General features: G+C 40.6%; 1 protein-coding gene and 1 pseudogene across 2 annotated transcripts; both read left to right on the top strand.

The window, feature by feature from the left end:
* Window positions 1-38597: 38597 nt before the first annotated feature.
* Window positions 38598-174782, top strand: ADRA1A (adrenoceptor alpha 1A). Of its 2 annotated transcripts, XM_045993617.1 has the most exons (5): window positions 38598-38842; window positions 40122-41653; window positions 154943-155328; window positions 160065-161026; window positions 174773-174782. In XM_045993617.1, the coding sequence occupies exons 2-4, from the start codon at window positions 40771-40773 to the stop codon at window positions 160071-160073; spliced, it is 1278 nt and encodes a 425-aa protein (XP_045849573.1). In that variant the 5' UTR covers window positions 38598-38842; window positions 40122-40770; the 3' UTR covers window positions 160074-161026; window positions 174773-174782. The 2 variants fall into 2 exon arrangements, with proteins under 2 accessions (XP_045849573.1, XP_045849564.1); XM_045993608.1 differs by lacking the exons at window positions 160065-161026; window positions 174773-174782 and having other exon boundaries at window positions 154943-157198.
* On the top strand, window positions 109066-110636 carry LOC123933899 (annotated as a pseudogene).
* Window positions 174783-237181: the final 62399 nt, after the last annotated feature.

The following is a 237181-nucleotide window of genomic DNA, read 5'->3' as shown; positions in this document are numbered from 1 at the left end:
AAATAAATAAATAAAATCTTAAAAAGAAAAAAAGTTCTAAAATCTTAGAAGTTGAAGAAAAAAAGGAGGGGGTTCTATTCAAACCTGGGAAAAACTAGAATTCAAGGAAATACATTGCAAATGGTAAGAATTAGTAAAACATTTTTTGTACCTATGCATGTGTGTTACTGAATGTGTGCTGTCTTGTTTGGATTACATTTTAAAATAGTGTTTATTATCCCATTGTTCTTTTCAAGGACTTTTACTCTACCTTTGGAAAACTATGGGAAAAGTTACCTAAGAGTTTATAATGGGCTCTGTGCCCGTAACAGCCTTCTCCCAGCCCACGGGTGAAGCCATGAGTGATATCGCATGATGGTTTGGCATATACATTTTGGAATTGGCAAGCTTGGGATTCAAATCCCAGATTCTTTTATTTATAATGTGACTTTGAGCAAGTTTCTCAACTTTTTGAGTTGTGGTTCTTGTATTGATTGGAGTTCTCCAGAAAAAAAAACCCCAGTATTATATAAAATGAAGAATTGGCTTACACAGTTGTGAAGGCTGAGAAGTCCCATGATCTGCTGTCTGCTGGCTGAAGACCAAAGAAAGCCAGTGGTGTAATTCTAGTCTGAATCTGAAGTTTAGTTCCAGGTCAAGAGAAGACCAGTGTCCCAGCTCAGGTAGGGAAGCAAGAAATGGACCAATCCTCCTTTTCTCTTTTTGCTCTTTCCAGTCACTCAATGGATTGGGTGATATGCACCCACGCTGGAGAGGGCAATCTGCTTTACTCAGTCCACTGATTCAAATGCCAATCTTATCCAGATACACTGATAGACACACCTTGAAGTAATGTTTAACCTGAGCACACCATACCAACTTAATCCAGTCAAGGTGACACATAATATTAAGTATCACAGTTTCTTATCTCTATAAAGTAGATGAGGACTCTGTGGGGATAAAGGAGTAATTCATGCATGGTTCCTAGTGCAATGTCTGCTAGGGACTGAATGTTTGTGTCTCCCTAAATCCATATCTTAAAGCCTTAATCTCCAAGGTGATGGTATTTGGAGTGAAGACTTTCAGACATCTGTAGGGTTAGATGAGGTCATGAGGGTGGAGCTGTTATGACGAAATTCATGCTCTTATAAAAAAAGGAAGAGACACAAGACCTAGCTCTCTGCCATGTGAGGAAACAGCAAGACTGCCATCTGCAAATCAGGAAGAGGACCTCACCAGACTCCAGATCCGCCATCACTTCCATCTTGGAATTCCCAGCCTCCAGAACTGTGAGAAATAAATGCCCAGTGTGTGCTATTTGTTGCAGCAGCCTCAACTGGCTAAGACACCTAACACACAGTAAGTGCTAAATAAATACTAGCAGCTCCTCTGGTGTAATTCCCTGCCTCTGTAGCCAGCAGCTTTCCAGAGAATGTCTCCAGAGTGCATTGCCTCTTTCCTGTGCCGGCTTGGTTTGTCCCACCAACTCCATGGTAGCTCCACTGCCATGGGTCTAGACTGACCACTTCTCAATGATTTTATGGAATGAAGCTCAACTGGGCAGCCCACGCAATTCTCAAATCTTCTCGCTTTCGGCAGCAGCCTGCTCACTCCATGGCAGGAGGCTGTAAGACTAGCGCTATCCTCCTCTCACTTTGATCCCCAGCTCCTGAAATCTCATCCTTCTGCAGATCCTGCCTCCCAGGAAGTAGTTCAGGCAAAAGATTTTGTACAAACTATTTGTTATCACATGCATCTAATAACGAACAAGACATTAAAAAAAAATCGATGTCCTTCAATGTGGGGAATGCATAAACAGATCATGGAGCATCAGTATGGTCAAATATTATGCAGCCTGTGCAAAAATGTTTAAAGAGTTTTAAACAAAATGAAAAAAAAATGTTTTGCTACAGTCAGGGTATGTTAAGAATAGATTTGGCGGATGGGGGGTGGGCAGTAGTTCTAAAGACCTATGTGTGATTCTAGCTCCACCTTTCATTCCCTGTGTGACGTTCAACAGGCTGCCTACCCTCTCTGAGTCTCTATCTATCCTCATCTGCTGAATGGGAATGGTAATGACTATATCCTAGGATCACTCTGATGATTAAATTAGCCAACATATGTCAAAGCTTTAGCAGTTAGGATATTCTAGTAAGAAACAACCCCAAACTCCCATTGTCTTAAAACAGCAAAGGCCTATGTCTTTCTCACATTTTGAGTCCAACAAGGGTTGCATGATCTCATCCCTGGTTGGGCAGTCAGGCTGATAGAACCTCTACTGTCCGGATCAACCCTGCCACACGGCAGATGGTAGGAACTTAGCAAGACATGAATCTGATTGAAGTTTTTGTCTGAAATGGCTCGTGTCTAGACCTGACTTCAAGGGACAGAGAACTGCAATTCTACCCCATGTGAAAGGAGGAAACCCAGAAATGTAGGTAAATGGTGCAAAGGGAGAGAAACAGCACAAGTACCTATTACAGTACCAGCACCTAGAAGTTTTCAATAATAAAGGTATGTATATAACACTATACACTTTTCTATGTATATGTTTGAAATGCATAAAGATGAGAACAAATATTACCATTGTAACAGGAACAACTTCAGATGATCAGATTATCTATGGTTCTTTTCTGCTTCTGTACTTGCTCAGTAATAATTATTTTTACAAGATGTGTTTATAGTTCTTTTCTAATGAGGATAAATGGACAAGACTCATGTTTATTGCCATTTACACTTAGCTATTTCCATCAAGTTTTTAAAAATACAATTGAATTTAAATATCATTAATCACAACTCTGGGAGGTCAGCCGTTTGGAGGACAAAATTATAACCCGGATACCACTAGTGAAAAAAAATAAGGAAAGGCAAATTGTAGCCAGAAAGTCCAAAGAACAAAAAAGAATGTAAGCAGACTATATATAGCGAGCATTAAAGATTCAAATGTTCAATTGATAGCTAATGCTAAATATGGGACTTCTAAACTGTTCTGCAAGTAAGTACCCCTAATGCAATTCTTGTATAATGAGCAGCCTTGTTCCAAATTTTTTGATCAAGTGTAAAGTCCCCCCCAAAATCTCATCTTACCTGTGTTCAATAAAATTAAAAACATTATAGTTTTTGGTTAAAATATTCTTAAGAAGCATTTTAAAAATTATAGCTTCTGTAATGGAAAAAGGTAGTTGAATGTTTTTAAGAATTCCCCTTGGATGGAAGAAACTCTAAGCTTGAATCTAATAAAATAGAAAGCCTCATATATATTGCAGATTTAATGTCCTCCATTAAATTTATCCCCATTCAGCAAGGAAAACATTTTCTTTCTGTCTCCTTTTGCAGTTATCAGCCACTGACCTTACACCCCAGTCTGACTCCCTGAAGAATTGTGACCCAGAGTCTGGGGACAAGAGCTGGTTGATTTGAGTCACAGTTGTCTGAGCCAAAGATGTCAGTTTTCTTCTGTTTTGTTTCTTACTGAGAGCAGGGTTATTGGAGAGAGGACTTTGAGTTAAATGGTGCTTATAAACCCAATCCAAGAGAGCAAAACACTGCACCACTACTAATAAAGAGGATGCAGACTAATAGCTTATTTGCCATCAAAATTTTTATTTTCTTTGACAAGCTAATGTCATGAAAAACCTGGAGGGGATTGGTCTGTATAAAAAAGAGAATTTAAAAGCATAACAACCCAATGAAAGGTGTGGACCTTAATTGGTTCAAGTAAACCAAAGGAAGAAAATATCGTGGGAACAGTAGGGGAAATTTGATTGGAGACTGGTTTGTAGGCAATGTCAAAGAATTGTTATTGATTTTATTAGTTTTTATTAAAATTGTTATTTATTTTAGGGGTACCTGTGTGGCTCAGTGGGTTAAAGCCTCTGCCTTCGGCTCCGGTCATGATCTCAGGGTCCTGGGATCGAGCCCTGCATTGGGCTCTCTGCTCGGCGGGGAGCCTGCTTCCTCCTCTCTCTCTGCCTGATTCTCTGCCTATTTGTGATCTCTGTCTGTCAAATAAATAAATAAAATCTTAAAAAAATTAAAATTGTTATTGATTGTATTAGTTGTGATGATGGTTTAGTTATATTAGTTTATTAGTTATGATGATGTGGTTATATAGGCAATGTCTCTATTATTTAGAGGTGAATAGCAAGACATCCATAATTTAAACACTTTTTAAAAGATTTTATTTATTTATTTAACAGTGAGAGAGAGAGATCACAAGTAGGCAGAAAGGCAGACAAAGGTGGGGGGAAGCAGGCTCCCTGCTGAGCAGAGAGCCTGATGCGGGGCTGGATCCCAGGACCCTGAGATCATGACCTGAGTGGAAGGTAGAGGCTTAACCTGCCTTCCCAGGCGCCCCAAGACATCCATAATTTAAAAAAAAAAATTAAGCACAAGTAAATAAAACAAATGCAGCAAAATGTTAATAGTTATTGAATGTTGGTGAAGAGTATTTAGAGAAATATTATAACTTTTTTTTTTCTACATTTCACTCTGCTTAAAATGTCTTTCATTATAAAAATTTAAGATTTCCCAGAGGAAGAAACAATATAAGGCATGGGAACACATCGATAATATAAGAAAACTTTAAAGCTGGGAGAAAGTATTAGAGAACATTTATTCCAACACCCTCAATTCAAAGATGTGGAAATTGGTGCCTTGAGTGATTGACAAGTTCCCCAAGGGCACATAATTGGCGGGTGACAGAACCAAGAGAAGAAACCAGGTCTCTTCACTCCCGAGGATCATTCTGCAAGTACATTCTGATTCCTGGAGTCTGTCCTGCTCACACATGGCTCATAACTAAGCCAACATGGCTGCTATTCCAGAGCCACTGACTCCTTTTCTTTCAGGCCATCTGCTGTGGCCTTGGACACAATCACTACAATCACTACAGTTGTCCCTGATGCTGCTATAGGATTGTAGATGCTTCAGTAATTAACACCATCCCTATGCCCAACCCCACCTCAGATGCTACCCCCCACCAGCAATTCAGCAATGACAATCTCTTCTTTCCAACACTCAAGGGTTCTGCCCCACCACTCACTGCTAATGTTTTTCTAGAGTGAAGAGAAGGTTCATGTCCTCATCAGTAGAGCAGATTTTCTCTAAAAATTGCTTTACTCTCAGGAGATGCACTAACTAAGCTATATTTGCTTTTCTGTAATATAATGATTCTGAGGATTTGTTTTTTTGTTTTTTTTAGATATTAATCTTTGAAATATGTTAGCAATGAATAGAAGTAACGTGAACTAAATGTGTTGTTTTCTTAGCAGGAAGTCCCTGCAAACATTTAGGCCAGTTATAAAATTATAAAATGCCTAAAATAATAACTAGAAAGTTGATTACAAAGTTCATATCCATAGAGTTTAAAATTATAAATTTAATTCTAATTTCTCATTCCAGATTTGCAATATTTTCTTCTTTCCTTTCTTAACGCATTTATTTTTATAGTGAGAATTACATAAGGCAAAACGGTTGAAAAATTACCCAAAATATAGCCCTTAGAAAGAATAACACTAAAATGCTGCTTCTATTATGATTTTTCTTTACCACAAAACTTAATCAGCCTATTATTGATACTCTTTGGCAAGGAATTTTAGCTTTCTTATCTCAATTAGGGATTATTTTCAGCTGTGCGATTTTTTCTACTTTCTAGTTTCATTTAGTGCCTGCCTCCAGACCTATGACATCCAACAGAAAGCATATAATGTAAAGAGTAAATCACCCTTAGGTTCAGAGTTCATCAGTAATCCCCTAGAGTTCTGCTCTGGATGGCTTTCTGAGATGATGGATCTGAGCCCCACTTTCCTGATTTTTCCTGCTTTTGCTGGCCTCTTGTGACTTCCTTTCTCAAATGTCAGAACTTTCACCAGCTTCCAAACTCCATTCCATCTTCAGAAATTTTTCTGAACTGAAAACCTCCTAAACAGCTCTATTCCAATGCTCTTTAGAGTCAAACGCAGCAAAAACCCTTCATGGTTGAAAACAGATTTTCAAAATCCATTACAAAATTCTAGAACTGAAACATATACTCAAACTTAAGAATTTAATTAATCTGAAATTTATACACTGCTCTACTATTATTTTAATGGTTACCTTAGAAATTCACTAATTTAAATAGATATATAATTCAGATTACACACAATTGAAGAGTAAATAGCATATAGGTCAGAACACTCTATCAAGCAAAAGGATAGAATGGCCAAAGGATGAAATCAAAGAAGAGTGCATATGGGAAATTCAGTAACAAGGTCTAAGACAGAGTTGACTGAAGTCCCAGAAGGAGAGAAAGAAAACAATGGAGACACAATTAAAAAGATGATGACTGAGAATTTTTCAAAACCAATGAAACAAATCAATCTATGGATTTAAGAAGACCAGAAGCTCCGAGTAGGAAAAATAAAAAGAAACCCAAATGAAGGTGTATTACAGTAAAACCAAAAACAAAACAAAACAAAACAAAAAGGTGTATTACAGAAAACCAAAGACAAAGAGAAAAATCTTAAAAGCAGTCAGAGATAAAAGACAAACTACCCTCAAAGGAAAGATGCAATATAGTCCACCTCTTGGTATCAATGTCAGAAACCAGAACACTTTCAAAATACTGAAGGAAAATAATTGCCAACCTAGAATTCTATGTTGACTGGAAATTTCTTCAAGGATAAAGTTGCTCTACAGACATTTTCAGATACACCAAAATAAAAGAGAGTATTTGCCCCCAGGAAATTACACTAAAGGAAGTCCTAAAGGCTATTCTCCAGGGAGATAAAAAGCAATCTCAAACAGAAGGTTGGAGATGCAGAAAGAAAAAAAAAGAACAACAAAAGCAATAAATATAAGGGTAAGCTTAAATGAGCATTAATGGGACAAAACAACAATAAAGTCTTATTTGGATATCATATATATATGTATATTTGAAATAAATGGGAACAACAACACAAAATTTTAATCCTCAAGAGAGGATTAAAAGAAAGCAAAGTGTTTTAAGTTCTTTTTATTGTTTGAGGTGGGTAAAATGATTAATTAATATTAGACTTTGATAGGTCAAGTATACATGCCAAATTTCTAGGGTAACCACTAGGTAATTCTAGGGTAACCATTAGCAAAACAGGACATAAATTCCAAACTAACAGAGGAAATAAAAGGAATAGTAAAATAAATCCAGAAGAAAATTTTTAAAAATGTGGAAGCTGTAGCATAAACTAAAGCATACACTGAGATCTTTTGAAGGATTACTGACCCAAAGTGCTCTTCTAAGCTCTGGAATTTCAGTGTTAGAAAACTTTTTATGCCTGATTTTGAGTTGCCATTCCCTGAAATTACTTGTAGGAGGGAAAGAACCAAAACCACCCAGACTTGGGGCGCCTGGGTGGCTCAGTGGGTTAAAGCCTCTGCCTTCGGCTCAGGTCATGATCCCAGGATCCTGGGATCGAGCCCCATATCAGGCTCTCTGCTCCGCAGGAAGCCTGCTTCCTCCTCTCTCTCTCTCTGCCTGCCTCTCTGCCTACTTGTGATCTCTGTCAAATAAATAAATAAAATCTTTAAAAAAAAAACAAAACACACAGACTTTTCAGAATTTGAACTGAGGCAATCCTGTATGTTAGACCCAGGTGGCCTCAACCAGATCCCAGTGACAAGGAAAGATAGCAAAAAATACAATGTGGGGTGTCTGGATGGCTCAGTTGGTTAAGCAGCTGCCTTCGGCTCAGGTCATGATCCCAGAGTCCTGGGATCGAGCCCCGCATCAGATTCCCTGCTCAGTGAGGAGCCTGCTTCTCCCTCTCCCTCTGCTGCTATCCCTGCTTTTGCTCTCTCACTCTCTCTCTCTGTCAAATAAATTTAAAAAATCTTTAAAAAATATATATCTATAGTGTGACTGAGAAAAGTGGGAGTCCAAGCTGAAGAGGAGAATTCAAGATAAGGACCTAAATTTCCATATAAAAAGATTGATTTCTTCTGTGTGGCTGATGCGGGGAGCACCTCTAAACCAAAGCCCTTGTTATAGTGCTTGGAACCTGGGAAAACAGACAAGCATGAGAATGATAACTAGCCAGAGGTCCAACCAGGAAAAACCTGGAAAGTGTCTGGCACTCCCCTGCCCTCAGAAGACTTAGACAGCCTATGTATTAGGCTATTTCTCTTTTTTAAAAAGAACTCATTCATTCATTCATTCATTCATTCATTCACAGAGTATGAGCAGGGGAAGGGGCAGAGGGAGAGAGGATCTCAAGCAGACTCCCCACTGAGCACGGAGCCCAACATGGGGCTCTATCCCACGACCCTGAGATCCTGACCTGAACTGAAATTAAGAGTTGCACCCTCAACGTCCTGGCCACCCAGACACCCCAGTTACCTATTTCTGCTTAACAAATTAACCCTAAATTTAATGACTGAAAACAGCCATTTTCATTCCTTGGTATTTGTGGGTCAGGAATCTGGATGTAGTTCAGCTGGGTAACTCTGGATCATGGTCTTTCGTGAGGTTGCAGTCAAGATGTCAGCAGGGCTGTGGTCTCATGTGAAAACTCCACTAACAGTTTGAGGGAACGGCTTCCAAGCTTATTCACATGGATCTTAGTAGGCCTCAGTTACTTTGGCTGTTGACTAAAAATATAGCTCAGTTCCTTGCTTTATGGACCTCTTCACAACATGGTACCCCAAAATGAAAGCCAGAGTTTTTTATAATTTAACTTTCTCAGAAGTGCCATACCATCACTTATCATATTCCTGTCATTAGAAGTGAGTCACTAGGTCCATTCCACACTCAAGGGTTGGGAGTTACACAAGGGGATGAATACCAGAAGGTAGGAATCAGTGTGGGTCTTCCTAGAGGCTCCCCTCCACAGGGCTACACCAACAAGACCTCACTGAAGAGCAGACAGCAGCTCCTGACTGTTGAAAATAAGACTCTCAACAGTGATGTCATGTGACACCATGACACTGTGTGGCAGGGAGAAACAAAGGAGATGATAATAAGAAGAACCACTATTTCTTGAACATTTAGTCCATGCAAACACTGATCTAATCAATTTACAACTTGTTATGGACTGAATGTGTGCTCCCCAAAATTCATATGTTGAAGCCTTAATCTCCAATGAGATGGTATGAGAAAGTGGGGCTTAGGGGAGTAATTAGATTTAGATGAGACCAGGAAGGAGGAGTCCCCATGATAGGACTAATACCCTTATAAAAAGAGTAAGAGTGACCAGCTCTCTCTCTCTACCATGTGAGGACCCAGCAAGTAAGAAGCTGTCTGCAAGCCAAGAAGAAGATTCTTACCAGACACCAGATCCCCCAGCACCTTGATCTTGGATTTGCCAGCCTCTAGACCTGTAAGATTGAAATGTCCATGGTATTTTGTTGTAACAACCCAGGAAGACAAATATACATATATTAACTCATTTAAGCTTCACAATGATCCCATGAATATGTGTTATTATTATCTGTATTTCACCACTGAAAAAACAAGCACAGAGAGGTTAAATAACTTGTCCAAGGTCATATAGCTGGTGAACGGCGAAGTAGGCTCTAAACCCAGGAAGTCTGGTCATAGATGCCGTGCTTTCATCCACTGAGTGGACATCAGTGTGAACAGACTGAATGGGGGCCGATGTCCTTCCTTGAGCCTGTGTAATGCCTTGTGGTTCTGGGAAATTTGGAGTGGAAAAGGAGACAAAGTGATCTGGTTTTCTTGTAATATAGCAGGTGGGGACTTAAGCAAGAGTTAACCTGGAAAATAGAGATATAACTGCATCTGTACTGGTAAAGAGCTTTGAAGTTATTTGCTCTTATTCACAGGCTACCAGGACTTTGGGGATATCTGTGTTCTTCGGACTGACTTCAGATCCCTCTGCTACCGGGTAACTGTGGTAAACCTCGGCGAGCAAAGTGGCCGAAAATCCCAGGAAAGACATCCATGGTTCTGACAAAGATGAGCCTGAAGAAAGTCCTCAGAAGACAGACCACTTTCCTCAGTGGCTTTGGTGGCCAGCTCTTCTCTTTCCCATACTTCTTCTGAAAGTATGAAATAGACATGCCTTGCCTTATATTCACAGCTTGCCAAAAAAATCAGTTGAAACAAACTGAGTTGAGTCAGATATAATCTGAAAACAAAGGAAATTTTTCACCCAGTACCACTGAACTTCTCCCACTTCAAAGAACATTCTGTTCCAGGGGCCCCACACCTGAGATCATGGCTGTCTGTTGGCAACGAGCACTGCATCTCCCCATAGGACAAGCCATTTTTGCAGCATGGTTTGCTGACAAACAGGGATTAGAGACTATTTGCTCTTCTTCCTACAATATCAAAATTCCAAATTATCTTAGGTTTGTTTTGCTTTTGCCTTTGAAAGAGAGTCCACTTGCTTTTCCAGCTTCCTTAGTTTGATGTCTCTTGCAGAAAAGGAGATTCTCGGTGCATGTTGCATCCAGGATATACCCCCAGGAAACACTTGTTGGGTGATATGGCCAAGGAAAAGTCTTTCTCTGAATGCTTCACAGAAACTTGTGTTTTCATTGGCCCAAGAGCAGAATGACTCTTTCCATTTGAACATGGCCTGGCATCAGCACTTTCTGCTTCTCTGGTTTTGAAACCACGGCTCCCCCTGCCAGTTTCTCACAATTCATCCGGAAGCCTGGGACAACTCAGAGTACCATGGTAGCCAAAGAAACTCCAGAGTGTGAGTGAGTGAGCACCCACCCGGCAACATCCAGGGGCTTGAGGCCCGTTCAGATGGAAGCAGATGCTCCCTTTGGAACCTCTGAGTATAGCGGGAAATAAATTGCAGTGAGTAGATTTGTTTCTGGTGTCAATGACTATTTTACTCCAGTGTAAAATAGAAGCAGTGACATCTGAAAGTGAGTAGGCAAATCTGGCGAGTGAAAAAGCAGAGCCCGTCTGTGATAGCAGCAGATAAAGGTTACATTTGCATGTGATTCAGAACACTAAGGACAGAGCCACCCCAAGGAGCTGTCACGTAACAGATGCATTCATGTGCCAGTGCCCCAGCCACTTCCCCCCGCCAGACCCTCCCATCTCTCAAACGTTGCTTTGGTTGCTACACATGGATTATCACTGGGTTTCTTAGAACTTTCTCAGGCTGACACAGCACGCATTTGATTGTGGCCAGTGCCTGAGCTGCCCTTAAGCAATGGTGGGATTCCTGCCTCAAAACTTAATTGGAGGCTTAAGTGGTTTTTGGTGTTGGTGCTGCTTGCCATCTTCCTGTAGAAATTTCTTAGGTGGGAGTGAAAAGTCCTGCCTGTTATAGACTATGTTCCTAGTAAATACTGATAGAATTTTTGGACCTGCACTGCCCAGCCATTGAGAAAGGGCTATCTCTAAAATGCATTTTAGCAATAAAAGTCTATAGATGTTGCCAAGATCCAGGAATACTCTATGCCAAAAACATATTTATGTTTTTCCATTAAATTTCTCTTTAGTGCCTATTGTAATGTGTTAGTGCAATTATTTACATGACTACTTCCTTCACCAGTCCGTGAATTCTGGAGGGCAAGAGTAGTGTGCTGTTGATCTCTGCATTCCTAGCTTTTGATACAGTGTCTTTCACAATGTAAATATTCAGTATAAGTACGTGATGGAAAAGCCATCTTTAGCAACTACACCTTTCTTTTTTTTTTTTTTTTTTTTTTTTTTTTTTTTTTAGACAATTTACTTCCCCCTTTGCAACTACACCTTTCGATTATGAGTCCCATATAAATCTTTTAAATGATGGATAAGTAAATATTTTAAATAGAAGGAAACCTACTCAAGTCCTTGATCCCCAGTGCATTCCCTCACACAACTGCTCTGAATGAGAATATGAGAATGGGAAAGCCAACCTGTTTTTGTACTCATTATTGAAAAGTACTCCATAAGCGATCATACTGATACAGGTTCTAAGCCCGACATTCCAGAACATTACTGGGGAAGTCTAAAGAGCAGAATGTTTCCAAAATTGCTCCCCTACACACAGCACAAGGCACTTGGTAGAGGCAGAAGCCTGGTGGATGTCAGGCCTGAATGAATTATCCTTTTCCACTGGGGTTCAGTTCACTAGCCTCAGAAACCATATGGGTCAGTTCCTAGGGACTTTCTGGAAGTTATGGGCTAGAGGTACCTTGAAATTGCTAAGATGATCCTCCTGCAAATTCATCAGCTTGTGGGAGCATTTAGCCAGCAAAGCAGGTGCCTCCAGGTGTGCCGAGTATCAGCAATGCCTTAAAACAGAGATCAGCAAAATTTGTCTCTAAAGGACAAAATTATAAGTATTTCAGGCTTTGCAGATCACATACATACCAGTTTTATATTCTTCATTGTGTTTTTTATTTATTTTTTTATTTTTATGAACTTTAAGAACACAAGCAGCATTCTTAGCTGGAGGACATGGACAAAAAATTAGACAAGGTTGACAGATCTGACCCACAGAGTATAGTTTACCAACCCCCGCAAAAGGTCAGTTTGATGTAGAGACATGCGTACTATTCTTTCTCCTTGATGATACCTCCAAATCAACAGTAAGTTCATTTTATTTTGGACCTTTCCCTATTGAAAAGAGTGAAGGATTTAAACTTAGAAACCCAGGTTCCTACCTCTAAGTCACTGTGTGATCAGGTCAACTGGTTGCACTTCTCCAAGCTCCAATTGCCTCATCTAAACATATGGGTAAAAGGAGTGCCTGGTTGGTTCAGTCAGTTAAAGCATCTGCTTTGGTCTCGGGTCATGATCCCGGGGTCCTAGAATTGAATCCTGTATCAGGGCTCCTTGCTCAGCCGGGAGCCTGCTTCTCCCTCTGTCTGCCACACCCTCCTGCTAGTGCTCTCATGCTCTCTCTCCCTCTGACAAATAAATAAATAAAATCTTTTTAAAAATAAATAAAAATATGGGTAATAAATGAGTATCTTATAGGTTGTTCAAAGACTCCAGTGAGATAACACGTGTGAAAGTTCTTTGTACATTATAAATACTAAGTGTTAGCTATTACCACTCAATGTTATTGAACTCATAGGAAAAAGAAATACTCTGGTGACATTATGTTTTAGTTTGTATACATACAGTAATAATAATAGAATGTGGGAAAATCCCAAAGAAATATTTGGCTCGAACCATAAATTATTAGAAAGCTTCAAACTTTTCTTAGAAGCTATTATTTTGCTTATGTAGGAAATTACTTGTATGGGGGAAAAAGAAAACGCTTGTGGTTTCTTAACCCTCTGCAGTTGAAGAAGATCACAAAAGAAAAAAAAAATTCTTAAAAAGTATTTTTGGAAATCCATTTTCAAATACCAAAGTTTCTGTCCTTCTGAAATTAAAAGGAGTAAGGACTCATATCTTTAGAAAAAAGGGATATTGAGATTTTGCTGGAAGTTAATATAACATACTTTGGTAAGGAGAAAAGGCACATTCAATTAAATGGTGTTGGCTGGCTGGGAGCCCAATGCTACCACGTCAAATACATTTAGGAACTGAACAGCAATTAAATGTCACCAAACTTTGGCAACAAACAAGACAAAAAGAGAAATCATATTCTTTCCATGAGACTTTTAAGGTATGTCTCCTCCCAAAATTTATGTCAGGGCATCAACAAATTGTGGTAAATGGTGATAAACATGTAGTGTGTGGCTTTACACACTAAATGTGTACATTTAAATGTGTACAACAAATTATTTCTAATTTCTTAGTCTTCTCCCCTTTTTAATCCTCAGCATTAGGGGCATCTGGGTGGCTCTGTCAGTTAAGCATCTGCCTTTGTCTCAGGTCATGATCTCAGGGTCCTGGGAGGGAGCCCCACCCACACTGGGCTTCCGGCTCAGAGGGGAGCCTGATTCTTCCTCTTCCTCCGCCTGCTGCTTGTGCTCTCCTCTCTCTCTCTCTCTCTCCCTATACAATACATAAAATCTCTAAAAAAAATAATAATAATCCTTAACATTTGACATCAGATCACAATTTTTTTTCTTCATAGCCTGACATTTTTGACATTTAACCCTCCAGTCCTTTATTCTCTGGATCCTCTTCTTTATCCTGCTCTCAAACATGAGCATTTCCAAATTTTTAAAAAATATTTTATTTATTTATTTGACAGAGAGAGATTGCAAGTAGGCAGAGAGGCAAGCAGAGAGAGGAGAGGAGGAAGCAGGCTCCCTCCTGAGCAGAGAGCCCGATGTGGGGCTCGATCCGAGGACCCTGAAATCAAGACCTGAGCTGAAGGCAGAGGCTTTAACCCACTGAGCCACCCAGGCGCCCCCCAAATTTTTTGATTGACCCCCACTCTCTCCTCAGTTTCATCCTTCAGGCAACAAATCATACTTATAAGCAGCTGTCTTATGTAACCATTCCTATTATATTTTACGCTCCATTAGAAGAGGAGCTTTACTTCGTTCCCTGCTAAATCCTTATGTAAGAAATATGGAACCTGGCTTCAGTTTCCCAGTGATCCCAGTGCTGCTTTAATTCCCCTACTTGTAACTCCCTGTGCTCTAATCAATGCTCTATATCTAATATTCTCTGTAAAATTCTGGATTCCACTACCTCAAACTCAACATAGCCAAGCCACACTTAACACTCTTATTAAACACTCCACAGATCCCCTGCTCCTGCCTACCTTCCATGAACGTCACAAACTATTTTCGCAATCATTTGGAAGTATCTCCCCTCATCAACCATCAATTCAATTGTTTGGTTGTTGTTGTTGTTATTATTATTATTATTTGAGCTTCAAATATGGGTAGGATGGCCAAATAAAATCACATATAAACCAGGACGGTGGTGAAAGTAGGAGGGCTAACTAGCTTGGTCATCAGGACAGTAACCTAAACCTGGGCTGCCTCACATGGGCCAAGAACTATGCTGGAAATCACACATAATGCAAAGTTATGTATAATGTATAGTTCCTGTCTCACAGGATTTAAGCCTTATTACAAAAGAGAAAATATAACTATGAAATTAAGTAAAAAATTATATTATCACAAATAATATAGATAAACTTTTGAAAATTTAAGAGAGAGATTCATTTTGGGTGAATATATTTGGGAAAATATCCTGAAAGGTGTAACATTTGAATGAGTTTTGAAAAAATAGTTATGATTTGCACACGAAAACATGGAAGAAAATCAGCCTGAATGAATAGTGAGAAAAAAGTTTTGTGAATGGTAAATAATTCAATAGAGCTGGCTTAAAAGAAACAATAGTGAGAAACAGGTTTGGGAAAATATTTGGGGAATTTCTTGTCAGACTGGCACTGTATGTCAGCTTTTATCTTACTTTGCTCTCTCCCACTCTTATAAATTATAACATATACAAAGCATTCAACCATTTTAAAAGTCTAAAAATATGAAGACATACTCTAGAATAAGATAAATATCTCTATGGATCTATACAACAGGTACAGTCAAAGCAGTGGGTAAGCTTGAAACAGGTTTGCTGGGCTTGGATTATACAGATTAAAAAAAAGGCAAACCTTTTGCAACTCTGAAGAATGAGAAATAAAATTCACCAAAGCCAAGTTCACCACTTGATTTTTTTTTCAGAAATTAACAAGGGATTCTATAATATATATGTAGGAGTGAAGGAGCCAAATATAGCTAACAAAATATTGAAGAACAAGATTGTAGGAATTTCACTATCAGATATTAAAGTTATCGGAAAGATAGCAGAATTAAATAGTTTGGTATTGGTGCAGTGACAGATAAGTAGATCAGCAGAACAGAATAAGGCCAGAAACCAACCCCATATACTCAATTCATTTAAGACCAAAATGACACTGCACAGTAGTGGGGGGAAAGATGATCTTTTAAATAAATGATTCTGGGTCCTTGAATAATAAAAAGTGATTTGGATCACATGAAAAATATTTCACCTTGATCCCTACCTCACATGGCACATAAAACCCATTCTAAGTAGGATTGAAAAACAAATTTGAAAGGTACAGCGATAGAGCTTCTAAAGATAACATAGGGTATTATCTTCATGACCTTAGGGTATAAAACACATTAAACATGCAGGAAGAGATGAATACTTCTGTTACATGAAAATAGAAATTTCTGTACATCAAAGAACACCATTAAAAGAGTGAAAAAGCAAACCATGGTGATTAGGAGAAGAGAGCTATAATACTTTTAATTGCCAAAGCACAAGTATTCAGAATATATGAAGAACCCCTACAAATCAATAAGAAAATAAATGAAGAACTCCTACAAATCTATTAGAAAAATGGATAAAATACTTCAAAAAGTAGGACATTCCAAACAACTAACAAACATTTTAAAAGATGTCCAACCTCATTTTCCACTGGTTAAATGCAAATTAAAATTGCTGTTAGATAAAATACCCATCTACTAGAATGGCTAAAATGAAAAGGTTTGAAAAGGTGGTGGAGCTGTAATTACAAATATATGGACATAGAAAAATAAATTGGTATAATCTTTTTTTGAAAATCATTCAGCATTTATCTGCTAATGGTTAATATACATGTATGCTAGGATTCAGCAATTCCATTCCTAGGTGTACATTCAATAAAATGTATACATACATGTGCTAAGAGCCTTGCACATGGATGTTGATGGTAGCTTTATTCGTTCAACTAATTCTTACATCCATCTACAGTAAAACTGATAGTTTACGGCATATTCATACATGGATTATTCTAGAGGTGTGATGTCTAACATAGTAGTCACTAGCCATTAAATCATTTAAGATTAAGTAAAAGAAAATTTTCTGTTACTCAGCCACACTAACCACATTTCAAGTGCTCAGTGGCCGTATGTGCTTAGTGTCTACCATATCGGATAGTGCAGAATGTAAAACATTTCTGTCATTACAGAGGTTTATTGGAAAGTGCTACTCTGATGTCAGGGTCCTGGGATCAAGCACTGCATTGGGTTTCCTGCTCAGCAGGAGGCCTGCTTCTCCCTCTCCCACTCCCCCTGCTTGTGTTCCCTCTCTCTTTCTGTCAAGTAAATAAATAAAAACTTAAAAAAATAAAATAAAATAAAAATTTAAAAAGCAGTTAACCAAGGAAATGTTGAAAAAGAAAACAAAACTAGGGGCATCATTTTGCCTGACTTTGAGCTATACTACAAAGCTGTGATCACCAAGACAGCATGGTACTGGCACAAAAACAGACACATATAAAGACAGTTTCTTCAATAAATGGTGCTGGGGAAATTGGACAACTATATACAGAAGAATGAAACTCAACCACTCTCTTACACCATACACAAAGATAAACTCTAATAGATGAAAGACCTGAATATGAGATAGGAATCCATCAAAATCCTAGAGAACATAGGCAGTAACCTCTTCAATACTGGTCACAGCAACTTCTTACAAGACACGTCTCCAAAAGCAAAGGAAACAAAGGCAAAAATGAACTTTTGGGACTTCATCAAGATCAAATGCTTCTGCAGAGCAAAGATAACAGTCAGCAAACCAAAGAGGCAACCCACAGAATGGGAGAAAATATTTGCAAATAACACTAAAAACAAAGGGCTCATATCCAAGGTCTATAAAGAACTTTTCAAACTCAATTCCCCCCCCCAAAAAAATAAATAATCACAGCAAAAAAATGGGCAGAAGACATGAACAGACACTTCTCCAAAGAAGACATACAAATGGCTAACAGATACATAAAAAAAAATGTTCATCATCATTATGGGAGATTCAAATCAAAACATTGAGATACGACCTTACACTAGTTAGAATGGCCAAAACTGACAAGGCAAGAAACAACAAATGTTGGAGAGGTTGTGGAGAAAGGACAACCTTCTCCCATTGGTGGTGGGAATACAAGCAGGTACAGCCACTTTGGAAAACAGTGTTGAGTTTCCTCAAAAAGTTGAAAATAGAGCTACCCTATGACCCAGAAATCACACTACTGGGTATTTACCCTAAAGATATAAAGTAGTGATCTGAAGGGGAACATGCACCTGAATGTTTATAGCAACAATGTCCACAATAGCCAAACTATGGAAAGAACCTAGATGTCCATCAACAGATAAATGGATAAAGATGTGGTGTGTATATATACAGTGGAATACTATGCAGCCATAAAAACCCCAAAGTCTTGGCATTTGCAATGACATGGATGGAACTAGAGGGTACTATGTTGAGCGAAATATGTCAATCAGAGAAAGACAATTATCATATGATCTTGCTGATATGAGGAATTTGAGAGGCAGGGCAGGGGATCATGGGTGGAAGGGAGGATAAAAATGAAACAAAGATGGGACCAGCGAGGGAGACAAACCATAAGAGTCTCTTAATCTCAGGAAATAAACTGAGCATTGTTAGGGGGTCGGGGGAGGGATAGGGTGGTTGGGTATGGACATTGGGGAGGCTATGTGCTATGGTGAGTGCTGTGAAGTGTGTAACACTGATGATTCATAGACCTGTGCTCCTGAAGTAAATAATACATTCTATGTTAATTTAAAAAATTGAGTTTTAGGGGTGCCTGGGTGGCTCAGCGGGTTAAAGCCTCTGCCTTCGGCTCAGGTCATGATCCCAGGGTCCTGGGATCGAGCCCCGCATCGGGCTCTCTGCTTGGCTGGGAGCCTGCTTCCTCCTCTCTCTCTCTCTGCCTGCCTCTCTGCCTACTTGCCTACTTGTAATCTCTATCTGTCAAATAAATAAATCTTAAAAAAAAATTGAGTTTTAGGTTTAAAAAAGAGAGAGAAAGAAAGAGAAAGTCAATTATCAAATGGTTTCACTTATTTTTGGAACAGAAGGAATAGCATGGAGGACATTAGGAGAAGGAAGGGAAAAATGAAGGGGGTGGGGAAGTTGGAGGGGGAGGAAAACCATGAGAGACTATGGACTCCAGGAAACAAACTGAGGTTTTTGGGGTAGGGGATGCGTTAGCCCAGTGATGGGTATTAAGGAGGGCATGTGTTGCATGGAGCACTGGGTGTTATACACAAACAATGAATCATGAAATGCTACATCAGAAATTAATGATATACTGTATGGTGACCAACATAACATAATAAAAAATAAATAAATAAAATTTAAAAATAAAATGGGATGTTTACTCTTACACTGAAAAAAAAAGCAGTTAACCTATGGTCTTTGAAGTCACGTAGTCATTATTTTGGGGGAGAAAGAGGATATTAATAATTGGAAGTGGGCATAAAATTTCCTACGGGATTCTAGTAGGATTGTATTTCCTAATGGGGGAGTTTACTTTGTGAAAATCTAACTAGCTGTACATATACAATTCTACTGTTGGTGTTGTCATTGCTGTTGTTTTACACAGGTTACCCCTTCATAAAAAATTTATTTAAAAATAAAACTAAATAAGGAAAGAAATAGATACCTCAATAGAAATTTCAGAAAGAGACCTGAATGAAGGCTTCACAAAAAAAGATAGTTAAAAGATCAATAAACATATAAAAACTGGCTCAACATCAATTACTAATCAGAAAATGTAAACTAAAATACAATAAGCTATTTCTACACACACACACCAAGATAACTAAAATTTAAAAAACTGACAATGGATACTCTTGTACCTTTGATGGAGTGTAATTGGTACAGCAACTTTGGAAAAGTATGTGTCAATATTTACTGAAGTAGAGCATTTAGAATTTACAATTTGCCTTATGAACAAAGAAGTTTATTTCTGGGAAATATACCCAATTGAAATTCTGCATATGTACACCAAGAGCCTTTTATACAAAGGATAGCGACATTATCTATAATAGCTAAACACTGGACAAAGAAGAGATAAATGAATATTGGCTTATTCTACCCTGAAATACTATAAAGCAATGCCAATAAATGATCTACATAATTTGTATGGAACAGGATGATTGAATCTCACAAATATAATCTTGAACTCAAAAAGCCAGATATGATGGAATATTTATCATACACTTATCTAAAGTTCAAAAATAGACATAAGTAAATAATTAGATATCAATTAAATAATATCAAAACCTAGGCAGTTGTGATAATCCAACAAACTGTACATTTACAACTGGTACATTTTTCTGCATATGTGTTTTATTTAATTTTAAGAGTTTAAACAAAGAATAATAGATGAGAATTGTTAAGAAATAAAAAGTTACATGAATCTTCCCTTGAAAGGACACAATCCCCAACAGAATAAAAACAAATTCACATTTAATGAAACTGCAGAACATAAAAGATAAAAATAAAAGCTACTGAGGAGATAAAAGATTACTTACAAATAAATGTCAATTAGAATGATAGCAAAATTATCATCAGCAAAAATAAATACAAAGAAAAAGGAGTAATCTAAATAGGGAAGAGAAAGTAAATGTTAACTTGTTTTTTTTTTTAATAAAAACATTTTCATTAAGAAGGAATATTCCCAATAGAAAAAAGATTATGTCAAGCTCCAACATGAACTATCTCACTATCTGGGATAGGGACCCCTTTTATGACTCAAGAGTAAGAAACCATAAAGAAAACAAATGGTAAACGTTAACTTTTATCACCAACGTTAATTTTATCACCGACAGAACTATCTTACAAGAGTAAATATGAAATAAAGATGTTTTCAGATATACACAGATTAAGAAAGTTTTATATGACATACAAAATGTATATAAAAGAATTATTAAAAATTATGTTTTAATAAGAATTTAAAAATTCGTAAGAGCTTTTTGTCTCCTTTGCTCATCAACAACTAAAACTGTGTCTAAACTGCCTAAACTGTGTCTAGCACAAAAGGAAGTTCTTAATAATTTACTGAATGAAGAAGGAAAGTGAAATCAGAAGGAGAGAATAGGTAGATACAAGCAAAATGAGGGAAAATTAGAAAATACTCCAGTTGGTTTAATTATAACTATTAATTGTAAAATTTTTGTTTTTAATCAATGGATAATTAGCAGTAAGGAGAAAATTGGAAGTGTGTTTCAATGGGTAATTAGAGTCTGTTAAAATGATTAGTTTTAGGAGAAGAAAGAGAAACAGAAAGTTAAGCTTAGTTTTTGCTTGAAAAACATATTTAAGTACAAATAACAAAAATTTGTTAGTACTTCTTGCAGAATAGGAAATAATTAATATATACCAATTTCCAAACAAAAATTAGGTGAAGGCAAGAATACAAAATAACTTTATCAATACAATAGAAAGGAGGGAAGCAAGAGGACAAGCAGAGAAAAATGATGATTATAAGAAAGCAAAATATGATTAAAATAAATCCACTTTTGAAAACATACAAATAAACCCTAACAATCTATAATTATAATGCATGAGAACAGATAAAACTGACATATTAAAATACAGAACTGTCAGATTATACTTAGAAAAAAAAAAGATGAAGCTTTATAGTACTATACAGAGCAGTCCTATTACAAAATGACCATAAAAGTTGAAAATAAAGGGCTAGAAAGTCATAAACCAAAAATACACTGCCTAAAACAAAGCTGGTGTTGCAATATTAATATCAGACTGAATACAATTCCAGGTAAAGAACCTTAATAGAAAAAACGAAGGGACATTACATTATGATGTGGCAGGGACCTTTTCTTGGTCTACTCCTCAACACTATGAATACTGTCTAATAAATGATCATACATTGGAATAAACTTGGCTATAATATTAACAGATGTAGTACAATAACTGTCAGAATTATAAGGAGAAAACGTTATATCCATAATGGCAGTATAAGACATTAAGTCACTTATATCAGTAACTAGTAGAGAAAACATTAGACCTAATATTAGTAAGGAGAGGTAAAATTTTCATAATAAAATTTATTTGATGTAATGAGTGTATAGGGACCCCTGTGCCCATAAATAAAGAATATGCATTTTTGTTTTGTTTTATTTTTTAAGATTTTATTTATTTATTTGACAGAGACACAGCGAGAGAGGGAACACAAGAAGGAAGAGTGGGAGAGGGAGAAGCATACTCCCCGCTGATCAGGGAGCCCTATGTTTGACTCATCCCAGGGATCATGATCTGAGTCAAAGACAGATGTTTAATCACTGAGCCACCCAGGCACCTCAAGAATATGCATGTTTTTCAAGCAGATATGAAATATTTTAAAATGACCATATACTAAATTATAAAGTCTGAAGAATTCCAAAGCGTCAGTATTGTATAGATGATTTTCCTAGACTTCCATGTAATCAAATTCATTTCAATATTAAAACAATACCTTAGGGGCGCCTGGATGGCTCAGTTGCTAAGCGTCTGCCTCTGGCTCAGGTCATGCCCCACATCAGGCTCTCTGCTTGGCGGGAGGCCTGCTTCTCCCTCTCCCACTACCCCTGCTTGTGCTCTCTCTATGTCTCTCTCTCTCTCTGTCAAATAAAAAAAATCTTAAAAAAAAAATACCTTAAAATTTTGATTCTAAAAAAATCACACTTCTAATTAATTAATGGGTAAAGAAGAAAAACATTGAAATGTGTGAAATATTTGGATCTGCATGACTATGAAAGCACTACATAACAAATCAAAATTTATGGGTATGTTTAGTGGAATTTGGAGGTAAATTATTACCATAATTGCCTTTGTTTTGAAAATAAATGAAAAGATGTTCAATGTGTGTGTTTCTAACATGCCAGAATAATAACATCAGGCTAAAACTGAATAAAGTAGAAAAAAAGGGAAAACTAAAGGAAAGATCAGAAATTAATGGAAGCAAAAGCATAGTAAAATGTGTCATGATCCCAAAATAATTTAACTTGAAATCAACAATAAAAGCATGGATTTGGGGCGCCTGGGTGGCTCAGTGGGTTAAGCCGCTGCCTTCGGCTCAGGTCATGATCTCAGGGTCCTGGGATCAAGTCCTGCATTGGGCTCTCTGCTCGGCAGGGGGTCTGCTTCCCTCTCTCTCTCTCTGCCTGCCTCTCTTTCTACTTGTGATCTCTCTGTCAAATAAATAAATAAAATATTTAAAAAAAAGCATGGGTTTTTTTAAAAAGACAAACCCAATGTTAATAGAAAATAAAAGCACAATGTTGAAAAACTAATGAGTTGAAACTATGAAACTTAAGGGGAAAATCAGGAAAATAACTCTGAGGTAAGCAGAGTTCTTAGGCTTGATGCTAATGGAAAAAACTGATAAATCGGATTTGACCAATGAGAAGAATTTTGCTCTTAGTAAAGGCACACAAACAAAAGCTAAAAACTGGGAGAAATTAGAAAAGGATCAAAGACTTGAACTTAAGACCTGAAACCATAAAACTCCTAGAAGAAAACATAGGGAAGAAGCTCCCTGACATTTGTCTTGGCAATGAGTTTTGGAGTATGACACCAAAAGAAGCAACCACAATCAAATCAACAAGTGGGATTCCATCAAACTTAAAAGCTTTTGCACTGCAAAAGAGACAATGAACAGAGTGAAAAAGCAACCTATGGAACAGGAGAAAATATTTGCAAACCAAAGAACTCATGCAACTCCATAACAAGAAAACCAAACTATCTGATTAAACAATGGGCAGAGGAACTAAGTGAACATTTTTCCAAAGAACACAACCAAATAGCCAACAGGTACATTAAAAGGTGCTCAACATTACTACCCATCAAGGAAATGCAAATTAAAACCACAGATACCACTTTACATCTCTGAGAATAGTTAACAGGAAGAAGACAATAAGAGACAACAAGTGTTGGTAGGAGGATGTGGAGCCAAGGGGTCCCTCGTGCCCAGCTCATGGGATTGTAAACGGGTCCAGTCACCATTGAAGAACAGTATGGAAATTCCTCAAAAAATTATTAGGAACTACCAGAGAATCTAGCAATCTCATTTCTGTGTATATATAGACAATGGAAATAAAAACAGGTGATCAAAAATGTATCGGCACTCCCATGTTTATTCCAGCAGTATTCACAATAGCGAAGATATGAAAATAACCTAAGTGTCTATCAGTGGATGAGGGTGTAAAGAAGATTTGGTGTATATCTGAAATACTATCCAGCCATGAGAAAGAAGGAAATCCTGCCATTTGCAGCAACACAGATGGACCTTGAGGACATTATGTTAAGTAAAATAAGTCAGACAGTACTTGTATGATATTGCTTATATGTGGAATCTAGAAAAAAAGAATTAGAAAATACAGAGTTGAATGGTTGGAGGGATGGGGAAATGGGAGAAATGTTTAAGGTTACATATTTGAAACTTGTAGATAAATAAGTCCTGGAAATCTAATATACAATGCAGTGATTATAGACAACAAAAATGTATTATAAATATTAAACGTGCTAAGGGGCTAGATCTTAGTTGTTCCCACAACTAGAAGAAATGATAATTATGTGATGTGACAGACATTAACTCATGCTACTAGGGCATCCATTTGCATTATAAATGTACCAAATTTTTAAAAAATGGGAAAAATCATTTACAGACCACACATCCAACAGAGAAATAGTATCTATATCTACCTACCTATCATCTATCTATCTTCATATGTCAAAACTCAATAGTAAAAAAAAAAAAAACCCACAATCCAATCCAAATAGAAAATGGGCAAAAGAGAAGAAGAGATATTCAGTAAAATCATTAAAGAAGGTATGCAGATGGCACATGAGCACACAAAAAGATGTTTAACATCACTAACCATTAAGGAAATGCAAAATAAAACCATGATGAGGTATCACTACACAGGCCATCTGAAATAAAAAAAGAAGTGACAATATCAAGTGCTGGTTGATTATGGTGAAATACGAGAAACTGGATCATTCATGCATTAGCTGATGGTAATGTAAAATGGTACTGCCACTGTGGAAAATAATTTGACAGTTTTTTTTTTTAAATAAACTTCAGTTTATACTAGAGGAGAACACATGCAGCAATCTATTTGACCTTGGCCGCAGCAACTTCTTGCTAGACACATCTCCAAAGGCAAGGGAAACGAAGGCAAAATGAACTATTGGGACTTCATCAAGATCAAAATTTCTGCACAGCAAAGGAAACAGTCAAAAAAACCAAAAGACAACCAACAGAATGGGAGAAGATATTTGCAAATGACAAATCAGATAAAGGGCTAGTATCCAAAATCTATAAAGAACTTATCAAACTCAACACCCAAAGAACAAATAATCCAATAAAGAAATGGGCATAAGACACAAACAGACTTATCTTCCGAAGAAGACATACAAATGGCCAACAGACACACACAAAAAGTATTCAACATCACCTGGCATCAGGGAAATATAAATCAAAAGCACAACGAGATACCACCTCACAGCAGTCAGAATGGCTAAAATTAACAAGTCAAGAAATGATAAATATTGACGAGGATGCAGAGAAAAGGGAGGCCTCCTACACTGTTGGTGGGAATGCAAGCTGGTACAGCCACTCTGGAAAACAGCATGGATGTTCCTCAAAAAGTTGAAAACAGAGCTACCTGGGAGCCTGGGTGGCTCAGTGGGTTGGGGCCTCTGCCTTTGGCTCAGGTCATGATCCTAGGGTCCTGGGATCGAGCCCCACATCAGGCTCTCTGCTCAGTGGGGAGCCTGCTTCCTTCTCACTCTATCTGCCTGCCTCTCTGCCTACTTGTGATCTCTGTCAAATAAACAAACAAAATCTTAAAAAAAAAAAGAAAAGAAAAGAAAAGAAAATAGAGCTACCTTACAAACCAGCAATTGCACTACTAGGTATTTACACCAAAGATACAAATGTAGTGACCCAAGGGGTCACCTGAACCCCAATGTTTATAGCAGCAATGTTCACAACAGCCAAAGTATGGAAAGAGCCCAGATGTCTATCAATAGATGAATGGATAAGGAAGATGTGGTATGTATATACAATCAAATATTACTCAGCCATCACAAAAAAGAAATCTTGCCATTGGCAACAATGTGGATGGAACTAGAGAGTATTATGTTAAGTGAGATAAGTCAATTAGAGACTGACAATTATATGATTTCACTTACGTGTGAAATTTAAGAAACAAAACAGAGGGCCATAGGGGAAGAGAAGGAAAAATAAAACAAGACAAAATCAGAGAGGGAGTCAAACCATAAGAGACTCTTAATCATAGGAAACAAACTGAGTGTTGCTGGAGGGGAAGGGGACAGGGAGGATAGGATAACTGGGTGATGGGCATTAAGGATGTACTGAGGTAGGTGTTACATAGGACTGATGAATCACTGAACTCTATTTCTCAAGCTAATAATACATTACATCTTAATTAATTGAATTTAAATAAATGAAAAAGAGAAAAACCTAAATGTCTGCTTACCATACAAACCAGCAATTGCACTCTTCAGCATTTATCTCAGAAATGGGAAAACTCACATTCACATAAAAACCTATAACAAATGGTTATAGCAACTTCATTTGTAATGGCCCCAAACAAAAAACAACCTATATGTCCTTCAAAAGGTAAATGGTTAAACTAATTGTAGGACACCCATACTATGGAATACCTTTCAGCAATAAAGACAAATGAATTCTTGTTACATGCAACCACTTCAATAAATACCTAAGGTATTATGTTGAGTCACAAAGTCAACCTAGAAAAGTCCATACTACATAAATCCTTTAATAATATTTTGAAATAACACATTTTTAGAAATGGAAAAGAGTGAGTTGTCAGGAGAATGGTGGGCTGGATGTGAGTGGCTATAAAAGAGCAACATGAGGGATCCTTAGGGGCATGTAACTTTCTGTATCTTGATTCTGTCAATATCAACATCCTAGTTGTAATATTGTACCGTGGTTTTGCAAGACATTATCAATGTCTAAATTGGGTAAAGGATACATGGGATCTCTCCATATTATTTCTTACAACTGTATGTGATCTACAACTATTGAAACATAAAAAGGTTAATTAGAAAAGCTAATTAAAGAAAAATCCTCATGAAATTAAAGTGTATCCACAACTGAATAAAGGACAGATATCGAACTTCTATAATATACCTAAAAGTGACACTTAGAAACCTATTTTAAAATATAAAGATTGAAATTAGTTATTCAACACCAGAAAGCTAAAATATTAGTGGCAGGGTAAACACAAAGGTGGTAGAAAGAAGAAAAGAAAAAAAAAAGGTAATAACAGAATTAATATAGTAGATACAAATAAGCAAAAAAACAAACAAACAGAACAACCAACCACAAAGAGGTGATCAACAAAATCACAACCAGTGTTCTGGGAGGAGAAAAAGTACTTCTCTTACAGGACTAATTAAGAAATAGGAGAGGAAGGGCGTTTAAGTGATAGTAGGAATAGGGGCGCCTGGGTGGCTCAGTGGGTTGGGCCGCTGCCTTCGGCTCGGGTCATGATCTCAGGGTCCTGGGATCGAGTCCCACATCGGCTCTGCGCTCGGCGGAGAGCCTGCTTCCCTTCCTCTCTCTCTGCCTGCCTCTCTTGTGATTTCTCTCTGTCAAATAAATAAATAAAATCTTTAAAAAAAAAAAGTGATAGTAGGAATAAAATAAGACATGTAAATAGAGTATATATTTTAGAAGTTGTAAGACAATATCATGAAAATATATATGCCAATAACTATCAAAAGTTATATTAAAATACAACAAAAATTAAAGCCAGAATAAACTATAACTATTGAAGAAATAGAACTGTTAGACCACACTTTCCCCTATAAAGATATTTTATACTTTTACAACTTCTAAGTAACAGAGGTTGCTATTTATTTATTTATTTATTTATTTTTAAGTTTGAATTTATTTAAACTGTTGTAGAAAATACAAAAACAGATAGAACTAGATTTTTTTTTATCTAGCGCAATTATAATTTCAAAGTAGAACAAAAGCAATATAAGAAAAGGAAACCAGAGTCCAGTATTACTAGTAGAATCACTAGAAAAAATTCTAACTACAAAAAAAGTGAAACAAAAAGTAAAAGAAAATATTATATTATATTATATCTTATATTATATATTATATATACACTATATATTATGTTATATTATATATATAATACTATAATATATTATATTAAGACCTAGTCATTTTTATGACTAGTAATATTTATATCAAGAGTAGAGAGATTAGGGGCTCCTGCGTGGCTCAGTGGGTTAAAGCCTCTGCCTTCGGCTCTGGTCATGATCCCAGGATCCTGGGATCCAGCCCCGCATCCGGCTTTCTGCTCCGCGGGGAGCCTGCTTCCTCCTCTCTCTCTCTGCCTGCCTCTCTGCCTATTTGTGATCTCTGTCTGCCAAATAAATAAATAAAATCTTTTAAAAAAAAAAAGTAGAGAGATTATTTAATATATGAAAATCGACCCATGTAATTCAACTTATTAATGGTAAAATAAATCATACAATTATCTTAAGAGCTACAGGAATAAAGAAGACTTTCAGCAAAGTAGAAATAGATGGGAATCCATTTAAATGATAAAATTATTATCGAAATATATACAAACATCATGCCAAATATTAGAAGTCTAGAAGAATTTCCAGGGAAGTAAGGATTAAGGCAAGAATGCCTATAGTCATCTCTAAAAATTCAACAACATACTAGGGCTAATAAAATACAAAAAAGAACAAGAAATAAGAGGTGTAAGCATTTGAAAGAAAGATATAAAATTGTTATTAAATATAGATAAATGTCTTTGTAAGAAATCTACTATAATTCAAAATTTAAAAGCAATATATTAATTTTTTAAAGAAAATAATAGAAGCAATTCAACAGATAAGATTAGTATACAAAATTAATACCATTCCAATATGTCAACAAAGGAAATTTTTAAAATCTAAGAGGGAAAAGACACTGATTATAATAGTAAAAAGAAATACTAGTATCTAAAATAACCAAACTCATGCAAGAGGCTTATGGAAAATTGTTTAAATATTATTGAAGAATAGATTATAAGTTAAAGGAAAAATATATCATTGTAGGTGATAGGACTATCATAAGATGTTAATTCTCCACAGATTAATTCTTGTTCCAATTAAATGTTGATTGGAATCCAACAAAGTCATTAAAATTTGAATGACATTTCTAGCTTCTGGAAATCGTAGAGCATTTTTGTTATAGTAATCTTTCTTCACATAACAATTATAAATCCTAGATTACATGTGTGTGTGGATGGATGTATGTGTGATACAGACATCCATAGTTTTTTCTCAGTTGTGGTAATTATATTCTACAAAGTCACCACAAACACTGAATTACTGAGTACTGAACCATTGCTCCTATGGACAATACAGGGTTAGGTTCTCTGGTCACAACATTTCCATCAATTGATCAATACATAATTTTGGTATATGTGTATTTCTGTTTATAGTTGGCTTATTTTATTTATATATATAAATATGTATATGTATAATAGATATTATATTATATGTGTGTGTGTGTGTGTATGTATAATACTTGAGCAAAGCTAATCTAACACATGCTTTTGTCCTTAAGGCACATCATAGCTTTATCATACTCAGGAACACTAGAACATGTTGGCACTACACTTGGGGGCCATTTTAAACAATGTAATCACCATCAAAAAGCAGAAAAATGTGGAAATGTGGCCCTAAGTGGACCACAAAAGGAGCACTTATTTATAGTATGGAGCTGAAACAAGATAGTAGGGCATCACCCTGTTTGAACTCAACTGGTGACTCAGATTTTTTTGCTGTTCTGTACCAGTCTGTGAATGACTGCAAAAACATAACGGTTACTAATAAATTTAAGGGTTAACAATAAATTTTAGTAAGTAATTGAATATGTAAGTGTGAAATTAGCAAGTAATGAGGATAGACTATATGTCTACAAATTATATGAAGATACTATATAGAAAGTGACCCCAACAGGGCAGAAAATGGAGGAAAATCCATGTTTTAAAGTAATTGCTCAGGAGAGATTGTTTATCTTTGCTGTTGTCTTAAGGTGCTTCCCAGTCCTTGCTGAAAAGAGTGATGGAAGTCTCCAGTTTTCCTTGCTTGATGTGTTAGAATACAGAATTCAAAGCTGGTGGAGCAGTTGAAATATTAAGAGGGGAAATCCCCAAAAGGAGAACGGTATGAAGGACATGAGCCACAAAAATCTACATATAAAATCCCCTTAAATCCTTGGCTGAATGCTGACCTATTGCTGTACAGGGAAGATTCCATGGAATTCTGTGAAAACTAAGATGAATCTAAAATAAATGAGACAGAATTTTAGCTGCTGCCTTCCACAAGGAAGACAGAGTTTAGAGTTGTAATCCTGGCAAATTAATTGCCTGATGAAACAAAAATCAACACTCTTTGGAATAACATAGCTAAATCCAGTCCCTAAAAGGTATTTACACAATGTCCAGTATAGACATTTGAAGAAATATGAAAATTTGATCTGTGTTCAGGGAGGGGGAGACAGGAAATAAAAACTAATTCCATAATGACTCAAATGTTAAAATTAGTGGAAAAAGATTTATAATAGCTATTGTAAATATATTAAAGTACTTAAAGGAAAATATAATTACAGTCAATGAACGTGTGAGGAATCTTTTTTTTTTTTTAAGTAGGTTCCATGCTGGGCGGGACTTGAACTCACCACCCTGAGATCATGACTTGAGCTAAAATTAACAGTCAGTCACTTAATCCACTGAGCCACCCAGGTGCCCTAACACATGAGGAATCTTAACAAAGAAATTAAGACTATAAAAAATATACAAATGGGAATTCTAAAAATAAAAAAGTATACTAACAAATTTTAAATTGCTGAATGGCCTAACAGTATATTGGAGAGGGAAGAAAAGAAGAGTCAGTTAACTTGAATATAGAGCAATAGAAAATTTCCAATCTGAAAATCAGGGAGAAAAACATTGAGGAAAATAAACATAAACTTGGGGACTAGTGAGACAACACCAAGTGGTCTGACCTACGTATGATGGAAATCCCAGAAAAGAAGAAAGAGAAAATGAGGCAGAAAAATATCTTTGAAGAAATTTTCTGAAGGGTAGGGAAAAACCTAAATTTACAGATCCAAAGAAAGAATCTCAAGAAGACTCCACATTGAGAAAAGAGCTTGACTTGGGGCTTGATCTCACAACCCCGAGATCATGCATTACCGGAGCCAAAAACAAATCAGACACTCAACAAACTGCATCATGCAGACACCCTCATTTTACTTTTTCTGACATAGACTATTGGTCATTACATGATTTCTATCTATGGGAACTGAGAAATTCCAATCTGGTTGGAAGGAAAGGCTGGGATTTTGCCTTGAAATTGAGTTTATATAACAAGTGCACTTTTTAAATTTAGATTTTTTTTTTTTCAGGGAGCCATGAAGAGAAGGCTAAGGGACACCAAATTCTCTACACCATTCTAAATTGATATTTAGTTTACATCATTAAAAATTTACTTTCTCATATTGGGAAACTCACTTGTCACTGAAAACATCAAATAGATGCTCAGGATCCTCTGCTTGCTAGGTAGTTTTTTTTTTTTCCCTAAATTTCTCTGTGTTGGGAACTTAACTCTTCTTTCCAAGAATTTCCCATTTATAGCTGGTGTTTCTTATAACATCAAATTGGCCTGACTGCTGTTTTTTTTTTTTCCTTATGGCTTGTTTTAACTTTCTTAACTGGGTTCATTTGATTACTATAAGGAAGTAAGCAAAAATGATGATAGTGGTTTCAGAAAGTGAAGAAAAGAACAATAAAACTTGTTTTGTTTTGCTTTTTCTGATGCTGAACAGAGGAATATGACCATGTTGTCAATTTATGTGGCATGACTTATAGAAGGCAAAAACAAAACAAAGAACAAAAGGACAAACCATAAATGACTCAATCTCACAAAACAAACTGGGGTTTGCTGGGGGGAGGTGGGACTGGGAGAGGGGGAGGGGGCTATGGACATTGGGGAGGGGATGCGAACCATAAGAGACTATGGACTCTGAAAAACAACCTGAGGGTTTTTAAGGGTCAGGGGTGGGAGGTTGGGGGAACAGATGGTGGGTAATAGGGAGGGCACGTTTTGCATGGAGCACTGGGTGTTGTGCAAAAACAATGAATACTGTTACGCTGAAAAAAATAAATAAAATGAAAAAAAAAATCTTCATTAAAGCAGTTAAATTAAAAAGACTAGATTAAAAGCCTCTGATTACTTATCCATAACTTAATCTTATCCTTCCATAAGAGAGATGAGACACTCCTTTTCAGATGAGAATTATCATGTATTTTCTGTTCAACTTCAGCCAGAGGAAATTAAGGGCACTCTCCTCCTCAATGCTTATCACATACAAAATTTTCATTTTAGAATAATTTTTAAAATTAGTGCAAACTCACATATGCTTCATATGGGTTAAATTCATTCTTGTCAGAAATCCTAAGTGTGGAAGGAAAATTCCTTGAGTTGATAGGAGGTCCTTTCATGAGGTCAACCACTCTGACCATGAAGAAAAATCATTGATCAGTAAACTCCCATAAAACATGTACAAAATACTGGGCAGATTACATTCATAGGTTTCCAGTGTATAAATATGTCACTTTCTGTTGATTATGAGAAAACTTACATGGACAGCCTCTCTCTTTATAGAAATTTATAAGGTCTTTTACCTCAAATATATGTGACAGGAAGAAATGACAACAAATATCCCAAGGACTGAAATCTTTAATGTGTATTTTAGGTCCTTCAAAAAACAGACACCACAATTACACAAAAGATTTATTGGAGGAAAGTCCTGTGAAGGAAAAAGGAGGAGTTGAAGAAGGAGATCCTTCGGAATACAGTCCAAGTCAGAATCCTATAAAACAGAGGGGAGGAGAGGAGGATGGGGAAAGAAAAGTGTTAGACTGTTGCCCAGTTTTAAGAAAGTTGTGGCTGACTGATGGAAAGTTCCTGAGACAGCCTCCCATTTGACAAATCCCGTGTCTAGTGATAATGGGCCTGTGTTAGAACACTTGCCATGCCAAGTCCTTGGTTGGGAGCAGCCTGTAGAGAAGCATGGCATGACCACAGGCGATGGATCCAGAAGGACAAAATCTGAGAATGTTATCCAGTTATGCCCAGTTATGCAGCAGGAGATCTGAGGGTACATTATTATGGCCACCATGATATATAAAGAGTTTTTACAAACATGTAAGATAAAAGGGGAAAATACCAATATGATAATGGACAATGGACCTTATACTGAATTGTCCACTCAGACCTGTTTCCCCCTTCTATGCTCTTCTCTGCATTTCAGTGGCTGGAAGCATCTCTGTCAGGAGGATTCTGGTTACAATCCACCAAAGAGAGGAATTCCAACCAGGTTTTGAAAGTAAAAGGGAAGCAGAAGCCACTGTTTGTCCTGTGACAGTGTTGTCTGGGAAGGAAGGCTTCAGCCAACAGCTCCTGGGAGGTTTTGCCAGGGTAAAACCTGGGTATCCGGCACGTTCTTGATGCTTCAGGCAGCTGAGCTCATCATTGTGTTTCCTGATACTCCTGTCCTTCCAGATTTCCTGAAAGCAAATATCAGTTTTCCCTGGTGTGCTTCTTAATCTTTTCTGTCTGATAAGCCTCTAATTCCTTGTGTTAAATCACTGCCTGCCTGAAATATCTACATCAGTTTCTGACTAAATCCTGACCTCTAGTAACAAGGACAAGCAGAACACAAAATAAATGGAAATGTTAAATAAATGTATGAATATATGCTCACAATTAAAGAATAAGAACTTAATATTTTTTAAAAGATTTTATTTATCTATTGACAGACGGAGATCACAAGTAGGCAGAGAGGCAGGCAGAGAGGTGAGGAGGAAGCAGGCTCCCCGCCAAGCAGAGAGCCTGATGTGGGGCTCAATCCCAGGACCCCGGGACCATGACCTGAGCCAAAGGCAGAAGCTTTAACCCACTGAGCCACCCAGGTGCCCCAAGAATAAGAACTTTTAAATGAGATATTTCTTACTTGTCCAATTAGCTAAGGTTTATTTCATTTATATATTCATGGACTTGTCGATTTTATTATAAATACTCAAGATTGGCCAGAAGTAAAAAGAAAGGGGCACCTGGGTGGCTCAGTGGGTTAAGCCGCTGCCTTCGGCTCAGGTCATGATCTCAGGGTCCTGGGATCGAGTCCCGCATCGGGCTCTCTGCTCAGCAGCGAGCCTGCTTCCCTCTCTCTCTCTCTGCCTGCCTCTCTGTCTACTTGTAATTTCTCTCTGTCAAATAAATAAATAAAATCTTTAAAAAAAAAAAAAAAAAAGAAGTAAAAAGAAAAAAAAAAAAAACAGAAAACACTTTCTGTCATACACCACTGCTATGAGTTTACATTTTGTATTTACGTCTGTAAAACCTTTCTAGAAGGTGATAGATTATAATCTCTTAAATGTTCATAAATTTTGATCCTCTAATTTCACTTATGAGAGTTAATCTGAAGAAAAATTAGAGTAAAACATTATATAGGAGTATTTATCACAGTACAAGTTTTAAATCAGACATTTTTGGGAAACCTAAATATCCAAATAGTTAAATTTATCATGACATATATACTAATGGAATTGCTATGCAGTTACTATAAATCATATTCTTGCAAAAATTTAATAATATGAGTTTATGTTCATAAAATAACATTAAATGAAAAAACAGGATATATAATGGTAGATACAATATGATCACAGTTTTGTATATAACACAAATATATACACATTATATATACATCATAAGTATATGTATGTAATCAATTTCATATATGTATTATATTATGCACACACATGGATAAATGGGAAAATATCAAATATTGAACAGTAACTATTTCTCCAGTGGCAGAACTACAGATAAGTCTTTTAATCATTTTACAATCATTTTACAATTTTTAATCATTTACAAAATGTGTTCTTATCAGCATGTATTTGATAATGAAATACAGGTCAGTAAGCATGTTAATGTGCCTACAGAAGTTCACCAGAGGGTGGAGAAATGAGATGAAGCATTTCTACATTTGGTACAAATATTGATTTTGGCATTTCACCTCCCTTTTAGAGGATATTTGACAAATTTGATTGATAACTCACATTTTGCTATGCAAGAGCAAAGATTTATCATTTTAAAGAAACAATTTACCCAGACCAGCTAGAGACTGACTTGACCCCCTCTTCCCACCATAATCTACCATGTAGGGATGGGATCCACGACTCATAGGAGACTTGGAGCAAGTTGTTTTCCCAGGGACAACAGTGAGCAGGATGATGACAAGGGCAGAATTATGATCCCATCCAAGGCTTCCCCCAGTAGTGTCTGTGCCCTGTGCAGTTTTCTCAGTTCGATAAAGGATTAGAACACAATGCTTGTTTAGAGAATTGTGACTTGATACTGCATCAATATTATTCTGAGCAATGTTTTTCATTTTCCTCCCACTCTAACTTTTTAAGCCTTAAGAGAATTAGTTGAAAAGCCAGGTCTTTTGGGTAGATATTAACATTAAGCCCTCTACTTTGTCACTTGGAATCATAAGCCTGGGAAACCAGCTCATAATTCCATGGTGCCTTGTCTTCTAAGATAATGATTGACAGATTTTTTTTTTTCTTCTTAAAGTCTGCTATACTTGCTGAGTTTCTCATGAGTCACTAACAGAGTTCTGCCAACCAAAGGTATGGGTGTATATTGATTGCAAGCGCTTCTTCTTCAGTTAGACGCCAGTGTCTCTGAATGCACACACACAAGCACACACATGCACAAGCGCGCACACCTACACACGCACACGCAGTCTGTTGTACAGCTGTTGTTAACTTGCCTTCTTCACTGCTTACCAATCTGCCTTCTGCTTATCCTGCAAGCCCTACATCAAGCCGTATCCTCCCATGAGGCTTCCCGAACCTCCCCTGCAGTAAATTTCTCAGCTTCCACTAACCCCGAAGTCTAGAGAGTAGCACCCTTAGGTTAAGGCAAGAGGACCCCTAACTTGGGTCTGGGGCTTTAGAGATCCCGAATCCATAAGACTATAGGATGAAGGTTAATATCTCTGAATGGAGTCCACAGCTTCTTTCTAGATTATGCTCTGGGACCCAGAATCATCTGCTCCAAATGGCCACACAACCACTTTCAGGGCCTTAGGCCTTTTTTCCTGGACCCATTTTCTCAAAGGCAGGTCATGGGACAGACCATGGCCAGAGGCCAAAGGACAGCTGTAGTGTTTGCACACATTTTCATGGCCCTTCAAGATGTGGGACAAGGTAGAGTGGGAAGAAAGGGGGAGTAGCCCTGGAGGCCCCCTTGTTGGGCCACTTTGCTTATAGCAGTGGGTTTGGGCGTAATTCTCAGGTCATGGCACAGATTTCTGCAGCTGAGTGAATCGTGCTCATGCTAAATGTGAGATTGGGACCACTCTGGTTTAGAAGTATGTTTCAGTGTAAAGTAGCACACAAAATGAACAGAAAAGGTAAGGGTTAATAAGATTACTAACAAGAGCGTGGATAAACTCCATGAGATAATTTCAGTCGGTCCTCATAACAACCTTGGGGGTTTGATTGTGCCCCTTTAAAAATTAATAAGTCTAGGTTCCATAAAGTTGGGTTTTGCCCCTGGTCTTATAGGAGTGCAGGGACAGCATCTTTATGACTCTAGAGCCTACTCTATCTTCACCCCACATCCCCATGAATCTAACTCAACAACTTCTGGGACATGCACCTCAATTAGTTTTTAAAGAGTAACCCACAGGGGCACCTGGGTGGCTCAGTTGATTAAGCCACTGCCTTTGGCTCAGGTCATGAGCCCAACTCCACGGGGAGTCTGGTTCTCCCTAAGACCTTCTCCCCTCTCATTCTCTCTCTCTCTCTCTCTCTCTCAAATAAATAAATAAAAAAATGTAATCTTAAAAAAAAATAACCCATAGATGGATAGTTCCCTGCTTGTGGATCTATGGTTAGCCAGGAAGAATTGGTTCCAGAGAGTTAATGTCACAGACACTGATGTCACTGGCTGAGAGGTAGATTTGAAAGACTTACCAGTCAATGTGTGAGGACCAAGTTACCCAGGAAAAAAAAAAAAAAAAGAAAAAAGAAAGAAAGAAAGAAAAAAAGACAGCTCTTCTTAGACTTGTCTCCAGCTGGTGGGGGAAAGGAGGGTTTGCATACTTGTTTATAGGGGGCTGGAGGACTGGGAGTTTCAAAGACCTTTGTTACATTCTAACCTTGCAGAGCTGAGCAATTTGGGGTTGCTTTTCTTGCTGATAGCACTATTTCCCTTATCTACCATAGAACGGATTTTAATAGAAAGCTTGCCTTCAATGGTATAAGGTTAATGAATATGAAATCAAACAATAACAATCTTTCTCTGGTGGATGGGATTCCTAAGGAACATACATTATATACATCTTTGAGGATGAGATACAAGGGTTACAGGGGATTATAGTCCAGTTCTCCCTACCTGAGTGGACTGAGTCCCAAAGAGACTTAGTTACTTAATTAGAGTGAAGCCAGATTTCCTGTATCCTTATCCACTATTCTTCTACAGCCTAAAATTCAGTTTATGGATGAGCAAGCCATTTTTGTATATATTTTTAAAATAATATTAGAGTCCAATCAAATGATATTAAAGTCTAATCAAATGTGATAGGTGTAAGTACTAGCCCTAGAGATGGGGGAGGTGGGTGGCATTTTGTGTAAGAGAAAAAAAGGAAGTCTAAATATTGGGTTTTTAATGAAGTAGTGCTCCCTGGTCTTTCCATGGGCATTCCTCCAAGGCATTAGAGGTATTTTGCTATAAAAGAGCCTCCCAAACACCCCCTTGTAAAAAACAATATCAATTAACTTTTGTTCAAGGGAGAGAATTCCAATGCATACCACAGATCAAAGTTCTCTCTTTGTTACTAGGTTTAGGGGTACCCGTAAATATTCTAAGAACAGTGTATTTTGTCTAAATCAATAAAGATGAAAGCAGATGATGTAGGAGGTGGGAATCAGAGTACAGAAAATTTAAGTATTTTCCCAATATTCCAAAAACACATATGGCTTTATTCAGTTGCAAGGTAAACAGAACATGGAATTTACCAGAAAAAAAGGCAAATAAAACTGGTGATGTCAGCTTGTCATATGCCAACTATTTAATGAATCAACAAGAATTGAAAGAGAAGTAACAGAAGTAACATTCCTTTAAAAAAATACATTTTCTTATAAGAACTGCAAGAGAATTTGTGGCACTTTACCAACACCAAATCGTGTAAGGAACTACAGCGGCACTACAATGCTTTTTAAATTCATTTGTCTAAAGAAATAAGAGATGGATCATATTTAATAAAGTTTAGATATGCTCACTTTATCTTCTCAGGATCACAATTTTATTACAATCAGATTTATTAAATGTTATCTGATTTTACTCTCATCTTAAAACATATGCAAATAATATAATTTACCTGCGTATTTGGCATAACAACATGCTTTTCTTGATTTTAACAGAAACTAGTCCAAGTGTTAATTGAATAAAGCTGTTCAAATGTAACTTTTGGGTCGTTTCTTTGAACACACCATACATGCAATAATATCTGTCCGGCAAGTGTCCATTTTTCTTTTATTTTAAAAATCCCATCATTTAAAGAAGTTACTATAAATAAAAGTCACACTCACACTCACATCCACCCACCCACCCACACAAACCTTTTTAAAGTAAAGCGAGAACTTAATACACTCAGGACAGGCGGGAGGGGAAAAAAATACGGCTGTGCGCATTCTGCCTGTTGCCGCAGAGTAATACGGTAAAGAGCCCATTACCGTACTCGCCGGGGCTACTGCCTGTGTGACGTCAGCAAGAGCTAGCTGCAAAGTTGCTTGCCATTCTTTGCTGATGTCGGGGAGCTGAATATTTAAAGGGTGAATGTGGAGTTATTGCTTGGCTATTCTTTTTTTTCTATTTTCACTCTTTATTTTAAATTCTGCAGGTAAAGCGATAGTGAACTGGGAGCTTAAAGACCTCTGTGGTGGAGGGGTGAGTCAGCGGGTGCAGAACTAAAAACTGGTTTCTTGGTGAGACGGTCGCCTCTTCCCCCAGAGAGGCAGGGCAGCTCGTGGGACCGAACCCCCGGTCCACACCCCGCTCCAGGTGAGTGCGCCGCGGCGCGGGACGCGGCCGTCCAGGAGGGCGGGGTGGATGAGGGCCCAGCTCCCTCGTTTCCCGGTGAGCCGGAACCCGCACTTTACCTAAGCGCCCCCCATCCCGCTTTTTTCACCCGCTGTGACACCACCATTCCCACCCCACCCTGATTCCCTTACATATTTTAGAAAGTTACCTCCTAGTTAACAAGTGTGTTTTTCAGCCCGTATTTATCGCCCCGAGGTAAAGGCAAGAGGCTTTCTGCAGTTGCTTGCTTTTAGTACCACCTGTGAGCTCCTGAACTTGTGATTTTCTCAATAGCCTTTGCCCCTGGGGTCCCGCCTCAGGGCCCGACCCCAGCCAGAGTCCTTTGAAGGCAAGATGGGTCCCCCCACGCCTCGCATTCCTGCCTGAGTCCCTGGGGTCGGCTCGCAGCCGTGGAAACCTAAGTTTCTCACACAGACCGTGGCCCCAGCCCAGAAAACCGAAGCGCCCACTTTTCCGCCTGATTTTGAAGCCTACCCAGTCCGCAGTGACCGCCACTTGCAGAGCCCCTTCTGCAGAGGAGCGCCTGCCCTCCCCACCACTTCGCCTGCACCAGTGCGGCCGGTCCGGGTGTGGCTCGAGTCCTCCCGCCCCGCCGATTCTGCGGCTTGAAAAGGGCTCCTGGACCGACCCGGGTCGCGTTCAGCCCTCGGGCCCGCCAGGGTGTGCTCGGGACCTGGCTCTCGAGCCAGCGGGGCTGCTCCACAGACCCGCGCGCACCGCACACCCAAGTGCGAATAACTCGGGCGTGAACGTGCGCGCGGCTCTGGCCTGCCTGCGGTGCCCGGGCCGCTGCGGTTCCCTTTCCCAGGCCGCCCCCTCCAGGTGGCTGCGAAGCAACCTGTTTAAACGGCAACCGCCAGTTTTCACCGACTCGGCTCCACGCTACACATACACTCGCGCGCGCACACACACACACACACCCCAGCCGCGGTTCCGCCTCGCGAGCTTCGTGGGGTTTTAATTTCTCTGTGCGGCCGCTCATCATTGGCCGTGGCGGCTCGGGGGTTGTTTGCTTCGGATCTTGGAGGCCGCGGGCCGCGCGCCAGGGCAGGTTCCCAGCGGCGGGGGCACAGCGCGCGGTCCTCTCGCGCGCCGCCTGTGCTGCGGCAGGGCACGCCGCTCGGGGACCGCAGAGCCGGCGGGGCTCCCAGCCGCCGCCCACGGTCCGTCGAGCCCGGGTTTGGCCTCGCTCCCCGGGGCGCCTGGTACACACGCCGCCCTTCTCTTTGCGCTCTTTCAGGAGAACGCGAGCAAACAGCGACCCGCAGCCGCCTCGCTCTTGGCCAACATCTCAAATCCACTTCCCCCGGCCTGCGCGCGGAGAAGCTGCATCTGTAGCCCGAGTCCACCGCAGGCCAGTCACCCTGTGGGTAACTGCGGGCCGGCAGAAGCGCCCAGATGCTGGCGATCCCCGCCTTTGAGAATCGACGGCAAACCCGTTCTTGATTGTGGTTTGCGGGGAGACTGGCGCCGGACTATTGAATTCTAAATAACGTGCATAATGCTGAATCTTCTAACCAGGACGGATCAGACAGCACGCAAAAGCGGGCCCCTGTAATTCTGCGACTGCATTTTGCAACTTGCCTCCTCGAGCTTCGCGCCAAGCCTCGGGTAGGAGGGGAGCTGGGGCCGGAGGCCTGCGCCCCCGGGAGGACAGGGTCCCCGGCCATGTCGCCTTTAACGTCCTGCCCCTTTGCGTGGCCTTCTGAGGGTTTGCGCGGCAGGCCGGGGTTGCTTCCCACCCGCGCGCTCTCTCTCACCCCCAGTTAACCCCAGCGGGCAGGGCTCCCCTGAGCCGAGACCTTTTGACTCTGCTCCCCCGCTTCCGCCTCCGCCCTCGCCCGGGGGTGGCTCTCGAGAGCCCGGCCTCGCCGGCCCCGGCTGGGACCATGGTGTTTCTCTCTGGAAATGCCTCCGACAGTTCCAACTGCACCCACCCGTCGGCACCGGTGAACATATCCAAGGCCATTCTGCTCGGAGTGATCTTGGGGGGCCTCATCATTTTCGGTGTGCTGGGCAACATCCTTGTGATCCTCTCCGTGGCCTGCCACCGGCATCTGCACTCGGTCACTCACTACTACATCGTCAACCTGGCGGTGGCCGACCTCCTGCTCACCTCCACCGTGCTGCCCTTCTCAGCTATCTTCGAGATCCTGGGCTACTGGGCCTTTGGCAGGGTTTTCTGCAATATCTGGGCGGCGGTGGACGTCCTGTGCTGCACCGCGTCCATCATGGGACTCTGCATCATCTCCATCGACCGCTACATAGGTGTGAGCTATCCGCTGCGCTACCCCACCATCGTCACCCAGAAGAGGGGTCTGATGGCTCTGCTCTGTGTCTGGGCCCTCTCCCTCGTCATCTCCATCGGGCCGCTCTTCGGCTGGAGGCAGCCTGCCCCGGAGGACGAGACCATCTGCCAGATCACCGAGGAGCCCGGTTACGTGCTCTTCTCGGCGCTGGGCTCTTTCTACGTGCCGCTGACCATTATCCTGGTCATGTATTGTCGAGTGTACGTGGTGGCCAAGAGGGAAAGCAGGGGCCTCAAGTCTGGCCTCAAGACCGACAAGTCGGACTCGGAGCAGGTGACGCTCCGCATCCATCGGAAAAATGTCCCAGTAGGAGGCACCGGGGTGTCCAGCGCCAAGAGCAAGACGCACTTCTCAGTGAGGCTCCTCAAGTTTTCCCGGGAGAAGAAAGCGGCCAAAACACTGGGCATCGTGGTGGGCTGCTTCGTCCTCTGCTGGCTGCCTTTTTTCCTAGTGATGCCCATTGGTAAGTCTTTAAAGACCCTATTAAATTGCTCCCCTCTGCTACCCCAGACTCACAGTCAAGGGCTGGAGGCAGTGGGAAAGAAAAAGAATTTGCATTTCAAACAGCAAAGCCTGGGGTGGGGTGGGGGCAGTTTGGAAAATGTTCCCTTATAGAAAAGTGAATTTTAGTTCCCTTTCTTCTCCCAGTCTCATTGATATGATTATGTCCTAGAGCACTTTTTCAACTAGTGTAAAGTGGCTTCCAGCAGATTAATTGGTCTCCTTAATAAGAATGTCAACTTTTCTTAATGCCTTTAAGCATCGGTTTAATTTAAATAGATCCCTCTTCTTTGGAGTCTCAGAGTCTCGGGCACACACTTAGGCAGGGGCTGTGGAATGCCACTTTCACCTCTGCTGCTTGGACTGCAAATTCTCTTGGCCTAAAAATAAGCACCATACTTATTCTGAACAAATGTGTAATTTTATTATTAGATTAGATTACTCCTAAGGGTTAGTCATAATGGTCTGCTTATGTTCTATATCTGTGTTAATTTTATTTTCTGGACTCAGTATGGAAGAAAGTGTGGCCAGCCACTGGCAAGGGGAAAAAAAGATGATTTTGTGTCCAAACGAATTTAAGCTTTAAAGAATTCAACATAATGTTTCTAATAAGTGAATACTTTGCCCTTTATTTTAGTAGTACTAACACGAACAATAGTCTTATCCAAGATCATTCTGAAAGTTGCAGATGACACTGTTTTAAAATAATACAGTAATGTTACAAATCCAATTTTTGCAAATGCCGTATTAGCTATTGTCAAAACTAATTAGCACATTGTAAGTATCAGCAAGCTGATCCACTTGGACTAGTCATCTATCTGTGAGAGCCCTTCATGAGATCCCAAAATGGTTGTTTGCTATTTTTAGTTTGTGAGCTCAAATATAGACCCACGCATTGGTTTTCCACTAACTCTAGCAAAAAGAAAAAAAATATGATAAAAATTAGTAAAAGTTCGTTTCTGGCACTCTAGAGCCAAATTTAAGTGGCATGCATTCAAAGTACTTTAACTTGCAACAGTATGTTGTAATAGCAGCTATTCGTTTCTGAGGCCAACTCAAAACTTCATTTGTCCAGGCTCTTTATTTCATTCTCCCTCTCCGATTATTAGGGGAAAGCGATTCTTCAAGTTCTAGAGCTTTGCTAATACCGTAGCCACCAGCTGCATGTGGCTGTTTAATATGAATTAAAATTAGAGATAATTAATATTCAGTCCCTCATTCTCACTAGCCAAAGTTCAAGTGCTCAATAGCCAGTGGCTCCTGTTGGGGACAGCAGAGATATTGAACATTATGATCGTTGCAGAAATTTCTCTCTAGAGGGGCTGCTTAAGAGGCCCTCCTGAGTCCACTCGCTGGCTTTCCATGGTGCCTGCCCATCACGATTGCTGACTCTGTTCCTGGAAGTACATCACAGCTTTGAGTTTATTTAAATAACACCCTGCCTGAGCCACGGTTTCCCTGCCTTTCTGCCTCCCGTCTCTTCCTCCTGAAGTTTATTCGTGCATCTGTGTGCTCATATGGCACTTGTTACATTGAGCACTGGTTCTCGATGGGTAGTTTGAACAACGCAACAAACTCCTTGGCAGTAAAATGTTTGCATTCTCTTAAGGGAGGTAGACAAAAAAATGAATGCACCTTAAGAAGTTAAGGATTACTAAGCAGTAAAAAAAAAAAAAAAAAGTAAGCAGGATAAGAGGATAAAGATTTGTAGGGCAATGGGGTGGGTTGTCAGAGGAGTCCTCTTGGAGGAGGTGATATAGAGGAGCAAACATTGCCAAGTCCAGAAGGGCCTTTTGGGCAGAGGGACGGCAAGTCCAGAGATGGGAAATAGCCTGACCTATTCAAGGGAGATCAAAGAGGCCAGAGTGGCTGAACTACAGAGAACGTGTGGGCAGGTAAGTTTAAAAACGGATTGTGGAGATGAGGTCAAAGCATCCTGGATCTTTTAAGCCCAAGCGGAATTTGCATATTATTCCAGTTGCTTTGGGATGCCACCCCCTCAGACAGGTTTTAGCAGGGGAGAGGCTGGTTTTATATTTTTAAAGAACCATTCGGGTTGTTGGGTCGAGAGTGGGCTGTTTGGGGGCCAACTGTGGAAGCAGGGAGACTGGGTGGGAGGCTGTTAGATCAGCCAAGGGTGGAGAGGTCGCAATGCCTAGCGCTTGGGGGAAAACAGGTGGGGTGTGAGATGTGATCACATTCAGGACTTATTTCACAGGTGGAGCCGGCAAGTTTGGACATAGGGTATGAGAAAAAAGAGAGGAATTAAAGATAACTTCTGGTTCTGGGACCTAAGCACCGGGGTAAACAATAGTGCGTTTGGCTGAAAACTAGAGAATGATGGAGTTGTTAGGGGCTGGCAGGAGAGGGAAGCACAAGTGTTTATTTTGTGTAGCCCTGCTGAGAACTCTCTATTCACCATCTAAGTAGAGATGCCAAGTGGCAGTTGGATGCATGAGCTCCAAGCTGAGAGGGGCAGCTGAGGCACCCTGTAAACTGGGGACACAGCAACGTGCTTAAAGCCACAGAAGTAGACGGGTCTACAAGGGAGGACATATGGAGAGAAAGAAGAGATAAGAACAGAATCCATGGCATTCTGGTATTTGAGGGCCTGGAAGAGGAGGAGAACTAACTAGCAAAAGAAGTTGAGAAAGAGTGGCCAGGGAGGTAGGAGGAAAACCAGGAGACTGCATTGTTCCCAAAGCCAAATGGAAATGTTTCAAGAAGGCACGAGTATTGAGCTGTGTCACAGGCAGCTGCTCGGCCAAGTCAAAGGAGGGCTGGGAATCGACATTGGACTTGGCCATGTGGAAGAGGTCCTTGCGGGTATGAGGACGTCCTTTGAGGATAACAGTCTCAGTAGAGTGAGGGAGACAAAAGCCTGACTTTGTGCTTCCTAGAGAGAATGAAAGATGAAGTGAGAGCAGGGAAAGTCTTTTCTAGATAGTGGAGCAGGGAAATAGAGGGGAGCTGGAAGGATCTAGAGAGAATTTCAAAAGTGGGGGATAGGATGCCATGTGTATATTCTGACAGAATGGTGGAATAGAGTTGCTGGTGGTGTAGTTGAGGGAGGAGGTGGGAGTCAGTACCCAAGTGGAGTGTTGGGAAGTGAGGGAGAAGCTGGGGTCTGTAAGCACAGAGACAATCAGACAAGTACGAGAAGAGGTAATCAGCTCCTCGGAGTGTATTTAGGCCTTTGACCTAGTCAAAAGCAAGATCATCAGCTACAGGTGAAGAAGGCATAGAACGTGACATTGGTTTGAGGAGCAAAAGAAGATGTGAAATATTAATCTTTGATGTGAGGGAGTGAATAGATGATGGAAATTTCATAGCGTTCCCAGAAAGTCCTACAGACATATTTGAGATTTATAGTCATAAACTGAAAGGAAGACCAGTCAAGAAGGTTGGTGTCCCTCCCCAATAGCTAAGAGGCAGAGGGTCAGGAACCACACTAAGGGCATGAACTGGAACGGATTAGGAGTCACACAGATTAAGAGAGTGAACCAAAGGGAACTCTCATCTAACCATTGCCTCCCTCTTGGATCTGCTCTCCTGGGGAATTAGGAACTTTGAGGTGAGGGGTTACAATGGCAGGAAGCCATGGTAAGACAGCAGCACCCAGAATCACTGGGCCTCCTTTAAATCCCAATAATTCAGTGTGGCAGGAAGGAAATTGAAAACGTACAGTTGGCAGTCTGACTGAGCTGTTCAGTCGGAAGAAGGTCCCTGAACCTACCAGGAACTGCAGTCTAGAGTTTCTCCATGCCACAGTCTGAGCAAGAGACTATTTCTTCCAGGACTGATTGTATAGTGGTACCAGACACTGAGTTAGAACAAAAAGATGAATAAAGCACATTCCCAACCCTCAAAGGAGGCACAGTCTAGTTAGGGAAACAAATTAGGAACTATTACCGCAAGCTTATGAAGTGGTATTCGAAGTGCAAAGGAATATCACCGTGAACTGTGTCTGGAGGTCACTGTGGAAACTTCTAGAAGTGCCACTGTTGACTGAGCAGGGACTTGAAGCCTGCACTACTTCCGCTGGGCCATAAGTGAGATGTTATTTGTTTTTAGTAACTGTTTTAAGGACATTTTTCATGCAAAATGTGAACCAAAGAATAAATATGCCGTTAGATTTTCAGACACAATGGACACAAGCTCTTAAGTATGACAAGTGCTCTCTTGGGAAGCAGAGATTATCAGTTCGAGCTAGGCTGTCAGAGAAGATTGGGGTCGGAAAGGAAGCCAGGCAGGGAGGAGGCGGTGTGCCGAGGAGCAAAGCGCCCACAGGTGCGGGAAGTGGCCCAGGAAAATGAGTGCGCACTCTTTCCTGGGTGAAAGCCGCTCCTCTACCCTGTGAGAGGGCTTCCCAGCACCTCCACACTTCCTTCCTCCCCAGCTCCAACCATCAAGGCCGGGCTGGTTGCCAGACTGGACTGAGTAGCGTGATTGCCGGTAGAAATCGACTTGTCCACCCTCAAGTCTTGTTTTCTTTTTGCCTCCTCAGTGTTTGGTGAAAATGTTGAGTCAGAACCCCTTGTGGGGAGGGATATCACTCTGAGGCGGTTATCAGTGACTGTGTGGAAAAGCCAGGTTTTTATCATGGAGCTGAATAGGGAGAATAGGAAGGCGAAAGAAGGAAGGGTGAAAAATACATCTTCTGGGGGAGCTCCAGCTTTCCTAGAGCGGGTATCGTCTTTGCTTGTTTCATCCCTTAATCTAGAGCCTGCCAGTTCCAGAGTCACTGAGCCAGGTGGGAAAAGTCGAAAAGAAAGGGAAGATGGGGACAACATTTACTGAACATATTGGTGTGTCAGAACTCTGGTTCTCTGATTTCAGGACAAATTGGGCATTATTGCTGGACTTATTCATTGCTGTTACCTCTGAGTCAAAGGAGGCAGTGTTGGGCTGAGCTGTGGCTCCTGTGGACATAGAATATTTGATATTTATGTTAAAATTAAAAAGATAGTGGACCGTGGGGCAGTAAGGAGGAAGAATGTGTTTTAAAATGGGGTGTTTGAGGGAAAGCTGAGCTGGCAAAGGGCTTACTGGGTAGAAGCAGTGAGGCAAAGATGGATTCATTCATTCAGCAAAATTTCATGGAGCATCCACTATGGGCCAGGCAGCTAGAGAATCGCTGCAGAAAAAGACAAGAACAAAATCCCTACTCTAGTGAAGCTGAAAATCTGCACAATGAAATGCATTGCTAAGTTCCAGATGGTGATGCGTGAGACAGGGCAAGGAGGAAGGGCAAGTGCAGATAATGACAGATAAACGACATATAACGACTCTTGTGGATGCCCCAAATAACCAGACATCGGGTTGCTTTGCTATAGACGGGAAGATATCAGGCCCTGATTATTCATGGGGAAGGTTGTCCTCTTAGAGATAACGGTGTGAAGATAATCTAAGAGTTGTTACAATTTTGAGATAGGAGGCCAGTTTCTCAGTTGCTCTGGCTCTATCACAAACCATCCCAAAACATAGTAGCCTAAAGCAACAAATGTTTTATAGCTCATGATTCTGTGGGACAGGGATGAGTCAAAGCCCAGTACATCTATCTGACCACTGGGGCTGCCTCTCAGAATTGGCGGCCCTCTCTTCCTTCAGTAGTTATACACCCAAGTTTCTCCCTCCCTCCCTTCCTCCCTTCTTTCCTTCCCTTTCCTTCCCTTTTTCTTTCCACTTTTCCTTCCTTCCTTTTAAGACTTAGTATTTATTTAAGGGAGGGAGAGAGAGAGAGAGAGCATGAACATGAGTGAGAGGAGGAGTAGAGGGAGACAGAAAGGGAGAGAGAATCTCCAACACACTCTCTGCAGAGCACAGAGCCTGACACAGGGCTCAATCCCACGACCCTGAGATCAGGACCTGAGCCAAAACCAAGAGTGAGACACTTAAGTGACTGAGCCACCAAGGCACCCACTGACCGCCTTTCTCCCTTCCTTCCTTTCTTTCTTTTTTTCTTTCTTTCTTTCTTCATTAACATATAATGTATTATTTTCTTCAAGGGTACAGGTCTGTGAATCATCAGGCTTACACAGTTCACAGCACTCACCATAGCACATACTCTCCATGATGTCCATAACCCATCCACCCCATTTCTCCCCTCTAGCAACCCTCATTTTGTTTCCTGAGATTAAGAGTCTCTTATGGTTTGTCTTCCTCCCTGGTCCCATCTTGTTTCATTTTTTCCCTCCCTTCCACCCACGACCCCCTGCCCTGCTTCTCAAATTCCTCATATCAGGGAGATCATATGATAATTGTCTTTCTCTGATTGACTTCTTTTGCTCAGCATAATACCCTCTGGTTCCATCCACATTGTTGCAAATGGCAAGATTTTGTTTCTTTTGATGGCTGCATGGTATCCTATATATATATATATATATATATATATATATATATATATATATACCACATCTTCTTTATCTATTCATCTGTCGATGGGCATCTAGGTTCTTTCCACAGTTTGGCTGTTGTGGCCATTGCTGCTATAGACATTCAGGTGCATGTGCCCCTTTGGATCCCTACATTTGAATCTTTAGGGTAAATACCCAGTAGTGTGATTGCTGGGTCATAGGGTAGCTCTATTTTCAACTTTTGAGGAGCCGCCATGCTATTTTCCAGAGGGGTTGCACCTGCTTGCACTCCACATAGTGTAGGAGGGCTCCCCTTTCTTGTATCCTCGCCAACACCTGTCGTTTTCTGACTTGTTAATTTTAGCCATTCTGACTGGTATGAGGTGGTATCTTATTGTGGTTTTGATTTGTATTTCCCTGATTCTGAGTGATGTGGGCCCTTTTTCATGTGTCTGTTGGCCATTTGGATTAGACCAGCTTTCTTACAGCATGGTAATTCTTTCCAAGAGAGCCAGGGCAGACACTGCCGGCCTTTGAAGAGCTAGAACTGGCCCAGTGTCACTGCTGTCTCATTCTGCAGTGAAAGCAAGTTATAAGGCCCACACAGGTGCAAGGCAGAAGGACATAGCTTGGTGTCCTGATGGGCGACTGGCAAATGCAGAAAGGGACGGAGGGTTATTTTGACCATCTTGCAGCACATTTCTCTCACAAACATATCAAATAACATTTCTCTTTCATCTGCTAGTTTTTTATTGAGAATTTCCGATATGCTGGGTTTTATACCATGCACCAGGTGAAAAGAGTCTGGGTCCTCACCTTCCCGCAGGCATCTAATCTCTTTGGATCAGATAATGTCTGGTTAAAAAACCAAACTGTGTACAGTGAGGAGGATGTAGGTGGTACCTTGAAAACATACACTGTGGATAAGAATGACCCTGAGCAGGGAGGGCAGAAAAGGCTTGCTGCAAAGGAGGACTTGACCTTTGAGGCAAGATGTGCAGCATGGGGAGATGCTCGGTGGCTGCAAGGATGATGGGGTGGGATAGGGGGTACAGAATGCGTCAGGACTCTGACAAGGTTAGCTGTGTGGAAAATTCTCATGGACATTCCCCCATCTGCTGTGTGTTAATTCTTTCCGCCCATGGTTTCATGATGCCTTTTCTAGAAATCTTATCATTTTTGTTGTGTGTTGGGCACGGGGGCCACGTAGATCTTATTCTTCAAGACACAGAATGGAAGGGTTCTCAATAACCTGGGGAGATCTATAACATGGGTTTACTTCCCACTGATGTTTTCTTCCCCCTAATTTCAAACAAATTGTTAAGAATATTTGAGACTCCTCTCTTCTTCCCAAATTTGATGCTGAAAAATCTCAAACATACAGAAAAATTGCAAGAAAGTACGATGACCACTTGTCTGTCCTTCACTAGATTCACCACTTAGATTCACACTTGCATTTTCTTTCTCAGTCAGCCTCTGCTCTATCTTGTGGGCGTATGACCCACAAATGTTCTCCCAAGCTCTGAGGCAGTGGGGGAAAGGGGTTGCATTCAGTGAACAAGTCCAAAATCCTTTATCTTTCCTTTGCCACTGGATAGACACAGCCTGTCTCCTTCATGTACTGAACAAACAAACAAACACACGAAAGACAAGACCGTTGGCTGGTGTGGCCAGAACGAAGGTGTGTGAGATAGTTGGTAATGAATGAAGCTGGAGAGAAAGGAACCAGACCAGATATGCTCTTTGAGTCATTTTATGAGTTTTTGACCAGGAACAGGGTGATATGACCAAGCCTATATTTCAGACTGTCAAAGGCTTCGTGGAAAGAAGACTGTGGACAGGCCAGTGGGAGACCTTTACACGGGACAGGGGAGCCACGTTCTACCAGGGGCCATCCTTCCCACCTGCGGTGGCAAATAGTTATTTTCGTGAGCTGCTACATAGTTCTGGAATTCCTCTTTGTCATTGCCTCTGGCACAGATTTATGAGAAAACCTTTCTCTGATCACAAACAGTATAAGCAGACTTGGCTTTAAATTAATTCTGGCTCTTTCCATGAGACGAAACTGTCAATGAAGATTTACTGTCATATTCAGAAGAATGTGCTGCAGGCTCAGAAAACATCTAGAAGGAGTTCCAGCAATGCTTTGAACAATAGCCGACTCTTTCAAATTACGCTACAGACAGGCAAGTCATACTTTGAAGGAGACAGCATTTAAGGATGAAGGCTTTGCTATGTTTTCTTGCCCCGTGGCTTCAGGTTCGGGTGGGAGGACCCACCTTCCTTGTCTAGCAGGTTCCCTGTATTTTAGTGCTATTTGGTTTTCTAGCTGGAGGCTTGCATCACGGCTTCTCATTTTTAAGTTGTATCTTTCTTTGCTATTTGAAAAATTTCCCCCTGTATTCTTATAGTCGTTTGTATTTAGACTTTTGTAATGCAAAATTGCTTGTCTGCGTTTTGGCTGCTTTTTATAAATCCATTTATTTTTATTTCTTTTCTATTTGTAAGCTCATTTTATACATTGAAGATATTAATCACTTATTTATAGTATATACTGGGTTGCCAGTTTTTTTCTCATGCTATAACCAGATATTGCTGAGAAAATGTAGCTTCTTTATTTTCCAAGAAGCGATGTGATCTTTTTCATGAACTCCATGGAGATACACACACACACACACACACAGACACACACACACGCTTTTAGTCAAATCCAGTAAGCTCAGCCTGATCCCATCGTTTAAGCAGCGTCTTTATATCCTTAGTCTCTTTGAAGTAACACAAGCCTACAGATTTGCCCACTAAGTTGTTGACCAGGTCGAGGGGCTCACCCAATCTCCTGGGTATGTGGAGAGGAAATTAGAACTCTTGGCTGACACTTAAGTGTGATTTTTAGTGTCCTGCTTTAGGGAGGATGGTGTAGTCTAGGGACTAAGCACTAGTTGTCCCCTGATGAGTCTGAGGCTGTTCGCTGTGGTCCATTGTCCCACTTGATGACCCAGGGAATCACTTTGTCCCTAGAGCCCCTCCGTGATCATCTCTTACTCCTGAGCTAAAATCCTCCACAATGTGTCACCCCTGATCCCTTGAGAGACATGGAGATCCCCATGAGTTCCTTCCACACCACACACACTACATGACACCACACCACACATACCACACCCCACACGCCATGCACACCACACTACACACACCACATATACCACACCACACCACACACATCACACAAACCATACCACACCATACCACACTATACCACACAGCACCACACACCATACCACATTACATCACACATACTATACTATATACACATACCACACCATACACACACCACACCATACCACACCACACAAACCACACCCCACACCACACACATACCACATACACCACACCACACATACCACACCATATTGTACCATACCACACCATACCACACATACCATACCACACCATAGATACCACACATAACATACCATGCCACACGCAGCACATACACCACACCACACCACACTAGAGTGTTGACCAGGTTTGCTCTCTGCCCAGCTGTGCCGGCTATAACTTTCATGGTGCAGTAGCTGTCATGTGGCATCTCCCAGATACCCAGAATGGAGAGTGGGAAAATCACCTTCACTCCCACCTTTGTCTTAAATGCCTCGAGGTCCATGTTGAGAGGGGAGTTCAGAATACCCAGCTGCCTCTTTTTACTACCTTCTTCCCCATTTGCCCCCACAATCCACCTGTAGAAGGTAGATGGGGAAGACATTCCTTTCCTTTTTCTGGCTAAATAGGACATTCCTCTAAATCATGTCTTCTGCCTTCCCAGGGTGGCATCCACCTTCTGTGGAATGGGAAATGGATTTCAGACAGAGAGACAGAGAGGTTTACTAAAAAGGGAATAAAGATGAGGAGTATTTAATAATATAATTCTTGCACGTATTTAGCAACTATGCTTTCCATTGGGTTTTTTTTCACATTTTATTGTTTTTGTGGTTTTTGCAAGTATATGGACATTTAACATTTTTTATGGGGTCACATATTTTAATCTAATTCTTTATGAATTGTGCCTTCCTGGGGATGCTTGGAGAGATGTTCCCCAATGCCAGTTAGATAACCTCTGTTTTCCCCCTGTTCTTTTAGGGCATCATTTGTCTTCTATCTGGAATTTATTTTTGTACATTGGTCAGTGATGTCTGACTATACCGATTTTGATGGCTAGCCAGATATTCTTTTATTTTTTAAGTCAGATGTTCTTTTTTTATTTTTGTTCTTTTGTTTTAAAGATTTTATTTATTTATTTGACAGAGAGATAGAGAGAGAGCACAAGTAAACAGAGCGGCAGGCAGGGGGAGAGAGAGAAGCAGGCTTTCTGCTGAGCAGGGAGCCCGTGTGGGGCTTGATCCCAGAACCCTTGGAACATGGCCTGAGCTGAAGGCAGACGCTTAATCAGCTGAGCCACCTAGGTGCCCCTAAGCCAGATGTTCTTAAAAGATTTAGTGAATAATCTATCCTTTCCTGTCTTACTTGGAAAACCACCTTTGTTATTTTAAGAAGAATCTTGGGACTCCCAGTTCTGTTCCATAATTTACATCTCTCTGCTCTAGTATTAGAGCCACACTATTTTTTTTTTCATTTAAAAATTTTTACTTTTTTTATTGTAGTATGGTTGACATATAACATATAATATTTGTATTTATGACATAAATATCATACTTATCATATAGCATATTTATATTTTATGTATAATATATAACATAATTTTATATATGATATTAGATTATAATAAATATTATGTATATTTCAGATGTACATCACAGTAATTTGACAGTTCTGTACACTATTTTAGTTATTATGGTTTCATAATACATTTTAACATTTTTTGGTTTAAGGCCCCTGGATGAAAATTCTTTTTCAAAATTATCTTGTCCATCCTTGTACATTCCTTTTTCCAGAAAAACCCTGTCCCCCACCAACCCACACCACACACAAATCCTGTCACATGTTAATCATAAATTTTTAGGATGTATAGATTAATTTGAAAAGTGACATTTTTATCATACTGAGTCCTCCTGTTAAGATATATGACATGTTGGGGCGCCTGGGTGGCTCAGTTGGTTAAGCGACTGCCTTCAGCTCAGGTCCTGGGATCGAGTCCCGCATCGGGCTCCCTGCTCCTTGGAGAGTCTGCTTCTCCCTCTGACTTTCTCCCCTCTCATGCTCTCTCTCACTGTCTCTCTCTCAAATAAATAAAATCTTAAAAAAATATATATATATGACCTGTTGCCCCATTCATTTCCCTGGCTACTTTTGAACTATGGGTTACACTTTACTTTTCATCACACTTACTAACATGTCCTAGAAAACTACTGTAGTAGAGGATTTGGGAAATGCTGGTTCAACATTAGATTTGGCACTCATTGTTGGTTTTAGATCAATACACGTCATCATATCAAGGCAGTATCTTTCTATAGTTTATAGAAACATCTTATCAAAACTGAATTTTAATTTTATCAAATGCTTCTTTTTTGCTACCCATCACTACCCACTTTTTTCTCTGACACTGTTCTGATAAATTTTATTTCATAATATTAACCTATCTGTGTATTCTTGGATTAAATTCTATCTTGATCAGTGGCATTATTCTTTTTTATTCTGCTGCATTATATTAAATGTCTTATTTCTGGATTGCATCTGTATTTCTATGTGAAGCGAATGTATTGTTTTATTTTATTGTGGTGTGTTTGTCACATTATGGTATCAAGTTTATGTTAACATCATAAAGTCAACTGTGACACTTCCATTTTTTTCTACAATCCATAACAGTTTAAATAGCATAAGAATTATGTGTTCTTTGAAGGTTTGAAAGAACTTGCCCATAAAACATTTGGGCACAGCTCCTTTTATGGATGCAATTCTTGGAGACTGGTTTCTATTTCTTCCATGGATAGTGATCTATTCTGATTGTCAGATTTGATAATCTTTGTTTTCTTATTTTCCATTTTCCTTCTCATTGAGGCTTAACATTTTCACATAGAATTCTTCAGGAAATTCTTTAATTTTTCATTTCTATCGTTCTCATTTCCCACATCATGTGCTTATGTTTTCTTCTTTCTGTCTTCATTAAGATATTCCAGAAGATTGTCTGTCTTACTAGTTTTTTTTCAAGAAACTCATGTCCTGGACGTATTGATCCTTTTAATCTGTTTTCCAGTGCCATAATTTAATCTTTAGAAATTTCTTTCTTTTACTTTTTCTGGTTATATTTGGCCCTTTTTTTAATTCCCTTGCACAGAATGTCTGCTTCATGTATTTTCGTTCTTTCTCGTCTAAGATTCAAAGCAGTCAAAGCGGTACATTTTCCTTCATGCAGGCTTAAGCTCTTTGCCCTGTGTTGCCAAGCAGTGCTCTTCATTTAGTTGCCCCGATTTCCCCTTTCAGTGTTCCCTTTGTCCTGTGTAGACATGAGAAGAGTCGTTGCAGTGTTCTTACTGTTAGTTACTTGGAAAATAATTGGTGTTGTTAAATGCCCCACTTCTAAAAATCAATTTCAGATTTACTACATTGTGGTCAGAAAACGTGAACTAAATAATTTCTAGCTTATGGAATTCATAGAGGTTTTCTTTGTGCCTTAATATATGATCAATAATTAGCATATTTAATAGATTCCTGTTTAATAGGTACTTGTTAACTAAACTTTAAAATAGTGACATTTTTAAGATCTTCCTAATTTAGTATTCTTTATCTTTATCCATCATCTGTTTTCTTTGTCAAATATTGAGGGAGGTATGGTTAAATCTTCCCACATCTGCTGGGAATAACTCTCCGATTATTCTTATATTTTTAACAGGTTTGCTTTAGATATGTTGATGCAGTTGCTTGATACTTAAAAGACTGAGTTGCTAATATCTTCATTGAAGACTGACTTTTTGTCCTCTTTATTTTTCCTTGATGTGCACATTTAAAAAAATTAATACTGTGATCTTCAATTTGGCTTTGTTTGCATTTACCCACATAGAGTTGCCTGTCTTTTTCTGTACTGGCTTGTGTATTTTGCATCACGTAGATTTTTTTTTTATAATGTACACGTCTGATCTGGGTACTTGTCTCTCAGTAAGGATTTAACTAATTTCCAGCAATTTCAGCAGATATATTTGGTTTGATGTTTCTCTTCTTGCTTTATGCTTTCTGGCTTTATATTTGCTTCCTTTTCTTTGTTTTGTCTCTTGCAAATTGGACTATTTATTTTCTTTGATTTTTAATTCTGCAGTGTTTTGGAAAGGTTGTCTCCCAGTTTTATTTCTACAACAAGTTATCCTAGAGCTTTCCTTTTATCTTTTCTTTTTTTTCAAAAGCATTTTTTAAACCTTCAGTTCTTTCTTACCGCAACTTCTATCAGTCACCTTTGCCCATGTAAGGGAAGCCAAGTTTAGCATGCTTGGATTTTCTTTTCTTCCTGAAACTCACATCTTTGGGTTAATGAAATTTCACATTTAAATTTAGATTATTGCTATTAAATGATTGTATTATCTACCCTGCTTTTGTGTCTTTCTATAATTTAATTTAGTAATACTAATTGCCCTTCTGTTATATACTGTGATTTACTCACTCATGAGCTCAGGATTTTGCTCTGTCTGCCATGTGGAACTCTGGCCTGTTTTGTAAATAAGGTTTTTTTTTTGTTTTTTTTAATTATTTATTTTTTTTTTATTTGCTTATTTACAGCATAACAGTGTTCATTGTTTTGGCATCACACCCAGTGCTCCATGCAGTACATGCCCTCCCTATTACCCACCACCTGGTTCCTCAACCTCCCACCCCCCCCCCCTCCTGCCGCCCCTTCATAACCCTCTGGTTGTTTTTCAGAGTCCATAGTCTCTTATGGTTCATCTCCCCTTCCAGTTTCCCTCAACTCCCTCTCCTCTCCATCTCCCCATGTCCTCCATGTTATTTGTTATGCTCCACAAATAAGTGAGACCATATGATACTTGACTCTCTCTGCTTGACTTATTTCGCTCAGCATAATTTCTTCCAGTCCTGTCCATGTTGCTACAAAAGTTGGGTATTCGTCCTTTCTGATGGAGGCATAATCATAATACTCCATTGTGTATATGGACCACATCTTCCTTATCCATTCATCCGTTGAAGGGCATCTTGGTTCTTTCCACAGTTTGGTGACTGTAGCCATTGCTGCAATAAACATTGGGGTACAAATGGCCCTTCTTTTCACTACATCTGTATCTTTGGGGTAAATACCCAGCAGTGCAATTGCAGGGTCATAGGGAAGCTCTATTTTTAATTTCTTCAGGAATCTCCACACTGTTCTCCAAAGTGGCTGCACTAACTTGCATTCCCACCAACAGTGTAAGAGGGTTCCCCTTTCTCCACATCCTCTCCAGCACACGTTGTTTCCTGTCTTGCTAATTTTGGCCATTCTAACTGGTGTTAGGTGGTATCTCAATGTTGTTTTAATTTGTAAACAAGGTTTTATTGGAACACATTCACGCCCATTGGCTTACAAATCGTTCACACCTGCTTCTATGCTACCATGGTGACAAACTTGAGGAGTTGTGACAGAGCCTCCATGGTTCACAAGGTTTAAAAAATTTACTATTATCCTAAAGCAGGGTATAACACCAAATAAAATTTTACCAATGAAGACATATGCAAAACACATTTTCTAAGCCCTTACATGCCTGAGCCTGAACACAAGAACAGCAACTTCTCTGAGTAGAGAACTTGAATTATATACATATATTTCTTAATTTTGAAATACTGTAAGTACTCCTTTGTTTCTTGGTATTTAAATCTTTATAAATGACTAGAGGTCAACTGAATTTTTTTTTTTTTTTTTTAGTCAATTCTCTTTGTATGTGTATATATTTTCTAGCCAAGATGCAGATAGAATTTTTTTTCCCAGTCAAATTTTAAAAAATGTCTCCTGGAAATTTCTGGTTTGGGGGTAATATTCATTGCTGTTGCCCGGAACTCACTAAACATGATTTTGTCCTGAATTTAAAGACCACATCTTCAGTGCTCACTACCTCTGCTTGGCTTTTCCCCTTGGAATTCATTGTAGCTCCTGTGTCATCCTCCTTTTCCTTTTGCTTTCCCCTCTCTTGTTAGTCACCTTTTCAGCTGTCTTTCTCTGGCTTCCATTCCAGTTTCTCACGTTTGTGTTCATTTTACTGAGTTAGTCTCAGGAATGCCCGGTCTCCTCCACATTCTCTCTGCTCTGCTCGACTTGATTGGCACATTGTTTTCTCGTCATTCTTGCCTACGCTGACTTTATAAACCGAACAGCTCCTTATATCCCATTGCAGTACAACTGAGAGATTTTCTTCCATATTACCCTCTGAAAGGTGGGCTTTTGCTTGGACTTCTCAGAGGCACCTCATATGCTGAACAGCTGAATCTATCATGTGAACAGTAATCCTTCTCTTTTTGTTCGACCTCATTAAGGATGACCTGAAAATAAAATAAGAAGTGGGCTCTGGTTGGAACTGGATGGGTCCCTGTGCCCATCTCTCAGACCCAGATTCTCTTTGTTGTAGTTTAAGTTTGCCAGGGTACAGACTTCTCTATCCACAGTGAGCCAAGAAGGAGATAGAAGGAAAATGTTTCAGTTTTATTTAGCAGTTTATTTGTCCTGTTTCCTTGGCCCAGAGGGTTCAGTGGCTTCTTTTCCTTGTGGCATGACAAGGAAATCTGTGATCTCTCTGGGATCCACGTTGCTGAATGCCTCCCTTTACTTGTCTGTGGAGCTTGCTTCAGAGAAGAGAGGGGCTTCCCACCCTGTGGGAACCTCAGCATTGTACTCTTCTCAGAAGCTTGAGTACAGTTGAGATTTGTCTTTGAAAAGCTACCCCTGAGTCTGCCTGTGTCTCCAGAGTCATTATTCAAAACCCCTGGGGGTGTCACTAAGCAATGACTGGGAAACATCTTACATTTACCCTCTTTTCTTGAGATAAACTGAGGACTTAACAGTCCTTCATTCAGGCTACCTTGTGACCAATCTGTAGTTCCAGAAATTTCTCAAAGGTTCTGGCTTAGATGTTGCCTTTCCCTCATGTCTTTCAGCAATGATGTAAAATGTCATCTATGCTCTGTTCTTTTAGTTTTACTGAGAACTTAGAAAGGGGATGAGATAGTTCAGCTTGACCTTGACTGATTTCACCTCTTCGGCTCGGGTACCTCCCACATTGATACCAGAATGGAAAGCAGAAATGAGAATAATCCGACGTGTGACCATTTCCTTTGGTGCCATGGAAACTTGTGGTTCCAGACAAGGCAGGTGGAGGAAGATTCCTATGGGGCTGGACAGTGACAGAGCCCCTGGATATTCCCATAAGCTGAACCTTCTCTTGTGGCCCTGATCACAGGTTTAGATGGAATCAAGTAAAGAGTTAACAATCCTCTTCCTAGAGAAAGAGATGAAGTAGTTTATGTAGCTGACGTGGTAGGTAGTTCCCTTAGTCACTCCAGGCTGCTGTAACAGGATACCACAGACTGGGTGTCTTAAACAACAGACAGATATTTCTTACAGTTTTAGAAGCTGCGAAGTTCAAGATCATGGTGTAGCATGGTCAGAGGCTTGGCCTCCTCCTGGTTCACATATGGCCAGTGTCTCACTGTGTCCTCATGTGACAGACCGAGGTCAAGCTCTGGTCCCTTCAGCTCCTAACAAGGGCACCAGTCCCCCCATGGGGACCCCACCCTCATGTCCTCATCTAACCCAAATCACCTCCCAAAGGTCCCACCTCCAGAGACTTTCACACTGGGGTTAGGGCTTCAACATATGAATTTGGAGGACACACACATTGAGTTCATAGCGGTGGTGCTGACATGCCATTGATTACCTCAGCTTAATTCCCAGAACAAGCCCATACGGTAGAAGTTCTGTGCTCACGTAGGGACGCAGAACGTCAGGCACAGCAGACGTGGACTGATGTCTTGCAGGAGCTCCTTGGCTGCCTTCCCCGGAAGTGGGGAAAGTGATCTGGCCGTGAGTTAAAAGTCTGGGTTTCAGTTCCTCATCGGCAGGAAAGGGGACTCATGTAGGGCCAGTGGCGTTCAGACTTCTCAGCTTCAGAACTCTTCGTTCACATGAAATCAGATGAAACTCCACCTTCACATAGGGGTACTTTGGGGTGGAATGAAGCAGCCAGGAGACTGGGGTCCTGGACCTCCTGCCTTGCTTCCCTGAGAACAGCCATTTGTGTGTGGAGGGGATCTAGACCGCGGGTTGCTCTCTGTGCTAATGGTGTATGATTCCAGACTCAGTAGAGGGTGTCTGAGGGGGTTCTGGAAGGAGTTAGGTCTGCATTTTCAAAGGAGAAGGAGGGAAAGTTGACAAAGGGCACATCAGCTGTCCTTATTCTGGAATGCTGGCAGAGCCGTAGTCTTTGCCCAAAAAGGGTTTGAAAAGGGAACATTGCACACTAACTTTCTTTCTTTCTTTTTTTAATGTGCTGTCCACATTTAGCTTATTGCCAGGCCATGTAGTTGCCAGTGAGAAACCTGCTGTTTACAAATTGATCATGTAGTTGATTCCTTGTAATGAGAGAGGTTTCTGGAAGCTTCCTTACAATCAACAACCGTGTTGTTTTATTTTTTTTTTTAAATGATTTCACCGTCGTTAAGAGATAACTTAAGGACAGGCTCAGAAGTGGATTCATTTAAAGGAGACTCTGGGAGAAAGTAAAATCCCAGAAGAACAAACTGTCCTGCGGGAGTCAGTTCTCAACCCGGGGAAACTTTGCTCCTTAGGGACATGTGGCACCGTGTGGAGGCGTTTTCGGTTGTCACAGTATCCCAGTCGGGCTGGGAAGCGCTGTTGGCATCTAGTGGGCTGCTAACCCAGTCACAGGGCCCAGGACAGCCCCAGCACATGGCGGTACCCAGCCCAAAATGACAACAGTGACAGGCCTGAGGAACTCTGCTTTTTATTCCAGGAATTCCTAGAATCTGTCCACATCTTTAGAAAAGCACAACACCAATTTCAGTTATCACTGAGAGTCTTTTCAGTGTGTTTCCTACATCCTGGCTAGTCATTCCAAAAAAACCTCTAAGGTTTCCATATGGCTAAGGTTTCTCAGGAGCTAAAAATTGTCTAACCACTGTTTCTGAGGCAAAATTTGAACATAAAATTCACCATTTTAATCATTTTACAGTGTATGATTCAGTAACATTTAGCACATTGGCAATAATGTGCAACTGTCCCACTATCTGCTTCCAAAACATTTTCACCCCAAAACAAAACCCTGTACCTATTAGCAGTCACTCCTCATCTCCCCCATCTCAAGCCTCTGGCAACTGCCCATCTGCTTTCCCGTGTCTGGATTTGCTGAATCTCAGTAGTGCAAATAAATGGAAACACGTACTATATGGCCTTTTTGCCTGGCTTCTTTTACCTAGCATGTTTTCGGGCTTCCTCCATGTTGTAGCACAGACCAATTCTTCACTCCTTTTCATGACTGAATAATATTTCATCGTGTGGATGCCATATTCTATTCATCCCTTCCTCAGTCGAGGGACATTTGAGTTGTTTCTGCCTTTTGGCTCTTGTGAATAGAGCTGCTATGAATATTCATGCAAAAGTTTTTGTTTGAACACCTCTTTTCAGTTCTTTTCAGTATATATGTAAGAGTAGGATCTCTGGGTTATATGGTACTTCTATATTTAACTTACTGAGGAATAAAAAAAAACTGTTTTCCACAGCTTCTGCCCCATTTCATGTACCTCCCAGCAATGGATGAGGGGTCCAGTTTCCTCACATGCTCACCAATACTTATTTTCCTTTCTTGCCTTTTAATTATAACCATCCCAGTGGACATAAAGTCATATCTCCTTGTGGTTTTATTTTGCATTTCCTTCACAATTATTGAGGTTAAACATCTTTTCATGTACCTATTGGCCATTTGCATATATTCTTTAAAGGAATTTCTGTTCAAATCCTTTGCCCATTTCTAAATTAAGTTGTTTGTCTTTTTGTTGTTGAGTTGTAGGAGTTCTTTATATATTTGAGATACTAGACCCTTATCACATTAATATGATTCCTATATATTTTCTCACATTCTGTCTATGGGTTGCCCTTTCACTTTCTTGAGAGTGTCCTTTGATGCACAGATGTCTTTCATTTTTAAGAAGTCCAATCTATCTGCTTTTTTTTTGTTGTTTATATTTTTGGTGTCATAGCTAAGAAAACATTTCCTAACTCCAGCTCACAGAGACTTATCACTCTGCTTTCTTCTAAGAGCTTTATAGTTTGAGCTCTTACGTTAAGATTTGGACCCATTTTGAGTTAATTTTTATATTTGGTGTGAGGTAAGGTTCCAGTCATTCTCATGTGTGTGTAAATCCAGCTGCCCAAGAATCACTTGTTGAAGAGACTGTCTTTTTCCCCTTGCACCCTTGTCAACATGCAATTAATAATTGATACTTGATTCCTTTCTGGGCGCTTAATTCTCTTCCATACTCTCTACATGTCTGTTATCCTAATACCAGTACCACACTATGTCGATTGCTGTAGCTTTGTACTAAGTTTTGAAATAGCTACCCACTATTTTTTACATTTCCTGAAGTATAATGAACTCTTTCAAAAAGACTACCTCTTTTTTAAAAAACTACACAGACTAGTAGAGGTACAAAATTCCTTTGGAATACCTAAGTTCAAAAACTCTGAAGATGCAAATGTTCTACTTTACCAGTTTGGGGCCCCAAACCTATCTTGATCAGAACTCATCTGGCAGAGAACGCAATCTGCACTCAATGTGAATCTATAGACTTTATGAGACCTGTGAAAATCTAGATTTCAGAATATAGAACATAGTATACAGATATTTTATAGATTTTTATTTTCACACATTAAGTTGTAGAAAGATTATGTGTTTGATGTGGACAATCTTAGAAGTGGATTCTTTTTTTTTTAGAAGTGGATTCTTTTTGATGTGGACCCACACCCTTCTGGTGGCAGTGTCTGGCATACAATATACGGACCATAGATTCTTTATAAAATCTGAAAAATCCTGAATTCCAAAACTCACGTACTCTAAGGTTTTGGAAAAGACCTGTCTCCTTCTGAACATCTCATGATGCTCAGAACTCTGATGATATTCTGTCTTTGTTTAGAAAAACAGGAGGAGAAACAAAGCATCACGTGTTTTGTGTGACTAATATTCATGGCACAACTGATCTGTGTTAGTCAGTGTGTTAGGCATTTTATCTACTCTGTCTCATTTACAGTTTTTCAAAGCATAGGTCCTGTGGGGAAAAATAACAAAGTGATCCTTGGCCGTGAAAAGTTGGGAGTGGTTTTTCTGAGTCTCTTTCTGTTAACAGGAGGAAGTGAAAAGAGAGGCTTTGTCCGGAATTCAAGGTCCTGCTTAGCTCCTGTTGGTGGGAAACCAGAGTGGTTTCCTCCTGCGATTGGGTGGCCTCTGTCTTCTCTGGCCTCTGTATAAGGACTGCTTTTTCCCTTTTACAGTTTCATTTGGCCTCATAATTCCAGAGGGAAAGCAGACTTGCCCTGATTCCTTCTCACCTCTGTGTGGCTCTGTGTAGCCATCATGGGCTGTTTGTGATTTCCAGATGATTGTTTTCCTTCAGATTAGTTAACCCAGTCTGGAATTTTGCCCTTTTAGGGTAAAATATTGGTTTAAATATTGGCCTTCAAGATCATTCTCTAAAATGAAATGGTTAGGTCATCCACGACATACATGCATTCTGTGTCTGGTACATCAAACCCTACATCCTTAGCCCATTGTTCAAGTGGTATTTTATTTAACTTTGTAGTTCCCTTGAGAAGTTACAATGTGGTGTTTTTATCCTTATTTTACCTTCCCAGGAAATGAGGCTCGTAAAGGTTAGATTGTCTATCCAGTGATACCAAACCAGTAAGTAACAGAGATATGTCATGATTCTATATGTCATGTATTCTATAGCATAACTTCCCCAATAGAAGCACATTAATTGGGGCACCTGGGTGGCTCAGTTGGTTAAGTGACTGCCTTCAGCTCAGGTCATGGTCCCAGCCCATGTCGGGCTCCTTGTTCAGTGGGGAGTCTACTTCTCCCTCTCCCTCTTTGTTCTATCTCTCTCTCTCTCTCTGTCTCACTCTTTCTCAAGTAAATAAATAAAATCTTTAAGAAAAAATCATGTTGATTATGTGGCCTAAGAAACATTAACTGTGGCCACCATCTACAGGAGACAGTAGAGAATCTTACACTCTGTACCCTGACCTGTCATGATTAGCTCATATGGTAAGAAGGGAGGAAGTAGGCAAATGAGAGAATTGAAGCTGGAAAAGGTGAGGACAAATGGAGGAGAAGAGAAGGAAGGGGAGCACAGAGTAAATTATTAACAAAATGGGTTTAATGTTCACTGAGTTCTTGGGTAGTTTCATGTCCAGTTCTTACCCTGAACTTGCTGATGAGTCCAGAAGTGTTTATGAAGCACAAAGCATCTACCACATGCTCGGTTCTGAGCTAAGGCTGATGGACATTACTGAGGAAGACGACTCACTGCTTTGAGGTCTAATTGGGGAGAAAAGGATAGAACCCCCAAAATAATAGTTATCAGGACAAGACAACATTCTTATAAATGCCCTACCAATTCAGGGGCTAAGTGTGTGAGGCAGGGCTTGGGAATCTCTGGCCTTCCAGAGAAATGGAAAGTAGAGGAAGGAAGATCGTGAAAGGTAGGATTTGAAAAGCCAAGCGTCAAGGCAGGAGTAAGCATGCATGTTCATGTGCTAGGGAGCTGGCCCGCATGGAAAGGGTGGTTGAGCGTGTGTGTGTGTGTGTGTGTGTGTGTGCTTGCTCACGTGCATACAGAGAGGACCATGGACGACAGCATGACCAGGCTTGATGGCACTGTGTTCTCCTGGGTGGTTTTCAGACAAGGATTTGGGTCTTGGAGCAAGAGAATGTGGGGAAGTCCTGTGGGTCTAGTAAGGCAGGGAAGCGACATGGTAGAGTAGTGTTAGTGATGGCAAGATGTGTTGAGGTGAGAGACCCAGCTGACTGTGTAGGCTGGAATGAGGAGCTGAATGGGGTGTGGCCATGAGACACAGGGGTGATCCAGGGGTGGTGCAGAGAGTAGGGATACTTCCAGGTAGAGTCAGTGGGAACCAGAGGCTGCTTTTGAGGAATTGGGATCAACAAAAGGTAGCATTTGAGTTTTGGGTGGTTTTTTTTTTAAGATTTATTTATTTATTTTAGAGAGATTGAGTCCCAGGTTGGCAGGGGATGGGGAGCAGAGGGAGAGAGAGAGAAAATCCCAAGCAGACTCCCCGCTCAGCATGGAGCCCGATGCGGGGCTTGGTCTCAGGACCCTGAGTCGAAACCAAGAGTCAGATGTTTAATGGACTGAGCCACCCAGCCGCGCATGGAACATCTGAGTGTGGACAGAGATGCTAGGAGAAAGAACATGTCCTGGAAGGCCTTTGGTTGTGACCAGATTCCACCTGAAATCGTGGTGCTTAAGTGAAAGCTACTAGAACTGTGATGTTCACTATGGTAGATGCAAGCCACATGTGGTGAATTAAATGTGAGTTAAATTCATGGAACTAACACAGAATTATAAATCCAGTTTCTCAGACTAACAACATTTCAGATGCTCATTAGCTACATATGATGAATGGCCACCCTTCTGGACAGGGTGGGCACGGAACTATTTCCATCATCTCAGAATGTCCAGTTGCACAGGACTGATGCAGAGGTCAGTGGTGAATATCCGTCTTTGGATGCGTGGGCCGCTCCGGAGACGGGAGCAGGGAACCAATGACGCTAAGTCAGGGGGTCATCTGGCAAGGAGGAGGGCCTAGGGCTGGATTCTAGGACATGTATGAAGTCGGGAGAAAGAAGCAGAAGGAGAACAAACAAACAATTGCCTGGGGTTTCGGAAAAGCAGAAGACTCAGCATAGCATAAAATCCTGGCAACTGAAAGTGAGAAAATGTCAGTGAGGAGGGAGTGGTGCCAATGTCAGTTGCTGCAGAAAAGTCAAGGAGAAAGAGAACCAGGGGGAAAAGCATTGCGTTTGGTAATCTGAGGTCATCGGTGACCTATGGAACTTGAGGGACAGTGAGGCAGAGATGTCCTCAAATAGGAACACCACCGACTTCCTATGAGACTGCAGTTGGCATCTGGGCCTGGAAACAGTCTTGGTCTCGGTGTCGGTGGAGGGGTGGGGACGAGAGCTTGTTAAGGGAGAAGTACGGGAAAGAACATGGGGTGGGGAGCAGAAGGGAGAGGAGTGAAGGAGACCGAGGGGTCATCACCAAGCGCTTCATGGTCAATCATTGCTTTTTTCTCCAAGAAAAAGAAGATGGGGACAAAAGAAGAGGGAATCGTCCAGGACTGATCAAGAGGATTAGTGCAGGGTACCCCTTGAGAACCAGATGTCCTTAGGATGGCATAAGAAAGGGGTATAAAGAGAGGGGCTCAGTTTGGGGGGGGGCTCGGGGATGAGCATCAGGGGAGCTATGGGCAGACCTGTGGCCACTTTGCCCTGAGGTGGAACAGTCACTAGAAGTCAGAGAATGCATCAGCTTGGTCTGTTCGTTTTCCTCTCCCGTCTTCCTCACCATCCTTCTACTGGATTCTTCCTTTTGGTTGACTTGATTTTGTTTTTTTTCGGTTTTTTCCTAATGCATTAGACCTTCACATTTGTGTATAGTGTTACTACCTAGCTTTCTAGATTTCTCTAAGACTGGTTTAGCTATACACAGCGTGTATTGTTTGCCCGTGTCTGTGTCATCTTTTTAGGATTATAAGGACAAGGGCTTTTTTTCCCTTGTGCTGTACAAGCCTCATGATATTACTGTGAACATAGTGAATTCAGCACTGTTTCATTATAAAGATCCGTAATTATACTTATATTTGAAGAGCTGCTTTTAAACATAGGTGTATACAGTTGAATGTACAGTTTCTGTGAGTGCCTGTGTGCATGGGCCGCACCACTGACCCCAGATAATCTGTCCTCCTCGGTTTAATTTTTAGTTCACAGTGTGCTGATACGAAATGCTTTGTGTGCATCATCTTATTTAATCCCTGCAAACTAGAGAGGTAGGTATTCTGATTGTCATTTCTGAGATGAGGCAATCATGGCAGAGGCTGGTTAAGTCAGTCACCCAGGGTCATGCAGCAAGTGTGAGTGGCAGAATAGAAATTGCAACCTGGCTCTCTCGGGCACCCAATCTCTTGTCCTTGATGTCCTCCATTCTCAGGCCAGTACTGTAAAGTGACTGCCTGTTCCTGCTGCAGTGACTGGCTTGGCCACAACTGTGAACATGCCCACATAAGGACGTGTTTGCACTCTGGAGCCATAATTCTCCTCTCGTTCCAGAGAGGTGGAAAACGATCATGGGGAAGTAACAAATAACGCCTCTTGGTGTCAGCCCAGCCTTCACGGGGGACAAGATGCTTTAGCAACTCTTTCAAAGTATCCAAGACAAAACTTGACCTTTAAGCAGTTTCTCCATTTAGAGTTAAATTTGTCTTCAACAAATATGGTTTGAATAAATCAAGACCTCCTGTTTTAGCTATTTAACTGGGAAGGTAAAATTTCCAATCTGATTTAAAATTTTTTCTTTTGCCAAATTCCACAGGGGGGAAAAAAGGAATGCTAAAGTTCAGGATAAAAAGAAACTTCCCAGGAAGCACATTGGTACAAACCATAGCTGTGGTCATCATAAATATCACTTTTACTTCCCAAACTAAAGGCTGGGTTTCCATGGTAACTGTTTTTAACAAACCCAGCTGGTTTGCATCGTGGTGTGTATGTGTGTGTGTGTGTGTGTGTGTGTGTGTGTGTGTGTGTGTGTGTATGGAGAAGCCAGTGGAGCAGGACCTGGCTATGTTACAGAGTTCAGGTATCATTATCAGATGGATCTCCTGGGACCATTTAGAAACCAGGTAGAAAAAACTCCATGCAACATCTCTCCCACCCAACCACTACCTTCCAAACCTTTGCACTTTGCTACTGTCCTGATCACATGCCCAGAACTTCCCAAAGCCTGCCATTCTCACAGAGGCAAACCATAGGCTGCATCCAACTGTGACTTTGATGTCTAACTGTGTGCATTGGAAGGGAATTAGAACTGCAGGCTTTTGATTTACTAATGTTGTATCCATCAGAATGTTCTTGGGTAATAGTGTTTCATAAGAGTCAGAATGCAGACTTGACAGTCCTGGCCAAATGCAAGCTGGAGAAATTGCATCTTGCCTTCCGGTGACTCACCCACGCTTCCAGATGGAAGTGATTTTCCAAGGTCACGGCAAAGCTCAGTGCAACGATGTCTCTCGTGTGGCGAACATATGGTGTGACGGTGTAGGTCAGGACTTCTTTTCCTGTTCTCACCCTTGACTTTGGCAGGGTCAGCCTGCCCCTGAGAACTTCTCTCCAATCATGGGAGACTCTCAGGAGCAGTGTGTGCCTCTCCTCTCCCCGATGTCCTTCTCACTATAACCCCCCGCCAAAGCCCTGCTCCTGTGTTCCAGGCGTAGTGAAGGGAACTAAGGAAGAAATGCGGCTCCTTCCACTAATTCATTTCCATTTCTTAAAATAAATCCCAGCTTTCCTCTTCTGGGAAGCCACCTCGGAGTGGACTGGGATCTCAAAATATCATTTATTTACTTTATGCAAGAAACTTATTGAGAGCCTCCTGGGTGGCAGACACAAGTGGACCCTGACTTCGAGGTGGAGGCTGACAGATCACGGAGCCCAATACAGGATAGCAATAAATACACAGGCACAGTTGGAAGATGTTGGTTTTCCATTCTGGGGGGCAGGATGTCAAAAGGCTTCCTAAAAGGAGCAACTTGATAACATGAACTATAGGCTGCTCACACTATTAACACATACATTCCATAATGCTAGCATGGGCTTTATTGAACGTATGTGCATGCAAGTCTGTCTTGATACCTCCCTAGATCATCAAAATCTCGAGTGCAAACACCTGATCTTTATTAGACAAGGCTCAGTGTCTGGCTTACATAGAATAGAGCTGAGAACATAGCAAGGGGCATCATGGCCTTGACTCTGTCTGCCTTCAGAAATAAAGAACAGATTGGAGATGGCTTATGTGAGTGGGTGGCCTTGTGCAGACAGCTGGGTGCTGCATTCAGGTGGAGCAATGGATTGACAATGACATCCAAAAGTGACACAATAGTCTACGCCCATACCACCCTGAACGTGCCTGATCTTGTTTGATCTCAGAAGCTAAGCAGGGTCAGGCCTGGTTAGTACTTGGATGGGAGACCAAAAGTGGTACAATAAGGAATTGGCGCACAGGACTTGTATTTTCAGCTATCTATCTTATTTTCTACCATTTCTTTTTTTTTTCAATTTTTTTAAAGATTATTTATTTATTTATTTAATACAGAGAGAGATCACAGGTAGGCAGAGAAGCAGGCAGAGAGAGAGAAGGGGAAGCAGGCTTCTCGCTGAGCAGAAAGCCCGATATGGGGCTTGATCCCAGGACCCTGAGATCCTGACCTGAGCAGAAGGCAGAGGCTTAACCCACTGAGCCACCCAGGCGCCACTCTTTTTTTTTTTTTTTTTTTTTTTATGTTATGTTAGACACCATACAGTACAGCATCAGTTTTTGATGCAGTGTTCCATAATTCATTTTTTGTGTATAACTACCAGTGCTCCATGCAATACATGCCCTCCTTAATACTCATCATCAGGATAACCCATTCCCCCCCACCCCTAAAACCCTCCGTTTGTTTCTCAGAGTCTATAGTCTCTCATGGTTCATGTCCCCCCCAGATTTCTCACCTTCATTTTTCTCTTCCTTTTCCTAATGTCCTCCATGCTATTCCTTATGTTCCACAAGTAAGTGAAACCCTATGGTAATTGTCTTTTTCTGCTTGACTTATTTCACTCGACATAATCTCTTCCAGTTCCATTTGTGTTGATGCAAAAGCTGGTAGTCATCCTTTCTGATGTCTGAGTAATGTTCCATTTCTTTGATAGTAATGGCACCTGCGTCGTAGCTATATGGTTTTAGACTTTGGAGTACCCTGGTTTAGAAGGATGACTTTTGAGGGTTCACACTTGCTTACTGTGTGAGTCTTCTTTCCAGGCCTCAAATCTTCATCAGCAGAATGGTAGGATTGGCTTAGATGATCGTCTCTAAGACTTTGAGTTGTATTCTATAGGCCTAACCTGAGTTGGTCTTAATCATCCTTGAATCCTCAGGTCCTAGGTACTGAATAAATATCTGCTGAATTAAATTAAAGAGATTCAAAATCCAGTTCTACATGTGAAGTGAAGAAACTGCTGTCAATGTAGAGTGCAAAGAACCTGATCAAATTTGTATGAATGGCAGAACCAAGGGTTTGGGTTTTCTCCTGCCATAGACCCTCAGAAGGAGAGTGGCATCAAGTGACTCACTTGGATCTTTAAGCTGAGCCCGCTTTGCTTCCTCAGAGGTACCTTCAGGCAAAGACTGGCCTGGGCCTCATGTTGTTAAATATTTAAATAGAAAAGGAACAAGAAATTCAGTTATCCAAAGTACTAAAATGTGGTCTTGTAAACTTAAGAAAGTCTCCAAGGGTCTTTTGGTGCCAGAGAAGAAAACATGGCGTGGAACATCTATCTGTATGATTGAATGCCTGTCCTGGTTTGTACTTGGTTGCTTGGCTTAACTTTACACAGTCCTGAGAAACAGGAGTCTTGTGATCGGTGGTATAGACAGCCAACTGGGACAACTCAAGCCAAAAAAAAAAGAAAAAAATTGAATTGTCCTAATTGTATGTGGTAATGCTTCAAGTGACTTAAAGATGATTCTTTTTTTTTAAGATTTTTATTCATTTATTTGAGAAAGAAAGAGAACACAAGGGGGGGGGAGGTGGGTAGAAGCAGACTTCCCGCCGAAGGGGGAGCCCAGCGTGGGCCTTGATCCTAGGACCCTGGGTTCATGACCTGAGCCGAAGGCAGATACTTAATCAACTGAGCCACCCAGGCACCTCTTAAAGATGATTCTTCTTCCCTGTCCTCTGAGTTGCCGAAAGTATTATGTTAGGACAGGGATCAAAGCGAGCAAAGGTAGGAGCACACTGAGCCATGATTTATCTTCTCCACACATGCGAGTGAGCTTCTTGAGGTGGGCGTCAATTGCCCTCGCAAATTTGTCTCATAAAGCAAAGATTTTTAATCCTGTCCTATCAAACATTTGCATCGTGGACACTAGTCAGCCCTGAGGCTACCTAACTGAGCATCCAATGGCTAGTGTAGACTTTAGTGTGACTCCTACTACTCTTTTTCACCGCGGTTTTTCATGTGGATTCTGCACCCCACCTGAAGCTATTTTAATACAATGGGGTCAGTGCAGAGGAAAAATAAATCAAAAGTCAAAAACCTTCTCAGAGGGGCTTTTGGAAAAGATGCAGACAGATGCCTGGTAGAGGACAGTGAGCTCTGTATGCTTTCATCCTATTTACAAAGACCAGATTTTTCCAGCACATGTGTGTTAAGCCACTTTACATATACCTTGTTTGATAGCCATAGTTCTGTTTGCATACCGAAGTCAAGGCCCATTACCCATTTAGGGAGTGGCCGGGCTGGGATAGGAGCCAGGCCCCTCTGATTCTGGAACCCAAGCCTTTCCCCTGCACCATGCTGCCTTCCTGGGTTGGCCCTTTGCATCCCCGAAGCTCTTTTGAACTGCCTTTAACCTGGGGATGCTCTGAGCACTTCGCTGTGTCCTCACCCACCCTGAATCTGCTGCTGGCCTATCCTGCAGAAGACGGGAGTGGGGGGGGGGACATCCCCTTCGGAGTAATAAGCAGAGATTTTGTTTGAAGGTTCCCCAAATCTTCATCCTCTGATGTGCAGCCTTGGCATGCGAGAGGCTATCTGCTTGCTCTTATGTGGTATATTGTACCTACATTTGGAAAAGCAGCTGGGAGGTGACCAATGTCACCTTGGTTATGGTCAGGAAACCTCAGTAATTTGCTACACTTCTTCAGGACTTTACTGAGAGTTTTTAGTGACGTAGCTGCAGTTGGAGATTTGCTATTGCTTTTGAGAATTCTGGATCACTAGAAATTTTTTTCCTAACATGGTGATGCAGTGTAAGAACAGTCATTAGCCCAGGAACTCTGAACAGTTTGTGGGGGTGGGGGGCACTTTCTTGTCAAGGATATGGGGGTAAGGAAAGGCAGAAAGGGACGTTTGCAGGATTAGCACTTAAAAAGGCTTTGGGTAAGCCAGGGTCCTGCGATGAGACTTATGAAGTCCATCAATTTGCAGCTGGTCACTCCATATGGGGGGGTCCACCAAGGGGTAGAAAGAACCCAGGATTGTGAGTCAGAGCACTTCAGGTGAGTTCCAGCCTTATCTCTCAGCACAGCGGACACATCCCTGAATGTCCCTGTGAGGAACTGCATTACTGGTCTGACAAATGGGCTTTGTTTGAAAGGTGGCCCAGTTACCTTAGGATAATACTGCAGCATCATCTGAGAGAGAAGATTTGAGTGCTATAAAAGCAAAGTGTTGGAAAGAGGTAAGATTGTCTTGTTACACAGTCCACGGGGCGTGAAGACTCCTTTGCTGAAGCGATAGCCAGTCTGTTGATGATAAGGTAAGGACTGTGTAGTCAGCGGGCAGGAGGCCTGGTGTCAATGGTTTGTCATCAGTCCACGAAAAGTGTTCAGAGACATTTGTAGCAATATGACAGAGTAACTTTCGGTCCGTTGAATATCATAATAAGAATTGGGGCTTGTATTTGCTTGACTTTTTTTTCCTTTCTTTTTCTTTTTTGTAATTTCTTTTTCTTACATTTTAAAAAAGTACTGGTGCATGCTGGATTTGGAAAAAAACTAGCCCTTCACACAGATGATTTGAGAAACTTTGGTATGTGAGGCATCAAAAGTCCAGAAGACAAGTGAAAAATTAAGAGTCTGTATATTTTATTCATCCCGTGAAAGGCCGACAGGAAGCAGAAAACATAAGGGTTGGTTCCAAGTGGATGGGTCACTTCTCTCCCAGATGTTTGGTGTCCTGGAGGGACAATCAGAGGACATATCCTGACCTTGGAGACTGACTCAGCATTACCAACAGGAGCAAAGGTCCACAGTGTCGGGCTACAACTGCTTTTCTTAAGATGGTACTGAGGACCATGGGGGCTGATGGCTCCTTTCCTGGGCCACTGGGACCTGGGGGAGGGTGGCCATGAAGCTAAATAATATTCACAAGAGTCCATGGTCAGCTAAGGGAAGAGAGAATGCTAATTTCCACGCCCAGACCCATCAGAAGTGGCTGAATGATCAGCAGACAGTCTTTCCATTTTTGGTATCCATATTTTATAAATTAATCTAATGTAATCAGAGTCTAATAGGACAGCCCCTGTTTCATGCTGGTTTTTCATTCATGTTTATTCCTCGAGTGAAGTTTAGAATCGTCTAGTTCTAAACAGACTGTTGATTGGAATTCTGTTAACTTGTCTATTAAAACGAATAGAATTGAAATCTTCGCAATATAAAAACTTCCCACCCAGGAATGGATCACTTTGTTGAAGGCGGTTAGTTTTTGTAGCTTTATCTTTGTTTATTCTGTACATTCCTGCTAAATGTATACCTAAGTGTTTTATATCTTTATTGTTATTGTGATGGAATCTTGTCTCCCCATCATATTCCAACAATTCTAATTATTTCTAGTATATAAGAAAACTATAGATTTCTACTATGTTTAATGTTTAATCAGCCCACCTACCTGCTTTCTTATTACAGTACTAGTAAATCTTTGTCCAGCTAATTCTTTTGGGTTATCCAAAGATACAAAAATCCAGATATACAAAATACATTCACTAACTCTCATTCTCCTTTTCAATATGTATAACTCACCTTTTTCTTGGCTGATTTCCTTAGCTGTTATTTCCAGAACAGCGGAAGTGGTTGGAACTTGAAAGGCTGGACCATTCTTTCCATATCAGTAGAAACACAGAACTTAGAAGCTCTGTATTAGCTTCCACTTCCTCACCTTTGTTCCTCAAACACTTGCTGATAGCGGTGACATCTTTGAGATGACTGTGGAAGGTAATCTTGGGAGAAATATGCAGAGTGAATGCATTATGTCCACTTTGCCTTAGTAATATGGTGCAAGAAGAGAAGATGGGATTGAGGGACTGATTATATGTCCAATTATGAGGTTCCTGACTTTTTCATAGCATCTTAATTGGCCTCAAGGGGTGTCTAACCGAGGCACCGCTGGGCTTCCTAGTTAGGGCTGGATCAGAGCAATTGCTTCAAATTTACAGCACACTATGTAGCTATGCCCTCCTGTCCTTCTGAGGTCTTTACTTTGTATTTTGTGGTTGATTTCAGTTTGGACCCATATCCAAGGTACCCACCCCTGACAAGCAAAAGGAAGACAAAATTTATCCCGTGGTGCTATTTCCAACCCATTCAAAAATAGAAGGCAGTCAGAGTTCTCAGGAGCAGACCTTAGTTCGGCTAGGAGCTTGGCGCCTGGTTTCCATTGTGACGTGATCGGGGGAAATCATCAGGCAGTATTGCCACCAGAATTGCCTGGGCTGGGAGTCTCGTCTGCTTCCCCTTGATACGGAGGCTGGCTAGGCTTCAGAAGTGGCAGTGTTGGAAATAAATTTAAAATCCAAGAATCAAAGAGGCCGCTCCTCTCTTCACTCATTTTCTTTGTGCAGGAGCATGCACGCTCTACCTATAATTTCACAAACACACAAATGTGACCATACCCCCTGGTGCCAGAGGACTGACACCTCACAACTCCCAGCTGCCTCCCCTCCTGTTGCCACCCTCTTCTGACCTCCTTCCAGGGAGCAGCCCGAGTCCAGTGACTGGTCTACGTCCTGATTCAGGATAACTGTCCAGCACTACCTGCTCCAGTGGGATTGTAGAGGCCCGGCTTACTTCTGTTCCCCACAGATGCGATCCTGAGAGCATGTCCCATAAACCTCAATCTACTTTGACTATACCACCTGCTTGAATTTTTTGTGTCATCCTTTTACTTTTCCTTTCTTCCTTTTTTTTTTTTTTGATGGGAGGGGCAGTTCCTCCCCATCTCTTGTCCTATACACTAACATCAGCCCCACCAAATTCTCCCAAGAAATCACATGCTCACATGTGTTTTTGTATTTGCCTGTGGGTTTTTTTTTTTTTATTCGAGAGAGAGAGAAAGCACAAGAAGGGGGAGGGGCAGAGGAAGAGGAAGAAGAGGGCTCCCCACTGAGCAGGGAGCCCATGTGGGGCTGGATCTCGGGACCCTGGATCATGACCCGAGCTGAAGGCAGCTGCTTAACCATCTGAGCCACCGAGGCGCCCATGTATTTGCCTCTGTTTTCCCTCTGTGTGTTTAGTTCTGTATGAAAGCCATCTGTGTTCTATCACATTCATTCCCTCCTCTGTCAATGGATGCTCACTCAGTTTCCAGACTTTTGCCCCCAAATAGTGCACAGAGTTTACAGAAGTGCATATGTACGTGGGAAGCTTTTGCTTCCGTAAGATAGATTCCTGAGAAGATGGTTGCTGATTGAAAGGGTGTCCATGCTTTCAGTTTTAAAATATGTTGCAGATAACCTCTTCAGACTCCGTTAATGCCACCCGACATCACCAGCGATGTCAGTTTCCCACTACTTACATTCCCACCTTGAGCACCCCCGTGACGGTCACAGGGCTTATCTTTGATCAGGCCTTTGTTTGGGTCTGTCATTTCTCATTGTAGACTGAAACTGGCCCCCTTCCCTTTGTCTTTTTTTTTTTTTAAGGTTTATTTATTTGAGGCAGAGAGTGGGGGAAGGAGAAGCAGAGGGAGAGAATCTCAAGCAGACTTCCCCTGAGTGTGGAGCCCGACTCAGAGCTCCGTCCCATGACCCATGAGATCACAACCTGAGCCAAAACCAGGAGTCAGTGCTCAACCTAAGGAGCTGCCCAGATGCCCCGCCCACTTCCCTTTTGAAAGGAAAGAGAGTTTGGTGAGAGAAAGACAAGGCCAACGCTTGGGAAAGTTCCTTGGCCTCCAGGTGGCTGCTTCCTCTAACTGGATGAGAAAGCCAGAGTAGAGACCAGCAGGCCTCCTCTCCTGCCCCAGCCTACAAGCCTGGAGCTTCTGGCTGCACAGGGCAGGGGAGCCCCGGCTCAGGGGCAGCCAGAGCTGCCGGCTGCCAGCTTAGGGATATGGAAGGGAGCAGTGCGGGGCAAAGGAGAGGCAGGGAGGGGCATGGGAAGGGGCTGCATCCAGTGTGCTCCCCATCCTTCTAGGCCCAAAGGGGTCCTTAGCTCTCTTTGAGCAGAATTAGGTTCTTTTTGTCCCTGAAAATGAACAGGAAGAGAACAGCATGTCAGTGATGTGCCCAAGCTACAAAGGGGAAGACTGGTGTGACTCTTCTTAAATTGAGGAAAATCTGTTTCGGATATTAGGGCACACAGATAATCCTCCTGCAATATCCGACACATTGGGTATGAACAGACATCTCTGTGACCTCTGCACCCCTTCCAGACTGGCCATGATCAGGGATGAGGGTGTTCAATGGGCGGGCAGGGGGTGCCTGTGGCAGGCGGGGCTGTCTCTGCTTGCCAGGTTGGGCACTGACCACCAAACTTTGCGGTTTCAATCTCCTTCTGCCTCAATATCGTCTGCATCGTCTCTCTTCTTATTGGTGTGTGTAATTAAGCCGACCCAATATGCTGTTATTATGACACAGACCATTATCCTATAATAAGCGTTTCATAACTCAGTCTATTTTTGCCAATTGTTTTAAATCGTTCTTATTAGCTATGTTTGGCATGCTAGTATCTTAATCTTCTTAACGTCCATGTGAGAGTTTGACAAGTCAGCAGGGATCTTGCCTTAGCTGCCAAGGGTCTATGATCTGGGACCCATGCTCCAGAGCCCCACTGACTCTCTGAGCAGCCTATTTCGTTTTTATTTATCAAAGATCTTATTTATTTATTTATTTATTTTCAAGATTGGGAGGGGCAGAGGGAGAGAGAGAGAATCTCCAGCAGACTCCTCACAGAGCGCAGAGCCCAATCCGGGGCTTGATCCCACGACCCTGAGATCATGACCTGAGCCAAAACCAAGAGTCGGATGCTCACCTGACTGAGCTTCCCAGGAGCCCCTGAGCCCATTTCTTTTGCGAAGACCTTAGTCTCCTGAGGTTTTAGGAATTTCCCTGCAAAAGTGAGACCATTATAAAGACCAATGTCTTGGGCTTTCATCAAATTCCTTAACCTTGTGAAAAGAAGTAGATAAAAAGGAGAAAAATGTGTATGTGTGTGTGAGAGAGAGAGAAAGAGGCAGAAAGAGAGAGAATAGCAGAGAGAGGGAGAGAAAGAAAGAGAGAGACCCCAGCTGACCCCATCTGGGAGGCTACTGCAGTAACCCAGGTCAGTTCGAGAGGCCGAAGAATCATGGTTTAATATTGTGAAAGAGTTAGCGCAAAGTCGAGAGGGAGTAGTTGACACTGGTAGAACTTGGACTGTTCCTTTCCTAGGATCATTTCAGGCTAAGAAATAATTGGGATTTTGGCAGCTAAGATGATGTGGGCAGAACAGCTTATTTTTCAGTTAATTCCTTAAGTAAACCATCATCTCTGTAAACTCTTGCCAGAGCCACACTGATAAGGTTTGACTCTGCCGTCCCACCAGACAAACCATCTCTGACTTTACCTTCTGTCAAGTCTTCCCCTTTTGGTGTTAAAAAAAATATCCTCTGGCTCTGCAGCCTCATCCTTTCATGGTCATTTCCCTGTAGTTCCAGACGGCGATCATCCTCACACTCAAGAACAGGAAGTCCTGATGATTAAATTTGGGTTTCGGGAGATAACAGAAGAAAGTCAGGCTTAGCACCCAGTTGATAGAATGAGATTATAGAGAGCATCATAATCTCACAGCCAAGTTTCTCCTTGTCCTCACCTGTCTTTGAAGGATGAGGGTGCATGGCTGCTGCCAAGTTTCAAGGGTGGGTGTAGACGGAGGAAGTCATGAAGCATCTTCTGTAAGAGTGGTCTTGGTTGTTAACCTAGCCTTCCATCTCCCCATGGGGGACCAATGGGCCCTGCCCAAGCCCAGCCTGTGGGTGTGTGGCAGGGACAGCTCTGGGTGGGATGTGCTAAAGTGTTGGTTCTTAAACTTTGGTGAGCCTAAGAATGATCTAGAAAGCTTTTCAATTTATGGATTCCTAGGCTTTTCCCCCAAATTCTGCCTCCTGTGGGCCGGGGTGGGTCCTTCTGGCTCTCATGCACATTGTTGAATTGAGTTGAGCAGTGGCTTATTTGCATACACACCTGCTGTTGTCTCCCCACACTCTTGGCAGTTAGGGATGTGCAGACACTGTTTCCCTAATGGATCTGATGGCTCCTTGGCTCAAGATTTTCAGATCTGTAGAAACTTACCAGGGGCACATGGAGCTGTCTCTCAGGGGGATGGTGGGTTATGGAACTACTGATCTTTTTCGAAGTTTTAGTTTTCTGTTAGGCTGTTCTTCAGAGTCCCGTGGCTGCCTCTTTGCCCATGTTCATAATGAGCTCCAGGTGCAAGCTCTGTGTGTTCAGAAGTGGAATCAAGGGTTATGTGACTTCTAGCCACATTTCTTTGATATGTGATTAAGCATTTTATCATATTGCCTATTGTTCATTTCTTGTTATTTTCTTTCTCCATTTATTGAATCATCCATCTCTTCCTTGCCAGTTTTCCTTGCCAGTGGAATTTAGAACACAATTTTAAGTGCCAAGGAAAATTCCATTCGGATTATTTTAGATTTATTAAAAATATAGGATGAACTGAAATCTTTGCAGTAGTATTCTGTGCTTTCAGGAGCCTGTATATATTTTCATTTTCACATTTTTTTGAATGCCCTTCAGGACCCGTCTTATCTTCCTGTTGCGCCTTTCCCAGGCAGCTCTGCTTTATGGATCCTACTGGAAGCCATTTGAATTTGCCTTGTTTTGTTGTCAGTTTTTGTCAGCCCTCTATTTTGCCCTCTCTTCATACGGTCTTGAATCCAGTAGGGTTTATCCAGATTCTGGCTTTGCCTGCAAGTAACACAGACTTGCCACCAGTGGCTCCATGGGTCTGTGGGAGTGATGGTTCCATCCCCGGCTCAGGTGACAGCTAGAAGACTGTCACCCACGTTCCTGGTGTGTTTCCCAGCTGCCAGGAGTCACTTCTGTAGCGTCCCTCTGCTGTACTGGGATGTGATGCTTTTGCAAAATTATTATGTGCCAGACAGAGTAAACTTGACATGTACCACTTTATGCATACAGTCCTACAAAGTGGGTACTGTATTATTATTCACATTATAAGGAAAGAAACCAAGGAATCCTGAGACTAAGTGATGCAGCTCATGGAGTCAGCATGTGGCAAAGGCAGTACTGGAATGAGGTCCTGGGTTCTCAACCAGGTCATCCTGTATGTGGTCATGACGTGTCCCTAGTGGATGGTCAGCTCACCAAGCAGTAGGCAGGATTGCCATTTTAGGGTTGAGGTGGTGGATCACAAAGACTTGAAAGAGTTGGAATTCGTATCCTAAGATTTCATTTAGTAGAGGAGAGCTGTACAGGGAGTGAAGTTACTCTAAAACCAAGAGGATTTCATCACACTCTGGCAATGCAGGAAAAAAAAATATATGTGGGGTTTGGGGGGGAATCAGGTCTCCTGGGTTCTTAAATCCTCCCTCCTTGCCTCAGCTGATGGAACCCTCTTTTTGGAGACAAAAAGCACTTTTAGGTAAAGTTGTTAATGACTGATGGAGGACTTCCCTGGTTCGATTCTCACAGGGCTAGGGACAGAGAAAAGAACTAGCATTCTTGAGCTTAACTACCAAACCTCCTGGTCTCCCTTAAAGGCTTTCATAACCATAGACAAGGGGAGGTATTTGTTTAGATACTAATCTTCTTCCTCAACAAAAAAGGAAGGTGGCCTGTTGACAGGGAGACCCAGGATAATTTTTTCATACTTGTGAGGGAGGTACCACTGTCATTTGATTTTACAGATGAGAAAAGAGACTCTCAGAGAGATCAAGTGTGTGTGATATGTCACTCAGCTGGTGAGGGGCAGAGCGGGATTTAAATCCTGATCTGTCTTATTCTAGAACCTTTCCATTAACATCACGGTTTTCCATAAACAAGCTTCGACCGTGAGGAGACAAACATCCACAGGCATGTCGTCATCCTGGGGCAGTTCTTTGAGCACCCAAGTATTCTATAAATATGAGTTACTGTCATAGTCAATCATAATGATAAATAATGTTTTTAAAAAGTGTTAAATGTTAAAGAAATCATAATGATAAGAAAGTTACCATTTATTTAGTGCTTATCATGTTCCAGATGTTGTGTAAGCAGGAATCCCTTCATTTCATCTGCACAGCAGGATCATGAGGGGGATTCAGATCTTGTAGTCCATTTTGCAGATGAGGAAACTGAGGTTGAGTGAGCTAAGGAAATTGCCCAATCCAGCATGGCTGTGTCTAGGCAAAGCACTGTGCAGCATGCAAGAGAGCTAGCAAGAGGCCCCAGATCCTGCTGTCCTGCTGTCTCTCAGGTGAGGCTAGGTGCGAATCAAGTGGACAAAGCAAGGCAATGTGAGCTGGATGCCAAGAGCATGGGGCAGCTGGCACTACAGAGGTTTAGACCAGGAAGATGGAAGCACAGACTAGCTGAGCACAGTACTTAGGGACCCACAAGACTTTTCAGGGCTCATGGAAATGTATTAATTTTTTTAAAATCAGAATTTTAAAAATCAACTTTTAGATCAAAGAAAATACAGTAATACATAATATTTTATACTGAGTCATACAATACAGTGTGGACTGTTTTGTAGGAAAGAAGGAGCCCCTGAAGGCCAAAGTCATTAGAGCCATGAAAGCCATAATGTAGCCCTGCCATTCCTCCTGGGTCCAGGTCACCCCCAGGTCTTGGGGCATTGCAGAGCCACCTGCGGAAGAAGCCTGGGTCTCCAAATATGGCACATAGACCCGCCTACCAATCAGAAACACTCAGCGGCCAAATGGAAGTAGATTCAAAAGATCATCCCCTCAATTCTTCTAATGTTCCTCATTTCATATTTTTAGGAAACAGAGTCTTACAGTTACACAGTCTGAGGAAGGTCCCAGAAGGAAATTTAACTTGAGATGAGCTTGACAGGCATGAAGTACTCGCTCAGCTAGAATGGACCCTGTTTTTATTGTCTCCACGATGAGAATAAGACCAGCTTGTAATTGGTTTGGTTATCTCTTTATAAAGAAGAGGTAAAGACTGTTCTGGACAGAACATGTTTCTGGTATGGCCAGCAGCCTGCTCAGTACCTAGAAAATTAGAGGCATTCAAGAAATGCGTTCTATGCTGATTTGAACCATTATACCGTGGAAAGTTGTTTCTGTGGCTTACTAGTCTCATGCCCTCACACAACACCAGTGTGCCGAACTTGGAAGTAAGTTTTCCGTCTTAAGCAGGTATCAAATTGACAATGAATTCTAGGCATCGCCTTGAACCAAGACACCTATGGATGGTAAGAGATTGAGGAGAGATTTGGTCACCTCTCTCAAGGATCATTAAATCAGAATGAGGAGTCTAAATCACATGCACAATATAATTTGTATATAATTAGTATAGTATAATGAACTAAACTGTTCTTTTTTCTGAAGAACTGATAGGAGTTGTGGAAGGGCTGAAGTAGTTAAGGAAGACTTTTTGGGGAGGTGGCACGTGACTTGGGATTTAGGAAATAAGTAGGATTTAAGTAGGAGGGATTAGGACATTTTGGCAGGAATAGCCAACGGCTTGCAGGTGGTGTAAGCATGACCTTTTGGGTGAAGACAGACCCTGTGATAGTCAGTGAAAAGAGCTCATGGTCACTTTGTAGGTAAGGAAGTAGGACAGAATTAGGAAATGAAAGGCATCTATCTTCCTACTTGCCTTCCACCTTTTGTGAAATAAAACTGTGACTTTGGTGTCAGCTGGAAGAATAGTTGAAAGCAGGAAGGTAAAGAAGCTACAGGTGGAAAGCAGAAAACGAGCTTGGGGGTAGGCAGTGATGATTCACAGTAGCCCTTAGTGAAGAGATTCCATCAAACCCTCCTAAAGAAGGTGCTCTTCCCGCCCCTGCTCAGCACAGTATGGGGACTGACGCCTTGGAAGGTCTAGAAGGTTAAGAAGAGACACGTGTCAGCGGTTTCTCCGCAGCACGCAGGCATCACTGATGCAATGCTTGAATTTAGAAAAATCAAATGCTGACAGAATGGAGTTGGCACACTGTTATGATGGTAATTCAGTCCCAACCCAGTAAACCTGCCCACTCGCTTAAAAACAACTGTGGATGTGGTCAAAGTGCAATGTCCAATATCCTCTCTTTCTGTGGAAGATTAAGAAGCGAGCACACTCATGGATCAGAGAGCCTTGCTGCCTTTCCCCCAGAAATAAAGATGGGCTCATTTAACATGATTTCTACCTGTTCTTCTGCAATTAGGGTTTAAGTGACTATCTCTGGTTATTAGTCACTCCGAGGAAATGAAATGATGCTATGGTAATTGGCCATGTGATTTTCTTTCCTTCCCTGGGGATTTCACTTGGCTCAGAGAGCATTTTTTTACATAGGCCCTGTCTGCACTCTTTATTTAGCTAATTAGAGGGCTTAGGAGAATGAGCTGGCACTGGGTAGGAGGGAGGGAAGAGGTAGGGCAATATGTTATAACGGGAAGATCACTTGATTGAAACAGAATATCTGGTTCTGGTACAAACTAATACATTTTCTTTTCTATTGCCTTCTTATCTTGGACAGCTGTGCTACATACATTTTCTGACTTAATCCTCACAGTAACCCTGTGATTATCTCAACCCCCTTTACAGCGATGAGAAAAATAAAGTTCAGAGAAGCTGCTCTGACCAAGTTTCCCCAGATGGAAAGCAGCAGAAGAGAGATTGGAACTCCAGTGAGCCTTAACTCACGGGCTATGCTGTCCCTGTATCTGCTTTCTAAATAGACCTCGTTAAAGGGAACAAAGCCACGTCACCTCTCCATCTTCACTTTCTTTAACTGTTCATGATTCTGTGAAGGTGCTAGCTCTTCTAGAAACTCCCAAGTGCCTTCTATCTGGACAGATGGAAACTCTCTGTCTACATGTCTCGCACTCCTTTTTTTCTTGTTCTCCCTATCTCTCTTATTCTACTTTTCTTCTCTTTTCTATACATCCAAACTAGGGCTGGTGTTAATAGGTGTGAAGATTGAGCAAGGAGAGGGAGGGGAAGAAGAGAGAAGCAGTTCTAGTCTTCATTTTCCATCCCTGAGCAATGCTTCCTTCTAAATGAGATCAGAGCAACATAGTATGGGGCAAGGACCCAAGGGCTTGGAGATTGATGATTTCATTTCCATTTCTGCCACCATCTTATTGTGAGGCTTTGACCAAATCATGGCCTTATTGCACCTCTGGTTCCTCAGATCTATGACTGTACAGTAATATACATCAGGGGGTGGTTGTTTCCTTAAAGTCACAGAAACGTACAAATGCTGGTATAAATAATGGAATTGTGATCCTAGTGGATGTCTTGGGCCATCAAGTTCTGAGCATCCATTTCATCCATTTCACGGGATGAAACGGAGGGGAGTTTTCTGGTACCACATAGATCATTGGTGGCAAGCATAAGTAAATAACAAGCACCTAATACCCATCCTGGTGCTCGTGGAGCCAGTTCACTTGTCCTCATTTCCACAATGGCATCCACAGCTGCCAGGATTGGCGGGTGGTATTAGGGTAGCTAGGGAGAGCTGGGGGAGGGGCAGTAAATAATTTGTCAACAAACCTCATCTACTTCCCTTAGATGACTTTTTATCAGAGGGAAATCTTTTTGAGAACTGGGGACCAGTTTTTCATAAGAGAGCACTTTCTTATTGGTGACTGGGCTCCATATGAGGCAACGCTCTGTGAGGAAGCAGATGGAAGTTGCTACCCATGCTTAGCTCCCAGGACATAGCCATCATGTAGGATGGGGCTCAGCAGGTGACAGAGTATGGAAGGCAGACGCTGTAGTGTGCAGCTGAATGAGTATGTCACAGAGAGGAGCACATGTTGGAGGAAGGCTAATCATACATTTCACTTCCTATTGCTGTCCTTCTCCATTTCTTCATTTCTGGATGGTATTTATTCTTCTCTTTAGGTCTATAACAAAAATGGTCAGTTCTCATTTGGAAGGGGAAAAATAACTTTCTGGTACCTACCCAAAGCATACTTTAGTTATTATATTGACTAAAAGTAGTACTTTAGGTTGTATATTAGTGTCTTCAAAGCAGTTTTCCATATTTTTCTTTACTCTGCATTAATATTGTGAGGTTTATTGCTGTCCTTATTTATAACAGTGTAACTCTGCATTGTCTAATATAGTAGCCACTAGCCACATGGGACTATTTAAATTTAAATGACTTAGAATTGAGTAATTAAAAGATTTACTTCTTCAGTCCTACTGGCCATATTTCAAGTTCTCAATAGCCATATGCTAAGCACTTGTACACATAATCTTTTATAGTGCTCAAAGCAAGTTAGGAGATAAGTATGGCTTTACTGGTGAAGAATGTAAGTCTTGGACAAATTTGTTCCCCTGCCACGATCTTGTATGGCAGAAGATTGGTGGATATTGACTGGTCTAACTCCAAAACTTCCTCCATAAACCACCGTAGTATACTGTACTCCTAATGGAGAAATAGCAACAACAACAACAAAAGACTTACAAATGTGACTAGTGACTTCTACTTCTAGGAAGGTGGAGTAGATACACCTTTACCTATTCCTCCCACTTAACTACAACAACTAGAACTCCCCAGCATTATACATGAAATAAACATAAGAAGATTCTGAAAGACAGAGAGAAGGCAGACCAGGTAGAGTCCTTCAGACCCAAGGAACACCACAGAGATAAATTTCCTGGATTTTCTTTTTTGCCACATATATCACACTTAGCAGAGTGAATTGAATGAAAAAAAAAATGCTGTCTACAAGAAATTTACCTCAAATATAGTGATATATGAGAGTTGAAAGTGAAAAAAAAAAACAGATCAGGCAAACAGTACTCAAAAGAAAAGCAAGAATGGCTATCATAACATCAGATGAAGTAGTCTTCAGAGTATGCAAATCACTGTAACTGCGAGGTCAATCCAACAAGAAGACCTAGCAGTCCAAAATGTATACGCACCAAACAACATAGCTGCAAAACGTGAAGTAAAAGCTGATCTGAATGAAATGAGAAACAGACAAATCCACAGCTGTACTTGGAGACTTCTTTTCTTTTCTTTTCTTTTTTTAAGATTTTGCTTATTTGTTTGAGAAAGAGAGAGCACAAACAGGGAGAGCAGCGGAGGGAGAGGGAGAAGCAGGAAACCTGATGTGAGGCTTGATCCCAGGATGCTAGGATCATGACCTGAGCCAAAAGCAGACACTTAACCTACTGAGCCACCCAGGTACCCCAACTTGGAAATTTCAACACCCTTCTCTTGGTAGTTGACAGAACAACCAGACAGAAAATAAGCAAACAGGTAGAACTTAACACATTACCAATCAAGAAGGTCAAATTGACATCTCTAGAATATGCCCACCCAACAACAGCAGAATTATACATACTTTTCAAGTACTTGCAGAACACATACTGTGATAGACCATATTCTAGACCATATTCTAGACATTTAACAAATGTAAAATTGAAATCATACAAAAAAAATCATACTTGTTAGGAATCAAACAAGAAAAATAACAGGGAAAACTCCAGACCCTTAGAAGCTAGACAATGCATTTTTAAATAATCATGGGCCATAGAGGAAATCTCAACAGAACATTAAAAAATACATTGAAATGAATGAAAATGAAAATAAAACATCAAAATGTATGGGACACAGTGAATGTAGTGCTAAGGTGGACATACTTACATTATAAATACATTATTAAGAAGGAAAAGTCTCAAATAATATAAATTCCTACTTTAAGAAACTAGAAAAATAAAAAATAAAAAAAAAACTAAATAAACCCAAAGCAAGAAGAGGAAGGAAAGAAATAATAGCCATTCGTGAAACTGAAAACAGAAAACACCAAAAAAAAAAAAAAATCAGTAACACAAAGAGCTGGTTCTTTGAACAGGTATATGATTAACAAACATCTAGCAAAACTGACCCAGATAAAAAGTGAGAAGACAAAAGTTAACCAATATTGGAAATGAATCAGGATATCGCTGTAGATCCTGCAGGTGTCCAAGGAGAGAGGGATACTATGAACAACTCTATACACATCAGTATGAAAACTTAGATGAAATAGACTAATTTCATGAAAAGTACAAACTACTACAACTCATCCAGTATAAAATAGATCATTTAAATATCCCTACAACTATCAAGGGAACTGAATCCATAACTTTAAAACTGCCAGAAAAGAAATCTCCAGACTTAGACGGTTCCAGTGAAGAATTCTATCAAAAGAAAAATTGACACAAATTCTACACAATATTTTTTTTTAAGATTTATTTATTCGACAGATAGAGATTACAAGTAGGCAGAGAGAGAGAGAGGAGGAAGCAGGCTCCCAGCCAAGCAGAGAGCCCGATGCGGGGCTCGATCCCAGGACCCTGGGATCATGACCTGAGCTGAAGGCAGAGGCTTTAACCCGCTGAACCACCCAGGCGCCCCTACACAATATTTTCTAGCAAATGAAAGAGGATGGAATACTCCCTCACTAATTTTGGAGCTAGTACCAAAATCAAAGACAGCAAATGAAAGAAAGGAAGGAAGGGAGGAGAAAAAGAACTACAGTCTAATATCTTTATCCTTCCAAAATGTCTTAACAAAATAATAGCAAATAGAGTTCAGCAATATAGAAAGATTTCATATCATTATGAAGTGGGATTTATTCCAAAGATGCAAGGTTAGGTTAGTATTTGAAAGTCAGTCCATATAATTCATCATATTAAAACACTACAGAAGAAAAATCACAGGATTATATCAATTAATGCAGAAAAACATTTGACAAAAGCCAACATACAGTTATGATTTAAAAAAAAGAAAACTCTCAGAAAATTAGGAATGGGAAACTCGCTCAACTTGATACAGATTACCTAACAAAGACCTACAGGTATCATTAAACACAATGTTGAAAGAGTAGATGTTTCCCCTCTACAGTCAGGAATAAGACAAGTATATCCACCCTCGCTACTCTCATTCAACACATTGCTGGAAGGTCTAGCCCATACAATGAGGCAAGAAAAGATATACAGATTAGATATGAAGAAATAAAATCAACATGAATTATAGATGATATAGTATCATTATTTGTACATATAGTATCTCTTTTATAATTACAAGGAATCTAAAAAAAAAAATCCAGAAGTAAAATATGAATTTAGCAAAGTCTCCAGATATAAGATAAAAAGCAGTTGTTTATTTATATGTTAGTAATGAACACATTGACACCAAAACTAAAACTGCAATACCACCTACAATTGCTCATAAAAATGAAATACATTCTTCAATAAATGGTGCTGGGAAAATAGGACAGCCACATGCAGAAAAATGAAATTGGACCACTTCCTTACACCACACACGAAAATAGACTCAAAATGGATGAAGGACCTCAATGTGAGAAAGGAATCCATCAAAATCCTTGAGGAGAACGCAGGCAGCAACCTCTTCGACCTCAGCCGCAGCAACATCTTCCTAGGAACAACGGCAAAGGCAAGGGAAGCAAGGGCAAAAATGAACTATTGGGATTTCATCAAGATCAAAAGCTTTTGCACAGCAAAGGAAACAGTTCACAAAACCAAAAGACAACTGACAGAATGGGAGAAGATATTTGCAAACGACATATCAGATAAAGGGCTAGTATCCAAAATCTATAAGGAACTTAGCAAACTCAACACCCAAAGAACAAACAATCCAATCAAGAAATGGGCATTTACAAAGTGGAGACCCCCAAAATAGACCGACATAAACATATCCAACTGATTTTTGACAAAGATGCCAAAGCAATAGAGCAAGGTAGCCTGCTCCATAAATGATGCAAGAACAATTGAATATCCAAGCACAAAAATTAATCCTTGACCTAAACCTGATAGTTTATACAAAAATTAACTCAAAATGGATCATGGACTTAAATGTAAAACATGAAACTAAAACTTTTAGAAAAAGCAAAAGAAAAATCTAGCATCTAGGTTTAGATAAGACGTGACACCAACAGCACTATTCATCAATGGAAAAATTATGCACTGGATTTTATAAAAATTAAAAAAAAAACTTTTACTCTATAAAAGACCCTGTTAAGAGAATGAAAAGGTAAGTCACAGGGTGCCTGGGTGGCTCAGTCGGTTAAGCCGCTGCCTTTGGCTCAGGTCATGATCTCAGGGTCCTGGGATCGAGTCCCGCATCGGGCTCTCTGCTCAGCAGGGAGCCTGCTTCCCTCTCTCTCTCTCTCTGCCTGCCTCTCTGCCAACTTGTGATCTCTCTCTGCCAAATAAATAAATAAAATCTTAAAAAAAAAAAAGAAAGAAAAGGTAAGTCACAGACTGGGAGAAGTTATTTGCAAGCCATATACCCAATGAAAGACTGGTATCTAGAATATATAAAGAACTCATTAAAAAACACCCAAGCAATCCAAGTAGAACATGGGCAAAAGACATGAACAGACGTTTCACTGAAGAGGGTATACAGATGGCAGACAAATACATGAAAAGATGTCCAGCATTATTATCTTTTAGGGAGATGCAAAGTTAAACCACAATTAGATATCATTACACAATCATCAGGATAGCTAAAGTAAAAAAAAAAAAAAGTGACAATATCAGATGCTGGCAATGATGCAGAGAAACCAAACCACTCAAATTTTTGGTGGCAGTTGTAAAATGATACACTTTGGAAAAGTTTGACAACTTCTTAAAAGTCTAAACATGTAACTACCATACAACCCAGTAATTGCATTCCTGGGCATTTTTCCCAGAGGAGTGATATTTATGCTCACACAAAAAGCTTTACAGGAATACTTACAACAGCTTTATTTGTAACAGCCCCAACCAGAAACAACCCAGATGTTCTTCACCAAGGGAATGCTTAAACACACTGTGATAACACTCCTACTCAGCAGTAAAAGGAACTATTGACACATGTGACATTCTCTGAATGAATTTACAGATAGTTATGCTGAATGAAAAAGAAAAAAGCCAATATCAAAATGATTACAGACCTTGTCACTTCATTTATGTAACATTCTTGAAATGACAAAATTATTGGAATGACAAAATTATACAAATGGAGAACGGATTTGTGGTGGCCAGAGATTAAGGAGGAGGTGGAGCTGGGAGGGAAGTAGGAGTGCCATCTCTGCAGTGATGGAAATGTTCTGTATCTTGACTCTATCAATGTCAGTATCCTGGACATAATATCATAACTGTATTTGCAAGATGATACCACTGGAGGAAACCAAGTAATAAGAGATCCCCTCTATTACTTCTTAAAACTGTATGTGAATCTGAAATTATCTCAAGTCTTAAGTTTTAAAGAATGTGACAATTTTTATTCACCCAATCTGTATACAAGCTGCATCTTTTCAGAATCTCAGTGTAATAAAGCCAATTATTTTTTGTAGCAGCATTCATGTATAGGGGTGTGCATATTCCCACGAAGGCATGGCTTGGTAGGGTGGCTGGTAGTAAAGCAGGAGATTGCTTGGTATATGCCTTAGGAAAGATGGCATAAAGTCTAATAGAAAAATGAATGTTTACCCTGTCCAACTGAGTGGAAATGGAGTTGTAGGTCAAAAGAGATTAAGAATGTTTAATCAAGAAATTGCTCCTTGAGAGGAGATTTAAAGAATTTTTTAAAAGAATTAAGCAACTTTACCAGAATAAAAGAAACTGATGAATGACTCTGTCTCTTCAGATCTTTTTCACTTAAATAATTATAGTATCTATTTCATAAGGTGATTGTGAAGAATTAAAGGACAGGATGCATGTAGAAACACTAACGCCAGTGCCTGCCACATAATGAGATTCATAAAATGGCTAATTAGTATGTTCTTAATAGAATGTTCCCTGTGAGGTGTAATTTATATACAGCAAAATTCATTCTTTTTTGCTTCACACTTACGTGAATTTACACACACATACAGTTGCATAACACCAGCATGATCAGGTATTTAAAAGCTCCATCATCCTGAAAACTTTCTTCCAACTCCTTTGTAGTTAGCCTCTCTCCCCACCCACAGCCCCTGGCAACCACTGATCTACTTTCTGTCTCTGTAAGTTCTGCCCCTTCAAGATTGTCATGTAAATGGAATTCTGTGGTATGTTGCCATTTGAATCTGGCTTCCTTTACTTAGCATAACACATTTGAGATGCACTCATTTTATTGCATGAAGGTGTAGTATATGATTCACCTGAAAAGGATTTTTACATATGACATGAGATTGGAATTCAGTGTAACTTTTTTCCCTACTTGGTTAACCAGCTTTACCACGGCCATTTATTGAACCATCTGACTTTCACTCAATAATCTGCAATGCAACATCTGTCAAATATTAAGATTCCGTATATATGGAACTATCATTGGGCTCTCCATTCTTTTCCTTAGTTTGTTTAGACCTAAATGGACTCCTGAAGTAATACAGCTTCTTTTCTTTTTTTTTTTTAAAGATTTTATTTATTTAACAGACAGAGATCACAAGTAGGCAGAGAGGCAGGCAGAGAGAGAAGGGGGGAAGCAGGCTCCCTGCTGAGCGGAGAGCCTGATGTGGAGCTCGATCCCAGGACCCTGGGATCATGACCTGAGCCGAAGGCAGGGCTTTAAACCACTGAGCCCCCCAGGCGCCCCTACAGCTTATTTTCTAAAAGCTTCATGATATCTTGATATTTAGGAAATTGAGTTCCCCCATCTTCTTCTGTTGATTTCCCTAATAGGTTAATTTGGAGAAAAATGGTATCTTTGCAATAATGAGTCTTCCCATGAAAGAACATGTTGTCTCTGTGATGGTTAATTTTATGTGATGCCCAGAGAGCTGAGAAAACATCATTTCTGGCTGTGTCTGTATGTCTCTGGAAGAGAAGAGCATTTGAGTCCATAAACTGAGCGAAGAATACTGACCTCACCAATGCGGACGGGCATCATCCAATCCACTGTTAACCCAAATGGAAGAAAATGGCAGAAGACCGAGGAATTCACCCCCTCCTCGTGAGCTGCTTTGTATATCTTCTCCTGCTTTCGAGTATCAGGTCTCTCGGTTCTCAGGCCTTGGGACTCCGACTGGGGCTTACACCGTTGGCTCCCTTGTTCTAAGGCCTTTGGTTTTGAACAGGAGCTATACTACCTGCTTTCCTTGTCCCCCAGCTCAGAGACGGCAGATCGTGGGACTTCGCTTCTGTAATCGTTCGAGCCATTCCTTTATAGTAAACCTCTTTCTCTGTATCTTTTCATATATCCTCTTACTTCTGTTTCTCTGGAAAGCCCTGATTAGTACAATACCTCTCAATTTATTTAGGTTTTTCAATGTCTTTTAAAGTCCTATAATTTTCTCAAGAAAGATTTACTCTTCTATTGGTTGTCTTAGATGCCTTATACTTCCAGTGCTATTGTGCAGCGCATTTATTTAAATACATGCTTTCACCCGATGGTGGGTATTAAGGAGGGCCTGTAGCGCAATGAGCACTGGGTGTTATATACAAACAATGAATTATGGAACACTGCATCAAAAACTAATGATGTACTGTATGGTGACTAACATAACATAATAAAAATAAATAAATAAATAAATAAATAAATAAATAAAGCTTTACTAGTTTGTTGCTAAGTGGGAATAAAATTTATTTTTGTGTATTAGTCTGATACCCAGAAAATCTGTTGAGTTTGTATTAATTCTAATGATTTGTCGGTGGATTCTCTTAGACTTTCTATGTAACATTCACATCATTGGTGCATCTGGGTCACTTGTTTCTTCCTTCTCAATTTGTTGCTTTCTCTTCTACTGCACTGGCCAGGACCTCCAGGGTTGAAAACAAGTGTCCAGGAGCCATCACTTTCTTACCTGTGACTTTAAAGAGGATGCTCTGACATTTCACCATTGAGCCCAGCGTGGCCATAAGTTTTTGGTGGGTACCCTACCTAAAAAGTAAGAATGTATCTTTTTCCTGTTTGTTAAGAGGTTTTGTCATTTATGGATATTGAATTTTATTAGTGCTTTTCCTGAATCTTTTGAGATAGGCATATGTTGTTTTTCCCTTTAATCTGCTAATGTGGTGAATTGCATTCATAGATCATTCCAATATTTTGCAATAGAACAATTCTCTACTATTAAATCATTGCTGGCTTAATTAGGATGACCCTTACTAGTAATATAATGATACGTATTTTTAAATGATATACTATATTATTAGATGTATAATTACAATAATGATATATATTTTTTAAATGTAGGTCTGGATTCAGTTTTTGGTACTTTTATTAGGAATTTTCCCTCATATTTGCAAGTACATTTGGTCCATAATTTCCTTTTCCCATAGTCTTCTTGTCTGGTCTTGTACCAAGGAAATGCTAGCCATATAAAATGAGCTGGAGAAATTTGCCCCCCTACTTTAAGATATTTAAACTACCAATTCCTTGAATGTTTGGTAAAACTCATCTGTAAGTAATTTTCTGAACCTGTTATTTGTGTATAGAAAGTGGCAAGTGTAGTTGTTTGTTTATTTTCTTTATGATTCCAGGAAATGTTCAAGACAAAAACATGTTAATAGTATCTTTGGATAGTGAGATATAAGGGGATTTTCTTTATTTAATATTTTTTTCCTTCTTTTAAATTAAACATTTAGTTTACTTACATAGAGTAAAAATCACCCTTTTTGTGCACAGTTCTGCAAGTTTTGACAAATGTCAGGGGGTTTTGTTTGTTTGGTTTAAATTAAGCCATTGTAATCAGTGTGTAGTCGTATCTCATTGTTTTAATTTGCATTTCCCTAGAGACTAATAATCTTGAGCATCTTTTCATTTACTTATTTGTCATTAGTGTATCCCTTTTGGTGAAGTGTCTGTTCAAGTATTCCATTCATATTTTTATTGAGTTTTAAAGCCTTTAAAATATTGTGGGTATATGTCACTTACCAGATATGATGTTTACAAGTATTTTCTCCCAGTGAGTGGCTTGCCTTTCACTCTGTTAGCAGCGTCATTTCAAATAACATACTCTTCATTTAGGTGAAACCCAATTTTCATTTTTTTGTTTTATGGATCATGCTTTTGGAGTCATATCTAGGAAATCTTTTCCTAGCCCCATAATCTTTGACTGACTCCAAGTTACAAAGACTTTCTACTAAATGTTTTATAGATGTTCTATAGCTTTAGATTCTACATTTGAATTAATTTTTTATGAAGGTTAAGAGGCAGGGATTGAGGTTCACGTTGTTGCAAATAAATATTCCATTTTTTCTATACCATTTGTTGAAATGATTATCCTTTCTTTATTGAACTGCTTTTGAAACCTTTGTAAAAAATCTATCGGCCAAATATAAATGGAAGTATTTGCATATCCTCTATTCTGGTACATTGGCATACATCTATTTTTGTTCAACATCACCCTTTTTTTTTTCTTTTTAAGATTTTATTTATTTATTTGACAGAACCAGAGAGTACAAGTATGGGGAATGGCAGAGGGAGAGGGAGAAGCGGGCTTCCTGCTCAGCCCTGAGGCAGGGCTGGATTCCAGGACCCTGGGATCACGCAAAGTCAGATGCTTGACCGACTGAGCCACCCAGGCACCCCAATATCACACTGTCTTAATTACTGTAGCTTTATAGTAGATATGGAAGTAAATAATGTAAGTTTTCTAACTTTATTCTTTTTTCTTTCCAAATTATTTTGGCTATCCTAATTTTTTGTCTTCCCACATGAATTTTAAAATCAATATCTAAAAAATATCTTTCTGGTATTTTCACTGAAATTGTATAGAATTTATAGATCAGTTCAGGGAAAATTGCTATCTTAACAATATTGAGTCTTCTAATCCATGAACATGGTATGTTTTCCATTTATTTGGGTCATTTATCTTTATCTGTTAAAGTATTTTCCCTTTTCTTTTTTCTCTTTTTTTTCAACTGAGATGTAGTTGACATATGACATTATGTTAGTTTCGTACCACATAATAATTTGATATTTGCCATATTGTGAAATGATTACCACAATAAGTCTAGTTACCATCCATCAAAATGCAGTTATAATTTTTTTCCTTGAAATAAGAACTTTGACGATCTACTCTCTTAGCAACTTCCAAATACACAATACAGTAGTATTAGCTGTAGACACCATGCTGTACATTATAACCCTGGAAACTATTTATTTTATAAATGAAAGTTTAGGGTTTTTTCTTATGTTTTGACATTTTCAGCTATATATCTTATATGTTTTGTAAGATATTTACCTAAGTATTTCATGGTTTTTGGTAGTATTGTAAATGGTACATTTAAAAAATTTCAGTTTCCAACATTCATACTAATACATAGAAGTACAATTAATTTTTATATTTTGCCCTTCTGTCCTGTGATTTTGTTAAAAACACCTAGTCTATAGTTTTCTGTAGATCATTTGAAATTTTCTATGAATAGAGACAGTTTTAATTCTTTTATTTTTATTTTTTTTCTTATCTATGTGACTTCTATTTCTTTTTCTCTCTTACTTCAGCGGTTAGGGCCTAGTATAATGATAAATGTGCATGGTGAGAGAAGGCATCCTTGCCTTGTTCCTGATAGTAGAGAGAATTATTTGATCTTTCACCATTAATTATGATGTTGATTGCAGGATTTTTGCAGCTACCTTTTATCAAATTAAAGATGCTCTCATCTGTTCCTAACATCCTGTGAGATTTTAGAGATTTTATTATAAATAGATATTAAATATTTTCAAAAGGTTTCTTGTGTTTATTGACATAAACATATGGTCATATGTTTTTCTTCTTTAGTCTTGGCTATGATGCAAATTGAAATTTCTTTCTCAGGTATAAGACTAATTAGGCTATTTACTTCTTCTTCAATATGTTGAGCAACTGTGTCTTTCAAGGAATTTGTTCATGTCATCTAATCTGTTGTATTTATGATCATAGAATTGTTCGTAGAACTTTTTCACTGGTAATTTAATACCTGTATGGTCTCTAGTTCTAAGTACTGCTCTAGCTTCAAACCATATTTTGTGATGTTATGTTTCCATTTGCATTCAAATAAGAGCCTCTAGATTCTCTGCAATTTCCTCTTTGATTCATGAGTTTTTTATTTTTTTTATTTTTTTAAATTTTTTTTTAAAGATTTTATTTATTTATTTGACAGATAGAGATTACAAGTAGTCAGAGAGGCAGGCAGAGAGAGAGAGGAGGAAGCAGGCTCCCTGCCGAGCAGACAGCTCGATGCAGGACTCGATCCCAGGACCCTGAGATCATGACCTGAGCCAAAGGCAGAAGCTTAACCCACTGAGCCACCCAGGCGCCCCTGATTCATGAGTTTTTTAAAAGTGGGTTGTTTACTTAGTATTTGTAGATTTTTCATTTATCTTTTCTGTCATTGATTTTTATTTTAATTCTGTTATGATCTGAAAACATATGTAGAATAACTTCAGTTCTTCTAAAATTATTAGGTTTTATTTAATGGCCAGGATATAGTCTATCCTTGGAAATGTTTCATGTTTGATTAAAAAAATACGTATTTAAAAAAAAATGTACTTTGCTCCTGTTGAGTGGAGAGTTCTGGAAGTTAGGTCAAGCTGTTTGAAGTGTTTTCCAGGCCGTTTATGTCCCTACCTTTTCTCTTTACTTAAGAGGAGTGTTGAAGTCTCCAACTATAATTATAGATGTGTCTATTTCTTTTATTTTTTTTTCAGCTTTTTCTTATGTACTTTGAAGCTCTGTGATTAAGTACATACAGCCTAAGGATTGTTATGTAGTGTCCCACTTTATCCCTGGTTGACATCAGTGTAACTCCTCTAGCATTGTTTTGCTTGATATTTTCCTAGTATATCTTTTTCCATCATTTTACTTTTAACATATACATGTCTTTATATTTAAAATTGGTTTCTTATAAACCTTTGGCATATAAGAAACCAATGTATACAATGTATAAGAAACCAATGTATACACATACAGCTAAGTCTTGCTTTATAACCAGTTTGGTAATATATGTCTCTTAATTTGTCTTGTTTAGTCTTTACATTTATGTAATTATTTCAATTACAACTTACTACCTTGCTAGCTGTTTTCTACTTGTTCCATCTTTGGGCAGTTTTCTTTCTATGTTTGTGCCTTCTTTTGGATTTATTGAGTGTTACTTATTATTTCAATTTATCTCTACTATTGACATATTATTTGTGCTACTTTTAACCCAGATGCCCCATATTTATGCTTCTTTTAAAATTTTTAGTGAATATTCTAACATTTACAGTATACATCTTTAACTAATTATATTCTGCCCTCAAATAATATCATACTGGTTATCTGTAATGTAAGGACCTTACAATAGTGTACTCCTAATTCCTTCCTCCCATTGCATATGCTAATGTCATATATTTTACTTTTGTAAATGTTATAAACACACAATACATTGCTACTGTATTTGCTTTAGTCAGTTAGATGTAGGACAATTAAAATAAGGAGAAATTATTTTATATTTACTCTGAATTATGCAGTGGTCTTAATTTGTGTGTTTGAGGGGGATGTAGATTCAGATTTCTACCTGAATAATTTCCTTTCACAGAGTTTATATTCAGGAGTGTTGGCAATAAAGTCTTTTAATTTTTGTTTGAGAAAATCTTCATTTCTCCTTTATTTTTGAAAGATATTTTCTCTGTGTATCAAATTCTGGAGGGACGTTTTTCTTGTCAACACTTCCGAGATGTTACATCTTTGTTTTTTGGTTTGCATTGTTTCTCATAAGAACTCTGCCATTATTCTTATTTTTGTTCCTCTCTTGAGAATGTGTATTTTTCCCTCTCTGGCTGTATTTAAAATTTTCTCTTTGTCTTTGGTTATGAACAGTTTTTGTTGTGTTTTATTGTGGTTATCCTGCCTGGTTTTCTCCAGTGCTTTAAAAGAGACAAAGTTTCCCATATGAGTTTAGGCTTTTGTTCCACTAGGGGTATGGAGTAGAAGGAGCCAGGTGGAATTTTATGCCTTTCTTGCAAGGGCTGTTATTAGCCTCTCCTAGGCCTACACAAAATAGGACAGTTTTTCAAGATTTTATTTTCAGGTTCAGTTTCTCTAGATAGCCTGTCTGGAGGTACAAAAAGGTGGCCAAATTGATAACACCTGTTAAGCAATCAGTTGAGTTGTATCATAGCTTCTAATAAATCAGTGACCAGTGTTCTGACACATCACCTTTCATTATGTTTCTACCTTTCCTTCCTTGCTTGCTTTTTCTCATTCCTTCTGCCCTGGAAGTAGACCTTCCAAATAAAGCATTATGACTTAATCCTTACACCAGTCTCTATCTTATAGATAACAGGGATAGATACCTTGTTTATTAGTTTTCAGATTTCTTCTTTTCTAATGGAAGTATTTACGATTGTAAATTTCCCTCTACATACTGTTTTGGCTGCATCCTACAAATTTGGATATATTTAATTTTTGTTACATTTCAGTTCCCAGCAGAAACTTTTCTCTCCCAAGTAGGATCTAAGCTGAAACTGCTAAGGTTCCTACTCATCTACCTTTTCACTGGAGGCCTAGGCCTCTGAGGGTTTCAGGTTTCCTGTGGAGATCTCAGTGTATATTCCAACCAATCTTGTACAGGCTCAAGGCTTCATCTTCTGCTCTTGTGTGGTTCATTAAAGTCACATCTCTTGATAATCAAGAACAGCAAATGCCCATAAGGAAGGTTTAGGTCAGTGTTGTGTAAATACTCTGTTTTCAGCTACTGCTTGCTGCTGGCTCTTGGAGACTTTTTTGCCCTCTTGCCATTTAGCTATGTACTTAAAGGAGGAGCTTAATATATATAAATTTATCTGTCATGTCTTATAAATTTATCTGTCATGTCTAGGTGTTCTGCTACAGGAGGTTTTTCAATCTATCTTGCCTTACCTATTTCCGGAAATGGAAGTCTACCTGTGATCTTTAAGTATTTTAAGAATATGATTTTCCTATTTGGTGCCATAGAATTTAATTCAATATATCTTGCTTGATGAGAAGTTAGTAGTGAAAAGTTTTGGCAATTTGGCCCATATGTCTAGATGATATTGAAAAACAAAAGGAATAAAACATATGTCTTCCTTACTTCTTAAAATGAGTTAAATACTTAAGGATTGGTATTAAAGGAGGAAGCAACTTAAGAGAGAAATACTGTTTGTTTGTTTTTTAATTTTTTCCTATAATCTGAAAAATGGCATTCATTATTAATTTAGATTTTTCTGAACCACATTCATTAAAATTTCAGTTCAAGAATAAAAGAAAAAGGATATATTTGAATTTTAGGGGAGTTTTTTTAAGTGACAAGGACTAATGTTACATAAACCTGATATGTGTTTAATACTAAAAATGACAGCAACTCAGAAAAATACAGGAAAAAAAAAAGAAAGTTAAAATCCCATTATCCATAACCACAATTATCATTTTGACAGCACAGTCTAGATATCACTGCAGATGGAAAAACGGATGGATGGATGGATGGATGGATGGATGAACGAAAATTATAAAATTGTGTCATATATACCTTTTATTTGAAAATATTAAATTTAATTTATTTAGCAGAAATAAAGAACATACTAAAGCGAAACTGAAAGAACCAGTAATTCCAGAAAACCAGTAATTCACCATATCATCTGCCACTGAAGATACTCTTTTAATGTTAAGAAACAAGATCATGGGGGTGCCTGGGTGGCTCAGTGGGTTAAGCCTCTGCCTTCAGCTCAGGTCATGATCTCAGGCTCCTGGGTTCGAGCCCCACATCGGGCTCTCTGCTCAGCAGGGAGTCTGCTTCGTCCTCTCTCTCTGCCTGCCTCTCTGCCTACTTGTGATCTCTCTCTCTCTGTGTCAAATAAATAAAATCTTAAAAAAAAAAAAAGAAACAAGATCATGAAAATCATTAAGCACCATCTTTTTGTCACGACAAGCTAGACTCAAGGTTTATGTGAAATAGCCTAATACTAAAACTTAGCAGCTGATTGATTATTTTGGAAATACAATACATATGTGGGCCCCAGGTTGCAAAATTTGACCAAATAAGAATTAGGACCTTGTCACTTGTAGAAAAATTATTCTCCTGCTTCAAATCTCACAGAAAAATTTCAGCTCTCAAAATTGCCTTCATTTGTCTAGGTTTTAGAGTCCAGTCTTAAAAGATCTTTGTGTGTGAAATTGGTTTTTGTTTCTAAGGCCTTATTGCCCAGTGGTTGAAACAACTGTTAGTAGCAATGGAGAATAAAATAACGCTAAGAATAAAAGAACATTAACTCCTGAAAGCTGCTTGTTCACCTGTAACTTTATCAGAATGAAGTGACTGCTTGGCTTGTATGTATTCTTTCCATATCACTGGAAAGAATTAAACATAGACTGAATGTCCAGTGTAGAATATTGGTCTAGGATCCAAGCATTGGTTTGGTGGATGGATGGGTGGATGAGGGTAAGTGGATGGGTGGATAGGCAGATGGATGGGTGGGGTGAGTGGGTGGATGGGTGGAAGGATGAATGAGTGTGTACGTGGGTGGGTGGCTAAATGGATGAGTTGGTGGGTGGGGGTGAGTGAATGGGTGAGAGGATGGACAGGTGAAGTGAGAGGATGCATGGTGGGTGGACGGTTGGATGGGTGAATGGATGGATGGATATATGCAAGGGTAGTTCAGATATTTCAACCACAAGTTCCATTCCCAGGATGAGTCTTCATTAATTCACTTCTTTTTAAGGAGCAGGATCAATGGAGCAGAAAGTTTCGGAGGATTAGGGTTGGGAAAAGAAAGACAAAGGGTGCCAGGTATTTCTTTTGCCTTATTTCTAAACTTTCCTTAAAAATCCTCATCCTAGGGGCACCTGGGTGCCTCAGTCATTAAGCATCTGCCTTCAGCTCAGGTCATGATCCCAGGATCCTGGGATCAAGCCCCACATTAGGGTCCCTGCTCAGCAGGAAGCCTGCTTCTCCCTCTCCCACTCCTCCTGCTTGTGTTCCCTTTCTCGCTGTGTCTCTCTGTCAAATAAATAAATAAAATCTTTTTTTTAAAAAAGTCCTCATCCTAGTCTTGTCACTGAAAACCATTTTGCCTGCTCCTTTGGTGGCTTAGAATAAGTAGCCTACTCCAGATACAATGAGAAGAAGCAAATATTTACCAGGTTTGTTTTTTTAAGATTCTATCTATTTTTTTGTCAGAGAGAGAGCTTGCACAAGCGGAAGGAGCAGCAGGCAGAGGGAGAAGCAGGCTTCCTGATGCAGGGAGTCCAATGCAGGGCTTAATCCCAGGATCACAACTTGAGCTGAAGGCAGACGCTTGACTGACTGAGCCACCCATGCATCCCAGTATTTACCAGTTTTTATTCCTCAGAACTGCTAGACAACTTTTACTACTCTCAAACTCTAACTGAAAAATCATCCTCTAGTGTGCTTTTACTATTTAAGAAGGATAATCTTTCATTACCTGTTTCTTGGTTGGAAATTTATAAGAATTTGGTTGTAATTGAAACCTAAAAATTGTAGACTGTGTTTCCTTTGTTTCGTATTAATAGGCATGCATCATCAGGAAAGTAGTGTCATTATTATTTAAACTTAAGTATTAGTTCCTTGATTATACTTTTTTCTGAATAGATATAAGCTGAAAGAATATGGAGAAAGCCCCAGAACAGAAGTGGATGAGTAAGAGTTGCCATTGGTATGAGTAGAGGCAGAGGGGTGGAAGAGTCAGGAGTGGGAGTTTCAAAGACAGAGAAGATACAGTTTTGCAGAGGATTCATCTCTGGATTCATCTGGCCAGAGTTCATTTTTTTCAGCTTCCCATGTCATCTTCTTCCAAAAAGAAGATATATAAAATAAATCCAGCTTATCAAATCAGACATTTATAAAGGCTGATGTCTGCCAAAATATAAGACTATCCATAGCTGTTTTATTTGTACAGCTGAACAAGAAACAAACAAATGTCCATCAGTTGTTAAGTAGGTTAGTAGGTTGCGTTACATTAATACAGTAGAATTCTTTATAGAGTTAAAAAAAAGAACTACTGATACTGATAATGTTATGAAGGAATCCCACAGACATGATGTTGAATGAGCAAAGTCATACACAAGAGTACATAGTGCATGACTCCATTTATATGAAGTTCAAAAGCAGGTAAAACTAAGCTATCATGTTAGAGGTTAAAATAGTCATTGCCTTCGTGAGGAGCACTGACCGGAAGTGGGAATGAGGAAGCCTTATGAGATGCTGGCAGTGTTCTGGATCTGAATCCGGGAACAATTTCCTGTGTGAGTACATTTGTGTAAAACCATTGAGCTGGACAGTAAAGATTTGGAAATTTTACATATCTTAAGTTATACCTCATTTAAAAAAGTATGGAAGAAATATGAAAGGTGATCCCCATTTATGTGGTGCCATAGGTTGATGAAGGGTTTTGAGTGGACTCTGAGTGGACTGGGGTTTAGTGGGAATGGGCAAAGAGAGATTGGGCTGACGGTCAGTTTGTCTTTAGACAGCTAGATGGGGAGCCCCCATAGGCAGGATTCAGCCTTCTACCTTTGTTTCTCCCTCAAGGGTCACGCACAAAATGATGATGAACAAGCAAATGCACCCAGAGTGAGTCTATGTTTGTTAGTGAACTTCGTGTTTGACATAGAATGTCCCACCTAGGTTCGTATCATTTCCTTTAAATCCATGATTTTGTATTAGTTCACTCTAAAAAGTGGTGGAGTGCACGGAAGCACATTTAGAAGAAATGATAAAAGAATAAAATGTCATGCCAGGTAAATCTTGATTTTTTTTCAGATATTTTCCAAATAATTGACTAATCCTATTTTAAATTAATGTAGCTTCTTTTTTTTTTTTTTTTTTTTTTTTTTTACTTTCACACTGTCTGGGGGCCAGTCAAGTAGGAAGTATACTAATTATATATATATATATATATATATATATATATATATATATATAATATATGATTGCAGAACGGGCCATCCAAAGAAGAAAGATGTGTTGGCTATGCATGATTCTATGGGAGTAAACCCATCATGTTGGGTTTGGAGAATGGACCTGAAATGTGGGTTCTGGCCTCCACCAAACATTTTGCACCAAATCTCTAATAAACAAGCTGATTTTATGCAAGAAAAATCACTAGACATATTTTAGGCTGGAACATGCCAGGTCTACTTCGGCAGTGTGACATGGGAGTAGGATGCTAATAAAGGCTTGACTCCTTATTTGAGATGTTTTACATCGTTCCATAAATACCTAGTTAGCTTTAACTGAGTTTCTTGAAAGATTCCCTACCACTTCCTTCCTTAGCACACTGCTGGAAGATTCTAACAGATGGTTTCATTTAGAGTACACATGTAGTATGTCTCCCTAGTGAAACAGAGCGGCTGTTTTAAGCTTGTTGCCTGTCACCAACTCTTAGGATGGAAAGAGGAAAAAATCCACAATCATGACTACATTCGCTGGAAATTGCAGTGGGTACTCAGAAATGCATTGGGAAACTAACCCAAAGTAGAATTTGTCGGAATTACTAGAACTTACATGAATACTCATTGGTAAAAATGGCTTTGGTACTTGACCACAAGTTGGTCAAGATCTTGGTTTTATTGATTTGACCTCTGAGTTTAAAGCATTAATAGTTAATACAAAAGATATGTGCCAGCCACTGGAATTTAGTTACGGGAAGAGTAGCTAGTTTTCACAGTAAGGTCTCTTAGAACCAGAGTTCCACTGCTGTCATGAAAGTTGCAAGCAGAGATACAGAACAGAGTGTAACAATCTAAGAAAGAAGTTCCATTAACTGTCTAGGACCACGTTGCTCGAGAGACTGCCAAAATTATACAACAAGTCATTCACAGAGGTAAGCCAGGTCCAGAATTATCACTCTTTTGTCTTTGTTTGAGTAGATGATGTCATTTTGCATTTTATGAGGCTAACTCAGTGGCCATGACTGTGTCTCAGCCCACTGAGGGAAGAGATCATCCCTGCATTCCATGTATAATGGAGGTACAAGCTTAACTCATGTTTATTTATTTAAGTGTGTAACATATGTTACTGAAGCAGAAAGATTTTGTGTTTACAAATAACGACTGTGTATTATTCCATGGGATCCTCCCTATTCTTTAAATAAGAAAAGTTGCAAGGCAAGTTTCAGTATGAATAGTTCCTGATCGTAGTCCCTACTGTGTCTTGGCTCAGGGAAGCTGAGACACCAGGATTCTGGTTCAATTTCCTTTACTGAATAAGTTGATTCCTTTGGGGATTCCATAAAACACTTCTCAGGGATGGTAGGTTTTGGCGACTAATGAGTTTTCAGTATGTGGCCAGCATGAAGAGAGAGGAACATTCCCGGTAGAGAGAATGGCATAATCCAAGTCATGAAAGTCAAAAAAGTGTATCTTAACAGTAGGTCAGGTGGATTTGGTAAAAAGTTCATTTGAGGGATTAGTGAGAAATAAGATTGGAATGCCCACTGGATTTACAGTGTAGAAACAAAATCAGCAGCTTAGCATACCACATATATCTGGCGTGGGAGATGCTGGGAATAAGATGGTTTATGGGTAGGCAGGTCCTTACGTGTAGGGAGCTCACTGATACATGGACATCTAAATCTCTGATTACAAACAGTGATGTAAACTTTCTTCACTGGGGAGTGGGATAGCCTGATGACAGGAAATAATCCCATCAGAATTGTGGGGATTTCCCTCCCAAAGTTTTCTAGGTGGTTAGAGTAGAAAAAGAATAATAATTCTATGTTGTTTTTTAAAATGTCTAGGTATGCATTATTAGCAATGATCTGAACTAGGTAGTAGCAATCAGAACAAACAAACAAGAAGGATGTATGCCCAAAATCTCATACAAGAAAAAAAAAATGAGTTTGTTGCCCCCCTGGATGTTGAGGTCAAGTAAGGGAAGAAATCACAGGCAACAGAAGTTTTACATCTTATTGAGTAGGGAGTAAGCATGACATCTTGGTGTATACATTTTTTTTTTTAGGAAAATCTGTAAGCAGAAGAGGTTCAGAAAAAGGAAATGAGGCCAGTTTTAGAGTCGTGGTTGAGTTGTTTGTAACATCACATCTAGTACTAAAAGGCAGGTGGACAGAGGGGAAGACACGTACTGGCAAGAAGGCTTTATTGTCAGTGTGGAAATCATCTGTGGGGTCCTAACAATGACTGAGATCACCAGGGGACAAAAGGCAACAAGAAAAAAAAAATGGAAAAACTCTTCAGAATCACTAGGTTATCCATTTCCACAGTGTGTATAGCAGGGAAAATAAGGACTAAGCCAAGTATTCAGCAATATGGGACTGGTTGAATAAACTATGCAAAATACACACAATGGAATGTAATCTGTTGTTAAAAGGAAGAAAATGTCTTTGCACATTGATAGGGAAGTGAGTACCAAGACGTAGTAAGTGAAAAAAGCCAAGTGTAAGTGTGGAATCACTAAATTCTACACCTGAAACTAATATTACACTGTATGCTCACTAACTGGAATTTAAATAAAAACTTAAAAAAATAAGTAAATCTATATATTTTTAAAAAGCCAAGTGTAGAAGTATATAATAGCATGCTATCTTTTGTGTAGGAAACATAAGCAAATAGGATGTGTAGAAATACTTCTTTATATTTGCATTAAATAAAACATTGGAAGAATAAGGAAGAAGCTAATAAAAATGGTTACCTAATAGAAATAATAAGGATTGGGGCGCCTGGGTGGCTCAGTCGTTAAGCGTCTGCCTTCACCTCGGGTCATGATCCCAGGGTCCTGGGATCAAGCCCCACATCGGGCTCCCTGCTCAGCGGGAAGACTGCTACTCCCTCTCCCACTACCCCTGCTTGTGTTCCCTCTCACCGTTTCTCTGTCTGTGTCAAATAAACAAAAATATTAAAAAAAAAAAAAAGAAATAATAAGGATTTAGGGGGGTAGGGCAGGCTGGGGAGATGGAGTCTAAGGGTATGATATTTCAATGCATATCTTCTTAGATTGTTCTGACTTTTAAAACAATTTATGTATTAGTTATTCAAAAGAAGAACTTTAAAAAGTAAGGAAGTTCAGAGAGCCCTATGTGTAATATAAAAGACTCAGGAACTAGTTCTTCTTCCAGAAAGGAGCAGGAGATGCCACTGGAGACAATTAGCTACTTTGTGAGTCCTTGGAAAGGAAGGAGGGAACAGAATTTACAAGTAAGGAGCAAAAGCAGGTGGTCCTGGCCTCTGTGGTGGATCTCTTTCTCAGTCCTCCCCAATTCTGTTCCATAGCCAGGCCACCCTCCCCCATCTTTTCTTGAATATTCTAAGTATGTTCTCACTTTCATTGGTGCCACATTCCCACCAAAGGAAGTACTCTTCCCAGTGTTTCCCACCAACACAAATATTCGTTCCTTTATTCCATAAATGTCCAATTTAATTGCTAAAAGAAACCCAGTGAGCATTGCTGTGATCATCCTTATTATAACTAGAAAGAAGGGAGGTGTGGATAGGTCAGTGGCTCGCCCCAGGCCAAAAAGCAAATTCTTCTTAGGAAACAATGCTTAATGGGAAGGGGTTAAATAATTCTGTGAAAACCATGGTAAGGTTCTTTTCTCATATTGATTCCACCTCATTCTAAGACCTTGATGAGCCAAGAGTGACTAAAACGTCTCACTCATTCATTGGATACATTCGTTTTCGTAGCATTTTCTGCTATGTACGTTTTACACTACGAGCAAAGCCAAAGTCAAGCTATGGGGGCCCTCAGTAAAGAAGCAGATAACCTTAAAGCAGGTAGTCAGACATAGGAGTCTGTCCCTACCTCCTCCCATTCATCTTCTCTTGGTGGCCACAGATGTCACCTTTTTTCTGGTGACTTGAGGTGGTGGGCTCTGCCCTCTTTCTCCATTTACTTCTCTTAAAAGGAGTCTAGAATGTCACTTAAACTTTGTGTGAATATACGAACAGTTCTTTTTCCTTTTCCGGAACTTCCCTTGGGCAATTTCTTTTTTTTTTTTTTTTTTTTTATTAAAGTTTTTTTTTTTTTTTTTTTTCCCCCTTTTATTAATTTTTTCAGCGTAACAGTATTCATTCTTTTTGCACAACACCCAGTGCTCCATGCAAAACGTGCCCTCCCCATCACCCACCACCTGTTCCCCCAACCTCCCACCCCTGACCCTTCAAAACCCTCAGGTTGTTTTTCAGAGTCCATAGTCTCTTATGGTTCGCCTCCCCTCCCCAATGTCCATAGCCTTGGGCAATTTCTAACCAGAGCCAACTGCACTTGCCCTGTCTCTGTCACCCTTCGAGGCATGTTTTATGTAATGACTGAACTCTCAATTAATCCAGAGCAGCGAGACTTAGGGAGCAACCCAGATGCTCTGGCAACATCAGCATTTCCACTCTAAACCCTGAGCCATTTTCATTTACTGCCCCATGTGAGGCATGACATCTTCCCACTAATTAATAGCGACCCTTCTCAGTGATGAGTTACTATCTGGATTCCCATGCACCATCTGGAGAAGAGCCTGGACACCGGAGAGCTTCTATTTTTATCGGGCTCTGGCATTGCACTTGCATTCCGTTAAAACTGACCCACAAGTCACAGAAAACTTGAATTGTGCTCTTTTTTTTTCCCGCACCTAGGGACACTATATTAACTTGATAAAGAGCTTTTTGTACCCTCTTATCTATTGCATTACGAGGGGAGAGCAAAACAGTAGCCTGCTTTCAATTTAAGAAGTAAACTCTGTAGCATAAACATCCAGCACTGGAGGCCAGTTTCACTGCATCCAGAGAAGACTGTGGGGAAATTATTTTGATACAAACACAGGAGGCTGAATGAACTGCAACCCAGTTAAAAATAGAACAGTAATAATTCCCCACAGTGGGTCATGCTTGGGGTTGGGGGAGAAAGCAGAGGTGGAGTGGAAGTAGAGGCATGACGGACATTTTCTTTCTTCCTTCAGAGGAAGAAAACTGTTAGGTGCACATGCAACTCATCCAACAAAAAGGATGTGGCCACCCGTGGTAAGGCTGTGGGTGTAGAGGCTTAAAGTATAGTCTCCAGAGCTGGGTTGCAAGAGTTCAAACCCACTTCTTCCATTTCCTTCTTCCATGGTGTCAGGCAAGTTACTCACCCTCTCATGCCTGGTTCTTCATCTATAAGAGTACTCTTACAAGATTTCTGGAAAATTAATGAGATAATACGTGGAAAGTACAGAGGAGATACTGAACCAGCAGTAAGTATAGGTCTTGGTTAACCCGAGTGCTGTTATGCCTACCTTGGAGGTCCTAACTAGTAAATACAAACTCTGGTAATTTGTCGTCCAGCCCCAACACTTTAGAGAACAAAAGGAAATGCTGTGAATAATCATACCAATACCTAGAGTGCCCTGGGCAGACTAGGAAGGTGACATAAAGTAAGGAGATAGGTAGGCATATGTCACCCCATTTTCAGTGGTCACAATGAGGTGCCACCTAACTGATCATGTAGGTCTTGATTTTTGGCTAGTAATGAACATCTGACTCACCAGTGGCACAAAAAAGAATTTTAAGCTGTGGCCCATATATCTGTGGAACCTGGGTGTGTGTGTGCATGCGTGTGTGTGTCTAGAACGGATTCTGATGCTTACTGATGATGAGCTGTGAAATCTCAATTTCATGCTTCTCTTTAACTGTTAATAACAAACAATAAGAATAAATTAAGTTTTTATCAGAACTTATAAATGCTATATGTCACCTCATTTGATCTCTAATACAATCAACTCCCGACGCATCAAATATTCTTCAGAGGGGACACGCAGAGGCTACCTGATTTGTCAGTGGTCATTCTGGAATTAGACTGCAAACTTTAAGTTCAGCGATTTTTCCAGTCTGTACAATCATTTGTTCATTACACTGTGATAAATGTTAGAGTTATTCAGAGCATAACTTCGGGCCCTCACAAAGTCATGGACTTCTGCCCCAAGCAAACATTAGTCTGTTTTTGTCACTATATGTTAGCTTGGAACTTCTAGAAGCTTGCATGAATGGAAACATACAGTATTCCCTCTTTCATTCACTATGATTTTGAGGTGTGTCTACATTGTGCGTATCAGTAGTTTGTTACTTTTTATTGCTGAATAATATGTATATTGTAATTTGTTTATACTTCTACCTATTGATGAACATATGGACTCTAACCAGTTTGGGACTATTACAAATAAAGCTGCTTTGAACATTTGTATATAAACTTTTGTGTGGATCTACATTTTCATTTCACCCAGGAAATATTTAGGACAGAGATGACTGAGACATAGAATAAATGTATGTTTTAGCTTTGTAACTCCCAAAATATCCTTTTGCAAAGTGATTGGACCATTTTACATTCCCACGAACAGTGTATGAGATTTCCAGTTTTCTTCAGCAAAAAGTGCTGTTGTCAGTTTTGTTTTTGTTTTTGTTTTTTTTAGGTTTATCCATTATACTCAGTAGGCAGTGGTATCTCATGATGATTTTACTTTGCATTTTCTTTATGACTAACAATGCATATTATGTTTTCAGGTACTTATTGGCCATTTGCTCCTCTTTTGGCATAGTGCATCTTTAAATCTTGTACACATTTTTTTGTTGCAATACATATTGTCTTAGTATTGAGTTGTAGGAGTTCCTATATATTCTGGACACATATTTAGGATATATTTGGACACATATCCCTTGATATATACATTGCAAATATTTTTAGTCTGTGCTTTTTTTGTATTTTGAATAGTGTCTTTCAAAAACAAGTTTTTCATTTTGATAAAGTATCAATTATTTTCATTGTATTTTATACTTTTGGGGTACTATCTAAATAACCTTTGCCTACCCCAAGGTCACAAGCATTTTCTCTTATGTTTTCCTCTAGAAATTTCATAGGCTTAGGCTTTACACTTAAGCCTATGATCCACTTTGAGTTAACTTTTGTGTATGGTATGAGAAAAGGATAAAATTCATTTTTTCAATATGGATAATAAGATTATCTAAAAACATTTTTGAAAATAAATGTTCTTTTACCATCAGATACGTTTTCATTTCCTATTGTGGCTGTAACCAATTACCACAGACTTTGTGCCTTAAAACAGTACAAATTTGTGGTCTTAAAGTTCTATTAGTCAGGAGTTTGAAATGGGTCTTGCAGAGCTAAAATTAAGGTATCAGCAGAGCTGTGTTCTTTATGAAGATTCTAGAGATGAAACAGTTTCTTGCCTTTTAGAGAGTTGTACAGACGGCTTGCAAGCCTTGCCTCGTTGCCGCTTTCTATCTACAAAGTCAGCACTCTCATCACTCTGACTTCTCCTTCCATTATCACATCTCTCTCTCTCTGACCCACCTGTCTCTCCCTTTCACTTATGAAGACTGTAATTTACATTGGGCCAACTTAGATAATCCAGTTGAATCTTCCCACCTCAATATCTTTGACTTAATCATGTCTGCAAAGTTTCTTTTGCCATGTAAGTTGTAACATATTCCACAGGTTTCTGGGATTAGGACACAGGTTCTATTATTCTGCCTACCACATATTGCCTTGGCGTCCTTGTCCAAAATCAAACAATGGTATACATGTAGGAGCTTTCTGGGCTATCTATTACACATTGTTGACCTACATATCTGATTTTTTGCCAATACCAAACTGTCTTTGTTTCTCTAGCTTTAACAGTCTAGAAATCAGGTAAGATGAGTCTTCAAACTAAGATATTTGCAAATGACTTATCCAAAAAAGGACTAGTGCCCAAAATATATAAAGAATTTATACAGTCCAGAGGGTTTGCGGCGGGCGGAACGGTGTCTCCTTCACTTCGCCCTCCAGCTGGGGTAGTTGCACCCCGGCCCTGAGCGAGCCTAGCGGCCTCAGCTGCAAATGGAGGTGGTAGCAGCCCCTCTCAGGAGACTACCAGATCACCTCTTCCTGTGGCCTCGCCATGGTGACCTACGGACAGAGCTGAGCGCAGCTAGTGTGTATTCGTCCATCATATGCTGACCTTGGCAAAGCTGCCAGAGATATTTTCAACAAAGGATTTGTTGGTTTGGTGAAACTGGATGTGAAAACAAAGTCATGCAGTGGTGTGGAATTCTCAACGTCTGGTTCATCTAATACAGACACTGGTAAAGTTACTGGAACCTTGGAGACCAAATATAAATGGTGTGAGTATGGTCTGACTTTCACAGAAAAATGGAGCACCGATAACACTCTGGGAACAGAAATCGCAATTGAAGACCAGATTTGTCAAGGTTTGAAACTGACGTTTGATACCACCTTTTCACCAAACACGGGAAAGAAAAGTGGTAAGATCAAGTCTTCTTACAAGACGGAGTGTATAAACCTTGGTTGTGATGTTGACTTCGATTTTGCATGGACCTGCAATCCATGGCTCAGCTGTCTTTGGTTACGAAGGCTGGCTTGCTGGGTACCAGATGACTTTCGACAGTGCCAAATCAAAGCTGACAAGAAATAACTTTGCAGTGGGATACAGGACTGGGGACTTCCAACTACACACTAATGTCAATGATGGGACAGAATTTGGAGGATCAATTTATCAAAAAGCGTGTGAAGATCTCGACACTTCCGTAAACCTTGCTTGGGCATCAGGTACCAACAGCACTGGCTTTGGCATTGCAGCCAAATACCAGTTGGATCCCACTGCTTCCATTTCTGCAAAAGTCAACAACTCTAGTTTAATTGGAGTGGACTACACTCAGACTCTGAGGCCTGGTGTCAAGCTTACGCTGTCTGCTCTGGTAGACAGGAAGAGCATTAATGCTGGAGGCACAAACTTGGGCTTGCCCTGGAGTTGGAGGCTTAATCCAATTGAAAGAAACCTCTGGGAATGGATATCAGAAGATTCGGCCTTAATATATTTCCAGTGTGACCAGCAGGCTTTTCCCCCCTCCCCCAAGAAGGTGATCAAAACAAAGGATGATCTAAACAAGAGCTGTATTTTTTTTTTAAAGATTTTATTTATTTATTTATTTGACATAGAAAGATCACAAGTAGGCAGAGAGGCAGGCAGAGAGAGAGAGAGAGAGAAGCAGGCTCCCTGCCGAGCAGAGAGCCCGATGCGGGACTCAATCCCAGGACCCTGAGATCATGACCTGAGCCGAAGGCAGTGGCTTAACCCACTGAGCCACCCAGGCGCCCAAGAGCTGTATTTTAAATATTTAGACAGTCACTTGTTAACTGGTTCCTAGTTGAATTTGTTATCTAGTTACCAATGCTGCAGTGGTGCAGTCACCTATACATTATTTAAATGTATTTAACTGTTAAATACGCTACCCACCAATAATGAAATAGACCTTTATGAAAACTGTGCAATTGTGTGCATGTTTGTTTTTATGTTCCTATTACTGAAAATTGCCATTGAACGAGATGGATCAGTGGAAGTTTTAAGATGAGGTTAAAGACTTTTTGTTAAATTCAGCCATCCTTAGAATTACTTTTGGTATCCCCAAGCATTACAGATTATGAATAAAAAGAAGTATACATAAAAAAAAAGAATTTATACAGTCCAACACCCAAAAACTAATCCGATTAAAATGGGCAGAAGACATGAATGGACATTTTTCCAAAGAAGACATACAGATGGCCAACAGATACATGAAAAAATGCTCAACATAACTCATCATCAGGGAAATGCAAATCAAAACCACAGTGAGATATCTCACACCTGTGAGCATGGCTAAAATTAAAAACTCAAGAAACAACAAGCATTGGTAAGGATGTGAAGAAAAAGGAACCCTCATGCACTGTTGGTGGGGATGCAAACTGATGCAGCCACTGTGGAAGACTGTATGGAGATTCCGCAAAAAATTGGAACTAGTACTACTCTATGATCCAGTACTCATGCTATTGGGTATTCACCCAAAGAATACAAAACCACTAATTCAAAAGGATATATGCACCTGTATGTTTATTGCAACATGATTTACAATAACCAAACTATGGAATCAGCCCAAATGTCCATCAATAGATAAATGGATAAAGAAGATGTGGTGTATATATACAATGGAATATTATTCACCCATAAAAAATGGTGAATTCTTGCCATTTGCAACAACATGGGTGGTTCTAGAAGGTACAGTGCTAAGTGAAATAAGCCAATCAGAGAAAGACAAACACCATATGATTTCACTCATATGTGGAATTTAAGAAACAAAAATGAACAAAGGGGGTAAAAAGAGGGGAGGAACGAAAAACCAGACTCTCAACTGTAGAGAAAACAGATGGTTACCAGAAAGGGGTGGTTGGGGGAATGGGTGAAATAGGTGAAGGGACTTAAAAGTACACTTGTCTTAAGGAGCGTGGAGTAATATATGGAACTGTTGAATCACTATATTGTACACCTCAAACTTATATAACACTATATTAACTGTACTGGAATTAAAATTTTAAAAATTGTTCTCTCTGGATGCTTTGTATTTCCACATAAATTTTAGAGTCAGCTTCTTGATTTCTACAAATAAAAACCTATTGGAATGAGTTTAGAAGTGTTTCTTCCTCTTCAGTTTTTTGGAAGACTTTTAGAAAGTTTGATACTAATGCTTCTTTAAATACTTGATAGAAAACATCAGTGAAGCCTTCAGGTCAAGGATTTTTATGTGTTGGGGGATTTTCAGTTATCTTGAAATCTCCTTACTTACTTTTGGTCTGGTCAGATTTCCTGTTTCTTCATGATTCAGTCTTAGTAGATTGTATGTTTCTAGGAACTTACCAACGTCTTCTCAAGGCCAGCATTTCCCTTATACCAAAGCCAGATGAAGGTAGCACAGGAAAAGAAAATTATGGGTCAATATCCCTGGAGAACATAGATGAAAAAAATCCTCAACAAAATACTAGAGAACTGAATTCAATAGCATATTAAAAGGCTCATACACCATGATCAAGTGTGACTTACATCTGAGATAGTAAGATGTTTCAACATATGCAAATCAATAAATGTGATGCACCACATTAACAGAATGGAAAACAAAAACTGTGTGACCATCTCAATAGATGGAGAAAAGCATCTGACAAAATTCAGGACGCATTCATAATAAAATCATTCAACAAATTAGTCACAGAAAAAATATACCTTAACATGATAAGGTTATATATGAGAAGGTCAGAGCTAATACCATACTGAACAGTGAAAAGCTGAAAGCTTTCCCTCTAACATCAGGAAAAAGACAAGGATACCCACTCTCATTGCTTCTGTTCATTATAGTATTAAAAGGCATAGCCATAATAATTATGCAAGAAAAAGAAATAAAGTGTATCTAAATAAAAAAGGAAGAAGTAAAGTTTTCTGCTTACAGATGACATGATCTTATGTACAGAAAACCCTAAAGACTACACCAGGGATGCCTGGGTGGCTCAATCATTTAAACATCTGCCTTCAGCTCGGGTCATGATTCCAGGGTCCTAGGATTGAGCCCTGTATCAGGCTCTCTGCTAGGCTGGGAGCCTGCTTCTCCCTCTCCCTCTGTCTGCCCCTCCCCCTGCTTGTGCTCTCTCTCTTTGTCAAATAAGTAAATAAATACATAAATAAAATCTTTAAAAAAAACTGCACCAAAAATCTGTTAGAACTAGTTAATTAATTCACTGGAGTTTCAGGATACAAAATCAACATACAAAATTTGCATTTCTATACAGCAACTGAATTAGATAAAAAAGAAATTAAGAAAATAATCCTATTTACAATAACATCAAAGTCAGTAAAATACTTAGGAATAAAATATAACCAAGAAGGTAAAAAGCTGTACACTGAGAACCATAAAATATTTATGAAAGAAATTGCAGTAGACCAAATAAATGGAAACATATTCTGTGTTCATGGATTAGATGAATTAATATTATTAAAATGACCATAGTATCCGAAATTATCTACAGATTCAACAAACCAATTTCAAAATTGCAATGTCACTTTTTTACAGAAATAGGAAAAAAAACCTTATAATTTGTATGGAACAACAAAAGGGTGTGAAGAGCCAAAGCAATCTTAAGCAAAAAGAGCAAAGATGGAGGGATCACACTACCTGATTCCAAAATACACTATAAAACTATAGTAATCAAAACAATGTGGTCTGATATAAAAAACATATATAGACCAGGAGAACAGAATAGAGTGCAGACTTAAATCCATGAATTTATGGTCAACTGATCTTGCACAATGTTGTAAAGAACATACAATAGCGAAATGATAGTCTCTTCAATAAATGGTGTTAGTAAAACTGGTTTTCCACGTGCGGAAGAATAAAATTAGACCCTTATTTCATTCTATATACAAAAGTCAACTCAAAAGAGTTAAAGACTTAATGTAACAGCTGACACCATGAAACTGCTAGAAGAAAACGTAGAGGAAAGCATCTTGACATTGGTTTGGGCAATAATTTTTTGGATATAACCCCAAAAGCACAGGCAACAAAACCAAAAAATAGACAAATGGGATTGTACCAAACTAAAAACCTTCTGTACAGCAAAGGAAACAATCAGCACAGTGAAGAGAAAACCGATGGAATGGAATATAATATTTGCAAACTATCCATTGATGCAGAGTTAATATCCAAAACATGTCAGAAACCTAGCTCAATAGCAAGAAAATAAATAACCTGATTAACAAATGGACAAAAGATCTGAGTAGTTATTTCTCAGAAGACATCCAAATGGCCAAAGATACATGAAAAGGTGCTCAACATCACTAATCATGAGGGGAATGCTGATTCAAATTGCAAAGAGGTATCACCCCATGCCTGTTAGAATGGCTGTTACCTAAAAGAAAAAAGGTAACAAGTGTTGGCAAAGATGTGGAGAAAAGGGAAACTTTGTGCAGTGTTGGTGGAAATATGAACTCATACAGCTATTATGGAAAACGGTTCGGAATTTCTTCCAAATAGGACTACCATATGATCCAGTAATCTCACTTCTAGGTATTTATGCAAAGGAATTGAAATCAAGATCACGAAGATTACACTGCACTCTTATGTTCATAGCAATGTTTTTTTCAGTAGCCAAGCTAAGGAAATAAGCCAAGTCCATCAACAGATTAATGGATAAAGAAGGTGTATTGTATACATATATATGCAATATATTATCTAATATTATATACAATGTATATATGAAATATTATTTTTCCACAAAAAAGAAGAAAATAACTACCTTTTTTGACTACATAGATGACCCTAACTGGAGGACATCCTGCTCATTGAAACAAACCAGATGGGAAAAGACAAATACAGTATGACCTCACTTATATGTATAATCTACAAAAAGTCCAGTTCGTAGATGCAGAGGGTAGTGAGGGAGGCTGGTGAGGGTGGGAAATGGAGAGAGGTTGGGCAAAGAGTACAAATTTGCAATTACATAAGATAAGTCTAGAGATCTAATGTACAGACATGATTATTACCCTTAGTAACACTGTATTAATCACTAGAGACATACTGAGAGTGACTTCAGGTGCCCCCATCACACACAAAAATGCATAGGAGTCCTTGACAATTTTTAAAATGTATTCCTGGGTATTTTATGTTTTAAAGTGGTACTGTAAATGAGTTTTTAAACTTTAAATTTTACAAGTGTTTTCCTGCCAGAATGTAAGAGTACAATTGATTTTTCTGTATTATTAGCCTTGTATCCTGTGACTTTGCTAAATGCATTCCTTAGTTCTGGTAGTTTTATAGAGTCCCTGGGATTTTCTATACAGACAGTCATCATCTACAAACAAGGATGGTTTTCCTTTGTCTTTTCCACTTTTATGCCTTTTACTTTCTGGTGTCCTGAGGAGATATCAGGGGGAAACAATTCAGTATTTCACCATTAGCTGTAGGTTTTTCATAGATGCCATTTCTCAATTTACCATTCCTAATTTACTGAGAGTTTTTATCATGATTGAGTGTTTAGTTTTGTAAAATGATTTTTCTCTATCTGTTAAAATGATTATATGGTTTTCCTTCTTCGTTATATTAATATGGTGAATTTTATCATTTTATTTTTGTAAAGATGGAAACAATCTTGTATTATGGGGACAAACTCTAATTGGTCATAATGTATTATCCTTTCCATATATGGTTGGTAATGTGTCCAATTCAACTAAGTTGTCAGATTTGTTGACATAGAGTTACTCATAATATTCTCCTATTATCCATTTAATGTCTATAGAATATGTGGTGGTAACACCATTCTCATTCATAATATTGGTGATTCCTTTTATCTCTGTCTCCCTACTTTCTTCTCCCCCCCCTTCCCTTCTCTCCCTCCCTCCCCCCTTTCTCCCTCTTTCCCTACCTCCTGCCTCCCCACCTCTTCTTCCTTCCCTACCTCCCTCCCCGTCTCCAAGTCTCCAATCAGTCTAGCTAGAGATTCGACAATTCTGTTGATCTTTTCAAAGAGCTAGCTTTTGACTCTGTTAATTTTCTCTGTCTTATGTCAGTTTTCTAATCTACTGATTTCTCCTTTTTATTATTTTCTTCCTTCTACTTATTTTGAATTTACTATTCTTTTTTTTCCTAGCTTCTTAATGTGTAAATTTAGACCCTTCTTCTTCTTTTATGATATCATTTAAAGCTCTTAAGTTTCCCTCTAAGCTTTAGCTGCATCTTTGGAGTGCTTTAGCTGTGTCCATTAAAATTTTGGTGTGCTTTATTTTCTTTACTCATTTGCTCAAAATATTTTCTAATATCTCCTCAATTTCATCTTTAACCCATGAATTATTCAGAAATGTGAAATTATAATGTAATGTGAGTTATTTGCATTTCTTACAGTTACTAATTTCGTGTGTGTTTGGATTTTGTATGATTTCAACCTTTTTAAGTGAATTGACTTGTTTTATGAAGCAGCTTATGGAGTACATAAATGTGTGCACCGTGTGCACTGAAAGAGAATATGTATTCTGCACCCTCAGATGTAATGTTCTATATAAATGATGATAGATCAAGGGGCTTGATAACATTCAGAGTGTATGACTTGCTGAGTTTTGTCTACTCATTCTTTGCTAAGAGGGGACTATTAAATCTGCTTTTGTTGTAGAATTGTCTCTTTCTCCCTTTAAATTTGTCAATTTCTGGTTTGTGGATGTTGAAGGTCTGTTATTAGGCACACATCTATAATTTGTATAACTTTCTGATGGGTATTTTCCTTTATTACTATAAAATGCCCTTCTTTCTCTCTTGTATTTGTCTTGAAATCTACTTGTTCTGTTTATGTTGCCACTCTAGTCTTCTTATGCTTACGGATTCCATGGTACCTTTTTCCATCTATTTGCTTTAAAATTTTCTGTATGTATTTAAAAAATACGTCTGTGTGTATATTTAAAGTGTCTCTCTGTGTGTATAAAGTACCTGTGTTTTTGTCATAGGTGTGACTCTTACAGATGGCATACAGTAGCACTTCCCTTTTTATCTACTTTGCCAATCTCTGCCTTTTCGTTATTGGATGATTAGACTAGTTAAAATCTGAAGTGATTATTGTTTTTTTTTAAAGATTTTGTTTATTTATTTGACAGACAGAGATCACAAGTAGGCAGAGAGGCAGGCAGAGAGAGAGGGAAGCCGGATCCCTTCTGAGCAGAGAGCCCTATGCAGGACTCAATCCCAGGACCCTGAGATCATGACCTGAGCTGAAAGCAGAGGCTTAACCCACTGAGCCACCCAGGCACTCTGGAAGTGATTATTTATGTAGTTGGATTTAGCTGACTATTTATTTATTCTTTTTTTTTTTTTTTTAAGTAAGCTCCACACCCAGCTTGGAGCCCAACATGGAGCCTGAACTCATAACCCTGAGATCAAAACCTGAGCTGCGATCAAGAGTCAGACGCTTAACTGACTGAGCCACCAGGTGCCCCCAGATCTCCCACTTTATTATTTGCTTTTGTTTGTCCCTTGTGTTTTTTGTTTCTCTCTCCTCCCTTTCCTGTTTTATGTTGGATTATTTACGTATTTATTATATTCTTTTCAATGTACCTATTGGATTTTTTTCTTTTTGTCCTTGCATTATCTTTCAAGTGGTTGTTCCAGAGATTATAATACACATATCTGTATACTTACACACATACATACATGCACTGTCTAGTTAGAGTTTATATTATAGATAAAATATAGTAATCTTACAACCAGATAGGAGTCTGAATCCTCACCCCTGAGCTTTGTGCTATAATTGTGAGATATATTTTATCTTTATAAAATTCCATGAGACATTATCATTTTTGTCTTCAACAATAACAAATATTGACTTAACTTGAGGGTGAAAAAATAGTCATTTATAGTTACCATTTCTGCTGTTCCTTCTTTATTTCTGAAGGTTCACTTTCCCTCTGGTATCAATTTCCTTCACCCTAAGGAACCTCCTTTGGCAATTCTTACAGAGTAAGTCCATGATGACAAAACCTCTCACTTTTTCTTCATCTGGAAATGTCTTCATTTGTCTTTATTTTTGAAAGATGCCTTTACTGTACATAAAATTCTGTGTTGCCTGTTCTTACCTTTAGGAATTTTAAAGATGTTATTTCACTGTCTTCTGATCCATGCTTTCTGATAGGAAATTTGCAAGAATTTAAATCTTTGTCCCCTTCATGTAATCCCTTTTTTCTCTAGCTCTTTTAAGATTTTTTGTCTTTATTTTTGATTTTCAACAGTATGACTATGAGGTATTTGGCATGTGTTTCTTCAAGATTTTTCTGGTTGAGTTCCATTAAGCTTCTTGGATTTGTAAATTCATTGCTTTTGCAAATGTGAGGTATTTTTTGGCCTTTTATTTCTTTGAACATTCTTTCCTCCTCCAATGTTTTTCTCCTCATTGTGGAATCGCAGTGACGTGTGTTAGATTCTTTGATACTGGTCCTCAAGCCCCTGAGTCTCCCATTCATTTTTTTCAATGTTTTTTCTTTCTGTTGTTCAGATTGAATAATTTCTTTTGGTTTATCTGTAGTTTCTATTACCTCTGTTGTGTTACTGAGCTCAACCAGTGACTTTTAAATTTCAGATGTCATCTTTTTCAATTCTAAATTTTCCATTTGGAAAATTTGCTATGGTTTCTCTTTCTCTGCTGGGAATTCATATTTTTTCATTAATTTCAAATAGTTCCCTTTATCTTATAGAGAGTAGTTTAAATAAAAGTTTTAAAGCTATTCTTCTAACTCAAACATGGTGGTCATCTCGGGGTTGACATCTTTTGACTGACTTTTCTTTTGACCATCTTCTTCTTTGCATCTTGGATAATTTTAGATTGTATCCTGGACATTGTGAAAGTTATTCTGTATAAATACTGGGTCATTTTAATGTTCTGGAAACTGCTGGAGTTTTTTTTTTTAAGGGTGGGGTGGGGTAGAGAGGGGAGAGAAAGAGAGAATCTTAATTAGGCTCCATACCCAACGACAGCCCAGCGTAGAGCTTGATCTCATAACCCTGAGATCATGACCTGAGCTGAAATCAAGAGGTGGACACCTAAGTGACTGAGCCACCTGTGTCCCCTGGTATTTCTGAGTATCAAGTTCTTTGAGACTGCAAATTGTGTCTTGTTTTGGAGAAGGTGAGTCAGTTCAGTTCCCCAAGACCTTGCTGTATTTTGGGGGTAGATCCCACACGTGCACAGTGCGTGGTGGCTCAGGTAAGTTCCTGAGCATGCTGTATGTTCGTATACATAATTAGAGAATGTACTTCTCCAGTCATCTCTTTTTGGGATTTCCTACATTCTGTAATCCACAAGGATTTCTTCTGATGGCCATGGCCAGAAAGCGGAAATTTTTATGGCAAATTTAACCACCTGTGCAATGCTACCATTCAGCTCTGCAGCTGGGGCCCACCCTCAAGGCAGAACAGGAGGAAGAAGAAAATAAAACAGATCAGAAACTTTCCCCACACTATCCTTCCCCCCAAAACTGCTTCTTTAAATTTTGACACCCACAATCTAACATCTTTTACTTTTATGTTTTATTTACTTTTCTGAGTTTTTAGCTAAGTTTTTCCTTTTAATATTTATGTAGAAATTTTAGTTTTAATCAGGAAGAGGGATGAGGTATAAGGAGTTTACACTGCCATGCCAGGACAGGAACTCTCTGTTTTTGCCCCAGCCTTTTATGGTGAAAACTTTTAGACATAGAGAAAAGTTGAAAGACCTACACTGTGATTGCCCGTATGCCTAGTCTTACCACAGATCTACCCATGCCACTATGTAGCTGTTAATCCATCTTATTTTCCAATGTGTTTTATTTTTATGTTGTTTCTCATGCTGGTTTTTTTTTTTTTTATGGATTCTGATTCACATACCGTAAAATTCATGTCCCTGTTTAAATGTAAAATTCAGTGGCATGAATTACATTTACAATATTGTATCACCATCACCTCTATTTCCAAAACCTTTCATCACTCCAAACAGAAACTCTGTAACCAGTAAGCAATAGTTCCTTATTGCCTATTCCCCTAGACCCTGGTAACCTCTAATCTACTTTCTGTCTCTATGAATTTACTTATTCTAGAAATTTCATATAAATGGACTCATAATAGATAACTTCCTGGGTCTGGCTTCCTTCAAAGTTTATCCGTGGTATAACTTATATCAGTACATTCATTCTCTGGCCAGATAATATTCCATGCATGGATATACCACATTTCATTTATCCATTCATCAGTTGTTTACACTTTTTGGCTATCATGAATAATGGTGCTCTTGAGCATTCTCACTCAAGTTTTTGTGTGGCCATGTTCTAATTATCTTATTAAATATATATCTATATTTATATATACATATATTTATATTATATATAATATAAATATATTTATATATATAAATTTCAGAATTTATTGATTGGCAAAATGTATTAAGCTACATAATGACTTTCTTATATGATGTACGGTGTAATTCATGTACACTTGAAAATCCAATACAAATATCGTATGTTCAGTAGCATACAATACTTGGTCTACAGACAATGAATATATGTGAATATAATGAATATAGACTATGAACAAGTGAATTTATATATATATTTATATATATTATATATAATATAAATTATATTTATTTATATATTTATTATTTATATATAAATAAATTTTATATGATTTATATAAATTTATATAAATTTATATATAATATATAAATATAAATTATATAATATAAATTATATTATTTATATATAAATAAATTATGTATAAATAAATATATATTTATTATTTAATTATAAATTAAATTTATATATATAAATTATATAAATTATAAATATAAATTATATATAAATGTATATTTATATATACATTTATACACACACACACACACACACACACACACACACCTAGGAGTGAAATTGTAGAGTCACATGGTAACTTTTTAAATTTTTGATATACTACCAGATTATTTTCCAAAATGGTTGTACCATTTTACAGTCCCACCAACAATGTATGAGAGTTCCAGTTCTCCACATCCTCACTGACACTTTCTATTTAATCATCTTCTCCATTAAAGCTATCCTAGTGGGTGTGAAATAGTATATTGTGGTTTCAGTTTGCATTATTCATTAATCATTAATCATGATTAATCATTAATCATGCTACATATCTTTTTTTCAATTTTTAAAAAGATTTTATTTATTTACTAGAGAAAAAGTGTCAGAGAAAGCAAGTGTGGGGGGGGCAGAGAGAGAGGGAGAAGCAGACTCCCCACTGGGCAGGAAGACACATGTGGGGCTCTATCCCAGAACCTGGGGATCATGACCTGCGCTGAAGGCAGACACTTAACTGACTGAGCCACCCAGGCGCCCTGACCATCATTTGATGTGCATACTGTTCATGTGTTCTTATTGGGAGAATGTCTGTTTAGATCCTTTTTCCATCCTTAAATTTGATTGTCTGTTCTTTCATTGTGGAGTAACTGTATTTTTTTTTAATTTAAACTCTTTATTTCTTTTTTTTTCTATAAACATATAATGTATTTTTTTTTTTTTTTTTTTTTTGTTTTCTCCCCCATCTTTATTTTGGGAAAGGTTTTTTTTTTTTTTTTTCCCCTTTTTATTTATTTATTTTTTTCAGCGTAACAGTATTCATTCTTTTTGCACAACACCCAGTGCTCCATGCAAAACGTGCCCTCCCCATCACCCACCACCTGTTCCCCCAACCTCCCACCCCTGACCCTTCAAAACCCTCAGGTTGTTTTTCAGAGTCCATAGTCTCTTATGGTTCGCCTCCCCTCCCCAATGTCCATAGCCCGCTCCCCCTCTCCCAATCCCACCTCCCCCCAGCAACCCCCAGTTTGTTTTGTGAGATTAAGAGTCACTTATAGTTTGTCTCCCTCCCAATCCCATCTTGTTTCACTGGAGTAACTGTATTTTTGAAGTACAATTTACATACAATAAAATACTCACATCTTAAGTCCACATTTTGAGGAGTTTGGGCACATGTATATATCCATGTAAACTATACCCTATTGAAATAAAAACTAAATCATCACGTCCTGCCCATGCTTAATAAATCCGTGCTCTTCTTAGTAAAACCATGGTATGGATTTTCCCCTGTATAGATTAGGCTTACCTGTTCTCAAAATTCATGTAAATATAACCATGCTTGTACTATATTGTGATTGGCTTATATCATTCAGTATCTTTTTTGAAATCCATCCTTTGGTTGCAAGTACCAATCATTGCTCCTTTTTATATCTTACTATTTTCCATTGTATGAATATGACATAATTGATTTATCCATTCTCCTGTGGATGGATATTTGTGTTGTTTTCAGTCTGGGGTCTATTGTGAGTAAAACTGCATTGAGCATTCAGGTACTAAGCATTTTTGTGTGTGTGTGTGGATATGTATTTTCATTTCTCTTAGGAAATACCTAGGAATAGGATTGCTGTCATATGATAGATATAAATTTAATATTATAAAAAGCTGTCAGTTTTCCAGAGTGTTCTTACATTTTCACCAGCAATGTGTAAGAACTCCAGTGGCTACACCTATACCCCAATGTGGTATTGTCTTCTTCATTATAGTCCCTGTAGTGGTTCTGCAGTAATATCTCACTGTGCTTTTAAACTTCATGTTTCTGGGGGACCGTGGGTGGCTCAGGTGGTTAAGCATCTGCCTTTGGCTCAGGTCATGATCCCAGGGTCCTGAGATCAAGCCCTGCATTGGGCTCAAGCCTGCTTCTCCCTCTGCCTGCCACTCCCCCTGCTTGTGTTCTCTCTCTCTGTCAAATAAAATCTTTAAAAAATAAGTAAACTGCATGTTCCTGATGAATAATTATGCTGAGAATCTTTTCATGTACTTCCTGGCCATTATATACCTTCTGTGTCGTCTTATTCAAGGCTTTTGTCTATTTCTTATTACCTTGTTTTTTATTATTGAGTTGTAGGATCTCTTTCTATTCTGGATACAAGTGTTTTCTCGGGCATTTCTATTGCATTATTGTCCCCAGGCTATAGTTTTGTCTATTCATTTCTTGATGTTATCTTTTGATGAGCAGGAGTTTTCATTTTGGTGAAGCTCATTTACCCACTTTTAAGCCTTGCTTTCTAAGATCACCAAGGTGTTTTGATATGTTTTCCCCTCAAAACTTTATAGTTTTGGTTTTATGTTTAGGCTCATAATCGTTACCAAATTATTTTTTATGGCTCGTTTAAGGTATCAGTCACAGTTCATCTTTTTTTTTTTTTTCCATACTGATAGACAACTGTTCCTGCACCATTTGTTGCAAAGACTTTTCCTTTCCCTCATTGAATTGCTTTTGTACCTTGGTTGAAAATCAGTTGACTGTATGTGTGGGGTCTATTTCTGGATTCTCTGTTCTCTTCCATTCATTTGTATTCTTACACTGATACAATTGTTTTCATTACTGTATTTGTGTCAAAAGTCACAAGGTTAGGTAACATAACTCCTCCAACTTTGCTCTTCTTTTCCAAATTGTATTAGAAGTTTTAGATCACTAATGTTTCCATACAAACAGATGTATGGAGATGTTCTATTTCTTTGTACATCAGGTTTTGAAAAATTAATATCAAGTAATTTATCTTTTTCCTCTAGGTTGTTGAATTCACTGGCATGAAGTCCAAAATATTTACTTATTATCCCTAGGGGCTGTGAGTTCAGCAGAAGTCCCAGAGGTCACCACACATGTGGATACACTGAAGGGGAAACCAGCTACAATGGAGACCTTGTTCCATACTCTGGGCTTAGCTGAGATCCCAGAAAAGTATACCTCAGGAACAGGACTACTCTAGCCCTGGAAAAAATAATAAAACCGAAAGCCAACTCTCAACAGAAACACGCTGATCTGCTCAACAGGTCTTCCAACAGACCCCTATCCTATGCTTACACAGTGCAATATTTGGGGACCCATTCAAGGGAACCCATCTTCAGATTGTTGGGACTTGTTTACATGGCTTTCTCCTCTCCAGGACCCTGCCTTTCAGATTCCACCCATCTCCACATCCCTGAGCCACAACCTCTGTTTCCCTCCACCCAGAGAGATGTTCTCTGCCTGAGCGTCACTTCCCTGTGCCTCAGCTTAGAAAATACCCCTAGGGAGACAACCATAGTGGATGTGGAGCACATCTCATGTATTTCCTTCTCTTGAGGATCCAAACCCTAAATGCCTAAAAACAGGTGCTGCGTATATTGTGTCCAATTCTATTTTCTTTTTTATGGCGAGAGAGTGTGACCATAGCCATTATTGTGCTGTGGCTGGAAGCCAGTGATAAAATTTTGGACAACTACATACAGGAAATAAGTAAGTGCGATGTTGCTAACTCTCGGGATTTTTTAGCTTATTAAATTCAACGTCCGTTACTAAAATTTGACACCATGTAAGGCATTGTCAAGAATCAAATATTAGTAAAGTAAAATACTTGCCCAGGGATCTCCCTGGGCAGGGAGGCAAAACAGAAAGAAACATACAATAAACTGTCATTTATAAGAAGTTAATAAGACCTAAGATGAAAATCACAGTGCTCAGGGGAGTGCAATGAGAATGTTTAATTTTGACACAGGGATGGTGGTAGGTGAGTGGTGTTTTGGATAGGTTTCTTGAAGAAGTAACCTTTCACTTGGCTTTTGAAGGATAGTAATCTCCATAACCCCCCCCAAACCCTCTTTTTGTAAACTTTAGAATATTTTATAAGCTGTGTGTCTTTTCTGCAGGCAGATACCATCCAACTGCTATTTTTCATTAGACTTTAAATAGTCAAATGAGTCGGCTTTCTCTACACACACATTAAATGCCATGTCAAGACAACTGAATTATTGCCTCTGTCTGGGGAAATAATTTGGGAATGAAAAATGTCCTTGGAACAAAATTAAATGAGAAGCAGCAGAAGGTAGGTGAGAGGTGACAGTATTTATGACCGTGTAAGCAGAGGGATAAGTGTATTAGGATCTGCTTAATATATCAGGACTCCTTTTTAGAACATGTCACTTCTATGTGGGTTAATAAAGCTGTGCTTTCCTGAGTGAGAGGGATCCAAAACTTTGCCCCCTCAGCTAAAAGAGCAGATAATTTGGAGCATCACTAGAAGCTATCCAGAGCTAACTTATTTGTCAGTGTGGATAAACAGTCACACAGACAACCAGCCTGACAATCTGAAGACACATTTTATCCGCCCCCCACGCCCGCTTCATTTCAGCACTTTGGACATAGTGAGTGCTCAACGACAATTTACTTGAAGTAATCATTGTGTCTTGACCACTCTTCCCCTGAAGTTCCCCTCAAATCCCTAATTTTTTCCATATTCTTAATGAACACTTGAATACGGTGGCACTGAGACTTTTTGGTCTCAGGCCTCCTTTACATCCTTTTTCTTTTTTCTAATGTTATGTTAGTCACCATACAGTACATCATTAGTTTATTTATTTATTTATTTAATAAACATATAATGTATTTTTATCCCCAGGGATACAGGTCTGTGAATCGCCAGGTTTACACACTTCATAGCGCTCATCATAGCACATACCCTCCCCAATGTCCATAACCCCACTCCCCCTCACATCATTAGTTTTTGATGTAGTGTTCCATGATTCATTGTTTGTGTATAACACCCAGTGCTCCATGCACTACGTGGCCTCTTTAATACCCGTCACTGGGCCAACCCATCCCTAATCCCACTCCCTTCTAAAACCCAAGTTGGTTAAAAATTATTGAAACCCTCAAAGAGCTTTTGTTTATACAGATCACATATATGTTGATGTTGCCATATTTTTAAAATATTCATTCTTTTATTTTATTTTATTTTATTTTTATTTGACAGAGAGAAATCACAACTAGGCAGAGAGGCAGGCGGAGAGAGAGGAGGAAGCAGGCTCCCTGTGGAGCAGAGAGCCCGATGCGGGGCTCGATCCCAGGAGCCCGGGACCATGACCTGAGCTGAAGGCAGAGGCTTTAACCCACTGAGCCACCCAGGCGCCCCTAAAATATTCATTCTTTTAAAATAACAGTAAGAAACCCATGAATGTTATTATCAATAACATTTTCGTGCAATGGAATTATATTTTCCAAAATAAAAAAATAATTAAAAAATAACATTGTTTTGTATTTTTACAAATCTCTTTATTATCTGGCTCTCAAAAACAGCTGGAAGCTCATCTCCATTTCTGCATTCAGCCTGTCACAATTAACGCATGTCATGACCGCTCTAGAACATTCTGCTGTATTCTTGTGGCAGGATGAGAGCAAAAAAGCAAACAATGTCTTGGAATTACTAAAAATCTGTTTCTCACTTTGCAGCCCCTTTGGAAGAGAGCTTTGAGAACAGATTCTTGATTATGACTCTCTTCATTTCATACTTGATTCAAATCCCATGCCTGTAAATATTTGATCAGTGAGTGAATAAACCTCTCCCATAGATCCTGAACACATCTACCGTAGAACCTAGGCTGTATGTATGCCAGGATTCTCTGTGATCACACACTGGAGAGGCTGCTGGGTTATCACTGTGTGAATCTCAATGCCTTTGCTTAATTTCCGATAACTCCTTTCATCTTGGCCCACCCTCTTCATTTTAATCAAAAGGACTGTTTGTCTCGCCATCTTTCCTCCATGAAGGCTTCCCTGCCTCATTGACCATCTCTGACATTTTTTATGGCATTGTATGTTAGGAAATACTGGTGGATCCTCTATGAGTCTGGGTTCAAAATGGAGGTAAGGACCAAAGTCTCAACTGTGTTTCTCGCCGACCTGAATATATTTGGTCTTTAAACAAAATGGGTCAAAGACCAAACTCACTTAAGAGAGTGTTAAGAAACTTAGAAATACAGATAGAAAAGCACCCAAAAAATCAGGTAATAAGTGAACTGTTTTTATACTTAAATGATTTTATTCTTTTTTAATTTTTAAAAATTTTATTATGGATATTATCAAATATACACAAAGTAGAGAGAAGGGTGCAATGAAGCTGGTGTACTTATCACCCAGTTTTAACAACTTTAAGAAGATATGTAAGCAGTTTTGTTTTATTGAATTCCGCACTCAGTACAGATCCTTCTGAAGCAAATTCTAGACAACCCATCACTTCATCTGTAAATATTTCACTGTGTACCCCTAAACATTACTCTTTTGAAAGGCATTCCCATAATACCATTATCATCTCTAAGACAAAAGCCAACAATAATTTCTTGTTATCAATATATCCAATTAGTGCTCACGTTTCTCTAATTTTCTAGACTCTTTTTGTTTACAATGAGATCCACAAAGGTTCATATATTGTGGTTAGTTTTATGTTTAGGTCTTTTTTACCCTACAAGTCCTCCTTGATCTTGCTTTTTTTTTTTCCTTTCCTTGAAATTCTCATTTTTATTTTATTTGAACAGATAGTTTTCCATAGTCTGGATTTTGCTGACTTTATCCCTGTGGCATCACTTAATGTGTGCCTTTTCTCCTTATAGCTCATGGAAATTGGTCAGGCTTTAGATCTAGAAGCCTCTATCAGATGTTTGTTTGTTTGTTTGTTTTAAAATTAATTCTTAGGGAATGTATACTTCCATCAGGAGGTATGTAATGTTTTATCGACTCTCTTAAGATCTCAATAAGGAAGACCGTAGCCTAGATCCATCAATTCGCTTTATTTATTTAGGATTGTGAAATGGTGACATCCTAACTCTGTCGTCCTGTCTTCCCTTGTTATAGCTTGAAAACACCTATAAAGAGCAACTTCCACTCATCAACTATTTGATTCACTGAGGAATAGATTTTATAAGAAAGTCAGGATAAATGCTCAATTCTTTACTTGATTACCAACTTTAAAAATAATAAGGTGGTTATTTAACATCCTTCAAAGGTAATCAGTGAGGATCCCTCCACTCCCAGCATCATTAAAACTTCTCGGTCGAAACACATTATTAATCCTTATTGGGACGGTTAATGTTTTTTAAATCCTTACTGAGTCTCAGACAGTAACAACTTTGGCCAGCGGTAACTTCTTTAGGCTAGTATCTGAGTACTTATGGCATGGTCCTGTGATCTATCATGACTACTTTCTGTGTGTGCGTTTTGTGTTTCCTGCCCAGACCTGGAATCAGCCATTTCTCCAATAGCCCTTCATTCTGTTTTCAGTGGAAAACAGTGTTTAGAGGATACAAATTAGTGGAGTACTTATTAAAACTGTATTGATTGTTTTTCCTAGGTCTTTTATTAGTCAAAACTAGGAAATATGATTTTTTAAAAAGATAAAAATACACCGTATGTTTTCCAGGTAACAAATCATTAGTTCACAGTATTCAAATAATAATAAATGGTCTTTTCCATTATTTGTAGCTCCTGTTTCTTTTCTTCTGTCATGGCATTGATGCAGTCTTCTAGAACATTGTTCATTAATTCTAATTTTAGACATCTGCATTTTGTTCATAATAAACATTTTTAATAGTCAAGGGACAGAACAAATACTTCTGCTCTCAGACAATTTTTTTGCTTTAATTGTGAGCAAACTACTGCCCATGGCCTCAATCCAACCTGCATTTTTTTTTATAGGCCTGTGAATTAAGAATGATTTTTACATTTTTAAATGATTTTAAAAAATCAAAACAAGATGGAGTTCCTGGGTGGATCAGTCATTAGGTGTCTTCCTTCGGCTCAGGTCATGATCCCAGGGTCCTGGGATCGAGTTCTGCATCAGGCTCCATGCTCGGTGGGCAGCCCACTTCTCCCTCTCCCACTCCCCCAGCTGTGTACCCTCTCTCGCTGTCTCTCTATGTCAAATAAATATATAAATCTTTAAAAATAAATAAATAAATAAAAATCAAAACAAGAATGTATGTGGTGACACATGAAAATTACATGAAATTCAAATTTCAGTATTTTCTAGGTTGTCCTGTCATTGCAGTTTTGATTTCTACTGAGAAATTACCAATATTTTGCCGTGTCTCTATTTTAGTCATCCTACTCTTAGTATACTTTATCAGTTTTGTCTAAGGGCTTTTTAAATGTACATACATATACAAATATACATGTGCATTCATTATTATTTCATAGATAAAATTTAACAAATATAGCTGTATTGGGAAGTGCGCCTTTAATCAACATAAAATAAGCCTCTTTTTACCATGAAATATCTTATGATTGGAATTCTTTATTTGATATTAATATTGCTGTCCCAGATTCTTTTTGCCTGGCCCTCTTTGTATGTAGTTCCAAACCAAAACATATTATCCATTTAGTCATGGAATGGTATTTTGTTTTTTACTTCATTTGTATTTTGGTTCCTTCCTAAACCATACATATTTTTTTAACCCTGAAAGTCTTTGTCTTTTTTTAAATAAAAAATCTTATTTTTTATTCAGTTTTTGGTTCTCAGCAAAATAAGAAGAAAATACAGAGATTTTCCATGTACCCCCTGTTCTCACACATGCACAGTCTCCCCATTAACAACCCCCATAAGCGGGACATTTTTTTGTAATTGATGAACCGACACTGACACATCAGAATCACCAAAAGCCCATAGTCTACAGTAGAGTTCACTCTTGGTTTCATATATCCCGTAGGGTTTGGACAAATTATGACATGCATCCACCATTACAGTGTCATACAGAGAAATGTCACTGCCCTAAAACCCTCTGCGTTCCACCTGTTTACCCTTCCCGTCCCCCTAACCCATGGCAACCACTGATCTTTCTACTATCTCCACAGTTTTACCTTTCCCAGAATGTCATATGGCTGGAATCATGCAGCATGTAGCCTTCTCAGAAGGCTTTCTTTCACTTAGCAATATGCATTTAAGGTTCCTCCATGTCTTTTCATGGCTTGATGGTTCATTTCTTTTTAGCAATGAATAATGTTCTGTGCTGGGTGCACAATTTATCCATTCACACACTGAAGGACATCTTGGTTGCAGATTTCTTCTCCCATTCTGTAGGTTACCTCTTCGTTTTATTGACTGTTTCCTTTGCTGTGCAGAAGTTTTTATCTTGAGGAGGTTCCAATAGTTCATTTTTGCTTTTGTTTCCCTTGCCTCCAAAAACATGTCTAGCAAAAAGTTGGCTGCGACTGAGGTCAAAGAGGTTCCTGCCTGTGTTCTCCTCTAGGAATTTGAAGGATTCCTGTCTCATATTGAGGTCTTTCATGCATTTTGAGTCTATTTTTGTGTATGGTGTAAGAAAATAGTCTAGTTTCAGTCTTCTGTGTGTGGCTGTCCAATTTTCCCAACACCGTTTGTTGAAGAGATTTTTTTTTCCATTGGATATTCTTTCTTGCTTGTCAAAAATCAGTTGATCACAGAGTTGAGGCTCCATTTGTGGGTTCTCTGTTCTGTTCCATTGATCTATGTGTCTGCTTTTGTGCCAGTACCATACTGTCTTGATGACAACAGCTTTGTAATTCAGCTTGAAGTCTGGAATTGTGATGCCTCTGGCTTTGGTTTTCAACATTCCTTTGGCTATTTGGGGTCATTTCTAGTTCATACAAATTTGAGGGTTGTTTGTTCAGCTCTGAAAAATGTTGATGGTATTTTGATAGGGATTGTACTAAATGTGTAGACTGTTTGGGGCATAGACATTTTAATGATATTTGTTCTTCCAATCCATGAGCATGTAATGTTTTTCCATTTCTTTGTGTCTTCCTCAATTTCTTTCATAAATGTTCCATAGTTTTCAGAGTACAGATCCTTTGCCTCTCTTGGTTAGGTTTATTCCTTTTTAAACCAAAAACCTAGGTTTATGGTTTTTGGCTCAATTGTAAGTGGGATCAATTCCTTGGTTTCTCTTTCTTCTGCCTCATTGTTAGTGTATATAAATGTGACTGACTTCTGTGCATTCATTTTATATCCTGAGACTTTGCTGAATTCCTGTATCAGTTCTAGCAATCTTTTGGAGGAAACTTTTGGGTTTTCTTTCTGTCTATATTTTTTTAAATGTTTTTTGGCTTGAAACAACAGATATTTATTATTTTACAATTCTAGAGGTCAGAAGTCCAAAGCACAGGGCACCTGGGTGGCTCAGTCATTAAGCGTCTCCCTTCAGCTCAGGTCATGATCCCAGGGTCCTGGGATCAAGCCCCACGTCAAGTTCCCTGCTCAGCTGGAAGCCTGCTTCTCCCTCTCCCACTACCCCCTGCTTGTATTCCCTCTCTTGTTGTCTCTCTCTCTGTCAAATAAATAAAATCTAAAAAAAAAAAGTCCAAAGCGGACATCCCAGTTTTATCAAGATAGAACTGACATATAACATCGTATAAATTTAAGGTGTACAACACCATCTGATGTATGCATATATTGCAAAATGATTGCCATGATAAGATTAACTAACATCCATCACCTCACATAGTTACATTTTTTTGTTTGTGATTAGAACTTTTTTTGGTTTGTTTTGGTTGTTTGTTTTTTAATCCTGAGACAATTTTTAATTTCTTTTTTTATTATTATGCTATGTTAGTTACCATTAGTTTTTGTTATAGTATTCCATGATTCATTATTTGCATATAACACCCTTTACACTCTTTACAACATGTGCCCTCCTTAATACCTATCACTGGGCTCACTCATACCCTTACCACCCTCCCCTCCAAAACCCTCATATTGTTTTCCAGAGTCCATAGTCTCACATGGTTCATTCCTCCCGATTCCTCCCCTTTAGTTTTCCCTTCCTTCCCCAAATGTTCTCCATGCTATTCCTTATGTTTCACATATGAGTGAAACCATATTATTAATTGTCTTTCTCTGCTTTGACTTATTTCACTCAGCATAATTCCCTCCAGTTCCATCTATGCTGATGCAAATGGTGGGTATTCATTCTTTCTGATGGCTGAGTCATATTCCACTGTGTATATGGACTACATCTTCTTTATCTGTTCATCTGTTGAAGGACATCTCGACTCCTTCCACAGTTTGGCTATGGTGGCTATTGCTGCTATGAACATTGGGGTGCATGTGGCCCTTCTTTTCACTACATCTGTATCTTTGGGGTAAATATCCAGTAGTGTAAATTGCTGGGTCATAGAGTAGCTCCGTTTTTTACTTTCTGAGGAACCTCTATATTGTTTTCTGGAGTGGCTGCACCTAACTTCTATTCCCACCAACAGTATAAGAGGGCTCCCCTTTTTCCACATCCTCTCCAACACTTGTTGTTTTCTGTCTTGTTAATTTTTGCTATTCTAACTGGAATAAGGTGGTATCTCAATATGGTTTTGATTTGAATTTCTGTGATAGCTAATGATGATGAACATTTTTTTCATGTCTGTTAGCCATTTTTATGTCTTCTTTAGAAAAGTGTCTGTTCATGTCTTCTGCCCATTTTTTGACTTGAGTATTTATTCTTTGGGTGTTGAGTTTGAGTTATAGATCTTGGATACCAGCCCTTTATCTGTAATGTCATTTGCAAATTATCTTCTGCCATTCTGTGGGTTGCCACTTAGTTTTGTTGACTGTTTCCTTTGCTAGGCGGAAGCTTTTTATCTTGATGAAATTCCAAAAGTTCATTTTTGGTTTTGTTTCCCTGTGTTTGGAGACATGTCTCACAAGAAGTTGCTGTGGCTGATGTCGAAGAGGTTACTGCCTATGTTCTTTAGGATTTTGATGGATTCCTGTCTCACTTTGAGGTCTTTCATCCATTTAGAGTTTATATTTATGTATGGTATAAGAGAATGGTCGAATTTCATTCTTCTGTATATAGCTGTCCAGTTTTCCCAGGACCATTTATTGAAAAGACTCTTTTTTCCATTGGATATTTTTTCCTGATTTGTCAAAGATTAGTTGACCATAGAGTTGAGGGTCCATTCTGGGCTCTCTACATAGAGAGTCACATCGTCTGTGAAGAATGAGAGTTTGACTTGTTCTCTGCTGATATGGATGCCTTTTATTCCTTTGTGTGGTCTGATTGCTGAGGCCAGAACTTCCAGCACTATGTTGAATAACAGTGGTGAGAGTGAACATCCCTGTCATGTTCCTGACATTAGAGGAAAAGCTCTCAGTTTTTTCCTCATTAAGGATAATATTTGCTGTGAGTTTTTCATATATGGCTTTTATGATATTGAGGTATGTTCCTTCTATCCTTACAATGCAGAGAGTTTTAATCAAGAAAGGATGCTGTATTTTGTCAAATGCTTTTTCTGCCTCCAATGAGAGGACCATATGGTTCTTTTCCTTCTTTTTATTAATGTACTGTATCACATTGATTGATTTGCAGATGTTGAACCAACCTGCAGCCCAGGAATAAATCCCACTTGGTCGTGGTGAACAATCCTTTTAATGTCGTATTGGATCCTATTAGCTAGAATTTTGGTGAGAACTTTTGTATCCATATTCATCAGGAATATTAGTCTGTAATTCTTCTTTTTGGTGGTTCTTTGGTTTGGGGATCAAGGTAATGCAGGCCTCATAGAATGAATTTGGAAGTTTTCCTTCCACCTCTGTTTTTTGAAACAGCTTCAGGAGACTAGATACTGATTCTTCTTCAAAATTTTGGTAAATTTCCACTGGGAGGCCACCAGGCCTTTTCGTAGTGTGCCTTGTGTTCAGGGTGATTATATTTCATTGGTGGAAGACAATTTTAAAATGTCTCAGAAAATGACAAAATGACAGGAGTTCATAAGGAATAAATAGGAATGAAATGAGGTAATTTGACAGGGATGCTGATGAGGGAGGTCAGGGAGTTCAGTGAAAGAAGTAATCTTTAAATGCAGACAAGGCATCGCAGAGGAGGTAGCCTTGCAACTGAGAAAGAGAAAGATCTTGAAATGCGACCCCAAGGGAAAAGCATACCAAGAAGAGAAACCCAAGCATCAAGACTTTGAGTTTGGGAAATCTTGGCAGTTTGAGAAGTGAAAAGAGGTTTGGCATAGCTATGAAATGTTTTCTTATCAAATGGGAGAGGGAAGGTCTGATAGCCCCCTTGTTATCCTTGGCAGGGATGTATTTCTTGACTTCTATGAGGAAAAGTCATGTTTTGTATGAGACAGACTTCCCAGCACCCGCCCTCATTGAGCACCTGCATGGAAAGAGCGAGCACGATGTTTAGCACATAGCGGGCACCCATCATAATTCACGTCACCGTCAGCTCCATATTGTCATTATGTTCCCAGTAGTGGTGCAAGAGCAAATAGACATATCTTCTCCAGAGAGAACTAAATGGATCAAAAAAAAAAAAAACCCTTATAGAACTTTCAATCATATCACCCAGATTCCTTTTTCTAGAAATTTATCTGGAGAAAATCCTCCATAATGTACTTGCAGATCTATCCCCATGAAAATTTCTTTTGTAGTTATCTATAATAGAAAAAGTGTGGAAAGACCCAAATTTCAAATTAACAAGAGTAGATAAATGAATCGTATTATATTCACGTGGTGAAATACTTTAGGATGCCATGGAAAATAGTGCTCTGGAGTAAAAATAAAGTAGAATGTTCATGATATACTGAGTGAAGAAAGCCTGGTCACAAAAACTTGTGCTATGCTACTGGGTATTTACCCTAAAGATACAAATGTAGTGATCTGAAGGGGCACATGCACCCGAATGTTTATAGCAGCCATGTCTACAATAGTCAAACTATGGAAAGAACCTAGATGTCCATCAACAGATGAATGGATAAAGAAGAGGTGGTATATATATATAATGGAATATTACGCAGCCATCAAAAGAAATGAAATCCTGCCATTTGCGACGACATGGATGGAACTAGAGGGTATTATGCTTAACGAAATAATTCAATCATAGAAAGACAATTATCATATGAGCTCCCTGATATGAGGAACTTGAGAGGCAATGTGGTGGGTTTGGGGGGTAGGAAAGGAATAAATGAAACAAGATGGGATCGGGAGGGAGACAAACCATAAGAGACTCTAAATCTCACGTAACAAACTGAGGGTTGCAGGGGGAAGGGGTAGGGAGAGGGTGGTTAGGTTATGGACTTTGGGGAGGGTATGTGCTGTGAAATATATAAGCCTAACGATTCACAGACCTGTACCCCTGAGGTTAATAATACATTATATGTTAATAAAAAATAAAAAGCTTGTGCTATAAATACAATCCCAGTTATTTAAAATGTGTCCTTATTTGTAGACCACAGCATCACACTTAACTTCTCTTTCATGTGTGTGTGTGTGCACAGGCGTGTACATGGCACCAGGGTCATGGCTGATACAGACCGTCCACATTTAGCAGGGATTAATTTTATAGTTGAGAAAACCACAATCTTTTCTTAACTTACTTGCTGTGATCTTTTTCAAACTGTTTTGGTGACAAAACACAAAGAAACACATTCAAAAAAGAAAGTGACTATACATGTTTATGTTAAGAAGTTTCTTGGAACTTCTTAACCCATTCAGTACTGCTTTCTATTTGGGGTCTAAATCAGGATCTCACTTTGCCTGTGGACATTTAGCGGTAAACACCCGGCACCGCAGGAGAGAAACCAGACTGCAGGGAATGTCCATTCTCAGCAAATTCAGTACTAGGGGGAGCCGACCAGGATCCGGAGCCAGACAGAGGTGGGTTGGAATCCAGTTGCCCTCCTACTGGCTGATTGTTCTTTGACAAAGTCCCATTTTCGTCATCTGTAAAATGGGGAGAAACAGTATATACCTTACAGGTGTGATAAGGCAGTAAGGTAATGTACATAATATGAAGCCAGAAATTTGAAAATGCTCAGTAGTTTACTTCTGACCCCTAGAACCACCACTGTCATCCTAATGGAATTATGAAGAATTCTTGTAGGTATCATGAGCTCACAAAACCTTAAAAACTTTAAAACCTGCAAAACAAAACAAAATCATGTCTAACTGCTAGGGGCCTTCTCATCTGCAACAGACAAAAACAAGAAACAAAAGTGCCTGGTGTGGTAGAAAGGCCGGGTGTGCCTTCAAGAGGCAGGAGTTCCAGAGAGAAACACAGTGTAATAATTACATGGTCCCAGCTTCAGTCTGGACACAGCCACGTGGACAAGCACCTGTCATTTGCCTAATTGGATTCAGCCAAGTCCAAGAAAATCTTTAAGTGGACAAAATTACACCTTTTCATTTTGTAGCTAAAATTGTATTATTGGGCCACAGGCTATCCAAGAAATGTGAACATAGGTCTGTTGATAGACATATTTTTTCCCCAGTACATTGAATAACAAAGTTCTGTCAGGGTACGTGAGGACTCTCAGAGCAGCTGCTCGGAGAAAATGACTGGCTGGCCCTTGTTGAAGGAGATGATCGAGGTTATCAGGAGGCCTCACAGGTGGCCAGAGCCTTCGAGCCAGAACAAGAATTCCAGATGCATCCCGATACAAAGAGAGATCATATAGTCCGAATATTTGGTTTCTGGCCTTCGAAAGTATCCCTGAAGGTTAAAAAGAGACGAAACGAACACTAATGAATGAGCAGGAGACCCTGAAGGATATGGAACTCAAACATATGGAAGAAGGCATTGTTCAAATGGAATGAATGCTTACAACCAGCCACGGTGCCCACAGGGGTGTGGGATCTGAGGCTCAGACAAGGGATGTAACTTGCTCTCATCAACAGACTTGTAAGTGAGCCGTCAGGATTTCCTTCCCAGGGAACACAGAGCAACTAAAAGCCTGTGGCAGGAATCGGTATTTTCACACAGCACCACAGATGGCAATGATTTCCATTTGTTCTCCTTCACGTTTCCCTTACTCTCCATGTTCAGGAGCTGCAGATCTGTTCTTCTTTTAAGTCCGGACTTTGTCTAGTGTTTTTAAGTGATCGGTCATACCTTCCGACGTAGGCTTACCTGATTGTTTCCTAGGCATATTTTATTAATGTAGTTTTGTCAAAAGGTTCTTTGACAGAATATAATGTTTGTGGTTTTTTCACACAGCCAATCACATCTATCCTGAGCAAACAAAATTTGAATGCTCAAGAATTTGTTTCTGTTTTAATGATTTGAATCATATATTTCTCTGCTTTCTGAAAAATAGTACATGGAATGTGTGATTAGATTTCGTAGCCCCTCGGATAACTGGTTTTGTACTGAACTTTGAGTACTCTAACATGGTGTACTATTTTGACCAGTAAAGCAAGACTGACTGTTAGATAGTGTAATCCGCATGACCTTTGGCAACAAACAAGTCTGGATTTGAATCTGAGCTCAGACACTTCCCTTAGTTGTGAATTAAACTCCCTAAGCCTCCGTTTCTTCATCTGTAAAATGAGGTTGATAATATTTTCACATAGGGCTATACAGGGGAATTAAATGGAATAATGTTTGTGAAATAATTTGCATGACGTCTGGCGTGTAATAAGTGCTCAATGAATGTCTATTCATGAATAGATCTATTTATTAAACACCTACAATGCATCAGGTACAATGCCTATCCTGATGAAATGTATATGCATAGGGAGAGTTACTAAGCAAATTATCACACATGTAATCTTACAAAAACAACCATGACAGGTGCAGTGAGTGAAAAGCCTAGGATGCTTTGGTAGCATCTAACAAGAGAACCTGTCCTAGCCTGTCATCTGGGGTCGGTGGATGGATAGAAGGGGGTCACAGATAGTTTTCCTTGAAGAAGTGGTATTTAGGTAAAAACCTAATGGATGCAGAGGAATTAGCACCACAATCGGGATGGAGATGGAGACAACATTCTATGCAAAGGGAACAGCAGGCACAAAGGCTCTGGGGCACAGAAGCAGTGCATGAATCAAGAGAAGATCAGAGTGATCAGAGGAGGGAGTCAAGGAAAGTATGCAAGGCAGGACAGAAGAGGGAGGGAGGACCAGATCGTTTGGCCTGATGAGCCATGTTAGTGATTGTGGATTTCATCCAAGAGCACGGGAAGCATTTGACACAGAGATGTCACCAAACTGGAGTTGCATTTAATAGAGATCATTCTAGAGAAAAGGGAGAACTATGCATGCATGTAGGAAACCAACAAGAAGGACCTTAGAGGTGACAGATGGTGGCAGCTTGGATTAGCCCATGACAGTGGATCTAGAGAGATGTGGAAAGGCTTGAGCAATGTTAGGTGGTATCATCTACTGGAGATATAAGAAAGAAAGTATTGGGATTGGCTGCCAGGTTTTTGTCATAAACAAGTGAGTGAATGTTAATAATCATTTATAGAGAGACAGGGAACATGAGAAGACAAGCAGATTAGGGTGTGTCATTTTCACATGTTAATATCAAAGTTCTATAGTTAATCTAAGTAGAAATGTGTATATGGCTCATGAGCTCAAAAACCAAGCAAGGACTCAGATTATACACTTGATGTCTAAATGCTAGCTTTGGATATTAATCTTGAAAGTATCCCTGTTTTTTAAGAGTTAGTTCTCTAAAAGGTCCTAGATAACTGGGTCTCCTCTTGCAGTTGAAAAATGTAATGGATTAATAATGGAAATATTTTTTTATGGAAATACTTTTGAAGGGAAGACCAAAGTTATTAATCTCTTCCTCCTGCTCACCAGCTCTGTAACCCTGAGCAAGTGTCCTACACTTTCTGTGTGTTTACATCCTTATCCATTTAGCCCAGATGTCAGCTTGGTTTTTGGTGCCTGGAGGGTTTATAGGAGGTGCCTGGAGGGTTTATAGGAGGTGGTTGTAAATGATTCCAACAACGATTTGGATCAAAATGTGTCTGTTGGATCCTGTGTTGTTAATGAATAAAATTGAGGAACTGTTGAGCTATATGTAGACTAGTCCCACTCACAGAAAAAGGTAAGTCATGCTAAGCATATCATTTGTCAGATTCAATACCATGTCCATATTTTTATATGTGTATGCCTCTCAAAAATGCTTCCAGTGCACCATTTCTTTATTGCCATATTTTCCTGAAAAGGAAGCAAGGCATTCAGAAGAACCAACTTTTCTTTCTCAGTAGAGTTTGCTCTCTTAGGAAGTTCTAAAACTTCAGGGTTTGAATGTACTTTGAAGAATATCATAATAGGATGCTTTGTGATGCTTGAGTCCCCAGTATGATACCTCGGAAACTGGTTATCCATTCGATCCTAGGATTCTTTCATTGATAAGACCAACTTCTGGGGCAGCCCAAGTCTGTCTTCCCATAGCTTCTAGCCTTCTAGTTGGTCAGAATTCTAAGCCAGATCCATGTGCTAGTCTCTTAGTTGGTCTCCTTGCCCCTAACAGCCTCCCTCTTTGATGATTCCTAGACACATATAATGTGTGTTATGAAAAAAAAAAAAAAAAAAAACCACCTTAGGAATGTGGAAACCTGCTGGAGCCCCCAGATTCTAATATGTTTCTGTGCCATCCACTTGCTAACACTGATACCTATCTTGGGATATGAGGTAGAGCTAATTTCTAACTCACCAGAATCAAATTGGAATCAACAAAAATAAGGAGCATAATCATTTTCATTTTGACCAACTATGGTAGCGTTCTTCTCCTCCCATGAAAATATATCTATGAATGAAAGACGAGTTGACAGGTAGAAGTCCTGAGACTTGAACACCTGCGTGGGGAATGAAGCCAGCTGTGCTGGAAGTGCTCAGGAAGACTACTGTTGCAGGCAGGACATCCAGAAATGACTGTTAATAGTTATCAGATGTATTCTGAATTAATTACCTGATCTGAGCAAATACTAGGTGGGCGTTTCAGAGGGGAATCACAACATTGGGGAGCAACCTTTCCTTAGAAATGTGACTGTTTGGGGTAACAGAACATCACACCCTGCCACAGGGATTGGTTCTTTTCAGGCAGCCTCAAATGCACTTGTCCCCATCTTTGGCTTTTCATCCCCACTGTCTGTGTTTATCTTCAGGCATCTTTATTCCTGACTCAGGAAGGTTTTGTTGTTTTTTTTTTTAATTCAATTTAATGAACATGCAGTGTATTATTAGTTTCAGAGGTAGAATTTAGAGATTCATCAGTTGCATGTAACACCCAATGCTCATTACATCAAGTGCCCTCCTTAATACCCATCACCCAGTTACCCCATCCTCCCACCCACTTCCCCTCCAGCAACCCTCAGTTTATTTTGTAGAGTCAAGAGTCCCTCATGGTTTGTCTCTCTCTCTCTCTGTTTCCCTGACTCAGGAATTTTGCAAAACTTTCTGAACCCACTGTCTTTGCTATCACTGAAAGAGTTGGCAATTCATGAGTCGTTTGTATGCTCTGGCCTTGGGAAGACGTTTTAATGGGCATGCTATCTTCTGGATGACATATAATTATTCCTTAGGATTAAACTATGATACATCAACCACTATGACCCCAAACCACATCCTAGTGAACTAAAGATACTGTATCACTTAGTTAACAGTTATGCAAATGTTCAACTTCTATTGGTTATAATTTTCTACTTTTCTGTAATGCTAACTAGAGTCTTTGGGCATTTGGATCACCATCTCTACTAACTAGTTATCCAGCAAAGTGGATTTTCAGTCTCCCAGACCTGTGGATTTAACAAGTCATAGTACAGAATTTATACTTGAACTTGAATTCAGTGAAGAGTCATTGAAATTGATATAATCAAGTTTGTTTTCCTAGAATCTCTCTGGCTACAGTGGGGGCAGTAGATTGGAAGGAGGTAAGACTAGAAGCAGGAAGCTCAGTTAGTGAGCTGACACAAGATCCTAGCAGGAGATGACAGTGGCCTGAACTAGAATGGATGGTGACAAGGACAAGGAGGGTTCAGTAGTCTGGACTGGGAGATTGGATATCATCGAGGAGGTGGGAGACTGAAGGGTTGAGGGTGATGGTGGTTTCTGGCTGGTACAACTTAGGGGAAAGGGTGCCATCTACTGAGAATGGAGCAGAGAAGAAATAGTAGGTTCTGTGAGAGATGAGTTCAGTTTGGAAACATCAGAAAGGATGTCTGGTAATAGTTGAATATGCAGAATTGGAACAAGGGAGCGGGGGATAGACCCAGATAGAGATTTGACAGTCATCAAGACAAGGAAGGAAACTGAAGCCGTAGAAATGGATAAACTTCCCCAATGTCTTTCTTGCCCGCTTGATTATCAGTTGTCAGTTGAGACTGCAGAAAGCTTGACTAAGTTCGGAAACAGTGAGGTTGTCCCCTGTCAGCAAAACTGAGATTTCTCCATATTGCATTTATGCTGAAAGATGGAAGCAAGGTCAGCTCTGTTTTCAAAGATGTCAGTAATCAAAACAGTGCCATACTCCATTGCCTTTTAAAACTCAGGAGAAATTTTTTCTAGTTCTCTCTGCATTTGAAATTTGGTTTGCCCAGCTGTATTTAGAAGCCATGTTCTAGCTTCCAAAAAGACACTTTTTGTTTTGAAAACAAGCTATTAAGATGCCTTCGCATTCATGTTCTGTCAGTTTGAACATCACCTGTTTTTGATGGAGTTGAGTGAGGCACTCAGCTGGTCTGGTCCTGTTTGAGCCTAAGACTGGGATGAGGTAAGCAGAGGTCCACAGACACCCTCTGTCCCTGGCTTAACTTGGGCAGAGGAGGGGGTGTGCCAGAGCTGGAGTGGAGATCAAAGTACTACTCCTATTCTACTTCAAACAGAACTAGAAAACAGCATGGAGGTTCCTCAAAATGTTGAAAATAGAACTACCCTATGACCCAGCAATTGCACTACTGGGTATTTACCCTAAAGATACAAACATAGTGATCCGAAGGGGCACGTGCACCCGAATGTTTATAGCAGCAATGTCTACAATAGCCAAACTATGGAAAGAACCTAGATGTCCATCAACAGATGAATGGATAAAGAAGAGGTGGTATATATACACAATGGAATACTATGCAGCCATCAAAAGAAATGAAGTCTTGCCATTTGCGACGACATGGATGGAACTAGAGGGTATCATGCTTAGTGAAATAAGTCAATCAGAGAAAGTCAACTGTCATATGATCTCCCTGATATGAGGACGTGGAGATGCAACATGGGGGGTTAGGGGGATAGGAGAAGAATAAATGAAACAAGATGGGATTGGGAGGGAGACAAACCATAAGTGACTCTTAACTCACAAAACAAACTGGGGGTTGCTGGGAGGAGGTGGGGTTGGGAGAGGGGGAGGGGGGTTATGGACATTGGGGAGGGTATGTGCTATGGTGAGTGCTGTGAAGTGTGTAAACCTGGCGATTCACAGACCTGTACCCCTGGGGATAAAAATACATTATATGAGGGGCGCCTGGGTGGCTCAGTGGGTTAAGCCGCTGCCTTCGGCTCAGGTCATGATCTCAGGGTCCTGGGATCGAGTTCCACATCGGGCTCTCTGCTCAGCAGCGAGCCTGCTTCCCTCTCTCTCTCTCTGCCTGCCTCTCTGTCTACCTGTGATCTCTCTCTGTCAAATAAATAAATAAATAATCTTATAAAAAATATATTATATGTTTATGAAAAAAAAAACAGAACTAGAGAATATTCCTGGAGGGTGGCCATAGTATGAGGGAACATGCCTCTGGGTGACCCGGTGAGAAGACCTGGTGTGTCATTTCCAAGTAGAGAATTATCCGGAGAACTCAGATTTGGCATCTCTATGGGCAGTCCAGAACCAGAAGTCCATCTGCCTGCTCGCCTGTTTACCTCTTACCACATAAGCGCTGGCTGACTCACCCATGTCCTTGCTGGCAAGACCCTGGAATGAAACCTGCCTTAACCTTTAAGCACACCTCAAAGGGATGTCCTTCTGAGAAAGTCCCGCGCTGCCTCCCTGGTTGACCAGTTTTGATTGTTTGTGTCACTGCTTCGGTTTGGTGGCATTTGCCCTTGGAGTCCCATCCCACAAAGAGGAGAGGCTGCTGAAGATGATCTCATCTTTTTTTTTTTTTTTTTTTAAGATTTTTACTTATTTGACAAAGAGAGCACAAGTAGGAGGAGCAGCAGGCAGAGGGAGAGAGGGAGAAGCAGGCTCTCCGCCAAGCGGGGCGCGATCCCAGGACCCTGGGATCATGACCTGAGCCTAAGGCAGAGGGTTAACTGACTGAGCCACCCAGGCGCCTGAGATGATCTCATCTTAATTACAGGCTTCAGCCTTCCTGTAAGACCCTGTAAAATGTCTTTATAAGCACTGGAAGTAATAATTTCAGGTAGTACCTGTGACTTAGCTGTATAAAATTATTTATAGAATGGTTTTGTTTTTACATAAATACGAGAGTTTCATAGGTCAAGAAGATAAAGTGTTGGAATGTGAGGTAAGACAGCACCTCTTCCCCCATTTACAAGTATGTTTCCAGCTCTAAGTACTTGAAGCGGGAATTTTATTCAAAATGCTATTTTTTTCCATCAACAAATGGCATCCACTGATTCAGTACTGCGAATCATGCTCCTCACTGAGGAGTAAGTGAGGACTAAGAAGTGCTGTGTGTCCTTGGGGAGACAGAACCGTAAGGATGGACTGTGTCATTCATTCAGAAGTGTTTATCGTGGCTCACCATATGCTATACACTGTCATAGGTGTTGAGGATACAGCAGTAAAATGGAAAGACAAAAAATTCTGCCCCTTAGGGAGTTTATATTCAAGAAAAAGGGAGGTGATGAGTACTACAGAGAAAAATGCTAAGGTCCAGTGCTTAGGGGGAATGGAGAGAAAACGAGATAGACCGCCTGGCAGGAAGGGTTCATGGGTGAGCTGAATTTTGAACACAGCTTTAAAGATCAACAATCAGAATGGACTCCAGTTAGAATGGGTACAAGGGAGAGGCTCAGTCACTGAGAGGGAAGCAGGAGAACAAAGGAGAGAAGCCCATGAGCTGAGGCCATGGTCACCTTGGTGGATTAACAGAGTTACAGCAAACAGTCTATCACGGAAGAAAGACAGAATTGGTGTTGGAAATCCACAGTTCAATTTCATGGGCACTTACTGGAAATACTCACAAAATGTGAACTCCAAGAACAGGAACCATACTCATTTTCCTGACCATTCTATGTCCAGTATCAACAACGGCGCCTACCTCACTGAAGATCCTAAGGGAATCATTTTGTTGAATGTATGAGTAATGAGAGAGGAGGTTGTGTAAGGCTGGGGAAGCCAAATGATGAAGATCCTGGACTGACAGGTGATAAGCTTGAATTTTTTTTTATCGGCAGCACAAACATAACTCACAACGCACATCCTGACAGATCTCACCATTATGAGGTTCCTCTCCCTATATTACTGAGCCCCTTGAAAAGTCTCCCTCCCTCCTTGTTATTTCTGAAAATGTTGTCTCATGGCTTCTAGAGCTTTCTTCTCTTTCTGTGCCATCCCCACGGAGATGATCAGATGACCAGTGTCTGAGCATCTCAGGCTCTAGATGTGCATGTATGCAGCCCCCATATTACCAAGGGGCACAGAAGCCCTGATTCTGCCGGAAGCCTGAGCGTGCCATGCCCCATGAGGAAGAGCAAACACTGTCCCTGCTCAGCGTAACTCATGTCAGTGGGCCTAGAGGGTTGCATGTACCCCTGCGCGGGAGTGGCTCATGACCACAGCCCTTGGGTGTCTCCTCTCCATTCCTCTTCCCCTCCAGTTTAGACACGAATCTTCAGGAAGGACATTAGAATGTCCTTCTCAAAACCTTACCCCCAAACCTTGGGTGCCCTTCCTTCCAGTCTGCCCTCTTCCCTTTTGGCCATCCCTCCCCACCCCGGGCTCCTTAACCATGCCACCTGACATATGCCTGATGTTCACTTTGGACTGTTTCAGTTTTCCTAGAGGTGAAACCTTTTATGGGGAGCAAGGGGTGGTAACCATGACCTGGTGCAAACCTTTCATTTCACAGATGTGGAGACTGAGGCTCAGGAGGGGCAGGTGACTCACACAGCTTGAAATGACAATCCTTGCCTTCTTGGTCCCCGGTCCTGAACTCCCTTGATTTCTGAGGGAGAAAGGGGCCCCATCCTGACAAGGCTGCGGGGTGATGAGTCAGGCACTCTTGGCTCAGCACTGAGTGAGGCTGGAAGTGAAGAGATCCTCCATGTTCCACTGCCACAATGCAGGGGTACAGGGTTGGCTGTGGGTCGGGGAGGGGGGGAAGGCAAGGCTTAAAAAGGTGTTTCGAAGGAAAACACCAGTGAGGACTAGTGTCTGGTTGGAATTTAAGACAAAGAGGAGGAGTCGTCAAATATGCACACTCCTTTCCAGGACTGAGCCAACCCCTGGACTTGCCCTACAGTGAGAACTACAGTCTGCCCCTTCTCCCCTTCCCACTTCTCCACCACCCCCCAGCCCCATAGAGCTTTACTGCACACTCTAGAGGATGAGAGGATCAAAGAAAACATGGTAAACGAGAAAACTTGCGGGTGGGGGGGTGGCAGGTAGATGAAATGAGCAAAGGGATCAAAAAGTACACACAGTTCTAAAACAAGTAAGTCACAGAATACAATGTATAGTATGGGAACTACAGTTAACACTGTGTTACATACTTGAAAGGTATTAAGAGAGTAAATCTGGAAAGTTCTCATCACAAGAAAAAAATTTTCAAAAGCTTGCAGAGAGCAATATGTAGCACAAAGGAAAGAAGCAACGCTCGTTGAGGACTGCTCTTCTTTAGACCACGTGGCTGGAGACAGTTCTCGCATGGAGACGATAAGATGTTTCAAATGGGAGACTCATGGAACGGTGATGACCTTGATGAAAGTGGCAACGTTTGGAAAATGGGCTGGTTTATGAAAGGAGAGCATTTTTAAGGAAACAACCTGTAAAAGAACATGATGGCTTAATTGCTGGCATTTTCCCAAATCAAGTAAAGCGGGGTGGGGGGGCAGGGTAGGGGGGAGAAGGGGAGGAGGAATCTTGCTGTCTTTTGAAAGCATTTGAATTACTAATTCATTTCAAAAGGAAACACACCACACAGGAGTTCGCTTGAGGGAAATGTGCAGGGGTTCTAGCCCAGCTGGGCAGGAGTTTTTTTCTTTCCGGGTTATGGAGAACACTGGGGCAGCACACTCGTGTTCTGGGAAACCCTCTGAAAGGAGGAATCCTAGCTGGGGCTTTGATAACTGGTGAGAAAAACCCTTTGTAGAACTTCACTTTGAGCAGCCTGGACTCTTCTGGAGTAAAATCCCTAATTTCTGCAGAGCCATGTCGGCTAGCCAGAAGGGTCCCATTAAAGAGTGTGTTCTGCTTGCAGAACTGTGAGGCATGAGAGAATGTTCCCTCCATGTGACCTCTTTCTTGCCTGGGTCGGAGGAAGCAGTGGTTCTTGACACTAGAAACCATAGGCCTATAACCCCAGTCCCTGGAAAAAGGGAAAAGGGGCAGCACTCCCATCTGCACTGAGCGGTCCCCATAGTGCCCCAGGTTTCTTCTGTTTGGTGCTGTGTACCTAGCACACGGCGTGCATCTTCCCGCCTACTCACTGCCGCCTCGCACACCTCCTGCCTTCCTCCCCTTGACCGCTAGCCCAGTTTCCTGCCGGAAAGTTCAGAAAAGACTCAACCTGTTAATTCTCTGAAAGGAGCAACCTCATTACTTCCCTAACAGGCACAAGACCAGACAGAATTACACCATTTCAATCCTCAGTTAAAGAGAAGAAAAGAGCAGGTCCTCCTAAAGACGTGTGGAAATAACAGCCCCTTGCTCCATCTGTAAGCTTGATGCTGTCAAGATAGAGGCACTCAGTGAGGTGTGCCAGCCAGTTGAACAGCTTCTTCTCAGGAGCAGGGAGCCAGTCTTAGCCAACTGCTGTGCCCCCAAGATCACGGTGGGAAGCCGATGGAAGCTGGAGTCTTCTTCTCAGGAAAATGGATCTCTGCGTGTACACGGACTTGTATTTCATTTCATGGGAAGTCTTTCCGCGAGTGTTCAGTTGAGAGCCTAGGGTTCTAGCTCATGGTCAGTCTGGCCGGAATTCTTCGATATTTCTGCCCGTGATTCCAGGTGGAGAACCTGAAGACTCTTGTTTGGCTGAGAAACCCCCAAGGGTGGCCCCTGGATGAACCCCAGGAGGGCTCGGGGATGTCACTCAGACATGGCCAAACTGAGAGCCCAGGAACTTATCCTTCAATTCCAACAGCTCTTCTTGGGGCAAGTTGTGTTGGGCCAGAGTTTTCTTCTTGGCAGTAAGATGCCCACTGATCTGGACTGAATGTTGCTTGGCACTGGAACTCCTTGACCTGGGGCACTGGTCCCCTCTTTGTTCAACAGCTTGTGTCTCTCCTCTGTTCACTGGATGCATAACAGGCACATTAGACCTGGTACCACACACAGAGAGAGACCATGGGGTGGACGGGGAGAAACGATGCAGGGTCATTTGCTCCCATTGTCACATAACATTAGCTTCTCCTTTGGAGTCCACATTCTCTTAATTGGAGTCATTTAAACTTCAGTTTTCAGAATGTGATACCCTGCAGGGGGGGCTGTTCCAGGGTCTTTTTTCCAGGGTCTGAACACTACATTACGACTTTTTAAGTGCTGTCGTTATCGATGGTGCCGCTCTCCTCCCCTTTGATTCTCATGATCTCTGAAAACCCTGTCATCATCCTATGACAGCAGCTGCACAGAATAGCCGTGAACGCTTCCTGGGCCACAGCGCAGGTGGCTGAATGGCACACAAGATCAGGAGCGGAAATAGGTGAAGCTCTGCGGAGCCCAGGTTGAGGCCTGGCTGGACCACAAATGAACTGGCTGATTCTGTGGAAACCGTTCCCCTCCTGGGTCTCACTGTCTTCATCTTTAAGGAGGGGCAGCGGGGCTGGCTAGGCACTAACTTTCTGCCACTCTCCACGTTCCAGCATTCTGTGACTCTGGGTAATTCAGGCTTATCATAACCTGGTGTCTCTCGAAGTTGTCCTTAAGATGTGAAGTTTTCAGGGGGCTGAAATGAAGCCATAGAGGCTGGAAAGCTAGAGCCAAGAATGTAGACTCCTACCCTTCTGCTTCCATAGCAAGGCATCCTGATTCTGAGAGAGCTGGACTGAAGAAGAACTTTCTCATGACCAGTGCTGGGTTAGAATTGGAGGACTCCATTAGGATCCTCCCTGCCCTTTAGAGTGAACTGAATCTCTGGGGGAGAAAACTCACTTAGGAGACCAACATGGACAGAAACCTGGTGTTCTCTTGTGTTGGGGGCATTGAGAGAACACACTGCAGTCACTCCGTGGCTAAAATGTGACTGTAGGTGGCCAAGCCTTCACTTGAGTGGCTCCTGGTTTCCCCCCATCATAAACCTACAGATGAGCCCTGGGTCAGAATGAAAGGTCACGTGTTTCCAATGGAGAGGACATGGAGTGACTAGACATGATTGGCATCATTTGAAACCATCAGTTTCCATTTCCCCTCGAAATCTAGAGGCCTCGACAGTGGAGGTGAAAGTTCTGAATCCCCAAGGGTAAAGGCATGGATGGTGTTCAAGGATAGATTCGTGTTGTTCCCGCCATGTCTGGCCAAGTTTTAGTTCACCAAGATGTTTTGTAGGGTCCCGGAAAAAAAAAAAGAGCCAGAAATTCTGTAGCAGACCAAGTGGTGGAAGGAAACTCAGTGAAGAGATGAGTCCCTAGGGGCTTGGGATTTTCCGAAGCCCAAGAATTTAACCAGACAGATTCACAGGCAAGGGATGGCATGACTTGCAGGCTAAGGGGTTCAGGGAATTAAGCTGGGGGCCGTTTGCTCCTTTTGAAGCAGAGTCTGGGCAGGGAGCCGGAGGTGTGAGAGAGCACAGCTGGCCTATGGTGACAAGAGAAGTAGGAGCCTCTATGCTCCTGCGGTTCATTCAGAAGTCTGGCTCTCCCTATGAACATGATGAGAACAACCATAGGCGTTTGAGACCAGATAATGCGTCAAGGAAGAAAAGGTAGTGAAGCACCATCACAGAGAAAACCAGAGGACTGAACAGAAACTGGGCAAGAAAGGGAAAGGGACACACACACACACACACACACACACACACACAGAAAAAGAAGGAAGGCACCAGCAGGCAGAGAAATGAGGGTTACAGCTGTCAGGCAGAAAGAAAAGCCAGGCCACATCTTTGGGAAGCAGAGTCAGGGGTTGGCCACTCACTCAGCAGTAACTGGGAGGAGCCTCTGAGACGCCAACATCGTGCTGGATTCTAGAGCTCTGCCAGCGAGCAACACAGATGCCGTGCAGGCTCAGAGGGGGTTTATGGCCCAGTGACTGGCTCAGAGGCACCATCCTGGAACAGGCGGGTTCCACCCCGGCACTCCATGTCAGGGCTGGTAGAAAGCAGAAGGAAGTATGATTCAGTAGCCCTCCCATCTGAAAAAGCATCATCGTCGTCAAGTAGAAAGGGATCTGAGAAGAAATTGAGACCGGGATAGAAATAGTGGGAAATGTCAAGAAGACAGTGCCAGAGTGGGAAGGTTTGGACAGAGAAGGAGATGGAGGGATGAGGGAACCCTGCTGGGGACCAGACAGCAGCAACTCTTTTCCAAGCCAGATTCCACTCCATCTCTCCGTCCTAAGGGAGAAAAATAAAAGACAAAAGAGACATCGAAGGAGCACTTTTTCATGTGTCTGTTGGCCACATAAGTGACTCTGAATCTCACAAAACAAACTGGAGGTTGCTGGGGGAGGTGGGGTTGGAAGACGGGGAGTGGGGTTATGGACATTGGGGAGGGTATGTGCTATGGTGAGTGCTGTGAAGTATGTAAACCTGGTGATTCACAGACCTGTACCCCTGGGGATAAAAATACATTATATGTTTATAAAAAAATAAGAAATAAAAAATAAAAAATAAAAAGACATCGAAGGATATGAATTTCCCTCCTGGGAAATGGCCCATGCCGGCTTTCTCACCTTTTTGGAAAGTTCCTGAAAGACGTACCATTGCCACTGCCTCTCTTGTATCTGCCAGCAGCTGCTGAAAGGGACTCCCCACCCCCCAGGGAGGATGAACATGCCAGAAGGAGAAATGGATCCCACGACCTGCCCCTATGGGATGGTCAGACTGAGAATGGGCAGATTATGCTAGGTTTTGACATATGTAGGCGCTGTCACACCCTTAATGGGATAAGTTAAAAGGGAGTCATTTTATGCGAAGGCCTGTGGTCCAGAAGTATCTCTCGATTAGTCTGAAAAGTCAGCATCTAGAGATCTGCTTGGATTACCTGAGACAGTATCCCTGGAACATTAAAGCTGGAGACCGTCTGACATTTCAATCTTGGTGTAAATTCATTTTAACCATCTCCCTGTCTCCCCCTATACCCTAGCTGCAGGGAGGCGACGGTGTTTTGAGCACACAGACTGGGAAGCCGGTATTTAAACTGTGGACACAGCAGGAAGGCCAGTATAGAGAAGCCCTGGAGCCCAGCTCTGGGTCAGCCAGACCTGAAATTTGAGGGGGCTCAAGGGAGGGAAGAGATTTCTTGAGATTCATGAATGCAAAATTGGGCTCTGTGAGGACAGTGTCCTTGAAAACATTGTGGGAAATTCCAGGGTTCCCAAATCACTTTCTTAGCACTTGCATTGAGAATTCATACTTCATATATATTTTTTCTTTTTTATTGCAATTCTTCAAATAAGAGAAATACACTCCCTTGCCTACCTGATTTACAGAACGGTGACATCCACAGACGAGGTGTGCCTGACTCATATATCCTCGTTAAGCCCAGGCCAAGGCATGCCTTCATGAAGCAGGTTCCCTTAATTGTGTCACTGTCACTATTAGAAAGAAATAGTGGACAATATATAGGCATCATAACGTAAGATAATTTTTTTTCCAGAACTGACTATATTCACACAAAGCTACCAGTCACGTTGGCATTGGCCACTTTCTCCACATCTCAAACAAAGTTTGAGAAAGCGTCTTTCCAATTTCACTTCTGCCAACTGTGTACTTCATCACTCCCCATACACCACCTTCCTTCTCAAGAGATTTGTTATTCTGGTATAGTTTGGTACTTCTTGAGGAAACGTAGATCCTAAAGTCACGCTGGCCAGTTTCAAATCCAGCCCTACCAATTATTAATTATCTGCCTGAGTGACCTGACCTGAGTTATTCAACCCCATGAAATCACAGTCTCTTTCTTCCTAAAATAGGGATATTGAGAATCCCAAAATTCTCAACGTTACTAATGGTGATTAAATTGTATTTAAAGCATTTACCACAAACCAAGCACTCAATACAAAGTCAATTCCATTAAAATTACAGGAAAACATTAAATGGTTTGGAGTGAAAAGAATATCATTTTCTCACATAACAGCAATCATCTATATGTGTGTCCATATTTTAGAGGCAATAAATGCTCCCAGCCACCACTGTACCATTTTGTCTTATTTGCTTCTGCAATATTTAAGTTCAGTTTCACTTGTATTTGGAGATCCCCTGCTGAGTTTCAGGGCAATGTTCACGAGAGTGGATCTTAAGCACCCCCAACAGCTTGTCATGACTCTGATGGGTCTGTCGAGCAGAGACAAAAGATGTGAAATCAAGACTTTAGGTTGATGCAAAAGAAAAGAATGGTCCAGAGACTAAAGAACACTGTGAGTTCTGTATGCCTTTACCCATCACCATGACAGTAATTATCCCTCGCTGTAGCAATCAAGTTTGTGACAGCCTTTTCAGTCATTGTTTTCTCAGTTTGAAACCTCAATAATGATAATTCCTAAGATTGCTCATACTTTAAGTTTCCATTGTTTTGTCAGTTTAATCCTTTCTTTGATAATTTAATCTATATCATATGTGAATTATTATAAATTTAACATAACTGTGACTTTGCTTATCTGTTTGTTGACTGTAAGCAATGAGAATGTTCTAGAATAATTTTTTAAAGTTTTATTTTAATTACATTTAGTACACATTCTAGGTATTCATTGTAAACATTGTAATCTTAATGTGCCATAAGTAAGATGCATATTTATTTTTTTAATTAACTTAGTTACTTGAGAGAGAGAGAGTTGGTGGAGGAGGAAGGGCAGAGAAAGAGGGAGAGAATCCTCAAGCAGACTCCCCACTGAGCATGGAGCTCAACTTGAAGCTCAATCCCAGGACCTTGAGATCATGACCTGCACAGAAACCAAGAGTTGGCCACTTAATCAACTGAGCCACCCAGGTGCCCTCCCTTCCTTTTTTTTTTAAATAAGCTTTTCACTCAACCTGGGCCTTGAGCTCGTGACCTGAGATCAGGAGTCATATGCTCTACCTGCTGAGGCAGCTGGGCACCCCATGAAACATTTATTCTTGAAGTGTCAGTCTCTTGCATAGATAATTGAGGATGCTGATATAAAAATACATGTTTGGTTTTATATCCTGACACTTTACTGAATTCCTGTACAAGTTCTAGCAGTTTGGGAGTAGAGTCTTTTGAGTTTTCCACATATAGTATCATATCATCTGCGAAGAGTGATAGTTTGACTTCTTCTTTGCCAATTTGGATGCCTTTAATTTCTTTTTGTTGTCTGATTGCTGAGGCTAGGACTTCTAGTACTATGTTGAATAGCAGTGGTGATAATGGACATCCCTGCCGTGTTCCTGACCTTAGCGGAAAAGCTTTCCGTTTTTCTCCATTAAGAATGATATTTGCGGTGGGTTTTTCATAGATGGCTTGAGGTATGTGCCCTCTATCCCTTAAGGAGTCAATCCCATTTACAATTGCACCCAAAACTATAAGATACCTAGGAATAAACCTAACCAAAGAGGCTAAGAATCTATACGCAGAAAATTATAAAGTACTCATGAAAGAAATTGAGGAAGACACAAAGAAATGGAAAAATGTTCCATGCTCCTGGATTGGAAGAATAAATATTGTGAAAATGTCTATGCTACCTAAAGCAATTTACACATTTAATGCAATCCCTATCAAAATACCATCCATTTTTTTCAAAGAAATAGAACAAATAATCCTAAAATTTATATGGAACCAGAAAAGACCTCGAATAGACAAAGGAATATTGAAAAAGAAAGCCAAAATGGTGGCATCACAATTCCGGACTTCAAGCTCTATTACAAAGCTGTCATCATCAAGACAGCATGGTACTGGCACAAAAACAGACACATAGATCAGTGGAACAGAATAGAGAGCCCAGAAATTGACCCTCAACTCTATGGTCAACTAATCTTCGACAAAGCAGGAAAGAATGTCCAATGGAAAAAAGACAGCCTCTTCAATAAATGGTGCTGGGAAAATTGGACAGCCACGTGCAGAAAAATGAAATTGGACCACTTCCTTACACCACACACGAAAATAGACTCAAAATGGATGAAGGACCTCAATGTGAGAAAGGAATCCATCAAAATCCTTGAGGAGAATGCAGGCAGCAACCTCTTCGACCTCAGCCGCAGCAACATCTTCCTAGGAACAACGGCAAAGGCAAGGGAAGCAAGGGCAAAAATGAACTATTGGGATTTCATCAAGATCAAAAGCTTTTGCACAGCAAAGGAAACAGTTAACAAAACCAAAAGACAACTGACAGAATGGGAGAAGATATTTGCAAACAACACATCAGATAAAGGGTTAGCATCCAAAATCTATAAGGAACTTAGCAAACTCAACACCCAAAGAACAAACAATCCAATCAAGAAATGGGCAGAGGACATGAACAGACATTTCTGCAAAGAAGACATCCAGATGGCCAACAGACACATGAAAAAGTGCTCCACGTCACTCGGCATCAGGGAAATACAAATCAAAACCACAATGAGATATCACCTCACACCAGTCAGAATGGCTAAAATTAACAAGTCAGGAAATGACAGATGCTGGCGAGGATGTGGAGAAAGGAGAACCCTCCTACACTGTTGGTGGGACTGCAAGCTGGTGCAACCACTCTGGAAAACAGCATGGAGGTTCCTCAAAAGGTTGAAAATAAGAACTACCCTATGACCCAGCAATTGCACTACTGAGTATTTACCCTAAAGATACAAACATAGTGATCCGAAGGGGCACGTGTACCCGAATGTTTATAGCAGCAATGTCTACAATAGGCAAACTATGGAAAGAACCTAGATGTCCATCAACAGATGAATGGATAAAGAAGAGGTGGTATATATACACAATGGAATACTATGCAGCCATCAAAAGAAATGACATCTTGCCATTTGCGATGACGTGGATGGAACTAGAGGGGATCATGCTTAGTGAAATAAATCAATTGGAGAAAGACAACTGTCATATGATCTCCCTGATATGAGGACGTGGAGAAGCAACATGGGGGGTTAGGGGGATAGGAGAAGAATAAATGAAACAAGATGGGATTGGGAGGGAGACAAACTATAAGTGACTCTTAATCTCACAAAACAAACTGGGGGTTGCTGGGGGGAGGTGGGGTTGGGAGAGGGGGAGGGGGTTATGGACATTGGGGAGGGTATGTGCTATGGTGAGTGCTGTGAAGTGTGTAAACCTGGCGATTCACAGACCTGTACCCCTGGGGATAAAAATACATTATATGTTTATAAAAAAAAAAAAAATTGGAAGGGGAGGCGAACCATAAGAGACTATGGACTCTGAAAAACAACCCGAGGGTTTTGAAGGGTCAGAGGTGGGAGGTTGGGGGAACAGGTGGTGGGTAATAGGGAGGGCACGTTTTGCATGGAGCACTGGGTGTTGTGCAAAAACAATGAATACTGTTATGCTGAAAAAATAAATAAATTTAAAAAAAATACATGTTTGGGAGGATGAAATACAATTACTTTCTATGTTGGTGGTACATGTTTTTGAATTGAATATTGAAAAGCATTTCTTGGGGCGCCTGGGTGGCTCAGCGGGTTAAAGCCTCTGCCATCAGCTCAGGTCATGGTCTCAGGGTCCTGGGATCGAGCCCCACATCGGGCTCTCTGCTCAGCTGGGAGCCTGCTTCCCCCTCTCTCTCTGTCTGCTGCTCTGCCTGCTTGTGATCTCTCTCTCTCTCTCTCTTTCTGTCAAGTAAATAAACAAAATCTTTAAGAAATAAAAATAAAAGAATAAAAATTACAATTCCATGTGCAGGAGAGAAGTGATTCATAATAACTTAGGCTGTGTCTAGTAACCCCACATCAGAGGACAACCAATTTTTAGGTAACCTCATTTTAATATCGCTTATTTAATGGATTCCAACTGGTTTCTATTTTTTTATTTTTTCAAGATTATTTATTTATTTTAGAGAGAGAGAGACAAAGATAGCAACAGAGAACATGAGTGAGAAGAGTGAGCATGAGCGGGGAGGAGAGGAAGAAACAGGCTCCCCACCGAGCAGGGGGCCCTATGTGGGGCTCTATCCCAAGACCCTGGGATCATGACCTGAGCCAAAGACAAATGTTAACTGACTGAGCCACCCATGCAACCCCCCCCAACTTGTTTTTAAATGCAGTCAAAACAACTCACATATGCACACTCAGCCTTCATTTTTTTATTATTTAAAGCTTCATTGCAGCAATCAAGCGATGTCGATGAGAACTGGTACAAACCTATCCAGTGGGTCTGGCTCCCATATTAGATATTGTACGTGTGAACCAGGTGAGAAGGGCCTCGGAGGACAGTCCACGCGGGCTATTCAGTTAGATGTGAGAAACGCAGATGCACTCAGAATCACATGAGATATCTGAGAGATGTAAAACTATGTGTGTCGGTTTGTTTGCTTGTTTTCCTAGCCAGTTGGCCGGTTGGCTCACAAATAATATGTCCAACTCTGTGTTTTCTTCCAGGGTCTTTCTTCCCTGATTTCAAGCCCTCGGAAACCGTTTTTAAAATAGCATTTTGGCTCGGATACCTAAACAGCTGCATCAACCCCATTATATATCCGTGCTCCAGTCAGGAGTTCAAAAAGGCCTTCCAGAATGTCTTGAGAATCCAATGTCTCCGCCGAAAGCAGTCTTCGAAACACACCCTGGGCTATACCCTGCACCCGCCCAGCCACGCCCTCGAAGGGCAACACAAGGACCTGGTTCGCATCCCAGTGGGATCTGGAGAGACCTTCTATAAGATCTCCAAGACGGATGGGGTCTGTGAATGGAAATTTTTCTCTTCAATGCCCCGTGAATCTGGCAGGATTACAGTGTCCAAAGACCAGTCAGCCTGCACCACAGCCCGGGTGAGAAGTAAAAGCTTTCTGCAGGTGTGCTGCTGTGCGGGGCCCTCCACCCACAGCCGTGGAGAGACCCACCAAGTTCCAACCATTAAGATCCACACCATCTCCCTCAGTGAAAATGGGGAGGAAGTCTAGAGGACAGGAAAGGTCAGAAAAGAGGAAGGGGTTGCCGGGGGGAGGGCATGATATCAGGCACACACCCCACTGCCTACTTGGAAGTCCAGTTCACTCTTTTTGGATGAGGAGACAGGACCAGGAAACTGGGGACCAGCTGGGAATGGGTTAGGGGAAGAGACCCGATTCTGGGGCAGGGGATAGGGCTCAGGGAAGGAGGAGGATGTCACACGACCATCCGACCATCCGGCTCCAAATGACGATAAACAGCATTTCCTTGAGGCTAGTGCTCTCGCGGTCATCCTCCGAGGCCGCTTTCCACGTCTGACCCTCGCAACGAAAAACACCATGGGAAACAGAATGTCATACACAATCCAAAAGACTATAAATATAAGGTTATGATTTCATCATGAATATTTTGAGCACACACTCTAAGTTTGGAGCTATTTCTTGATGGAGTGAGGGGATTTTATTTTCAGGCTAAACTTAATGACAGCCACGGTGGATATTTATGAGGAGAGGGCCTGGAGAGGAAGAGCCTTAAGACGGTGGCCACTATCCAGGCACGTTATTTTTAGAGCACGTTTTAAACTCCACCATTTCTGACCATATCCAGTTTCTTCACTTGGGTACAACTCCACAGTGAGGTCTACCTTTTGCTGCAATTTCACTGGCTACTGCTCCCGAGTCCCTAAAGAGGAGGGTGAGGGGTTCTCGTGAAGCCTCGGGCCTAGCGGAGGCACATTGTTTATGCTTGGGTCTAGACGGTTGGGGGGAAAGATGGCTTTTCCTGATGGGAGATGCTAGAGGTGGAGGTCAGTGTTTTCAACTTTACTTCTACAGAAAAAAAAAAAAAAAAAAAAAAATCCTTGAAGCGGCTCCAAGATCAAATCGAGGAAGGCTTCTTGTGCAACATATTTAAAGATCAAGGGTTTGGGGCGGGGGTTAATTTCATGCTAAGAGGCTGCAGACTTCGGGCACAGCCGCTTCAATGAGGCCTAGAAAAGCTTTTCTTGGCAAATCGCTTACCTTTTCCAGAACACCGTTATGAAAATCCAGAGCTTATCATATTTTGGAAGGCGCATCTAGACTTCCGTTTTTCCTCCACGGCTTCGCTACTGCATGAGGAGTGAGGTTCAAGGTCCCGAGTGCACAGGTAGCCAATGGCGGCACGAGCCGTAGAATCCAGGTGTATCCTTCCTGAACTCGGAAAGATACACAAGCTTAGCTTGGGAGGATACTGACTGATCACCAGAAAACCATCTAAAGCCGGAATTTGCGAATAGTTTTCGACAGAAGCCCATGTATTCTGGTGAGAGATCCAGGAGCCCGTTCACGTCATCTGTTCCCACTTTCTGTGGGAACTTGAGGAACGTGCTACTTTTGCTTTCTGTATACCAAATTCTGGTCAACCTTAAACTATAACTCCGTATATGACTAAAGAGGAGGAGGATTATCTGTAAAAAATTAAAATATTTTTCATATTCTGCAATAAGAATTTAAAATAAGATTTGTGGATTGGGCATAATTCCTGGCCAGAATCACTGGTCTAAACCTACTGACTGACCATTTCTCTAGCCTCTTCCCCCTGTTTGAGTAATTTCCTGTAAGAATTTCAAAGTAGATCGCAGCCCCTATTTAGCTTTCTCAGCCAAGGTTAGGGGCCCATTATCTTTTCTTCTTCCCATGCAGCAAAATGAAAATTTCTTCAAATGCTTCTTGAAGGCTAATATCTTTGCACACTGCTTTGGGGGTGGGAAGGGGGGGTTGTTTGCATGTGGATTTGAGGCTGTTGTTGGTCCTGCTTGGCCATTGAATATTTTCCTTTTTCAGCCCTCTCTGGAGAATGCCTTCTCTCTGACCAGACAGGCGCTGTGCCTTGTGCTTATAACTTTGATTCTGGCATTAGATATTGTCTGGATTTTTGGACTCTTCTACTCTGCATGTCCCATAACAGCTCTACGAGATGTGGGTGTCCTATTATGGACGTAAGCATCAGGGAAGGACTCTCTTGTCTTCTGCCTTGAGAGGAAAGATAAGTTTCATTGTGGAGAAGGGTTTCTTTCAGGATCTGAATTTTAATAACCCTTTTTGTCAGGCTTCCCTTTACAGGAAGGGCATCCCCATGAAAAGAATGGTAATAGTTTTGCTTCCATAGAATATGGCTCCCTTGAAATACATTCCCAAACAAATTTAAATTTTAGATTTTAGAAAGTTAAGGATTACCAAAAAGCTAGGATTGATGCCACTTCTAATCAAAACAAACAACTAAAAATCTTTTGGTCATCAGATAAAAGCCATGACAATTTTATTCATGTGAGACTGTCCGTAAATAATTATCTGCTATACTCTTCACCAACCCCACTCCCTCCAGGGAGGCAAACTTTAACATTTATTTCCTTTCCCATAATGAGATATTAGGTATAAACACGCCAATTTTTACAAGAAATTGATAATGTCACCCAAGACTTCGTCAAAGTGGGATAAACAATACTTGAGCTATTTTTTACTCATCCACAAAAATCTCTGTACCTTTGAGCATGCCAAAAACTCTCTAAAATTGTCACAGTTAAACAAATGATTGTCATATTTATACTCATATGTTTACTGCTTCTATTTGGAGTTTGAAGAATTTACCCAGAGCAACAGTGGTCCAAATGTTTTCTCTAATGTGTTATAAAAAGCAGTTGCTTTGAGACTGTCGAAACATCGCAAAAAAAAAAAAAAAAAAAAATCAACTTGACGTTGTGGGATAGGCCAAACTTGAGTTTCTTCTGCAGTTCGAATCGCATGCATTCAGAGAGACCTTGAAGCGCTCTACTTAAACATTGCCCCAAGCTACTGCCAGGATTTCAGGAAAGCATTTTTGCTTGTCACTTTTCTTTCACTTGACTTATTCCTGTCTTGTCCAAAACCGTTCTGCCTGTCACCACTTGGTGTATGCCAACACTCTCTAAAACATGAAGGCTTCAGACTCTCACTGCTTACCTGGGTTTGTCCAGCCATGGTGGACAAGTGCTATGTGGTTAAATATATCCATTTGGAAGGCTTTTGGTAAGGTTCTTCTGTGTGCATCGGCAGGGAGTTTTATACCCCATTAGCTCTAAGCCTCATAGCCATTTCACATTCCTATCTCAAAGGTAAAAATCTAATAGTTGGGGGACTCGCCCTAGGCCAGTGAGGAATCAAGATTCAGTCCTGGATTTGCCTAACACTAAAGTCTACACATTTTTCCCAGTTCCTCTGCCTCCTAAATAGTTGGGGGGGGGGGGGTAGAATATTCCCCAGTTTGGATTGGAGATGCTGAGGACAGGAAACCATACAACATTTTAACGTTTTGTTTCTTGGATTGGATTTGCCTTCCAGTCAACCTATACGCTGCCTAACTCCAGCCCAACCAAATCCCCAAAACAGATGATGATCAGAAGGGTTTGGTGCCTGCAGTTCTACGTTTCAGATTGCACCATTTTGTAGAGGATAATGACATGGAAAGTGATTCAGGCCTTGCAAGAAAGACAAATTCTATCAAACTGGGAGCAGATGGGCATACAAGAGAATGCAAAAGAGGCTGCATTGGCCTAGAAATGAAAAATCCAGCTGTGGGTATGAAACACATTGCATAGGATGTTGGGGTTACTGACTAACCAGTTAATTGGCACACTTTCAGGAAGTATATCCCTTTTTTTTTTTTTTAGATTTTATTTATTTATTTGACAGAGGGAGAGAGATCACAAGTAGGCAGAGAGGCAGGCAGAGAGAGGGGAAGCAGGCTCCCTGCTGAGCAGAGAGCCCGATGCGGGGCTTGATCCCAGGACCCTGAGATCATGACCTGAGCCGAAGGCAGAGGCTTAGCCCACTGAGCCACCCAGGTGCCCCAGGAAGTATATCCCTTTTAAAAACAAAGAAGAATACAACATCACTCTCCCCTGTACTCCAACACTAATTTTTTTTTAATTTGAGTTAGAAAGAGAGAGAGAAAGAAAGAATTATAGACATTTCACCAGGAATTACACCAAGCCTAGAGAGCATGTCAGACATGTGAATTTCATGTGCATTCCCATAGAGGATTGGCTCACAGAATCGATCCCTGGGTAGCCAGAGATGTAGGCAATCTGTGGAAATGTAGAACCAGTTGGCAACTATGACTGTGGATTAGCTAGTGTCCTCTTGTTCTTGGATTTCTTTTTTTGCAAATGAGAGCTTTATGCCCTGAGTATCTCGAATTGCCTCAGCCCCTCAAAGTCATGCAGACCTTCTTGCCCTGTGGGTCCCATGGTCAAGGCCTGGGAGAGAGAAGGTTTTAGGAACTCATTGCTCGGGCAGGTACTATTTCATTCTTTAATCACAGCTACTCAATCAGAGCTTGACAAACATTCTCATTTGCTTCTGGGGTTGGTTCTGCACAGGTCCTCTTGCCAAAAGGGATGCTGCCTCTGCGTATGAGTACTTGTTGACTTAATTAAGGAAAGAGCTCTGCTCGTCAGCAAAGGGAGAAGGGAGCCCAAGCCCGTGGAAGGTAAACTACGCAAGCAAAAATAGGGTGACCAAAAAGAAGGCAATGGTGGCCAGTAGGAAGGCATCAGAGGTGTGCTCACTGTTACTCTGATTTCTTTTTATACTACTAGGACTTTTAACCCTGAAACCACCTGCACACGGCTCCGGTCCAGCCTGGTTGGAACACTGTTGGCACCTGCTCCTTGTCTACACACTATGCCGGGGAGCAGGGCTGAGCCCAGGCTGCTGTGGGGTCCACCGTCTTCAAAAAGCAATGACAGCATGGCTTCCTGGGCCTCCAAAGTCCCCACAGGATGAGTGAGTGGAGATGACTTTGGGGGCGGGGCTGACAAAAGCAGACTAGGATCTCGGCAGAGGACACCAGACCCCTTGCCACTGTTCCCATCAGCATAGCCTCCCTCATGTCCCCCACCCCAGACCCAGATGACGGTGGAGCTCATCTGCTCTGTGAAAGAAAATTTCATTTCTTCCGCGCTACCCTAACATGGATTCCTGAGTCCCCCACCTAAAAGGAAGGTTATGGCCGTGGGCAGTGGGCAGGGGGCGGTATTGAGGAGGAAGGGGAAAGCTTACCCTGGACAGCACTCAAAGCGGGATGCGTGGTTTTCCTAACACTGGGCTGCCACTGATAAGCAAGGAACTGCCTGAGGCCGCTCGCTTCTTCATTTCCAAACACGAAATGATTGTCTTTCCTTTCCGTGGGGCCCAGGCGTCATTACAGCACTGTCCTCTATATTACAGGCAACAGAGCACCTTAGAAGCTGGAAATGATTAGAGCTAAACGATGAAAAATGCAGACTTAATTAGGGGAGAAAAAAAATCTAAGAGCAAATTCTTACTGTATTTGTAGAAAAAAAATAAGGCGCCAACCTGTTAAGAAGCCCGAGTACAGAAAGTACATTCAGATGCAGTAGAAAGGAAGCTACGACAGGATGTCCCAACATGAGCTTAGCGTGTCCTCCCATTTACAGAACACTTTGTACTTGCCCAAGTAATTTCGCCTAACTCAAGCCGTTTCTGTGAGGGACAAAGCTAAGGAAGGGTGTGCCATCGATTCTTTTTTTTTTTAAACGTTTTTTTTTTTTTTTAATATTTTATTTATTTGACAGAGAGAGATCACAAGTAGATAGAGAGGCAGGCATAGAGAGAGAGAGAGAGAGGGAAGCAGGCTCCCCGCTGAGCAGAGAGCCCGATGCGGGACTCGATCCCAGGACCCTGAGATCATGACCCGAGCTGAAGGCAGTGACTTAACCCACTGAGCCAAGGGGATGTAGAGACTTAAGGAGGATGCTGCAGATCGTCCCAAATCCAGCCTCTGACTCTGTTTTACGTGACGCCCACAATATCCCCAAGGTCCACTGTTTCTTGAGACCATGAATTTCATATGTCACTCGTTCATCTCTGATCCCTATTTTCAGCTCCATTGGCACCTTCTCTCCTAATATATCCCCTGCCCGCGACTGGGCAATATAAGATTGTTCAGAGTGCATATTTGCCTGTGCTTTTCTCATTGGCTAAAGGACTAGCAGATGTGATTCTGTTTTTTCTCCCTAGTTAGGCAGCACCAGAGCTCAAGAAGTAAGCAGGGCCACAGGCTCTTGGCTTGGTCAACAGGGTGACAGGACAGGCAAAGGCAGAAGTGGTGAACACCTTAAGGACCTCGGGATTGCAAAGGTTGCAAAGGAAGTTTGGGAGGTTCCTCTTCCAGTGAGCCCCTTCATCATTGTCAGCAAGCTGCTCGCTTCCTCTCCTGCTCCAGGCACTGCATTCGTCACAAAAAAAAAAAAAAAAAAAAAAAAAAAAAAAAAAAAAATGCTAAGAGGCACAGACAGTCTCCAGCTTAGGAGCTGGGTGGGTTCCAAGTCCAGAATGCATTTTTCCAAGAAGCATTGTTACAGAAGGAGGAGGGGAAGGGTGTTCCCAAAACAAGTAAAAAAAATAAAGATCTATTTAATGTACACCTGGGGTTGGCAAACTTTCTATAAATGGCTAGAGAGTAAATATTTGAGACATTGTGGGCCATATGCTCTCTCACACATTCTTTTTTCTTGGTTTTTGTTTTGTTTACTTTTTTTTTTTTGGACAACCCTCTAAAAATGTAGAATCCATTCTTAGTTCACAGGCCATAGCAAAAAACAAAAACAAAACAAAACAAACAGCCCATGGGCCCTAATTTGCCATCCTTGATCTAGGCCATCTCAAGCTTACAGTATAAGAATAATAACTGCTAAGCAGTGGATTTTGGTGTTCAACTTAAAAGCATCTTTTTTTAAATATGCCATTGACACATGTCTACTTGACCACATTAATATTTCCAAGCTGTTTGATTTGTTATATGAAGAGACAAGTTCATACTTGGGGCAGTGGGGGGGGGCTACTCCATATAACCCACTCACCCAAAAGACGTATTCTAGTACCTCATTGTAACTTTCTACCCAGGCATCGGGACAAAAGGGGAGCACCCACCACCCCTTACCATTGCTAGGTTCTGTAGAACAGGCAGGCTGCAGAAGCCCGCCGGTGGTGTGGGGGTGGGGTCTTTCATCTTTTCACCCCACTAAAAATCTCCCAGCACAATCCAGCTGACTCCGTGAGTCGCAACAACCGACTCACGGTTGGGTGAGTTTTTGGGTGACATTTGACCACAGCTGATCTGACATCCCTCCCAGAGCACTGGAGCCTGTTAAAATGGGGGTCCCCAGAGGCTTTAGGGGTCACACTTGGCTCCTTGGTGCTCCTTGGCTCCAGGTGCTGACCACAGCTCCTGCACCAGGACCTCTGAGGGTCTGCCCTGAGGATCACCAAGAAGCGGGGTACAGAAAGGGGTGCTGGAGGGGAGGGACATCTTCCGAAGACATATAATAGCTTCTAGCAGGACTTCTCTTCCCTCTCTTCCTCATCCTTTCCCTTCTTTCCCTGGTTTTCATTTTTAAGTCTGAAATCACCTAACTAGACTCTAAATGGTGTTCCCGTAGGGAAACAGTCCTCCGCTGCAACAATGAAGCCATGTTTCTCGAAGCTAGCCCATTATTGGAGCGACTTCCTTCCCCGTCCCCATCCCCTCTCCAGTGCTGATGGGCAGTGAGGGGGAGGCACACGCTGTCGGTTGGAAACAAGGGATGCAGTTCTGGTGACGTAGGCCAAGGTCCACAGTGTTGAGAGATGAGACTCTACAGCAGGGCCAGGGGTGAGGGAATGGGAATGGATGCAGAACTGATGAGGAAGGACCCGGAACTCTCGCTAATAATATCAGGAATATATCTAGTAATGGAATAATATAAAAAATAACAGTACTAACAGCAGCACCTATTTGGGCACAGAAAGGAAGGCCTGGGATGACGCTGTGTGGCAGCTTCCCTTCCCCGTCCCCTTCCATCTTAACCTTATTCTTCTCTCCTTTCCAGTTTTCTTTCCTTATCTCAGCCTCCCTCTCCATGAATCTACCCTCTATTCTTTTCAAACTGACAAGCAATGAATGATGGGGTAGCTACCCTTGCCCCAGGGGGCGCCAGTTCCCATGGGATACAGAGCTCTGTGCATCACCCAGATGACAAGGAGGGCTTCCCTCAGCATCTCTGTCCCCTCCCCAGGTCAGGCCTGACCCTGCAAGTTGGCGTCCCTGAGGCCTGGGGGAGCCACAGGCAGGAGAGGCCCCTCCACAAAGACTGGTACCTGGGCCCCCACGGCTGTCTTTCCGGGCTTCTGCTACTACTAGTTCCACGTGAAGGGAACAAACTCAATGTGGTGCCAGTCAGGCTTGATTTCCAGTTATTTCTATCCCCACCCACAGATGAGCACCTCTTGGACCAGCAGCTCCCTCTCACTTGGACATGTCCGAAGTCTCTCGCCCTGCAATGTCACCTTCTCTTTCTCTCCAGCGTCATTGCCTCCGTGTGCCTTCACCTTTCACTCTCCCACTTAGCCCTTAGGGCCTTCAAGACCATGATGAATCCCAAAGCAAACTTGGTTTCCTGTTAGCATGAAGCAAGATAAGCAATTAAGCAACAGTCGATCCCTCAGAAGGCACACTGAGCAAAACTCAACAGATCCCAACAGGGTGAAAGGTGCTCCTTACCGGGTGTTCCCACTGCCCGTCTCCATCCCTACCAGCTCCTCTGCCCTAGGAACTTATTCATGGACTCTCTCTATTCTCTCAATGTAACATTGTGCCAGGAACCTCTCTCCCCTTTGCAGAGGGTCCTCTCCTACCCAGCGTGCTCCCACTTTAGCTGACACAGCTCCCCCTGAGGTAGTCTGCCCCAGCGGTCACGGCAGAAAACCCGAGTCTAGGGGCTTCGACATAGACATTTACTCTTTCGCAGTCTTCAAAGCTGGATGTCTGAGATCAAGGGTCTCCAGGCTGGTTTCCTCAGAGACTTCTTTCTCTTCTTGGCCTGTGGCTGGCTGCCTCCCCCCACTGTCTGCCCATCACTGTGTGTGTGTCCTCATCTCCTCTTCTCTGAGGACACAGCCTGACTGGATCAGGGCCCATCCCAAAGACCTCATTTAACCTTAACCTCCTCTTTGAAGAACCTTTCTCTAAACACAGTCTCATTCTGAAGTCCTGGGGATTAGGACTTCAACATATGAAATTGGGGGTGGATGGCAGGGTGGGGGACAATTTAACCCATACAATTTTCTCCCCACTCTCTCCTTTCTGTCCGCAAAATCTTATCCACAATTCTTTCCCCAAATCAAATGTTCAAATTCAGCCCTTCCCGACCATCCTTTCTGAGTTCCTACAGCAATTGTCTCTAAATTGTGTTTGACAATTAATTGTGCACTGTTTTTCATCTGTCCCTGCTTTTTAAAAAATCTATAGTTTTTTCACCTTAAAACATACTTTACACTTTGCCTCCATAGGTTCTATCTTTCAACCAGATTAAAACTCTGTCATGTCACTTTGTATGCCCAGAGCAGTACTCATCCCTGGGGGATCCTATTGAAAGAGCAGGGCCCCTCCTGAGCAAGCAGGGAAGGGACAAAGAGGGACAAGGGACCAGAGCCAAGAACTAGTGCTCAGGCAGGGGCTGGGACACCAGGTCCACAGGGCCTTGGAAATACCAGATGACCCACCAGGAAGGCTTGGGTGATAGGGCTTCTGAACAGTGACGGTGAGATTCTAACCAGGGGCGCAGAGCACAGCAGTAGGGAATCCCAGGTTAGCTGCCACCTTAAATCAGGGCAGGCACTGAATCCCCAGGAGACCCGTGCACCCGGAAAAGCCAATTGCCATCTGTGAATAGGCCAGACCCTAGACCCTGCGAGCAAGGTGAGATGCAGTAAGATGGGGTGAAGAACCAACAACAGAACCCAGTCCCAGGAAATGGGTCACTGGAGAGCACACCGAAGGCGGTGATCACCACAGGGCCCCAATCCTGGCGATGGGGGAGTTAACGCTGTTTCAGGGATGTCCGCCCCACATCGGGAGCAGCATGGGAAATGGGTGCCAACGAGCCTTCAGGGTGCTTTCCCTTCACCCAGTCTCATTGCTCAGGAAGAGTAGACAAAAGGAAGTGACATGACTTGCTTGGATATGAGGATATGGACAGCCATTCCCTGCTAAAAGGCGTTCTAATTCTGGCATTCAGAAGACTACGATTGCTGCCCCAGCCCTCAGGGACTCCAGTGTCTGGTCTTAGCACCAACTGCTCCTGCCTCTGGGTGGCCACTGCCCATTCCATGTGATTTTAGAGTGTCTTGGCCTGGTCACCTTGCTTCTCTTGAGAAATTGAGCCCCATTTCTGTCTCATCAACCCCACCTAAGCCTTTTACTGTAGACAAATTGATTGCTGGCAGGGCACTGCCGTGACAGTCATGGAGTGATGTCTTCTGCCTGGTTCCTACTGAGAAGCAAAGAGCATTTATCCTCATTTGGAAGGATCGGGACTTCTCTAACTGCATAGCCTCGGCTGTCGTGCTTTCTGGGCAAGGCACGGGGCCACTTTGGTTTCCCATGTCTCCCTGGGGCACTGCTCAAATTGGAAGTGTTTCTGGCCGCACAATCTCCATCACAATGGAGCGGACTTGTTGGCTAAGAGTTTGTACTTCACCAGCTTCCATCCCGTCTGGAAATCACAGGAGGAAAAATCACATGAAAAGCCAGCGCCTACCAAAGTGTGAGTGTATTTAAGCGAAAACCATCCAAAACCAGGTTTGATTGAGGACAGCAGTGGCTTATTGATTTATTCACTGAAAAAAGAAAAAAACAACAACTTGTCTTTCTTCCACAGTCTGGTCCCCATTCCTTTTGCTAAAACCAGCCTTATCTTCATAATGAAAAGGTCTCAGCTCTGCACCTTGGCTAATTGAAGTCTCAAGGGTTGGAAAGCCTTTGGCTCATTAATCAAAAGACAAGGGAGCATCAGGATGAATGCTCTCTGTCCAGGGCTCCTCCCCCACCCAGCCCCTGTCTCCTGGCAGAGGTGACAGTCCTCGTAAAGGGCAGGGAAAGAGGGAGCATTGATGAATAGGTAGGCCAATGAGCAGTTTTAATAAAAAATAAGGATGCCCACATACCACCTGACAAGAAGGCTATTAAAAAAAGGAAGGGGATATAATCTTTTTAAGAGTAAAACAAGCATTACAAATGTTGAAACAACAATTAGTTGTTAGTTTTCTACATATTTTCTTAAGGGAGTTAAACATTGACTAGGGACTAATTGGATTAAAAAAATGGGGTCCCAGGTGTGCTTATGTCCCAGTGCTTATCTCCAGAAGCTCACCTCACCCTCTGCCTTCCTACTCCAGAACATCATGCAAGACCCTAATACCTAAACTTCAGCACATGGTCACTGACATTCTGCAACAGAAATTTTACTTCAGCTTTTAAAGCCTGAATCCAAACACATGCTTTCTTCATCAGCTGTGGAGAGAAAAAAATAGCTCCTTTTGTCTCTGGGGTATAACAAGTCACAGGCAGCCCACTTTCCAGTAATACCATACCTACTTAACCCACTACTGGAGACAATGAAATGAGCACTGCGATGAGGAGAACAGAGATAAAGTTTCAGTAGGAGAAATTACATTTAGAGCATCTACTATGTGCCAAGTCCTTTGCACATTTGGATATGATAAAATGTAAGATTATTTTTAATGAATTGAGAGAGAGAGAGAGAGAGAGAGAGCACGTGACCAGGGGGAGGGGTAGAAGAAGAGAGACTCCACGCTGAGCATGGAGCCTGATGTGGGGCTCCATCTCAGGACCCCGAGATTGTGACCTGAACCGAAACCCAGAGTTGGATGTCTAACCAGCTGAGCCACCCAGGTGCCCCTAACATGTAAGACTCTATAGTCATATTACGAAAGAAACGTTTTCACAGAGAACCGATACAATGATAATGGGTGTGAGAAGAATAGAGTCAAGTCTGTAGGGAGTGAGGAAAGAGACAATGACTGGAAAGAATTGAGTCTTCCGGTACCTCTCCCTGTAGTTAGTTCACCTGTGCTGACCACCCACCCGGCCTAACCTACCACGTCTATCCAGAACCAGTGATCAGAGGAGAACTACAGGGATCTCATCAGTAGGATTAGGGGAAGAGCCATGGCTTGGAAGCCAGAAGGCCAGGGCTTAATTTCAGGCCCCTTCTCCTTACCTAACTAAGTGATCCTGGACAAGTCATTTGACCTCTCTTGACGGCATTTTCCTCACCTATGAAACGGGTAAGCAAATGCAGTGGTGTAATAAAAATGCCTCATGAGGGCTGATACAATGTGTGGGAACAGAGGAACAGAGCAATAAATGCTAGCACTCTTTCCCTATCTTCATTTCCCCTCCCAAATGCTATATAAATTCAACTTTATTATAAATTACATCATCTTTAAAGTATCTTAAAGTGCCGAGAACTCTACATGCAGGAAAAGGTGGAATGTCTTTCACTTTCCTTTCCTTTCCATCCCAGTTGATCTGTTTCCAGAAATTGGTGGTCACCAGTTCAAGACACTAATAACGCTTTCATGAGAAAATGGCAAGAGCTGTGGTACCATTGCTTCTATCATTCCTAAGAGTGCAGGCACCGAATTCCAATTGTCCACACCCCAACCCCTTGCCATCTACCACAACCATGTTATTTTGGAGAAGGGGGGTTAAAAATACCTTCACCAGAGCATTTTGCTTTAATCCTTAAAAATCAGACTCACTGCTGTGAAGTGAGTAAACCTGGCGATTCACAGACCTGTACCCCTGGGGACAAAAATACATTATTTGTTTATAAAAAAATAAGAAATAAATAAAAAAAAATTTTTAAAAGCAAAAAAAATCAGACTCACTGAACTACTTTGAAGCTGTTCACCAAGTTCTCAGATTATAGACAGCCCAGAAGAAGAATACCCCACCAAGTGCTGGTGGTTGCAATCTCTCTCAAATTAACACTTACTTGGCAATAGGAAGTTTTTAATGACAGTTGTTCTATGAAAGACACTCTATAGCATGCAGTCATTATATAAAAGATGTGTGTGGATTTATGTAAATTATGCTATGAGAAAGAGAAGTAATTTTGGCCACTGGAAGATAGTATAATGTTTCAAGCAGAGTTTGAGTTTTAAACTGTCTAAACAAATAGGCTACCACCTGGCCTGGGTGACTATCAGAAGTGTTTACCAGACAAAACAGCAAATTCCCAATCATGACCCACAGGCAGTCTTGCCAGAATTGAAATCCACACTATGGAAATACCAACTCAGTGTCCACTCTAACTTCAAGTGGCCAGTGAGAGCCTTGGAGTTTCTGTAAACCCCCTCGAATGATCTTTTGGGCTAGTGGCATCACAGGAAAATCCATCCTGCAAGTTCTACTCACCATGACTCAGTCTGTGGAGGACAGGCAGTCATGTTGAGAGGCTGTGTTTGACAGGGACCTGCCACGTCTCCCTGCTAAATGGTCTCTTGTGACTTGGACTCTCAAACTCATTTTATTTATTTGACAGACAGAGATCACAAGCAGGCAGAGAAGTAGGCAGAGAGAGAAAGCAGGCTCCCTGAGGCTCCCTGCTGAGCAGAGAGCCTGATGCGGGGCTCGATCCCAGGACCCTGAGATCATGACCTGAGCAAAAGGCAGAGGCTTTAACCCACTGAGCCACCCAGGTGCCCCATCAAACTCATTTTAAATGGAGGAGGAAGTCACTTTTGGGGATGAAGTTCTTGGCCTAAATCTACTTTGTGTAAACACTGTCTATGGCTATTTCCGTCTTCAGGGTTTTTGAGAAGCTGAGTTGTGTCAAGCTGGTGGTGTTGGCCCAAATTAAAAAGAAGAGTTTTTTTCATTCTTTCACTGCTAGGGGAAGGAACACTGAGAACATCACCTCATAGGGAGCAGAATGGGACTGGGTTGACCAACAGGGAAATAAACATGGGTCTCAGTGTACAAAGAACCAGATCAACCAAAGTATGAACTTGTGTAAATGCATACATTGGGTTTGTAGTAAGAATCCTTACTCTACAGAAGGGCACAATTTTAGTCATGTTGACACATGATGCTTAGTATATTAAAAAGTATTAATGCAATCCATTAAAAGTGAATATGCCTTTTTTTTTTCTTGAGGTGACATACACTCATTACATGAAACCAGCTTCATGTCCATGAGTGCTGTCCTCCCGGCCCAGCGAAGGGGCTGTCCAGTCCAGGCCCCTTTCCTGCTAACCATTGTGTTTTGAATCCACCTCAGAAACCTGTGAGTCTTAGCTGCCACATAGATTTACCTCTTTGTCAAATAGTCATCTAAGATACAAGTCTAACATATCACTCTTATCAAGACTGAGACAATAGCGATTTAAGGAGTGGCTGTGGATGTAAAAACAAGCAGAAAAACAGGTTTGGGGGACAAAGAGTACAATTTTTTGAGAGTCAGTTTAGTATAGCTTCCCCTGTTGCGTTCTTAAACATTAAACACTAAAGTTCCCTTCATGTCCCTCGAATTCTAGAACCTCCGTAAAAGTAGATGAAACCATGCTACAAAACCAAATCTCCTTTTTCCAAGGGAAGCTGTCATTGTGCACAGTGGTTCTTTTCCTCATCCATTCATTCTGTAATATTCAGTGAGGGCTCCAGGTTCAGCTCCAAATGGTGGTGGAAACAAAGGTGGACACATGGTCCTCACCTTCAAGGTGCCTGTGGAGCATGGGAAGGACAAGAGAGTCAATAATTATAACAGAACACGGTAAATCTCCGTGGCACAAGAATTCATGCAGGACCAAGGGAGTTTAGCCCAAGGCACCCAAGCCACCCCTGGAGCTGGGCTTTTCAAAAAGGGCGACCTCTAGTTTGGATCCTGAAAGACAAAATGGACTGGGAAACAGAGGGAGTTGTTCCAAGCAAGTAAGGAATAAACCAGTGCAGGCCCAGAGTGAGTCTCAGGCATGTCTGACAGGGCACGTGGAAAGCAGCCTCCTATTTCATGGTGCCCAGCTGTCTCTTCAAATCCCATCCCTCAAGTCTCATGCAGGAAAACCATGCCTGATTTTCTTCCTACTTTGTTTAAGCCAAGGGTGAAGGAAGGAAGAGCCAGGAAATAATGAACCTGGGGCTTTCCTGGTAGAGCTCCCATGTTTGGCTTGGTTGAATATTGAAAGGCCTTGGTTTCTCAGTTGTCTGATTCTCTTTTTCTTCAAGGTTTAACACACAGCATTACAGTGGGATGGCTAAACAGGAAAAAAAAATCTATCGCTCATTGTGCAAATAAACGTTTGTTGACCATGAAGTGGCTAATCCTTACAAATAACTAAATGCTTTGAAAGTCTTTGAGAACAAGTCTTACATGATGCAATTCAGTGTTTTGAAAAACTGAGAGATTGTTTTTAGCACAAAAATGTCATACAATATTAAAAGAAAGAGTTTTCCCTACCCCTTGAAAAATGCAGAAACTAAACGGATCGCTACAGCCCCACGAGGCTGGCTTTCACATCACCCATCATTGAAGGTCGGTATCAGGACACCGCTATAGAGTAGCAAAGGGTACCCAGTAGATTTTTCTGCGGTAGATCCACAATGCAGGGGAGGTGATGGGAGCAACGGAAACAACATGAAGACCTTGAAGCTGCACTTCTCCAATTAGCTACAAATTGGGAGGACTTGACCTGCTGGGTGGGGCTAAGGAAAATAATTCTGGAAGTTCATTTTGCCTGTGAAATTAAAACTGTATTTCAGCAAATAAAGCCGATGCCATTTAAATATGAACCTGTGACATTTCCTGGCTTACTGCAGCTTTGCTGCTTGTCTACTCATTAGATCTGTTCAAATATAAATACGGCATTTCCACTTTGCCAGACTGGCTGATTTTAGCTGCTGTGATTTTCCCGTAACCCTTACAATTCTCCCAGTGAATAAGGTCCCCACAGGGACATTTTCTAACTCTGCAGTGTTTGCAGACCATGCCACCTTCTCCAGGTTTTTAGTGTTTGGTTGATTGAGTTGCTGTTACGACCTTGCCCTCCATGTAACAAACAAAATCCGTCTGAACCTTGCTGAGAGTTTGATATGTGTTCTATGCTGTAAGAGAGAGACTTCTCTCCTAAGTCAGATAAAGATGTTCATGCTTGTGAGTCGTTATTCCAGAACTTGCTGCAGCATTTTGTACTGATGCATATATATGACACCCAGGCTGATTGCAATGGCTTCTGATGCATCTAATTCCTTTTAAATGGATTCAGTATCTTTGGAATGTGCTGTTTAAGTGATTCTGAATTTTCTACATGACATTTTTACAGGTCCATTTGTTTTATGATGTGATGTGCTGAACGATCACATTGTTGTTGTTGTTGTTGTTGTTGTTGTTTGAAGAAAACAGATGTACATATTCCTAAGCAGATGAGTAAATTACTGAAAAAAATACACTTTATGGATCATACAGCCCACTGTTCAAAAGGAATTTATTTTGTTTGTTCATAAAGTGACTGTTCAGGTTATAAGCATTTATATTGTCCTTCTAAATATGGATGCCATAATATTTAAGTGTTGTTGAATATTGACGTATGTTCCCTAATAAAATATTTTAAACCTCTTTCTTTAGACACACAGTGTCCTGGTTCTTCAATCATAGTGTATCATTACCATGTCAGTGAGAAGTGGAGAGGGAAGCTCAGAGAGGGAGAGCTGGTTTTTGACCAGCTAAGGAGCGTGGATGTAAAATATGCTGGTTGGTAGCATTCAAGGCACCGGTAAGAGCCAAAATATACCCACATCATCCGGTTTAGAGGGAGGGAAATGTGGTAGTGGTAGTAAGAACCGGGAGAATATTGAATGTCTTTAAGGCTGGGGGTATTACGTGACCCGAAGCCAAGGCAATAAGTTAGGGGACTAGTGGTCAGAGAAGGACATGGGCAACATGATTCAAGGGGAGTTCTTCCATGGAAATTCTTGTTTGACCACATTCTCAGAACCTGCAAGCCCCAGGACTACCCTCTTAGCCTTCAAAGTAGCATGACGGCTTCTCTGGGGAGAAGAACACTGGGGGCAGATTGTCACAGGCTTCAGATTCCTTCAGCCACATGCCACCTTCATGATCTCAAACCAGTTAGTCAACCGCTCCGTATCTTAGTTTTCTCCTCTCAAAGACAGGAATGACTACTGTATATCACTCAGATAATAGAACACTGTTAAATGTTTCGGAAAAATGGCTGTCCACAAAGATGACCATTGCCTTCCTTGTGTTGAGGGGGAGCCCTTGGCATCTAAGTCAAATGACAGTACCACATCTCCTATGCTGATGTGGGTTTGGACAAATGTTGTCATGTCCTCCAGATGCTCTGCTGGTCACATTCCAGGCTCAGCTGTCATGATGGTGTCATGCAGGATGGGAGCGCATCCTAAGGCGCATGAAGGTTTGCAGTTGCTAAGGCTTTATTTTCACAGAGCTTGGAAGTGGCATAACTAGTTTGTAGACTAGTGTCCCTGGCGACTTCTTTTTTTTCTAAACTAATTTGGTTTTTGCCCCCCAGATCTAGACTATGGAAGAGGGAGAAAATGGAGACATGGTCAGCTCTGCCACTGATTACAGTGTACTATCAATAATTTGGCAGGAAGACATTCATCTTTTCAAACTGCCTGGTTATGACTCTTATCCAGCGACATGTCAGTAAACATTTAGCAACCACATCTCAGAGGGAAATACATTTTAAAAACACATGCCATGTGCAGTATTTGCCAATTCCATGGTGTAAATTCTCCCACACTGACAGATGTCAAGTGGCCAACATGACGTCATGGAACATAATTTGGGGGATAGATTGCACCCAGTTGCCTCTTTAGAGCCTGTACCAACCCCCCGTACACACCATGGAATGCCCCCTCTGCCCCTTCGCAGTGTGTGGCCTAAGCCTATCTGTGTGTATAATGATAATACTTTCCTCATTGCACTACACGTGTAAAGAATTTCTATGCTTAGTGCATAGTACTGCTTCATCCAAGCACAAAGCAAGGACCATCTTCAAAGAGCAAAAGTGTTCGTCCTTACTCAGTTCCTAGTGCAGCAGCTCTTCTGGGGCAGCATTGTGATCCTTTTTCGGACATTATATTGAACTGACTCCATACCTCCAAACCCATCCCCACTGATTTGTTAGTCTCTGTTCCAGACTGCAAAGTTTCTCACTGAAATTCTGCTCTTTTTTATTTTAACCATTTAATGATCCTGTGAACTGGTTTTCTCCAAGAGCCTCTTAATGCCAAATCATTCTGCCAGCCAATTATTATTATCTCTCCACTTTATAAATGCAAATTGCATTTGTGAGTTTGTGAAAAATAATTATTCTGTTGTAGGTGGACAGAAAAACCTCTCTCTCTGTGCCCACTCTTCATTCTGTTACTATGTAATGATCCATACCCTCCTTTCAAAAATAATATATGCACATGACATAAAGTAATTAAATCACTGTAGCATCAAGGGATTGGGATGAGTTTGGGGAACTATGCAGAGAATTACAAGAACCAAAGCAGAAATTATTAATCGCCTACAGCTCTGTTCCCACCTAAGTTTTCTTAAACCAACTTTCTTGAATCTAAAATGTCCAGGGCACCTGGGTGACTTAGTCAGTGAAGCTTCTGACTCTTGATCTCTGCTCAGGTCTTGAGTTCAGGGTCTCAGGACCTCAGGATCATGAGTTCAAGTCTCACATTGGGCTCCACATTAAGCATGAAGCCAGCTCTTCTTTTTAAGATTTTATTTATGTTTATTCCAGAGAAAGAGAGAGTGAGAGAGAGAGAGAGAGAGTATGAGATGGAGTAGGGTCAGAGGGAGAATCGGACTCCCTGCTGAGCAGGGAACCTGATATGGAACTTGATCCCAGGACCCTGGGATCATGTCCCAAGCCAAAGATGCTTAACTGACTGAGCCACCCAGGTGCCCTGGAACTTACTTTTAAAGGAGGAGAAGGAGAAGGAAGAGGAGAGGGAGGAGGAGGAGGAAGAGGAGCAGGAGGAGGAAGAGGGGGAGGAAGAAGAGTAGGAGTGGGAGGAGGGGGAAGAGGACGGAGGGGGAGAAAGAGGAGGAGGAGAAAAAGGAGGAGGAGGAGGAGGAAAAGGAGAAGAGAAAGAAGGAGAAGAGGAGGAAGGAGAAGAAGGGGAAGAGGAAGAGCAGGAGGAGGAGAGAGGAGGGGAGGGGGAATGGGGAAGGGGGAGGAGGGGGGAAGTGAGGGGGGATGGGAAGGGGAGGGGGAGTAGAAGAAGAAGAAGGGGAACAGGAAAAGCAGGAGGAGGAGAGAGGAGGGGAGGGGGAATGGGGAAGGGAAGGGGGATGGGAAAGGGGGAGGGGGAGGAGAAGGAGAAGAAGGGGAAGAGGAAGAGGAAGAAGAAGAGGAAGAGGAAGAGGAGGAGGAGATCTGAATAGTCCAGATCTGAAGAACAAACTCCAATGTCCACTTCCATTCAACCCCATGAGCAAGGCTCTGGTAGGAAAACTGAAATTGAAAGTATATTTACAGCCACACCTACATCTCCAGGTGAAACCCAGATCACGATGCAATGGTGATGGGAATTGGAGGAAGAAGAGTAAAATCTTGCCCACTAAGGATGTAAGGTCCAAGAACAACCAGCCAGAGTATACATTTCTCCTCTGTTCGGTAAGGTGGGGGCCATCAGGGCAAAGGACAACAGTGATAACAAATCCAAAGTTTCTTCCTTTCTGTGAATAAAAGTACAAGGAGAGAAGCCATCATTCTTCCCACACTCTCTACAGATATAGCACACCTGGGTAAAAGTTGAAAAGACATACTTCTGCCTCCAGTCCTACTCCAGTCCTACATTTCTTGTGAATGCATTCATTCAACACGTATCTGTTGAACATGTGTTATATGCCAGGTAACATCTCAGGAAACATTAATAAGCAAAGCCAGGGAGAAAAAAAGGCTTGCCTCTTGAAACTCTCATTTCAGAGCATCTATCTTCAGAAATGTTCTATGTAGAGGCACACATATGGAACTTTTACATATCTTTGTAAAATCAGAATAAGCCAGATATTCTGATCAGTTATGGTAGATGCATTTTATAGTTTGAGGATGAAACAATTGGTTGATCCATGATTATCTTAGATCTCCAAGGTTTTGCCTTAACAAACACCTCACAAAGTTTATTAAGCAAAATCCAGTCTCTTGCCCTTCAGAAAGTTACAGTTTGATATCATGTGTCCTACAAAAAACTTTGAGAGCTTATTTTAGAGCTTCTAGCATATTTAGGGGCCCATAAACTTATTTCAGCAGTGTTGTCACTGCTTAAAATATTTTTGGAGCTCTTCAGAGATTGCCTTGGGGTCAATTTATGTATGGTACCTCCCCTAAAAAATCCTGCATTTTACCACAAATAGTACTAGATCAGACCGCGAAAGGTCTTGCTCCAACACGGAAGGTGAGCCTTTCAGCTGAGGGGACAGCTTCAGAGGTCGGGGCTGTTTGACTCTGTGGGTGACTGGTGCCAGTGTCTTGGCCAGACTCTTCCGTCATCATGTTGACCAAACATAAGCGGGGAGAGTCAAACCACTATAAAAAGCCATTCTGCATAAACTCAGTGGAAAAAATTAGGTCAATGGTTTTCAAACTATTAAAAAAAAAAAACATTGTAATCCGTTCTTTGGATGGAATTTCACACAGAAGCCCAATATGCAGAACAGAGAAGAGCAGAACAGTTCTGGAATGATGTGGGGAGTAGGGTAAAACCCCACCACACACCCTCTCCCTCGTGACGGCTGCAGGACCCTAGGAACTGCACTAGGACCACTGAACTGCACATTCTTCTGGGGCAATGGGTCTCTTACCTTCCCATAGCCCTGGCACATGGCATTCAGACAATAACGTTTTCCCAAGAGCCAGAGGGATCAGGTAGCCAAAGGCTATGTGGGAGGGGAGTGAGATGTCTCCTTAAAGAGTTCAGGTTCTAGAGAGGCCTGCTAAAGATCAATAAAGGGCTGATAACCAAAGAGAACTACCACACAGACGTTCATATCTGCCGGAATGAGCTCCTGAAGGTGGGAATCCAGGGCAAGCAGAAAGGGGTGATGTCTGCCAAAAGAAATAGGGGTGCTCTAACTCTCTCTGACTTACTAGTGTGATGAGTAAGGGACAGGCCTACACAGCTGGAGTGAATGGTGTAACGACAACTAACAGCAGAGGACAAGACAAATACTCGATTTCCATTTTGTTCCCTTCTTCCACAGCAGAGAGAATGGTCTATGTAAAAACAAGAAAAGGAAAAAATAAACAAAGACAAAAATGAGACAAGTGATGTATATGCATTTGAGCAGAAATCTGTGGGAATCACAGCCAACAAGGGGTGGTCAGAAGGCACCCTGGGTCAGGAGCAGGGGCAGTGATGGAGGAGCCCCATGGAGGAGGAGGAGGAACTGAGCCTCTGAGGGACCCAGGATCCACCATTCACCTTCCCTCAGCAAGTTCTGAATAAATTAAGGAAAAAAAATTTGACCAGGGAGTGACAATTAGTTAACACGTGTCTACTACTTACTAACAGTGGTGTTATTCTAAATGTGTTGTGTATACTAATTCATCAAATGCTCCCAACAAACTTATGAAGCAGGTTCCATTATTTTGCCCCTTTCACAGAAGAGAAACTAAGGCCCAGCAGGGTTTAGGAATCTCGTGAAATGTACACACCAGATGGTGGCCAAGCTAGAATGTGAACCCCATTTCTCTGACTCCAGAGACCAGTCTCTTAATATGCCATGATGGCTTTGGAAATTGGACTGCGGGGGGCTTTTCGCTAGTAAAACTCCAAGTTGGAGGATAGAGCTTCTGTCAGCGGGCACATCTATCTGGCACATGAGCTTTGCGTGGGGCTGCCCTGTGGGCAGGCAGGCCCAGGGGGAATGGGGTGGGGGTGCCTCCCAGGAACAGCACAGCCAGGAGGGGCAGAAGGACTCAGCTGCTCCCAGAGGCCAGCTCACCACATAAAAGGAGACAGAGTCTGAGCTGAGCCTGTCCTGTTTGTTCCTTCCAACTTCTTCAATCAGATTAAGCTCCTCCACGCGATGGATGAAAATGAAGTAAAAACCCTCCCTCTAACCCCAAGCACACAGGATGCTACACAAGGTCAGGGAAGCAGTGCACCCCAAGTCCAGTAAGAAACAGAACACAGGGTGGTACAAAAACCCTGTGATAAAGCAAAGCGGATGGGCTGACGGCTTGCAAAGGGTCTAAAACCTGGGGATATCCTGGGATGAAAGAAACTGCCAAAAATGAAACGTGGGGCTGGGCAAAGAGTCAGCACCTATGCCATTCATTACATGGCTCCAAACAGGTTCATGGGACAGGCACACTACACGTGGTGCCCGATCTGCTCTGTACAGCCCTCTTTGAAAGCATGTACTGTGCTCCTGTGACAGATGACCAAACTGAGGTCTGGAAGGACTTAGGCACCCGCCCAGGTTCCCAGCTGTGAGACGCCAGGGCCATTCGAATGGCTCTGCCTCTGGTAAACCTCACTTTCTGGCAGAGAAGGAAGAGGAACTTGTGGCCGGGCACACATATTCAAATGCTACCCTGAATTACAGCACTGCTTCTAGAATTCTCCATTTCATAGAGTAAAGCTTTTAATGAAATGTTTAATGTGGCTTCTCTGCGAAAGTACCTGCAGTTGTCGATATTCTCTCTTCCCCAGCATAGGATGTGCAGTTTTTGAAACAAGGCAGGATCTTTAGTCGTGGGGCCTCCCTGGACACACAGTTGCTTGAGGACACTGGTCCCCAGCTAACAAAGCAAGCACTGTCAGTTTAACCCCGTCCTGGGCTCAGCTGCAGCAAGGAGCCCCCAGACCAATTTCATGGTCCCCAGAATGAGCTGATACAACTGATTTCTTGACTTTCTGGAGAGAAACCAAGAAGAAACCTAGCACCAATGAAATGTGAACACCAGCGTCGAGGCCCTGAAAATGATTCTTTTTGCAGCAACTTTCAGCCTTGCAGCTGGAAACCTCCTTTAGAACTCAGATCTTGAAATTCTCCAGATGTTATCCCCATAAAAATCTCCTCCTAGAATTCATCTCAGGAACACTCTTTCTCATCACTTGCAAAAATCGCACCCAAGTTCATACCCTTGCCCCCCAGTTAGCTGGTAATTGGAGAGTTGATGGTTTGATCACTGTTGGGTACCCCCATAAAGGACAGGACAAGTCTTGTCACATTATGGTAAATATTTAGTGAGGCAAAAAAGAGACCCTCCTCTCCAGGCCCAGGCCCCTATGGCCACTTAGGAATTATGAGGTGTGAGAAGAATTTGAAGCCACGTTTGGAAGAGACATTTTCAAGTTGTGGCAGCAGCTAGAAACCTAAAGGAGAAAATGCTGGAACAAAGCAGGACAGACAAGGTTCTTATGCCTCAGACACAAGGTCCTTGCACACTGTTTGGACTGCAGCCACCTGAGAAACAATCAAGAGAGATGAAAATCACACTGACTGGCAGACAACGCTTTTCCATGGGCTTGGGGTCAACAGCTGTCCAGACAGGCAATAGAGCCATCAAATTTGACCTTCAGAGACCTCACTTTGGATATGGCAAGAAATCCATGATCCCTTCAAACTTCTAGACCACAGTCCAGTACCCTAAGCCCTGAATGCCCTGCCCAGGCAGCCCAGAGATTGCTTCCCAAACCCTCCCTGGCCTCTCCCCACATCTGCCCACTTCAGCGCAGGGAGTGACCAAGGGGATGGGTTCCAGGGTTGTGGGCAGAGGCTGGACCCTGTGGCCTCCAGAGTCAAGCTCGGGGGTGGAAAGAAGAAGGGAGCCAAAGGCCAGGGCCAGCTCTCCAGCGCTGGTTCTGCCATCGGAAGCTGCCTTGCAGATCATTCTGGCCTGGAATGTATATGTGCCGTAGGAGGAGGAAAAACACAGAGTCATATCTCCTAATTCACAGTGGTTATGTTCTATAAAATCACCACAAACACTGGTTTAGAGAATACTGAACCATTGCTTCTAGGGAAATACAGGGAGATAGTCCCATAAGCCTCTGAATACAACTTTTTGTCAACTCATCAATACATAACCTCATGGCCAATAGCATTCAAACTCATGCCTGAAAGAAGCTTCTCTAACATGGATGTTTTCTCTATAAGCCACATCACAGCCTTTTCACATGTAGGAACACCAGACAGCACTCTAACACTACTCTTGGAGGTAATTTTAAACAGCAAAATCCCCAAAAAAAAGCACAAAAATGCAAAAAAGTGACTATCTAAGCACAAAGGACATGTGTTTATTCCGAGAGCTGAAAGAGGAATGCCATTTTCTCTGCCGGGAACCCACCAATGATCACAAAAATGTCACAAGTATTGATCTGGGAGTTTTAAATAAATCTTAGCAAGTAGACAGATTTGCAAATATGGATTCTGGAAAGAGTGAGGAGGACTGTGTTTGATTTAAGATGCCAGCATTTGGGCCTTGGTTAGAAATATCAAGAGCAGGCCTGTCGACAAGAAATAAATTCTTCCATCAATCCGCTCACACAACTTGAAAATGGTGTGTCTGCAAAGAAAAGTGACGTGACAGACAGTGCGAGTTTCAGACATTCATCAGTGAAAGAGTAGACCCCAGAGTAAAGTCCTGGGGCCAAGCAGAGCTTCTGGCCAGTGAATGGCAGCCAATGTGTGGACAAGCCCAATCTTGACCTAAGTGAATTGAAGTCCACACGGAGGACCATGGGTGTGCTTGGACATATCAAGAGAATCACCCCCATCTTTCTTGATGGCTGCATGTTCTCAGTCTCTCCTGCTTCATTTCTCACCATGACTGGACCCTGGGAGCCTTCAGTGGCCTGGCTCAGTCATCCTCGCCCTGCAGAGCCCCACAAAACCAACCGTGTGCTTCAGAAACAACCATTGCCACCGCTTACGACATGCTCCCCATGCTCCAGGCAATACGCGAGCCCCTTTGCATATCCTTTCATTTATTGCTCACAGCACTATTACAGACAGTAATTACTCAAGCACATTTTACACATTAGGGAAAAGAGGTCGAGAGAGGTGAAGTAACCCGCCCAGCGTCAAGCAGCTAGAGAGCCAGCCCGGTAGAGCAATGCCGATGGATCCTTGAGTTCCAGTTCCGTTCAGGCTCGCAACACACTTGGCCCGATCACCATCACTGCAATCCGCTGCTGTTCCAAACCTGGGGTACTCTTTGGGTCCCAAACCAACCCCTTCCCCACTTCCCACACGGAAGTCCTCACTCCCTATTTCAACAGCACAGGTGAGAAGGCAGGTACCGATTTTTTTGCACCTCCAGCCCCGCAAACGTATCTAAGCCACACCAGGAATAAAATAGCATCAACCGCCATGTAACCATTCCCAGGAACTTTGCAAGTCGTGCTTTATTACCTTTACAAAAAATCCTGCTGGGGAATTCATAGTATGCTTTAGGACTTGCTAGGACAAGTTCCCCACATCATTTATCCCTTTTCCAAAAGCTTTTGTTTAGACTTAACCATTTAATCTACAGGAAAATCTCAGGACCATAGAATTAGTTTGCCATGTTCCCAGAAAAAAAAAAAAATCACTGGGATTTTCATTAAAATGGCATTAAATTCATAAATTAATTGAGGGGAATTCTTACCTTTGCTATGAGCCTTTCCTCCGGAGCAGGGACATCCTTAAGCCCAGCTTGGGCCAGGGGTGGAAGGCAGGATTGGGCAATGCTGCATACATCTCCTTCAGCAGGAACATGTCAGTGAGACGTGAGGGGTGGAGACATCCTTCCAAGAGCTCAAGCACACCAGACCCACAGAGGAAGAGAGGAGCAGCACAGAGTCCCTGAGACCAAGCCCGGGTCAGGGGAGGCCTCGATCCTGCTGGGCTCTATTTAGTTCTTTTGTAGCTAGAGTTTTCTGTAATACATTGGATGCGTGAGTTCGTTAACCAATGATCAGCGTCGGACACTAAGGCTATTTCTGATTTTTGCCTATTCTAAAACACTTCTATAAACAACCTCATGGCTAAGTCTTTGCACATGCCCACTATTAGCTCCTGGATACGATAAATAGAAGTGAAACGTCTGGTTGAAAGCACATGTCTATTTTTAAGTCTCTGATACAGATGGCCACATTGCCATCTGAAAGTGTCAATTTACCTTTCTGCCAGCAGCGTTCCCAAGCACAGATGTCCCCATGCTCTCAAACCACTCGTTTCACTGTTATCATCCCATTTTCTTCTTTTTTCAATGTGATAGACCAAACGGCCGCTTGCTATGTAAGTGTGGTCTGAGTACTGGGAAGGTGAAACATTGCTTCCTCAACTCACAGACACACTGGCAATCTTTGTATCTTCATTTCTTCGTACAACCTGTGTCTCCTTTTCCACTATAATGTTTGCCTTTTATTATTAAGCTGTAAGGACTCTACATACCAAGAAATTCAACCTGTATTACCTATGTTGCAAATGCTTTCTGAGTATTTTGCTTGAGTTTCGTTTATGCTGTGTTTTTATGTAACAGGTTTTATTTTGCTTCACCTTTTGAAAAATTTTAGCCAGTCAAATCTGTTCCCTTTTTCCTATAATTTCTGATTTTTGGTTACATTGAGAGGGACTTCTGCCACAACGTGATTTTCAACTGCATTTTCTTCTCATTCTTTTAAGTACTTACAAGTTATATTTAACTTATTTAATTTGGAATTTATTTTGGTTTGTTATATAAGGCCAGGCTCTAAATTTATTTTTTGTAAATAGTTGTCTAATTATTCCAACAAAGTCCAACAGCTGACCTTCAGTTCTCATCAGTGCTTCTATAAACTGACATGGAATAAAGGAGGTTGGCATTCAGTCCCTCAGAACTTTGCTAGATGTATGTTTTCCCTTATGCCCAGAAATCTTTGAATTTGGTTCATTCTGGTGTCACAATAAACACTAAATCAAGAAGCCACTTCATTGGGGTGCCTGGCTGGCTCAGTTGGTAGGGCATACAACTCAATCTCAGGATTGTGAGTGCGAGTCCTACACTGGGTGTAGAGATTACTTAAAAATAAAATCGTGTAGGAAAAAAAAAATAAAAAGAAGCTACTTCATTTATTTTCCACTTCCAGGTATACTTAGTTGTCCCATCCACCCAAACAGATAAGACAATTCAATGTGTTCCAGATATTCAGAGTATCTCATTGGTTTTATCACCATATAAAAATTCTACATTTTGAACTTACTCTTCTATCAACTCAATGCCCTATACCGGAAGAGAAATCCCATTGGCCCTACAAAATGAATCTTCCTATACGCCTCCAATATAAGTTATAAAATAGGACTCAGTGGAACCCCCAATCCCATCTTGTGGCGTGGCCCCCACAGAGGGTGTCTTCAGGGGCCTGGGTCTTGAGTCTGCTCCTCAACAGGCACAGCCAGGTGATCATGCCCATCGGTACCTCCAAAAATGGAGTAGACTAATCCTAGATGCCTATCAGTCACACCTTTCAAAGACTCTGTATTTCCTTCCCATTTCAGAATTTGGAAACAGAAGCAACTTCAGAACTAGATAGGACTCCTTGCAGCAGCTTCCAAAACAGGCATGCATCCTTTTGTGTGGCTGGGTATCCCACGTATAGGTGAGGTTCAAGATGACACACTTCTAGCACCCGCCATGGAGCACGGTTGGCACTCCACGTTTCTCAAAGGAGTAAGTAGACAGAAATGGAGGAAGAGGAAAATAATTCATGGCTTCTCTTTTCCCCAGCCAGTGGCAAGTCTAAAAGACTATTTCTCTGAACTAAAAGTCATTTGGGAGATTTTGCCTCATAGAGGGTTAATTTGTACAGTTTTCTTTGGTGGGGGAGGGCATCCATCAACTAGAGAAACTAGCCTCTCTCTCATAAAGTAGCATTCGAAATAACTGTGAATACTTGAAATTTTTAGGTCTGTGGATTGCAGCCCTACTGGTTCCCAAGCTATTTCTGAAGACCCCTTATTCCTTTCAGTGTCTCCCAATTAAATTCTATTTTCAAAATTTCAGAGATTCCCTTTATCTTCTTCTGGATCCTTGAGTTCCTGGTACCTCAAAGCCAAATTCAATGCAAGCCTGTCTAATGACACAGTCTTCACTTTAGATTATAGACGGGGTGCTATGATCTGAATGTTAGAATTCCCCCCAGATTCCTATGTTGAAAACCTAATGCCCGAGGTGACGGTGTTAGAAGGTGGGGCCTTGTGAAACCTTAGGTCATGAGGGTGGAACCCTCATAAAAGAGATCAGTGTCCTTATGAAAGAGACCCCAGAGGGATCCCTCTCCCCTCCCACCATGTGAGGACAGAGCGAGAAGTCAACGTCATCTAAAAGGTGGCCCTCTCCAGAACCCAACCATGCTGGCACCCTGAACTTGGACTTTCTAGCCTCCACAACTGTGAGAAATAAATTTCTCCTTTTATAAGCCACCCAATCTGTGGTATTTTGCTATAGCAGTCTGGGCAGACTATGACATAAAGCACCTGCCCTTTATAAAAAGCACTTTGCGAATGGATGGGCACAAGCCCAGTCGGTCCCCCTTTCTTCATTCCACAGAAGCATCTAGTAGAGTGCTTGACCTTATGGCTTTTGGTGCCAGACTGCCTAGATTCCAATCCTAGCTCTGCCTCTTACTAGCAGTGAAAAATCCACTCGGTGCCTTCGTTTCCCCACTTGTAAAACGAGGGTGGCAATAAGCATCTACTTAGCAGATTTATGGTAGGAATTACAGGAGCTCATACACATTTCAGCTTAGACTTCTGCTGCCCTGACACATAGGAGGCACTACCTGATTGTTAGCTGTCTTTCCAGTTATGTCTCTAAGTAGATAACAAATGCCCAGGTTGTCTAAGATACATGCTGCTTCTGTCCCAAGTGCCACCAAGCCTGTGCCTCACGATCTATCATCTAGACCATGTCTCTCTAGAAATAGAGATGTGATGGGGATGTGATGTCCTAGAATAAACTTCGCGAGCACGTGGGAAATATAAGTGTTTCTTTTTCAACATTTCTGGACTACAGTAGTAGTATCCACCTAAATCCTTCCCTCTGCAGTGCCAGGTTAAGGAAATGCCAGCCAGGTTAAGGGGAAGGATAAAGAGGAACAAAGAGATGAGAGTGATGAATGCCAAGTCATCTCCAACCTTAAAAGCCTCTGCCCTGGAGGTCTATTGGAGCTGAGTCCACTGTGGCCTTTGAATTGAATCTTTTTCTTCAGGGTCAGAGCTCACCTGCTGCAGTGTGGAAATGGCCTGCCTGCAGGAGGCGACTGGCCTGGCTGACCCTAGAACTGATGGTTCATCTCCAACTACACAACTTCGTCCTTGGGGAACTTCTCCCACCACCAGTGCCTACTCTCTTCTAATGGGAATTCAACACAGACCACATCATCTGGTCCCACACCGGCAGGATCTGGAAGAACAAGGCAAGGCCCTAGGCAGAGGCCCCGGCCACCCCGCAGTAGAAGGTTAGGAATCTGAGGAGGGGAGTCAGGATCTAGAGAGCTAGCATTCTATTTTCACCCTAGCTATTCCTGTGGGTTTCCAAGCCATTTAGGCAAGAAGAGCAGGGCCAGGCAAGTGACAATTAATCATTACTAACGAGGATTTGGCTCAAATCCCTCTCTGGGCTCCTGCCAAATCAATCTTGTCACTCCCTTCTTGAAACCCTCCAACAACTTCTCATGGCTCTCAAGAAAAAGTCCAGAATCCCTAACGAATCCCTGGCTGAACAGGGCTCTCTTTCACTTCTTCTCAGTTTTCCACTCAGTCTGCCTTCCAGCTCCTGGACTTACCTGCTCCCCACACTTGGGTCTGGAAAGTTCCTCCTTCTCCACTCAGTCTCTTTCTCCTCATCCTTTGGATCTCATCTGCAACACCACTAGACCCAAGACTAAGTCAGATCCTCTTTGTAGAGTATTACAGCATCCCATACTTCTTGATAGTACTTATTAAATTATAATTACAGAACTAATATGTAATTATTTGACCCATATCTCTTTCACTAGACTGTGAGCTCCATGTGGGTGGGAACCACGTCTGACAGAATTCCTGTGGCCTCCATGTGTCCAGTGCGGCACCTGGCCCATAGGAATAACTTAAAAATATCTGCTGACCAGGTGAATAAATTAAGTGGAGTTGCAGTTTTAATGCTAGCCAAAGAATTTCCCTCTCTTACCAAGATCACATAAACAAGCAGTGGAATACCTTCCTAGCCAAGCCATGTTATTTTATTCCTCTTTGTCATTCTAAACCACATTTTCTGCTCCAATCCCTATAAATCAATCTGTCCTGCACTTCTTCCCACAGAGCATCAGCCTTGACCTTTGCATTACTGCTATTTTTTTCCTAGAAAACTCTTTGCTTTTAAAAGAAAACTGAATGCCGTCAAATCCTCTCCATGCCATACCATCTTTTTCTTTGCACAACTAAAGTACTACAGAAAATGTCTTCATTGGTAAGCCCTGGAGCATGGTCCCAGATCAGATAAAACCACACGCTAAGGCCTCGGTACGTAAGCAAACCTCACCCCTAAATTAGATGGTCTCTGACAGCACTTCCAGCATTAATGCTCTGCAATTCCATGATTATATGATTACTCACAGGGGAGATTGGTTAAGATTTAAATAAGCCCTTGGCATTGAACAAACTTAGATTTGAGTTCTGGTGTCACTTACCAGTTCTGTGACCTTGACCGGTTCCTCAATCTCTCAAAGCCTATGTGGCTTCTTATGGGATAGGAGGGAAGTCACTGAGGGAATGAAATAAACTGATGCCTATGAATGTTCAGAACATTTCATAGTCCTTAAAACCACAGTTATTGTGGATGTCATCAGTATCATCATTTTCCTGAGCAATCTTCATTTATAGACTTGAACCCCCTCATTCTAACCCATAGAAGTTCCAACCTAATTCATCCTAATTCAGAAGATGTCTCCAGAATAACCATGGGGGTGGGCTTCACTAAAAAGGAGGAGGGTTAGGATAAGTCCATTTGTGGGAGTATATCCTTAAAGATTCATCCATTTATAGAAATTGTCTTACTAAATTTATTTAAACAACCATATTAGTTGGTGGTATCATTCAAAGGCCTAAGAACCAGAGAACCCAGGGTAGAGATTGTGTATCCAGCCTGGATATGAAGGTCTGAGAACCAGGGAGCAGAGACAGAAGAAGGTCAATGTCCCAGCTCAAGCAATCAGGCAGAGAGAGTGAATTCAACCTTCCTCCGCCTTTTGGTGCAGGCCCTCAACAGATCGAAAGATACCCACCTGCATTGGTAAGGACAATCTGCTCATCTCAAAACACCCCCACAGACACTTCCTGACACAATGTTTAACCACATATCTGGGCATCCCGTGGCCCATTCAAGTGGACACATAAAATTAACCATTAACAACAAACATTGGGTTATGGTTTTTTTTAATTTTTAAAATTTCATTATTTTTTTCATTATGTTCAATTAGCCAACATATAGTACATCATTAGTTTTTGATATAGTGTTCGATTCATTAGATGCCTATAACACCCAGTGCTCATGTTTTTTAAATTTCCTGTTAAGATTTGGATGTCATGGATGGAGAGGAGAGGGAGTTGAGGGAAACTGGAAGGGGAGATGAACAATGAGAGACTATGGACTCTGAAAAACAACCAGAGGGTTTTGAAGGGGTGGGGGGTGGGTGGGAGGTTGAGGAACCAGGTGGTGGGTAATAGGGAGGGCACGTACTGCATGGAGCACTAGGTATGGTGCAAAAACAATGAACACTGTTATGCTGAAAATAAACAAATAAAAATTAAAAAAAAAAAGATTTGGATGTCATGATGCCTAAAATTTTTCCAACCACTTAGTATTCACTTCATGTAGGCAGAGTTTATGAGAAAGGAACACAGGCACACTGTGTTGATAAAGTAGAGTTCATAGAAATAACTTGGGTTGTTGAAATATACTACTACTAGCTAGCTGTTCCATCTCTAGACTCATTGCCCTTTATAATCTACCTATGCATCTTCATGACACTAGTTTTCTGGGGCTGCTATAACAAATAACCACAAACTTGGAGACTTACAATAACAGGAACTTATTGTGTCACAGTTCTGGAGGTCAGGAGTACAAAATTAAAGTGTGGGCAAGGCTGGTTCCTTCTGGAGGCTCTGAGGAAGAAACTATTTCATGTTTCTTTGCTAGGTTCTGGTAATTGCTGGAAACTTTTGGTATTCCTTGGCTTATAATATCATCAATATTATAATATTGAGGGGCGCCTGGGTGGCTCAGTGGGTTAAAGCCTCTGCCTTCGGCTCAGGTCATGATCTCAGGGTCCTGGGATCGAGCCCCGCATTGGGCTCTCTGCTCCGCAGGGAGCCTGCTTCCTCCTCTCTCTCTGCCTGCCTCTCTGCCTAGTTGTGATTTCTCTCTGTCAAATAAATAAAATATAAAAAAATTATAATATTGATATTATATTATTGTGTATCTCTCCGTGATGGTTAATTTTATGTGTCAGTTTGACTGGGCCATGGGGTGTACAATATTATAATATTGATAATAATATAATAATATAATATAATATAATATTATAATATCAATCTCTGCCTCCATCTTCACATGGCATTCTCCTCTGTATCTCTCAGTGTCTCCTTCTTTCCTGCCTCTTATAAGGACTCTTGCCATTGCATTTATATTCCAAACTAATCTAGGATGATCTCACCTCAAGATCTTTAACCTAATAACATCTGTAAAGATCTTTATTCCAAATAAGATATGGTCATACCCTGGAGCTCTGGGTGGATGTATCCTTTGGGTGGGGGAGATACCATTAAACCTACTATACCCACTAAACTAATTTTTCTCAAGTATCATTTGTTAATCTTCATAAGCAATGCATAGCCTATAAAATTAATCACAGACTCTTTAGCCTGGTTTTCAGTGCCCTCCACAGTCTCTCCCAGCCTGCATTTCAGTCCCCTTTTCCTACATCGAGTCGATACTTCAGTTGGAAATGTTCTAGTCAGTACCAAGCTACAATGTTCTCTCCCACATCCACACTTAGAACGTCTTCTCTTGTTTTTCTCATCCTTTGTGATGCATCTTTAACCCCCAGCTCTCCAAAAAGGCTTCCCTGATGATATCTGCATGAAGGATAAGCATTTATTGTTTGTACCTTCCACTTAAGGGACACTTGCACTGCATTTTGACAATTTTTATGCTAGTATGTGATCGATAGTAATTGAGTTGAATTACATTATTATTTAACTTTCTGTATGTTTCTTCTTTGTCTCCCATAGTTTAAGTTCTTCGAGGTAGAATTTTTCTTAAATTCCTTGAATTCCTCCCCCACAAGAATCTTTGTTACTTAGAGAATATGTTAATCAGAGTTCCCCCAAAAACAAAGAACCAAAAGGATGTGTGTGTGTGTGTGTGTGTGTGTGTGTGTGTGTGTGTGTGTGTGTTTACAGAGAGAGAATTTATTGAGGCTGAGAAGTCACAAGATCTGCAGCAGGCAAGCTGGAGATGCAGGAATGCTGACGTTTAATTTTGAGCCTAAAGACTGGAAAAGGCCAAACGTCCAGCTCAAGTACTCAGGCAGAAGGAGATCCCTCCTACTCAGCCTTTTTATTCTATTCAGGTCTTCAACTAATTGGCTATGGCCCACCCACGTTGGGGAGGGCAATCTGCTTTACTCAGTCTACCTATTCAAATGTTAATCTCATCCAGAATCACCCTCACAGACACACCCAGGATCACATTTCACCAAATATCTGTGCACCCCTCAGCCCAGTCAAACTGACACATAAAATTAAAATTAACCATCATGGAGAGATACACAGGAGTAGCAATTAGCTCCAGCTCTGCTAATGAGCAATGCACAACTGATCACTAAAATCAGAGACTCGGCAACTTGGAACTGCTAAATCTTCCTGCAGCTTTTCTCCAGCTATGGTTTGAGATTTTTCCAGAATCTTCTTTCTGTAATGGGAGGCAATGTTCTTCCTCTCATGGCTCCTGACACAGGAGCAATAAAATAAAGCAATATTTATTAGGAAACCAAATAACAATATAAATACCAGCTGGCCTCTTATCTTCTCAACCCATATCCCACATGCAATCAGTTCTGACAAATTATGCTTGACAGAAACTGAGAAATCAAGCTCATAGCTTTCAAGGGGAATGTTTTAAGATTCCCTTGAGAATCATTACATTTATACTGGTATACTATCTCTGAAAGGTCACTTAATTCTAATACATACCTAAAACCCTGTACTTTGCACGAAGTACATAATAAAAATTGTTGAATCAATGAATTCGTAGAATATCCAATTTTACTTTTATGCTCATGCTGCTAAAATACTTTTCTCTTATGAATGTGATATTGTATTTCACTTCATCACTTGGAGAGATTTATGGAAGAGAATAACACTTTGATGCTCTGATTAATACTATGAATGAAAATGTTCTAAAAATAGAATAAACTCTTTCAGTCTAATAATCTATCTTCCCCAGCCTATACTTCTAAGCTTCTAAGTCTTCTCAAATGCCACCATTTTTTATACCTGACTTGAGAAAGTTTTCCTGTGACATTCCCCAGTGCTTCTGATTCCCATTTATTTTAGGATAATGTTATCCTGTATCTGAACCTATGAATCTCCAGCTGTAATTTAATTCACTTTAAGCTTAAGCATTTCTTATTCATCCATGACATGCTAAGCACTGGGCTACACTCACAGGCTTATTAAGTAAGAAGAGGCCAGCCTAGCTGTATCTATGTCCAGCTGGGAAAATGGGCATCACTCTAAATAATCCAAAGAGAAATATAATTCAGGGAATTAGCTTTAAATGTACTGTAGTGGCTGAAGGGGCAAAAGAAAGAAGGGTGTGGGGAAAGGCTAGGAGAGCAAAAGAAAAAAGAGAATTATTATCCAAATATTAGAGAGCTGGCCTGGAAACCTCAGGCCCACCCTTGGTGCTCAGCTCCTTGAGCCATGGCCATGATGCTGGAGGGAACATGCTGCTGGCTCAGACCACCAGCAGCCCAGATACCCACCAATAGGACAGGAAAGCACTTCTGCTGCTGAGCCCACAGCTGCCTGATGTGCCTCTACCACCTGCCAATGCAGCTGCCACTGTCCCCGTGGGTCTCTCATGGTCCTGTGTGCCCAGGATCCACGGCTTTGACCACCAACCAACACAAATATGCTGATGTTCCTGCAGTCTGCTGTGCTTGCACTTGCCAGGTTTAGCAAATCACACTACAGGCTGCCCAGTTAAATTTGAATTTCAGATGAACTACAAATAACTTTTTTAGATCAGTATGTGTCAGGAGTAACAAAGTCCCTCATCTCCGACTCAGGAGACTTGATTCTTCTGCCAGATTCCATGAAACATTCTATGAAATGGTAACAGACTACCTTATCAGCTTGGAAGGAGGGCAGAAATCAAATCCCACACCCAACCTTGAGGAGTCCTTGGCACTAGGGCCCACCAGATGTCCAAACCTGATCTCCATATTCAAACATGTGATATAAATTTCAGAAGCTAAATAATCAGCACCCTCCCACCCCTGGTTACCCAATTATCTTGCAGGGAGAAATCTGGTGCAAGGCTCATACATACAGCCTATGTGAACACATGTCCAGAAATGCCATCAACTCTAGAAAAAATCTACTTCAAATAAATTGAAGGGGTGTCTGTGTGACTCAGTCTGTTAAGTGTCTACCTTTGGCTTAGGTTATGATCCCAGGGGATCCTGGGATAAGATTTTAAGATAAAATCTTAAAAAAATAAAAACAAAAAAATAAATTGAAAACTTGAGTGAATTAATTGCTTGAGTCTTTCACTTTTCAGATGGTTCACACATTCTTAGTTTCCAGGCTCTTTAGCTTGGTTTCTGATGACGTCCACCATTTGACTTCAAGCCCCCAGTGGAGGGTTGTATCATTTGACTCAGGTCCAGGTACAATCAGTACATCTTAACTGAGATCAACATATGATAGAAAACATTAAGTAGCAGACAGAATTCTTGACTGCAATTAATAGAAATCAGCTCTCCGAAACCTGAGATTCGTAGAAAGACTATCAACCAGCTCAGAGGATTGACCTTCAAGATGACTTTTTCGGGGCTTAGTAAATATCACCTTTATTTATTATGTGGATTTTGAGATTGGGACTCAAAAGTCAGGAATCCAGTCATAGTTCAGCCACATGTAGCTGTGCAGTCACTTAGTTTCTCTGAAACTGAAATTCTTCATCTGTTAAATGTGACTAACTCCTGGTCTCCTCATCTCTCAGGATTGTTAGAATGGTCTTGGGCAGCAGAATATAGTTTACATCACTCAGTGCCTCAGTCTCCCTCTTCCAAGGGGTCCAGGGACAGTCAACATAAGGTCCCTACAATGGCAACTCTGAATTATCGAAGCCCCAAAGCTGGTGTTTGCAATGTTGCAAGAAGTTTTTGCACCTTATGGTGAAGAACAAAATTGACTTCAAGATAGAGCTTCACTCTGTTCTGGAAGATACCACTTTGTGAGGCTTGCTAAATTATGGAGATGTTTCTGTAGAAGCAGGAAATAATTCTCATGGATGTGATCCAGACTTAGAGGGTTAACTGTTCTATTGAGTAAGTTCACTTGGGTTGTTTTGGAGGGTAATCATGGTTGCATCTGTGAAATCTTAAAAAGGCTTTTCTTAAATTTTTATTTTGACTCTCCAATCCTTAAAAAAAAAAAAAAAAATACTCTTGAGGGATGTACATGTCATCTTTCTCCAGGTATTGGTTTACTGTAATGAGGTCCTGAGCCTGGAATGGAAAATGTAGACTTGGTCTCCTTGGGAGGAAAGATTGTAGAAGGCCTTCATGGAAACAGATGCAGAGCACACTGAACTGCACTGCTGGTTTTATGCACAAGTAGTTATTTAGAAGGAAGTAAGCCACCCATTGAGAGATCTTTATTGTGGTTGCCTTCTCCAGGCTGTGAGGGTGGGATGAGGGTCAAGGTGTCCACCTGAAGGACTGTATCTCTGCTAGTCAGTGAACTTGCAGAGCAGTTAAACTTGGGGTGGTCAAGGGGGCTCTGGACCTGGACTCTGAGCTGTGGAGATGCTGCCATTGTGGGCCCACCATGGCTGGGCCTTCCAGGAGCAGGTTCCTGTCAGCACTCCCATTAGCCCTGAGCCCTCAGTCCAGTGGTGCATGCGGGTTAGCAGCAGTTGTGCTGGAGGGAAGCAGAGAGGGCGTTCCTCCTTGCACAGGCCAGCGTGTGGGGTGTCCATGGTGGTCACAGAGACAGGGTTTCCCAGCAAGAGAAGTGAGGCAGCAGTGGGGAGCCCACACAAGAGTCAGGGGAGCAAGACACGGATTCTGGAAGCTTCCAGTCAGTGCCCTGGGAACCCTCAGAATTAGTCAGGGGGAGGGGATTGACATTTTCAGGGGATAATGTTTCCAGAAAGTACATCAGTGAATGAAAAGTTTATAGAATCCTGTTTTATATACTCAAGATAATGAGACTGAAAAGGTCTAAGTGCGAGACACTGTACATTTAATATTTAAGCATTTAATACGCTTTCTCATCTTTGAACCTTACACAACACTGTACGTAGTACTGCTCTCCTCATCTTACCCCTGAAGAAACTGAAGCTTAGGGACTACGTTACTGGGGCACCAGGGTGGCTCTGTTGGTTAAGCATCTGATTCTTGGTTTCGGCTCAAGTCGTGATCTCAGGGTCATGAACTTGAGTTCCGCATTGGGCTCTGTGCTCAGCGCAGAGTCTGCTTGGGAGTCTCTCTCTCCCTCTCCCTCTGCCCCTCCCCCATTCTGGAATAAATAAATCTTTTTGAAAAAAAGATGTTAAATTACTTGCACACGGTCACATGCCTGCTAAAGCTGGGACTCGAGCTCAGGCATGCCTAACACCACTATCTGTGCTCCTAAGCGCTATGCCCAGCTGCATCTGGTCCAAGTCATTCCTGCAAGGCTCCAGGGACACCAAAGTCAGACGGATACAGCAGAACTTAGCCAAAGGCTGGAACTGGGACAGGCCTTCACAATTGAAGGGAAACCCCTCAGGCACTGAGATCCCACGGAGTCAGGGCTCAGAGAGCCAGGGGTTGAACACACGACAGGAGATAAGAGCAAGCATGTGGTTTTTCTTCAAAATGACGTATACCAGCCATTGTTCCGAGCCATTCTATGTGATGCCCTCTCTGTTGGGACACCCTGAGACTTTGCTGACTTGACAAGCATAGCCCTTGTGATGATTAATTTCATGTGTCAATTTGACTGAATCAGGGGGTGCTCAGATATGAACATGATTCTTTGTTATGCCTATAAGGGGGTTTCCAGGAAGGATTAACATTTGAATCGGTAAACTGATTAAAGAATATCACCCTCTCCAGCGCAGGCAGGCCACATACAATCCATGGAGGGTACAAATAGAACAAAGAGGTAGAGGAAGGGAGAATTCATTCCCTCTGCCTGACTGCTCAAGCTAAACATCGATCTCTTCTTGAGTTCCAACAGTTCCCCTGGTTCTCAAGCCTTCAGAATCAAACTCCAATTCACCACCAGTTCTCCTGGATCTCCAGCTTATAGATAGCAAATTACGGGACTTCTCAATCCAAAGTGACATAAGCCAGTTTTTCAAAACTGTGTGTGTGTGTGTGTGTGTGTGTGTCTGTCTGTCTGTCTGTCTGTCCTATTGGTTCTGTTTTTCTGGAGAACCCTAATACAGGCCACAAATAACTTGGATCACTCTTGAAGGTAGGCTTCCATGGGCCTTGGTCTTGAAGCTGAGCAGAGATCCTGTTGATTGAATGGGCCTGGATGTAACAGCACATGACCCTGTAAATGCTTCTATTTCTAAACAGATTTTGCTCCTTCTGTGGGCAAACGAGCCTTTATCCTTTCGAAATTCATACACAAGTATGGGGAAATAGACATGGGAGTATAAATTGCCATACTTCAAAGAATGATTTGACAAATCTATATCAAAACTTAAAACGAGCTTCAGACCAAACAATCCCACTTCTATGCATTTATTCTACAAAGTCACACCGGTGTGCAAAGCTATATTTACAGAGATGATTTTTGCAGCACATTTTTATTTAACTGTTTACTGTTAAAATGTGCATTACTATTTGCAATAGCAAAAAACTCATCTATTCATAGGAGACTAGTTAAAAATTATGATACATCAATCCTATAAACAATATGTAACTATTTTTAAAAATGAGTTACCCCTATGTCATTCTGAAAGGATACATAGTTGAAGCATATTAAGTGGAAAAAACTAAATTTCAAAAAAATGTGTAATAAATGATCCTGTTTATGTAAAAAAAAGATATATTATGATGTTTCACTTAATTTTTTAAATTTATTTATTTGAGAAAGTGAGAGTATGAATGAGTGACACAAGGAGAGGGAGAAGCAGACTCCCCACTAAGCAGGGAGCCTTACATGGGACTCAGTCTCAGGACCCTGAGATCATGACCCAAGCTGATGGCAGCCACTTAACCGAATGAGCCACCAGGGTGCCCCTGATATTTTATTTTAAAAATATTTAAAAACTTGGGGCACCTGGGTGGCTCAGTTGGTTGAGCCTCTGCCTTCAGCTCAGGTCATGATCTCAGGGTCCTGAGATCGAGTCCCCTGTCAGGCTCCCTGCTTAGTGGGGAGTCTCTTTCTCCCTCTCTCTCTCTGCGTTCTCTCTCACTCCCTCTCAAATAAATAAACAAAATCTTTTTAAAAATAATTTAAAAAATAAAAATACTTAAAAACAGTTGTACTACCACCAAGAGCCTTCATTTTGTCTTTTTGTAAACACATCCATATGTCTCAATGGTTACCCACCCCATCCCTAACCCCTGACAACCAGTGATCTGTTCTCTGTCTCTATAATTTTGTCATTTCAAGAATGCTATAGAGATGGAACCATACAGTATGTAACATTTGAGGATTAGCTTTTATTCACTCAGCACAATTCCCTTGAGTTTCTTCCAAGCTGTTCTGTGTATCAAGAGTTTATTCCTGTAGTGCCTGGGTGGCTTAGTCAATCAGCATCTGCCTTCAACTCAGGTCATGATCCCAGGGTCCTGGGATGGAGCCCAGCATCAAGATCCCTGCTCATTGGGGAGCCTGCTTCTCCCTCTCCCACTCCTCACTGCTTGTGTTCCCTCTCTCACTGTCTCTCTCTGTCAAATCAATAAATAAAATATTAAAAAAGGAATTTATTCCTTTTTATTGCTGAATAGTATGGATGGATGTACCACAGTTTAACCACCTGGATGAACATCTGGATTCTTTCCAGTTTGGCGCCATTATGAATACCATTACTATGAACATTCACGTGGTTATAAGGGGCAGCACAGAGATCTTCATGGTGATGAATTCTTCAGTATCTAGACTGGTAGTCATGGGTACAGAGCCTCCATATGTGATACAAAGGCCCGGTACAAAATAGATACACACATGGGTGAGTACAAGTCAAACCGGGAAAATTTCAATAAGATTTGTGTATATTATCAAATATTGTCAATATTCTGGTTATGATATTGTACCATAAGTTCTGCATAATGTTACCAGCAGGGGAAAGTGGGTAAAAGGATACAGGGGATGCTTTCTACATGGGAACCTGCAATTATTTCAAATTAGAAAGTCAATTGCTTTTTTTACTCTTTTAAAAGCTCCACATGAAATGCACAGTTTGATTTCTGTTGTTTCAAATTTACTTCACTAAATGTCATTGTCTACTATGTGTCAAATATATTCAACTTGGCTTTATCACAGCTTGATTTTCCTATGCTATTATGTAATTTTAAAGGACCAAATTAATTTAAGAAAAAAATTAGTGTCACTAAAACATTTCTTTAAGTCACAAAAATTTAAAAGTCAGCAATACAATTTTTAAAATTTTGTCAAGGCAGAAAGTCACCTTTCCCCAAGTTCCCTCCTCCCATCTAATCCCATCCCTAAAGAATTTCTGTTCACTGCATCTCTTTCCTGGCTCCAAAGCATGTACATATACAGACACACACACACACACACACACACACACACACACACACACACACACAGATTTTTTTAATGAAAAAGAAATCAAGCTATTCAAAATTATCTATATTCCGCTTTCTCATTTAATAATATATTCAGAATGAATAATGTATCGGGATGAATCATGACAGCTAGATATACTTTGGCCACTTTTTAAAAAATTTATTTATTATTTATTTATTTATTTTCAGCGTAACAGTATTCATTGTTTTTTGCTCCACACCCAGTGCTCCATGCAATACGTGCCCTCTCTATTACCCACCACCTGGTTCCCCAACCTCCCACCCCCTGCCCCTTCAAAACCCTCAGGTTGTTTTTCAGAGTCCATAGTCTCTCATGGTTCATCTCCCCTTCCAGTTTCCCTCAACTCCCTTCTCCTCTCCATTTCCCCATGTCCTCCATGTTCTTTGTTATGCTCCACAAATAAGTGAAACCATATGATACTTGACTCTCTCTGCTTGACTTATTTCACTCAGCATAATCTCTTCCAGTCCCGTCCATGTTGCTACAAAAGTTGGGTATTCATCCTTTCTGATGGAGGCATAATACTCTATCGTGTATATGGACCACATCTTCCTTATCCATTCGTCCGTTGAAGGGCACCTTGGTTCTTTCCACAGTCTGGTGACCGTGGCCATTGCTGCTATAAACATTGAGGTACAGATGGTTCTTCTTTTCACTCCATCTGTATCTTTGGGGTAAATACCCAGCAGTGCAATTGCAGGGTCATAGGGAAGCTCTATTTTTAATTTCTTAAGGAATCTCCACACTGTTCTCCAAAGTGACTGCACCAACTTGCATTCCCACCAACAGTGTAAGAGGGTTCCCCTTTCTCTGCAACCTCTCCAACACACGTTGTTTAACTTTGGCCACTTTTAATGGTATACACCATAACTAAGTAAATCTGCCACAATCATTCTTTTTTTTTTTTTTTTAAGGTCAGAGGGAGAAACAGACTCCTGCCAAGCAGGGAGCCTGATGTGAAACCCGATCCCGGACTCCAGGACCCCGACCTGAGCTGAAGGCAATAACTCAACCAACTGAGCCACCCAGGTGCCCTGCCACAATCATTCTTGTACATATGTCTTTACATAAGTGCTATCATTTCTAAAGAACAGAGTCCTTGAAATGATCTTTCTGTGTCCTAACATAGATACATCTTTAACTGTCTACTATTAAAAATGTAATATCAGGGGGCACCTGGGTGGCTCTGTAGGTTGAGCGTCTGACTCTTGGTTTGAACTCATGTCATGATCCCAGTGCTGTGAGATCAAGCCCTGCCGCAGGCCCCATGCTCCACAGGGAGTCTGTTTGAGATTCTCTCTCTCCCTCTCCCTCTGCCCCTCCCCTCAACCCCTACTCACAAGTGCCCGTGGGCGCTTGCTCTCTCTCTCTCGCAAAATAAATAAATAAATCCCTTAAAATGCATTATCAGAGGTATTACAGATATTTTCTTTTTACTTTATGCTCCCATATTGCTTAAATTTTTGAAATGAACATATAACTTTTATAATAAATTAAAACGTTTCACCTCTTTAAAAGAAAACAAAAACAAAAGACGTTCATCACTTTTGGTCATTCCACATAGTCTTCTTTCTCTGAAATTCTCTCTGCTCTTCAGTACTCCCCACCTGAGGCATTTGGGTGTGTATGGGAGCAGGATTTGTCTAGCTTATGGGTAGATTGGTTGGCTGGCTAACTGTTTGATTTGTTATGTGTGAGCTCTCAGGATGACTAAGAATGGCATTTAGTGGGTCGGAACCAAGTGTGCCAATGACTTGCAATAGATGAGACATTTCTGCACAAAAATGCCAAAAGTTCCCCTGTCCTGGGAAACTCCAAATCTTGTTTGAGAATATCAGATCCACTTCTTCCCACTCTGGCTTTTGGTCTGAGGGCCTTACCGTTATCATCCATGGACATACAGGGATGCATCCCAACTGCTTCTTGACACACAAGAGTACAAATCTCAGAGAAGAGGAAAAACAAAGACCCAGGCTGCTGAACTGAACCTGCATTTGCCCAGACCTACCACTGACAGTGGGTGGTGGCTAGGGGCCAAGCAGGTCCCCGACACCTCTACATGTGGGATTGGCTCTGGTTAAAACAATCCAGATGATGGCAACAATTTCAATTATTGTTTCATCACCCAGCCTGTGTTCATTATGATGACTGAGAAGTAAATGAACTAAAAGTCATCCAGCCTGAACTTCAGGCCAGTGGGAGACCCACACGCAGGAAAGACCAAAAACAAACAAACAAACAAACAAACAACAACAAAAAAAAAAACCCAGGGTTTTTTTTTTTTCTTTTTTAATGTACCAACAATCATAAAATAAGAATTCTTTGACTTCAAATATAGAGTTTCAGGACAGGAAGTCGGGACACTTACGGAGCGAGTAAGCTCCCAACACTCATGACCTCTTGGGGAAAACCACAATTTGTTTTCAATAAAACAGTGTCTACAACTCATTCTACGTCAAGAGCCAAGTATCCCTGTTGCCAGAAAGATACCATCCGCAGTCTCAGTTCTGCAGTCTGCCTATTTTTAGGTGAACCCAAAACTGTTAGTATCACTGACTCCCTTGATGTATTTCACAAAACCAAAGGAGACAGTTACATTAAATTAGGAAGCTTAATTTTCTTATTCCTGGCCTCCCAGCGTTACCCGGAGAGGTGTCTACTTCCATTAGGAAATACTAAACTACAAATTAGCCCCTGAATGCATTTGCATATGGTGTGGTGGACTCTGATGGGCTCCAGGGGCTTCCTCGAAATTACCCTCCAATCACGCCTGAATTTCAATGCTCTTCCTGGTGCTGCCTGAGGTGGGGATTGATAGCAAGAGGGTGAATGTGCACTGCAGGGGACGTGGGGGGGGGGGGTCCTAGTCCAAGGGAGCCGGGCAATCCTGCCTTCACAACTAGCTCATAAAGGAGGGAGATGGAGGCTGTCATTCCTCCAGGAGAACTCCTTCTTGAACCGCTGACACAGAAGAATGCAGTAAAACCCCATAAGTTTTATCCTCAAAGCTATCTGAGATATCCCCCCACGGTGAATTGGCTCAGGGTACACAGTGCCTTAATTAGAACCTCGCTGTTGTAATTGTCGTAGTTCAGGGACAATCTTACAAAGAAGTGCCACAAAAAAATGACACAGGCTTTATCCTTTGCTTGAAATTCCGTTTTTGCCTAGGGACATCTGGCGGCAATCATAATTTACTCATTTGGACCAAATGAATGGTGTCTTATTTCCTCCCCTATGTGCAAACCCTCAAGTATGGCCATCAGAGGAGGCAGGGCTCTCGCATGTCATCCGATGCTGCTCTTTGCCAAGAAAGTCTTGTTCCCTATTTTTAAGCTCCTAGAACAATCCCATTTTTGGATATATTTTTTTTTTAAATCTGGACTAGCTTTTCAATAATTTGCATCACCTGTTTTCCTTTAAAAATTATTTATCTTTTTTCCACATTGGGAGGACTTTCTGGATTTCATGTTGAAATATTCTTAAAGTCTCTATCCAATGTCCCTGCTCATTCAGTTAAGAAGGAAACAGCCTTCACACTTATTGAAGTAATAAGCTACAAAGACTGTCGGTGGTTCTCAACATTGGCAGCCCATCAGAATCACATGGAAAGCTTTTTAAAATCCCAGTACTCCAAAAATGACATACATATAATTCCATTTACATGAGGTTCTTAAAGGGAGGTGGAAGGGGCTATAGGGACAAAGAAAAGATCCATGGTAGCCAGAGTCTGAGCCAGGGGGTGGAGGGGAGGGTGGTCTGACCTCAAAGAATGAGCCAGGACCGTTTGGGAGGTATTAGAATTGCTCTGTACCCTGATTGTGGTGAGTGTTACAAGAGTCTGTTATACACGTGTTAAACTCATAGGAACATACATCCCCCCAAAAGTGAATACTACTTATATATTTTATCTTAAATCCCAGTGTCCAGGCCATATCCAGATTAATTAATTCTGAATTTCTGGGTGGGATCCAGGCATCTCTATTTTTTAAAGCCCCTGGGGGTTTTCATTATGCAGTCAAGGTTAAGAACCACTGGCCTACGTGAATAATGTTTCCTTGACCCGGAAAAGCTGCTGCTTTGTTAGCAGCTACTTCCCCACCTCCCAAAAGAACTGCCAGCTGGGACCCACCTGCCACAGTTTAGGGTGTAAGGTAGGTTTTTGTGCTTCAATTCTCATAGAGACACCTTTCCTTATGGTTAGTACGACTTTCTGTCTCTGAGACCCCTGCCCAAGGCCCAAAAGTAGTCCTGTTCGACATGAAAGGGACTTGGAAGCTGTGTTTCTGGACTATTCTAGTTCACGCTGGGCTCCTCCCCTCCCCAGGCCACAGAAGGTAAGATATAGAAAAATCAGCATATGTGATCAGAGACAGACAACAGTTTTATGACGGTTAATTTTATACATCAACTTGACTGAGCCATGGAGCGCCCAAACATTATTCCAGTTGTTTCTGTGAAGGGGTTTTGGATGAGATTAACATTTATATCAGTAGACTGAGTAAAGCAGATTGCCTCTATAATGTGGATGGGCCTTGTCCAATCACTTGAAGGCCCGAACAGAACACAAAGGCCTACTCTCACGAGTAAGAAAGAATTCTTCCTACTTGTCTTCAAACTGGGACAATGGCTTTTTCCTGCTTTCAGGTTGGAACTCAAATATCAACTTTTCCAGATCTAAACTTGCTGGTCTGTTGGCCTGCTAGACTAGAACTACACCATCAGCTCTCTTGGTTCTCAGGTCTTCAGACTTAGACTAGAATTACACATCCGCACTCCTAGTCTCCATTCTGCTGACTCACTCTGCAGATCTTAGGGATATCTATCTATACGTACACTTGTATGTGTATTTGTACATGTATACATATATGTACATACATACATGTATACTGTACACATGCACGTACATTATATTCTATCGGTTCTACTTCTCTGGAGAACTCTGACTAATACAGATCTCATAAAATTTGCAGCCTCTGGCCAGGTAGTCCTAAGCTACACCAGTTCAAAAGGTAACAAGAAGCCATCAACCTGTTCTAAAAACACAACAGAAGACTTACATGCCCTGTCCACCATGCACTTCTGTTCCAAGACACTACTTCAGGTCCTGGCAACTCACTTCCTGCTACTGCCTCACCCATCACGACTCCAAAATTAACAGCAGCAAGGAGAGGGAGCGAGATCTTTCATTGTCTTTTCCTAGAATATGGTGAAAATGTCCTCCTTGGAACAAACTCAGAAAAGTTGTTTCAAGCAGATCTTTGATTATTGCTTCTATTTCCATTGTTTTGTTTCCTCTTTGGAAATATCTGAAATTTTGAGGTTGGCTTTCTTTGCTATCTTCAGTGGCTATTATCCAGCCCACATCATCTTGGTTAAAAGTCCTTTTACTTTTCTTCTGCATTCTGGAAGAGATTATAACATTCGTGCTCTACCTTAGTGGGCCTGTTACTTTCTGCCCACCCTGCAGTTTACTGCCTTCCAAGTGGATAACGATGCAGCTGTTGTGTTTTTAATGACTTTGCAAAGGTTCCTTAATTTACCCAACTCCCTTCTTGCCCCATCTTCTTATATTTTCATGGAGGCAGGTTCTCCTGTTATAAATGTCTATCCCTCCATCATTTATGCCAGGTCTTCCTGTATCCTGTTATGCAAATGTTCCCTGGAATGTTCTTGTACTTCTGCAATAAGTTGTTCCAGACTTTAATCTCCAACTGAATATTCAGGAAGATGTACCTTCCTCTTTCTTTGGCAGGAGGATTTCATAAGCCTCATGATGAAATTTTTTCTGTTGACTTATTCAGTAAAGAGAAGATATCCATCTGGACTCAATGTTTACTAAAATTCAAGGTGTGTGGACTGTCCTTGGCCCTAAGCCCTCTCCACTTGCGTGCTGACTGAATTTTATTCTCAAATATGCAGCTGGAGAGGAGTTGATACTTCAGCTTCTGGGTCAATTTTCATGTCTAGGAAGATTTATCTGATGTGAGTCTGTTCAGCTAAAATGTAATCAAATTTTATTTCCAGGACCTGATTCTGATGCTCTGAAAGGATAAAGCACATATAAAATTATAATTCCCAAAATGTACCAGTGTGAGTTCTTTTAGTCTCTGATTCCCACATCAAATGCTTACTTACAGGGGGCAAGGAAGTAGGTGTTAAACTTCTCATGAGGCAATGCACCCTGGCATCTCCTCCCCCCTTCTTTTTGCAGTCTGTGAGTGGAGGTAGAACAGTGGGAAAAGATGGAGTGAGTGTGTTCCTAAGAGCCGTGGCCCTTCAGGGTAACATTTTTCATTATTTCTCTTATCGAAGGGTTAGTGAATATCTACTCTGTATTTAGCACTCGCGTATGATGAGAGCACATAGGAAAAGAGAGTCCCCCGTCGTGGAGATTACATTCTGGTGGGTACAGAGCCAATGACTGGTCAAAGTGTTGATCAGGTGGGTAAGTGTCATGAAGAACATTAGCAGGGTAAAAGGATGGGAAGTAACAGAGGGGCTTAAGGATTTGGGAAAGACATCTCATAAATTGATTTTTACCAGATTCTTTTCTTCCAAATGAATACTATGCAGAATCCTAATGCAGAAACATGAAATTCTTGGTTGAAATGGGCACTCAGCTTCCTTTTTTTCCCTTCAGAGGTCCTTAGGTATGTCCACAGGGCTTCAGGAGACACAGCCGGATAGTCACTGAAATGAGTCTGTGAGACACACTTTCAAAAATTTTAATGGTATTTTGGTTTTTTAAACAACTGAGAGTCATGCAGAATGGACCTGGTTCCTAAAGTGAGTGAAGAACCTGGAGAATATCATTTAGATTTCAAACAGACTAAGAAAATTTAATAAGATTTTATTTCTCACAAAAGCTTATAAACTGACAGTTTCAAATGGTGGCATATATGAAAAGAAATCTATAAACTTTTCAAACAATGGCCTCATTGTTGGAAAAAAAGGACAGACTTCTAAAATGAGTCCTCTGAAAGAAAGCACCTATTTGAGTGAATGACTTCTGATATATTTATTAAAAACCAGTCCCACTGCTTAAGGAAACTGTTCGGATGCTGGAGCAAACAAATGTGTGTTCATATGGGCCTAACTTTGAAGCCTGGATCTGCCCCATGATACTACTTACATACATTACTTCTTTGAGCCTACATTTTCTCATTTGTAAAATGGGGTAAGGAGACATTCCACTATAGGAAATATACATGGCCAAGAAGCATGTGGAGATGTTCGACATCATCTTCTTCAGAGAAATGTAATTCAAGGTTACAATGAGATGTCAGTATATGCCCATATGGTGAAAAAAAAAAAGTAAAATCTGGCAATACCAAGTGTTGGAGAGTATGTGAAACTGTTGAATTTCTTACAAATTACTCATAGATATAAAAACTAGTGCAACCATGTTGAAAAACAATTTGGCATGATCTTCTCAAGTTGAATATTTATAGACTCTGCCTCAGCAATTCAACTCCTAGAAACATACACAAGACAGATTGACCCACATATAGGAAAATCACACAAGATAGATCTCTATATTTAAGAGTCTGGTTTCTCATCTCTTTTTTCCTTTGTTTCGTTTCTTAAATTTCACATATGAGTGAAATCATATGGTATTTGTCTTTCTCTGACTGACTTATTTCACTTAGCATTATACCCTCTAGATCCATCCATATCATTGTAAATGGCAAGATTTCATTCTTTTTATGACCGAGTAATATTCCATTGTTTATATATACCACATCTTATTTATCCATTCCTCTATTGATGGGCACTTGAGTTGACTCTTAAATACAGAAAACAAACTGGTTATCAGAGGGGAGGTGAGTGGAGAGATGTGTGAAGCAGGTGAAGGGGATTAAGAGCACACTTACCATGATGAGCACTGAATAATAATGCATGGAATTGCTGAATCACTATATTGTATACCTGAAACTAATATAACACTGTATATTACTTAAATTGAATTAAATAATAATAATTAATTAATAATAAATAAATAAATACACACAAGAATGTTCATAGCAATATCATTCACAAAAGAAAAATCCTGGAGACAACCCTGGTGCCTCTCAGCTGAAGAGGGGAAAACTAGAATGTATTCACACTATGCAATAGAATACATCAGGTAAAGTGAACAAAAGGTAGCCATCCACACAGTGTGGATAAATCTTAGCTAGATAATACTGTATATAAAAAGTAGATTTTGAAAAATAGAAGCTACTGTACATACTTTTTACAAAGTTAAAATGAGTATAAGAATACTTACAGATGTAATAAAATGATGTAAAAAGGAATACAAGATAACAACACACAGGGGATCCAGGATGATGGTTAGCTTGGCTGGGAGGAATCAGTGAGATGGAAGCGGATGTAGTTATTGTCAAGATCCTAGCTTTTGTTCTGGGTAGTGAATTTGGGGTGTTTTTCACATTACTAGAAAATATCCAACTTTATAAATAAAAGTGGACCATGCATGATACAATAACAGGAATATGTCATTAACCTAGGATTATGACTGACCCAATTCTGTACACCAGGGATCCAATGAAAAAGTGATAAAATAAAATAGAATGGGGATGAATAAGACTTATCTAGCATTGATCTATATATGTCTTGCTAGAAATTTCCTTAAAAAGCAGTGTACTCTCATTTACCATTACATTTGCTTGTGAGGCCAAGAAGAAGAAAATGGAATGGGACCAATAACACTTACTTCTCACAGTTATTGTGAAAATTTGCATGACTTAATGAAAAAAAATATGTAAAGCAGCTGACACTTAAAAATAGATTTTAAAAATTAACTCTCTTAATACATATTCTTTACTTAACAGTCACAAAAATGTAGTACTATCCCTTCACATTTTCTTGCTAAAATATGAAATAGCAAAAAGAGGGGAGAGTGCACTTAGAATTAGAAGACCTAGTTCTCCTAGCTGCTAGATGGTGAATTTGGACAAGTCATTTGAACTCAAAGAACATAGTTTACTCACTTGAGGGAAAAAACAGTAAAGTAAAGTGCTTGAGGGAAGTCCAGATGGCTCAGTCATGAGATCAAGCTCTGCGTCAGGCTCTGTGTGTGGAACTTGCTTAAAATTCTCTCTCTCCCTCCACCCCTCCTGTGCTCATGCTCACTGGTTCTATAAATAAATAAATAAATAAATAAACAAATAAATAAATTTAAAATGCCCAAGACCCCTGAATGTGATTCTCATGTCTGTTTATGTCCTGTGATTTTTCTCATTTTTATGAAGTATCACATTTATATACATATTCCCTATCATTCCCCAAAACACCTGACATACAGAATAGGATTATTAGCCCACGCTTTGGCTAGCATTTACTCTATGAAAGTTAGAATGGCTTAATAAATCGTAAATAATGTAATAAATAAGAGGAAACCGAAAATCCCTATTACACAAAAATTCTCTATCTGTAACCATCTTTCGTTGAAGACACTGTAGCTGGAGAGTTTTAAGGCTCGAACAAAGTATATTTAAACTACTGCAGCCCAAATGGCTTCTCAGATCTTAGTGCAGGTCAAGGCCCAGAAAGAGTAAAATATGAGAACTAAAGAAGAATAAATGCATGAAGGCAGAGCCAAAGGAGAGCCAGAAAATAGGAAATTCCCAGCATTCCTGGGGGAGAGTGAAAGGCCTGGTTTCCTTGCAAACGATGCTGCTGAATAAGGAAAGAGGAAGCCCCTGGAACACAGGGAAGGACATGAATCAAAGGGCCCTGCAGGGACACCTGGCTGGCTCAGTCAGAAGAGCCCACCATTCTTGATCTCAGTGCTGTGAGTTCAAACCTCACACTGGGTATAGAAATTACTTAAATAAATCAGCTTTAAAAATAAAAGGGGGGCATTGCAGAACAAAGATGCTCAGTTATCATTCCATCGTCTGGGGATGGGGGACAGGTGCAGTGTGTGAACCTCTGCCACTCTCTGTCTCTCACTAACACACATACAAGGCTCAAGTAGAATAAAATCTGAAGAAGTTCCTGTTCCCCCAAAACACAGGTAAGTGCATGATATTTCTTTTTATTTTTAAAAAAGTTTTTTATTTGAATATAGTTTACAGACAATGTTACATTAGTTTCTGATGTATAATACAGTGATTTTTTAAAAATTTCTTTTCAGTGTTCCAGAATTCATTGTTTATGCACCACACCCAGTGCTCCATGCAATACGTGCCCTCCATAATACCCACCACCAGGCTCACCCAACCTCCCACTCCCTGCCCTTCAAAACCCTCAGATTGTTTTTCAGAATCCATAGTCTCTCATGGTTTGTCTCCCCCTCCAATTTCCCCCAACTCCCTTCTCCTCTCCATCTCCCCATGTCCTCCATCTTATTCCTTATGCTCCACAAGTAAGTGAAACCATACGATAACTGACTCTCTCTGCTTGACTTATTTCACTCAGCATAATCTATTACACTCTCACCCATGTTGATACAAAAGTTGGGTATTCATCCTTTCTGATGTAGGCTTAATACTCCCTTGTATATATGGATCATATCTTCCTTATCCATTCGGCCATAGAAGGGCATCTTGGCTCTTGCTCAGTTTGGCAATTGTGGCCATTGCTGCTATGAACATTGGGGTAGAAAGGCCCTTCTTTTCACTCCATTTGTATCTTTGGGGTAAATACCCAGTAGTGCAATTGCAGGATCATAGGGAAGCTCTATTTTTAATTTCTTAAACAAGAGCCCAGGACCTGATGGATTCCCTGGGGAATTCTACCAAACTTTCAAAGAAGAAATAATATCTATTCTCCTGAAGTTGTTTTAAAAATTGAAGCAGAAGGAAAACTTCCAGACTCATTTTATGAAGCCAGTGTTACCCTGATCCCCAAACCAGACAAAGACCCCATCAGAAAGGAGAATTTCAAACCAATATCCCTGATGAATATGGATGCCATGATTCTCAACAAGATTCTAGCTAATAGGATCCAACAGTATATTAAAAATTATCCAACATGACAAGGTGGGATTCATCCCTGGGTTGCCAGGGTGGTGCAACATTCGCAACTCAATCAATGTGATAGAACAAATCAATAAGAGAAGAGAGAAGAACCACATGGTCCTCTCAATTGATGCAGAAAAAGCATTTGAAAAAATTCAGCATCCATTCCTGATTAAAACGCTTCAAACTATTGGGATAGAGGGAACATTCCTCAACTTCATAAAACATATCTATGAAAAACTCACAAATATCATCCTCAATGGGAAAAAGCTGACAGCCTTCCCTTTAAGATCTGGAACATGACAAGGATGCCCACTCTCACCACTCTTGTTCAACATAGTATTAGAAGTCCTAGCAACAGCAATCAGACCACAAAGAGAAATAAACGTTTTCAAGTTGGAAATGAAGAAGTCAAACTCTCTCTCTTCACAGATGACATGATATTTTATATGGAAAACCCAAAAGACTCCACCCCCAAACTACTAGAACTCATTCAGCAATTCAGTAATGTGGCAGGATACAAAATTGATGTACAGAAATCAGTTGCTTACTTATACACTAACAATGAAAATACAGAAAAGAATCAGTTCCATTTACTATAACACCGAGAACCATAAGATACCTAGGAATAAGCCTAACCAAAGAGGTAAAGGATCTGTACTCAAGGAACTACAGAACACTCATGAAAGAAATTGAAGAAGACACAAAAAGATGGAAGATCATTCCATACTCATGGATTGGAAGAATAAACATTGTTAAAATGTCTATACTGCCTATACTGCCTAGAGCAATCTATACTTTCAATGCCATGCCAATCAAAATTCCACTAGCATTTTTCAAAGAGCTGGAACAGACAATCCTAATTTGTATGGAATCAGAAGAGACCCTGAATTGCTAAGGAAATGTTGAAAAAGAAAAACAAAACTGGCGGCATCACACTGCCTGATTTCAAGCTTTACTACAAAGCTATGATCACCAAGACAGCATGATACTGGCATAAAAACAGACACATAGACCAATGGAACAGAGCAGAGAGCCCAGATATGGACCCTCAACTCTATGGTCAAATAATCTTTGACAAAGCAGGAAAAAATACACAGTGGACAAAACCAGTCTCTTCAATAAATGGTGCTGGGAAAATTGGACAGCTATGTGTAGAAGAATGAAACTTGACCATTCTCTTACACCATACACAAAGATAAACTCCAAATGGATAAAAGATCTCAACATGAGTCAGGAATCCATCAGAATCCTAGAGGAGAACATAGGCAGTAACCTCTTCAATATCAGCCACTGCAACTTCTTTCAAGATATGTCTCCAAAGGCAAAGGAAACAAAAGTGAAAATGAACTTTTGGGACTTCATCAAGATCAAAAGCTTCTGCACAGCAAAGAAAACAGTCACAAAACAAAGAGGCAACCCATGGAATGGGAGAAGATATTCGCCAATGACAGTACAGACAAAGGACTGATACTGAAGATCTATAAAGAACTCCTCAAACTCAACACACACAAAACAGATAATCATATCAAAAAATGGACAGAAGACATGAACAGACACTTCTGCAATGAAGACACAAATGGCTAACAGACACATGAAAAAATGTTCATCATCACTAGCCATCAGGGAGATTAAAATCAAAACCATATTGAGATATCACCTTACACCAGTTAGAATGGCCAAAATTAACAAGACAGTAAACCACGTGTGTTGGAGAGGATGTGGAGAAAGGGGAACCCTCTTACACTGTTGGTGGGAATGCAAGCTGGTGCAGCCACTTTGGAGAACAGTGTGGAGATTCCTTAAGTGCATGATATTTTATTTCCTCAAGATAGCACCCTAATGAATATGAGAAATATTTCAGTCATTAATTCAGTCTCTTGATCAGTTTTGTGAAATATTTACTAAGTATAGACTATGAAAATATTGCTAGTCAACTAGATGAAGTAGGCATATAAGGAAGGAAATTCGGTGTCTCACTCAACATAGATGTGACAGCAAACAGAAGGAGAGGAAGAAAAGGAAGGGAGACAGAAGAGGGAGAGGGAGGGGTTTTCACATACTGCTGGAAGCAGGAAATTAATTTACTGCTTTCAGAAAATAGTTTGTTGGGGCACCTGGTTGGCTCAGTTAGTTAAGCAACTGTCTTCAGCTCAGGTCTTGATACCAGGGTCCTGGGATTGAGCCCGATATCAGGCTCCCTGCTCAGCAGACAGCCTGCTTTTCTTCTCCCTCTGCTGCTCCCTCTGCTTGTGCTCTCTCTTTCTCTCTCTGTCAAATAAATAAATAAAATATTAAAAAAAATAAAATAAAAAATTTTTATTTTTTAAATTTAAAAAAAAAATTAAAAAAAGAAAATAGTTTGTCATTATCTGATAACATTTAAGGATGTGTACACAACTTCCAACCCCAAAATCCCACTTCAAAGGAGTTACCATACAAAAATCCATGCTTATATACTCCCAGAAGGTGATCATAGCAGAATTGTAGTTAGCAATTGCCCAACACTGGAAACAAAATGACTACAGATGAAGCATAGTTAAATTGTGATCTGTTTATCCAATGGAACACTATACAGCAATGAAATTTTTAAAACCATAGCAACACACAGCAAGGATGACACAGGTGAATCTTAAAAATGTAAAGTTCAACAAAACAAACCAGACACAATATTCAATCTTCACAATCCCATTTATAAAGTTCCAAATCTGTAAAAGCTATATTAATTTTAGGGATGTGTACATGGGTAGTAAATCAAAGTTAAAGAAGGGAGGTTGTGACCCATGTGATGGTTAATCTCGTATGTCAACCTGATTAGGCTGAGGGACCCAGATACTTACTCAAACACTAGTCTAGATGCTGCTATGAGGGCATGTCTTAGAAAAGATTAGCATTTAGTACAGCAGATTACCCTTCATAACTTGGTTGAACTTGACCCAGTCAGTTGCAGACCTTAAGGAAGAAAGAAAGAGGTCCCCAGAAGAAAAAGAGATTTTACTTCCTGCTTGCCTTCAGACCCAAGCTGCAATATCAGCTCTTCCCTAGGTCTCCAGCCCACTGACCTGCCCTGTGAGTTTCAGACTTGCCAGTCCCCACAACTGCATGAGCAAACTCCCTCAATATCTCTCTTTCTCTCCCTTTTCTCTTGCTGTCTCGCTCTCCATATATGTGTGCACATGTGTCCTTTTGATTCTGTTTTCCTAGAGAACTCTAATACGATCATCTAGAATGGGCCTTTAGGTGGCTAGGAATATTCTATTTCTTGTCTTTTTTGTAAGGGATTACATGCTAATACAACCCATTATAATTGAATAATGACCTCCAAATGTGCTTCTTCCTCCATTTTGCATTGGGGTATGAAACATTCTGTATGAATTCCAGAACAAAGAATCTGCAACAAACACCATTCTTTAAAATAGGTGCCATGACGCTGTGGCATGTCTTAAAGGGTGGTAGTTACACAGGTGTTCACTCTTCAACAATTCGTTGAACTACATTTATGTTTTATGTACTCCTGTATATATTTTTATACTTTATAATGAAAAAGGATTCATAAAAGTATTACTTTATAGCAAACATGGAGAAGTTCACAAATAGCCACAAGTATTGTATGTACCATCAAATGCCATGCTTTATAGCTAGACAACTGGGAAGTCATGATAAAACATCCAAATGTCATTATACCACAATTTCTTCCAGTGCCTAATCTTTGCGTCCCCCCCCCCCCGCCCATCTTACATCTCCTTATTATGAATCTCCACAATACCTTATCTACACCTCTTTCTATCTTTTCACATCTCCTTGATTAGACTGAATGCTCTTTAAGGGAAAGATTTCTATCTTTCATTTTTGCACCCACTTTTGAGAGCAGTATTCCTGCAGAACAATAGGGATATCTGCAGAAATGGGACAGAACACATGAACTGAGAAGTGGGACAAAGCTGGTTGAATAAATAAAGCCAGGTGGGGAGACTGGGCCTTACTCTCTAAAACAGGAGCCAGTTATTATTTTCTTATCCTTTTTATTTTACACGAAAACCCTACTTTCAGGAAGAAGAAACTTTGAGCTCATTCTCCACGTGGCAGGACTCTTCATTATTAATAGATCTAAATTCTATGTTATTGTAGTTCCAATGCTGCTGAAACACTTAGATTTCCTCTTTTTCTTTGGCCTTCAGAGAGGGACAAATACAGTTGTTACTAAAGCATAAACAGAGTACTTTAAAACAGAGAAATGATCATCTTAGGATAATGGTCTTGGTTTCCATCATGGGAACACACTTGGGAAGACCCAAGTTCTTACACTGAATTATTGGACATAAGATACAAAAGGTTAAGACCTCATAATTGGTTAGATTGAGCTCTTTCCACAGAGGTAATATTTTTTAATTATTTAGATGGTTATTTTTGACATCAAGTAGTCTTAACGACCAACAAATTAGATTCTACTTTTTGTACTCTTGAGTTCATGCATTTCGTGTCTAGAAAAAATTAATAACCCTTATGATAATGCCAATAGAAGCATAGAGGGATTGCCAACATTTGGGGAATGTGTTGGCCCATAGTTACAGTCATCTCTGTGCCATTGTTCTCTCTGAAAACTTCTTCACTGCTATTATTTGTCTTTAGCTATATATGGACTCCTAATGTACATTTCTTAGCTCTATAGCTTTTTTTCTTTTATTGTATTACATTCATAAAAGATAAAGCAGCCCTCCATAATTGAATCTATGCGAACCAAAAGAAATGAAATGAAGAAAAAGCAGAAAAACTGGGAATGGAAAAAATATCTGAACCATGGTTGAAATCATGGGAAACTTTCCAGCTTGATTTATGCTCCTTTTAATTGCCAAGTCCCAGTAGCCTCTTCTGCCTGTCCTTTAATAGCAGAGGGGATGATCTATGCTTTGACCCAGAGTGAACCTGAAATGATGGATGGCGTGTGCATTCAATAATTATGCTCTTCTCGTATGTAGAAAACTTCTCCTGCCTGGGTCAAAAGCTTAGCTCAACTGGTTTATAATTCCTGTAAAAGCCAGAGCCCACACAGTGTGCACTGGAATGCCACAATGTCATGGCACCTATTTTAAAGAACACTGTTTGTTGCAGATTCTTTGTTCTGCAATTCATACAGAATGTTTCATACCTCAATGCAAAATGGAGGAAGAAACACATTTGGAGGTCATTATTCAATTATAACGTGTTGTATTAGCATGTAATCCCTTACATAAAAGTAAAATTTCTTTGAAAAGCAATGACAAACATATAAAAAATTTTCACCTCTTGTCCTACTATTCAGAAGTTAACACTATTAATTTGTTGTGTGTATTATTACAACACATTATAGATGAGAGTGTTGTTAAGGACTGAATGTGTCCCCCCAAAATTCAGCCCTAATTCCCAATGTGATAGTATTGGGAGGTGGGGTCTTTGGAAGATAATTTAGACTAGGTCATGAGGATGGAGACCTCATAATGGGATAGGTCCTTATGAGAAGAGGAAGAAACTAGAGCTCTCTCTTTCTCTCTCTCTCTCTGTGCACAGAGAAGAGGCCGTGAGTAGACACAGCAAGAAGGCAGCTGTCCACAAGTGAGGAAGCAGTTTTCACCAGGAATCAAATCAGCTGGCACATTGATCTTGGATTCCCGGCCTCTAGAACTATGAGAAATAAATTTACATTATTTAAGCCACACAGTCTATGGTATTTTATCATAGTAGCCAAAAATAACTAATACAAGTTTGTTTTGTTCTGTTTCAACGTGGACCAATGGTTTTCCATCCCTCTCACTCCCAGGTTTCTTTCTTATTTAGCCCATGTGAGAATTCTCCTATAGAGAAAGGTTTTGTCTGGTAGATGTTCTTCCCTGTAGCAGACTGGCTAAAGGCAGGAGCTCCATTCTGTTTGTGTTCAAATTTACCACTTATTTACTGGGTGACATTATGCATGCTATTTCTCACTCTGTGCCTCAGTTTTCTTAATTTGCATAGGATGTGTATAGTACCTCCTACAAAGGGCTCTTGGAGGGATTGAATTAGTAAATATACTTATAATATTTAGAACAGCATCTGTTATATGGTAATCACTCCACAAGAATTCACTACTACTGTGTCTGTTACTCTGTGGACATCTTGGGGGAAGCACCACAAGCAAGGACCTAAAACTTGAAAAAGAGGTCAGTAAAACTGAGGCAATGTGGGGTGGAAAAGAGAGGAAGAGTAGCCTGGGGAGGAAAGCTATTCCAAGACAGCCACCCAATTCCATAAGTACCAAAAAGCAATGTAAAAGAAAAATTATCCTAAGCCCAGCCTAGGACAGAATATTTTCATATGATGTAACTCAAAAATAATTTTGAAAAGAAATCAGTATTTCTAATCATATGCTTGAGCAATTTTCTGATAAAATTTAATAAGATTAAGACTTGTTCTTGGAAAAGAAAAAAAAAAGACTTGTTCTTGGAAGCCGTGCACTGCGCTGTCAGTCAAGAGTCTAATGGTCATGTATCCTTGGGTGCAGGGTAAAGTCCCAGGTTCATCTCAGTGTAATCATTAATAGTGTGTCCTTGTTCTCTTGAATGTGTACCAGTTGGGACAATTAATTCTTTGGACAAGTATTCCTTTCTTTTTAATATAATATAACTTTCTAAATGTAGATTAACAATTATCAGCTAACCAATCTATTTTCCTTTAAATGTGTCTTCCAAAAGTGAATCTCTAGAATATATTAAACCCTTTTCCTATGCAATAAGATTAAAATAAAACTCTGGCACGTGTTCTTAACTAAACTGCCAGGAAATATTTTTATTTGACAACAACTCATTAGGTAAGAGACAAGGTGCCTGGTCCCATCCTCCTATATGCTTGTGACCTGTTAGAAATAATTTGTTACCAGCAATGAATAATTAGGATTTAAAATTAAAAGCACAATAGCATTTTCACTAGCACCAAAAAAGTAAAATATTATGATACAAATTTTTTAAAAGTACAAGATCTATATGAAGAAACCACAAAACCCTGATGAAAGAAATAAAAGAGGAACTCAATAAATGAAAAGACATAATATGTTCATGGATAGGAAGACTCGATATTGTCAAGAGGTCAGTTCTTCCCAGCTTGATCTGTATATTCAATGCAGTCTCAATCAAAATTCCAGCAAGTTATTTTGTGGATATTGACAAGCTGATTCTCAAGTTTATATGAAAAGACAAAAGACTCAGAATAGCAAATACAATATTGAAGAAGAACAAAGTCAGAAGACTAATACTACCCAATTTCAAGATTTACTAAAAAACTACAGTAACTGAGACTATGTATTACAGATGAAGGAATAGACAAATAGATCAGTGGAACAGAATAGAGAGCCCAGAAATAGATCCATGCAAATTATAGTCAACCGATCTTAGACAAAAGAGCAAAGTAATTCAATGAAAATAAAATAGACTTTGCATAAATTGCATTGAAACAATTATACTTCCACATTGAAAAAAATCTAGACACACGCTTTAAACTTTTCACAAAAATTAATTCAAAATTAATTATAGAAGTAAATGTAAAATTGAAAACTATCAAACTCCTAGAAGACAAACACAAGAGAAATCCTAGGTGACCTTGGGTTTGGTGATGGCTTTTTATTTATTTTATTCATTTTTTAAAATTTCAAGTATAATTAACATGCAGTGTCATATTAGTTTCAGGTGTACAACATAGTGATTCAACAAGTCTGTAGATCACCTAGTGCTCATCAAGGTAATTGTACTCTGAATCCCCTTCACTTATTTCACCCTTCTCTCCACCCATCTCCCTTCTGGTAACCATTTATTTTTTCTCAATATTTAAGGTTCTGGTTTTTGGTTTATCTCTTTTTTTTCTTTGTTTGTTTGTTTTGTTTTTTAATTCCACATATAAGTTAAATTATATGGTATTTGTCTTTCTCTGACCAACTCATTTCACTTAGCATTATATCTTCCAGCTCCATCCATGCTGTGGCAAATGACAAGATTTCATTATTTTCTGTGACTAAATAACAAGAAATCACATATAATGGTGATGAGTTTTTTAAGTACCATATCAAAAGCACAATTCATGAAGAAAAAATAAATTTCATTTCATTAAAATTAAAAACTTTTGCTCTGCAAGAGACATTGTTCAAAGGATGAGATGATGAGTGACCACTTGGAAGAAAACATTTGTAAAACACATAACTAATAAAGGTCTTGTATCTAAATATACAAAGAAATCTTAAATCTCTATGATTAGAAAACAAGCACCCAGTTAAGAAATGGGCGAGAGATCTGAACAGACATCTCACAAAAGAAAATATACAGATGGCAAAGAAACATATGAAGAGGTGCTCCACATCTTATGTCATTAGGGAACTGCAAATTAAAACAGTGAGACACCACCAGCAGTATTAGAATGGCCAAAATCCAAAACACTAGAACACCAAATGGTGGCAAAAATGCAAAGCAACAGGAACTTAAACTCACTGATAGTGGAAATCAAAATAGTACAGCCACTTTGGAATAGAGTTTGGCAACTTCTTGTAAAACCAAACTCTTACCATACAATTCAGTAATCATACTCATTAATATTTATCCAAAGGAGCTGAAAACATGCCCACAGAACAATATGTGCATGGATGCTTATTGCAGCTTTATTTACAATTGCCACAACTTGGAATCAACCAAGATATCCTTCAGTAGGTAAATAGATAAATACACTTTGATACATCCAGACAATGGAATATTATTCAGCACTAAAGAGAAATGACCATCAAACCATGAAAAGACATGTTATAGTATGTTAAATTCATATTACTAAGTGAAAGAAGTTAATTTAAAAAGGCTACACACTGTATTATTCTAACTATATGAATTCGAGAAAAGGCAAAACTATGGAAAAAGATCAGTGGTTGCTAGTTCAGAGAGAGGGAGGAAGGGATGAATAGGTGGACACAAAGGATTTAGGAGGCAGTTAAACTATTTTCTATGATACTGTAATAGGATACATATCATTGCACATTTGTCAAGACTCAAAGAATGTAAATGCAAAAAGTGAACCCTGATACTACTTAAAGACTTTAGTTAATAATAATGTAGTAAAATTGGTTCATTAGTTCTATCATACAAACCACACTAATGCAAAATGTTAATAATAGAGCAAAGGGAGGAGTGGAGGTGAATGGGCATATAAGAACTCTCTGTGCTGGGCACCTGCGTGGTTTAGTCAGTTAAACATCTGCCTTCAGCTCAGGTCATGATCTTGGGGGCCTTGAATGGAGCCCCACATTGGGCTCCCTGCTCAGTGTGGAGTCTTGTTCTCCCTCTTCTTCTGCCCCTCCCCCTGCTTGCGTGTTGTCACTCTCTCTCTCTTTCTCTCACACATACCCACACACAAATAAATAAAATCTTAAAAAAAAAAAAAAAGATTTTGTGCTGTATACAGCACATCTCATAGGAAAGAGTCAATCTTCAGGAAGACAATAGAAACCAAGTAAATACCCCAAAGCAGGACCGTGACTTCTACACACCAGCGTTTTCATTCACCGCTATGGTGCTGATGTGATGCTGATTGATTTGAAAGAATTAGATTTTCTGTGAAGAACTGGCTTGGCTTCCTTGAAATCTTAGAACCTTCACCCAGATTCAGTAGACTGATAAATTTCCATTTCAATTAATTTTGAAACTCACCATGTTGCTACTGATAAGCTTATAGCCAAATCCTTAAAATTTTATGAAGAGAATTCCAGGAAGTTCAACCACAGATAGATGATCTCAATACATCTCTGAAAGATGGAATTAAATGGAAGTGGGTAGCAAGTGAAGCAGACCTGAGCATGCACGGCTTTGAACTCAGTTATGGAAGCTTCAGGCCTGCCTTGCAGACAGGGAGGATGGAGCTTGAAACTGGGCCTTGATGGAAGGTCTGTGTGTATCAACATTTACCACCCACCTGTCCCTACAAGCAAGCAGAAAAGCACCAATCAAGCAGAAAAGTAGATACGTACAGTCTCCTCCCCAACACAGTACCAGCAAAGACCAAAGAAAAAACACAATATAAGCTAGGTGGGATGCTGTTGCAAAAACCGAAACCAAAACAAAACAAAACTGAATGAGCTCCTTGCTATCAATCAGGTAAGAACAAAGACACAATTTGAAAGGTACTTACATAATGACTCACACAGTTAGTAGGTCACCTCCAAGTCAGCCTTTATATGGCTTCCACACTTAGATACAAACAAGCAATCAAAGTTTACCATACCTTCCTCAAGTAAGGAAAACCCACAACATGACTAAGATAAACATACTAGTCACAATTTTGTGCAACTGGATTTCTCTTTTATTTCACCTGATATGAACTATGAGCACAATTGCAAATTTGATCGCAAATTCCCAGTGGACAGCTGCTGTTGCTTCCCCAAGAATGTGGAGAGGGCCAAGATGTAAGCTTCACCATGTGGTGGGTCCTGGTCATAAAGAGAGTCAGTCAATTACAGGGTTCTAGTCATTGCGATGTCTATTGTGTCAGGCAGTTTAGTATGCTACATGCCTCAATGGTTCACTTCATGAACAGGAGAGTCAAGGTGGCAACCACAAAATGTTTGCAAGAACTTGACTCACACTGAGTATCTGCTGTTCATGCTTTGAAGTTTGGGAGAAATCTAAATTTAGAAGTCAGTAGCAAATAAGAGAGGTTTTGGCTGTGCTTGTATTGTTACTTGGGAGAAGACCTGGCATGTGACCAACCTTCATTTCCCTTGTCTAGAGTCTCACATGCTGCCACCATTTCAACCATGGGAAGTAGATGTGGAGTGAGCACTGGTAAGGATACTTTCAAGTTCCCAGGAGGACTAAGCCATCACATTCCTGTGATGAAATGTATGTCCTAGGCATTAAAAATGATGGTTTGGACATTTTGATCAAAGTCCATTATTTTTAAGAAAACCCAAGAATTAACTCTTTCAATTCCTTTTTCCTTCTTTAATTCAGGGATTTATGGTGCTGTTTTATTTTGCTTTCAAAAATGGAACTTGAAGCAAGTAGCTGATGTGCTTCCTTGATATTTTCAGAGAACTGTTCCAAACAAACTCTTGTATTTGTAGTTAAATACTAGACACTCTGTCAGTGCTCAGTATCAGCTGTTGTTAAATTGCTCTCAATGAAATGATGAGTACTTCATTAAAGTTGGTGCCAACTTCACAATCAGGATACTAATTTGTTTACAGAAAATGGACTTGTAGCAATTAGAACGAGTTCTCAGAAAGACCTGAAAGACACTCTCCAGTTCTCAATTCTGGTCTTAGAAAAGAAAAAGGAGTATTTGGATGCTTTATGCATGTTACCTAAGGCCAGAACAAACACAATTCTTGAGTAACTCCTTCTTTGAAACTACCAGGAAGAAGATAGTAGCATAACTATAGTGAGGGACATGAATGGGTGAACATAAAACTTGGTGTCTGTTCATGCCTTCTGCCCATTTTTTGATGTGATTATCTCTTTCATGTGTGTTGAGTTTGAGGAGTTCTTTATAGATCTTCAGTATCAGTCCTTTGTCTGTACTGTCATTTGCGAATATCTTCTCCCATTCCATGGGTTGCCTCTTTGTTTTATTGACTCTTTCCTTTGCTGTGCAGAAGCTTTTGATCTTGATGAAGTCCCAAAAGTTCATTTTCACTTTTGTTTCCTTTGCCTTTGGAGACATATCTTGAAAGAAGTTGCAGTGGCTGATATTGAAGAGGTTACTGCCTATGTTCTCCTCTAGGATTCTGATGGATTCCTGACTCATGTTGAGATCTTTTATCCATTTGGAGTTTATCTTTGTGTATGGTGTAAGAGAATGGTCAAGTTTCATTCTTCTACACATAGCTGTCCAATTTTCCCAGCACCATTTATTGAAGAGACTGGTTTTGTCCACTGTGTATTTTTTCCTGCTTTGTCAAAGATTATTTGACCATAGAGTTGAGGGTCCATATCTGGGCTCTCTACTCTGTTCCACTGATCTATGAGTCTGTTTTTGTGCCAGTACCATGCTGTCTTGGTGATCATAGCTTTGTAGTAAAGCTTAAAATCAGGTAACACGCTGCCCCCAGTTTTGTTTTTCTTTTTCAACATTTCCTTAGCAATTCAGGGTCTCTTCTGGTTCCATACAAATCTTAGGATTGTTTGTTCCAGCTCTTTGAAAAATTCCAGTGAAATTTTGATCAGAATGGCATTGAAAGTATAGATTGCTCTAGGCAGTATAAGCAGAACAGACATTTTAACAATGTTTATTCTTCCGATCCATGAGCATGGAATGATGTTCCATCTTTTTGTGTCTTCTTCAATTTCTTTCATGAGTTCTGTAGTTCCTTGAGTACAGATCCTTTACCTCTTTGGTTATGTTTTTTATTCCATAATAACCTTTTAACTTTTAACTTTTTTTGATACATATACACGTGTTTTTCTTTTTCTTTTCTGTTTTCTTTAATATTCAGATAAAGATAAGCTTTAAGGTAATCTTCTTTCCCCAATCAATACTATCCCTATATATAAGCCATTTTTAATCCCCCTTTATCTCTGGAAATTTGAGTCTTTTAACAAAGATATCAGGATATGCCCAGGAAGAATCAAAATAACCTTCCTCGCCCACACTGAGGATGTATAACCACCCTCCCATCTTTTTATTCAGTCAGTGTTTCTGTGTATTTGTTTTTGTTCTGATATTATATAAATCTTATTCTTGGGGTTCATTTTGGCTGGGTTCTTTTTTTCTTGTCATTTACTTTTGTTGGTCTTTTTGTTTGTCCGTTTTTGTTTGTATACCTTATAAATCTTACCTTTGGGGCCCGTTCTGGCTGGGTCTTCTCTTTTTTTTCTTTTTTCTTTTTTTTTCTGTCTCTCTCTTTTTTTCTTTTTTCTTTCTTTTTGGTGGGGACTCCCGATTGCTCAGAAGTGTTCCAGGGTGCACCTTGCCTGGATCACGATTGATACATTCAGCTACACATCCCCTCAGCCATCTCTCACCAAAATGACTAGGAGGAGGAACAACCAACAGAGGAAAAATTTAGAGACTGTGCCCTCTCCATCAGAGATATTGGATATGGACATAAACAGTATGTTGGAAAGGGAATTCAGGGTAACAATTATGCAGGCAATGGCTAGGTTGGAGAAAACCATTAATGACCACAGGGAATCAACTAGGGCAGAAGTGGAAGCCACCAGGGAAGAAGTTAAAAATACTATCAATGAGTTCCAATCTAATCTAAATTCTCTAACAGCTAGGGTAACTGAGGCAGAAGGTAGAATTAGTGATCTAGAGGACAGACTGATAGAGAAAAAGGATCAGGAGGAGGCCTGGAACAAACAGCTTAGAAGCCATGAAAACAGAATTAGGGAAATAAATGATACCATGAAATGTTCTAACGTCAGAATTATTGGAATCCCTGAGGGGGAGGAGAATGAAAGAAGACTAGAGGATATAGTTGAACAAATTCTCCATGAAAATTTTCCCAGTTTGGGAAATGGAACCAGTGTTCATGCCCTAGAGGCAGAAAGATTACCCCCCCCAAGATCATAGAATCTAGAAATACCTCAAGGCACCTGATTGTGAAGCTGATGAATCATAATTTTAGACAGGAGCTCTTGAGAGCAGCTAGAGGGAAGAGATTCCTTACATACAGAGGAATGAAGAACTTCTAATATTTCTAATATTTTCACTGCCTTTAGCCGTAACCATATTCACCAAGAAAAGAAACTTCCAAATATTATTTTCTCAGATCTTCCTGAAGTTGCAAGGAATTGTTCCAGGTATTTGCTGTACTTCCTATTAGCAGGGCAAAGTCTTGTGGCTGGTGAAAGGGAAGAATTCATTCTCACACTCTACCTTGAACTCACTCCTGATTGTGTAAGTATCCACACAAGTTTCCAAACATTGGTCTGGATTTCAAGAACTGAAATTTACATTCTACTTGTAAATTCTAAGGATCTATAAGAGCAAAGAATCCAATGTTAACTGTTGGATCTTTTTAATACTAAAACAATAGTCGTTAGCCAACTAATTCATCACACTTAAAAGTGGGCATTCAAAGAAGCTTCTAAACAATAACTCATTGTTGTTGAGGACTAGAATCAAAGTTCTGAACCTTCATCCTCCCTGAAATGTCAAGGAACCCCCGCCCACAATTTCTTGTATTTTTATATTTTGCCAAAAATAAGTCATAAGGTGAAGAATTTTCTAGCAGAGAAAATTAAAAATAAGCTTACCCTGATATTAAAAATGTCTTCTCAAAACTGTTTTAAATCCAGACTAATATTGTCTATGTTTCCTGTAGATGCACCTGTACTAATTATATGACTTATTGGCTGGCATAGAGTTAGCTTATTATGCAAGTCAATTTTCCTAACTGTATCACTTTCCAACAGAGCTTAGAAACCTCGCTTTCATTGTCCATGATATAAATTAAGCACTCAAGCTTGTATGACTTGTTTCTCCCTGAATCTCCAGAGAATGGAGATCAGATTCTCACCAAGTCCTGATTATTACAAAATGGAATTTGCAATAGGAGCTCCAAATATTCTAAAATACAAGTGTTCATGTAAGGGTACTGGGTCTTAGTTCTCTTTGACATTGCAAAGAATTCTTGCATTTACACACAGAGAATCCATTGCTAGTAGCAAACTTGTAGCCATGCCATGTGCTTTGAGTTTTGGCAAGAAAAATGAACTTCATTAGAGCATTAACAAGTGTAGACAGAAATATGTAAGTATTACTGTCATTGTCTAAGAAATAAAGTCAAAACGTTGGCATTTGTGGTCTTCTATTTCCCATCAAATTTCAAGGGATCTACTCCAGGTGATCTCTGCCATTTCTGCTTCCCATAAACAAAAGAGTATTCTTTGTTTTTATTTTTACTCTCATAGCATGTGCAAGGAAGACATTAACGGCCCTGGATGGCCAGCATTTAAACAGCTTCCACATGTTGGTCTGTATTGTTTGGAGCCAGCTTCATAGCTCTGGAGATCTGTCCAAGCTTTGAAAATTCACACCAGCTGTTTCATTCACATCTCCTTCAAAAGAATTTTTTTTCAAATTTTTATAGCTTCTCAAATGATCATTGGCATATTTTCTTTGTGCCACAGTCTTAACTATGGTGACCCTTCAAAGAAGCCTCCAGACCTTGCTGTCACTTTCCAGGTAGGACATGCAGGAGAAAGAGGTTGTTCCAGGGAATCATTGAGGAAATAACTCTAATTGCTTCCTGGAAAGCTACTTCTGGAAATTGAATTAGTAAAGGCAAACATGTTTGGGGCAGTAAAACGAAAGTAGTAGCATGCTAACTGATTAGTCATCAGACTAACAAACATCAACCAAGACACCCTAGATTGTTACCTCAAGGTATAGACAAGGAATAGATTTAAGATCAGTTATTTCTCTCATCCAGTAGTCTCAGGGCTTCCATAAGTCCCTGCTAGCTCCCACTGTGGATAAACAGCATTACTGGTATTCAGAACAAATGTATTTTTATAAATTGGAATATGTTCCATAAACAGGATGACTTGAGAGACAAACGTTACAGGGAATAGCTAGGAGTCAAGAAAAAGCAATGCAAAACTGGAAATGCACAATATGACTTTCTCTCAACTATGAAGGCATCACATACTCCTTCCAGGGAGCAAAGGAGAGCAAGCAAGGGGATCTTCTTAGTGGCAAAAATGAAGGTTTTCTCCATTGGGATATTGAGCAACATTTCTGCTTTGGTTAGAAGGTATGTTGGTAGAGCTTCTGAACCTCTGTCATTGCCTAGGATTAGACTCAAGGGCTAGAGCTTGGGTCACTCCTCTCTTACAATTTCAAGGATTCAGGTCAAGGTGCTCTGCTTCCTGGATTTTTTCCCAAGAAGAAGTTTTGTAAACAGTGAAAAACAGGCTGTAATATACTGTAGAGGCTTATAGGGTTATATACAGAAATAGGTTGTAATAGCCTTGGTCCTGGCCCCATGTGGTTCAGATAAAAACTTCCATATGTTTTGAATTCCTAGGATTTGGTTATATGCTAGATCTGCTCTTGCCCCTCCAAAGAATCCACTCACACAAAGCACTAGGAGTTAATATGAACTTTACTGAAGAGCTCACCAAAGAGACAGTGGAAAGACCTGCGTTAAGTTACACAGCCCATAGCCCACTTTCAAAATCTTCATTAAAAGGCTCTTGGTGCACTTATTGCAGGGAGCACTGACTGTTGTACACAAACAATGAATTATGAAACACTACATCAAAAACTAATGATGTACTGTATGGTGACTAACATAATAAAAATTATAAAATATAAATAAAAAATTAAAAAATAAAAGACTCTTTGTGCCCAGCTCCTGCACCCAATATTCATTCCCAAAACGATCACTGGAGTCTGCCAGTTTGTTGGACCCACCATCTTACAGAAGTAGTTAGACACCATCTTTCATTTTGTTACATCCCATTTAAAATCCTCATCCCTGTTAGTTTATTTTCCTAAACAAATTAAGTTCTCTTGCAAACAGGAATTATAGTGAGTGAAATTGTCTAATTACACTGATAAAGGCAACCAAGTAATCAAAAGCAAAGGGAAATCAAGCATGGTTGTGCAAGCACCAACAATAGATAAACCAGTTTGAAGAGTCAGAGTCATGATTATAGTCAGCTGCAGCACACAGATTCCATGAACAAGAGAGTCACAGTCAGCAATCAAGGGTCCACAAGGAGCTGGACCATGGCCCGGGAGAAAGGAGACCCTAGACATCAGCAGGGAATCAAGGCCTAAACTATATGGAATTTGAAGCAAAACTCTGTCTCAGAAGGGAAATAGAGGCAGAAGTCCAGTAATAAAACATTGGAGAAATGGGAAATGGTGTGACTTAAAGGTAATACAGATGTCCAGGAGTCATGTAAATCATACAAGGTCAGTGAGCACCAAAGCTTTCATTTCTGAGAGCGTTCCTGCTCTTACTCAAAAGTGGGAAGTTGTGAATGAAGTTGGAGAACATCAGTGACTTTCCTAGAGGGCCTCACCATTAAGAAGGGCAAAGGGGCATACTGCTGAGCTGTATGGGCCTGGGACCAGGCACTGCAGTCTGATGCTGACTTGCAGTACAAGCCATGAGGTTAAAAAGTTATCATTTGCATTCTTCTGGAAAACAGACACTACCCAATCTTGTCATTCTAATCGGCTATTTCTGAGAATTACTTTGATGATGAACCCATGAATTACAAAAGTAATACAGAACAATAGAACAAATTCTTGGATTTTTTTCTACCTCAACTTTCAACATTTTTGGTCTAAGATGTTCTATTGTTTTCTGATTTGACCCATTTCTCATGGCAGGAAACTAAAGTGTGACCTAAACTCCCCAGATGTTTGCCTACTTTCATTTAATAGAATATTTCTCCCTCATTATTTCCTCTTAATTTTAATTTTTTCTTAGCAAAACAAGACTTGGGGTATATAATGAAATAATTATATAATTATATATTCAATTTCAGAATATCTTTAAAAATATTTTTTGCAAACAACCTGAACTCTCAATATTAGGAGAATATGTTGGAAAATTATATTACAATACAAAGGAATAGAACACAGCCATTGAAAACAACTAAGCAGACAATAAGGGGAAACCTGATGATCAACTGTTAAGTGAAAAAAATAAAATAAAAAGTTAAACTCTTCCTCCGGACACTCCACAGGATCAAATACAAAAGCTGACTTTGGAAAAAATAGCTTATGCCCCAAATGAAGTCCAAGACTGTGCTCGTTGAGACCAGCAAGGAACTTGTAACACATATGGAAGCCGATTGTAAGGAGCCTACACCAAGAGGATAGAGTACAGCATAGGACTGGGCCAATGGTATTGATAGGGATGAAATATCTGAGATGCAGAGTTTATGTGTCTACTACAACTGGAAATGGTTCTCACAGTCTGCTTGGCTGGGCAAATGAACCCTGAACTCAGCAATAGCCTATATGCATTGCATTGGGGATCCTAGAACTTTTCTAGCATAATATAGAGGAAGGAATCCAAAGGGTTATAGAGATAAGAAGATTAGAAGAGATTTGTCAAACACAACCTGCACACCTAGTCACACCCCTTCAAGGATCCCCAAGAGGACTCAATGAACACCTCCTCTCTAAAATATCAAGAACTGCAGTCATAAACAAAGTGCCCGTACCTTCACAAACCTCACTAGCAGCTGTCTTTTGGATGCCAGAGTGACATTTCTTGAGATGGGCTCCTTGGTTTCAAGGGAATGATGAGATCTCAGAGCAGCAGAGGCCTATGGCAGCACCTAGATGTCAGAGACAAGGTGACACAATTAGTGAAGGCAGCAGGGATGCCGTGGTAATTCAGAACCTTTTGATTGGTCTTTGATCTAATGTGGTTCTTTGATCACAATGTTTCTAGGAGAGAGTGGATGGAGAGAGTAATAGTCTACTAACATGCGTCTTGGTCTATATAAAAAGAAAACTCCAGATCTGGTGGTCAGAAATGTGACTAGAGTCACAACAATGGAAAAACTTTACTTCCTACATTCTATTTCACAAACCCTTGATTGAGGAGAGACTGGGTCACCTTAAGAAAAGATCCTTCAGGGAGAAGATATTTGCAAATGACACTTCAGATAAAGGGCTAGTATCCAAAATCTATAAAGAACTTATCAAACTCAACACCCAAAGAACAAATAATCCAATCAAGAAATGGGCAGAGGACATGAACAGACATTTCTGCAAAGAAGACATCCAGATGGCCAACAGACACATGAAACAGGGCTCCACATCACTTGGCATCAGGGAAATACAAATCAAAACCACAATGAGATACCAACTCACACCAGTCAGAATGGCTAAAATTAACAAGTCAGGAAATGACAGATGCTGGCAAGGTTGTGGAGAAAGGGGAACCCTCCTACACTGTTAATAGAAATGCAAACTGGTGCAACCACTCTGGAAAACAGCATGGAGGTTCCTCAAAAAGTTGAAAATAGAGCTACCCTATGACCCAGCAATTGCACTACTGGGTATTTACCCTAAAGATACAAACATAGTGATCTGAAGGGGCACATGCACCCAAATGTTTATAGCAACAATGTCCACAGTAGCCAAACTATGGAAAGAACCTAGATGTCCATCAACAGATGAATGGATAAAGAAGATGTTGTATATATCTACAATGGAATACTATGCAGCCATCAAAAGAAATGAAATCTTGCCATTTGCGACAACATGGATGGAACTAGAGGGTATTACGCTTAGTGAAATAAGTCAATCGGAGAAAGACAACTATCATATGATCTCCCTGATATGAGGAAGTTGAGAGGCAACATGGGGGGTTGAGGGGTAGGAAAGGAATAAACAAAACAAGATGGGATCGGGAGGGAGACAAACCATAAGAGACTCTTTTTTTTTTTTAAAGATTTATTTATTTGACAGATAGAGATTACAAGTAGGCAGAGAGGCAGGCAGAGAGAGAGGGAGGAGGAAGCAGGCTCCCAGCCAAGCAGAGAGCCCAATGCGGGGCTCAATCCCAGGCTGGGATCATGACCTGAGCTGAAGGCAGAGGCTTTAACCCGCTGAGCCACCCAGGCGCCCCACCATAAGAGACTCTTAATCTTACAAAACAAACTGAGGGTTGGGGGGGTGGGGTGGGGAGGGTGGAGGGAGAGGGTGGTTGGGTTATGGACATTGGGGAAAGTATGTGCTATGGTGAGTGCTGTGAAGTGTGTAAACCTGGTGATCCTGGGGCTAATAATACATTATATTTTAATTAAAAAAATAAAAATTTTTTAAAAAGAATAAAAAAACAAAAAAAAACCTGTACCCCTGGGGCTAATAATACATTATATGTTTATAAAAAAATAAAAAATATATTTTAAAAAAACAAACAAAAAAGAAAAGACCCTTCAACATGGTCACAACTTTATACTCCTCCAAGCTCTCCCCCAAAGGACATATGAGCTTAATAAATGGTGACTGCAAACAGGGGAAGGAGAATACCCAGACCTTGTGCGGATTATAAAACCCTAGCTCAGGATGGATGTTTATTCCTAAGAACCTAAAACATCTCTAGGATCCACTAATCAAAGTGAGGAGTTGTAATCATGAGCTGACAAGTGAAGTTTTAGCTCAAGTCTAGATCACAGTGGGCCCAGGAGGTCTGAGGACCATCCTTATTATTATTTCTCCATTTTCTAAGTGTATAATTAGAATAGGTACACTCAGCAACTGAAAGGATCACCACGTTGACTCCTGGACCCACAGGGTAAGAGCTACCATGTTAGGAAGGGCTACACGGAGTCCTCAAAGCATCCCCTCTCTGCTAGGATAGTGGACCCAAAGCTGTGCTACATCCTGCGAAGGGTTTGCAGAAATCAGTGCCACCACCACACTTGAAAGAAGGAGGGGTGAAACGTACCACTCTTCTCATCCTATAGATCCATTTGGCCCATCAGGAGGTGGAGAGATCTCAGAGAGCGTTCAGTTATTATAATGTAAACAGGTGCTCGCTTCTATTGCAGCTACTGCTCCAGCTGTGAAATCTTTCCTAGGGCAAATTGGAACAACTCAACACATCTTGTGTGCAATGCTTGATGCAGCAGATTCTTGGTTTCTCTACTTCAGTTTTCAAGGATCACCAGAATCAATCCGCTTTCACTGGCAGAGCCAACGGTACACCTTCAAATTTTTCCAGAAGGTAGAAATATTAATGGTCTTGACAATCACACCAGTCTGCTATATTGACGACATTGTGCTTATTAAATGCACTGCATATGAATTAGCAGGTACCTTAGGTGCCTGAGTAAGAAAATGCATACAAATCAGGGTGGAGGGAGAGATGAGCCCTGACGTTTAAACAGAGCATGTTGGGATATCTTCTCCAAAGTGGAAACAGTTGTACCTTCCCTCTCTTACCACTGAAAAAGAAATGATAATGCTTGGCATTATTTTATTTTTTTATTTTAAAGAGAACATGTCACATTAAATGTGCTATTCTGACTAATCACAGTTCTGGTTTTAAGTGGGGACCAGCAGCCAAGGGGAAGTCTGCAGCAGGTCCAGATTCCGGGACAAGTTGTTCTGTCATTTGGGCTTTGTGGCATGGAATATCCATGATGCGTGAAGTTTCTATGGAAACTAACAATGTGGTATGAAGCCTCTGACAAACTTCAGTAAGGGTGTCTTAGTGCAGAACCTTAAGGTTTAGAAGCAAAGCCTTGGTCTGTTCCATGGATAATTATTTTCCTCTTGAGAAATGGCTCCTGCATTTTTACTGGACTTCATAGGGACTGAATACCTAGCCATGAGATATCATATGGCAAAGGGACTTGAGTATCCCACCATGTGCTGGTGTTATCTGATAAACTTGGTCATAACATTGGGGATGCACAAGATCAGAGGTGCAGATTTCCAAGTAGAAAATGTTACAGTGAATCAGGTTCAAGCAGGTTCAGAAGGCATGAGTGTCTGCACTGAGTGTCTGTCTCAAACTTCCCTGACATTTGCTCCTGTTCAGTCCCCTGGTACAAGCTCACAGGGAATTGCTTAGGACTCACTGATGGAGGTGGAAAGAGGCTCTTCCCTAGTTTCATATGGTTTTGTACAATCCATGAAGCCAAAATGGACTGCTGCTTGCTACAACCCAATCAAGAGTGTTCCTGAAAGATGGCAGAAAGAATTCCATTCTAAACATCTGTTGTTCTCTTTGGAGAGGTAACCAGAGGCACAGTCTATGCTGATTCACGGGGAGCTGCTAATGGTTTGGCAAGTGTCTAGGACTTAGAACAGGATTGGAAGATTGGTAACTAGGCTGTCTAGTGACAAAGGGGTATGTGGGTGGATCTCTGAGAATTAGCATGGGGTGTGGTGATACATGCGTCCCTTATAAATATTAGCTACAGGGCATCACGACAGTGGAGGCTCTTTCTAAATAGGTGCGAGTGAGCCAGCCTGTTTCCCACACACCCAGTTCTTTATCTATCTGTGCATGTGCAAGAGCCTCTGGCTTGGGGGAATGAGCTGTCTTAATCAGCTCCGGCTGTTACAGCAGAATACCACAGAGTGAGTGGTTTAAGCAACAAGTAATTCTTCCTCACAGTTCTGGAGGCTGGAAGTCCAAGATCAAAGCATCAGTGCAGTTGATGCCTGGTGAGGGCACTTTTCCAAGGTGCGGATGGTAACCGTCTAACTGTATCCTCACGAAGTTCTCTGGCATCTTTTTATAAGGAGATTCATTCCATTGATGAGGGGTCCACCCTCATGACCTAATCGTTGTCCTCTAAAGTCTCAACCTTCAAATGTCATCACATTGGGGATTCAATTTCGACATATGAATCTTCAGGGGGACACAAATATTCAGCCCATAACAAGGGCTGTGCATAAACCTACTAACTTGGGCCTCTCCCCTCCAAGGGTCATCTAGCCAGTGTCACTGGCTAGCCTGTCAGGCATTCATTCTCCTGTAAGGAATGCATCCACAAGGCACAGACGGAGAGTCCATGATGACTGCCAGCCAGCCTTGTTGGAATCCTCATGTCTCCGAACCAATGACAAAAAAGGAGACTCCTGACATAGCTAGAGTGATTGGTGCTGAGTCCCAGGGACTGGATTACTTCTATACAATAGAAGGAAAGGGGATCTTTCTGGAACCCAGTGTTTCCAGTGTGTTCTCCAAAATTTTCTTAGTACTACCCTGCTTGGTGATGATAGTTAATGAAAAACTACAATAAATAAAAGAAGAAAAGACCACGGAGGATTCAGGCCCTATAGGAATAAAGATTTGGGTCACCCTAACAGGTAAAGAGCCCCAAACAGTTGAGGAAAAGGGGAACATGAAATAGCCAATGAAAGCTTTTATACATTTTTATATTAGAATATGAAAAGTGCAGAGAGGGCCTAAATATCTATGCCTGTTACCCAGTTTCTCCAAAGGCCATCATCTTCCATTATTGTGGTACATTTGCAAAACTAAGGAACCAACATTGGTATATTACTAGTAACTAAACCCCAGACTCAGTTTGGGTTTCAACAGTTTTTCCATCAATGTTTTTTTTTTTCTATTCTCCTCAATCCATAATATGATTCTAGATTCAGTTGTCATGTCTCCTTATTGTCCTCTGGCCTGTGACAGTTTCTCGGCTCTTCCTTGTTTTCCACGTCCTTGGCAATTTTGAGGAGTACTTCTCAGGCATTTTGAAGGATGTCCCTCAATTTAAGTCAGTCTGACAGTTGTCTCATGATTAAGCTGGGGTCACAGAATTGGGAAATACCACCGAGATGAAGCACCCTTCTTGTCACATCGTGTCAGGGGGTGCATGACATTCACAGGGCATCAGAGGGGTGTTAGCCTTCATCTCTTTGTCAAGGTTGTGTTTCCAGGTGTCACCTAGTCGAGCTGTTATGTATCCCTTTCCATACTGTACACATTAACAGTGAGTCACCACGTCTAGCCCAAACTCAAGGAGCAGGGTGGGGCAGAATTAACCTTCCCCTCTTGAAAGGAGGACAGCACCTGCATACATTATATGGAAGTCTTCTATAAAGAACAGTTGTCTTTTCTCTCCATTTACTTATTCAGTCATTTATTTATATTAGTATGGGCTCATTTACACTTTGGGTTATAATCTAATACTGCTTTATATTCTACAGCTCAAATTGGTCTATTTTGGCCAGAGGAAGTTGCCTCCTATGTCTTTTTGACATACCCCCATCCTTTGGGTTGTTTTTTGTTTTGTTTTGTTTTTGTTTTAGCATTTCCTTACTTTCTGGCACCGCAAGATGCTCCAGGCTCATCCCGTGTTTTCCCTGCCCCAGATCAGAAATCTGTCGTTTCTCGGAAGAACTCGGATTCCATTTATTAGAGAATAGAATTTAGAAATCAAGATCTGAGCACTGGGTATCCTCACTGCTGCTGGGGTGTCATTGCTTCTAGGCCTTCTCCGTGGACAAAGCTAGGTGACATATGCCTACAGACTACGCCATGTATATACATGCAACTATAATTGTTTCTGGATCCACTCATCTGCATACAGACATTAAATGAACCTGAGTTCCTTCTGATGTCTCCAACTTAAGCCCAGTATTACAGAGTTCATTCTAGCCTTTCCCCTTTGCTTACCCATAACTTCAGGAAAAAGAAGTTTTAAATATTAACTATGACCCTATAAACAAATAAAGAAAACAAGCACTCTAGTAGCTTACGCATATTTCCCCCTTCTTGTGTTGTGTGTATAGTATACATCAACGAATTCTTCCCTCTTTCTTACTTTCCCCTTTTTATTTCATATAAAAACTATTGGTAGCTCTTAATTATCAATTTATTATTTAGGTTACAGAATATTCCAGGGGGAGTCTAACTGAATTGAGGAAGTAATAAATATCACCCAGAGGTGGATGACATGACCAGCTCCTCTTGAGGCTTCCTGCCTCCAATCAGAGTGGGTGTTGGTCCCGGCATCCTCATTTACCTGGAAGGTGGTCCCAGCCCAAGCGGCTGTTTTCCAATCATCTCACCCCTTTCCCTCCCTTGCCCCATTCCTAAGTGTGGGAGTTGCTCCCTGTAATGCCTGTTTATGTGTTACCTCAGTTTCTCCTGTGTAGTTAGTGAGTTCTCCAACTCCTATTTAGCCAATTCTCTATATTAAATTTTCTCCATTAAAACAACTAGTTTAGCTTCTGTGTTCCCACCTAGATCATTACAGATATTGACCAGAGTATATAAGCATATAACTAAGAAACCACAAGCAATATGCCAGGTGAAGATGGTTGTTTCCTTGTGGTGAGCTCATGGGTGCTTCTGTATCTTCCTCCAAATATTTCTAAAGTCCCAGTATAATTTGGTTTCGTAACTCTGTGCCCTTTTCAGAGGACAGCGTGTACCCTGTGTACCAGGGCAATCTCCTCCTATGAGTAATGATAGGTAAGGAGACCAATTTATGTAACTAACTGGTAATTCCGGGATGGGAGGGGATAGAAAGGAAGCGCTAGGAGAAAAAGCAAATAGAATACTCATGGAGATGCTATCTAATGGAGAAAAAAAATGTTTTCTGGTAACAGAAAACAATCCCAGAGTTGGAAAAGAGCACAGTATTTTATCACATTAAAAGTTCTGCTCTCTTTTACTCTCCCTGACATTTCTAAATGAGTGAGATATGCAGTAAACTGAGGTACACTCAAGAGGAACAAGCTGTGTTTCAGGAAGCATCCTGCAAGGGAGACTGAGGATATGGTGGGAAGGTTCCTGGGAGTAGCATTCCAAGTGTTAATGTCCTCTGTTGGCCAGGACGCTGAGGGCAAACAGACAGCACCTTGAGTGTTATTGGCTGGATCGTGTCTCTTCCAAAATTCATCCTTTGAAAGTCCTAGCCCCCAGGGTCTCAGAATGTGATTTATTTTTAGTTCTGACTTTTAAAGAGGTAATTAAGGTTAAATGAAGACCATTAAGGTGGGCCCTCATGCAATGTGACAGATGTCCTTATAAGAAGAGTCCACACAGAGGGAAGGCCATGTGAAGATGTAGGGAGGTAACACAGCCATCCATAAGCCAAGGAGAGAGACCACAGAAGAAACCTGACACACGATATTAGGTATCTATTGTCCAAAACTGTGAGAAAATAAATCTGCTGTTTAAGCCACGCAGCCTGTAGTTTGTTATGGTGGTCCTGGCAAACTAACACACTGAGTCCTTGATTGCCAAATCACGGCCCCTCTTTCTTTGACCCCACTCCAGAAAAATGCATATTTTCTTACTAGGTAGAGCTATGGCCCCAAACCCCTATCAAGTCTCCTACTCTGGAAAATTGGGCTGGACAAAGTAAGAACTGCAAGAAATTGGCATGGGGTTGTCTCAAGTCCAAGGTGGAATGGCTTTCTATTTCAAGAGTAAGAAACATGAGGGATGCCTCGGTGGCTCAGTTTGTTGAGTGACTGACTCTTGATTGCAGCCTACGTCATTATCTCAGGGTTATGGGATTGAGTTCTGTGTTGGGTTCCACACTCAATGGGAGTCTGCTTTGGATTATCTCTCTCCCTCTGCCCCTCCCCCCCAAAATAAATGAATAAATCTTAAAAAAAAAAAAAAAGAAAGAAAGAGAAGAAGGAACATGAGGCCACATGGCACAAGTGGAAAGAGCACCAACTTTGTAGTCCAGTAGATCTGGTTTCAGTCCCAGTCACAACACTCATTGCATGAGAAAGTAAATCAGTTCATTAGAGATTCCTTCTCTGTAAAATGAGGATCCTAATGTTTACCCCATTGTTACAGCCTCTATCATTATGGAATGTTTGTGCCCACCACCCAAATTTGTATGTTGAAGCCATTATTTCCAATGCAGCTGTGTTTAGAAATGGGGCCACTAAAAAAGTAATTAAGTTTAAACGAGGTCATAAATGTGGGGCCCTGATCCCATAGGATCAGTGTCCTTGTAAGAAGAGACAGCAGAGGGGTGCCTGGCTGGCTCAGTGGGTTAAAGCCTCTGCCTTTGGCTCAGGTCATGATCCCAGGGTCCTGAGATCGAGCCCCACATAGGGCTCTCTGCTCAGCAGGGTGCCTGCCTCCTCCTCTCCCTCTGCCTGCCTCTCTGCCTACTTGTGATTTCTGTCTGTCAAATAAATAAATAAAATCTTTAAAAAAAAAAAGAGAGAGAGAGAGAGAGAGATAGCAGAGAGAGCTCTTCCCCTCACACCAACACACACACTGAGGAAAGGCCATTATGAGGACAAGGCAAGAAGACAGCCATCTAGAATCTAGGAAAAGAACTCTCACCAGAAGCCAAAACTGAACCAACCAGGTCTTAATCTTGGACTTCCAGCCTCCAGAAATGTGAGGAAATAAATTTCTGTTTTTAACCTTCCCTGTCTGTGGTATTTTATTATGGTGGTCCTGGTAAACTAATACATCTATAGAGATACCATCAGGGGTTAAATAAAAGAATAACCAGCTCCCAATATTCGATAAATACTAGCACCAATTATTAAAAATTTGAAGGTAGGGGATAGGAAGGGAAGGCGACTTCATTTTCTAAAGGACAGAGTTACCCAAATTGGAAGGGAATACCTTTGCAGATTATGTCTGCCACCAAGAAATTAAAAAATAGGCTAGAAAACCCTTTGAAGCTGTTGCCACAGAGATGACTCAAGCATCAAAAAGGGTGGGAGAACATGTCTTTTCAGCTCCCTTGGAACCCCAAGAGTTTTTCAAAGTATACACTAGGATTTTAAAGTTTTTCTAAGATGCCTTAATATCCATTTTATCTAGATAAAATACACTCCATCCTATAAAATGATGGTCAATGTCATAAAAAAATTATCAGAAAAGGTGTCCTCGTCTAGCTATCCTCGTGTGTGTGTGTGTGTGTGTGTGTTATGGTTAGAATATTGAAAATTCCCACTCTCGTGTTTCCCTAATATCAGACCACTTGTCCAGCGACCATAAAGTCACAAACATGCACATACACAAAGAAAAAGCCAACGAAATGTTAATCTGTGGCTTCCTCAACCATCTCCAACACAACAGGGCAACACTAACAAATTTCTCCCTTTTTGTCTTATCACAGGAAACTTCTTCCTTACCTGAAGTCCTGCACAGCATTTTAAGGGTTGATTTTATTAACTAGCAACTGAGAGGTCTTAGTGCTGGTGCTTAGCCCCAAAGATGTCCTGACACTTTCCTCCCACAGGGACACCCCTTTTTGGCTGCCCCATGTGCCCCAATATCCTGGCTTAGTGTGTGTCTGCAGAATAGCCAATTTAGGCCATCCTTCTGAGATTCCCCCTCACAGGACACAAGAATCGTCACCATGAGTCAGATTTACATGTCCTTCTCTGCCCAGTTTCCTCTCCTTGAGGAAAGCCACAGACAAAACATCACAGTGAACAGAATTTCTTCGGTTTGATTGCCCCTTGCTTTGAACACCCTTGAATTTTGTCAAAGATGGACAACTGAGTGAGTCTGGCCGCTGTCATCAGTAAATAGTTGCAGGACCCAACCTATTAGAACCATGAGAGAGGCTGAGAGCCATGAATTTGGAGATTGTGCTGGAAGCACCCTCTGGTGGACAAAGACAATGCTGCCTTGGTCTCTGGAAAACTGAAAAATTGTATAAAACTGTATTAAATCTATTTGAAAACTTTAATAAAGTTAAGTACATTATCTTGTCTTCCAAAATTGATTGGTAAGTTTATTTAATTTTACTGAAGTGGCATAGTGGCTAGAGTGTGATTTAAAGACACACAGTCTGACTTTGACTCCCACTTTCCAGCTATATAAACTTAGACAAATTATTTTAACTCTTTATGCTTCAGTTTCCTACTCCATGAAGTACTTCACATCATGTTGTGATAATTGAATGGGTAAATACATGCAAAGTGCTTAGAACAGTACCTAATACTAAATAAATACAATTCTTAATCTTAAAAGATGCTGAGAAGTCAAGTGTCTGACTCAAAGTTACCTTATTCAGAAATCCTTTTTTATCAGCCTGATTTTATGTCCCCAAATGACCAAGATTTCTAACTCTGAAACTAACGTAATCTTGGTGCCAGCCCTTCAGTGGGTATCTCCTGCTCCCCATTGCAAGTTCAGCATGTCCTTGTTGTAAGGGACTAGTCCAGCCAGGCCACGCTACTGTCCCATGATGGTGATGTGTGACTCCCTTGCTCCTATAAACCTTTCCTTGTTCCTTTCACTCTGGTACCAGCCAGATGGTCCATGTAGTGTCCCCCATGTAACTTAAGCTTTGCTTTCTGGGCAGCTATTTACCTCCTTTGATACAGGATCCCCTTTGTTGATCTTACTCTTCATTCATACCTGAATCTTCCATCTGGACTACTGCACCCAATACCCACTCCCTAATCTCAGATCACCGGTGGAATGTCATAAATTGCTGGGGAAAGAAACAGATTCATTGGACATGGATGGTGACAAGCATCTCCATGAAATGCCTCAAAGTACTCAGTTTATTTTTATTCTATAACTAGATGGGAAAGAATGTGATTTCTTTCTACTGTTACAGAATAAATAGAAAATGTTTTCTAAAAAAAATAAAATAAAATGTTTAAATCCCCAATACCCAACTCCATCATTAAAATATGGATGAAGAAAGTGAGATCCAGATAAGTGGTGTTAGTTAACCAAAGACAGACAGCTAATATGGAGAAAACTGGAACTAGAACCCAGAACCCCTGAGCCATAACCAGCCTAGAACCAGAAGGGCTTCTTTCTAGGGCACCACACAACTTCCTACTGCTTGAAAATAACTGTGTGATCACATTTCAGTCCAAAATGTCCAAATACCTAAGTACTTCACAAATATGAATATTCTTAGTAATAAGTGACTCATACTTGAATTATGATGGAAAATGGGCTCATCAACCCCTTCCAGACCCAAGTGGAGATTTACAGCAGTTGACAAGAATAAATTTGAGATGAAGGCACACTGCTAACCTACTTTAATCAAGGGACATGGAATGTGAAAGAAGAATTGCCCCACAGCTCACTGTTGTTCTGTGTTAATATTTGAATAATATACTTATATTTTGTCTGCTTCTAACATGCAGCAACAGATGGGATATAAGCACCAATTCTGGGGAAATGTCTGACATAATGGGAGAAGGGACAAATGCAAAAAAATCTGGAATCAGGAAAGCAAATTATCTGTCAAAATGGCATCATGGCATAAAGACATAAATGACTTAGCAAACTCACAAAGACTGAATAATCAAGGAAGCTATTTAACATTAACATTGCAGATTGCCCCTGAAACGTAGGAGTTGGCAGCACCAAGATACATTTATATTTATCCACATGGT

Source organism: Meles meles, chromosome 2 (assembly GCF_922984935.1).
Source record: "Meles meles chromosome 2, mMelMel3.1 paternal haplotype, whole genome shotgun sequence".
In the NCBI taxonomy this organism is placed as follows: domain Eukaryota; kingdom Metazoa; phylum Chordata; class Mammalia; order Carnivora; family Mustelidae; genus Meles; species Meles meles.
The sequence above is the reverse complement of the archived record's forward strand: the minus strand, read 5'-3'. Positions and strand labels throughout refer to the sequence as shown.

Excerpts from the sequence above, each read along its gene's own strand:
- ADRA1A (XM_045993608.1), top strand. The coding sequence starts at position 40,771 with ATGGTGTTTCTCTCTGGAAATGCCTCCGACAGTTCCAACTGCACCCAC. Across the intron at positions 41,654-154,942 it reads TTTCCTAGTGATGCCCATTG|GGTCTTTCTTCCCTGATTTC; the intron begins GTAAGTCTTTAA and ends GTTTTCTTCCAG.